This window comes from Myotis nattereri, assembly GCF_964212035.1.
Source record: "Myotis nattereri genome assembly, chromosome: 7".
NCBI classification, from domain to species: domain Eukaryota; kingdom Metazoa; phylum Chordata; class Mammalia; order Chiroptera; family Vespertilionidae; genus Myotis; species Myotis nattereri.
In genome coordinates, this window is record NC_138082.1 from 3,959,299 (window position 1) to 4,247,656 (window position 288,358).

Sequence of the window (288,358 nt, forward strand, 5' to 3'; positions counted from 1 at the left end):
TCACACATTAGCTGTTTCTGCTGTGGGGATGGTGGAGAGAAGAAGGGCATGGAGAGAGCATGAGGAGCGGATCAAACCTCAGAAGCGAGTAGAGTTTGCGTGGAGAATGAAGTCAGCCCGTATATCTCACAGTGAAGAAGCACGTCTGCCCAGCCTGGAGCCTCTCCTGGGGGCCCCTACATTCCGGACTGGCCATTCTCGGGGCCTTTGTACATCTTTATAATCTTTTCTTTACATCTCAGGGTCCCCCATGGGCTATGTGATCTTTGATACAAGAGACCAAGATGACCTGACGGTGAACTCTTTTCAGGCAGGGACTCTGGCTTACTTATCTTTGTCTTCTCATAGATTAGCACAGTGCTGGTCATGGGTGACCCCCAGTATATCATGTATAATCTATATATATAAAAAGAGGTAATATGCAGATTAGGCCAGGACACCATAACAGTCATGACCAGCTCAGGAGGAGGGGCCTGGAGTGGGCCCAGAGCCTAAGAGAACAACAGACAGGGCGGCCCACGCCCAGCCCTGGAGCCGGAGGGAACAAAACGCTGGGCTGCTGGGGCCAGAGTGGAGACACAAATCTGCAGGGGGGCCGGGTTCGATTCTGATCAAGGGCATGTACCTAGGTTGCAGGCTCCTCCCTGGCCAGGGCCCAGGTCAGGGCTCATGCAGGAGGCAACCAATTGAAGTGTGCCTCTCACATTGATGTTTCTCTGTCTTTTCCTCTCTCTTCCATGCTCTCTATAAAAATCAATGGGAAAATATCCTCATGTGAGGACAAAAAAAAAAAAAGAGAAATGTCATATCCTATGAAAGAGACATCTTGAAAATGCCTAAAGAAAGTTGTCATTTTTTCATGGTGAAGGCACTGGAGTCCATGTTGATGAAAACACCTTGGCAGCTGCAATGGCTGGCAGTGGCAGCAGCAGTGGGGTGATGGGGGTGGCACCTTCCCCTGATCAGCCCATTTGCCTCCCGCAGAGGGAAGCCAGACTGCGGCTTAGGCCCATGGGGAGCAGGCCTAAGCCATCACAAGGACATCCCCTGAGGGCTCCTGGACTGTGAGAGGGGGCAGGCTGGGCTGAAAGAGCTCCCCCCCGCCCCGCCCAGTGCATGAATTTCGTGCATCAGGCCTCTAGTACATGTATAATGAATCAATGAATTAATGAGTAAATGACATGGCTTAATAGCAGTTTATTTAGAAAGAGTTTTGACTTTAAGTTAGGATAAGTAGCAAAAATAGTGAATGCGGTCTTAGGTAGCAATAGTAAACGTATGGTGACTGGATGTGAATATCTAGAATCTTGGAATTACAGTGGGGCCTTGACTTACGAGTGTCCCGACTAACGAGTTTTTTGAGATATGAGCCGTCTCTTGGCCGATTATTTGCTTTGAGTTGCGAGCTAAAATTCGGGTTACAAGCCAGCTTCAGATACCCCACTGCTAGTTGGCGCAGCGAACATCGCAGTGAACACCACAACATCAGCCCAGCATCATGTGTCTCACTCATTCACTGTTGATTTGATATATGAGTCCGAGCTCCGTCACGGAACGAATTAAACTCATAAGTCAAGGCCCCACTGTATAGAGATGGAAGTGATAAGAGAACTGAGACCTGAGATGTGGAATGACTTGCTCATGGTTCCATAGCAAAGCTGTGGTCCAGTAGGACTTGAATGTAGAGATCATGGCTCTCAGTTAAATTGTTCTCTACAAGTTTGACTACATTCTATGCTGGTCAGACCACACCTGTGGTAATCTGTACAATTCTGAACTCTGCACCTGAAGAAATAAGTTCACTGAGGAGAGTTTGTGCAAGGAAGGCTGATGCAGGTGCTAGGGGTGTGTGGAAATCACACAGATGAAGCTCAGATGAGGACATTGAGGACGTTTCATCTGAAGAAGAAAATACTTGCCAATGGACTGTGGCGGGGGGCGGGGGGTGGTGGTGGTGGAAAATGTGATATCTGAGCTGATATTTTAAATACGTATTTCATATTCCTTTGTCCCAGAGAGAAAAAAGAGGAGCCATGGGTAGAAACTATAGAGAAATAAATTTCAACTCAATATGAGGATAATTGCTTTCAAAATTAGAATTGTCCAAGAACACCCAACAAAGTGTACAAGTCAGTGAAACTGGTGTTTCTTTTAAGGCCGCTAAGCCCTGTGATGTTGCATTTCTGTTCTTCCTTTAGAAGGGTTTGCTTGCTACAACTCCTGTCTGCTAAAGGAGACCAGGGCTAGTTACATTTCTGTACCTGTTTCCAAACCAAAATTCCTCGCAGAAGTTTAAACGGAGTGTGTTTTGTACAACAGGCATAGGGCTGGTTTATGGGAACAGCTGAATGATGGCTGTGCCAAGGGATTCACACTTTCAAAGTGATGACTAACCTAAACAGGTTTCACAGAGTCCCACCTACTATGAAGGTTGACACCTTTTAATGTTTTAGCAAATATCTTAAATATCACTTAAGGAACCTTAGCTTTCACTGAATATTTTATATTCAGAATGTGTTGCTTTGATCCTTGTCTTATTTTTTCTTTCTTTTTCTTGACACAGGAGTGTCACTCCTTTTGGTCCATGCAGAGGTCGTTTGAAGGAGACGAAGAAAGCTTTGTTATAGCTACAGAAAGCTATAAAGAACTACATAAAAGGGCAATTATTTGATTTGTTATTTTCATGTTTCTTTGATACATTTTTAGTTAATTTCTTCCAAAACAAATTAGTCCTAGATATTTGTGTGCTCAAAAATCCACCAACTTCCCACTAAGCTCTTTCAGATGCTGTGGGATTCATGTTTTCTTTATCTCATCATATAAATATGTTTAAAACATATTTCTCTATTTTATAAAATACTAGAGGCCCAGTGCACGAAATTCATGCACTCGGAGAGGGGGGGTCCCTCAGCCCAGCCTGCGCCGTCTTGCAGTCTGGGAGCCCTCAAGGGTTGTTCAACTGATGGCTTAGGTCCACTGTGGAGCGGGCCTAAGCTGTCAGTTGGACATCCTTAGAGCTGCCACGGAGGCAGGAGAGGCTCCCACCACCGCTGTTGTGCTTGCCAGCCATGAGCCCAGCATATGGCTGAGTGGCGTTCCTCCTGTGGGAGTGCACTGACCACCAGGGGGCAGCTCCTGCATTGAGCAACTGCCCCCTGGTGGTTAGTGTGCATCATAGCGACCAGTCGATCTGCTGCTTGGTCGATTTGCATATTAGCCTTTTATTATATAGGATTTTCATCACCTTAGTTCCATTTCATTTCAAATAATAGTGCTACATTAATCATAAACTATTCATGAGGTATTTGGTTGTGATTCCAACTTCTTTTTAAAGAACTATATACTACAAAGATAGCAAGGGGCTTCAAAGAATTCATGATTTTGGGGTTTCACATTTAATGGTGTTATTAAAATTTTCCCGTAGTTGCTAATTCCACCCCGTAAATGGAATAGATTGTGTGCTCTGTGTATTCCTAACATGTAACTTGTTCAGGACCCTCGGATATGTGCACTTAACTGGGAGATTCTGAGATGCTTTGCAAATAAAAACCAATAAATGCTTCCCTGTCTCTGTTATGAGTGATAAAACACTTTCCTTTCCCTTCTTCTTTGATTGAATTTATATGCCAGAGATTTTTCTGCTCTGGGGATGAAAATGGAGGACCAGGGAAGAAAGTTGATAAAATAGAGATGATTCAAAGATCTGAAATATTTTATCCTTACTCAATATAAAGTAAATTATTTTTTCTCTTTTCCAATAACCACTATTTCCCTTGGTCTTGGAATCACTCAAAACCTAGCCACTGAGTCCTGTATAAACGAATGCTCTGCCTCAAAATGTGGAGAGAGATGAAATACTGGGCCTGCACAGATCGCACTGGCTTGATCGCACTGGCTTGATCGTATTGACAGTTAGGAGGTACCGCAAATTTAAGAATGCCATTTTTTCTCATCACTGAGTATTTATTATATATAACAAATACATGGGAAAGAAAAAACTATATTGTGTGATATAAATAGTTTATTTACATTACAGAAAAACATCAAGACAATGTATACTATTTCAAATATATCCATACATAATCAAATATAGCTGTAGGACGTGTTTTCATTGGTGTAGATTACCACAAATGCAAGGCAACATGTGTAGATCTCTTGTCTTACTCTTTTGTCTAGAATACTGTATGTGTAGTCCAAGCTCTCAGCGGTCCGGCCACTCACTGTGCGACATGCTCCCTTCAGATCAACCGTGTGGACGCCCTCGTTGTGTTGTCCGAACTGTAGTGCCCTGTGTTTTGCTTCTGTCTGTGAATTCTGTTGCTTCTGGGGCATTTCCTAGAAGGTTGGAAAGTTTACAAACTTAGTCCAGTGCTATCCCCTACAGGTTGGTCCTACAATCACAGAGGGAAGTTATTAAAATAGACCAGAGGAAAGAATTTACTAGCAGCACCGCCAAGTTGCAGTCATCTCTGAGGCTCTGTGGAGGAGCACTGAAGAACAGAAGTGGGAGTTGAAGAGAAAAACGTTTACGTAGTCTTCAACTGCTGACTCATCAAAGCACAAAGAATGACTCAGCACATGCAATCAAACAAATCGTGAGCCTCTCTAATCTCACTTTAAAGGTCTTTGACAATTTTATACTTGAAATGTCCTAAGGATGAATGTTATTGACATTTCCATGCTGCAAGCTTTAAATCCCATCAAACCAGAGAATGAGCCAAGTGTTAATATCTGACATATAATGGAAAGAAACATTATATTGGTTCAGCCTAATATCATTTTTCACATTAATACTATATGCTAAGAACATAAATTGTTACCAATTATTTAGCCTCTATGAAAAGCTAATATTCAAATTATCTGAAAAGCTCTGATCTAGTATCTCTTTCTTGTAATACAAGAATGCTTTGATGATGCAAATGAGAACAACAACGTAAAGTTCATAAAAATCCTATCATAATAAGCTGTGGGTACCAGAGCGCGTATATATATATATATATATATATATATATATATATATATATATTATAAATATGGTTCTTTTGGGGAGGGGGATGGTAGAGCTATCAAAATGAACATGGAGCTGGGAGTCACATTTTAGCAAGTGGGAGCCAGAGATTAAAAGGTTGAAAATCCATCTTCTCAACAGAGCAACTCTTTCATGTCTCTAGATATTTATATTTTTTAATAAAACGTTGAATTTAGGAGGAGGGCAGGTGCTTGACTAAAATAGTAAAAACAAGGAGAAGAAATCAGAACAAAAAGGAATGTGGGATGAGGAGAAAAGGAAGAAAAAACAGGAGAATCCAGGTGATGAAGAGATTTAAAAACAACTGAAAGGAAGGGATCTCTGCTTGGTGCAATATTTTAAATCTCTTAGCAACTGGATATTTTGGAGTAGATCTTACACACACATGTGCCCAGGTTACCAAGAAGGGAGGGCTTGGTGTGTGTGTGTGTGTGGGGGGGGGGGGGGGGGCGGGAGGCTAGTTGGAAAGCCTGGTTTTTGAGCAGAATATTTTCAAGTGATTGAAATAATCCACTCTGGGAACAGTGTAGTTTGCTGACTAGTTTGACTCCTGGAAGGATTTTGGAAGGCTTGGCTATCATAAGACAGATTTATACAAGGCATTACAATAATGCTAATTGAGTTTATGTGCTATTTCTCTTCTTCAAAAGTAAACAGAAGGTAAGTTTTGTTTGTTTTAACACAGATAATGATAATGACCTCATGCCTTGAAGAAGTGGCTTGCTCTAATTTGGAGCTGAGTTGAGGTTGCTGTGACCATCGGAATATGGGACATCGTGACCAGCCAGGGGGCAGTGTGAGCAGTGGGTAAGTGCATGGGCTCTGACCCTAGGCAGCCCTCCATTTCCGCCCTATTGTTCAGCTGTGTATACTCAGCAAATTGCTAACTTCTCATACCTCAGAGCCCCTATCGTGAAAGTAGGGATAATTATGCCTTCTTCATAATGCTATTAAACGTATTTCTCTCTCTCTTTTTGTATATGTGTATATACACATACATAATATACAAACAGAATATATATACACACAATTCCTGGTGAGCTAAGGACCCTATGTATTCCAGTTGTGTTTATTGTGTATGGGAATGGAAATGTGATTAAAAACAGACTTAAAAACATCTGCTAAAGTATTTAACATTCTCATTTTTTGTGAGTACAGGAAGTAACAAATTCAATTGTTACCGGATTAGATCTACTAAATATAAATTTTGTTTTTCATATCCTGATATCGCTTAGCTATTAGGAAGCTCAAGACCCTCGGAGTAATATAGTGTAGTCTGCTGTGTTTTAGATTCTTTCCTATCTTCTCTTTTCTACTCAGTGTTTTTGGTTTCTTCAGTCATCTTTCTGTTCCCCAGAATCTATTTTGACATAATCCACTGACTCACTTGGCATCTACAAGAGCGAGTCAGTTGATGAACTCGGCTTGGCTCAGAGTGGCACAGAGCTCCAGTCGATGATCTTTCCTTAAGCCTTTAGGCCGGGCAAGGATTTATGCACCGTATTTTGTCTTTTTCAAGAGCAAATGCCACACTTGTCCTCAAGAAGATAGCGCAAAACAGAGACTGAGATGTGTTATGGCCTTTATTTTCTAAAGATATGATACTGTCCTTCATTTTCTTCCCCTTTGAAAAGAATTTTTGGGGCAACATTCTGATTTACAGTAGAGCTGTGCAAACACATGACAGTCTAAATGCCTTGTGAATTTGGGAAAAACCTTGAAAACTTCATGAGAACTTTTTTCTCCAGGAGCGGAAACAGGGCTGAAAGAAATATCTTCAATAGTGTTTCTGCGGGATGGGACATAAACCATGTGCATCTGGTTTAGAAGCGGATTCTTTGTTACCATGGATTTATATGCTCATCAAGTTAAGCAAGTGCCTGGCCTGTTCCTTTGCTCCAAGCCCAATGTCAGGCATCACTAATTAATCATGATTTCTTTCCTGTTGAAACTGGATGAAATCTCTGCATCTCTCGCAATCCTGCTCTCTGGGAAACAGTGACCATTTGATTGCTCTGAGGGTTTTGATATTTGCTGCACATTTCCAGATATCAAAAGTTTCCATGTTCTAACAGTGGTCAGCAAACTCAGTCAACAGCCAAATATCAACAGTACTTCTTCAAAATAGGCTTGCCCAGGCCAAAAACCGACTTCTGCACATGGGCCACGAAGTTTCAATCACACTGTACGTGCATTCCCACACGTGGTATTTTGTGGAAGAGCCACACTCAAGGGACCAAAGAGCCGCATGTGGCTCACGAGCCGCAGTTTGCCGACCACGGTTCTAGAACATGACTTTTTTCATTTGGACTATTTTCTTTGAGTTTTGTGATTAAAGGCTATATTGTTAAATTAAGATAAAAATGTATTTATTGTTTATATCAAATGTGTGAAAAATGATTATATCTAAGAGTTACACTAGGAAATATAAATGAGAGGCATAATTTAATGCTTTTCTCAGCCTTGCTTAAAATCTATTCTGACCTCACTCAGCATACTGATCTAGATAAGTAAGGAAAAACTGGTCATTTATTAAATAGTCTATTAATAGTGCCAATAAAGACTGACTTTTTTTTAGTTGAAATAGAAGAGTATATTCATTTTTTATTTTTTAAATCCTTACCCGAGGATATTTTTCCATTGATTTTTAGAGAGAGTGGAAGAGGGAGGGAAAGACAGAGAGAAATATTGATGTGAGAGAAACACATCAATTGGTTGCCTCCTGCACGAACCCTGACCAGGGCCCGGGCCGGGGAGGAGCCTGCAACCGAGGTACGTGCCCTTGACCGGAATCAAAGCCGGGACCCTTTGGTCCGCAGGCCAACGTGCTATCCACTGAGCACAACCGGCTAGGGCTGAAGAGTATATTTAAACAAAGTTTCATTACACATTAGCGAGGAAAAAGCCCTTTGCTTAGAAAATAAATTACCCTCATCAAAATGCAAAAATAAGAGAAATAATGGGTGCTACCCCAGCAGGAAAACCAGTGTCTCTCCACATGGCTATTCCACCGCCGCTGGGATGGAGACATGGCTGCCGAGTCCGGGAGGGGCCTGGGCATCCCTGATCTGACGGCGACGGGAGGGACACACTGACCTTGTGATGCACAGCACCACCACGCAGATGACGGCGATCTGCACCGTCCCGATCACGGCCGCGATGAGCACATACTGGAAGCGCACAGGCCCGGGCACCACGTACAGCACGCTGTAGTCCTTCTTGTCACAGTGCGGGCCCGTGTAGCCGGCGTCACACCTGCAAGACAGGACAGCGCCCGGTCACCCGCAGCCGCCGGCCCGCCCGCATCGCTGGCCTGGAGGCGTTTATCTTCATCACGAAAGTGGGGCTGTTTCCTTCTCTAAAAATAATGCTACTGAGCAGATCCAGTCCTCCACTCCACATTTTCAAACAGATCGCGTCGTGTTTTTGATTTCAAAGATGATGTGGTTTCCTTTTAGGCGCACAGTAAGAGAGTCTGAGAATTGTTCTTTTTATATATTTTTTTAGGTGAACTTTATGTTTTATGTAACGTGTTCCTTCAGCAACCTAAGCCAACATGATTCCCTGAAGACAGGTTTCTTTCTGATAACATGGGGGGAAATGGGGCTATTTCACTTCTTTCTTTGTGGGGGAAGCGTTCTCGCTGCTCCTCTTGGCAAACATGCTGAAGAATGTTAGGGCAGAGGCACAGTTCGAGCAGCGTCTTTACCTGGCTGGTTATAAAGTGGCCTGCTGAGCTAGGGGGTCCACTCTCACTGGTGATGGTGATGGAGGCGAGAGGTTCGGCCCAGCAGCCCCGGGCAAGGTGAGCCTGAAGCTGCCTCGCCCTCGCCCTCCTCCAGAAGCTCAGGCAGACGACTGTGCCAAGACCGGCCTCTGACAGTGAAGCAAGGAAACAGCTCACGTAAAAGCAACCCCCATGGGATCACTCTGTCATGGACTTCGTACAACTATTTTAGTCCTTCACTTGGAACTTCTCCCCACTGCATCCTGGGACCTTCCCTGTCTGCATCGGAGGAGTTTTCTCATGGCCACTGGGCTGAGGGTAAGGCCAGTGGGAGCAGCCTCTGCTGGTGCTCATCCTGCCTGGCTTCCTGGGGGGGGGGGGGGGGAGCTAGTGACTCAGAGAAGGGAGACAGTTGTTGAGAAGAGTGGGGAAGGGAGAAGGAGGACAGGGGAGGGGAGAGGAAGACAGAGGGAGAGAAACTCCTTTCTTTTAAGAAATATATATATATTTATTTATTTCAGAGAGAAAGGAGAGGGACAGAGATAGAAACATCAATGATGAGAAAGAGTCATTGATCAGCTACCTCCTGCATGCCCCACACTGAGGATTAAGCCCGCAGCCCAGGCCTGTGCCCTGATCTGGAATTGAACCATGACCTCCTGGTTCATAGGTCGACACTCAACCACTGAGCTACAACCAGCCAGCCAGAAACTCCTTTCATTGTATATCAATACACAACCTGTTTCATCATATGCCACCTGTGTATTCCTTTAATAAAATGCATTGGTGTTTTTACTCTGGCTTTACCATCTCGGAAAGAAACAGGTTCTCTCTGTGAATACTGAACAGATGTGTATATTTATTAACTAAATCCGGACAAGCGGTTTCTTTGTGTGTCACCTGAGCTTGGGTCTGTGGAGGGATCGCTATCACCTCACTATACAAGGTGGGTGGGTAGCAGGGCCACAGAAAAGAACGTGCCTGGCATAACCAAGGGCCGTGACCTCTATTCTGAGACCCGAGGGACTAGGGGAAAGATGGCCTCCGAGAGGCAACGAGGTCGTCCTGGGGCAGGAAGGCTTCCCCATCATGTGTTTGAGAACCGCTTATAACGAAGCACCTGCTCTGTGCCACGTGCTGGCCTATGTCCCTGGGGAAGAGGGCGAGGAGAACAGAGGAGCCTGAGTCTCTAAGGAGCTTGTGACGCCCCGAGGACAATGTGACATCCTACCAGAAGAGCATGTCTGTAATGATGTGTTACACAGCACTGGGGTGTGCAAGGCACACACATTGGATGGGTTCCCAGGGGGGGCCTGTGTGGGTGGGAGAGGCAGAGACCAGTTTGGCTGCTGATCACCCATTCGGGCAGAATGGCGTCCCGGTCCCTGTACCAGTCCAGCACTGGGCGTCTACGTGTCTACGCGATACATCTCAGAGGTCAACGACGAAGCGTTACCTGCAGGACGGCTCCTGCGTGTTGACGGAGTGTTCGCACTTCCCGTGCTTGCAGAAGCCGTTGTAATGTTCCGGGCAGGGGATGTGGTGTTCTCTGGCGCTTTCTTCCAATTTGTTAGCATTCTCTGTGGACACAGATAAAAGCAAGCGCCCTGTCAATACGTTTCTGAGCCCGGTAAGATCAACCAGACACTAAGAAGCAAAGTTACAGTAGGCAAAAGTATTCAAAGGGGCAGGAAATAAAAGGCCACGCCTCAGAAGAAAGGGAGAATTGAAAGGCAGACGTCTCTACAATTGTGTTTAGAGAGGGAGCTACAGAATTACCCCATGCTTCTCATGCTTTTATGCAGTTTCCTACATCTTCAGCAGCCAGCAATGTGTCCATGCATTGGCAGACAGCCTTAATGTTTTTGTGTAGAGACTGTACATTTATCATAAAATAATCCAAGAAGAAACAGCCCATTTTTTGAATATCAAAGCCCAGCATAATGTCCCTCAAAGAAAACTGCTGCAGTACCTTGATACTTTCTCAATGTGGGAGCTTGAAAATTAAAATATGGCTGCGTTCAGTGGTTAAGCAGATGTTTTCCAAAACTGAATGCAAATTTTAACAAATGTTTTCTTTCAGGCTTTTTTCATCGACTGTGAACATGAATTTTACTAGCACCCATACATTTTCTTATTGCCAGAGTAAAGCTATTGAAAGAGCAAACGTTATTTCATAATCGCGTATGTAGATACTAACACAGAACATACCCAATGCTGTAAATGTGTGTAATGCATAACATTTGGCCCATGTTAACAATGTTACGTGAAATTTAAACTTGTGATAAAGAAAAAAAATCTTGTGTTTTAAAATAAACCATCTCTTTTGTCATTAGGAAGTTTTTTTAAAAAAATATACTTTATTGATTTTTTACAGAGAGGAAGGGAGAGGGATAGAGTTAGAAACATTGGCGAGATAGAAACATCGATCAGCTGCCTCCTGCACACCTCCTACTGGGGATGTGCCTGCAACCAAGGTACCAAGGTACATGCCCTTGACCGGAATCGAACCTGGGACCCTTCAGTCCGCAGGCCGACACTCTATCCACTGAGCAAAACCGGTTAGGGCTGTCATTAGGAAGTTTTGTTTTCTCATATTTTCCTAGAGATATTAAAATATTTTTCTGACTTTTGTTAATCCAAATACTTTTGCTTCATATTTGCAATGTCATCTCTAAGCAGTCTTTTGATTCCTTATATGTTCATTTTATAATATAAAGTTTTGCCTACTTTGAGTCCTTTCTATGACCTGAGACCTGACATACTTTAAAATTCTTGCCCAACCACAAAGGCAATGTAACTCCCTTACCATCAATCTAAAGTATCCTTCAACACCACAGTACCTGGTCAGCGGTAATGGACGATTGAGAATGAACTACGATGCTTATGAAATAGATGATTATTCCCACATATAATTTTTTATTATAGTGTGCTCTTATCATTTTTACTGACATTCATGGATGATGTTTCTAATCATCAGGAGAAAAAAACATACCTTCATTATTAGTGAATCAGACAAATGTATTTTTTATGTTTAAGCAAAGCTGTGAAATATCTATACATTTTAAGATCTAGGTGTCCACTACAAAACATTAAAGCTTGAAATAAATTGTTAAATAAGTGAAGTGCTTTCTTGTGTAGAAATATTTGCATACATTGTTATGAGGGGCAATATTTCTAATTACAGATCCACATTCATAAAGGGTCTCCGATGAGGATGCTGGGGAGACTGAGGTGGCAGCTGAGTCACCCAGGTGTCTGTGTCTGCGACTCTTACCTGTACAGGTGACCTTTCGTTGGCGCTGTCCTATTCCTACTATGATATTTGCCATTAAACTGAAGGAAACACTTCCACGGAAAGACTAAGAACAGGCAGAATTTTCTTTTTTTTTTGGTTTCTCCCATTCTTCCAAACTATTTTGGAATTTTGCATCATGGTGTTTTGGGCAACCAATTGCAGCTACAGTAAGCAAGCACCAAACTGAAATGGATGAATGTTGAGTGAAATATCCAATAGGGGGCCACGTGACCAAAATGGAAGTAGGGCAACCACGGTGTTTAGATGCACCTTGTGATCACGCATGAACCCATAGAGCAGCCGACTTGGCTCATTTTGTGCCGCAACCCGGGGGCTGCAAGCTCGAGTCAAACCAGGCACCTGCTGCTTAAAGACGATCTAGCAGTGGGGTTTGCTGGCCCCACTGCTGATGTAATGAGCCAGCACTGATTTCCCCTCGTAATTCTGGATCTTTCCCCACAGCAAACTATTAAGCACTTCTATTTAGGGTTCGTTAGCCACCCTCCAGTGCTTCCACACACCTGCACGCGGAAGCCTTTTCTGCAGCTCCCTACCTGCCAGCTGGGGGCCGGGACTTCAGCCCCCAAATTCTTTATTGGGGCTATTTGTCTTTCTGTCAGTTGTAAGAGAAGACCAAGAATTTCCTTAACTGAAAATCCGTTTTTAAGGCTATTTTATTTTTAATTCTGTCCCTCACCCCATACTGTTTGTTTCTGGATTTGTACCATATTCACCATTATGAGCTGAAGACCGAGAGCAAAACAGGAGCTTATGGGAGTGAATCTGTTGCCTCGCTGTGGTAAAAGCTGCATCTTTTTACAAAGTTCATTACCCAGCCAGGGCGATCACCTGGGAGGGGAAGCGTATCCATCATCAAATCCGCTAAATAGTTTACACCATCCCTCATGAGCTCAGAGCGCTCTATTTGTGGAATTCTGTCGAACACGAAAGTAGGGAGATTGAAAATAAATGAGTAGAAGAAATGATCCCTGGGCAAGAAAATGAGGAAACATCAATATATGTCAACAAATTTATAGTCAATCCAACCAAGTATACCGGCTGATTGAAAACCTGAATATATAACCACTCCTAGTAATGCGACAGACATATTTTAGGAATGAAATTTAAGTATATTAAGAAAAATAGAGACACAGAAACTTAATATTCCAACCGAATATGTGTATGGACCATTGTATTTGTAATTCTGATGTTTATGCATAGGTATTCAAGCAATAAGAAAGCATTTAGAGCTTTAAAATCATATAAATGATACTCTGGAAGTCTGTATGCTATGTTCCCTCCAGGGGCTGATGATTTTGACATCACTTTCTCTGTCCTCCATATAAAAGGAGATTTAATGTAAGGGGCATGCTCTTTCCTCTAAGAGAGAGAGTGATAATGGTAGAAACTCTTCCTGTCTTTGTTTAAAATCCTTGACTAATTTTCTATTTAAATGTTTACAAATGGTTTGTTCTAAAAGATCCCGACTCTAGCCTGGGGCATGGCTTAGTGGTTGAGTGTCGTCCTATGAAACAGGAGGTCACTGTTTGATTCTCAGTCAGAGCACATGCCTGGGTTGTGAGCTCCATCCCCAATAGGGGGGTGTGCGGGAGGCAACTGATCAATGATTCTCTCTCATCATTGATGTTTCTATCTTTTTCTCCCTCTCCTTCCTCTCTGAAATCAATAAAAATATATTAAAAAAAAGATATCCTGACCCTTTTAGGAAACAATTTCTAGTATAATCTGAGTTGACTAGCCCATTGCTAGTCAATACTCCAGTCAAGAATTACAGAAGCCGGAGGGAGGGGCTGGAGAGGGGGCACTACAGCACAGCTATACCTATTGTTTCTGTCCCGGTGCTTACAGGGGAAGAGACAGGAGGGGCCATAGAAAGAGGGCGTGGCAATTACCGTCACTAAGGGCTCACCTGCTCACAAGTCAAGTAAGGTGAGTGGGCAGAGCCAGGCACAGCATTTTAGGAACTAAACCAGTAGGGCGAGGGCAGGTTGTGTGTGCATGTCTGTGTATGTTTACTGTTAGTCCTGATTTTTCTCTCCCAAAAGCTTGGGATAAGATATCATTCAAGTAACCTACCAAAGCAACACACTACAGACCAAAGTAGAGCCATGCCAGTGTAAAACGGGACTATCCGTATGTCTGAACAAAGAACATTGACCTTGGACAAGGGTTACAGCTCGGGAAAAGAAGCTCCCGAAAGGCAAGTCAACGCTACCTACCAGCGTTCTCAGGGTGCCCTGGGAAGCCCCCCTGAACCAGTAAACCCAGAGTCTCGGTGCAGAGATGAATGCACTAGACCAGGGGTGGGCACACTTTGTGACTCGAGGGCCACAATGGGTTCTTAAACTGGACCGGAGGGCCGGAACAAAAACATGGATGGAGTGTTTGTGTGAACTAATATAAATTCAAAGTAAACATCATTACATAAAAGGGTACGGTCTTTTTTCTTTTTAGTTTTATTCATTTCAAACGGGCCGTATCCGGCCCGCGGGCCGTAGTTTGCCCACGGCTGCACTAGACTCTCAGTGTCTGATGCTGTTAAACCACTTCTCTAAACCGTCTGAAAATAAGCTGACTTCTATGTAGCCTACACTTTGGGGATGGCGTTGGCAGCCCACCTGAGCATCTTATCAGTTTGACAGCAGTAGTATGTTTTGTTTGAGTGAATTAATTGGTTCTGAATTTCTGTGCAGTTTTTTGGACACAGGTCAGCTTCTTAGGCCCACTCAGTTTGGGGTTTTGTAAAATCAGATTGCTGCACCTACAGGCTAGAGGGCTGGACCCTACCCAGGGTGCACTGCGGCCTGGGAGGCCTTTGCAGGACAGGTCAGATGATATTCCTCGGGATATACCCATACTTTGCTTTATTCCAGCCTTTCTTGTGAATATATACAAATCTCGTGGGCCGCTGCTTCTCCAGTGGGGGTCTGACTCTGTGCAAGAATTTCAGAGCAAGTTGGAAAAATCCTAAATTAGAGGTAACATGGAAGATTCAGTGAGTGTTTTAGGGAAGCAGATTGCTACTGAACATTTTTAAGCAAGCAGAGAGGTTCAATAGGGGAAGAGTTATCTAGTGAAGAAGCGGGTTTCTGGTGGAGTTGAAAAGGAGCTGTGCTGATATTATTCAGGGATATTATAGAGTGCTACTGTGCGGTAGATTAGATTATTTCAGACCTCTAGGTTCTTTGAATTCTAAGAGTAATATTTAAGTATTGCTAATACTTATTTGTAGCAAGTTACTAATAAAGTTTACTAATATTTATTGTAAAATATTATTTTTTATATTCTTGGAAAAAGAAATGGAGAAATAGGACTCCTATGTAGACATAGTAAGTAAAGGAAATCACTTTGCTTTAATTATGGGAACGTTTTACTTTTACAAAGGGTGTAGCGTGTCTTCAATATCGACTCCACCTACAATTCAGACATTCTTGCAGAAAGTGATCCTCACTATGGGTTATCTTCCTCGTGGGGAACAACATTGTGGATCTAAATTCGGCTCTAGCATCATGCTGTAACACTGCAAAGCACATTGACAAGGCCATGGGTGTGAGTACAGTGTGGCTTCTTGTCTTTTCAACTATCTTTTCCTGTGGGCACACAGAATGTACCACATTTTCCCAGTAAACTAGTTATTTTCAATTTGAATACACTTATATAATACTTCTATTTTCATATTTAATAACAGTGCAAGGAAACTAAACTATGTGTCTACTTGTACACCTCTTGTGAGTGCTTGATTTTACTTCTCCCCTACTTACTACCATATCTCAAAAACAATTTGAAAATATTTTGTTTAACCAACTAGGAAAAGGAAAACCATCTTTCTTTCTATTATATTTATATTGTGCCTGGGGCAGGAACAAATTTCGAATTTAGAAGTAAAATCATATTGTCCCTGTTGTTGATTAGAGTTGGTTTCAAAGGAGATATATAATTCTTATGATTTCCTCTCCTTATCTTATCAGGCATGAACATACGCGGTGGCAGTAAAACCTCATATCTAGCTTGAATTGCAATCGAAGTTTTTTCAAGGCCAGAAAAGCGTTCCTATTGAGCGGGCTCTGAATGAGATGCTATATGAGTTCTTGCACGTTAACAAATTCCATAATAGCTTCGCCGGCTGTCAAGGTTTCTTCAAGGCACAGATGAGGAGATGAGAAGCGTCTCCTTTCTAAGCCTCTAGGACAAAGACTCAAATGAGAATGCGAGGCAAGTGACAGCCTCGCAGGGGGGACAGGGAGGCATTTAAGGACACAATCGATTCTTAAGTTTGGTGAAGAGCAGAGACCCATCAAAGTGTCCTAGTTTACTGAATCTCTTCAATATTTAGAAAAATAACTTCAAAACAGAGACCAAGTCCTTCAAATTCAACATTTCTTCTGCAAGTGGAACATTAGCCTCTTTTTTTTTCCTAGGACAGCACTTTAATTAAAACTATTTGAGCCCTAGCCAGTTTGGCCCAGTGGATAGAGCGTCAGCCTCTGGACCGAAGGGTCCCTTGTTCGATTCTGGTCAAGGGCACGTACCTCGGTTGCAGGTACCGGGCCCTGGTTGGGGCTCCTGCAGGAGGCAACTGATTGATGTGTTTCTCTCACATCGATGTTTCTCTCTGTCCTTCCCTCTCTCTTCTACTCCCCCTAAACTCAATGGAAAATATCCTCGGGTGAGGGTTAACAAACAACAACAAACAAACAAAAACCAATTTGACCCACAACTTTGCTAAGTAGGCAGGGGTGTGGGTTGGGAGCGGGATGGAAGGATTCAGAGAGAAATTCTTTCCTATGCCATCATCGATCAGGCAATGATAGAAACTGTGAAATGTGACTATCCATATCACTACTTGCATATATAAATATTATAATTGGACGCAAAATTAAAATAAAGTGGAAGAAAACGAATTTCCATGTCAAGCAAGGACTTAATGACATCATTCAAGAACAGCTGGAATTTAAATTAAAAAAATAAATAAAAGGACTGTGTCTGAAACAGACACAGTCATTTGGGGGCTGAGTGACTGAAATGCAACACTGCTGGGGGATTATTCGCTTGGACTTTTATTATCTCAGTTTCCACTGGTGAGATATTTACATAGAAAGAAGCTGAGAAATCTGTGAAATCTTGGGAGAGACACTCCCATGTAACATTTTAACTTACGACGTCTACATACAATTATTATGATTCAAGAATTTGGCATAATAAGCCTCATTCAGATTTAGTTAGAATTCTAGACTCCTGGGTGGGAGGTATTCTTTTTTTTGTTGTTGTTTGTTTATTACTAAGAGCAAAAGAAGCAGGCCTTTAGGTGCTTGCTCCGGCCTCTGTCTTAGAAGCGCCTGCCCGGCTTCAGCTGGCAGAGCCCTCAAAGGAGGGATGGGAGCGGCCGGAGACACTGTGCTCGGCCTCTCATGGTCCTTTCGAGCTTCCCCTTCCCGTCAAGAGCTTGTTACTCTCAGCAAGTGGCTGACTCCTATAGGTTTAGAGGATTTAGCTCGAAGACTTTGTAAAACGATAGTATTTTCTGGAATGCTAGATGTCTCCGACAACACTTTGTAAACATCAGGCCTTGTGAAGGGGAAGGGCTCTCTGGGTCCTTAGCCTCCGGAGTCCAGGGCCGGAGTTGCTGGAAGCTTCTCTGGGCAATCTGCTCCAGCTCCCGCCCTGCGCTCTGGCTGCCGCAACCCTTCTCCCACACGCTGCTCTTCGCAGACGAAGTTTACTATCAACCTCATAGAAAGAAAAAGCGACGGGAAGCACTGTATGCCGAAAATATTCAAGGATATTCCCCTCTCCTGCTTTCTTTTCTCCTGAACCAAATGTATGCATTTCTGGCCAAATGTATTTGCTTAGTGGCCAATCTGGGCATCCTGTCTTAGTGAGCTTCTTTGGTGCCAGTGCTGGAAAGGACAACCCAAGTGAGAGGGCTCAGGTCCTGTCCCCTTTGCCTTCTGGGCTCTGTGGTTCCAGCGACTGCCCTCTGCACGGGAGGCACAGGCAGAAACAAGTAGATAGTTGAGATACACCTTCTCAAGGAGGCACTGTTTTCCTCTGTCCCCTGAGGTCACCACCCAGCAGAGGGTCAGGGGGCGCACACTGCACCCTGCACAGCCAATTCTCAATTCCTAGATTCTGATTGGGCCATTCAGACTGTGTCTACAGTATTGTCCAGAAGGGAGAAATGTTGTTGAACTCTTTTAGGACAACAGGAAAGTAGCTTTTACTGGTATTAAAAACAAAACAAATAAAACACAACACTTGCAAATGAATTTAAACATAGAAACCAAGATGATGAATGAATAAAACTATTCCTGTTGTCTGCTTCTGAATATAACCGTGCATTTCTTCTCATACTGAAAATAACAGATGACAAGCACCCAAACTATAAATATAGATACACTTACGACATTGCAATGACCACAGCTAGTGATCACCTTGGCTTCCTACAAGAGCCCTCTACAAAGAATTGAAGGGCTTTCAAGTTTTTAAGCTAAGGAACAAAGTGACAGCTTTTACTCTTCACACCCTTTCGAGAGCAGTCTCAACTTGCTTGAGAAAAGACACTGGGAGCAGTGTACAGTCGCTATGGCAACGGCTTTAAAACTGGACTTCTCTTCTGGACAAAATAAAGAGAAGTACATACGTTCCATAACGCTCGTGGGGAGCTAGAAGTGCTACATAACATTTAAGCGGCATATTTAAGTTTATGTAATGCGAAATGCCTCGGCACATTTCTAGATACAGAAATGCAGATTTTGCATGTTATAGAGTAGAAGACACTCTTGATGCTTTGATACAGGCACAGAAGTGTGTGCACACACATGTGTGAGTTTTGTATAAACACAATTCTATGCTGATCTCTGACAAATGGCAGATTTAAGGAGAAACGGAAGTGGCTTAGTATCCTAAATTCTTCCTTTAAGGGCAAGGCTGCTGGCTGTGGCGCAGACTCAGCTTCAGCGCTTGTCAAAACTAGATTTCCAGGGTTTGGTCCTGATCCACCGAATCAGAGTCACCAACTGAGGAGGGGCCTGAAGTCGGCTTTTTAAAAAGTGCCCCAGGTGAGTCTGATCATTTGGGTCGCACTATTCCTGACTCCACCTAGCCAGGTCTCCTCACCTCTGTCCCTGGCTGTGTGATGCGAGGCTTTCCTGCCCCGTGGATCCCGCTTCCTTCCCTGGTAACTGCCCTAGAGCTGGCCCATCTCCCAGATCCCAGGTCTATCTCAGCTCCTTCTCTGTAAATCCAGGTCTCAGCCCGCTGTTTCCTGTCCAGAGGTGTGTGAGCAATGGTGTGGCCAGTGCCGCCCTTCCCAGGCCCACCCTGGTGTGAGGGGAAGTCCTCGGGGTCCTCAGCCATCCAGCCTTCCTCGAGTTTGGTTGTCAGACTAACAATTCGCTGTATTTTAGAACATCTTTGCCTCTTCTGAGAACACAACACTTAAGAACAGGCGTGTGTCTGTCACCAACGCTAGCATCTCTGAGAGACTTCAAATGTTGTCAACTCTCAGGTATCTGGAGACCACCTTTTGCAAATCTCCAGCCTCCTGTAATGGCTCTGTTAGAAAACTGACAGGAACTCGCTGTGTGAAAGCAAATGAAGCATGCTCTTGTAGAGGAACAAAGCACACAGCTGAGAAAAGATGCAGATGGTACCAATGAGTGTGACTGTTCGTTTCCAAGTGGGAGTGAAGGAGCGTTGGTCCACTTGTGATGTCCTTACAAGTTCGTCTTCTGTAGGAAAGATACAGTCCTAAGAGGAGTGATGGGGGCAGGAAAGAAGACCCAAACAGGGAAATAAATGGAAGCAAAATCACCACTGTAGTGGTGCACCAACTGGGCGAGATGATGGTACAACGAAGAGCAGGCGTGGACAGCCCAAGGGAAGGGGCAGCAGGCAGGGATGAGTCTTCAGGGTCATGGGGCAGGACGAGCAGCCACCCGTGCTTCTAGATTGCGGGCTTTACGGACAACGGCCATCCCTCTAGACCAGGGTTTCCCAAGGGCATGCATGGCTACTTCTGGGGCCAGCTGCATGGACAAAGGGGTTCTATAGTCAAGTAAGTTTGGCAAAGACCAAGTTACATGGGTCTCTTTACTGCTGGTTTTCTGACGTCTTAAAAGGCCAATCTGTATGGTGAAATGCCAAGAAAGAACACCCATCATGGAGTGTCCCTAAACCCCCTGGTCTAGGGAAACTCCCTGTTCTTTTTAGGAACATTTTGTGGCGCTATTCTACCAGGCCGCCTTCTGGGATCACACTTGTTACTTATTCAGGACACACCAGAAAGCTCTGCACCAGACTCTCCTTTCTCTTAGGCCCGAGACTGTGTGTTGTTCACTGTGACATCTATGGTGTAGAACAGGAACGAACACAAAGTGGGTGTGTAATAGACAGCATGAAGGAATATTCTAGACATAGGCAATGTATTTTGCAGTCACTCATTCCTTGGTATGGTGACTTTAAAAAAATTAATGCCTGTTAGTCATTTGCATCAAAGAGTCAGTTGAACTTCAGTGATGTACCCAGAAAGGCACAGACAATCCCTACCTTAAGTGGTAAAGTGAGGTACAACATGGCAGAGAACTCCAGTCTACTCAACAGCATGTATGTATTCAGTATGACAGGACTAGAAGTGCAGGTAAAAGTTTTCTTTAGTGAAAGAGAAAGGCTGGAGGGAGAAAATGAGTGGCTTATCATAAAGACCAGAAAGATACCTACAAATGAACCGACATTGCAAGTGGAGGCACCTGATGGATTGGTGGGTTTGCACATTTCTCCCATATGATGTCATGGCCCACAGAGGCAGTTAGAGAATATATAGTGTCGATTTGGATTCACTTAAGCATTTGGAATACTGCCATAGGTTGGTACCTGACTGCATTAACGTAAATGACTCCTGTCAGAAGGGTTAGAAGGAATACAATCTCTTCCAATATTCAATCATAAGACAAAATAATTTTTTAAAAACAAATCTAGTTAATTGGCTATGAGTACTTCAGAAGGTTAGGTTGACATTTCAAATTAGCATTCTAGATAAAATTAGTAAAACGTCAGAGAGTCAACTTTAAGACAGAACTTTATAGTTTTTACTAAGAACTCATTTCTGAATGCAGCATAGCTCCTGAACAGTTTAATGGTGTGAAAAAATTATACTGTTTTGATGATAATTCTCAATTATATCTTGGCACAGGTATGTGAATCAAGTATCTTTGTGTTTAAGCAGAATGAGACTCTTATTAATGGTGGTGTTACTTCTTCTAATACAACTTTTAATGATGTGATAATTCATCATAGAATCCATATGGTCTCTCCATTTAACCTGTTAGTACAGAGACATGATAATACCAATAAACATCTTTTTCATACCAAGTACTATACTTTTTTTTCACTGTCCATAAAAACCTTATGTCTAAATGATATTTGATAAAATAATAACCAAATATTTTATTGGTTATGGTACTGGGTATGAATAGTGTTCCCCCAAAACTCATGTCTACCTGAAACCTCAGAATGTAGTTTTATCTAAAAATAAGTAATTAGCTCAGATGATGTCATACTTGATTAGAGTGGGCCCTAAGTCCATTGACTGGTGTTCTCATAAGAAGGTCATATGAAGATACACAAGGAGAAGGTCAAGATGGAAGCAGAGATTGGAACCAAGCTGCTATGAGTCAAGGAATACAGGAGCCACCAGAAGCTGCAAGATACAGGGTAGGATTTCTCTTTACGCTTTTGGAGGGAGCATGGCTCTGCCGACAGCTGAATTTCAGATGTCTTTAGCCCCCAAACTGTAAGATAATAAATTTCTGTGAAGTTACCCAGTGCATGGTAACTTGTCATAGCAACCCTAGCAAACCAAGATAGTTACTATTTAGCAATGGAACTCTTACTTTGATCAAATACACTGTGTAGCAGTCCACATGAAATCACTGAAAATGAGCTGAAAGGCTGGTTGAAGCTGGCGAGCTGGCCGGTCTTGGTTTATGTTTACTTTCTCAGTGTAATTATGAACAGTGCTTCCTTTCACTTTGAAGTTACTTTGGGTGAAAAATTATAACCACCTCGTGTAAGCTCATGCTGAAGTATCTGTGGGTCACGCACTTGCAGGGCAAATAGTATGTGTGGCAGGTGCCGATGTGCCGGCAAATGCTAATAACCCCAGTAAGGAATTTTTGAGGAGATAGAAAAACCGTATAGAAGGTTCTACATTCGTTTTTTTATATATTAAGTCACCTGATTACAAAAGGCAGTTATCTGACATTGCTTGTTTTGTCATACAACACATAATGCTGCATTTTATCTTTATTAGAAGCAAATGACCAAGAAGAAAAATGACATCAGTGACCTTTACAACACAAACATTCCAAGGAGCATCTGGGGTCTGATCTCCCACGTTCTCTCCACCTGCATTTTCAGAATGCCTGAAGCTGATGTTCTGATGGGATTCCGACTCATTAAGAAAATGCTAGGATGTATTTAGCCTCTTTGGTTTAAGAAGGATGGAAGTTTAGCCCGTCCAGTGTGGCTCAGTAGTTAAACATTAACCCATGAGCCAAGAGGTCACTGGTTCAATTCTGGTCAGGGCACATGCCCAGGTTTTGGGGTCCATCCCCAGTAGGAGGCGTGCAGGAGGCAGTTGATGGATGATGTTTCTCTCTCACTGATGTTTCTATCTCTTTATTCCACTCCCTTCCTCTCTCTCTCTAAAAATTAATAAAAAATATTTTAAAAATAGTTTTAAAAAAGAAGGATGGAAGTTTAGAGTACTCCATTAAGCAAATTTGAACATTTAATGTCCTTGTATTTGAAGTATTACCCTTCAGTTAAGAGCAAATCTTTTTAATGTAGGGCAACTCATTCCCCTCAGGTATTCTAAATAGCTCTACATTCAGTCTATTTTTTTCTCCCCAGTTTTGAACAATTGATTTGCTTCTGGCATTTCCTTAATTTCTAGTCAGTGATAACTCCAAGTGCAAAAAGCTGCTCTAGAAACATTATGGATGAGGTGTGTCTTAACACCTTCTTTCCACTGGAACAGCACTTAGGGCTTGCCATCAGTTATTAGCTAAATGGTGCTTTGTGGTGTCATGGTGTTAGTTTACCTTTTAACAGGTCACACACACTCCCAGTGTATAATTTACACTTTTTAAGTACATAGTTAGCCACTCAAGAAATCAATAGGGGTTATAAAACATGGACAAATTTGAATTTGGAGAGAGTCAAACACCTATTTTTTCTATTAGAAACATAGCAGCTGACATTTAGAATTGGGACTTAGAGAAAACCATTTATTTTGAATAAATAGGAAAAGCACAAAATGGCTAAGTCCAGAGATGGGAGTGGAGTGTGACATAGATAATTCAAACAAAGCCCCTCACTTTCCCTGTAGTGAAACCCACAACTTTAAACTTTTGGTGTGTAACTATGTAGACTTTTGGATCTAGAGAAGGTAAGAAACTATTTTCTTTTATGAGGTTTCAAAATTTACTGGACCTTGGCCCAACCTCTACCTAATTAATTCATCAATTTACTCATTCACTTAAGAAATAATAACTCATCTCCTCCTATGTGCCAAATATTACAGATATAGGGTATAGAGTGGGAAATGTAAGCTTCTCTCCTGAGGTCATAAGTATTAGAGAGTGAGACAGGCAATGTATAAAAACAAACAGAAACCTAACATCTACATTAGTAATGTTACGGGGAAAAGGGGTATTCTGATATGGAAGAGTAGGGTGGGAGACCGATTGTAGAGAGACAGAGGCAGGGGACTGTGGAGGGTAGGGTGAGAAAGAGCTGGTGAGCCAAAGAGGGCCCAGGAGCCCCGGCTGTGTGGACGGCACACGTGGACACAGACTCTACTCAGGAAAGAGCTGTCCCAGGAGCCATCACTGTGGCTGGAGCCGAGGGCACCAGGGGCAGCGGAGAGGGACACAATGAACTGGAGGAGGATCTCCAAAGGAGCAAAGCCATGGATGACTAGCCAGGCCAAGGAGTATCGGTTTAAAAAAGTTCAAGCGCAATGGAGACCATTTGGATCGTTTCCCCAGCGGACCTGCCTGGCATGGAAAACGGATCCTTGAGGGGAAACAGAAGAAGCGGGGAGAACAAAAAGGACATCAGTCTGGTAGGACGCATGAAAGACAACATCTGAGTCTTGGGTCTGGGTAACAGCAATGGAGGCAGAAACAAATGCGTCTGGAGGTGGGCTGAGAGGCCTTGGTTATGTATCGCATCTGGGAGGAACCAACCAAGGATGCCTAGGGTTTTGGCTTGACCATCTGGGCAGGGCCCTTCTGCATAATGGGGAAGACGAGGAGCAAAAAATTAAGGTCCAATGTATACACACGACAGGGATCCCTTCTTCTGATTTTGCATATACTAACAAAACTTCTATGCTTATGTTTGGTCATGTCTATGATGGGCTGATGCTAACTGCAAAGAATTCATGGTTTAGTAGGAAAATTATTAGGGGGTAAAGTGTCTATTAATAAGATTAAGCAAGTTTATGATTATCAAATTGAAATCTTCAGCTACATGATGTCTAAATGAGGAGGAAAGGCATTTTTTATTTTTTTTTAATATATTTTATTGATTTTTTACAGAGAGGAAGGGAGAAAGATAGAGAGTTAGAAACATCGATGAGAGAGAAACATCGATCAGCTGCCTCCTGCACATCTCCCACTGGGGATATGCCCGCAACCCAGGTACATGCCCTTGACCGGAATCGAACCTGGGACCTTTCAGTCCGCAGGCCGACGCTCCATCCACTGAGCCAAACCGGCTTCGGCCTTTTTAATTTTTTTTTTTTTTTTTTTTTTTTTTTAGGAAAGGCATTTATAATGGTCTGCATAATTTTAGAGGAAAGATAAGAAACATGAAATGAAAGGGAAAAATTAAACTATGAAGAAACATCAGTGAGGAATGCTTTTAAGCAAAGAATTCTCCTTTCCTTTTGAAAAAAATTATCACAAGAAAATAAGAGTTATTATAGATAAGAAGTTTGTACTTTTGCTCTTTTCAATTTCCATTACATAACATAGGTTCTATTTTGGCCAAATTATTATTAAATCATATTACTATTTTACTTTATTTTATGTTCACCTTTCCAAATTATTTTGTTGCTATTATTTTATTTGAGGCTACAAAACTCCTAAACATTAGGTAAGTTTAGGATGTGTGTGTGTGTGTGTGTGTGTGTGTGTGTGTGTGTGTGTGTGGTGTTCCTTGATCTATTAGGAGGTGAAGACCAGAAATATTCAATTATTACCTACTGTCACCTAGTGGCTTAAAGGCAGAAAGCTGGCTCCAGAAGCCATGTGTCCCCATTTTAAAAAAACCAAAACCTTTTACTTTAAAAAGTTCAGGTTATAGAAAAGTTACCGAGTACAGAGAATTCTCATAAACCTGCACCTACTTTTTCTGTGTGTCCTTTTTAACCTGGTGTTTTCTTCACAATTTTTCAATGGTAAAGAATTGTCTTAGCGTTGTACATATAGAGATAGGGGGGAAATGAAAGAGGCAGTCATCTGGATAATTCCAGGCCAGAAAACAATTTCGTCTGAAAGATATAGATAATTGAGACGGAAATGCCTTTTTGCCGGGAGAGATCCCGTGATTGCCTCTCCCTTTACTGTGTGTAGGTGCAGTCCTAACCAGAGGTGTTTCACTTACTCCTGGGAAATGGCGTATCACTCAATGTGAAGACTGTGAGTTTTTGGAGGGGGCTAAATTGCTTCATTGCCTATTTTTTTTTCTTAAAAATAAAGCGTATTGGATATTTTTCATTATAAAAGCAATTCACGCTGACTTAAGAACAGCAGAAAACACACAAAGTAAAGAGAAGGATAGAAAGTCTTCATCGTTTACAACCTAAAGAAAACCACGTTCAACATTGCATGTGGTCTCTCCCAGTCTTTTCGCTACGTGTCTTGTTTGGGTTTGTTTCCTTAGATTGGACCGGGCACAGGGCATTTTTTAAAAGTTTCAGATCAGCATGTCTAAAAGGCAACCTCATAGAGCAGGACTGGTAAACTGGTTAGCATTGTGCCTATCTGTGCCTATAAGGAAGCCACTCAGTCATTCGGAAAGTACTGTGGAGCCACCGGAAGCCCACATTTTATATTAGTTGGCCAGGGGTTGGTGGCGCAGGGACAAGAATCTAAGATATAGTCCATGGGAGAGAAAATGGCACAAACTCTCAAAAACTAATATGATATTATATTCAAAGAGCCTCAAAGACAGACGAAGACTCACATGGCAATGGCAACATGCTATATAAAAATGAAAAATGGGAAATTACTCAAATTTTCAGCAGTACTATGATATGGTTAAGTGAATTGCAATGTGACTAAGTGACAAACTATTATTTAACTAGAAAAAGCTATGAAGAATTTTGATGACACAAAAAAGTGAGTAGGCTACAAAAATATATAATGTGTGGAAAAAAGAAAAATCTGGAAGGGGATTCACCAAAATATTGAGTTTAATGACCGTCATTATCTCTGGGAGAAGTAACTTTCTATAATAAATACGTTTTATTTTTATCAGAAGAACATATGCACGAATTGAAAAATAAAGGTCAGCATGTGAGTCTTCCTTTTTGGGGATTGTGGGAGGCCCTAAAAAGGAATGATCGGGTCTTTAAAGGTAAGATATTAGTCTCACTTGATCAGTTTAGGTTGGGTACATTTAAAATGTTTTCTCACTTATTAACACCTTCTTCTAGTAAAAATGCAAAAATCTCACTTCCCCCAGCTTATTCAAACGCTCATCACCGTCACCATCATCGTCATGGCCTCATACTGTGGTTCCCAACTTGACTGAGTGCATTTCCATCAGGGGTCCTCAAACTACGGCCCGCGGGCCACATGCAAATACAAATATTGTATTTGTTACCGTTTTGTTTTTTTACTTCAAAATAAGATATGTGCAGTGTGCATAGGAATTTGTTCATAGTTTTTTTTTAAACTGTAGTCCCGCCCTCCAACGGTCTGAGGGACAGTGAACCGGCCCCCTGTTTAAAAAGTTTGAGGACCCCTGATTTCCATTCTTCGGGAGCTGCACAATCCTTTCCATCACGGTTGGCAGTGCCAGGGATGGACTGATTGCTCGTGAAGGTCAACGTTTCTTTCATATTTCTGTTGTCTTATGGCCTTGGGTCCCTGGAAACAACCCCCCCGCATGTCCTGGCTGTGGCGAGAGGTGACGACACTGTCCTTGCAGAGCTCTGCAGGCTTGGCCTCCTATCACGTGGGGATCTTTGCAACTCGGGACAATGAATCTCCCACACGGATTAAAGAAGCTCAGTTTGCACAGAGAAGATAAAGCACGCCCCGCAGAGGAACCGCTTTGCAGAGTCTCAAGACCCCATCTGTCTTTCTGCTAACCCAAGAGGACCAACAGCCCTACATCATCGTCTCCACATGGGTCGTTCCGAAGAAACGAGGAGCAAAATCTGAGCTTTAGGCACCGTCACTTCTCTCTTAGTCTCCCAGCATTCTCCAATGGGGTGGAACATAAGGCATGTTTGCTGTCATTCTCATAATCGATAGGTTATAGGAGTCACATAGTTTTCATAATCAACAGTGACGTTTTGCTAACACTGAAAATAACTCCATTTCTCCTATGGACGAGGAGTTGTGTTCAAAATCCCCCGTCTACCAGCTGTGGGACTTAAAGCCAGTTATAAGTATCGCTCTGTGGGTCAGTTTCCTCATCTGTAAAGCAGGGGTGGTGATGGCATTTGCATCACAGGCTTAGAGTGAGAAATAAATAAGCATGAATCTTTTGATCAATAGCTAGCAAATAATTGGCACTTAACGTTATAGCTATGTTAGTTATTGTCATCGCTTGTCATCACAGTCATGTTTTTAAATGCTAAATCTAAAGGAACCAAACAAGAATGAAGCAACAGGCCCAGCTGCTGGGTGTGGCGTCACCCCATGCAGGGAAAGGCAGGCGCGTGCAAGAGGCAGCCAATTGATGTTTTGCTCTCACATGGATTTCTCTCTCTCTTTCCCTCTCCCTTCCTCTCTCTATAAAAAGCAATTAAAAATCTTTAAAAAAGGAATGAAGCAATACACGTGGAAATAAATGTCGCCTGTGTCCTTGCGGGGGGCTTTGCGTTCGTTTTTCTGGGAGTGGAGAGGCGCCCTGGCTCGCTTTCCCCAGCCATTGTTCACCAGAGGGAAACAGACGCTGACGGACAGAGCCAAGCTCCAGGCCCAGCGTGGCCATGTCAGATTGCTAATGGCCTCTTGGCAAGTCACCGCACGCCTCAAGGCTTCCGTTTCCTCGTTGAAAAAGAAGGAACTTAGAAAAATAAACAGGCAAATACAATGCTACGTGATGAGTGGGGAGAGACAGGGGCCAAAGAGCACACAGAATTCACCCCAAACTCCAGGGCGAGGCTGGGAAGCGAAGGCTTCCGTTTCCTCACTTTTAAAGAGTTGAAATAATGGATGTACCTGTTAACACTTGTGGGGCAATAAGACCTCAGGCTCGGGAGCCTGGCTGTCTGGGTTCAATTCTGCACACACCCCTCCCCCCCCCAACTCTGTGACCACAGCCAAGTTATTAACCTTTATACACGTCTGTAAGACATTGCTAACAATGTCTGGCACCTGGTAAGTACTCAATAAATTAAGCCTATTTTAAACTAATCCGTGTAACAAGTCAATTAGATTTTTAAATGCAAGGAAACATTTATTTAGCAGCACAGTGCCTGCTACTTAGTAAAGGCTCAAATAAGCCAAAGTTAAAATCTTCCAAATCTTAGCTATTGTAAATTGCTCTGCTATAAACACAGGGGTGCATATATTCTTTCTGATGAGTGTTTCGAGTTTCTAAGTGCCCACCAGCAGATGAGTGGATAAAAAAGCTGTGGTAGGTACATTTACACAATGGAATACTACATGGCAATAAAAAAGATGGAACTCTTACTATTTGCAACAGCATGGCTGGACCTGGAGAGTATCATGCTAAGCGAAATAAGCCAGTCAGAGAAAGACAAGTAGCACACGATCTCACTCATATGTAGAATCTAATGAACAAAATAAACTGATGAACAAAATAGATCCAGAGACATGGGAGCATGAACAGACTGTTGAACCTCAGAGGGAAGGCAGGGGAGGGTGGGTGGGAAGAGACCAATGAACTTGTATGCATATATGCATAACACGTGGACACAGACAATGGGGTGGTGAGGGCCTGGGGGAGGGGGGAGGGAGCAAGCTGGGGGAGGTTAATGGGGGAAAAGGAGGATCTATGCAATACTTCCAACAATAAAGATTAAAAAACAAATAAATAAAATAAAGAATTTAAAAAAATCGTTGTCATTCCAAGATGGAGGACATCTATGGTGAAACATGACGAATGAACAACCATTAGACAAATGAAAGATGAATAAGAGTGTTCCATGTTGGAAAGCACCTACCGAAGCTGAGATGAGAGGCAGAGCGTGGCCTGCAGGGGACCGCCAGCCTCTGGGACACAGTGCGGGGAGGAGAGGAGGGTGGAGGGCAGGCAGGAGGAGTGTGGCGCACACCATCAGGGCCACTGCACCATCCTGCAGTGACGCTCGCTCTCACTACCTGCACTCCTGGGAGGCCACCTCGCCAGCAGGGCCCCCGATGCTTCCTCATCCAGCCTTTGCGTTTGTGTCCTCGCTGGCACTTTAAGGGAGGGACTCAGTGATACGCAGGGGCAGATTCCTGCAGGAGCCCTGGGAGCTGAAGGAGCCCTCGACTGGGACTAAGCAGAGGGATTGTAGGGTCAGGAAAGGCGCACTTCGTTCTGAAAATCTACAAAAGGGACAACACCATGGTGTCTCTATCTCTAACCAAGAGCTCTCTCTCCCGTGAAGGCTTATCGCAGAAATGGGACCCTCTCTCTGCACAGCCAACGTATCCCAGGGGTAGGTCACTTCTCAAACTCAAGGCACTAGGAGAGGTGTAATTTAAAACACGTATTAATAACAGCAAATCTCATAACTTGAAATGTATTCTTATCTTTTAGATGCAAGAGTTGCTGACTCAACAGGGTCCATTCCGGTGGAAACACGGTGGTTACAATAAAGAACATCCACGTTTCTTTTTTAAAAATACCGTGATGTTTGATGGGATGATGAGGTTCCGTAATGCAGTGGAGAAACAACCACGCAGGATATTTATTCACTGTGGCAGAATTGCATAATTGCTCTGCTTTCCTTTATCATTAATAATAGAAGACTGTGAATAAAAACATCCTAATATCCACCAGATGTTCAGAAAAACATAAATATCTCCACATGTCAGCACATTTTAGCAAAAAGTCAACAAAATTTTTTGACTTCTTTTTCCTTTTTTCTTTTTTGAGTGTTCTGAACGTGTGTGTTTTTAATATGATATTTTAAATCCTCATTAGGGATTTGCTTTGGTTCCTATAACATCTGCCACCAGAGATTCACTGTATAGTTTCAAATGTAGCCAGCCTGCATCTGGGTACCTTTTTTGATATTACTCTTTATATCAGGAGGCAGGCTGGTATAGGGACAAGAGATCAACCAGCTTTGTGGTAAAAAAGCTATCAGTTTACAAATATCCTTAGCTTCTTAATAGGAGGTAATCCGGGGAAAACGGCTTCAACTTTCTGAGCCTAAATTTCTTTCCTTTTACAACAGTGACAATTCTTTCATTGAGGGTCATTTTGAAGAGAAACATTAATAAACTGCCAAGCATTCAGCCATCTATAATAATAAAAGTTTAATATGCTAATTAGATCGGGTGTCCTTTCGGACGTCCTTCCGATGACCTTCTGGAAGAAGCTGGGGCTGTGAGGGAAGCCTGGGTCCCGGATGCCAGAGGGAAGCTGGTGCCAGCAGCCGGGGGAAGGAAGGCCTACTCTTGCACGAATTTTGTGCATCGGGCCTCTAGTAGTCAATAAAACGCAGCAGTGACAGCCCGGCGAGTGACTCAGTTGGTTGAGCATTGTGCCATGCACCAAAAAGGTTGTGGATTCGATCCCTGGTCTGGGCACATACCTACTTGCAGATCAGAACCTCAGTCACGGTGTGTGTGTGGGAAAACTGATCGGAGGCAACTGATCGATGTTTTTCTCTCACATCAATGTTTCTCTGTCTCATTTTCTCTCTCTCTAAAATCAATAAAAGTATCCTTGGGTGAGGATTAAATTTTTTTTTTTTAAAGGCAGCAATTACATTACCCATCTGAATACCATTCTGATTTCTTGGTTTTCTTTGAGTATTGGATTTCCAATTTTCTTCCCCATTGATACCTTAAGCATATTAAAATTTCTTTTGTCCTAAAATCCTAGTGTTTCCTTTCAGTTGTCATTCTAGAAGCACCAGCCCCTTATAAATATGCTGTGCAAGGGTGAGGCAGGCTTTGCTGTGCTTCTTAACACCCAAGACAAAACTGTGGTGCAGGTGCCACCTGACGATTGCAGAGCTGCCCCTGCTACAGACACGCAGCTCCCATAGGGACTCTGTGTGATGACCGGCACACATTACATAAAACACCTTATTTAAAAACCAGAGGCCTGGCGCATAAAACTCATGCACGGGTAGGGTCCCTAGGCTTGGCCGGCGATCAGGGCGCATCACAGCGAGCGATTGAACTCCCAGTCTCCCAGTCAAACTCCCGAGGGGGCACTTTGCATATTAGCCTTTTATATATGTAGATAATTTCCTGTGGCGCATTCCATAGTCTCAACGTGGAAATGAGCAAAGGACCTACTGTAAAAATTCTACCTGGGCACCTGGTCCCCGGGAATGGGCCGCCCACTCGGGTGAGGATAATGGTTTACAGAATGGTACCCTGTGTCCAGGAAGGGTACAGATTTAACCGAGAGGCATTCTTTACCCCCACCTGGTGGTTTCCACGCTGTGCTTTACTAGACATATTCTCCCAGGTGTCTATCCGGCACCAAAGCAGAGGAACAAACAGGAAAGAAGAAAGGTAAAGATTAAAAATCTTTGCTCTTTTAGTCCAGTCTTTACCTTCTCACCTCAAAACAATCCTGACACAGAGGCTAAGCATACAAGACATCATGAGGCCCTTGGTTTCCAGGTCAATATTTATTTATTTTTTAAAATTGATTTCAGAGAGAAGAAGGGAGAGGGAGAGAGAGATAGAAACATCAGTGATGAGAGAGAAACATCAATCGGCTGCCTCCTGCACGCCCCAAACTGGATATCGAGCCCACATCCTGGGGGTGTGCCCTGACCAGGAATCAAACTGTGACCTCCTGGTTCACAGGTCAATGCTCAAACTCTGAGCCACGCTGGCCGGGCTCCATGTCAATATTTAGGGGGAAGCAAATACTTGATAAAAAAGCTGTCACTTTTCATTTTTGATCTGTGAACCCCTTTTCTGCTACATCTTTGATTCCACCACATTAAAGTACCGCGTGGCTCCTTTGGTTTGCACTGGGGCCGGGTGGCCTTTGACCTGGAGGAAGAGGTAGTGACTGGACTCACTGTTAAGCTCAGTTTCCTTTGATATAGAAACTGGCTAATGCTATAGAGTCTCCTGTCCCTGGAATTCAGAAAGCGGCTCCTGTCTGCGTGGATGTAGCCGTGTGACATTTCCAAATGCCATCCATTTGCATATGAAGGTCTCTTCCTTCCCCTTTCGGTAAACACTCCGCCATGACTTCCAAGGCAATGTTTACAATTACATCTTCCATATGGATCTTTCCTTCAAGTGCCTTTTAAATGCCCAGTAGAGATAAAATAGGAAACCCTCCATTTTTAGGGCCCAAAACTTATATACGTATACAGATGGTACAGGGTGAGGCAAAAGTAGGTTTAGAGCTGTAGGTGGAACACAGAGTTTATTCTTGTATCATTATTTATTAATTATTGTATTATCTTTTATATAAACAACTGTAAACCTACTTTTGCCTCACCCTCCTGTATGCATGTGTGTGTGTGTATATATGTACTGAGGCCCGATGCACGAAATTCGTGTAAGAGTAGGCCTTCCTTCCCCCGGCCGCTGGCAGGCACCCGGGACCCGGGCTTCCCTCGCAGCCCTGGCTTTGTCCGGAAGGTCGTCCAGAAGGACGTCTGGTCTAACTGGCTATATATATATATATAACTTAGCACCTTCTGTTTCTGTGGCTTTGCACTAAAATGTGTGTAAAATAATAAAAATATCATTATGGCCAAATTTTCTCTGAAAGAAAACGAAGGTGACATTAATTTGATATGGATTTTCCTTTAAAGTCCACAGAGCTTGGTTTCTGGAGAGATATGTCTTATTTATTCACAAACAATTCCTGAGTGTGTACTATGTGCCAAGGCAGTTTCCCAGGCACCGTATTTACAGGGGAACCACACACATGCCCTGTCTTGGTGCAGGTTACATGATAACAAAGGAAGACAAAATAGAAGGCAAAAACACAAATACTTAAATAGAACTCTGTTCTCATTCAACCCAAAGAAAACCGTAGTATTAGCAGAGAGGAGAGTGGGAGCAGGTGGGCATTAGTGGGGTGACCAGGCAGGCTTGCCCTGGAACGGCGAAGGGTCTTCCGAGGGGAAGGGAGAGGGACCTGCACCTTCAGGGACACAGAGGAGGCTGGGGGAAACGGGAGCTTTAGACAGAATTGTGTGCAAAAGCAAAGTTCGCAACAGGAAGGACATTTTCTGAAAGTGGAAGGGGCACTAATTGGCATTAGCGTCTTAGGAAACATGAAGGAAGGAAACAGAGGAGAGAAGCTGCCTCTTCCACGACTTCCACTGGTTCCCAGGCTCCCTGTGATCACGTGTCGCAGGGATTTCCTCTCTCCCTGTGTTCCCGGACACCCGAACGCAGCCACTGCTGGAGGCTCACACACCAGTATTCCCATCTGCACTGGTCTCCAGACCTCTAGCGACCGTGTGTTCAATTCCATGTTGATGTCCTCACACAAAACAGGCAAAAAACCGACTCAATACTCCCAAACCTGCTCTTCCTCATCCGGCTTCACCTTTATCTCAGGGGACAGAACTCTCCTGCCCCCAGGCAGCCACGCCAGGGACCACACCTGGTCCTCACCTCCCCTTCTCCTGGCCAATTAGCAAATCTGGTAACGTCTCACTCCCAGATCCACCCCACATCTCTCCCTCTCTCTCTGCCACCACCTCCATCCACAACATTCATGACTTGCTTTCTGTTGGCGAACACCAGCTTCTCCTAACTCCTTCTGCCTCCTGCTCCTCCCCCCGCCTCTTCTTCCCTTCACTGTCAGGCTGGTTTGCTGCATCCGCTCCTTTGAAATCCTGGCTCTGACTGCCCCTTCCAGGGGGTCACAGTTACACTCAGAGCACGCGATAATTTCTGAAAAGAACTAGCACTTCTCTAGGCATTTTGATGAGCTCAGGCAACCATGTTGACTACAGCAAGAAGGGTTTTAGAGAGATACTCTATTAATTTGCTCACCTTTTCAGGATTCTAACATACATATGCACATTCTGGGGCAAGTCTCCTTGGATTCACAGACTGAGCATTCCAGTCTGTGGCTTTATGTGCCATCACCAGAGAGAGTAATGGATGAGACTATTGTCCGAAGCAGACATTGAGGTAAACTATCCGAGACCTACGATGTATAGGTAAGAAAATTCAAGGCTCACAGAGGTTCTGGTCAAACGTAGGGCCTGCTGCTGGTCTCCCTGGGGATCAGTGCACAGCAATGACTAGAACCAAGGGGGCAGGAAAGCCCAGTTCTGAGATTTCCCTCCTGTGTGGAAATGCCTGCTATGCACACACTGTAACCCCATTTCATCGTTGTCAGCAGAAGATATTGGGAACACGTAAATGGGGAGAAAAATCAAAAGGAGGTAGAGAGTTATACCAGTTTTAAAATTACATTAGATGTAAAATAAAAATGTTAAAAGGATTTGAGATGAGTGAAGAATTTGAATGCCCGCTAGTTTCAGGAATTATGACTTTTATACCAAGAATAATAGATGAGATGCATCAACATAGTATTTAAGTTTCTGATGTGAAATCATATTTTTTCCCATCAAAATTTCTATTCAATTTTTAATTTTCATAGAACACAATATTTCCTAGCCAATTGAATGGTAAAAGTTTTATGGGAACAGTTTTTCTTTGACCTCTTAATTTTAAAGGGTTCTCCATGTGTCAGATGTGTTTTTAACCTCTGGTAGCTATTTCCCGAGAGGAAGATTGAGGATTTTGGAAGGAAAGTCACCAGAGACCAGAACTCATTTCCCGCAAGTAGGGTGAAGGGGACCTTGCAGGAGGCAGGAAGCCCAAACACCCGCATTTCCCATGAACCATGAAGGTGCATTGAGCACAGCCGTTTCTCACTGAGAACTCTGCCTCTGAACTATCTGACAGTTTCAAAAGCATCCTATACCCTAATGCTCTGAAAACACAACGCAGAATGGGAGTGACCAATGGTAGACACTGGTAGGTCAGGATGATACACCCGCTGGGTGACCTGACAGGCAGGGAGGGACAATTTTCACGTGACCCTAAAAATTGTGAGGGGGTGCTTGCACATGCTAGAGGCAGCGGCTCTGCATGGCCTGAGGTTTTAGACAGCTGTCAGGGATAGTGAGAGCTGGTGCGGGGTGGTCATTTCCTTGGCACTGTTGCAGGAGACAGTCTGCATGATTAATGATGCCTCTTCGTCTTTTCTTTCCTCCTAGGGGCAGACAGGGAATGCACCTTTGTCACCCCAAGGGATGTAAGAATTCTGCCTGCAGGGTGAGGCAGGAGAGCTTTATTCACCTGAAAACCCCGTGTGTGTGTGTGTGTGTGTGTGTGTGTGTGTGTGTGTGTGTGTTTGAAGAAACAGTAGTAGAATATACAAGTGATCTTGACATATGAGATGACAATGCTTGCTAGGATGATAATAACATGGCTTCTTTAAAAAAATTTTTTAAAAAATTGATTTCAGAGAGGAAGGGAGGGAGAGAGAGAGAGAAACATCAATGATGAGAGAGAATCATTGATTGGCTGCCTCCTGCACATCCCACACTGGGGATGGAGCTCACAACCTGGGCATGTGTCCTGACCAGGAATCAAACCGTGACCTCCTGGTTCATAGGTCGACACTCAACCCCTGAGCCACACCAGCCGGGCAATAACCTGCTTCTGATTAACAGGGTTCTACCCCAGGGCACGGAGCCTTGCACAGGCCTGAGGTGCGGAGGGCAGCATCTGAGCTCTGACAGGGAGTGAGCGGTGGCTTTGGGAGGGGCCCCACCACACGCAGAGAGTGACTGTTAAGATCCACTGCGAGCAACAGCACAAGATCCAGGCCGGAAGTGAGAGCGAGAGCATCTCCCTAATGTGTATGTTCATTTCAGGGTCTCAGAGCCAATTTTCTGAATCAAATCAATCCAATATTGTTTCTAAACGCTGAATCCAGTGAGAAAGGGCTTTTCTCTTCCAAGAATAATACTGTTTGCTCAGGTTTTTAAAATGTCACATAGAGCAGTGAATGAACTATGCTATTTCCAGGTTCAAAATTAAATACAAAGTCTAATAATAGCTTGTAGCTGTATTCTACCAACTCTGAGTAGCCCAGCTACGAAAAATATTATAAGTCAAGGTAAATGTAAGCTAGGAAGGTAAACCACAAGAGTCTCTTTCTGTCTTTTTTTCTTTTTAAAGAAATAGAGGACAACCATGAAAATCAAGTCCCAGTAAGCGGGGGGAAAAAAAGCTTTGTTCATTAAAAGAAAGCATTTTCTTTTTTATACTGTGGGTTATAAACTAATAGATTAGGTCAGCGATTTTCAACCTTTTTTACCTTATGGCTCACATAAGCTAATTACTAAAATTCTGTGGCACATCAATATATATATATATATATATATATATATATATATATATATGTATATGTGTATATATGTATATGTGTATATATATATACACACACACATATACATATATATATATATATATTTGCTGATCTGACAAAAAATATAGGTATAATTATGATTCATTCATACCGGACGGCTGTTGTCATTTTTTTTATCTGACAATTGAAGGGAAGAGAGAACAGTGCCCCTGATTACATAGTCAGGTACTGCATGTTTTAAAAATTCTTGAGGCACCCCAGTTGAAAATCACTGGATTAGGTGAACAAGAAAACGGGCGATCTATTTCTCCAAAGGCATTTAAATACAGGCTCGTTTCTATGAGGGGGAGGAGGGAGAATTGAATCTTCATGAACACAGTGACTAGATTATTTATTTCTTTATTTTCTGTTAGCCCCCAAAGAGGACAAGCTATAACTTAAAATCCATTTTTGCTGGTAGCAGGGATATTTCTGTTTGTGTTGATTGATGAAGTTCCCAGGGGGTGAAACTTGTAACCACAATGGGAATGAGGGAGCGTGCCATATGGAATCAGCTCTTCACATTTTTAACTTGGGGTTTCAATCAGTATACAAATTCTGTAAGAAAGCACTCTTAACAGGGCTAAGTCAAATTACTTTAGATTCATTTCACTCAAATACTGGAACATTTCACTCAAGTACTGGGACATTTTATCCATCTGAGTACAATGAACTCTTCCATTACTTAGGAACATGTTGAGGAAAAAGCCCACTGTAACAATATGAATAGTTGCCCCAAATAGTTCTTATGCTTTTAGAAAATGGGGCTTGGACAGGACTTAAGTCAATCAGCGGGGGATGGGGGGGGGCGTGGAGAGAAATGCCTGGGACATAAATTTGAAGCTTTATACATAGTCAAGGGAAGATTGAGTCCAACAGCCTTGCATCTTATTGTTTTTCAATCTGGAAAATAATGACAACTTTGCTGACATGTAAACTGTATTAGCAGAAGAAACATCCAAATCCTAAATTTGTGCCAAGAACAATTCCTTATACCTGCATAGCAAGTCACATCTCACAAGGCCTTTCCTTTCCAAAACATGTAAAAAACAAAAAGGCAGAAAAGAGCCTGGCTGGTGTGGCACAGTAGTTGAGTGTCAACTTATGAACCAGGAGGACACAGTTCGATTCCTGGTCAGGGCACAGGCCCGGGTTGTGGGCTTGATCCCCAGTGTGGGGCGTGCAGGAGGCAGGCAATCAGTGATTCTCTCTCATAATTGATGTTACTACCTCTCTATCTCTCTCCCTCCTTCTCTGAAATCAATAAAAATTATTTTAAAGAAAATATAGAATCTTCACTTTAAAGATTTTCAGAGAGGTCAGGAGACTTTTCAAGATTATATAGCATTTGTAAGCTGAGCAACTAGTTTTAGAATTTAGGCCTTTTCATAACCTATGCTTTCCACAAAATCAAAACATTTCAGCAGGGAGTTAACAAACCCCACTAACATTCAATAAATGGATTATAGATACTTGGATGTTATTTCATTTGTCTGAATAAGAATGATTACTTCATTTGTTTCTTCTAGTGACTAACTCTTGGCATAAAATTAGTATAGATGAAAAAAAAAAATGGTCTCACCTTTCAGAGATAGTCTGCTTCCAAAAAAAGGACATCATAATTCTTTCAAAAATTAACCCTAGTCTCTCAGACCAACCTCTCCTTCTTTCCTATTTGTTTAGTCCCAGTAAAAAGGCAAATGATACACGTACTGTATGAATCGATAGTATAACCCAAAACAAAAAATAGAGTTGCCACATAGTTATTCACTTGTTTCAATACTAAAGTAATTACTATAGCAAAGACTTGTTCATTTATCATTTCCTGTTGTCTTGATATTTTTTCAAGTTGTCTTTTTAAACAAATATCCTATTATCCTCATTACAAAACCAACAACTTCATTCCACCAGGTCCGGCAGCAAACTAATATGGCAAGGTTTATTCTGTTCCAAGGTGGATCTGCACGTAGAAGCCACTACATTTACTGCACAGCCCGACTGGTGTGGCTCAGTGGTTGAGTGTTGACTCATGAACCAAGATGGTCACGGTTCGATTCCCAGTCAGGGCACATGCTAGGGATGCTGGCTCAATCCCCAGTAGGTGGCATGCAGGAGGCAGCCAATCAATGATTCTCATCACTGATGTTTTTATCTCTCTTTCTCTCCCTTCCTCTCTGAAATCAATAAAAAATATATTAAAAAAACCAAAACCAAAACATGACACTGGCAAGGTGAGCACTAAATTGCCATTAAGAGATATAATTAGGTGCCCCTCCATTTGAACTAGGAAAGTATTCTTAACCACTTGAGTTTTAATGCCACATCAAGCATTTTTTCACGAACAATAGAATTTCAGTCTTAAGAATTGCTGTTGGACACTTTAACAGGATTCAGCCAGTTGGTTTTAAATACATCCCTATGAACCACAGTTTACAAAGATTTATATTATGGAAGTGCCGGATAATAACAGGGGGCTTTGAAAGGGTTGCTGTTGCTTCCTCAAAGCACATCATTAACCATCTTTCAAACAGGCAGCGTTTGCTTCAGCAGTTTAATCAAAATGTATAAGGAGTAGCTACGACAAACAAAAAGATGACACAGCTTTGAACAGAAGCAAAGTGGGGCCCCAGGTTATTGGAATACTAGTTAGGAATGCTGAGTAGGAGATGCAATTATGCCCAGGAGGCACCCTCAACCACTTAGGCTATGATAACTAAGTAGAGCTTCCTTTATAGAGGACAATGTTTATCACATCCAAGCTGCTTCTTCAGAAACAGAGATTCCTTCCTATTAGTGTGCCTGAAATAACAGCTCTGCTAATGGGGTAACCGCCATTTACAAGTCAGTGTGTGTGTTTGAAGCACTAAGATGGAAAAAAACGACTTGGACTAAGCCAGTGAACCATGGTCTGGGGTTGTATCTCTACTGAGGGCACAGGGGAACTGAGAAGTGATTAGGGAGCCCCGCTCAGGACTTCATAGACCCTCCTCATTTTTAGATTCCATGTGATATGCAGGTTCCCATAATTTCCAACACCATAAAGCAGGATTTCCAAACCTTGGAACTATTGGCATTTTGGCTGGATAATTCTTTGTTGTGGGGACCTGTTCTGTGCATTGTAGGATGGTTAGCAGCATCCCTGGCCTCCACCCCTAGACACAAGTAGCACCCCCAAAAATGTCTCCAAACATTCCAAATGTTGCCCAGGTTGAGAATCACTGTCATAGATGATGGTTGAACACTTTCCCTCAAGTTCCTGATTTCTGAACTGAAACTATATTCCTGGTCATAGAATCCTAAGCCCAAAAAGGCATCATTATAATCTGATCTTATTTTCAAATGCTGCTGATGAGAAAGCTTAGGTTTGAGAGGCTAAATATTTAAGTTTCTGTGAGTTAGCTTAGAATAAACATGAGACTGAACCAAAAGTTTCTATATTCCTATTCCAGGCTCTTTCCCCTATAAAATGCTATTTAGAGGTCATTTGCTCTAAAATTCAAATGAAAATAAGAAAGAAATATGACCAGCCATCTCACTGGAAAATAGCCTTATAGAGAATTCGGAACAATAGATGACACACATGGAATTTCTAGTTGACTTTGGAATGAACTAGGTGATCCTATTCCGGTGGTATTATTTTTCTGATATGATGACGATGATGATGACGTTGATAGTCAAGATTATAATAAAGATAACAATGGTTTTCTTAGGATCACATTACAATGAGCTGTGTTTCCTAAGCACATACGAATCCAAGGCTAAAGGGAAGAGCTCAGCAGCACGCCAAATTGCAGAAAGCAGCCAGCCTGCGTGTTAGAATAGAGCCCCGATAATCTACCTCGATAAGCGAGAGCCAATGGTTGCCTATCTTGCTGACAGGGTATTATGCTTGCTATCCATTGTCCCACATGTGGAAGACAGCATGGGCACTTCATCAGGACTACCGCTCAGCTAAGTCTCTTTGGACTGCCTGTTGGTCCTGCCCCAGGCCCCCACAGCTACATTTCATTAAAAACAGCAAACAGCCCTGGCTGCTTTGGCTCCGTGGATAGAGTGTTGGCCTACAGATCGAAAGGCCCAGGGTTCGATTCCGGTCAAGGGCACGTACCCGGGTTGCGGCTTGATCCCTAGTAGGGGGCGTGCAGGAGGCAGTCGAGCAATAATTCTCTCTCATCATGGATGTTTCTATCTCCCTCTCCCTCTCCCTTCCTCTCTGAAATCAATAAAAATATATTTTTTTAAAAGGAAACAAAGGCATAGGTGCCACCTGTGCAGAAGGGCGAGTGGCCGGGGTGTGGGGACAGGAGTGGGATCTGCTCGGAGGTTACCTCAGGCAACAGGAAACCTTCGACTTCCCCGGGGCCCTTTAAACAGCAGGAAAATAAATAGGAAACCCCCAGTGGTGCAAAGTTTGTAGAATAATTGTGACAATACACGACCAGTCCTTGTGCAGAAGTCCATGGACTGCCTGACAAAACACTGATTGCTTGTTGGTTTAAAGTCTGCAGACTAATAATGTGATCTTTCCAGAATGCTTGATTTCTGGAGGACAAATGGAGCTTGTTTTGGGATTCATTTTAAAAATGATTTTTAAAATTTATTTAATATTTGTTTTTCGTTCAACAGACATTTATTTCCATTATTAAATAAACATTTAAAATGAAATACCGTTGGGAGGGGGTTTTCTGATGTATGATATACACAGTTTTGAATCTCAGAAAATGGAAAGAAGATTAAAGTCAGTGGATTTTTTTTTTATTGGCCTGGGCTCTATTTTACAGAAATATCATGTAGCACCATCAAACATGGTTAATGCACTCACACTCTCCGCAGAACTCCCGTCTCCTCCTGGGCAGGGTAATTAATAAGCCCATTCTGTTTATGTTGTATCAAATGAAACATTAGCCATATCACCATCAAGGATATTTATTAGCATAAATGTTAAGAATTAACTTAGAACATCCCCCAAATAGTAAATCTGCTTTCTAAGATTTATTCATGTTTTCTTTGTTATTGCTCAAACCCTTTTTGGGTCATAGATTAAAGAATGGCTTTCAGGGTTATTAACTTTGTGTAAACACTTCTGTAGGCTCCACAATGTTAGAAGGACCCACCAACGCTGTAAGGCTAATGCTGGTGTCCTGTGCTTCTACGTTATTTCTCGGGGGCTATTGAATGAGATCCCAGAGGAGCTCGGGAGCAAGGAGAGTAGGGTTGCCCGTGCTTTTCCTGGAACGCCTGAAACCCCTAAAATGGCTCTGGGAGAGCAGGCCTCAGCTTCACCCCAACTCAACTGACTACAGTAGGAAAACAGGTGCATCGGACAAGCACTGCCCAGAAGCGGAAACTCAAGGAAGGAGAGTCAGTCACAGAGGCCAGTAGGGGTAGGGCCACCTCTGCCCCTGGGAGAGGAAGTCCTGGCCAAGGGCATTGTCATCTATGCTAGTCTGAGGGCAGGAGTTCCCCCGCTGGGTGCACATTTGCATCGGGCTGTCTTAGCTTGATGCTTTACGTACCTAAAGAAGATGTGCCCTGTTCAGGCTCACTGAGTGGCCTCATGATACCTGGGCTTCTCGGAGAATTCAACTCTAAGGAGAATGCACTGGTCAGAGGACCCAAGTCCTCCAGGGAACTTCCTCATTGCAAATCAATGCACAGGCACTGAGTTTGGTTCACCTGAGTTCGCCACTGAGCAGCAGCTCATGCTTGGTGTGCTGAAAATTTAGATTTCTGAGCCTGCAAGTGCAAGAGTTTGCATCATAAATTGAGTCAATATCCACCCTTGCCCTGTGCTGTGCCAGTTGCTCGTCACCACTGAATCGGCGTATTCGTGACGTGCTGCCCTTGGTGGTTCTCTGCCCTTGACTAAACCTATGTCTCTGCTCCCAAATTTCAACCACTTCCCAAAGCTCCCCCAGAACTATGCTCCGTTATCGGCAAATTCCCGGTACTGGTAGGTGCTTCACTGAAATGCTCATCTCTCGTCTTTTTAAAAAACATTTTTACTGGTTTCAGAGAAGGAGAGAGAGAGATAGAAACATCCATGATGAGAGAAGATCACTGATTAGCTGCCTCCTGCACGCTCCACATTGAGGATTGAGCCCACAACCTGGGCATGTGCCCTGACCAGGAATAGAACCCTGACCTGGTTCATAGGTTGATGCTCAACCACTGAGCCATGCCGGCTGGCTCATCTCTCTTCTTGCAAACCGCAGCACCAGCCTTTTCTGGGAGTACAAATCCCTTCCGCCTCCTGACCAGGTAGCCCTGACCCCTGCCCGCCTCCCCTGGATCTCAGGACTCAGGGATGGGGAGGGGGATGCTGTCCTCTCCGGTCCCCATGCTACTTTCATATTCTGGGACCACCACGTTCCTCAAGCCTTAGCACTGATTTCCATACGTTAGTGGAGTTTGGCTTATAGATTAGGCTTCTGCTGATTACATTTGAGTTCACACTAACTGTCTGAGCATTTTCCTTGTGTTCATGAGCAAATGGAAGCTAGAGGGAACAAGCTATGACCCGTGAAACAAGTAGCACTGCTTGAAAATGCAATTTCTCAGAGAGATTTTAGTTTCACAGATATTTAAAAATATTTTAGTTGATTACATTGGTACACAGTCTCCGATCATCAAGATGTGAGAACTGAATGTTAATGAGCTTGAAAACATGGGTTCATATGCTTGGGGCCTGTCAGGCTCATTAACAAAAGCAGCAAATCAAAGTGATCTGGATTTTTAAAAAATTGCTTGAATTTTATTATGGAGAACAATGTGCTTAGAAACTCTACAGAGCATGTGGGCTTATTCCTACTCTTTGTTCAGTTTCACATGTTCTACCCAGTCTTAGAGGAGCAGAAATAACATGCCCGAGGTGAGAAGGTAAATGAAGGTGGAGAGGGATGTCACTTTCACCCGTGATATCGAGACGTCTGAGCTCAAACAGCATTTCCTCTTTGCCCCTGCGCTTAGTAGGTTCGTTTCCTTGGTGATGAGTTTTTGTTGAAAATGTTTGCTCTGACCTTGATGCTTTGCCTCTTTTAATGTGTGTGTGTGTGTGTGTGTACGAGTTGATTGATGATGTGTAAACATTAACTTTTCTGAGTGAAAGTCATGTTTTGCATAAACAAATAATCCTTACATGCCACGTTCCTGTTGCGTTTGCTTGTGGTCATCAGTATGTGGTCACCCATGATATAGGCTCCTTTCTTATTTCTTTTTTTAAATGTTTTTATTGATTTCAGAGAGAGGAGGGAGAGGGAGAGATAGAAGCATCAGTGATGTGAGAGAATCATCGATTGACTGTCCCCTGCACGGCTCCTCCCCCACAATGTGGATGGAGCCCGCAACCCGAGCATGTGCCCTGACAGGGAATCAAACCATTCACCTTCTGGTTCATGGATGGATGCTCAACCACTGAGCAACACCGGCCGGGCTATAGGTTTCTTTTAAGTAATGAATATGTAGGTCCTTCAAAGATGTACCTTGGGGTATAAATGACTAATTTAAAGGTCAAACAGGAAATAAATATAATTACTATCATAATCTTGTAGTTCTGTTAAATGTTATGTCTTCTCATTCAATTTCTATTTAAACCTCATGCAGTAATAATCTGGTGATCATATTATTTTAAAGTGATCAAAACATACGCATAAAACTATGGTGACTGGTGGAAAACTGAAAATTAGCCATGAGAGTGTTTAGACATCTCAGTGTACTGAAGACTTGTAAACAGTAGGTGCTCAATAAGTATTTCTTTATAATGACTTCAAAAGTCAAAGTCTCTTGCCAACAGTTTGTTATATGACCTGAGCAGAAGATCATATCTCATGTAATCTGTTACATTTCCCATAAAAATAAATTTTCCAATTGTCAGACCAAAAGGAAAATAATAACAATAGCTCGCTTACTAGGTGCTTGCTAACGCTTGTTGTCAGACCTCAGCCCTATGGCAGCAGGCTTGACGCCATTGAACAAATGAAGAAACGGAGGCTCCGAAAGGCTCAGAACTAATTGGCTCATGGGTAACTGATCAATACAAGCATGGCCAGTGTTTAAACTCAGCCCCGTCTGATTTTTGAGGGGGTTTCACCACTGACCGCCACACCTTCACGGAAGAGAAAGGTGGATAAGCAACCCCTCAAGGGCAACAACCTGTTTCCGAAAGGAGCCGCTCAAATAGGGAAAAGTGCACATCGATGATGCAGGGCGCGATGAACTGGGGCATAAACACCGACTTTCCGGGAGCGTCTCCGGGGCCCGGGGCAAGACTTCGGCAGAAAACGTCATCTGTATTGCAAACAGCACCTCCGCGTTTATCTATCACCATGAGCACAACGTAACAGCACAGATGACAGGCTGCATGATTTTATAAGGGAAACCGTGCAAGCACAGAAGTTCAGGAGACCGGGTGGGTGGGGAGGGAGGGCGCACAGAAAGCCTTATGCATCTTGCAGCCTCCACTGCAACCCCAGAGGGGGGAATACTTGAGTTGAGACACTTTCCCTCAGAAATCTTGACATCTTAATTCGTTTCCCGAGCTTAAATATGCTCGGCTAGTCTGGTGGCACTGCAATAGCCTGGGCAAACCTTTTTATTTATTTCGCTGTTGATACCAATATTTGTGCTACAAGCTGCTGCCTGCATTTGCGGCTGTTTATTTATTTCCTGCAGATCAAATTATTGGCCTGGATGGAACACGCTCTCGGGTGAAGGGCTCCTTGCGCTCATGAGCAAATGGAAAAGGCCTCCATTTTAAACGCGTAATTTTGCCACGTGACTGAATTAATTCACGTTGTGAAGATGATATGGAAGCACTTGGTATTCCTGTCTGTGCCTGTGCAGAGGCTCCGAGCAGATGCATCAGGCACCTGCCTTACTAGCATGGGTGGCGGGTCAATATGTCAAAATACTGTGTCCGGTTCCAGGACCACCTCTTAGCTTTTTTTTTTTTTTAGCCTCAATGTTATTTCCCCTAGTATTTGTAACCCGGCTTTATTGGTATGACATTAGAGCAAATAAGGTAACGTGAACGGATTTTTATAAAACTGCCAAGTATCACACACACTTTTCCTATCAAAGTAGGATTTGCTGGGGAGCAAGCACTGTTCTCCGTGGCTTTCTGGTCTAGGTGGGGAAGTAGGACACAGAACAGGGTAATTTCAAGTCCAAACGCAGAGCACCTGAGGGTGCTGATGAGCTATGGACATACACTTACAGAGAAGAGCAGCTCCTTCGAGCACCCACAGCAATGCAGACCCCCGGGGAAGCAGCCTGGAGTCTGAGCCGTCCCCCACCCCCACCCCGGTGCAGACTGAGCCCCAAAGCCTCTAAGCATGGGAGGAGCGACACGTCTTCCCGGCCCCTCCCCGCTCACGCTTTGCTGGAGGATGGAATCAGCAGTGGTGGTTTGGACCTTAGCTCGATCATGTAGCCTTTTACTTAACCTCCCGGACCCTCCATTTCTCGCCTGTCAGACGAGCCTGATATCTCCCGCACAGTCTGTGGTCAGGACTGAAGGAGACAGTACATGCAAAAGCCTTTGGAAATTGCAGTGGTTTCTACAGAGAACACGTTACTGTGACAATTCACTTAGGCTATTTGGTGCCCTTTCAAGATGTATTTTATGTATATATGTAACATTTTATGTATATATAAAAACTATATACATATATATTATATAATTTCAAGAGATGTAAAACATTTGCTATTTTAAAACTTTCCTCTTCATGTGGAAAAAGGAGTTGATGGGATAAGAAGGGGATGGATAGGATTTGGTTGGAATGTGTATGTGTGATGGTTTTCTTCCGTATTTCGGACCTTACCTTAATATTTAAGTGACTGCTTAACGATAAGGAACAGGCTTCTAAAGACAATGTTTCCTAAAAGTTAATCCTCCCTAAATGTTATAGGAAATGAGGAACAGCCGAGGGCAATGAGCAGCAGGGACCACACTTGGCTCCCTCCCAGGGCCCGAGCGACTCAGGGCTTCCTTCCCTCTTAACAGCTCAGAGAAACAGGGGACGTTTCTTTTTCCCAAATGCATACTGTCATCTCACATAATTTTTATCTTTCCTTAGGCTTCCTCATAGCTCTGTTACCCACTTCCTGTTGAACCTGCAGACATCAGAGAAAGACGAGTCCCCCCTCACAGCCCTCGCCCTGCCATGGAAATACCCTCACTGCGTTATACGTATTTTAGTGCTATGCTCTAGTCTGTTATAAAAATTGATTTAAAAACCTCCCCAGCCATACGAAGAGCTTCCTGGCATATTTTATAAAAGTCATAGTCAGAGACATTATCCACTCCACGTTTCCCGGCGCTACCTTAGAAAAAGATCTGTGCTAAATCCTCCTTTGAGAAGTTGGTGCTGGAGAAACTTTGCCTTTGGTCTCCGCACCGATATTTATTTTTATCGGACAGCGGACACCTAGGTCCATTTAGCAGAGGCCTGGGCAGCGAGGTCACTTTGCGAAGCCCAGGAGGGTGGGGTGCATCTGGCAGTGTCCCTGTAGCTATTTTCTGAATAAATGGACTCAGCCATTGCATTTGCAAGAAAGCTTGGGGCTAAATGCAGTAACTGTAATAGCCTACGTTGTTGGTATATTTATTTTTCTCAACAATTCTGTTTGTATGTTTTCAGTTTCCATTTAAGCATTCTTATTGAGTATGTGTTAATTACAAGCCACTGGAAATCCTTTAGGAAACTGATACAGAATGTCATAAAAGAAAATACATTTCATTTTCTAGGTGATAAAAGACAAAATAATTTAACTTCATGGTTTTTTTTAAAAAAAAATCTAACTTATGAAACTAAGTACATTTGCACTGGAAAAATACGTAGCCACTTTTTTTGAAGCATGACCAGACTTTTAGGTAGAAAAACAACACAATAAGAAAATGCATATACTAGATCAGGGGTCCTCAAACTACGGCCCGCGGGCCACATGCCAATACAAATATTGTATTTGTTCCCGTTTTGTTTTTTTACTTCAAAATAAGATATGTGCAGTGTGCATAGGAATTTGTTCATAGTTTTTTTTTAAACTGTAGTCCGGCCCTCCAACGGTCTGAGGGACAGTGAACCTGCCCCTGTTTAAAAAGTTTGAGGACCCCTGTACTAGATAATGGAAAACAGAATAGATGACTTCACTTTTTTTCCCATTGTAAAACGTGAGGGTATATATATATATATATATATATATATATATATATATATATATATGGCCCTGCCCACCCACATGCGCCCCGCTCACCCACCCACCCTCTGCCCCTTCGCACTCTCAGTCCCGCCCACTTGCACACACCTCGCTCCGCCCACCCACGTGTGCCTCGATGTGCTCGCAGCCCTGCCCACCCATGCACACCTTGCTGCGCCCGCCTCGCCTCCCTCACCTCGCCGTGCCAGCCTGCCTACTGCTCCGCCTGCCCACCAACCTGCCTGCCCGCCAGCCACCAGCCTTGCTGCAATCATAGCCTGAGTGCCACAGGGGAGGGACCGAGAGGTGTTCCATGCACTTCATGGTGACCGGTCATCTGGTCGTTACAGCGTTATGGTCACTGGTTTTTTATTTTATATATATATATATATATAATTGTAAGTTTTAAGAGATGTAAAACAATTGCTATTTTAAATTTTCCAGCAAAAAAGTTTAATATTAACAATGAAAATCCTCACAAGTCCTGGCTTTGTGGTTTTTAAAACCTGTATCTCAGACTGTGGAACCTCAGAGGGAAGGCAGGGGAGGGTGGATGGGAAGAGATCAACCAATGAACTTGTGTGCATAGATGCAAAACCCAAGGACACAGACAATGGGGTGGTGAGGGCCTGGGGGGAACAGGAGCGGCTGGGAGAGGTTAATGGGGGAAAAAGAGGACGTATGTAATACTTTCAACAATAAAGATGAAAAATGAATAAAAATAAATAAAATAAATAAAAACTGTATTCTTTAAACCTTTCTGCAAGTGAAGAGAAAGACCTAAATCTAAGCCCAGGTTTTAGAGCAATGCAGGGAGAATGCCATTCAGTGGGCTGTTTAGCTCATCAGACGGGGCTCCTGTCCCCCTGCCTGGAACAACTGATGCAGAGCTCCAGACTCAGGGCTCACTCAGGCCTTGGGTTTCTTTAAAGGGCAGAGGGCAGAATAGAGACCCAACTCAGACACAACCAGGAAGCAGTGCCTGCAGGCAGGGATGTGCTGGGAGATGCTTTGTTTCCCTGGTGTCAACTGCACTTGCTCTAACCCAGGGGCGTTCCTGTTGGAGCCCAGGCTCCCTTACTTTGTTTTAATTTTTGTTGCTGTCCTTGTTTTGTAAATCACCCCCTGCTGGTCCCTACCAGAGTCTTTCTTTTCAATGATATTAAAAATAAGAGCATCTTTAAGACGTAGGCTTTCTTTAAAGAATATCCCCGTTTTTGTAATCAGAAATGTGTGTTCTTGGGTTGGTAGCTTTCAGGCAGGCTCAGAAGGAAAGAGGTTGTGTGTGGGGAAAGGACCAGGTTTCTAAGCCCTGGCATCCCTGACCTGTAAGGACGCAATGAGCAAGTGTTACGATGAGTACTTCCCTCTGGTGGGAGAGTCCTGAATGTTTTGTCTAACAAGGGAAGTGACTGGCATGGGAGGAGCTGTGAGCACAGCGGACTCTAGGAATGTGAGTCACAGGCTCCCGGGAGTGGAGCCGGTGAAACAGACATTAAGGGGACACGCTGTTCTGTCCTTAGCACTTTCTCCATTAGTCAACCTCCAGTGTTGTTGTTGTTGTTTGCTTGTTTTTAATGTTTTTATTGGTGGGCTGTAAAATCATGGCAACTTATTTTAGTCCTTATGTTACTCTTATTCTAGGTTTCAGTAAAAATTATTTGGGATAAGTGAGCATGCACGTTTTAAGTAGAAGCATACGGAAAAGAAAAAAAAAAGAAAGAATCTCCAGGTGGTTCTTTCAAATTTTTCCAAAGTTTGCGTTCCAAAATTCAGGAAAATGCTAATACTCTTGGAAGCCTGGACATGTTGAGGAACATGGCTATTTTTAAGTCATGTCTAAAAAGGGTTAGGGTACGTTGCATTTTAATAAGATTACCAAGAAAGATAAAAGCATCTAAATTACATTCAAGGAAAATTGTTAGGCATACAATCAATGTTTAATTAGGAATTGCAAGCTTCAACTGACATTATCTCCATTCCTGTCTTAAACCTGGATTTCAACAAATACGTGTTTTTCAAGTTCACTTTAACCGTAAGCAAATCTGATGCCAAGCTAGAAGACTTGGAAGGACACTAGTAGTTCTCATTTGCCAGTATCTAAAGATAAATTCTCTTTCCTTCTCACATTCGATAAAGTGATAAGGTAAAAAATAATGTCAACTAAAAGCAGTGACACTGACGATCAGAGATAGCTGGAAACCAAACTGAAATATGAATTTCTTTGGAATAAAAATTTAACCCCCCAAGACACATCTGTTTGTGTATTGGCAGTAATCAATATGAAGAGTTCTTTGTTTCAGGGACAAAAATTCTCAGGAAGAGGTTTGGTTTTCCTCTGAGTCCAATGATAGATGGGTCAATGGAGAAATATTCATAGAACATTAAATTTTTGAAGATTTCCTCCTCATATGAATTAGTTTTCAAAACATGTATTAAAGTATTTTAAGTACAGTTGGTAAGCTACTCTGGAATGGCAATAAGATCCGTATGAAATTTAGAAATAATTTAGGCTACAGTAAAATTAAATGTGCCAGGTGGTGGCTTATAACACTGTAAAGATATAGTTATTGTAAGTAATAAAGCTATAGAATTTAAATTTGATTTCATTTAAAATATAAAATATGTATTATTAGCCTCAGAACTTAATTTTCTATTATTATCCTTTATTACTTTGAATATTTTCCTGTAGATCAGCATATTCTAAAGTGCATTCTTGGGAACACTAGTACCGCAAAACTTGCCACACACAAAATATGTGTGATTGCCCTGGCCTGTGTGGCTCAGTTGGTTGGGCATCGGAAGGTTTGATTCCTGGTCAGGGCACAAGCCCTGGTTGCAGGCTCAATTCCCAGTAGGGGGCGTGCAGGAGACAGCCTATAGATGTGCTCTCACATCAGTGTTTCTCTCTCCATCTCCCTTCCTCTCTCTCTAAAAATCAATAAACTATTTAAAAAAGTGTTATTCATCAAATAGATTTGATAAAAGTTATGTATTATAAAGATGTATAAAAATATTTTGGGTGTGATGACATTGTAATATTGCTTACAAAAGGGTTGATCTTTTAAAGATGCAGGTTCCAGTGTTTGTGAATGAAACGATGCCATTTCTGGCCTTCATTTCCACACATTGTGAAAGTGGAAACAATGATAAAGGTGGGAATAAGGATGGGTGAGCCATGCATGGGTTGATGCTACTGAGTTTGAGTGATGAGTACATGTGGGTTCATCATACTACCCAGCCTACATTTGTGTGTGTTTTGTGCTGATTAGAAATTCTCCGTAACGAAAAAATGAGTAAATAAACAAATAATAAAGGATGCATATCTCTTAAAAAATTTTATAGTACACATAGGAGTGGTGAGGAATCCTGGGTTAAAAAAAAAATCATTTGTTTATCTGTGCTCTTCCCCAAAGTACTGACCATGAACTATTCTTTTCAAGGACCACTTATTAATATCTCTCCTGGGCACTGTGGGGACATCAGAAACATTGCTAAAGGAAATGCAAGTCCAAAAAGAATGAGTGGTAGTGCATTTTTGGAAATGTAAGGGGACATCTGTAACAGTGTCAACAATAAAAATAAAAAACATTATAAAAATCCACTTTACTTGTGTATAGCTTTCAAAGCAAATTACAAAATGCTTTCTTTCACCAGTTCTTAATAATAGCCCCGTAAGGTATAATAAAGCTTTTGCAAATCATAAAAAGGAAGCAATTCTTTTTGATTGAATATTAGTCATAAATTTAGTTGCAAATTCTTAATAGCTAAGTGAAAAAATGTGTTAAAAAGTCCACATATTGTAATCAACTTCAAGGATTCCATATTTATATATTTTTTATCCTGAGTTTTGTATGAAATTCAAGGGTCTGTTTAATTCCCATTTGTATATCTATAAATTATTTTACAACCTAGAAAAATTATACTTGGTAGAAATATTCCTTAAAATAATATCCTATAATTGCCAACTAAAATTTACATTTTTACATAAAATGCTTTGCAATTTTACATTGTGTCAGAAGATGAATTTAAGTTTCTAAGTAAATTAAAGAAATTTATTATTTTTAAAAACAAATTATACATACCTTTTTAACTTTCCGTCTGAATAGAGACAGCCTGCAATACTATTTATAGCTGTCCTTTATTTCCAGCTTTTTTAGAGCCTAGCAAACATTCTTATTGTTGACTTTTATGAAAATTCAAACTAGAACATTTGCATTCATTACAATATACTGCCAAAAATGGCATTAATTTCCACGGATACCCATTAATTTGATAAATGTTTTGTCATTTGTACCATTTGCACTGTCAAAACAAGTTAATTATATCTTACTGACATTTTTGACAATTGCCTTAACTCTGGCAGAAAAAAAAAAGGGTCTTATTTACTTCAAAAAATTCACTCTTGCCTAGTGAAAGACTGAACGAAGCAAGCGAAGACCTAGCACCTCAGAAGCCTCGCACCATGAAACCCAGGACCAATGCTAAACAACGAATCCTCAGGACTCGTCGATAGACGTGCTCATGTCCTGTAGGAGAAAATGTTACGTACCTGCGTAATCTGTTCTTGCATAATGTCCATCTTCAGATTTAGTAGTTGTAGTTGTGTTGTCTGTGTTAAAAAATTAACAATAAAGATTGGTTAACTATTTCTTAACATCTAACGTCAACTTTATATTACCCCCAATAGCATTTTCATTGCAATTAAGGTATTTTTACAACTACACTTCTAAGCAACCATTACACAAAGACAGATTTACAATGTCAATTTCAGTTTGAGGGAGAATAATAGAATGATACCAGCTTTCTAAATTTTAGGGCAAGGAGAAGGTTACCAATATAACTAAGATAAGTTGGGTAAAAAAAATAATAAGTCAAAAATCAACAAAATATTTCTGAACAAGAAACAAAGTAGAACATTCTGCATTAAAAATGTACTTGAAATACTTCTATTGAATCAATATATAACAGTGGTGTGATTTACTTTTAATTCCAAAGATTCTTTGCTAAAATGATTTTGACTTTCTTTTTGTCCTACGCAGGGAGAATGTCTGTTATCTTCTGAAAATTGGCTCTTCTGTTTCTGTGTTTCTGGCATTGTGAAGGTACAGTCCCGTTATACAGAAAAAGATATGGGCCGTGGTCCATAGGCCCCTAAACTTATAATTAACACAAATACCACAGTAGACTCTACTAGCCATTATACATCAGAACTGCCTTTTGGAATGAAACAGCTGCCTACTAAGAAGTTTTCGTCACTTTCATTTCTATACAAAGACTAAAACATCCTTTGAAATGAATTTTTTAAAGTATTTTTATTGATTTCAGAGAGAAAGGGAGAGGGAGAGAGAGACTGAAACATCAGTGATGAGAGAGAATCATTGATTGGCTGCCTCCTGCACGCCCCCTTCTGGGGATAGAGCCCATATGGGGCATGTCCCCTTGACTGGGAATCGAACCCGGACCCTTCAGCCCGCAGGCTGACGCTCTATCCACTGAGCCAAACCAGCCAGGGCCTTTGGAATGAATTTTAGTGTAAACATTACCTTGACATCGACCCAGCGACAGGACTTCGATTTTCTCCTGCTTCTGACATGACGCCTCCTTGATCTGACAGGCGTTATCGTAGGACTTCCCGTCGGAGGCGCAGAGGGGGTTGAAGTTGGTCTGAGAACAGTCAATGTTGCACACACACCTAAAGGGAGAGAGAAAAACACGTCACGTCAGTGAGGACATTACCACGTGATGAGCAAAACACCACATGGAAGAACCGCGAGGTTGGCCAACAGCAAGTTGGAAAAACTGAAGTGTTTTCTTCCAGGGAAGTTTCTCACGTTTCCACCTGATACAAAAAAGAGAACTAATCACAACTATTTCAGACGACTGAGCCGTGGATGACAGACACACGGGGAAAACTCAGAAAGGAACCGTCAGTGGGTCCCGGCCACCGGGACTTGGAAAGCCCGCACATGACCTTGATGCGAGCCCACAGAAGCTACAGAGGCTGCAGCCCTGCCCCTCTGCTGTGCGTCTCCTTCAGCGAACCTCCCTGTGCTGGTCCTTCCTTGGGGTGCTGGATGAGGAGAGCCCAAGGGAGAGGGTGCAGGTGATATTTAACCAGGAGCAAACAGGGAGACGATGGAATGCAATCAGAAGTTCCATTTCCTCGGCATGCATGCGATGCGCATCAAATGTGCTAACCCGGAACCCTCAGTGATCCTTAACATTTCGGGGGCCACCAAACCTTGAGAATCAAATGAAAGGTGTGGATCTCTCCTCAGAAATACCCACAAACAACTCTTGCATAATATGTTAGGGGTTCCATGAGCCCTTTGAGGCCTACCCTTTGCTTCCTTCCCCAGATACCCAACTCTTTTTCTAGTTCAGTTTTAAATAGTAAGTTGATTATCACTCATGATTTTAGTATGTTTCTTAATATAAATAAAAATGTAGTGAATGAATGAGAATTATGCCACCTGAATTAGAAGACTATTTTAAAGCAAAACTTTAATGATTTTTTTCTGTTCTTATAATTCTCTGCATTTTACAATGTACTTTGTTATTCAGAATATTGTGTTGTTTTTGGCCTTCAAATACTCTCTTAGAATATGAATTCATCTTTAAAATTTCTATTAATAGTCATATTATATTTCTAAATAGATTCTGTGCTTCTCAACGTGTTGAAGCACACATTTTACTTCTGTATATCTTCCTTAGAGCTGGGTGCCGACTATACTGATAAAAGCACACAGCTGACCTGCTGGCTCTTTGCATGCCTGGCATCATTTCATCAGCACAACAGCCTTTTACAGACCAATGACATTATATAAGGTCAGAGAGCTAGTAAACTATGGAATGAGGACCCTCTACGGATGTGTTAAAGTAAAACCCAGCCCTTTCCTCTTGCCAGGGAGTGTGTGCTAAAATTTTCCAGAAAACTTTAAAATATACTGATTAATAGGCAAGCTTCAGGGGCGGAGCCTAGAATTCTGCATTCTCAGGCGGTTGCCCCGGCAGGGGTCTCACCTCCTGGGAGTCGGTGCCGGATCTGATCTGTTTGTTGATGGAGATGGTTGTCCGCACACCACTGTTTCTCAGAGTGCCGTGCTCAGACAATCGTATCGGAATGATCTAGCTCTCTGCTAAAGAGGCCGGCAAAAAGGTGCGAATGCACTTCACTTTTGGGGGTAAGAGAACTGCTTTAGGAACACTTGGCTATTTTTACTTTCACCCGTTTAGGGACAGTGAGCTAGGATAGAGGTAACCATCTCTAAATGCTCCAGTCATTGAGGAGTGGCTTCCTACTTTAGCTGTGATGGTGCCGTGTGACCACAGCTATGGGATCACAACATTGCTTGAAATGGGATCAGGAACTTATAAAGAGTCTGGAATTTGTAGAAATTCATGTTCATGGAGTAGAGGGGCTTTGTGTGTTTGTATGAGTGAAGGAGTATGTGTGTGTGTGTGTGTGTGTAAATGGGCTCCATGGTGATATTCACTGCATTGTTAATGGTTCTATTTGCTAGTTTTATATCTTGACTTTTCTACAACCTTCTCACGGACAGTATGTCTTTTTCATGTCGATTTCCTGGTACCTAGCACAGCATGTCGGAGCAAGTTTTCAATAAATGCTTGTTGACTTAATTACCTAGTTCAGAATGGCAGGGTGGGCTGGTGGAGTTAAAGAAACGGTCCTTGTTCTAGACATGAACACACCAGAGAGAGAACCAGTCACACGTTCACATAACCTCTCCCTAACTTGGCGCTGCTTGACCTGCGGACTCCCGAAGGAAGGAGAGGGCGGCTTGGGAGAGCTAAGGCCCTGCCTACTTGGGTTTGTGGCCGAACAAAGGAAGCAGCACTGGCCCTCAGTGGCTCAATGGCATTGAACTCCCATTGTGAAAGGATGGGTTTGCCGGGCTATTATTTCTATTTTGTGGTGCAGATTTGGGGAACCAATATAATTTAAACATGGCAGTGACTTAGTTTATTGCTACCTCAAACCACTAAAAAATATAAGGCTCTGATAAAAAGTGACAGAATTATCATATAGTGTGATGGTGAGATTGCAGGTCACCCTGGATTAATTTGCATATTCTTCATAATTATGCAAATTAATCCAGGGTTTGTGTTTTTTCTTCTTCTTTTCCTACAGAAATGAAAGGCAGACATTTTTAAAAACAGAAACTATCCCTTCTTCACTGCCTTTGGCAAGTAATTGCATTATTATTCATTCTGAGAGGAGTAACTAGTTAATTACAGCGTGTCACAAGTATTTATGTGAGCCACGGATTTGTTAGGCTTCGGACGGCACGGGTGGCGTTAGGGATTTTTTTGGCGCTTTTTCTTCTTCTTTTATTTTTTTCAACCTATCTCAGTCTTTTGACATTTTGGCACTGTGGTTGCATAGATTTCGTGTCTTCTAAGCTATGGAGAAAAAGAATAAGTCTCACTTGAAAATAATTTTAGGGCTCTGTCTGTGGAAATACAACCCTGTAAGATCCTTCAAAGAAAATTAACATTGACTGAAAACCTTTGCTCTCTGAATCGTAAGAAAGAAAAGAAACATCCAATCATTTCCAAAGATCGCCTGATAGAGTGAAAAGTCTAAATTACAGGAAGTGGAAGGCGGTGTCTAACACAACTTACAGACACTGATAATGACCTCATGAATATTTGGGCAGGGGGCTTGACTTAACTGCGTCCCCTGCCTTTCCTAAATGGCTCCCTCAGGTTGTCCTGCAGTGGTTAAGTAGGCTTTTCCCGAGTATTTAGGAATGCTCGTCCCCTGGCCCAGTCTGCGTAAGGACGCTAACGCCGCCAGGTAGTGAATTACCTACTCGTACGTCCGGTTGGTGGTGGCCCTCTCATCTCACCAGATTTTGTTCCCTTTATCAGGCATGCCCATCACTCATTCCTCTCCCAAGCTTCCTGGCTGGTGTCCCTTCTGAATTTCGGCCACACAGCATTTCTGATCAGCTTAAAGCAGCCAGACGCAGGGCCCTGAGCGAGGCTGGCGTCCTGGCTGCCCTGGACCCGGGCTGGAGCGTTTCCCTGGAGCCGGTCTCTGGGGAAGGGTCAGACCCGCGCTGGCGCGGCCGGCCAATGAGGTCAGGGCTGCTGTCTGTGCTCTCCATCAGAACTGTCACGGAGGAGCTGCCTCCCATTAATCACAGCAAAAAGGGGGCACCTTTCACTCCACACTCTGGCGATAATTTCAGCCCATTTACTCATTAACTCTCACACCACTCCTGTTGATGGAACTTGATTACGGCATTTTATCTGTAAAGAGACGGCAGCTCAGGATGAACTGTGACTGTGAGGGGAAAATGAGATGGGAAAATCCATCGAAAACTTCCATCCCCTGTGCAAGGCGTGTGGAAGCACTGGCTGAGAGGTAGACTAGGAAGCTGGCCGTGTGGTTCCTCGGGACAGGCGTGAGTTTGGGTATATACATTGGAGAAGGGCAACCCTTGCAGTTTTGAAACCCAGGAAGAGCAATGCCCTTCTCCGGGCATGTGACCCAGGACTGCACTGAGCTTCTCCAGGGGGACTGGGCTTATCTTGGATGTGGAAAATGTTTAGTTGCCATTAATATCTATCTCTTTACAAGGAGGAAAAGGATAGCAGTTGGCCTACTAGATGGGAAGTTCTCGGGAATATTGGGGCAAAGCCTAGGACAACAAATGGCTACTCACTGGGTATCTATAGGAAGGAAATGGAGTTGAGAAACCCTTCCCCTGGGGTGAGAGGTTGGGGGTGCACACAGAACTTCCAAAACCAGAATTATATACTGAAACATGGAGAACCATGCCTGGTGAACATACTGATGGTCATATCCTATATAATAAAAGCCTAATATGCAAATCGACCAAACAGCAGAACAAACAGTCGGCGGGGGGGCAGGGCCGGCAAGTGGGTAGTGTCAGGCCAGCCAAGGCGGGTACCAGTGGGCAGAGGGAGGGGATGGTGACCAGGGGTGACCGGTGGTGGAGGAGGGGCAATTAGGTGGCGGGGCCGGCCGCTTGCCAGCTGGTGCCATCCACCGATCAGCCCGCAGGTCACCTCCCGCAGAGCGAGGCCAGACTGCAGCTTAAGCTGTCAGTCGGACATCCCCTGAGGGCTCCTGGTCTGCTAGAGGGCACAGGCCAGGCTGAGGGAATCTTCCTCCCCTCCCCCAAAGTGCATGAATTTTCACGCACTGGGCCTCTAGTATTGAAATAATGTCTAACATAATGACACAGGTAGATGGGGAATGTGACTAGAGCTTGGAATTTGTTATTGGACCTGTGTCTAATTGAGGCTCAATCATATACTATCTGTATGGCCTTGGACCAGTTATTTAACTCCCAAGCCCATGGAAACGGAGAGACTAACTCAGGATTATAGGAATGACATGAAATAATGCACATAGATTGCTTAACAAAGTCTCTGAGAAGTTGTAATTAGCCAATAAATGTTGATCATTAGTAACTTTTGATTCAATGGTTTCCAATCCTGGATACAGATCCAAACCTCTGTGGAGTATTTCACCTTGGCCCACCCCCGAGACTCCCGCTGAGGAGCGCTGGTGTGAGGCCCGGGTGGGTGCAGCTGTCAATAATGCCACCGGTGATTCTGGTGTGCAGCTATGCTATTAATCACAGTAAATGCGTTCTCACCCCTAAGTCTCAGAGACTTCCCATGTCCACTGTGTGTAAGATTTACCGTGAGAGATTGCGATGCAGTAGTTCTGGGGCAGGACGCAGAGATCAGCATTTTAAACGATTCCCTTAGCTCTTTCCGAGGTGGACGACTTGCATAGTCTATTGAGAAATCTCAGCTATTCTGGTTCCAGCCGCACCCTTTTCTCTCTCCCCTTCATTCCATTATAAGGAGCTTAATATTCTTATTCAATGTACATGCTTCAGTGACATGCACTGGGATGCTTTCCTCCACGTGGTATCTGTGTGGTGATAGGTAATTGAATGTACAGACTCGAAAACTTCAGGGGCAGAGCAGTCGGAAGAACCGATTCACCAAGTAAAACCAAGAGCGAGTGGTGAGAAAGGAGACGAAGCGATGGAGGGCTCCTTTGTGCCAGGCACGTAGCTCCTCTGCAAGACTCTGTTTATGCTCACAAGACGGGGGGAAAGCTGGAGACGGAACTACCTCAAAGGATGGGGAGGCCGGAACAGAGTCGTGGTGAAATGACAGGGAGATGTGTGGAGGCAGACAGTGCTCCGGGTGCTGGGGGACCTCGAATAGATCCTCTGATTGGAATCAGCTCCTCCCATCAGAAGGGTGGCGGCTTCCACACTCCGGATTACCAAGGGCCTTGATGCCAGTCCAAGGAGGGCCTTTACCTGCTAGGCAACGGGGAGTCCTGAAAGCTCTCTGGGCACGGGGTGACGAGAAGGTCACGTGATGAAGGGGGTGCTCTAGGGAGATGAAGCTGGCGGTGGGGTGCGGGCAGAGGGACCAGTCCCCTGGCTACCGCCATCAGCCAGGGGGCTCACAGGACAGCCCAGGAGCGAGGCATGCACGCGGAGAGAGAAAGGGGATCATCACTAGGGCTTAGGGACCTGACACGAAGGCACTTCCAGCAGCTGCTAAGGAAAACACGTCCCACCGTGCGCGTCCTGCTCTTCCCTTTCCTGCTTTCTTCCTGCTCTGCGCCGCGTGCCAAGTCGGAAAATGATGAGGGAGGAGGCGGGCTAGGGAGGCAAATGGTTTCTTTCTCTGCTACTGAGAGGGGGGCCAACGGGGCTCCATCCCGAGACCACGGAGGCACCTTCGCTGCAGTTGGCAGAGAGCTACTCCCCGTATCAGCGCCCGGCCTGCCTGATCCCAGGACTGACCTAAGACGCCGTGGCAGCAGCTACTTGTGATGCCAGGGCCCCGGAGAGCAAACAGGCTCCCTCCAGGCAGCCCCCCTGCAGTGCCCCGGAGACAGTCGAAGCAGAATCTGACTCATGTACCACAGCGGCCTTTCTTCAGGATTTCTTTTCCCCTTTGAAGCAGCTGCATTTACACCCTAAGATAAAGTAAACAGTGCTTCTTCCTCATACACGTTGTTTAAAGTAGCTGGAAGCCAAACTCCCTCATTAGCACCATGGGTAGGCTCTCGCTCATTAGGCTGGAACACACTTCTAGCAGCCAAGGGCGATTCTGTGATCACTAAAGAGAGGTCGCTGTCTAGATGGGCCTTAATATACCACAAAGTCAGAAAGCATGAAAGCCCCACCATTAATAGTTGCCTGGAAAAACAATAGAATGAATTGGGAGGGGGGGGGGGGGCGGTGACTTTCAATGGACCAAATTCTCACTCTCTTCTCTTGTCACGTGCTTCCCTTTGGGCCCGGGTGTGGGACTGCCACACCCAACGGGGCGCCTTCATGTTCATATTTTGCCAACTGACCCTCTGGCATGCTTTCCTTTGACAAAGATCTTTCAAGAGTAAATGTGCCTGAGCATCATTGCAGCCTAGGTTTTCCACAAAGCTGCAGTGAACATCACACCCTTGGATTTTATCCACGGGACACAGGGAACGGTAGATAAAAAATAGCTCTGCATTGAGGAAAAAGGACTATTAGGAAAATATTGCCCATTACACTGTGTAGATCATTTTGATTTGCTTAACTTTTGTTCTTTTTTCTATAAGGATATTCGTGATCATTCTTTTCAGGGGAAAGGGGTGGTCTTACTTGATGATCTGGCATGTCTCCTTTGGTTAGATCATGTGAGCTTGACACCTAATATGTTGTCCTTTATGCCCTGGCTCTCAGGGAGCTTGGAGCTCAGCAGTGTGTGTGTGTGTGTGTGTGTGTGTGTGTGTGTGTGTGTATGTGGGTGGGTGAGGGGTGTGTGTAAATGAGTGATGGGTGGCACAGGGGAACAACACAGTATCTGTCTAGCAAGTTTCAATCCATTTTATTGCTCTTATGATATAAAGGTAGGAAAATAAGATGACATTTGTATACTTATAACATTTCCTTATGGAATTAATTCAGTGTTTTTTTGATGTGCTTTATCAAGACTGATAACAACACAAGTTTATGCTGTTATAGTTGGTCATAAAAACAAGGCACTCACTCAATTATTCTGGCATGAACTCATTCTATTAATTAATTAAAAGTTGGACCAAATGATCTCCCTTTATGATTACACCATCCTTTCTTTTTTACTAATTTAAATTGGCATTAAAATAAAATTTAATACATACTGTAACCTGTTATTATAAATTTCATTGGAATAATAAACAAATTATAATAAAAATATTCGTAGGGATTCCATATCCTAACCTTGGAAAGAAAAGATGGGGAACATGATTAAGGAAGGAGGATGCCTTAACTTTATCTGTAATGTTATCTTAAGATAAATGTTATTTTATCTTAAGAAAAGATCAAAAGAGAATAAGATAAAATGTTTATTTATTAAAACTAGGTGGTGGATGCACAAGTGTTATATCATCTTTGATAAATTCAAAATATAATTAAAAATAAAAAGATTAGAGCCCAGCCGGTGTGACTCAGTGGTTGAGCATCAACCCATGGACCAGGAGGTGACTCTGGATTCCCAGTCAGGGCACATGCCCAGCTCGTGGGCTCGATGATGTTTCAATGCTGTTTCTCTCTCATTGATGTTTCTATCCCTCTCCCTTCCTCTCTCTAAATTCAATGAAAACATTTAAAAAAATACATTAGATTTGACAATTTGCTTAAAATGATGACATCACCAACCTTGGTAAATTTATTTTGCATTGATTTAGATCTGGATAATTTATCTCTAAATTATTTAAACCAATTTGAAGAAAAATATATGTACATGAAAAACTTCCAGTGGAATATAATGTTTCTTTGTAAGCAACTAAGACTGAACTGTCTGTACAAACATGACTTTCAAGCAGAGTCTTCACGTGAAGGAACCTTCTGCGTCTCTTCCTCCTCTTACGTGTCAGCCCTGGGAATGTTAAACTCGCAGACACGATGTGGCATTTCGGTGCTGGCCGCTCCCAAACAGGGCTGTGTGCAGCGCTGTCGGCCAGAAACAGTGGGAGGAAGGCCTTTAGGTAGAAATGTTTGAAAATTTTCCCTGAAATAAGAATTATTCAGAGCATTCTCAAAAGTCTTAGCTTTAAAAGGGAGCCACGAGCTCCCCAGAAGGTCTTCTGCTAAGGGTGTTGGGAGGGCTGCAGACACCCGCCTTTCTCACTCCTAAGCACGTGCATTTCCATTTATCACTTTAGTCCAAACCCATAAGCACCAGATAGCTACTAGGTGCCAGGGATTTGACCTACACATCAGAGCACCCGATGGCCCACGGGGCCCAGCGGCAGCAGAGACCACAGTGAAAAGAGAAACACAAGCATCCATAACACACTGTGGTCGGAGTCGGGCTCTGTTGGCACGGACACTGTTTTGTGAGAAATGAGGAGGGATAGTAGCTTCTACCTGCAGAGTCTGGCAAGGCTTCAGACTTCTCTCCTGCCTTTAAAAAATATGTGATAACTCAAACTCTGGTCTTGCATTTCCTGTGAGAAATGGCATCATATGGGTCCTGTGGGGACCCAGAGCCATAGAAGCTTCTGGAAGTCAGGCCCGGCCAGTGGAGAACCGGTGCTGGAGTCAGGGCTCTGGGACCTGGGTGGGCACTCGCCTCTCTAGCCGCTGGAAGGACAAGCTGGCCCAGGAAGATGCTAGGGTGGTCAGCGCTAAAATTCCGACCCTGGTTTCCTGTACTCCTACTGCGAATACTTCCATTCACCCCGCTCACCCCAGTCTTCCTACCACCCGCTCAGTCTCTGGGCTTCTTCTGTCTCCACCCTAAATGAGTTTGGCAACCTGCCCTCCCTCCCTGACCCCCAGGCACCGTGCTTGCACACAAGAGACACTCTGCACGTGGTGGTCAATGAATGGATGAATGAATGAGAATTGTGCCTGAGTTTTCAGCATTCCCTTCCCGTCCTCCCAGTCAGTGACGTCCTCATTGAGTCCCACCTCTGGGGGCTCCAGTCATGCTCCTTTGTCATTCCTGGGGCTGATGATGCTCCCTCTACTGCTACTGGTAGCTGGCACTTTCATCATCTGTAGCCGTACTTATGTGTTTTCTGTTCGATCCTGTGTCACCTGAGTCCAGAGTTTAGTGGGAAGAACATGGACCTGTAATCTTGTAATTAGGGCCTCAGCCCATTATCTGTCCCTAATAAATGCTCACTGAGTGACAGACCTGAGTTAGAATCCCAATTCTTCAAGTTATTTGATGCATCTCTAAAATGTAGAAAGTAACTCGTCGCTCATACGAACACCCGCCTCAAAAGGTGATCTGAGGGTGTAAGTGAAGGCCAACTGGAAACAACTTTGGGTGGCAACAGGTGGGCAGGTTCTGTTGGTTCCCTGGTTCACGGAGCTTAGTCCTCATCTTGTATTAAATGGTCCAGCCCATTCCAGGCGGAACATAACCACATCACCTTCCCACCTTCACCCAACTGATCAACTGCAAATAAGCTTTGACTCCATGCAAACAAAAGAACTATTTGGCATGCATATTTATTTAAAATCTATTAATTGAGTTTTTTCTTCCACGTTTGGAAGTACGAGAAGCCTACCGTGGTTTTTTTAAAAATTTTTTTTTTTTTTGATAAGAAAGTAACTGGTAACAGATAACATCTCCAGTGTATTCTATTCTAAAGATGAGATATTTGGTTCTGTCCTGTACATTTTACTATTTTTTTTTATTCTATGTTGCTTTCAAAATATAAAAACCACGTGTTATTTATCTGGTTTTCCAGAAATATTACAAATTCTTGCAAAACCTGAGAATATCACTGTACTGAATGCTAAAAATAAGTTTTTTCACTCCGACATTTTCCCTAGCCCTTGTTATCTGTTCTTCACTTCTTCCTTTCCTTTCTCCCTCTCTCCCTCTCTCTCCCTCTCCCTCTCTTTTTCTATCTATTTAAGCCAACATACAATTTAACTACAAATGAGGAAAAATTCCCTGCTGCTCATGGTGCTTACTCTAGCACACACACTTACTATCTAGAACATGGAAAGGGTCAACATTCTTGATAATGTGGAAAAACACTTTTTAATATATATTGTCTATAAAGATGATATAAATGTATTTATATGCAGAGACAATATAAATGAGAGATAAATCTACTTGTACTTTCGAACATAGTAGAAAGAAACTCAATTTATAGATTTTAGATAAATGTCCACAGCAACATGCATAAAGTCATTTTGGATTATTTTTGCCCTCATTTAATTTTTCATGCTAGAGTTACTTGTTAACGGCGCTATTCTTTTTATTTTAATTAAAATGCCTGCATTTCTTTTCTTAAGCGTGGCTGTGCAAAATGGTCCTGCTCTTGGCTTCATCTCAGAGGCTTTTTAAGATGCACAGCCAAACACATGTCAAGACTTTTTCTTTTAGTCATAGCAGGTGACTGTTACAGGAACACAATATGTTTTTTTTAAAGTGTTTTGAATTTTAAGAGGAAAAAAAACCAAGAAGCTCTTGGCTATAACAAACACTAGAGTTATCAGAAATGAGAAACTGAAATTTGGCAATATTTTCATGGTTTTAACTTTGATGTGACTATATATTTTAACCATTTGCCTGCCATAAGCGTCTATAGACCAACTTCAGAATCATTTTTCGTGAGAATTTTCAACTGAAAATATTCAAGAACATCCAAATTGTGAGCAATATATTTATTTTTATAATATTCGCTGCAAATTGATTGTTTAAATTAAATTCAAAATATCGTGGCATGTGGGGATGGTTCCTGTTCTGGATGCATAGCAGTTAACTGGTTAAATGGTGCATCTTAGGAATTTGATTTATCCTTACCAATGCCATTTATCCACTTCACAAATTGCCAGTCTTCTATCTTAAGCAAGCTAAATTATAATTTCTTTGAATTCAAAACAATATTTCTTATCATTATCTTTTAGTTTTTTCAAAAAAGTACCTTTAAGTGCCACGCTATAAAAGTGGGCATATACTAAAAATAAATAAATTCTGCTTAAATAAGTCAGCCTATAGTTGATTACAATATAAAATCCTTGGGTGAAAACTTTCGTTTGTGCCACTGACTAGGGGTATCCTATGCCTTTCTCATTCATAACTGATCTCCCAGGATTTGACAGCTGTCAGGCAGGTGGGTTTCAGGCTGGCTGAGGTCATTATCAGACACATATCAAGGCACCAAGGGGAGCAATGCCAAGAAACCAAACTGTGCGGGATGCTTCCATCACTCATCCAGATGTTGTACCAGGCAGGGGGCCTCTTCAACATCAGCTGCAGTGTAAGCTCATATTTTCCCTCATAAAATGCTGCTCCTCAATACATGCCTGGTCTGTTCTCTAATTGGTGATTTCTCTAATATGAAAAAAATTACTGTTTAGACGTAAAGTTCTAATGAAAAATAACATGATATAATTACAAACATATTGTGATCTAGAAAGGTTTGGGATGACTTTAGCTTTCTATTCATACTCAGATGGGAGAGGATTTTGGATCATAAGAGCTTGAAAATATTGTACTGAGAAAAAATGGGAATGACAAGATATAGGAAAATTAGTAAAAGCGTATACAATTTAAAAAAAGAATACTTGGAGACTAATCAGAATTAGGACACTAAGATGGTAGGAATAAAAAATACAGCTACAATGAGTGTGTGTGTGTGTGTGTGTGTGTGTGTGTGTGTGTGTGTGTCTCTACACATATCAATCAGCAGGGAAATGAAGGATCCTCTGAATGGCTTTCCTTGTTTCTCTTTTGCCGCCCCCCCCCCCCCACCACCCCGCCAGCTGACTGCACAGCAAGGGGGATGCTTTTAACATGCAAACAAGACCAAATGATCCCCTTGCTCAAAAACCAGTGAAGGCTTCCATGGGCCTTAGGGTAAAATCTATGGCTGTTACCAGGGTTGATGAGGCCCTACACGATCTGGCCTGTAGTGACCTCTCCAATTTCATTTGTTAATCAATCTTCTCCACCCTTTTCTTTGCTTCAAAATTACTGACTTTTTTCTTTTACTTCTCCCTGGACATACCATATATACCTATACCCCAGGATTTCCCCTGGCTGCTCCCTCTGCCTGTAATGTTCTCACACCATAGAGCTGCACAGTTCAAAAAAGACCTTTTTAGAGAAGCCTTCCCTGACTACCCTATCAAAATCAACATACTTCCATCTGGAATCCTGTCATAACATCACATACTTGAGTTTTAAACAGTCTGTCTTCTCCATGGAGTATGCGCTGTGTACAGAAAGTGACCTTGCTGTTCTGCCTGCTGTTGTACTCTTCTCGCCTAGAACAGTATCTGGCACATACTAGGCGCTCAATAAATATTCACTGGCCATGTGAGTCAATAAGTGAATGGGTTCCTGACCTAAAATATGCTTAGATGTCAGTGACCTAGATAAGACAACGTTTTCTTTTGAACTGTATGGCTAATTAGAGAAATTCATATTATTTTGCTTTGATTGCCAAGGAAAGGATTCATTCCCACCTACAATAAAAATGTATTCATTTTTTGTTAAATTCTTAGCTCACAGTGGATATGCCATAACTACTGACTAAATGAAGTGCTCACCATGTATAACTTACTAGGCATTTTGGTATTGAATTACCCCAAATGGGCAAACAGCCCTGTCAGGTGGCCTAGGTTATTTGAAACCAGATGATGAATTTCATGTTGCAAGGACAGTCTTCAATAATCAGTATGAATCATAAAGGTCCCTAGGTTACATGTAGTGCATACAGGTAGCCTTTTCATTAACAATGTGCATTTTTCCCATTAAAAACCATAGTATACTATTCTCAAGATCCAATATTATGATAAGCAAAAAAGTCAGAAAAAGTTAAAAAGCATATGATTTCCCTCAGATGTGAAATATAAAACTGAAAGCAACAAATGAACAAGAAAGTTTTTCTTTGCTTAACAAGAAAAACAAGAAAAACAAACAAAAAAACCTCAGATGTAGACAACAGTATGGTGCTTACCAGCAGGAAGGGATGTGGGCAGGGAACAAAAGGTAAAGGGGGGTCAAATATATGACTACAAAAAAGATCTGAGTTTGGGTGGTGGGCACATAATGCAATATACAGATGATGTATCATCTCACTGAAGTCCATATAACCTTATTCATCAATGCCACCCCAATAAATTTAATCCTATATAATAAAAGCCTAATATGCTAAGTGTCAAACCATTCATTCAACTGTTTGACCAGTCGCTATGACGTGCACTGATCACCAGGGGGCAGGTGCTCCAACCGGTAGGTTAGTTTGCTGCTGGGGTGCTGGGATCCGGCTGATTGGGACTGGGCAAGATGGGCCAGACACGCCCTGGAGCCCTCCCATGGTCCCTCCCCGGCCCCGAATGTGCACCGATGGGGTCCCTGGGCCTGGCCTGCACCCTCTTGCAATCTGTGACCCCTTGGGGAATGTCGGAAAGCCAGTTTCAGCCAGATCCCTGCAGGCCAGGCTGGGGGACCCCACCCGGTGCATGAATCCATGCCCCGGGCCTCTTGTTTATAAATAAATACATAAATAAACCATCTATACTAATAAAAGGGTAATATACTAATTAGACCGGGTTGACCGGCCATCTTCTGGACATCTGACTTCCTTCCGGACAAAGCCATGGTGATGGGGGCCGAGGCAGAGGCAGTTAGGGGTGATCAGGCTGGCAGGGGAGAGCAGTTAGGGGCAAGATCAGGCTGCAGGGGGTTAGGGATGATCAGGCCGGCAGTTGGAGGCAACCAGGCCAGCAGGGGAGGGCTGTTGGAAGCATTAGGCAGGCAGGCAGGCGAGTGGTTAGGAGCCAGTGGTCCTGGATTGTGAGAGGGATGTCCGACTGCCAATTTAGGCCCAATCCCAGGGCCTAAACTGGCAGTCGGACATCCCCTGAGGGGTCCTGGATTGGAGAGGGTGCAGGTCGGGCTGAGGGATACCCCCGCTGTGCACAAATTTTGTAATTTCACTTTTTTCCACTGTGATACTCAAAATGGTTCAGACTCCCCATCAGTCAGAATCTCCTTACTCAGAGCGAAAACTCAATCAGCCTCGTTTCTTTAATGATGATTAAATTTGTGCCAACCTTTGGACTGCTAGCCTTCAGATCACTGGTCCTTCAAAGCATGAGTCAGTGTTTACTGCAGTGATTGAAGGTTACTGTCTGCTGTAAGCCTTTGCCAATCAAGCTGTTTCTTCATCTTTAGTCAATTTAGTATGTGTCTAATTTAAGTAATTTGATCATTTAATCATTCTGATCTGACTTCCAATTATACTTGTATCAACAGATCTATTTCATTTCAAAGATGCAGGAGCAGCTGCTGGAAACGGAGTCAACTTGGGCCTGCACTGGTGAAAAGTGCTTTCTGTGGGTTCCGAAACTTAAAAACAAGGGGGAAACGCATATCCATTTAACCCTTTGAGTGCCAACCAATATCCTAGGAACGATGCTAAAATTGCCAAGGCATTTTTGCTGATTTTACAGCAGTTTAGGAAAAAATATTATGAATCGCAAGTAAATGAAGTTACATATTTAAAAACTTAAGGAAACCTTTACTACATTGACATATTTAGCAATATCACCATCATTAATAAAAGCAGACTTAGAACTGGACGCCACTTTGAAGCTTTGATAGCGCTCTCGGCACTTTTGGCGAAAGACAGGAGGAGCACGATCGCGCTCCCCGGCACTCTAGGGCAGGGGTCCTCAAACTACGGCCCTTGGGCCACATGCAAATACAAATATTGTATTTGTTCCCGTTTTGTTTTTTTTTACTTCAAAATAAGATATGTGCAGTGTGCATAGGAATTTGTTCATAGTTTTTTTTTTTTAAACTATAGTCCGGCCCTCCAACGGTCTGAGGGACAGTGAACTGGCCCCCTGTTTAAAAAATTTGAGGACCCCGGCTCTAGGGGTTAATACTTACGTTATATGTATTTATTACTAAATCAGGAATTGGAATCAGAAGGCATGCTGAATATTAAATACTTGTTTTGGAGTGAAAGATTTTGCATTTTTCATAGGCATTTTTATTTTGACTATGGATATTGGAGACTGCTAGGCAGAGGGTATGATCTGCATAAAAATGGCTAATAAGGCAAGCAAATTCAGAGAGGACAGTATCTCCTTTTGCTTAACAAGAACTCTCAGGCAGGAAGGCTCCTCTTTCTGACCCTGAGGCTGCGCTAGGCAGACAGTGTGTCAAGGTGGAGGTGAGTTAATATTAGGGGCTGGACTATATGTTGCTATATAAAGTTTCATCTACACAAATAATTTATAAAAATAAATTTCAAAAACTGTGGTTGTGACTTGTCATTAGAATATTTTTGTTGACAGAGGGAACATTAAAACGGTTTCATAGAATTCCGGAGGCTATCAGCAAAGCCTCTTTTGCCAGGCTGAATGCTTACAGGGTTCTAGAAGCATACTGACCATGGTAAGCCAACACTCTTCCAAGCTCTCCAGCAACTCTCCGCATGAGGCACTCGGTCACATAACTAATACCATTTCAGTCCCATGCCTCGCCAACGGCAGCAGTCACTGTGGGATATTCACACTCCCGCCTGGCTTTGGGCCCTGCTCTCAGCTGGTGAGCTATCGCTAGGACCCCGTGAGCCCATCCACAGCCTCTCACCTGTGCTCTTGTACTAGCTGGTCATTAGACATTCAATGAAAGTGGACCTTTCTCTATTTACCCCTTAATACAACTCAGAATCTAACGGTGCTTCCCTCAACCAGAGGGAGGAGAAAGAAACCAAGTTACATTTCCTTTAACATTGCATCCTCCAACTGGGCAATAATAAAACAGCATGGCAGAAGGCTGAAAAAGAAAAATTACAGATGGCGGAATGTTGGTGTCCTCACTGATATAGTAATTTATTCAAAACACCTGTGCTGGACGTCTCACACGTGGCAGCATTGTTGTTTGAGGACAGAGGTGACTATGATACTACCTACAGTGAAAGAAGGGACCAGCAAATCAATTACAGAGTGTTGTTTTGCAGTGGTTCTCAACCTTGGCTGCACATTAGAATCACCTGGGAATCTTTTTAAAATCTTGATTTCTGGGCCTCATCCTCCGGAAATTCTGTTTCTTTGCTATGGGGTGGGGCCACAACATTAGTAACAAAGAAACAGAATTTTCTTTGAGGTCTGAAAGGCTGGCGGTTGCTGCCCTAGACGACATTCTTGTCTCCTTGCTTGTTGCGTTAGCATCTTCCCTGTGTTTTCTTGTACTTCTCTGGCTGTCCCTTACCACCCTGTTTTTTTATCTTTTTCTCTTTCACACTCTGCAGGTTGGTGTAGCTGGACCCTAATTTCTCCTTTCTTCTCTCTTTATAGTCTTTCTCTAGGCAATTTCTTCTATTCGCAGTCTTACAAATTGAAATGCATGTTTTCAGCACAGAATCCACTGTAATCCAACCACTGGATTACAACTGCCTTCTTGACACACCCACGTGGGTGTCTCCTAAGCACTATAAAGTAACATTAAAAATTGAACTCTTGCCCTAGCCACTTTGGCTCAGTGGATAGAGCGTTGGCCTGTGAACTGAAGGGTCCTGGGTTCGATTCTGGTCAAGGGCACATGCCTGGGTTGCGGGCTCGATGCCCAGTGTGGGGCATGCAGGAGGCAGCTGATCAATGATTCTCTCTCATCATTGATGTCTCTCTCTCTCTCTTCCTCTCCCTTCCTCTCCGAAGTCAATAAAAATATATTTAAAAAATTAAAGTCTTGTTCTTTTCCCAGAAATTTACTTCTACTTCATTTTTCCCACCTCAGTAATTGGCAGCTACATCGACCAAGTGGGCAAGCCAGGAAGCTGAGGGGCGAGGCCGATGCTTGCTCTTTCTTCCTTCGAATGTTCCGTCAGATCTGCTCCTCACGCCTCTCCCTGCTACTGACGGTGGCACGTTTACCTGAGATCACAAGCTCCTGGCTTGTCCAGAGTGAGGGCGGGGATTTCTGCCATTTGAGTCGCCGAGGATGACGAGCTCTATCAAGGTCTGTGATAATGCCAGCCCCGTTGGAGGCACTTTTGGTTTCTTTGAGCCTCAGGTTTCTGGTCTCCGTCAATACACAGATATTCTTTCTAACGGGTAAAGTCATTTGAGATAGCCAGAGAAAACATTCCGCTGTCAGACTCTTTATTCAGCCAACGCTTCCAAGGAGCTAAACATTTTTCCTTCGCTTTTGGCTTATCCTGATTATAGTTTCTTTTTACCCTTACACGTAAGATAGCATCCATATCCATCTCCCGATTCTCCCTCCTTCCCAGTTCTGTGAGCATTTTTCGTTTATTCAAGCTCATCTTTGAGCATTTAATCTCGTGTCCTTGTCCTTCTCCCTCTCATTTTCTTTTATTCAGTCGCTGTTTAAGAGAGGACTTGATTGACTTTGGCCTGTTGACCTGGCAGCCTGCAGCCTGGCAGCGCCAGGCGGGGATCGGCTGGGAGTGGTGGCGGGTCTTTTATTCCTTCCTCTCTCTCCTGCTTTTCACCAGTCAAGTCCCCTGATGATTTCTTTGTAAAACTCTGATTCAATATGTTTCCATGTAGCAAAGCATAATTATTTAAACACTTCAAAGTCATACATTTGAAAAAAAATCGTAACACAAAATTACAGCTTTCCCATGAATTTAGACAAGTTATGTTTTTGGTTTCTTTGCACTATTTTTCAAGGTAGCAAAACTAACTTTGCTACATTTATGACGTAGTCAGAATATTCTAAGGTCTTATTTCTAATTCACTGTACATATGTGATCAAACCAATTCCTTCTAACTATAATAACAGAAATATTTTTGCAGAATATTGTTAGTTTCTATTACACATATTCACGCAACATCTACTGTAATGCTTGGTATTTGTTTAAAGGCGAAACATTCTTGGAAATAATTCTTCTGGAAGGCAAAAATTGGTAAATTTGTTATGTTAATATTTATTATTAGAACTCGTAAGTATAAAGTATATTAATAAATTACTGAGCACATCTTCATAAGAATGACTCTTGACAAATATTAGGAGTACTTTTACCTAGATACTTTATACAGATTTTGTCTTTTCAGCTCACAATGTGCTGAAATGTATAAATAAATTGGTGTGCTGACCTAACTTTGGCTAAACAATTTAAATAAAAAATAAAAGCACATTGAACACCAGGAAATTAACTTTGACAATTCTGAGCTTAAGGAAGGAAAAGATAACTCTGCCATAATGGGTGCACATGTAAAAAAAAAAAATAATGTCAGTGTAAAAATAGCTTTGAAAGTTTGTTTTCAGAATTGCTTCCTTCCTCTGAAATGATGATTATAACGTGCACAAATACTGCATTTATAAATATTGTCTATGTTTTGTTTTTTTTTCTTTCTCTTCAGGATCCTTGTATTTTGCATTAGCTTTTCACAATGGTATATATAGATTAAGTTTGCACTGTTTATTTTTAATTTTACTAAGAATAAAGGGCATTCAGATATTGCTGGATGGTGATTCAATAGGACAGACAAGGTTAGTCAAAAAAATTAGAAAAATACATGAACTATGCTCTAGATCAGGGGTGGGGAGCGTCCGGCCCGCAGGCTCTATCAGGCCTGGGAGATCATTTGGTCTGGCCAAGGCATTAGGGGTGAGTTATTTAAATGTCTGACCAAATATAGCAGGCTGCTTTTTAAGTGGATAATTTTGTATGGCCCATGAATGATGCTATAAATATCCCAGTGGCCCTTGGCAGAGAAAAGGTTCCCCACCCCCTGCTCTAAATGACCAGAGCATTGCACGCAGACCTGGTTTGCACAATGAGAATGATTTTAAAGGCCTTTAGGTTTCATAATGTGGAGAAACTCCGTGTAATTATACTATTTTTGTTTGCTCACATGGAGAAAGTGTTCTCTTTCGCAGATGGGTCTAAGCAGATACACTAAAATAGTAGGTTTCATACTATGCGTCTAGGAAACAGTTCTGTTGAGAGCTCGCCCAAGATGTTCTGCCATAAAAATAAGACCAGCTTTTTTTCCAATTCCCTGAGAACAGTAGGTAAGAAAATGTCCTGATTTGTAAGGCCCCCCGCCTTTTTTTAGTTTCATTGATTTTTCAATTTGTCTGTTGGCATGGGCTGCTATAAGATGATAAAATGGCCTGGCCGGTGTGGTTCAGTGGTTGAGTGTCCATCCATGAACCAAGAGGTCACTGGTTCCATTCCCAGTCAGGGCACATGCTGGGTTTTGTGCTCGATCCCCAGTAGGGGGCGTGCAGGAGGCAGCCGATCAATGTTTCTCTCTCATCATTGATGTTTCTGTCTCTCTCTCCCTCTCCCTTCCTCTCTGAAATCAATAAAAACATTTAACATTTAAAAAATGACAAAATGAATGAACCAAGAGCATATTAAGAAAAGAGACAAAGCTTGTACCTGTTAATTCTCAAATATATGTGATGAACAATTACTTATTATGTGTGGAGACGGGCATACATATAAAAGCAGTCATATTTCGGCAAGTGAATTTCTTCCTAGTTCGTTCAATCAATTAAGATATCATTACTTCAGGGAAATCTGCAAAAAATATTATAATTTTTAGGTGCTTGTGCACTTAAGCATACTGAGAACAACTGAATTCAAATTCTAAGTTTATTTACTAGTTCTATTTTATTTTAAGTGAAAACTGTGGTCCCAAGATTTTCTGCTCTATTTGAGAGTCGGAATTAAGTATGATAATTATACTTTATATTGTTTGGGCTCAACACTTTTTCTGAAATAGCAAGAAAAATACAAAGAAGTTAGAAAACACATTAGCCCTTGTCTGTGCTGGGAAAGTTATTTTCAAAAAGCTTTATGTTAAGTGATACATACTATTAATGGCTGCACATCTAATCTAACTTGAGACCTTGAAGTTGGTCTCCAGTTTGTATTCCATTAAGTTTTTTAATAAGATTTCAACAACTAAAAAAATAATAAAAAGCATTCCATTTCACCTTTGCTTCTCCTTAACAATTCAGAATATCAATTATAACATAACCTTCATTTGACTTGCAACCATGCCTGTGCTTTCAACAGAATATTGACTTGTATGCTAACACTTTAAGGACAAAGTAAGTGTTCTGTTTTACTTTTTAACTTTCGTTTCATTTTAAAGTGACCTATTAAGTGTGCAAAACCCAGTTTTACTTTATCTATTAAATAGCATTTTTAAGCATGTGTTTTCTTATTCTCTAATTATTTTGAATAGCAGAAAAATCATTTAAAAATCTTAAAAATACATGTTCCTCATTCCCATCTTTTTTAAAAAAATGTATTTTTATTGATTTCAGAGAGGAAGGAAGAGGGAGAGAGAGATAGAAACATCAGTGATGAGAACCAATGTTTGGCTGCCTCCTGCAGGCTCCCCACTGGGGATCAAGACCGAAACTTGGGATGTTCCCTTGACCCGGAATCGAACTGTGACCTCCTGATTCATAGGTCAGTGCTCAACAACTGAGCCACGCCGGCAGGGCGTCATTCCTGTTTTAAAGAAAGACCGTCTCTTTTCAAATCTAGACGCTGTATTTCTTTTGAAATGACCACACTCATCCTACTGGGATTGGAACAGTTGCTTAGTCAACTCCCTTTTATGTTACCAGTCCCTTTCCTAGGACGGACCACAGGGAAAACAGGCTGAAGCAGGACGCTGAAGGAAGAAAAAGGGATTTTGATGATTGAAGGGTCCAGGGATCTCCACCACTTTAAACAACTGTAGAGATTAAGAAAGCAAATACAATCTGAAGAGAAAGAGAAATGAGAGTATCCAAGAGAAGCTGAAGGATAAAATGGGTAAGACATTTTGGGGGCCCACAGGACTACAGTTTTCAAAGCAGACTCAGCAGCTCTTGTTCCCTGTTGATCAGTCAACAAATACCCCGCAAACCCTCCTTCACAGCAGCGCATCTCAGAGTCTGGTCTGCAAGGTGATCTGAGGGCCTCCTGGAAGCCAGTGAGTGATGGTGCCGTGGGGTCCCCTCCTGGTACGTTCCCAGACCCAGTGGGAGCAACAGCATGAGGCATGGGGCCCCAAAGCTCAGAGAGTTTGCCTGGAGGACATAAATATTTAAGGAATATATTTTCTGAGAATTTAACTTATTATGTAGAAACGAAACTGAGTTTGTTGTTTATTCATTGCAGCAGACAATCTGAACTGTCTGACTGTTGGTGAGAAGAGCTTCCAAACAGCTCGCAGGTGACACCCAGAGAAAGAGCTAACCCTTCCTATTGTACAAATAAAAGGTTATATTACTAACAAAATGGATTTACACTCCATTTTCTTTTTTTAAAAAATTTTTTTAGAAAGAGAAGATTTAATTAGTAGTAGCTTTATCTCACCTATGTATGCCATTGATTTTAATTCACAGGGAATAAAACTGCTAGTTCACCCCCACACCCCTTCAAATTCAGTATTTAACTTATACATGAAGTAAATTGATTTAGGAAGGATAAAAACAAAAGCAAAACAAACATATATTCGAGGGCACCTACACTGTGTGGGTGAACTTCCCGGCTGCACCCGGGAAACGAAGTTTGGGAATCCCACGGGAAGAGCATGGGATTGGGATCACAGAGGCAGCTCCCCGGGGGCCCTGGGATTCTGCTAATAAACCAGGTCAGATAACCCGAAGGCTGGCTTTTAGGTGTCATTTTGTGCTAAAGCTGAGCCCTTGGCTGAAAGCACTGTCGTGTATGAGAAGCCAGTTTAAAGGGTGACAGTGGCTGGACCTGAACTAAAGATGAGAGGCAGAGAGGCACTAAAGCTTATTAGGCAAAGACTCCATGCTTTGAGGAACAGATGCCAGCAGGAGTGTGGAACCAAGAGGAACAGATGCCAGCAGGAGTGTGGAACCAGGAAACTGCTCAGGAAGCATCTGAATGGATGGTGACATTAAAGACGGAGAAGGATTTCCACAAAGGGCACCGGCAGATGGGGGTGTGGGGAGCCCACGGATATTTAAAACATCTGAAGTGAGCTGAAGACAGAACATAAAAAAGTACCTAATAAATGGACTAAATCCTTAGCCCACACCCTAGCTCTCTCAAAGTTCAGTTGCCATTGCTCCATTGTCTTCCGGAATTAAGGTTTGCAGAGGATTAGTCTGAGGCCATCCTCATTTTGCCCTCTGTAGGTATATACACGGAACTACATTCCCATCAGATCCTGTCCTGCCCGGTTCGGGGCCACCAGAGAGAATTGGCTGGAAGTAAAGCAGCAGCCACAGTCCGTGCAAGGGCGACAGGCCACCCTGATTGCTGCTGGGCGGTCGTTACCTCATTTTCTTCTCATGAGGCAGCAGGTTGGTCTGCAGCATCTCAAGGTACCACACGATGTCCTCCACCAGCGTCTCTGCGCCCTGGGCCGGGGGTGCGCGGCTGCACAGGGAAAGGGTCACTTCTGCAGGTCACCCACCCCCTGAGGTCAAAGGCGGTGAGAATCAGATGAATGCTCCACTTGGCCCCTGAGAGTTCCAGGTGGGTCTGGCTGTCTTCCTGGTGCCATGTCCGGCTCTCCTCCCTGACCACTGATCCCAGATGTCAGATGCAGAGGCAGCAGTCCCTCACCTACTCCTTCAGCAGCTCCCACAAATCGAGGTCTCATCCCCGCACAAAGCCCTGGTTCTGCCCCGCATAAAACCCCGGTTCTGCCCCATTCACAGCGATGCTCACTCCTTGATTGAACTGGTGTTGAGAGATCAGGTAACTTGTTTTTTCCACCCAGGTGTTTGCCAGCTCCTTTTCTCTACCTTATGATTAGAATATTTTCCAGGCTGTCTTAGAGTGGACATCCAGTCACTAATTCATTAGTTCTTCCTGGGGAACTTTTCTTTTAATCTGCACTTAGTTTTTCAGGTTGTTTGTTGACACTCAAGAATGTTTTTGATGATCTCTTCGGCACTGGTTTTTTATCACGAGTAATGCTCCTTATGGGGTGTGTGCTACTTGCCAGGAAGGAAATGATTTAGATACATTCTATTCCGTATCTCATTATGATAATCCTGTGAGGCAGACACCTCCCAATACCGGTAAGTATTATGCTGGATTTCCCTATATTACGAAGCAAGAGGAATAAGGATGTTGAGGAGTTGTTTTGGTCGTCTGTTGGTAGCTTATCTGCCTTTGAATAAGTCCTGACTTACCTACACCTCGCCTGCCAATGTGCAAGGTGTATGAACTGTGATTTGTTCTATTCCATGACTTTTTTTTTTTGTCCACATATTCCTTTTTCTCAAATCTATAGCTCGGTGATGGATTGGCAGCAGCACACATTTTCCAGTCCAATGTCCACTACCTAGGCTTTCATCGACAATGACCAGTCCTCCCACCTTTCCTCTAAAAGCCTTTCTGAAAAGACTGAGTACACAAAAACGGACAATAATAGATATGCCCAGCATCACAATTCTCTCTCTATCCCCCACCTCCTCTGCTTGTAGCATTTTTTTCTTACTTAACGACACCACCACCAGGTACATCCCACTTCTTGCTTAATTATATTCTAGGAACTGTAGTGCTGCCTGCACTTTGAGAAAGATAGGTAATAATGGGGAAGGACAGGGGGAAGACAGCATACTGGCTTTCTCCAAATGCACCATTGAACTATATAAGAAAGGCTGCCCAGTTTCCTGATTGGTTGGTTCGTACGTTCTTTCCAAACAGGCTGAAGGTAGGGTGGGCAGTTGCAATCTTTGTTTCTGCTGGCAAAGAATTGGTGCATGTTGATTACATTTTTAAGTAGTTTTATTGGCCTTGTAGTTAGTAAAATATCTGCAGTGGGTAATATTTTTATATCTACCATCTATAATCTAGCTATCTATCACCATCATCCTTTATCTATATTTCTCGTTGTTTTATTAGTAGGGGAGGGTTTCATTAGGTTTGCTAGCCAGACAGAATATTACACTGGGAGATCTTTCTCCCGCCACATCTATAATCACCTTTTAGTGATGTTCCTATGACCCCTAGATTACCTGAATTTGGGACAGGCTACACTTACTGAGGGAGGTTTAGCCTCATTGATTCACAGTGATTAAAAAGCGCCTCAAAGAAAGATTAACACCCAGCAGAGTCTTTCCTGTGAAATTCTGTGAAAGAAACTGCAGAGGGGAGCGCTCTGGGACCAAAGCATGGCCACCGTACAGACCCATCTGTGAGTCAAACATCGGAGGCATGTGCTCGTCTCTGCTATCGCACAACAGTCCCATATTTCTATCCACGAGATCATTTTGAACATACTTCCCATACATGAGGACTTTCTATAGTTGATTTATCATAAATACTAAATACTAGTTTTCATCATAAATACTAAAATTGAATTATATTTTATGGATACTTCCTGCTCTTCATTTTGCTGTAAGTTGCATTGTCAACATAAACTTTATTAAGCCAACATATTTCAATGTTAATACACCATATGATTGTATTCTGTAAAACATTCATGAGTGTCCTTCAGTATTTAAAAAAAAATTAAAATACAATGAGTTCATGTCTTTTCATGAATGAAATCAAAGAGAAGCTGGAAATGGATCAAATTCAGTGGGCTGCTTCCTCGTGTTAGTGCGGCACACCACAGAACCAGGTCAGGCATGTAGAGAACATCGGTAGCTCTTACATGGGATTTAAAACAGTTAATCAACAATAAAATTTCAAACTTTGAGTAAGAATGTACCTATTGTAGACTGTGAAGAGCAGATCTGTTTTCTATGTTGAAGACACGAGTTTTGAAGGGTATGCCCTCCGAGTAGAGGGTCAGCGCTCCACGTGAGTTTTTCCATGTTAAGAACAAGGAAGATGGATGCCAGAGTTTTAAGCACTTCCTTTGGAGCCGCGGTTCTCGACCTGTGGGTCGCAACCCCTTAAAATACATCCTGCATATCAGATATTTACATTACGATTCATAACAGTAGCAACATTACAGTTATAAAGTAGCAACGAAAGTAATTTTATGGTTGGGGGTCACCACGACATGAGTAACTGTATTAAAGGGTCGCGGCATTAGGAAGGTTGAGAACCACTGCTTTGGAGTCTGACCTGTTTCATTTACCATTGCCTAATGGTTCCTGCAAACACATTTTAAATTCAGGGTCTGTTTCTACACTGTTGACCAATGAGAGGCGTTAGCATAAGAGTAAACATCACTGATATTGGTACAACGGAGAAACTAAGATGGCGGCATAGATAAACACCGGGAAAGTCTCGCCTCACACAACAATTGAAAAATACCGCGAAGGTCAGAGCAAACATCATCCAGAACAACCAGAAGGCTGGCTGAGTGTAATTTCTACAACTAGAAGAAAAGAAAAGCACGCTGAGAGCCAGAGGAGCTGCGGAGGTGAAGTGCAGAGGTACGGCGGCGGCTCGCGCGTGCGGAAAGGGGGTGGCACCTGAGGACGCGGCTGTCTTTTTGAATCACAAGCTCCTGACTGCTCTGAACTCCGGTTCCAGCAAGTCTCTGGGGACCCAGGACTCATACGGGGAGAGGCTGGTCTGTCAGGCGGCAGTGGGCGAACTTGAGGGCGGCTTTCCCTCAGAGGTGCTTGCAGCCGTTACCGGGACACTGAGATGCGCGACTCTGGGCGCGGAGAATCACCATAGCTGCTTTCTCCGCCCTTTGACTCCCTGAGACACCGCCCCACCCAGGCGGGGCTTTTGCATGTGAATGTACCTAACTATAGCCCAGCCAGGCAGACCCGGAGCTTCCAAGGGAAGGCCCAGGGCCCCTCAGCGGCTTGCATTGCTTCACAGCTGAGCCTCTTCGTGGCTCCTGCTGTGTGGCCTCAGGCAGGGGCTGAATTAGCACCTCCTTAGATCCAGGAGCCACTGTACCCAGTGGTCAGAGGGGGACCATTCTCCCACTTCAGACACAGCTGCTTCCCACAGCCAATTGGCCTGGAGGTCAATTCCTCCCAGTGATCCTACAACAACCAAGGCACCAAGAGTGCACCAAGAGTGTCCACCCCAGGTAACTGGGGAGGCTGAGCCACTGGGCCCTACAGGACACCTTGCGCGCAGGGCCACTCTATCAACACAGGGAAGCAGCCAAAATGCGGAGACAAAGAAACAGGTCACAATTGGCAGAAACGGAGGAGGGCAGACGACTGGATATAGAGTTCAAGGCCACGTTTATAAGGTTTTTCAAGAATTTTATGGAAACCGCCGATAAATTTAATGTATCTCTCAAGGAGTATAGTGAGACCATGGAGGACATGAAAAAGGACCAACTAGAAATTAAGCATACACTGACTGAAATAAAGAATAATTTACAGAGATCCAACAGCAGACAAGAGGATCCCAAGAATCAAGTCAAAGATTTGAAATACGAAGAAACAAAAAATACCCAACCGAAAAAGAAAAAAGAAAAGAGATTCAAAAAATATGAAGATAGTGTAAGGAACCTCTGGGACAACTTCAAGCGTACCAACATCAGAATTATAGGGGTACCAGAAGGAGAGAGAGGGCAAGATATTGAAAACCTTTTTGAAGAAATAATGACAGAAAACTTCCCCCACCTGGTGAAAGAAATGGACTTACAAGTCCAGGAAGCGCAGAGAACCCCAAACAAAAGGAATCCAAAGAGGACCACACCAAGACACATCATAATTAAAATGCCAAGAGCAAAAGATAAAGAGAGAATCTTAAAAGCAGCAAGAGAAAGACAGTCAGTTACCTACAAGGGAGTACCCATCCGACTGTCAGCTGATTTCTCAACAGAAACCATGCAGGCCAGAAGAGAGTGGCAAGAAATATTCAAAGAGATGAATAGCAAGAACCTGCAACCAAGATTACTTTATCCAGCAAAGCTATCATTCAGAATGGAAGGTCAGATAAAGAGCTTCACGGATAAGAAAAAGCTAAAGGAGTTCATCACCACCAAACCAGCATTATATGAAATGCTGAAAGGTATTCTTTAAGAAGAGGAAGAAGAAAAAGGAACTCTTACCATTTGCCACAGCATGGATGGAACTGGAGAGCGGATAAATACCACAAGATCTCACTTATTTGTGGAATATAATGAACAACATAAACTGATGAACAAGGACTGATCCAGAGACGGAGAGGCTTTGATTGGACTGTCGGGCCTTGGAGGGAAGGTAGGGGAGGGTGGGGGCAAGGGGGAAAGATCAACCAAAGGACTTATATGCAAGCATATAGGCCTAACCAATGGACACGGACAACGGGGGGGGGGGGGGGTGAGGGGATGAGCGGGGGGGGGGCGGGGTAGAGGGTACACATATGTAATATCTTAATCAATAAAAAATATTAAAAAAAATAATAAAAATATTGGTACAACAACAACAACAACAAAAAAAGAGTAAACATCACTGGGACCCTGAGAAGAAGAATGCTGTCACCTTTCTATGCAGCAGCCTTTTCTAAATGGAGTTCATTGCATGGATAATTTCCCACAGCCACAGGGGGCAGAGCTGGCTGTTTGACTGGGAGAACATGGATGGGAAGCAGACAGGCCTGAACAGAGAGGACGGGATGAGGACCACTCTTGCCTAATGGGAGGGAGATAGAGTGATGTTCAGATGAAGGAGGTGATCAGCGCTTGACTCAGTAGGACTGAGCAATTGATCGGAGAGAAACACAGGCCACAAGCTCTACAGGGCACTGCCCTGGTGACAGAGAGACCAGTGAACGAAGCCCACTTTCTAGGATTGTGCATGGGGTTCAGTTTCAACGTCAAGCATTTCTATCTGAGTGTTGAGTTGCTGAGCAGGGGATGAGGACGAATGGGCCTACACTCAAGTGTGAGGTGACTGGTTAATCGGTGCAAGGTCAGGTCTTAACTGGGGAAGAAATTCAGCCCACAGGAATGCCTTTCCTTCTGATAGAGGTTTTTCAAAAACCCCAGGGTGGGTGGGGAAGGTGTGGCAAACAGCAGAGTTCAAATTCAGGAAGCGGGTAAAACCCTCCCTGTAGGCACAGCGAGGAAGAGCAGATATGCTTTTCTGTGTCATGAAAAGCGACCTTTCTGCTCTAGTCTATCACTGTGCGGTAGAACATTCAGGGCTCGAGTCGTCTATGGGAAGAGATCTGAAGACTTGCCACAGCAACAGGACGCCCTGTCGGGAGTGCCACCCTGATGATTGGCAGGTGGCTTTTTAACGTGGGAGACTCCGACATGCAGAAGCAGGTCCCCATGCTCCTTCCTCTCCAGGCGCTGGTCTCCAAGGAAGCAGGACTCGGGGGCGCGATCTAGTCGGGAGGGGGAGGTCTGAAGGCAGCCCGGAGGCAGCACGACTCCTTTTGTAGCTTTGTACAAAGAGACAAAGACACACTCGACTGAACTGTTTAACCAACACGCTTACTTCTAAACGGCCGGGGTGCACTGACGCAGGTTAGTCTTACACCCTTACACGGAACAGCATGAAGACAGTGTATTTATGGGTAAGATGCTGGTAAGAAGCTGGTAAGAACGAAATCTGCGTTGCTTGTGAACTTCTCCCCCCACCCCCATCCCGAGCCCCTGTGTGCCCTCACTTTTGCTCAGTTCACAGTGTCATGAATCTGAAACCATGGATCCCATCCCTGTCCTGGTCACCATTAGCCAACAGGCCCTGTGGTAAGGAAACAGGCCCCCAGGAGGACACGCGTGGTTCTCCTGCGCGGACTTCCCTGGGCTGCTGGGTAGGCAGGGAGTGTGTGGTTTTGCTCAGGCGGGGGAAGGGGTGGAGGGGGGAGCGTGAAGACAGAGGTGGAGGGAGTCCTGGCCCCGCGGGCTCCGCGCGGGCACTTTGCCGCTGTAATAGATGGCTATGTGTCCACGCCATTAATATTTCATGCGCATCATCGTATCTCCTTCATGTGCACTTTCACGATATTGCGAAGCAGCCAGGCTGCTCTAGACAAGGATTTATACGGCCAAGTGCATGGCTTTTCCTGGTGAAATTAGCCCCCACCCCCACCCCCGGTCCTTACAATGTCAGAAGGGACGCTGCTGTTTATGTGGGATAACAGGCAGGGACTGGGTCCAGCCGCATGTGTAGACACTGCATTATCTCCCGTGCGCAAACAAGACGGACAGAATAGTTCCTCTTAAGCGGCGCCTGGGCGCATTTTGTATTCTGCTCCCTGGAAACAAAGGCAGCTCTGTCCTTAGCAAACCCTGAGCCGGGTCTGGAAGCGAGAGCTTGTGCCCTGTGGGACTGTGGGACGGACCGGAGCAGAAAACCGAAGGACATGCGTAGGTCTACAAAGGCTTCTGCTCATTTTTCTTTTCTTTTCCCTGGAAATGGAACACAGCCCTGGGAAGCATTACCTGCTCACCGATGCCCGGCCGCATGTGCAAACCATCACACGGGCGGGGCTCCCCTGCCATTTTGATTCGGCCCCAAATAAAAACGTCAGTGCCAACAGGACGGTTTCTCCCGACATGCGCCGCTGTCCCTGTAGCATTACTCCTCCTCTCAGTACAGTAATCCGCCATGACAATGACCGGAAGAAGGCTGTTTAGAGGTCAGAAAGAGCCCTCGCTTGAAGGAGTTACAAAGAGAAACCAGCACATGTGGTTCGTGGAAAGACAATCACCTGAAATCGGAAAGGCAGCCCGTCACAAGGTCCTGAGACATTTCAGAAAAGCATTAAAGTCAATTTTGTTTGTTTTTTTGAATTTTCAAATTTGATTATTTTTCACAAAAATCACTCGCCGGAACCTAAATGGAACTTCCATTGCTTCATTCATTCACTCACTCATTCATTCCCTCTTCCCTGAGCATATAATCAGTGCTTGCCATGTGCTGGATATTACACATGACAGAGGAGTGCAGGACATATATCGGAGAAGGACCCTGACCTTGAGGAGGTGATGTCAGGGACAGTACCTGAGATTATATATATAAAAGGCTAATATGCAAAGTGTCCCTGCAGGAGTTCACCTGGGAAACTGGGAGTTCTATTGCTCACTTGACATGCGCTGACCACCAGAGGGTGGCGTGGAATGAAGGGAGGCCCCGGCTGGCAGCCGGAAGGCCCCAATTGGCCCTGGTTGCTGGCCAGGCCTAGGGACCCTACCTGTGCACAAATTTCATGCACTGGGCCTCTAGTAGGCACATAAGTCCCTAGAGAGCATAAAGGAGAAAGGAACAAGTCAGAAGAGAACAGTGATATTGGATGTGGTGGTCAGCATCCAACATGGCCCTCAATGGCCCCTCCCCTCCTGGTATTCATGCCCTTGTGCAGCCCCCTCCCTTGGACCCAGTAACTCCTCTCCCACAGCCAAAGCAATGCACTGGGCTGGGTCCATGGGCATATGACTTGTCCACACAGGCTCCTGCGTTTGGTTCAATGTTCGGTTGTCACTGCCTTGAAATTTCATCTTTGGATTGTAAGTGAAGTCTAGTGACAGTGGAGCATGCTCCTCAGCCGAAGAGACTCACTCGGCATGTGTCTGCCTCCTTTCCTGGCCACCTGACTCCCACCTGGTCCACGCCCCATGAGCCAGGGTTTCGGCAGCTCCGTGGTACACGGGAGTTCAGTGAGACCAAGACAAGTCCAGAGGAAGTGAGTTACTTCTACACCTGAGCCTGAAAAGACATCCTTTCCACCTATACCTGAACTTGCTGAGAGCACAGGAAGAAGGCTCCTGCATCCTCAGTAGCCCAAATGACTAAAAAACTCGATCATACTATCTTTTTTTATCTCATGTTACTTCCCTGGATTAGCCAACCACTTGTGCTAACGAACAACCCATAGTTCCTGTTCCTTTCAGCCCTTCCTTACCCACCAGTCAAGTGCAGGGAGGGAAGCTTGGTCAGATGAATGAGTATCAAGAAATGAAGCAAAAACAGTTGAATTCGTTTTGTGCAGCAGTTGCCACTGTTCTGATGAGAATGAAATGTATATGCACGTAGGAGCTACAATGTACAATTGTGTGATTTTAGCGATTTTGTACATAAATTACATGTACTTTTATTTGCATTTAAACCTAGCTTTGTATAATATAAAAAATTAGCAGTACAATTCCTACTGATGATTAAAAATGTTCATCTTTCTCTACTCAGAATGACATAGCAAATAAAAATCACCATGACAACCCAAGAAAGAGACATGAACAGAAGAAAGGAAAACTCCGTTAACAGAACCCACCCCCCACCCCCCCTTTGAACGAGAGACTTCCCATTTCCCTTTCGTACTGGCTCCCACAAACAGCAGAGCCTGATGATGAAATGTCACTTTCAGATTAGGTTATAAAACTCCTCTGGCTTCAATAAATCTCTCTCTCTCCCTTCCTCTCCCCCTCCCTCAACCTGAAATCTTTCTCCAAGGGAAGAGATAAGAGCAAGCCATCATTCTGTGAGGAGACTTTGGCCAAGAGCCAGCAAGGACCTGTGTCTTGACAACAGCCCCCCGAGTGAGCCTGGGGGTGATCTCCCCCAGCTGAGTCCTGAGGTGACTGCAGCCCTGGCTCACGCCAGACTTTGGAAGGACCCTGAGTCAGAAGCATGGGGTGCAGACACATCCAGCTTCCTGACCCACACCGGCTAGGAGGAAATACATGTGATTTTAAGCTGAAATACTTTGGGATAATTTGCTTTGCAGCAACAGAAAACGAGTGCAAATGAATGCACTGGGATTCAGTAGAATCAGAGCTTACGTGTCAGGACTGAGGAAGATCCTGATATTGTTTTATGATAAGTACCACTGATGAAGGCCAGGTGTTGCAGGGAGAGGAGACTGTAAGTGAAGCTAGGGCAACACTTCTCAAACCTTTTGATCTCATGATTCCTTTTGTAAGTCCTACAACATATTGAGGACCTCAAAGAACTTTTATTTATGTGCATTATATCTATTGCTATTTACCATAGTAGGACATAAAACAGAGGCATTTGAAAACTTGAACTTATTAATTCATTTAAAAAAATACACACACACACACACACACATTCACTAGAGGCCCAGTGCACAGATTCGTGCACCAGCAGGGCCCCTTGGCCTGGCCTGCGCGCTCTTGCAATCCAGGACCCCTCAGGGAATGCTGGACTGCCAATTATGGCTCAATTCTCGCAGGCCAAACTGGTGCATAAATCCATGCACCAGGCCTCTAGTATGCATATAAAATCTTTGGTTAATCTCTTCCCACCCTCCCCCTCCCCCCTTCCCTCTGAGATTCATCCATCTGTTCCATGTTTCCATGCCTGTGCATTAAGTGTTTGCCCCCTGGTGGTCAGTGCATGTCATAGCTACTGGTCGAATGGTTGAACAGTCAAATAGTAGCTTAGGCTTTTATATATATATATATATATATATATATATATATATATATATACACACACACACACACATATATATACATATATATGTACATGTTGACATTAACATACTTTTATAAAAATGAATATATTTTCTAAAAATAAATTTAGTGAGCATGGCAATGTGCACTTTTTTGAAAATTCCCTTAAGCTTGCTTTAATAGATACAAGCTAGATTCCAATACCTGCTTCTGCACTGAAACTGTCGAATAATGCATAGCAAGCTGCCCCTGGACATGTCTACTGGCATCTGTAGGGAGGAGAATGAAAAGGCAGATGATAGCTGAGTCCCTGGGCCGCACACTGAGAACCACTCCTCTGAGGCATGGAGGTGGGGAGTGCAGAGCACCCACAGGCTAAGCTGCAGGAGGAGCAGTCTCAGCAGCACGGAGCCCGGAAGCTTGGATACCGGACTCCACAGTATTAGTAGAGGGCTTGGCAGCAATGGATTGTTGTTCATTCAAAGGCCATTCCTGCTCTCCTCCCTTGCTAAAATATTCATGATTCTGTTCCGATACTGAAAGCCTGTGTGCTGAGGGGGTGATGGCTGATTGGTCCTCCCCTTTTCCATGATGTTTCAAAGCACAAATATGTGACCCAGCATGGCCATGAGAAGTCTGCTGTTGCAGGCGGTCCTGGCAATGTCTTCGTTTTCACTGGATGCTGTGCTGTAAGAACAGGATGCACTGCTGTGCATCCCACCTGTGCTTGCTGTAACCTTTCTGTGTCAACGATGAGAAGGCCAGGGGAATCTGACCGAGCTGACCACAGCCTGGGTCCCGTGGAGCCACTGCACAGTGGAAGGTTTTGGAAGTGGGACCTGACAAGCCAATTTACGTCCATGAAGACTGAACCGACTGTCATGGATTGGACTTTGAGGCACCAACTTGGCGGTTATTAACATAGTCCAGGGAGCAGTAACATGACCACACACTTATTTCATTTAAAACAGACTCAGTTTCAGCTGGTTTGGCTCAGCGGATAGAGCGTCGGCCTACAGACTGAAGGGTCCCGGGTTCGATTCTGGTCAAGGGCACGTGCCTGAGTTGCGGGCTCAATCCCCAGCAGGGGCATGCGTGCAGGAGGCCGCTGATCCATGATTCTCATCATTGATGTTTCCATCTCTCTCCCTCTTCCTTCCTCTCTGAAATCAATACAAATATATTTTTAAAAATAAAATAAAACAGGCTCAGCCTCCGGATTCCTTTCCTCCTTCTATGCAAAAGCAGCTGATCAGTGCAGACAGGCACTCTCGTGGCTTTGCAACACGTCATTGCATTTCGTTCATAGACATGAGATAGAAAAACAAGATGAAAATGAGTCTTTCATGGGGCATTCGAATTAACAAATGTTATGACTTCCCCCATTAGTCTGCATAAATCCCGGAAATGAGTTTCTAAGGAGAATGTGCTATTATGTTGGGGAAGGATGGAGTGTGTAACCTTGGGCAGACCGTTTAACTTCTCTCTGCTTTACATTTACAAGCAGTAATGCAAAGAGACAGGATTAGATGATCTCCAAGGTCCCATCCAGATGGGTTTAACACACTGTGATTGTTTGAGAGGCAATTGAGAGCGGCAGTGAGGAGCCAGGGCTCCGCAGCCAGACTGCCTCCGCTTAGATCAGGGGTGGGCAAACTTTTTGACTCGAGGGCCACAATGGGTTCTTAAACTGGACCGGAGGGCCGGAACAAAAGCATGGATGGAGTGTTTGTGTGAACTAATATAAATTCAAAGTAAACATCATTACATAAAAGGGTACGGTCTTTTTTTTTTTTAGTTTTATTCATTTCAAATGGGCCGGATCCGGCCCGCGGGCCGTAGTTTGCCCACGGCTGGCTTAGATCCTGCTTCACTTCACTGATGGCTGGCCACACCATGTGACGTAAGGCACCGTGTAACCCTTGAACCCTCAGTTTCCTCTTCGGTGATATGACGAGAGTAAGCCTCTTGGGACCCTTTTGGATATTAAACATAACCATTGTTGTAAATTAATTGGTGTTGGATTTAGTTAAAAAAATCAATAAACACTATTGTGAAAAATTGCTACTTACTTTATGTTTTAAATTATACTTCTTTTTTTTTCCCTCTAACAACTACAACAAAAAATTTCCTGAGAATTCAGGATAGCATAAGTTTTCTTGGTTTAAACTCTTTAATCTATTTACTACCTACACGATTATTGAAGTATGAAAAATGAGTCAAAGCATTAATTTAACTTATGCAATTCCAAACAACTGATTTGGCCGTGTTCACTCCCTCCCCTACCCCCACCTCAGTAGAATAAGGATTAGGATTCAAGGCCTATTCAAATGGAAGCTCTGGAAACTTACGAAGAATGTCTAAGATAAACTAGGATGCCCTTCTACAGGTCACCAATAAGAGAGAACAGGTGATATTCTCCCAGATCACAGTCTGAACAAGAAGTGGTCAGGATTTACACAAAGAGAAACACTTTTGTGATGTTTTAAAACAAGAAACTCAAAGACAACCGAGGTTAATAGTAGTTATCTACCTTCCTAACACCCTCGTATAATAGATGTCAAAATTCTCTGTCTATGAATGAGAACATGGAGACTCAGGAAGGTTAAGGAACTCGCCTAAGGCCACACAGAAGTAAGTGGCAGGACCCAAATGGAAGCCCAGGCAGTCCAACGTCAGCATTTCAGCTCCTAGTTGACTGCTTCAGCACAAGGCCCCTTTGTGCAGCTCTATGTTCTCCCAAGACACCCAGCTGCCTCCGTATATTCCTATCCGCTCATCCATCCACCCACCCACCCACCCATCCACTTATCCATCCACCCACTCATCAAAGCATGTCTTTGTCCATTAAAACATAATAACCAGGATTTGAACTGTTGGTTCATGGCCAATGAGTAAGTGAGACAGCTTTGTTAGACTTGACTTTGATATAATGTGATCGTCACACACCTGGGATTTAGCTCCATGGCAAATCCAGGATTCCTCTTGGTGGGGCCTCTGTAGTTAGGCAGTGAGAATTCTCTTCTTGTGAAAGAAATTTCCGAACAGAATGAGTTTTACTAGCTTGTTTCTCTTTCCTCTTTTAGAGAAGAAAAAAAATGTTTTCCCTTTTTTAAGCATGATTGCGAGTTTTAAAAATGAATAAAACTAGATGGTTTCTTAAAGTTCAGGATGAATCTCAGATTCCATTTAAAACATTAAAAACACTACCTCCAATATAGTTTTAAGTATAATTCCTCACATTTAAAATTAGGTGACTACCAGTAGTGAAATGTTGAGCTACGAAAGATATTCATTTTCTTTCCCCTCCGCCCTCATCACCTTTCTACGGGAAAACAAGTCACTAATCCGTTGCGCATTGTAGGAGCAGAAACGGGTTTACTTCTTTTTGTTCTCTTCTTTTTACTAGTCTCTCCACTTGTTGACCTTACATGGGAAATCAACTCTGCTTTATTCTTGTAAGCTTGGCTTTATCTTCCTAAATATGGCCTCTAGTCAGGAGCCGATCAGGCAGCTTGCTCTTCCCATTTATAAATCCTTGCCCTGCTTTATGCCTTGGCTTCCGATGACCTGGTTCTTTCTTCTCCTGGGTCATGGGCAGTGCAGGCCTGGAGATCTGGAAGCCCCACTAACTGTCCTCTCCACTCCCCGCTCCTCGGGAAAGTCACCCTAGTTCCCGCTGGCTGCGGGGAGGAGGCAGGGAGGTGCCGGCCTGTCGGTCCGAGGGTCTCCCCGGCCGCCCTGCAGGAGATGGCCTCCCCCACTCTCACAGCTGGAGCACGGATGGTGAGGTGAACACATCTGTGGAGAAGGTCCTAGGGCCACCCCGCTGCAAGGCCTTCAGGAAGAATCTTAGTCCATTTAGGCTGCTATAATAAAAATGCCATAAGCTGGGCGGCTTATAAACAGAAATGTATTCCTCACAGCTCTGGAGGCTGCGGAGTCCAAGGTCATGGCGTCAGCAGATTTGCTATCTGGTCAGGGGCTGCTTCCTCATAGATGGCTGACTTTTGCTATAATGTCACGTGGTGGAAGGGGCGTGCTAGCTCTCTGGGGTCTCTTCTGTAAGGACACTAACCACACTCATGGGACCCCACCTTCATGACCTAATCGCCTCCCAAGGGCTCACTTCCTGATGCCATCACCTCAGGGGTTATGCTTCCACATATGAGTTTGGGGGGTACACAAACTTTCGGAACACAGCAGCCAGTGTCATTTGCCAAATTAGGGTCTCTGCTTTTGTTGGTGACCCTCGATGTCTTCACTGTTTCCTATCTCAGGAGTCAGTCTTACTCCACATTTACCTGTTCTGATTGGTACCAAGTTCTCAGTCAGGATAAGAGGCGATGAAGATGCTATGCTGCGGCAACAAACAACACCAGCACCTCAGTGGCTCAGGACAACAGAGATGTCTCTTTCCTGTTCCTGTTACCTGTCACCCACGGACGGAAGCAGTCACCAAGCCAGAGAGGAAAGGACTCTGCAGAGACCTCCACTGGCCATCAAACGCTCAGCCAAGGTCTGGAATCACACACCTGAGGTTCCCTAATACCAAGGGAACCAGGAAGTACAATCCTGCAACACAACCCTATTTGCCTTCCTCTGGAGGGGGGATCAGAATGTTCAGTGAGCAGCAGGGCAGTGATTTTATCTTTTAATTAAACAAGTGGAGGATAGCAGCTCCCTATGTTTTTTCTTCTTTGGTCTGTTTCCCATTTCTTGCCTCTTAATTAATATGTCCTGATCTCTTTCCATTTCCCATTACTCGGTTTGTCCTCTTTTTCCACTATCACGTTATTTTCAGTAAATATTTGGTGTCCTTTTCCCAGGAGTCTAGCTTTTGGCTAACCCAGTGCCTATTCTCATTCCTCAGCACCAAGTCTATTTTTTTTATTAGATATCTCTGAACTCCTGCAGCTCTTTCTGGCTGCACCATGCAACTTAACCTTTAATTACTTGCCTACGGGTGTTCCGCTTGGTTCTGCCTTTTACCAGCTGGGTCAGAGCATAACTTTCACCACCCCCCTCCCCTACTCCAAATTGACTACCTCCTGATCCCTATTTCCAAAGTCGTTCCCTTTTTCCTCCCAGCACTCGGCATTGGAATCTTCATTTCTCTTTGCCCCTTTTTCTAATCTCTTGCTTCTCATAATTGAGCGGTTGCCAAACTCAAATGACCATCTGCAGAGAGCCATTCCTTACACTCAATCCTAAATAGTGTTCCCCTCTCCTAGGACCCCGTGTTTCAGGACTCTAGTTTTCTTCTTTAAAAATGTATCCAAAATCATCATGCCTGCTTACTTGCTTACTTGTTTGTTTCTTCATCACCAGTTTCTTCATCACCTGTCCCTCCATTTGTTAGGATGTCTGTGTCACCCTCTTGGACTGGAACCTCCCAGGATTCTAAGCTCTCTACACCTGTGGACTTTGCATTATACTCTGTGTTGTCAGGGCTCGCACAGAGCAGGGCCCATCATATGCACTGAGTGCATGTCCACGCTACTCACAGCTTCCCTATCTCATCGCTCTCTCGTTCAGGGACCATCACCAAACTCCGTTACTGAGTTCTTTCTCCTTAATGCAGCTTGTACTGTGCAACCAATGTTCTGGGCAGAGAGATGTATTGGAGGTGAGGACTGCTACTTCCAAGACTGGCCAACAAAAACGCCCATGTAGGATCTTTTCTTCCCTTTTACTTTCTATTAAATGAAGGAATGGGAGCTCAGTGATTTAGAGAAGGGCAGGCCCACGATGGGGAAATGGGCATGGTCCCTAAAAGACCCTGAGTGAGACTGGCTGATTAGGACACTTACCTTGAACTACAATGAGAGCAAGACATAAATGTGTGTGTGTTAAACCTTTGAGAATCTGGCACTTCTCTGTTATAACATTGAGTGTTATTTACCCTAATATACTGGACTACTAAGCATTCCATCATTTGGCTACAGGTACTTGTCAGTTCTTCAGGTACCATACCCAGCCTCAGTCATAGGCTATTCTTTCACCTGAGAGGACAGCTTCTTTACCTTGTTCTACCCCAACATCTACCCTGTAGCATTATGCCATGAAACGGGCATGGGCCTTACAATTATCTTACGCAAATCTGAGGTTGAAGTCAAGGACTTCCCCTGTCAACCTACATTAGTACGTTGTTTATCCCCCTGACACGTAGTATCTTCCTTTGTATAAAAGTAGGAAAATCACACCTAACTCTCCGCACTGTTGCAGAGGATTAAATGAGACGGGGCACTGGACTTCCATAGCGATGCACGTGACTTACATGCTGATTATGGTGAACACGTTTCCTTCTTTGTTTCCCTGAGTGAACTTCTCTCCCTTCTCCACACCTGCAGATCTTCTGAGTCTTACAAGTTCTCCACTGTTCCCCCAATTCTCTGGAGCATAATGTTCACAAAATCGGCAAGAGTGTGACCTCTGGGTTTAAATCTTGATTTTGACCCTTAATAGCTAAGTAAACTTAGACAAGTTACTTAACACCGTTGTGCCTCCATTTCTTCATGCTTCAAACTGAAATAGTATCTAAGTTGTGTGTTCCTGTGAGGATTAAATTAAGTAATAAATGCAAAGCCCTTGGGGGAGTGCAGGGCACAAAAGTAGTGCTCATTATTGCTTGGCTGTTGTTATTTTAAAATTATTCTCTCCAACCTGTCAAACCTAATCATCCCGCTGGTCCTGACACTGCCCTTCTCTACACTGAAGCTACGTGTTGCGCCCATTGTATTGTCTTATTTCCTGTTAAAAAGAAAGACTTCCTAGCCAGTTACTTTGCAGGCTAGTTTTTAATATCCACAGCACTCTACACCAACCCTTCCAGCCAATGTTATAGGAGCAAAATTGGAATTAAACTAAATTACATTAAAAAAATGCAGGGCTCCTGCCCTTGTGCACTCAACTTTATTACCATGTGTTGTTCGGTCCCTAGCGCTGAAATTTCTCCCCCCTCCAATTCAAACAAACTCATAGATACTGAGAGCAAATTGGTGGTGGACAGATGGGAGGAAAGTTCAGGGGACGGGTGAAAAGGGTGGGAGGGGTTAAGAACTACAAATTGCCAATTATTAAACTAGTTAGAGGGATGTGACGTGCAGCTCAGGAAATCTAGTCAATAATATGGTGATGCCTGTGTATGGTGTCAGGTGGGCACTAGACTTACCAGGGGGATCACTTCGTAAGTCATAGGAATATTTAACCACTATGCTGTACATCTGAAACTAATATAATATTGTATATCAAAAAATTAAAATATACATTAATAAACAAATAAATTTGAAACTGTACTTTGGGTTGGTACAAACAAAGCTTGGAGGGAAAAGATGCAAGAGATAAATAAGTGGGTTAAAATTTCCGGAAGCTTATGCTCATAAAGGACTGTAAATCTCATTCTGAGGATTTTCAGAAAACACAGAGTCAAATATGCCTAACACGTTATTGGTTACTGATTGATTGATTACCTGAGTCAAAATAGAAAGAGCAGACTTGATAGTAGGAAGACTTGTGAGTAAATCCATCTCCTAGTTACATTTTGCATTTTAAACCCACAATCGTCATCGTTAGGCCCTACGCTATGATCTATTGGTTTGCGCATTTTTATCTTTTCATTTGTACTTTTTAACCATTTAACAAACTATAATCAAATCAAGAACTTTTGTCATAAAAATCGGATCAGTATTTCCCCATTTTGCACTCGCTTTCATGTTCCAGGGCCACCGAGGACCCTGGCCGCTGCCTCCCTCTGCCACATGAACAGGCTTATCTCTCAACAACTGCTTCGCTTTGACACCTGCATGAGGGAATTATAATCCTAAACACTTATATGAAATATTTGAGGGCTTCTGCCTAATTTCTTGCTGAAATAGCTATAATTAAGAAAACAGACGATTCCGTTTGTTTTCACCCTGTACCGAGTTAGATGCCATAACAGTGACGTGTCTGGATATATTTGTTCAGGTCTCAGAGAATCACCTCTACAGAGTTATAATTGGCAGCTATAGAATTTTATCACTGATGCATTACATTAAGATCCAATACAACTAATTTTATACAATTTATAAGCTAGTTATCAAGGAAGCTGTCTTCCATTTCATAAAAAATGTTATTAAAGGCAAACAGTACTAATTCTTGTGGAGTTCAGAATTAGAGTACCTTGATAAACTAGTTGTCTTTTCTAATTCTACCATAAGAATTATTCCTTTCCTTTTTTCCCCTTGAATTCCAGGATATTTAGAGACTATTTTTGATTAATTGTAGCAGTTTCTCTTAGTTTGACTTTTCTTTATAATTATTTTTTCTATCTCACTTTTCTTTTTCTTCCTTCTCCTAAGCATTGTTTTATTATTCACTTCTTGAATTTCCTCTTATTTAAGTAGCTTCCTTGCATTTTTATCTTTTGCCATTGCTGCCCCATGTACTTTACAGACACTCCTATTTTTCGGTGCTTTCTAAAGAGATGATTAGCCAATACAAAAAGTGTGTTTCTGTTCCTTTCAGTCTGAAGGTTAGAGTACAGGGTGGTAAATGCTACTTTCTGGACACAATAGAGCATCTCTTCTAATTTAAAAATGCCTTAGTGGGAATTTTAGTCCAAAGGAAAAAGAGGAACAATGCCGCTGGGACCACCATGGATGCAGCAGGGCTGGTATTTATAGACACAGTGGTAACTATGTCTGGTGTCCAGTGGGCACTAGACTTAGCAGGGGGTTCACTTCGTAAGTTATATAAGTGAGCAACCTCTATGCTGAACACCTGAATTGGATATCACATTGTATGTCAATATTAGCTGATATCTGAATTCAAAGGCATCATGGAAATCATCTAGACCAAAACCCTATTTCCCATATTTTACTTATGAAAAAAAAAAAGAGTTAGCGCTGACATAAGGAAAGGCATTTACATTAATCGAATAGAATGAGTGTTCAAAAATAAACCCTCATATGCAGGGTCAATTGTTTTCTACAAGAATGCCCAAAAAAGTTCAATGGAGAAAAAAATAGTATTGGAACAACTGAAAATGCTTTGGGAGCCCTTGCCTTCCTCCATATGCAAAAATTAACTCTAAATGAATCACAGATCTATATATAAGAGCTAAAATTGCAAGTCCTATAGGAGAAAATACAGGAGTAAATCTTCGTGACCTTCGGTTAAGCAAAGCTTTCATAGATATGAAACCAAAAACACAAGCAACAGAGGAGAAGACAGGCAAATTGGAATTCGTAAAAATTAAAAACCCGTGTTCTAAAGGTACCATCATACAAGTGAAAAGACAACTCCACAGGAAGAAGAAACTATTTGCAAAATCATATGTATTTGGCAAGAGGCTTATACCTATAATATATTATTAAAAAGCTCCTACAATGCCATAACAAATAGGTAAATAACTCAATTAAAAATGGACAAAAGATCGAAATAGATATTTCTCCAAAGAGGTTATCCAAATGATCGATAGAGACTCAACATCATCAGCCATCTGCAAAGTGCAAATCAAAACCACAATTAGATGCCACTTCACACCTAACTTGGAGCACAACACTAAAAAAGATGGTAATAACAAGTACTGGCAAGGATGTGAAGAAATTCGGATCCGTGCAGACTGCTGGTGGAAATATAAAACGATGCAGTGAATTTGGAAAATAGTCAGAAGACCCTCGAAGTTAATCATAAGGTTACCAATGAACCCAGCCATTCTACATTTAGGTCTATACCCAAGAGAAAAGAAAACACATGCCCAACTTGGTCACACATACACAAACCTGATACACGAATGTTCATAACAGCATTCTACATCGTAGCCCAAACTGGAAACAACCCACATGGCCATCAACTGATAAATGAATAAATAAAACATATTATATCCACATAATGGAATATTTTCTGCAAGTCAAAAGAATAAAATGCCATATAGGCTACAATACAGATGAACCTTAAAAACACCATGCTAAGTGAAAAAAGCCAACCACAAAGGACCACATTCTGAGTGATTCCATTTATACGAAACTAGAGGCCTGGTACATGAAAATTTATGCACTGGAGTGGGGGGTTCCTCAGCCCGGCCTGCCCCCTCTCAGTCTGGGAGCCCTCAGGGGCGGGAGGCGACCTGGTGATCAGGGGAAGGTAATGCCCCCATCACACCTCTGCTGCTGCCACTGCCAGCAGCGTAAGCCTTAGGTGGCCCTGGTTACCTGTGCCTCAGGCTGGCCCTGGGTGGTTGGGGGCGCTGAGGGGACTGGGGGAATCCTGGGTACAGCAGCAAAGCAACAGATTGCAGCCTGGAACACAGGCTAAGCTTGGCAAACACTGGCTGAACCAAGCTCTCACGGGGCGCAGGGCGCAGGGCCCTGGGCCTTGCCTGCTGCTGGCCCTGATGCCTCATGGCCGGACAGATGGAGGGGGGACGTCGGAGGGCATCTTTTTTATTCTGCTTCACAAGTGAATCTTGCCACCAGCCCACCTCCTCCCTTTGCAGGTCCCTCCAAATGCTTTTCCTCATGACACCACAAGAACCCCACTTCTCCCGGAAACAGATATATTGATCAATACAGGGATCCCCCCTCCCCCAAGTCTGACTGTCCAATGTCGCAGTAATGCAGACAGCTTTGTTGCATTGTCTTTTTCTCAAATCAACAAATTTGCTAAAGAAAAAAGATATTAAAAAAATTAAGTTGTATACTTTCATTAAATATATGATTTATTTCATTGTCATAATTAATACTTCGATGTTACATTTGAAGGTCTTAAAGTACCACATTTGTGATATTGGTGTATATTACAGAAATGCATCACTGTGTTTTTGCTAATGCGAAGCTAATATTTTATTTCATTTCTTACTTTTGCTTTCCCCCCAATTGTTACGTTATGCAGTTCTCCCTGATATTCATCTCTTAATATCTGCTGATTCTAGGCACTCATGGCTAGTTGGAACCTAGTATTGCTTTTATTACCCCGGATAATATTATTTTGATTGTAGAAAGCTCATTTTAGGATGAGCTCTGAGAAGAGGGTAAACTGCTGTGTCAAAGACATAGAAAAGACTGCAATGAATTAAAAGAGCTGGTGTGAAGAACCTTTAGAAAATTGTCTCTCCCGAGGGCATCATACCCATTTCTTAAGTTTCATTCCTAGCTTAGTGATAACTGGATGAATGAATGCAATTTAACTTTGCACTGGGGGGACTAGAAAAATCAGATATTTGTTTTAATTTGTTTTGTTCTTTGTAGTAAAAAAAGCGTTTAGATTTTCAGCAGTATCGGTTTTTTGAGTGGGTGTTGCACATAACCTTTGATTTGTTCAATCACTAATTAGATATTACACATCCTGCTTGTTAGGGAAATGTGTCTGGAATACACTGGTGTGGGCTGCCAAGGTGGGCTTGCTAATTTGTTGTTTTTTTAATTATTATTTTTTATTGTTTATTGATTAAAGTATTACATATGTCTTTTTCCCCCATTGACCCCTCCCCGGCCACCCCCCCCCCCCAGCACATGCCCTCACCCCCCTAGTGTCTGTATCCATTAGTTGTGCTCATATGCATGCATACAAGTCCTTTGGTTGATCTCTTACCACCACCTCCTCCTACCCTCCCCTGCCTTCCCTCTGAGGTTGGACGGTCTGTTCGATGCTTCTCTGTCTTGGGATCTATTTTTGTTCATCAGTTTATGTTGTTCATTATATTCCACAAATGAGTGAGATCATATGGTATTTTTCTCTCATTGACTGGCTTATTTCACTTAGCTTAATGCTCTCCAGTTCCATCCATGCTGTTACAAATGGTAGGAATTCCTTCTTTTTTTACTGTAGCATAGTATTCCATTGTGTAGATCAGTGATGGTGAGCCTATGACACGTGTGTCCGAGGTGACACGTGAACTCATTTTTTTGGTTGATTTTTCTTTGTTAAATGGCATTTAAATATTTAAAATAAATATCAAAAATATAAATCTTTGTTTTACTATGGTTGCAAAGATCAAAAAATTTCTATATGTGACACGGCACCAGAGTTAAGTTAGGGATTTTCAAAATGCTGACGCGCCGAGCTCAGAAGGTTTGCCATCACTGGTGCAGATGTAACACAGTTTTTTAATCCACTCATCTGCTGGTGGGCACCTAGGCTGTTTCCAAATATTAGCTATGGCAAATTGTGCTGCTATGAACATAGGGGTGCACATATCTTTTCTGATTGGTGTTTTGCTAATTTGTTGTTTGAACCAACACATACAATATGTTACTATTTGAAGTAAATCACTGATCAGAAACAGTTTCTACTCAACTTAAAACTCCTTTGGGAGGGCAGTTTTTTAGTAAATAATGCTTATATCTCAGAAATCTGTTTGTTATGATTCTTTGGATACAAACAATGGAAATGGTTTTGGTATACATACTGTTTAGTCCAGCCGTGGGCAAACTACGACCCGCGGGCCGAATCCGGCCCCTTCGGCTGTTCTATCCGGCCCGCGGAGCCGAAAGAGCGGAGGGTTCTCCTGCTCTCCCCTCCGCTTCTTCACCAGCAGCAGCGTTAAGATGGCAACGTCGGGAAACACGGCCGCAGCTCCTTCTTCTGAGTCCAGTTTAAGGACCGCTTGTGGCCCTCGAGTCAAAAGCTTGCCCACCCCTGGTTTAGTCTCTTGGAGTTAACCAAGAAAAATGTCTAACGTTGAGTTAGAGAGGATTTAGGTTTTGGTATATTTTTTAGATCTCAGTGTGAGGACAGTACTCTCAAATTTCATTTGTCTTAAAAAATGCAAACATTAGGAAGGGTCATTAGAATTTGGACCACAGAAATTCTGTTCAACTATAAATAGAGGATTCATAAATTTGTTCAACATTCATAATAATCTCCAAACTCGGCCTCAAGATTAAGTAAAAATTGTAAAAGTAGAGACTTTGTGGACATGTAAAATATGTCCAGACTCATTAGAAATACATGTGTACATACACACATGTGCACATGCACACGTGCACACATACACAGAAGGAAAATATACAGCGGTAATCTTGGAATGGTGGGATGACATTGTAATAGTTTTCATATTTCTAGTCTCCTCACATTTCTATGACAAACATGCACAACTTTTGTAATCAGAGAAAACTATAAAAATTCAATTTCCGTGTAATCATCAAACATATGAATCGGGAAATAAGAGGTGTAGCATCATATTTTTAAGTGATAAAAAAAAAGAGACAACATTGTCACTAAGATAGGGATCACACCCCCTGGCATACGGGCCACATTACTTGCCATTTAACTGGGTGGCCCTTTCCTCTTCCCATATATCTCATAATTTCGACTCTTGCATTTGTAATACACCCTCCTTTGTCACTGGGAAAGGGGCACGTAGCCCGTTAGTCCCAAAGGCAGCAAAGAATAAATCCCACCTTGCGTAGAGACGGCTCAGGGAGCAGTGCCCTCGCTCTTCTGGGTCCTCAGTGCTTGGCCTTTGCAAACCACGCCCTCCCCCCCCCCGACCCCCCTCGCCCTGAAATACTGCGACGACACACCAGCATCACCGACAGGGGGACTGTCACAATGGCCAGTCTCTAAAACTGAGTTATGAGCCGCTTTCCTGGATAAATAACTGAAAACTATCGCTAGTTATAACAAATAAGTAATGTTCACCCTGGTCCATAATCAGGGTGGTACTGTCATTTCAAAACAAGTAACTTCAAGGCGAAGCTGCTCAAAATAACCAAAGTTTGGTGAAGACACGTCTGCTCTCTGCAACCTCATGGCTCATCACCTTTTCGATCTAATTGGCACGCACATGGTCCTCAGAAGGCTATTTTCCATAAAAAATCATTCAATATCTCTTAAAAAACGAACATTGTTGTGGGCAAACGGAAGCATCGAAGGAAAGAGAGGTGTCTTTCCCCGTCACACCCCACCCATCTGCACAAGCAGGCGCTACTGCAGCGACTTGCTGAGGTGACACCATGGGCTTCATGGGGGTGGGGGTGAGGAGGCAGGTTCCGGAGGCAGGAATCTTAGCACCGGAAAGGTGGTCTCCTAACGCCTTGCATCCAACAGAACCCTCGGGCCTTCTAGACCGGACCCATGTCCTGCTGTTGTGCGTGTTTTCATTCTCGCTGTGAATGAAATGTTAGAAGCCAGAACCGATCCTGGTAACCGCGTTCCTATCTCTCAGGGGAGAGAGCGCAGGAATCGGTAAGAGGGAGACAGCCGGGGGAGGCAGAACAAACTCTCCGTCCCCAGAGGTTGTGGCTGATCCGCATCCCCTTCCTTGGATCCCCCATCTGCAGCCCGGCCCTTCTTCTTTGTGCTTCGGAGGAAACGTTGGAAACTCTCCAACCGCAACACAGTCTTTTTGTTCCATCTTCGGCCAGCAGTCGTTTTTAAAGGACATCACTTTCTCTATTTTCTTCATTTTCCCTCCCCCACTCATCATGCAGATGCACTCCCGACAGGGACCTCAGGCCTTGTTTGCTTGCAGGGATGTGAAATCCAGGGCCCAGGGTCGTCCTCAGCCACGGCCCGGCTCTAATGCTCCTGACCCTCCACGGCCCCCCCTGCATGAACGGTGGGCAGCCTGCCAGCCACACGCTCTGCCCAGCCACAGGGAGCCCTCTCAGATCAAAGGCGCACGAGGTTAAAGGCTTCAGACTAAACGGTCTTTGTGAGAGACACTCGCGCAAGGACCGCCAACTCCCGCATCCCTTTCAGTTCCGGAACATCCACGAGACAGAAGAAAATAGATGCCCATTCATTCTCTCCTCTGAGCCCGTTTCACTGCAACGACCTTGTTTTCTCCTTTCTCACCATCGCGGCCCAGCTCGGATAGGATGCACGAAAACGGGAAGACATCGCTGATGTTTCAAAGAGAAAATAAATGGCTGCCTGAGGAATTAACAGCCATTAAGCCGATATGACTTTGCTAATGGAGCCTGAGTGCATTCGAGAACATGAGAGCGGAGTTAAATGGAAGCAAGACCCCACGGCGCACGCAAGAGGCACACACAGCGTCATCAAGCCGGCCCCTCAGGCCACGCGTCCCCGGCCGCCTCTGCGCCTAACCTGGGCCCCTCCCTGGACCCGGCAGGCACGCCGGCAACTGGGCCCAGCCGTCCCTCGGATCAAACCCAGCTACCGACTTTAATCTTTTATTAAATCAAGAATCAACCCTTGGGCGCTGAACTACTTCTGATGGACGGGACCGACGGAAAGTTCCAGGCTAATTACTAGGACTTCTTAGGTGGTTCCCAGCGCCAAGAGTTCCTGCTGACCTACTTTGGACTTCCAGACATAATTTATCAGGGAAGATAATTAAGGAAACACAAAGTGGTTTCTTTTTTTTTTTTTTTTAATATATTTTATTGATTTTTTTACAGCGAGGAAGGGAGAGAGATAGAGAGTTAGAAACATCGATGAGAGAGAAACATCGATCAGCTGCCTCCTGCACATCTCCCACTGGGGATATGCCCGCAACCCAGGTACATGCCCTTGACCGGAATCGAACCTGGGACCTTTCAGTCCGCAGGCCGACGCTCTATCCACTGAGCCAAACCGGTTTCGGCCACAAAGTGGTTTCTTAAACCAACCAAGTATCAGCGATGCGTGTTGAGACCATAGGGGGTCCTCTCAGCTATCCGATGGGGCTGTGTTACTCTGCGGCATCATGTCCGGCTTATTTACCTGCCACGCTTTTTCTTTATAACCTACTTTGACAGGATGTATTTGAGAGTCTCTTTGATGTGCAAATGTATCCGTTTTGACTTCTCAGTCGATATAGAGAAAAAAGACCTTTAAGCCTTTCTTTTCATTTCTTCTTTTTAAAATGTTTTTATTGATTTCAGAGAGAGGAAATGAGAGGGAGAGACAGATAGAAACATCGATGATGAGAAGGAATCACTGATCAGCTGCCTCCTGCATGCCCTCTACTGGGGATCGAGCCTGCAACCCACGCATGTGCCCTGACCAGGTATCGAACTGTGACCTCCTGGTTCATAGGTCAGTGCTCAACCACTGAACCACACTGGCCAGGTTCATCTCTTCTCAACCCAGCCCCACAAACAAGCCACGTACCCCTTCCCTTTGCAAGGTGCGCCAACGATTTTGAAGTCAATGCTACATGAGACTTACGTGAGTTAATAAATCACGTTTTCCCCAAATAAAGGTATTAAAGTGTGAGTAAAACATCAGGACACGGTTTACCAATGCCGCCCTCTAATTAGTGTTTCTTCTCCTTTTCCTCTACTCTCCTTAACCCTCTCCCTTCTCATTTATTTTTTCTTCCCCACGTCCGGTGAGACTTGCTTCTCAGCTAGATGCCTATGGAAACAAGGTCAGGGGACTGTGCTGGCTTCTAACTCTAACCAAGACTCATCACCACCTGGAAAGGACCTGCACACCTTTGCCTCACCAGCCTTAGTCCTGGGGCGAGATGTACTAAAATATTCATTTCTTGGGCCGGGGTTCTAATACTGCAGATGCAATAATAACCTTATTTCTCGGCAGCATTCCTTCACGCCTTGCTATGACCTGGTAATGCAGGCTGAGGAGCTGTGCGGCATACACCTGCGGCTGAGTTCGTGTCAGCGCAGAAGATGGCACAGAGCACGGAGCTGCACTCCCGGCGGCCACCCAGCATGTGCGGGGCTTTTCGTGCTGGGGAACCGCCCTGGCTTCACCCACATCAATGGCACCTCAGAGCCCCCCGAATCGGCGGCGGGATGTGGGTCAGGCCACTCCCCTACCGCTTCCTGGCTTTCTCTGTAGCCCCTCTTATCACACGCCTGTTTAATTCCACTTACTGCTTTCTTTCTGTGTCCTTCGGCTCTCTCCATCTACCCTGCATGGCCAGCCCCAAATATAATGCGTTAACATACAGAGGCATTTATGCCGATGGAAATCAATGCGCTTATCACTGCAGCAGCCGTCAGTACCTTTTACTACCCGCCAACAGCTCTTCACTCCTGCTGGGGGGTAGATGCCCTGCTTGGCCCCTGCCCCGCCCCCCAGCCTGCCCAGCTCTGCCACTGAGCCCCTGGGGAGGCTGGGCCTGAGGCCCCACTTCGGAGCCAGTCCTGTCTGGAGGCTGGGGGTGCAGAGATGCCCTTAGCCAGGAGCTAACTGACTCAGCATCCCTCAGCACGCTGACCCCTGACCTTGGCATTGATTTCTGAGGGCCACGTGCTGGCCCCACCCCTGGTCCCGGGCTTGTTTCCTACAGCAGCTCCTGCAGCGGGTGTCTCCCCAGCCTCCCCCCATCTGCCCGGTTGCCTTTCCTGATCGGTGACCCGCTCCTCACGGACTGAGGGTCTGCCTTCCCCTTCTCCGTGGTTTTGAACCGAGTTTTTTTTTCTAAGTCCAGGCGCCCCGGGCCTTGCCCATACCTCCCTGCACTGTCTGCCTCCAGACCATGGGTCCCGTCTTTTGCTGGGACACCAGGAGTGACACCACTTGCCTGACATTTCCCCACAGTGGCTGCAGGCACTGCCCCCTCACGGCTCTCACCCTGTGGGTCCTGGTCCTGCCATCTGGCCATCTCATGATTGCAGACAGGACAGGGAACAATAAGGTTTTAATTGCATCTTTGCTTGAGCTGTTAGGCTAACGCCCTCTGGTTACTTTCAGCTCAGAGCTTCATCTTGGCCCTGCCACTTAACACTGAAAAGCTCAGCGCCCTCTCTATAGAGCGAGATCATAAAGGAAGACACCCCCAGGCTTATGTTGGAGATAACTGAGAGAAATAGGCCTACAGATGAGCGGCCTGAGGTAAGCAGTCTGTAATCTTCACCTGCTCGCTCAACTCACCTCTTAAGTCTGCACTTGTAAAGGGGACTATGTCACCAAGATGATCACTAGGGAGATGAGAAGCCAGGGGAATGGAAGTTCTTAAGGAAAAATTAGGGACCCATGTAAATTTTTAAAAAGTAAATCACTGACAGCAAGATTTCTAACAGCTTTAAAAATAATGTTGAACTACAGATGCCGTTATAAGCAAACATTAAATATGAGATCTTTAAAAAGCATATTTCCTGGAAGTGTGTCTTAACATACAGAGCCCTAAAGCATTTGGGGAGACGTAAGTAAAATTCTAAGTCCCACTTTTCTGCAATACGCAATCACTAATTTACCCCGAGAGTCCCAGTGTGCTCCGCTGGAATCCTCAACTTCATCTGCACTCAAACATAGTTTTAAAGATTTTAAGTGCAGACTGTTTCACTCTTGCCAAAATTATGTTGCCTTCATTTCCTCTTCTTGTCCCTTAAATTATCCCCTCCATCCACAAAATTTGATCAAAATGATTACTCTTTAAAAATTGAGATTTAGTTGAGATATAATATTATATAGGTTTAAGATGTACAACAGGGTGATTTGTTACACTTCTATATTGCAAATAGAGGCCTGGTGCATGGATTCATGCAGCGGTGAGGTCCCTCGGCCTGGCCTGCGCCCTCTCACAATCCGGGACCCCTCGGGGGATGTCGGACTGCTGGTTTCGGCCCAATCCCGGCAGGCCAGGCCACTGGTGCACGAATCTGTGTACCAGGCCTCTAATATTCATATAAGTTCTTTGGTTAATTTCTTCCTGCCCTCCCCACTTCCCCCTACCTTCTGAGATTCATCAGTCTTTTCCATGTATCCATGCCTGTGCACTGAGCATCTTCCCCCTGGGGGTCAGTGTGTGTCATAGCTACCGGTCGGATGGTTGAATGGTAGCTTAGGCTTTTATATATATAGATAGGATTACCACCACCATGTTAGCTAATACCACCGCCCAGTCACAGAATCACCACTCCTTTTGTTGGTGAGAGCGTGTAAGATTCACTCAGCCACTTTGATCAAGATGAGTGCTAAGAGCTCTAGGCAAGCGTGGGCGCATTCTGAAGAAAACGAAGGGCACTTAGCTGTCTTCCTGTGAGGGAGAAAGGGAGGAGGAGGAGGGGGGAGAGAGAGAGAGAGAGAGAGAGAGAGAGAGAGAGAGAGAGAGAGAGAGAGGCTGCCTCATTCCACTATCACAGCACAAAGGCCTCCTCTGGGCTCTGGGGTGGTCACGACTCTGGGTATGATCAGGGTGGAACCAAACACATGTTCATGTCCTAGAAGGCCAGCACTTTGGGACCCATTCAAAATAAATAACATTCATGATCAGCGTATCTTTACAGGAGAAGCTGCGTACTGCTGGGTGAAGGGGAAGTTGGTCCTAGAGGGCGGCTCAGGTCATTCTTTGCTTTACCATCTTCCCAGTTCAGCTACCGGCACGCATAGGCAGACCCCTCAGTGAAAGCTCCGAGGTCACTCGGACCCACCATTAAAAGCGGATTAGCAGATGCCCACTGTCTCCTGACCACGCTTCGTGAGAGATGTTCTGGTAAATGTGATTGTTCTCTCCATCTCTTAACCCTGACAGTCCTGGGGAGTCTCTGTGATATCTTTTTATACCCTATCAAACGAAGCAGGGCAGCTGGCCCAGCCCAACTCTTAATTCAGTTTAAGAAATTCCTGCCATTACAATAGCCCTCATATTCCCCCTGCCCCGCTTTAGGAACTAGATAAGAAAAAGAAATGCCAACCCTGTCTTCTTCAGGAAATACCGGAAGGAGTACAAGGAAATCAACTTTCGTGATTTTGTTTAAAAGAATCAGTGAGAGCGCATTACCAGACGTCCTCAGCATCTTCGTCACATTCCGCACCGAACTGGCAAATGTCACAGGTGGACGTCTCCTTCTGGCTGGTCTCTCCTGAGCCTTCGTGGACTGCAGGAGAGAGAAGGGGAACAAACTAATTCAGACAAGTGTGCAGAACACCAACAACTCTAAGGCTATGAGAAAGCTGCTGCTTTCCCAATGGACCTGTTTGCTATCAGGGCTTCATACGAATGGCGTACTCAGCTCCATTCTTCCCTAAATTTAAAAACAATCTAACAATAACATGCCCCCCATTGGCATGTAGCGGACATTTCAGCTTTTTACAAGCAACATAAAACAACTAACAGGGTCTACTGGATTTATGAAAATTCCTTGGCTCATAAATACACCACATGAAAGAGTGATTTAATGAAAAGGGATTTAGATTTTTTTCCTTGCCTAGAGGAAAAATCTAGTGTCCACCAGACTGTAAAGAGATACCTAACATTGTCTCAGTTCTAAGTTGTAGATTTCTTTTTCATCCATAGGCTTTTATACATAATTTTAAGAACCTGAATGGGCAGCCTTGACTTATTAGATGTATCTTTTTTGTCTTCCTTTATGATGTTAAATACTTACAAGAAAAAAAATGTTAATTATAAATTTCCAGAAAACAGCTTTTAATTGGTTTGTACAATAATTTCTTGATTCTTACATAAATAGTTCAGAGCCCATCATAGTGATTCCTTCTCTGAGGGTTATGAACATATATTTCATTTTAAAAATATATATTGTCATTGATGATGATTATTGACATTGTTCTTTCTTCCTCATAAATTAAAAGTACAAAAATATGTAATTTATAGCCTAACTATAAAAATTAACCATGCAAAATCAGGGCACAGTAGTATAAATCCAAGAAAACTTTCTAGCATTTTCAGTACAAATAATGAAAATCTGAGCAACACTTTTGAGATGATGGATTATTGTTTACCCAATTAAAAAATAGTTGAAAGTAAAAATGGTTTTGCTCGTAGATGAAAAATTGCAACCACCTAACTACTGCATAGATACTCTTACTCCTTGCACAGGTCACAGATGTTTGCACCAGGAAGATCTGAAAAGTGCATTTCTGCTACAGGCCATGCATTTTCAGTAGCAAAGGAACACAAGCCGTTAAGTATGGCGTGGACTCCTATCTTTCTGAACCCCCAAAAGACATGATTTTAACAAAGACATAATTCATTAATATGCACCCTGAACCTAACAAATCCAGCCTTACTCATCTCGTTTGAATAAGATATTTTCTCATCATTTCTTCTTTGTCTGTTAACAAGGGTTTTTAACATTTGCAAAAGCAAAGGTCTTTATTCATGATTTTCTTTAATTTTCTGCTGTGCAGAGAAGTGATTACATTTCCCCCCCCAAAAGACAAGAGACATCTCTGAGAGGACTCTGTTTTACAGTTTTTCCAGGAAAGATGGATTTATTTTTTCTAAAGCAATTTCTCCCTGTACTTGATAATTGGCACTTACATCCTATCTGATAAAAGGCTAATATGCAAATCAAGCAAATGGTGGAACAACTGGTCGCTATGATGCACACTGGCCACCAGGGGGCAGATGCTCAATGCAGGAGCTGCTCCCTGGTGGTCAGTGCGCTCCCATAGAGGGAGTGCCACTCAGCCTCAAGTCGGGCTCACAGCTGGCGAGCGCAGTGGCGGTGGCGGGAGTCTCTCCTGCCTCTGCGGCAGTACTAGGGATGTCTGACAGTTGGACATCCTCTGAGGGCTCCCGCACTGCGAGAGGGCGTAGGCCAGGCTGAGGGACCCTCCCAAGTGCACGAATTTCGTGCACCGGGCCTCTAGTTAATTAATCAAGGTATGAATTATGACAGATTAACTTCAATCAAAAAAGTATTCATGATAACTAGGAAGTCTTAAAAAAGAACAGGAGTTCCTCCCCAGTAAGAAGGGATTTTGAACTCTGAGAAAACAGACAGCACTTAGCATCCTCTCTGCTACTCTCATACAGGCAAGACCATTAGAGTGGGCCTTGGGGATGAGCAGGAGGCTGGGGCCTCCCCTCCTGGGAGACTGAGCAGCTGAGGCTGGTCTCTATTCCTTTCTTATTATTAATGCAACACGGAAGCTGCTAATGGGAGAGCCTTTTAGTGTCAGCGAGATTCACAGCTTCCAGACTCAAACTTCCCATCACTCAGGAAACATGCTAAGGCAAGGGGAAGGTCTTTAAGGAACAGTTACAGCCACTTAGGGGCCGCCCCTACTCTTCTGCAGCTGCGGTCCTTGGTTAGGGACCTACTGGAAGTGACCCAGGGGAGGAACTGTGCTCGCTCACAATTATACACAAAAGTAAGAACACAATATAAACTATACTTCATAGGATGATATTTTAACATGGATGATAGTGGTATTATAATTACATTTATAGCATTTTTAATAGCTACATATAGTACATATCATATATATGTGCTGTACTGCAATATAGTACCTAAGTGTTCTCATGATATGAGTTGGTGGAAGTGTTCCCACTTCCCCTATTTCATGAGAGAGTTTATCTATGACAGTATTTATTATTTGATTCTTCATAAAAGCTATTTAAATTTTCCATTTTATTGATTTCTGCTCTTCTTATCTCCTTTGTGTTATATTCCCAGGGTTTAATTTATTATTTTTATAGTTTCTTAAAATGGAAGAAGTACTTAATTTGACACCTTTCTTATTTTCTAATATATATATTTAAACTTATAAATTTCCTTGTAAAGACTGCTTTAGCTGCATCTCACAAATATGAATATTGTGCTTTTATGATTTCTGTCATATATATATATATATATATATATATATATATATATTATAGTAATATCCTTTGAGATTTCTTCTCTACTCCATGGATTATTTAGTAAGTGTGTTTTTTCACTTCCAAATATTTGAGGGTTTTAAAAAGTGTATTATTTTATTCATCTATAATGTAACTCTATTATGGTTAGGGAACATGCTCTTTAATTTGAGTCCTTTGCTATTTATTGAAACTTGTTTTATGACTGAGGAATATTGTCCACCTTCTTGAATAATTCATGGGCATGTCAGAAGTTGTAACCTCTTGTGGGGAGCAATTTTCTATAAAAGTTAATTAGCTCTAAGTAGATGGTTAGTGTTGTTCAAATCAGCTGGAACTGTACCAATTTTTCAATTGATCTACTGCTGAGAAAGGAGTGTTAAAATCTCTATCAGCGAAGTAAAATTGTTTCTAGTTCTCTTTTGTTTTGCCTTGCATTTGGGAGCTTTGATATTGGGAGCAGAAACATTTAGTAGTCTTACGTCTTCTTAAATAAGCGACCCTTTTCTCATTATAAAATGCACCCTTTGAATCTCTAGCAACATTAGTCATCCTGAAGTCTGCTTTGTTCTGATATTCAGAGCCACACCAGCTTCTTCCGCTTATTATTTTTATTCTTTTACACCCGACCTGTTTGTTAACATGTTTAAAGTGTGTTACTTGGCAGACTCGCAGATACAGAGAGCGGACCGATGGTTTCCAGAGGGAGGGGCTTTGGGGACTGGGTGAAAGAGGTGAAGGGATTAAGAAGGACAAATCAGTAGCTACAATACAGCCACGGGTCTGGAAAGTCCAGCATAGGGAACAGGGTCAATAATATTATAGTAACCATGTACGGTGGCAGGGGGGCACTGGGAATATCAGAGGGAACACTTTACAAAGTGTATGATTGTCTAACTCAGTGGTTCTCAACCTTCTGGCCCTTTCAATACAGTTCCTCATGTTGTGGCCCAACCATAAAATTATTTTCGTTGCTACTTCATAACTGTCATGTTGCTACTGTTATGAATCGTCATGTAAATAGCTGATATGCAGGATGGTCTTAGGCAACCCCTGTGAAAGGGTCGTTCGACCGCCAAAGGGGTCGCGACCCACAGGTTGAGAACTGCTGGCCTAACTACTAGCTGTGCACCTGAAGCTCATACAAAATAACATGAAATGAAAACTAAAAGAAGTGTTTGTTGGAGACATACAGTTGGATCTTGCTCTTTTATTCTGTCTGAATATGCTGGCATTTCATCAGGGCGTGAAGCCCATTTACTGTAATGTAATTAATCTTGGGGTTATCCTTGTGTTATTACTTGGGTGGTTGCTTTAAGAATGACACCGTGTCCTTAATTCTCCTAAGCCATTACTTCATTAACACTTTCAGAGCTTTATGACAATATATTTTTAATTACCACCGTTCACTCTTTGCATTCTTATCGTCACATATCATACTAGTACTTCTATCTAAGCTGCAAAGCTCATGTTCCCTTTTAAAGTTAGTTTTACTTAAACAGCCATCCTATCCTTCTGGGCCAATTCAATGGCAAAAGCCAGAGATGTCAGTACTAATGACAACTCCAAGCCTGTGACTGTTAACTGAGTGTTTGACTTCTGACACGCATTTGCTCTGTCTTTTCAGGACTTATCTGTACTCTCCCATTCTCCATGGAAGACAGTATTGACACGTGACACTGACAGTAGATTACATCACTTTTCTAATTATTTTTCCACTCTCTCCAATAAATCATTGTAAGTTCCTCTCCACAGCCATATGATTTGAGTTCCATGCTATCACCACTGGTCTCATGCTTTCCTTTTGCTACTGAAAAAGAGTGGAAGTGAGAAGCTGCAGAAAAACCATCACATGGAATTCTACTTTCTTGCCCTTTCCCTTTGCATAAAAAGACACATTCTAGAATAAGAGCTGTTCCTTCAGCCAATCCAGACGGAGAAGATGCACAGAGCTGAGCCCCACTCGCCCCAGCCACGGGAGCAAGACTTGTTGCCACCGACACTGCAAGCCTCTGAGGCTTTGAGGCCGTCTGTGACTATGGCTTTACCTAGTGAGGGGTGGCTAATGAGACCTGAGTTAATATTATCAATAACTTCTAAGAAAACATACTCTCACATCATTTTGATTGCATTACGTTTCTACACAACCTTAGATCTGCTTTTAATTTTCTCCAGTCTTCCTTCCAACTTTTACTACTTCTTTTCCACACTAGCATGCATTGTACAATATTTAAGGTGTTTCTTCTATTAGATTTTCATTTTTCCCAAAAGAACACTACCTCTCCCAATCTCTGCATGATTCCCACTTTTTTCCTCTGTGTAGATATATAAGGTGCCATTCAAATTAAGCAGAGAATGACCATTTAACAGTACAAACATAAATGAATAGAAACCTCTACATGCATCATGCCTGAAATAAAGTAGGTGGTCCTAGAAATTATCAGATTTTATCCACAAAGAGAATGAGATTTCTAAGCTTAAATATGACCCATCGATACTGGTTCCATACTCTTTAAATTACTACAAAGTTAAGAAAAAAAATTTATACAAATTTTATGAAGACTTTAATCTTAATTTTTTCAAAGTTTAGAAGGCATTTTTCTCTTTCTATTTTAGAGTCAATACTAATCTAGTAGTCAGTGTTTTTTTTATTAAATTAATTCTTGGTAGACTTTTAATTTTTCCACTTTATTTATATAGATAAAGGATTTATCAGTGATGATATTCAATGACCTGTTGTAACTAAAATTACTTTGATAATAAAATATAATAAATAGCAATTTTTATTCTTAAATAACTTGCATAAATTACTATTTCATTATCATCAAAAGCTGAACTTTGAGTTTATGTTCCAATAAAGAAAAAAATTCCACTTAAAGAAAAGAAAATTTTACATCAAAACTCTCCATTCCATTCTTTATTTATTTTAAAATATATTTTTATTGATTTCAGAGCGGAAGGGAAAAGGAGAGAGAGAAACATCAATGATGTGAGAGAATCATTGATAAGCTACCTCCTGCTCGCCCCACACTGGGGGATCCAAGCCCATAACCCAGGCATGTGCCCTGACTGGAAATCAAACCGTGACCTCCTGGTTCATAGGTCTACGCCCATCCACTGAGCTACATGGGCTGGATTCCATTCTTTAATATGGATAATGTGTTGGCTTTGCCTTTGTGTGCAGAATTTGGCTCTCATATGCTTCTCCCACGTGTAAGTTGAGCCTAAACGATGGAAGCTGCTGACAGTGTCTAGAGGCTCAGACAATTCTAAGCTGTTGTTTTTGAGACTCAATCATGCTCTCTTTTACATTTTCCAACATTTCCCTAGAAATACTAATACGACTTCCAAGAAAAATAACAATAAGAAATACTTTCCTTTTATTCATATTATAATGTGAGGATATTTGAATAATAATTGCACTGTTCTATTATTGAAATGCTAAAACAAGACACTTAGCAAGCTCTGCCGCTTACAAAACTAACGGATTCAGTCTGTTTATGTGTCAGTGCCACAATGCAGTAATATGTGCTCAGACTTTAGGGGGAAAGCCCATTATCTTAGTTTTTTGAATTAAAAGAAGTACAAAGCTCTTGTTAATTTTTAATTTTTAAGTGATTTAAATGCTAAAAACTAAAAGAAGGCTAAAATGATATGTTCCCATAATGGTTTAAAGCCACGTGAAAAGTCTAAGAACCAAGTTTCAAGACTGAGGAAATGTAATTTTATATTAACACTCAAAAGGGAGCATTACAGAAAATTTAATTTTTCATAATGAAGCTAGTTTGTTAGAGCGTAACAAAGCTCCTTTAGAAATCACATATATTTTATCTTCTACACAACTAAAAATAATAAAGAGATTAACACAATGCTACTATATTGAGACACAATTCTATTGTCATTTAAGTTTGACTGATTTCACTCTAACTTAGAACTGAAGATATTCAGTTGATTAGAAAAAGAGAAAGGAGGTAGGTTGGAAGGAAGAAAAGAAAGAAGAGAAAAGGTTTATTCAGCTTGATGCCATGCAGGGCAAAATTCCTCAGAGCGAGTTACTCTGCCAGACTCATGAAACTCTACCACATCAATCATGTGATAATATAAGCCAAAATACTTGTATTCTTCTCAGTTTAGTTTGAATTATTGAATGTAAATATATGAGGATTATTTTTTCCTTATTAGATTCCTAGAATATAAGAAGTATATTTTTTTATCGGTAAATTATGAACATTGGCATGGGTACATGGGATACTATAAAGCATGGTGAGGAAACTGAGAATGGGCTAAAAGTTGGTAAATGAAAACAATAAATGTAGGTGACACTTTTGCACAAATGCCCAGATGAGAACAGAGAATGAGACATTGTTAGATAAGGCTGTAGCATCAAGAAAATATTTTTACGCAAGGGTGGAATTGAGGCACCATTTTCCGCTGAGAGAAATGATGGAGCAGAGAGCAGCGAACTGATGCAGGAGAGAAAGGGGACCATCACAGAAGCAATGCCCTTGGGAAGCTGTGGTCTGCACACAGGTGAAGTGGTTGATCTTACAGGTAGGGACACATCTTCTCCTCCAGGTGAGACGGCAGAGTATGTGTGTACAGGTGAAGGAGGGAGGTGACACTGGAAGAGGGAGGATGACAGATCCCGGCTACATTTTTTCGCCCCTGTTGTATTTGTACTTCAGCAAGAGGGACATCATCAGCTGAGAGAATATGATGAGAGAGATGTGAAATACTGTGGGAGAGTGAATGTGAATGAAGAAAGACGGAGGCTTTCTCAGCCTTTTTAGACTAATATATTGCTTTTCAACTTTATGTTTAATTCTTCTAACTAGCAAATCTCTAATACTAAAGATATGCTTTTGTTAATTTGCAGTTTGTATGTCTTTTAGTATATGACTTTTGGTGTTGATAACTTCAAGGCATTTTGTGATGTAGAAAGTTTTATTTGAATCATCAAATAAAGACTAAATTGCCAGTAGAGTTAACTCTAACCTACTGACTGTCTGTTATGATAGAATGTCTATGAACTCTGGTAACTTCTCACATGTCATTTTTATTTCCTAAATATTTTCCCATTCCATCACCACTGTACTCATGGATCTTAAGGTTCTACCACCTGACCGGTACACTTGCAAATGCGCCTATTTTATTTATCTGTTTGTTTATTTTTATTTATTTTTCAAATGCACCTATTTTAAATCTATCTCCCATGTATCTTATTGAAGTGCAGATCTGATTCTGGTTTAACATTGACAATGACATGAAGTAACCTGAAGGCCGTTGCACGGTAGACACAATCCAGGCCTCCCGCTGGGAGAGCTGGCTTCGGGTGGCCGCGGTTCTTTCTTGATCCCCAGCTTTCTCCTTTGCCAGCTGAGATGCTTGCCCTGCTTCGCTCCAGGCTGAGGAAAATGGCAGTCATGTGGAGCTCAGCAGCTTAGACCTCAAGCATGAGGAAAGGGGATGCAAGCAAAGAGGAGGAGTTCTGAGTAAGAAGCACTTTATTGAGTGGTAATGGCAGAGTGCACCGATAGTGGTTTCAAGCGGACAGTGTGAAGAAAGAAGTGAATGGCCTTGCGGGGGAAAGTGAAGGAGGAACAGATTAGGTTTGAAGGGCTGTCATGTTGTCACTGGGCAGAAGACAGGAGGAAACTGTTGGAACATCTAAAACAACTTAACTCTATCTACTCTTTCACGAGAGCTAATGTTGATAATCACTCTCATAAAAGTGCAGGAATATACACATTTGTGTGTGTCTCTAAATAGGCCCGATTTTATTTCATTAGCGCACACAAGGAATATTTCCTAACAGTTATTGGTTTTTAAAAAAACAACAACGGTGTTCCCATGCACGCTTTTAATGCCTCAAAGCCGCGTGACACACAGTCAGACCGTGGCTGACCGGGGGCATCCCCCAATGGACAAGCAGTTTCTATCTCAAAATACGTTCCGCCTCCCGCCCCACGTCACGCCAAACCCAGCCTTCTGCTCCGCCCCGTGCTACTTGGGCTCGTCTTGCGTATTTGTTTGTTGTTGTTTTTTAAAAAATATATTTCTTTATTGATTTCAGAGAGGCAGGGAGAAGGAGAGAGAGATGGAAACATCAATGATGAGAGAGAATCATTGATCGGCTGCCTCTTGCACGCCCCCTACTGGAGATTGAGCCCGCAACCCAGGCATGTGCCCTTGGCTGGAATCGAACCTGGGACCCTTCAGTCCGCAGGCTGATGCTCTACCCACTGAGCCAAGCCGGCTAGGGCCGTATTAGTATTTTTAGATCAGATAAAATGAGTGGGGTTCTTTCTCTGAAATACATATAGTGCGAGTCAAAGAAAATGTTAGTGAATAAAAATACTGAAAGCCAACATTGCAAAATATTGATATGTAGCAACTAATTTGGTCTCTGTAGGCAACCGCCGTTCCTTCGTGCTTCTGAAGCCGCGTTCTTAGGGAATTACGTGGCTGGACACGCACTGGGATGGACCGAAACCTTAGTGGGAGAGAAGGGGTGGCGGTGGGGAAAGGTATTGATTGTACCAAACACCATCTCTTTCAAAATGTGCCTAAACATGAGGCAGTGGATAGGGACCCATGATATCTTGATTGCAGTTTTTGAGAAAAACCACCTCCATAGAGAAATAGTTTTCACCACAAACACGGGGAGCAAAACGAGGAGGCTCTTCCCCGGATGTTAAACCGCATGCCCAGCGCAACCCCCAAACACCGGCTCTTCCATGGCAAGTTCCCTCCCTCCTCTGCTCCCACAGGGCCTCCCAGGGGCTCGCTTTGCCTAAAAGGAATTTTTTTTAAAAAACCCAACAAAACCATTTCGCTTAGCTGGACTCTAAGAGGGTCAGGTGGCGGAGGCGGTGCTTTGTTTGTGGCCAGAGGGTCGCGTGCAAAGACATGGAAAACATTCCGGGGGAGAATTTCTAGCCGGCACCGTGTGTGAGGGGCAGCGTGGATGGTGCCCGAGCCACGCGAGATGTCCCGGCCCGGGGGCCGCTTTCAGTGTGTATTTTAAAAGCAGGTTTCAGTCACTTTAATGCAACTGGGAAGGATGTCACCTTTTTTTAAAAAGACAGATTGCTTGGGTTTAACCTCATTAAAAGGCCCAAGAACTTCAGTAACATGAAGAAGCCAGTTGCATAGAAATGTATCTGGTGCATAGAAATGTACATAAAAAGCCCTACAAGATTGTCTCGTGCACCTGTTCCATCATACAACATCCACACCTAGGATTTCTCCCGAGATCAAATTAAGACCGTTCCTCATTTGTTGGTTTGTCTCCAAGACAAAGTACAAGAAAACAAATGCTAATGAAAAGATGAATGGATTTCTCAGGCTGTGATTTTAGCCACTCCGTCAACCTTTGAGAAACAAAATAAAAATAAAGGGTTGTCTAACAGAGTCTTGGAAAATATCGGGCGGTTTGAAGGACCTTGTCAGTACGCACTTGACTGAAGTCTGTGAATCTTTTCTGAATATTCCTATAACTCTCTAGATAGAAATACCATATATAAAAATGTTCTTTATTTCAGAACAGGCAAAACTCCCAGTGGCAAGAGAAGATTTAGGCATCACTGAAGGTTTCTTATCATCCGGCAGCATAACTCTGATGGCTCGGTGTCTGAAAGGCCCTCTGAGATCACCCATCAGAGAAGTGAGAGTGGGCAGCCAGGAGGGAGGCCTGTAGTTGCCTCCTGTCTTTGCTTTTGGACATCAAATCTTTCTTCCAGTCTCCATGGGAACGTTATCATGTTGCTTGGGGTGGCATGTCCAAACCTGACTAGGAGCTGCCTTAAGTTTCTGCTACCAGTTCTGAGAAGGCTGGACCCACCTAAGCAAAGACTCCTTGGGCTTTCACACTCGCAACCACAAGTTACAAACCCTGAGCTGCTGAGGAAAAGGCGGCAGTGAGAAGGCTGGGAATGGACTGAGTTACGTCTCTAAATTTCTCGGAGGAATTTTATTGCAACATAAAAAATCCAACTCGGTGGGATTATCTTTATTCTATAAATGTTTATTGAATGATGATGAATCAACATTTATTTTATATATCTTTTTGCCTAATATTTGACTGAAAGCAATCTTTTAAATGTCTACTATAAAAGACAAGTCTTGCAAAGATTAGAAGGCAGATGCTCTAAAAATTGCATTGTCTAGCAGGGTAGCCAGCAGCCACTGGTAGCTGCTTAACATCATATTCATTAAAATGAAATGGAATTACAAACCCAGGTGCCCAGTTGCACTCGCTACATTTCAAGAAATTGAAAGCAACATGTGGCTGCTGACTGCGGTATTGGACAGCGCAGACATGGGGCATCTCACCCACACCGAGTTCCCTTGGACAGCGCTGCCCAGAAAGGTTCAGCTCAAACACAGCACGTGACAGTCCTCAGGACTCAGCGCTTCTGCTTAGGGTGTTGCAGCCGATAGGAACTAGGACCCCGTGTGACCGCCATCTTCATCTTCCCAGGAGGTGGAGGGAATTTTTTATCACGATACATGCACATGTGTGGTGTGACTACGTGTGCCATTTTGGCATATGATGTACCTTGATGAACAATTAAACACAACAGGAGTTCGTAATTAATAAACCTTGTATTCTTATTCTATCTCAAGTGCTTAAAGCATAGCTACCTTCTTGCCCAGCTGGTGTAGCTCAGTGGTTGAGCATCGACCTATGAACCAGGAGGTCATGGTTTGATTCCCGGTTGGGGAAAATGCCCGGGTTGCAGCTAGATCCCCAGCGGATCTGTGTATGAGGCAGGCATGCTAACTATATATATATATATATATATATATATATATATATATATATACACACACATGTATACACAAAAACAAAACAAAACAGAGGCCTTAAGTGCTTAAAAACAAAACAAAACACACACACACACACACACACACACACACGCACACACACCCATCTTCCAATTCACTCTCTAAACACCCTGATAAGGAGCATTGGTATTGCTGTGTCTTGAAGCTCAACAGACCCCATGCACACAGCTAGGCACCACAGGGTACGTGTGTTTATGAAGATGCCTGTTTGTCCTCGTCCAAGGCGCTGGCGGCCACTTGCCGTTATGTTTCTGGTGCGGGCTAGCGTGCCTGCCTCATACACCGAGGTAATTATCGTGCTTGGAGTACAGCACCGATATGCACAATCTACTTAGTGTGTCTCCTTGTAAAACTGTTATCTTTACATGGGGGCCTAGCCCCTCCACATACACACTTAGCCATGTGAGTTTAAACCAGGTCCGCACGGGAGTCTTGAGCAGTGTGCTATTTGCAACGGGCCAGACCTCGTTTTTGGTGGCTGAAAGTTTCCTACCAGGCGATTACCTTCCTAACTGACACCAACAGGACCCTCGTCACCAGAGTTTAAGGAGGGAGATTAAAGCCGAACAAAGGCACATAAAGGCTTAATTCTGTGTTCACGTCTAGAAGCAGCGATAAGCTGGGATCTGCCATTACCTTGGTATTTGGGAGATAAATGAGAATCTGAGCAAATAGAAGCCTTCAGCCTCTGCAGCTGTCACTAACATATTTCACCCTAATTGCAAAATATTTATTTTAAACCCTGGAGTACACATTGCGAAAGCTACCCTCAGCTGGTGGAAAGGACATTTTCAATTGCTAACTTTTCTAAGTTAATTCAAATACTGTAGGAGATGCTGAAGATGCCATTTTATTCTTTACACTTTTGACTTTGTAGTCTGTACATAAGTTAAGACAGGGAAGATGAAAGGAATTACCTCTATGGTTTCTCTGTGGGTAGGAACTGCTTTATTTTGCTTTGTGCCCTAGTACCCACATATTAATTGGCTCACAGTAGGCACTTAGGAAATATTATATATATGTATATACATATACACACACACACACACACACACACACACACACACACATATATATATATATATATATATATATATATATATATATATAGAGAGAGAGAGAGAGAGAGAGAGAGAGAGAGAGATTTTACATTAATCATATTCCCTATATTTGGGAGTTTGCACTATAAAAATATTTTATTTCAATGTTTATTTATCTACAAGCATAATGACACCAAGGAATCACGATGAAACTAGATATTACATTATTAATTCAATGACATGGACCAATTTCTCTAGCATATTAATTCATTTTACCAACACTTACTGAGTACCAACTATGTGGTAGTAATTGGGATCAAGTTGTGAACTAAATAAAATCTCTGCATCATGGAGATCAGACTATTGTGAGGAAACACTTTAAATCATTTTTTAAGTAATTTAAGACTGCATGCGTCCTCTTTTAAAAATCAGTAAGTTAATCTACTCATTTAGTCCAATTCACTCCCCTACACCAGTACAGGCATGTCGTTAGGAAGTGAAGAGAGAGAGTGGAATTGGAGGAACCGATTTTACATCACTGGGCATTGATATTGTGGAACCTGGGCTCTGGGGCCACACCCCCAATGGTGGGTGGCATGTGGTGAGCATGGAGCAGCCCCTGAGCAAACAAGTCTGGCCAGAAGTGCCCAGGCGTGTCATTAGGGTGAGAGCGAGGAGCAAACTCAAGGCCTAGTCTTCTGACCACACACCACCTCTCGCAATTCTCCCAACAGGGGAGCTGAGCTACCATTTGACCCCTTTCCTGCTCTTTGCATTTCATTTTCTCTCTCAGAGAAATCTGGCATCAGAAAATGGTATCTAAATAGTAATGTGTCATCGTGCTGATGAGTAGGGTTACAAGGCTTGAGACGGATAGACATAAGCAAGAAAGGCAGCTAGATGACTGATCAAAGGCATTTGCTGACCAGAAGGTGGAAAATAGCAGTTGGGAGTTTTAGCAAATGCACTTAAGAATCTAGGGGAGCTGCTCAGGCATTTATTAGAAGCTATTTCAAACCCTTAGGGTTATGGAAGATTTCGTGAAAAGCGCCTCTTAACTGACCAACTGTCAATTAGCAAAGGAGAAAATGCCTCAAGTACTCCATTATGATGATGATCAAATACACGGCTTTCATTACTATAATAATGATAGCATAATTTATAAAAAAATTCTGGTTTTAGATATGAGGAGAATTTATAACTGCTGATCATCTGTAAAATCTACTGTGGAAAACTACAAGTATAATTGCCCAATGATGCCAATTCTTTTTCTTCCTCCAACTTTTCAGGTAATCTAAAATAATGAGAAATAATAATCATTAAGGTTTGATCGTGATAATCTAATTTTCTGGATGGCTTATTAACCTTTCAAGGATGTCTTTCTTCGACTTCTTGATCATTAGATCAGGCAATAATTAGGGCAAGAATGAGGAATGTCAATTACATAATGAAGTGTGACAATATACAGAAAGGTGTGAATATTAAGGCTTATTGTTCTCAAGTTTGACTACAGACACGCACATGTAAGCACAACTTTCTGACTTCTTATAAGAAAGAGGTTTTAATAGAACATGTATTTCAAAATAGGATTTAAATATTTTTACTAAGCTAAATCTGGCCCCAAGTTCAAGAACTCCAAAAATAAATAGCAGCAAAAAGTAGAGAGTCTGCATTAAACAGCTCTGCACAAAATTCTCTCACCTCAATTTGTACCGGACTAAAGCCCATTGGCAAAAGCAATCATTTCCAAATATGACTAAAGGAAAAACCCTCTTAAGAAGAGAAAATGAATGGTTATCCCAAAAGATTGTTCATTTCAGAGAAATAATGACATTATTGGAAACCCTACCCATTGTGACAGCACGGATGGATGGACCTGGAGAGTATGATGCTAAGTGAAATAAGCCAGTCAGAGAAAGACAAGCATCCCATGATTTCACTCATATGTGGAATCTAATGAACAAAATGAATAACAAAAAAAACAGAAACAGACTCATAGAGAACAGACTGACAGCCGTCAGTGAGGAGGGATGTGGGAATGGATGAAAAAGGTGAAGGGATTAAGCAATAACAACAACAAAAAACTCATAGATACAGACAACAGCATGGCGATTACTGGTGGGGGGCGGGGTGCTGTTTTGAAGAGGGTATAGGGGAAAATCGTGATGGAAGGAGGCTTGACTTGGGGTCAACATACAGATATACAAATGATATGTTATAGAATGGTGCACTCGGAACCTATATAATTTTACTAGCCAATGTCACCCCAATTAATTCAATTAAAAAAAAAAAGACAGGTGCTGGGATCATGGGGGTGTGTTTGACGCCAGCTGAAGTCTGTAAGAGTCATACAGATGCCTCTGAATGATGACTGACGCTCTCTAAGCCTTTCTTCCATCATCTGCATAATGGGGATAATGACAGCCATTTCCAGATGTGCCAAGATTGGATGCAACATGTGCAAAGACATTTATTAGGACCTGCAATGAATGATAGAAATTATCATTCTTGACCTTCCCGGACTGTGAGCTATTTCTTCACTAAATTCATTTACTGAATCTAGATAAAAATATTTAGATTTAACTCTATCTTTTCTGTTCCCTTTCATCTGAATTACTTTCAGTTATTGGATCTGTATAGTCATGGAGAGTCAGAGTTTTTACCGGGGGGGCTAGACATACACCGCAGAAGTGCCTTTGATGTGAATCAGGACCATTAACCTTGCTGTGGCTCTATATCCAGAGTCCTGATTGCTTGTGGTGACTTGTATGGGGCCCTCATTAGATCTTTCTCATTTTTTTTCCAGTAGAATCTCACTTCATATTCCATGCAGTGTCAGCTTATAAAGAAAAAAAAGTAAATCATAAATCTGACAACAAAGTGGATCCTATAACCAAATATTTGAATTCTGGTCTGAAAAGAGGAAAAATATCTATAAATGTTGGTTAAACTCAGAGTAGGTATGGCGCTACCTGCGGTGACACTGTCTTCCTCTTGGCAGGTTTAGCGAGATCCATCCAGTTGCTGACTCAGTACTCCTTGTATTCTGTTCCTACTAATGAGATGTGTGTGGGTACAGAGAGCGAGATCTAGATATAGATCTATACACTGTGTCAGCTACTCGTGTTCCTTAAATCCATTCTCCCTTTCCTGCATAATATGGCAGCTATTGCGGTACCCACCTCAGACCTCATTTTAAGAAAAGAACTTGCTATTTAGCTGCAAAACATGCAGTGAGCTGGGAGCCTCCAGCTGGTAGTGACTTCAAGGTTGACTGCAGCTGCCAAGCCCAGGCCACTTCCTTTTGTGCAGCCACAACCAAAGAGTGAGCGCAGTGGGACTCCAGGGTCCAACGATTCTGGCCCCACTTACCAGACTCCCCTAAAGGGCAATATTTTCTCCGGGGATGCGTAGAGGTTCGACCTATTTATTTTTGGCCAGATTTACATCTTGGCTTGAGGTTTGCTCCACCATGTTTTGCTTCCCATCCTCTTTTCTTCCACAAGTTCCAATTTGAGGGCTTGGTCAGCCCCAGTCTGCTTCCTCTACATTTTCTCTTTCACTCTCCCAATAAAGCGTTTGCACACTAAATGTGTCTCAGTGTTTCTTCGCAGAGGACTGATCTGACACACACAGTAACAGGGTTTTAGCAGGCTACGTGGAAATCTACTGAGACTTCATGTGCCAGCCCGTCTTGGGCCTGGGCATGGCCTTGCAGCTAAGTGCCTGGCAGTGGGATAGACGGTACTGATGTGGATAACCGTGCCTCGCTTCCTGAAGAGGAAATTGCTCCCTTTCTACTTCCACTGTTTTCTTGTTCCCCAAATGTGCACATTGATGTGGCCTTGACTAAGCTTTTAATATGCAGGAAATCCCCTTAAAGAAGCGGTTAGCCAACTACAGCTCACAGGCCAAAGCTGGCCTGTGGCCTGTTTTGTATGTTCTGTAAGCTAAGAATGGATTTCCTCTTTGTAAAGCACTGTGAAAAGAATGAAAAGAGGCTGAGTATGTGATGAAAACCATCGATGGCCCATCAAGTCTAAAATATTTACCATCTCACCATTTACAGAAAATGCTTGCTGAACCCTGGTTTTAGGGAATTGCAGGTCAACAAACCAAAAAGCCTGGGCCTCTGGTCACGTGGAGCAAAACTATTCACGGTCCCTGCAGGCCTGGACTGCAAGGTGAGAGGCAAAATAAACTTACCTTCTGAACCACTGTATTATTTTGTTTCGCTGTTATGGCAACAGAGCCTTGCTGATATGCATGCAAATAAATAAAAAGTTAAAATGATTTCCCCTTCCTCTCCCAATTTTATACGACTCAGTCATTTCTTCATCTAAGCCTTGAGCAGCTTTTTAAAAATAAATTCTTCATTGGTTTACTAGCTTCTAAAGACCTAAAGCATTTGAATTGCCAGGTACTTGCGTATCATGTTGCAAAAATACTGCTTAGGAACACAGGAAAATACATAAACGTGAGATACCAATGTAAATAGAAAGTCTACTTGACTAACTTCCCTTAACCCAAGGTATCGCAACAGTATTTTTAGAACTGTCCCCTGCCTTGCACAAAAGCATGATGATGATGACAGTGATAGAGCTGAGGTTGGGGGAAGTATCAGCTGACAGAGCCGTCCTGGCCGACCACGAGCCCGGTGGTAGCCACTCCCTCCCTCAGTAGTCTTGCAGGTCCAATCTCCGGAGAACGGGCCAGGCACCGCTGGACCAGTGCCGCTGGCACTATTCCGACAGCGCCACCAGTCTCCTGGAAGTTGGCCTTGGGCACCACGGCCGCTTCCCCTCCCGAGATGTTCTGCAAGGAAGCTCCTGACAACTGGCGCAAATGTCAGCAGGACGGATCTGGATCCTGGGCTGGCAAGGGCGCCCCACTGCCCGCCTGGAGGGCTGACTGTGTCCCGGCTCCCCGCATCCCCCTGGGGACCCCACCCGTGCACGAATTCGTAGGGTATATTAATTCGTATAAATTAGATCATATTATGACAAAACTATTTAATGTCATATAGGCTTTCTATAGTCAGTCATTAAGAAACTCATGCAGCACACATTTCTCAGACACTTTTGTGAGCCTCATACTGAGGTAGAGAAAGTAAGTCAATTTGGTATTTCCAGATGCACAGCCACTGCACAGATTTTATACACAGCAACTTAAATGGCCAGTTTTGCTGCTTTATAATTTCTTTTGACAGCAATAAATATTTCAACTATCCTTTATAATAAAAGCCCAGCGACCATTATGGCATAGCGAACAGAACGACCAATGACCAGACCACCAGCTGGTAGCTATGACGAGCACTGACCCAGACCCTGCTGTCGGGACTGACAGCCCCGAATCCTGTTCACCTGCACCCCTGACCCTGTCAGCAGGGAGGAGGGAGCCCCATTCCTCCCGGAATTGGCTGTTGTCCCTTATAACCCTTATTTGTGCCTTAAATATAACTGTCATATAACTGTTGAAGTCTGTGCATCGATTAAGCCCGTCAAATATTTATTCAAATATGTCTATAAAGGGCACAATTGTGCAAATATTCAAATTTCTGAAAAAAATATTATCAATCATGACGAAGTATAGGACTTCATTGACTCTAGGTATGTGAGTGCTCCTGAGGCTGTTTGGAGACTTTTTGCAATGTGAATGCATGACCAATTTCATGCAATCACAAGATTAGCTATTCATTTGCCAAATGATCAGAATTAGTATTTTCATACCGATGATTTTGCTGAAGTTATAGATAGGGCTAGAAGGCATAACTTGACTTTGATGGCTTGGTTTTTATTGAATAGAGAAGATTCCAATGCGCATAATCATTATTACTGGAAGATTCCACAGCATTATGTGTTTAATAATTCTCCGTGGAGAAAACGCCAAAAGGACGGGAATAAAGTATTAGGTGGACTGTTCACGGTGAGCTTTAGAGAACCAGAACAGTATTACCTTAGACGCTTGCTTCTGCATGTAAAAGGTGCGATAATTTTTGCTGATCTGCGAACTGTAGGAGGTGTAATTTATGATACATTTCATGAAGCTGCTAAACATAGAGGATTATTAATCGACGACACTATCTGGAAAGATACGATTGACGATACAATCATCCTTAATATGCCCAAACAACTACGGCAACTATTTGCATATATATGCGTGTTTGCCTGTCCCTCTGATGCAGACAAATTATGGGATGAGAATAAATCTCATTTTATTGAATATTTTTGTTGGAAATTACACCGAAGAGAAGGTGTCTGTGTGAACTGTGAAATGCATGCCCTTAACGAATAATTCAAGAAGTATTCACATTGCATGGAATGAAATGTTCCCATTTCAAACTTCCAGACTACCCTTTATTAACAAATACAACTATATGTGATGAATCGTACGAGCAACAACGGGCAGAGGTTTTGATAAATTCTCTGAACGATAAACAGTTGGCAGCCTTTCGGACTATAACTTCCGCCATCAAAGATCAAACTGTACACCCCAAGTGCTTTTTCTTGGACGGTTCAGGTGGTAGTGGAAAAACATATCTTTATAAAGTTTTAATACATTATATTAGAGGTCGTGGTGGTACTGTTTTACCCACAGCGTCTACAGGAATTGCTGCGAATTTACTTCTTGATGGAAGAACCTTTCATTCCCAATATAAATGACCAATTCCATTAAATGAAACTTCAATTTCTAGACTCAATATAAAGAGTGAAATTGTGAAAACCATTAAAAAGGCCCAACTTCTCATTAGTGATGAATGCACCATGGCATCCAGTCATGCTATAAACACCACAGATAGATTACTAAGAGAAATTACGAATTTGAATGTTGCATTTGGTGGGAAAGTTCTCCTTCTCGGAGGGGATTTTCGACAATGTCTCAGTATTGTACCGCATGCTATGCGATCAGCCATAGTACAAACGAGTTTAAAGTACTGTAGTGTTTGGAGATGTTTCAGAAAGTTGTCTCTTAAAACAAATATGAAAATAGAGGATTCTACTTATAGTAAATAGTAAAACTTGGAGATGGCAAACTTGATAGCAGTTTTCATTTAGGAATGGGTATTATTGAAATCCCCCGTGAAATGATCTGTAATGGATCTATTATTGAAGCTAACTTTGGAAACAGTATATCTATAAATAATATTAAAAATATATCTAAACGTGCAATTCTTTGTCCTAAAAAAGAGCACGTTCATAAATTAAATGAAGGAATTTTGGATATACTCGATGGAAATTTTCACACCTATTTGAGTGATGATTCCATCGATTCAATGGATGATGCCAAAAAGGAAAATTTTCCCATCAAATTTCTTAATAGTATTACACCTTTGGGAATGCCGTGTCATAAATTAAAATTGAAAGTAGGTGCAATCATCATGCTACTGAGAAATCTTAATAGTAAATGGGGTCTTTGTAATGGTACTAGATTTATTATCAAAAGATTGCGACCTAACATTATCGAAGCTGAAGTATTAACAGGATCTGCAGAAGGAGAGGTTGTTCTAAGAATTGATTTGTTCCCATCTGACACTGGCCTCCCATTTAAATTAATTTGAAGACAGTTTCCTGTGATGCCAGCATTTGCAATGACAATTAATAAATCACAAGGACAAACTCTAGACAGAATAGGAATATTCCTACCTGAACCTGTGTTCGGACATGGTCAGTTACATGTTGCTTTCTCTCGAGTTCGAAAAGCACGTGACGTTAAAGTTGTAAATATTTCATCACTAGGGAAATTAGTCAAGCACTCTGAAAGTGTGTTTACTCTTAATGTGATATACAGGGAGATATCAGAATAAGTTTAATCAATTTATCAGTCATTGTATCAATGTTGCTTTTATATATCATGTTTTTGTTGTTTTTATATCACGTTCTTGTTTTTATATCATATCATTGTTGTTGTTATGTATATATATATATATATATATATATATATATATATATATATTTATTATTGATTTTTTTACAGAGAGGAAGGGAGAGAGAGAGTTAGAAACATCGATGAGAGAGAAACATTGATCAGCTGCCTCCTGCACACCTCCTACTGGGGATGTGCCCACAAACAAGGTACATGCCCTTGACCAGAATCGAACCCGGGACCTTTCAGTCTGCAGGCCGACACTCTATCCATTGAGCCAAACTGGTCAGGGCTGTTGTTGTTATATCATGTTGTTACTGTTTATTAATAAATTTTTATATTATTTTCATATACATTTTATTACTTTTCTTTCATCTCTGACACTTATATTATAGAGCAAGGTCGAATAGCGATATTAAAATATTTCTTCTAATTAATTCCCTTTCAATGTGCATAAATTCGTGCACTGGGAAGCTAGTATAAAATAATCTCTTTGCAGAACTCAAAACATGTGTTCACTGTTATATAAACCCCGAGCTAACTTGTTTGCTAAATTCTCATCTGCTTCTCATTACATATAATGCTTTGCAAAATATTTAATCAAATAGGTGTGATATTGACAAGCAAATCTTAAAAAAATGACTATCTTTTATAACTTTTGTGCTACCTGAATAAAGTAGTTTTTTAAATTAGCATTCATTGAGATGATATTCAGAACGATGGTATATGAATGCTGTAACAACAGAATTTTTTTTGTTATGAGAGACATTGAAAAATGAAAAAGAAAGAACTTCGTGTGTTACACAGATGCAATACTAGGGCTTTTCCAAAGTATATCTAAGTAACTGAAAAGTAAAGAGATACTCTTAGCTGTTCTAGCAGCATCTTGGTGCACAGCCTACTGCTTTATCATAAATCTGGACAATGCAGCATGCTTCATAATAGAGTCTTGCAGCTCTCTAAATTCTTCCCTGCAAAGAACCTGTCCACTGTAATTCGAAGGCTGAAAAGGTAGGGCATGGAGACATGTTTCACTCTTAAGAACTTTGAGGTTTTGTTTAATTCGTAAATTTCACTATAAAGAGATACCGGGTGGAAGTCATTCCTTCTAGTCACATTAATTCTAGTTTAAGAAAGATAAAACAGTCATCCTGATGGCGTGCCAATATATTCAATGCATATACCTGAAATTTAATTTCCACTGAATTAACTGTGATAAATATCAGATTTTCCTTTCAAAAGAGTCAGGGAATCAAAACTATATGGAGAAAATATAATAGAGGATGTACGGAAGCCTTCCCTGTGATCCTTTAATGGATAAAAGCCAATGGTTAGGTGCCGTAAGGTATTTACCTATTTTACTTCTTTTCGAGTTGTCTTTGAGGGCACATTATAGTTCATTGCATGATGAATACATTCATAAATACATCGTCTTTTTCTCTTGCACTCACACCTGGTCAAGAGCGAAGTTTTTTTAATCAAAGAATTTGAAATTTTTAAAATCTTTACTTCTTACTGCTCTGCCCTTTCCCATAGCAGGCACTACAACTCAAGTCGGGTACCCTTTCCTGGTAAAACTCCATGTGGTTTAGAATTCTTAGAGCACAGTGCTCCGAACAGCCACTACAGTCAGACAGCGTTAGCACGCCCAATATGACCTATGTTGGCTTCCTGCTGTGATGCTCTAAAACAGTCGACCAGATATCAATGCTACTAAAAGCAAATGAACTGACATTTTGTTATTCTTTATCATTTTTTTAAACTATATTACCATTTCTCATAAAGTTACTGCATTTGTGTTCCTTGTGCCACATGTGAGGATCAACTTTCTTCTGTAAGCCTGCTTGCCCATTACCTTTACTCTGCAATACGTCTTTATTAAAAGTGTTTTGCCTGTTTGCTAGGATTCTATGGACAAAGAACCTTCCTTTGTAGTCAGAATTAGAGAGTTTTCTCTCCATCTGGTCTTTATATTTTGGTGCTTTTCCCCAAACTGTTATTCCCTAAAAAACAATTTTTATCACTTTGAGTAGCATGTTTTATTTGTATCTGTAAATTATATTTTCAATGAAATAAAAACAGAAGACAGTAAAAGATGCCAAAACGCTCCACAGAACACTGTTACTTTACCAGTTGTGTTTCCAGCATTTGGGAACATGTCTGCGCTAGCAAGATTTTTAGTCAGTTTTAGGAGAAAAAGTTGTTTCAGATTCGAAGGGAGCAGGATAAACCCGCTGCACAGTGATTGTCATGTGTATTTAGCCAGCGCCTCAGCTCTCAGAATGCACATCACAGTCCTCTGCACCATCACCACCACCACGATCCCCACAAAAATGTCCAGTGTACTGTTTCTTGGGTGCCCTAGTTGGATTTTCACCTTCAAGACTTTGTTCACTCTTTATTCACTTCTCTGAAATGTCCATTTCCATTTCCAAACTTCTAAGATCTATTTTGACTCAGGGTTCAGCTCAAGCAATTAGAGAATCAGATGGTGGCCCGCAGCGGGAGTACCTAGAAACGGGAACTAAATTTCACTCAGGGCCCTTTCTATGCCAGGCCCTGCTCCCAGGGGTTTCAAAACGGCTCTGAATACGACCATCACCGGAAGCACTGTGCCACTGTGCCCAGCTAGAGATAAACCCTGGATTTACATCCACTGCTTACTTTAGCACTTAAAATAGCTCCATGGAGCCCTAGCCAGTCTGGCTCAGTGGACAGAGCGTCGGCCTGCGGACTGAAGGGTCCCAGGCTCAATTCTGGTCAAGGGCATGTACCTTGGCTGTGGGCACATCCCCAGTAGGGGTTGTGCGGGAGGCAGCTGATCAATATTTTTCTCTCATCGATGTTTCTAACTCTATACCTCTTTCTTCCTCTCTGTAAAAAAATCAATAAAATATATTTAAAAAATAAAATAAAATAAATAACTCCACGGAGAAGGTATTATAATGCTTATTTATATATGTGGAATCAGACAAGTCTGCTTAAAGGCACACAGCGAACAGTGGTAAAGACAAGATCTGCAAACAGGTCCATTTGAATCTCAATGATAGCCTCTTCTTATGGTCCCTCATTGTCTCCTGGGCCTCCACTCTTACCGGGAAGGTTCACTGTTTTGCTGTGCCATTATTTATTCTCATCTAAACACCTATATCATTTCCTGTGTCACGACACTTTCCCTTCCTTGCATCACAGCTGCAGGCTTGTATCTTTACAGGAGTGCTTTGTTTCACAACCAGATTTCAACCTCCTTGAGAGAGGAGGTGATGCTTACTTCCCAAACAGTGGCGATCTTGATGCTTTGCACATAGTGGGTGCTTAAAAAATAATTTTGCTGAGAGTAATTGTTAACCTCGGCATATATGTGAAAGTAAAGGGAATGTTCTTTATAGTAAAAAGAGGAGGAGGAGGAGGAGAAGGAGAAAGAGAAGGGGGAAGAGGAGGAGAAGAAGAAGAAGGGAAGAAGGAGGAAAAGGAGGAGGAGGAGGGGAAGAAGAAAGAACAAGAACAGAAAGACAGAGATCCAGAGAAGGCCCTTTTATTGAATGATAAGAAAAAGACAAAGTCACATTTTATAATTTCTCTCCTTTTCATTCTACCTTTCTACCTCTTGACTGTAATCTTAAACACACTTAGATGTTGAGTTTTTATTTCTTGTGCTATTACTTTGTACTGGGACCTATGTGGTTACTCTTATTTAAATTCTCTATTTAAACAGAAAGTGAGAGGCTACCCAGCAAGGGAACTAGTGCTTTGTATATAAGATGACAGAAAGAAATGTGTGAGTGGGTGTCCTAACAGGTTGATTTTTTTTTTAAATTTAGTTTTACAGTAACTTTCCCTCTGGAGGGGATTCATTAGGTGCTGCCACTGAATGGCAGGCGCTTTCTCGTTTCCTTGCTTTATCTACTGCAAAAAAAAAAAAAAAAAAAAAGCAATTGTAGCTATTCTTAACCATAATGCTGCTTGGTTTTCCTTTAAATATTTTAAACCGAAAACTGGAATAAGAGCCCTTTTAAGATGAACCAGCTTCCAATACAAGGAGAGACTTAACGTCGTCTCTTGTCTCCTTCTCAGAAATCAAATCTGTATTCAGGCTGTGAGGCTTCCTCTGAAGTGCTTGGAGAATCAGAGAAAATGGCCCATTTTCATTTTAATGAATCATGCTGGAGAATAAATTTACATGCTGTTAATGCTGAGACCTGGAGGATGGCGAGGTATAACGCTCATAATAAAGGATTTAGGAACCATGACAGTCTGGGGTATGCATTCTGGTAAGCCACTCAGGTGTGACGTTGGATAAGTTACTTGAGCTCATGGTTCCTCAATAAATGGAGATGGAGAGCTTAGGGGGAGCAGCGCATTGCTGGAAACCAACTCTGCGAGGCCAACACAAGATGAACAAGGCTTTGGGGCTCTGCTCTACTATGTACCCCAGGGTTTTCTGCACATAAAGCAGCACCAGGAAGTCAGGTGTCACTCACGTGGGTTCTTTACATGAAACTGACCGAGCTGAAAGGCTTTCCTCGGAGAAATGGAGGGACGCAATCCTGTCTCAAAACCATAAGAAGAGGCAGACGGAGAGGCTGCAGACCTAAACAAGGTACATTTGGCTCCATCTCAACTGTAGAAGCTTCAGCAGTTTCTATATAACTAGTGGCCCGGTGAACGAAATTTGTACTCAGGGTTGACCTGTGTCCTGTCACAGTGCAGGAGCCCCATGATCCATCGCCCCAAAGAGGTAGGCCCCTCCCACCCATCTGGGGCTCCTTGATGGATTGCCCCAAAGAGGTAGGCTGGAGCAGAGGGAGGCCTGCAGACCCCTGGCGCAGGCACATGGAGGCCCCGGCCACAGCCCCGCCTCGGTCCCTGACGCTGAAAGTCCCCGCCCATCCGCGCATGCAGCCTGCTGATCGGTCATTACTGTGACGGCATCCCAACCAATTTGCATATCACCCTATTATTAGTATAGATAACCATAAAAAGAGGAATGTGAAGGGGAAATCCATATCTATGGAGATAGAGAGAAGGTGAACACAGAGAGAGAAAGAGAAACACCGAGGAGGTAGTTTCAGGAGTCAGTACAGAACGCCGGATCAACACAATCTTGTGTGCGAGCGTCCACATGTGATCACAGAACTCTGAGGAGAGGACTCTTACTGCCACCACGCAGCGGGCACTCCAGGCAGCTCTGCGTTTCGATAGGTTTATTCCCACGGACCGGATCCATCTCCCACGTGTGGCTCAGAGATGCTTAAAATGTCTCTTGTGATCGTTAGGAGGTTGTTTCATCTTTGTGTGTGCCAGCTCCCTTAGGAAAATGAACCTTCAAGGTGCTACTATATGACAAATGAAAGTTGTTATTTTGGTTAAACCTGTATCCTTGGCCAATTTAAATCATCAATGATATCAGAAGATAAAAGGAATTATTTAAGAAGCAACTGGTTTTAGAGTTCACTGACAACCCTCTACAACTAAGACCATTTAAGCTCTTGGTCCATTCAATTATTTGTTGGGTATTTTTTTTGCCTTCATAATTGTCATGCAATGTCGGTAAGTGACCATGAAAGCTGTGTAAAAGTATATTTAAAGTTTTTCTTCCTATCAAAATCACACATGAATAAAGGTAACTCTAATTATCCTATAGTTTATCCTGGTTTCTTTCAGTAGCCTTCTGACTAGGTTTAATCTACAGTCAAAGTTTATATAGACTTATTTCAAATCACTGATCATAGAAATTGCTTCAATCTAGTTGCCCATGAAATATTCCTATTGCAATTGTTATCTTTTTAGTAGTACGTGCTCTGTAGTATGTATCGCCCTGTAACATTAGCTGAGAGATGAGGTGGTGTTCATGGGTTATGAGTTTGGGTTATAAAGAATGTTCACAGTGATGATAAAACTTTATGGGCTGTCCACATTATGGTAGGTGCCTAGCTAATAGCGAATTAGACAAATCTCCTGCTAAGAATCAGGCAACCTCAAGTTCACATTTCTTTTCTTCCTTGTGGAATAGAGCTCCCACTTGCGTTTGGCCTCTATGCAACCTCTAATGACACTGGCCTTGAAATATTTTTACTTCGTTAGCACATAGTGCAGCCGTTCATAACCCAGCTGCTATACATGGCAGAAAAATACATTAGAAGTCAATTTTCTCTTTTAATGTGATGTGTATAATAAAAATTAGGCATCATTTGCTAGATGGGACTCGGGACGAAAAGAACTGAAATATGCATCTTCTTGACATTAAACAAAATTCCACACTATCCATAAAACAAAACTCTCAATGTGGAGGCTCATAGGGAAATATTTATGTCCTACTCTGGGCAGGACCTCAAGGGGAAAAAAATACAACCAATGCATCATGACTTTGCCTGTTTGTTCATTGGGAGAAACTATACTCTAATCCATTTATTTATTTTCTAACTTTGCAAAACCTTTAATCCCGCTCCAGTGGCTCTAAGACAGCATATGCAATACTTTGCGAGAAAAGAGCCCATGAGTCCATGTAAAATAAGTGTCAGGGTTGTGGAAGCCGCCAGGGGGAGAAAGGACAGTGTCCAGATTCCAGAGAGAAATCTCAGGAGTGAACATGGACCCCACAGTGTGGCTTCCACCTGCACAGTCCTGAGCGCCAAGCCCGCTGAGTGGAGAGCCACCGGAGGGTTGACACTGCAGCCGCAGCCTGTTCCCGAGGGGCTGGCGTTTAGAGACAGCCATCCAGCCTGTGTGTGTCTAACAGACCCAGGCACAGCGCCAAACTGGCGGAATGGACCAGGCCTGTGTTCATTCAAGCATCTCCCAGAGTGAAATGGAAGAAGAAATGGAAAGGAAGCTGACCCGTTGTAACCGGACGCCATGCGGGAGGCCAAAAGTTCTAGTAGAAACCTCTCTGTTTAACAGAGAAAAGCGTACCTGATGTGATCCCACCGTTCAGTATGTGCAATAATGAAACCTGAAATTTCTGAGCAAGTTCTTTCTAGCATTCCTGAGAGACCAGATCCCTGTTTTATGTCTGTTGACATCTTCTGCTAATGCCTTTATTAATAAGACCATATTTTTAACCCTTCGTTATCTTTCTATATTGTAGCTATTTCAGCTCTCTGTTTGAACGCAAAAAGAAAAAACAGCTTGCTTACTAAACCCCAAATGAATTTATTTATAAAGAAGTACATTCTGGGAGGCGATCCTCTGTATAATCAGTTCCTGCTCCTCACCTGGAGCCAGACATGAATTCAGAAAAGACAGACTTTTTCCCGCGTGGCTCCTACCCCCACAGCTTCCTGATCCACTAGGAACCAGAGGGTGTCAGTGTTGGGTTTTTCTGTCTGCGGCTCAACGAGAACACGGTTTCCTTGTAGAGGCTCTGGGAGGCAATCAGGTGTCGGACTGCAGCCCCTTCCATCACTTCCAGAAACTATGAGCTCAAAGCAAGCAAGGCTTCTCCCCCAACCCATCCTCCGAGGCCGCATGCGCACAGGAAGAAGGGACTGGATGTGCACAGGCAGATGGAAGGGGTAGTGGAAGGGAGGCTCACACTTTTACGAACAGGACTTACGGGCTCATATCCCTGTCTGTCCACCCGCCACAGAAATATGTAGTTCGTGGATTTTTCCGGGGGTTCCTGCATTTTTCCAGGCCACCACTGGCTGCAGAGTGTACACAGAGAGGGGCCTCATCCCGCCGGACTGGCAGAGCAGGGAGTGACACCTGGCTCAGAGCAAGCCGGCTCTTAGGCATGACTGGTGGTGTCAGCATCAGCTGCTTTGAATAAAACAACAGCTACGCGGAATAGAGCTCAAAACTGAACCAACGATCCTGCTCTTGGCGGAGATATTCACGTTCCTCTTGCTCTCGAGGCACACCCAGCACTCAGCTTGCTGCTCACTCATACTTGATGCGGTCTCGCCTTCAGTCTTTAACTCACGCGATTCCTTTGGTCCCCACGAGCTTTCTTCCCTCTGCCATCTCGGAATGCCCGAAGCCTCTCCCACACATTTTACATAGCACCCCCAAACACCTCGTGTGCGAAGCCTCCCCCTGCCCTTGCCCTCCTTTCCTGAAATAAGTCTTTCTTTCCTGAACTTGAGGGCACTTCGCCCAGATTTGGGCTATCGGTCACGTTCACCTTGGCCGTAGGGTTCACTGTGGCTCACCACCCTCAGTGAGCGCTGTGAGGGTGGGGCCTGGCTCTAATTTATATGTGTGTCCCTGAAGCCACTGCCACACTAGGTATGTATTCACACACACACACACACACACACACTCACACGCACACACACGCACACTCACACACGCAGAGACACACAGAGATACGCACACACACACACGTACACACACGCATACATGCACACTCTGAAATCGAGACAAGAGACACTCGGGGATTGGATAAGCTAATTGCTCCAATTTGTCACTGAATTTACAGTAGCGAGACAAAACTCCAGCTCCCAGGACTCCAGCACAGCCTTCCCTAACCTCCTTTCCTCGTTTTAAACCCTCCCCGGCTCAGGTAAAGCACCGCTCCCCACCCTCACTCATCCTTCTTCCTCCTGCTTGACCCAGTTCCTTTAATAGACAAACTAGGTCGACAGTCGAGGGACCAGCCACCCCAGGCTTTCCTTTTCTCCTCCCAAAGGTGAGGAGGACCGAACATGGGCCTGGGAGCGGCCAGGACTCCTGCTCCCGACCTGCCTCCATAACTAACTCCGAGGAGGGTGTGATCTCAGAGGAGGAATGGCCCTCTTTCCCAGCGAGTCTCCAATCCAGAAGCACGTCCAGGGCAGACCCTTTGGTCTCCTTTGACAACCCCCCTCTCCCCCACATGCAGATAACCCCGCGCATTTTCCCCAGGAGCAGCCTCTGTGATGGGCCCACCCTGTGCTCCCACAGCCGCACGGGCCGAGCCTGCACGCACCCCCTCGGGCCTCAGGCCACAGGTAGAGCTCAGGTGGGTTCAAGTCCAGCTTGTTCTGCTTCCAGGCTCTGTGACTTCAGAGACTCTGCCTTAAGTTTCTGTTTCCTTCTTGGCAACATGGGGATGAGAACGCTACTTGATGGCCAGGCCTGGGAGAGAAAAGGCATGGAATCGGCAGGCACAGGCCTCGACGTGGTGACCTTTATGCTGATGCAAGGGTCTCGCCTGTTCTCTGCGCAACCACCCCTTTTCTTCTCTGCACTGTCCTCCCCGTCTGAGTTCCCTTCCTTTCTTTTTTTTCTCAATGAAATTCATTCATCCGCCCATTGACTATCCCACTGTCATATAATCTCTCCTCATCTGCTTCTCTTTTCTGTAAACATCACTCATTTCCCGTCGCATGCAGATTGGAAGTAGGATATCTTCTTCAGTATCCTTTCATGTTTTCCTACATCAACGTGACGATCAGGTCTTCAAGGGCAGGGTCATGTTTATGGTCAAGAGTTCCACATGGGCTCAGCCTGGAGCTGGGTCATAGAAGGTAAACAGTGCACACAGATGGGCTCGACAATTAAAGGAAATCCCCACAGAGAAGAAAGTGGGCATTCTTCAGGGCAGTGACTCAGCTTTCCCAGAATTGTTTACTCCCCTCTGGCTTGCTAATTGTAAGCGCGACCAAAATGCACTAGCCCATTCATAAAGCTCCCGGCGGTGTGACATGTCCTTAATCTTCTGTAGTTAAATGTCATCGCAGCCAAATGCAGTGATATAATAAAAAACCATCTATTATCATAATACGATGCCAGGGGTACAATCCGTCAGGATGGCAGTTCTCTGACACCTTGCCATCCCCAGGCTCTCTCTCTACAATGTGGCACCTCAGCTAATTTACATGTTTTCTCGATAAAGACTCACAGAGTCGGATGATGGCTGTAGAAACACTGGGAATAGCTTAAAGAATGGTAACATAAAATCCGCGCATTTCCTCCAAGATGCAGCTCAGGCGTGGGCGTCTGTATGTGAACTCATTACGCTGTTAATCGATTCTGAAATAACCCATCTCCATAGTCCAGGTACCACAGGTGAGCAGCAAGTCCTGTGCAAGAAATTGAAGAAAGACGTCTGATGGCCCGGGAGTCTCATTAGTTATCCACGAATTTTCTATAGATTCCGTTGCTCTGACATGCCGGGGTCCAACCCCAGCAGGTCCAGGGGTTCCCAAAGGCATAGACAGAGTCGGCGAAGAAGGAAGGACACAGAGACAGTGTTCAGTTGATCAACAGCCTAGCCAGGATCTCCAGCCAGGATCTCCAGCCAAGTTCTGGTCTGGATCTCCAGAGAGGTTCTGCTTAGGATCTCCAGCCAGGTTCTGTGTCCATGTTCTCTTGCTAGGTTCTCCAGGTTCTCCAGCCAGGTTCTGTAGCCATGTTCCCTCGCTAGGTTCTCCAGCCAGGTTCAGTCACCAGGTTCTAGTCAGGTTCTCTTGCCAATTTCTGTAGTCAGGTTCAGTCCAGGATCTTTTGCCATGTTCTCTCCAGCGAAGTTCTTCTGTCTGTAGGTTCTGTCTTCGTCCTTCTGTCTTCTGAGTTCTGTCTTGTTACATCTGTATTTATACCAGTTGATTCCAATCCTATCAATCTCTATTCCAAAGGTTAGGGCGTTTCTTATCTCCATTCCAGGGAGTAAAGATTATGTAGCTTAAGCATGATTGTTTGTAGTTAAAGTGATTAATTACCCGCCTGGCACTTAGTTAAGAGGTTTTATTCCCTCCCTAACTTCAGGGGAAAATCCCTACCTGGGGAAACAACCTTTCTCAGAGACCTTGGTTAAAACACATAGTGCCAAGAAGGTGAGCAAACATATTAAGAACAGTATGCCACATATGCCAGGTCCCTTGAAACAGCAAGCATGGACCGGCTCCCGGCACTGACAAAAAGCTATCATTTACATTTTAAACCAGGCAAGACCTGGCCAATTTCAGGGCTCCGTTCCTGTCACTAAGCGTGCCACCAGCTCGAAGGTTCTGTGGCAGTGTCGTCCGTGGGAGATGGAGATGGTGACGCAGCATCTGTCTCACTCAGGCCTGCTCTTCGCCTTCTGTCCTGGATGTTGCTGTCGACTCCCCGTCCCGAGCCTCCTGCTTTAAGTGGTGCCACACTGGCCACAGGGCTGAGGGATGCTCTGCGCCAGCTCAGCTGCACTTGTACTTGCACTTGTGGCCTTGTGGTGGGTTCCCGCGTGTGCAGCTGTTTAATGCTTTGATGGATGTTTAATGGCTCCTCTCAAACACCTATTCCTGAATGACAGTAACAAATCCCGGCCTAACAGAGTCACACGGCAGCAGACACGTCAGAGCAGCCATAGAGATGGCTGGGGCAGTGAAGGAATTACTGAACAGTAACCTCAACACCCTCTTCTCCTGCCCTCCCCCCTTACCCCCCCACCCCACCCCGCACCTCCACACCCCGGGTCGCTTACTAAATCAGGAGTCTCATAAAAAACAAGGATAGAGTACTAGCTTTGCAAAAAAGAGAAAACAATATTTACTTCTTTGCCTGTCTGAAGTCGAGAAAGAATTGATTCATCATTTTAAATTAAAAGCTTATTTTAAGAGCTAAACACACAGAGCAAGCAGCTCGGGAAGTGGGCTGTGTCTGTAACATTTGCCGGGAGAGTTTTCATGCTGTAGTTGGCATTCTGGTTTCATTGTCACTTTATGGACAATAATATTAGTGTTTTGCCAATGCAGTTTATCTGGAGGAAAATATGAATTTGAAGATGGTTATCACAATACTGAATTGCAGTGTAATTCTCTAGCTCACGAAATCCAGGACCTGCCAGGGACACCTCATGCCACGATGTGTGAAGACTGGGAAGTAGAAGATGAGGATTGACATTCCTAAGTCCAGTGACATCTGTGTCCCGAAACTGCTGTGTATGTGACTGCCTCTTCAGGATGAGTTACTTACTTACTTATTTATTAAATATATTTTTATTGATTTTAATAAAAGAGAGGAAGGGAGAGGGAAAGACAGAAACATCAATGATGAGAGAGAATCTTTGATCGGCTGCTTCCTGCACGCCTCATATTGGGGATCGAGCCCACAACCTGAGCTTGTGCCCTGACTGGGAATCGAACCATGACCTCCTGGCTCATAGGTTGATGCTCAACCACTGAGCCACAATGACCAGGCTAAATTACTTTTTATGATAGTTTGAATACTGAAGAGTTAATTTTAAAAACATGCCTTGCTTTCTTCATCAGAAACTTAGACATCCAAAGTCCAGGTACTTGCCCATGTTTAGAACCTTCAATTTTCTGCTCTTTCTCTTTTATGAAAGCTCAGTGACAAGAAATAATTGGTAATGGCCACTCCTGCTGCATCCTGTGTGATGCTCTTCCCTATTTGTGATAGAAACAGTGCAAAGTTGAATCATGGCGAAGCTTGACTTTGCTACTCAGGAACTCTCTTCAACATTCTCCTTCACTTATTTTCAAATAGGTGGGAAAATATATTTTTCAAATATATGATTGCTTTCTATTACCATGTGGTAGTTACATTTACCAGCTATGTGGTATTTAAAGGTAATTGGTAGGTCATCTGGAAGTGTGTGTGTGTGTTGGTGGTGGTGTTGACGTGCCCATCTCAGTTTTTATCTTGTCTTTAAGCTATTTGTTGGTGAAGAGAATGCTACTCTGAGAGAAAAAAGACTTTTTACACTTGAAAAGAGAAGTCTAGCCTTAAATCAGTGAGTGTGTGATTAGAGACCATGTTCTAAAATTTGTCTGATTTTCTATAGACTTAGCTGAAGCCCTTTAAATCCATCCTCTGCTTATAATATGTGGTTAACAAAGTATTTGGAAACATCCTTTTTTCCCTCTTTTAACAGTTAGATTCATACTTAAGAATGATTATACTTCCTATTTTTGTCCTGATTTGCAAAGGACATGGTAATCAATAATAACTGCAAAATAATGTGGAACAATTAGTTTTCCTTGAGTGCTCATAATTTGTGTTGACATCAGCTGGCACGGGTTCACATACATATTGGAAGGGAGAAATTAAGCTGCAAATAATCAAGTTTCATACTCACTGTTATAAATAGCATTTTTTCTTAAAATAAAATAAAAATTGAAAATTTGTATTCAAGTACCTCACTAGCAACAGAAATGGATGTATTTTCTCCTGGAACCCAATGACCCTCCAAACACAATGACTCTCTTAAAAAAATAGAACTAGTCAAAAGTGCTTTGAGTTCTACCAGTGTAACTACTGAGTCTATGCTGCTCTCCACATCCTAGATGCTCACGGTAAAGTCGCCGAGGAAGGCAGAGTTTTCACATTTATGCCGGGACAATATTTGATCACAAAAGCTGAATTTACACTTCAGGGCTGAATTTTCTTCAGATGCACATGGTTCCCCACACCACGGGTGTCTGCCATGGCCACGATCCTCCTCATCACTGCTTCTGGCCTTTACTATGTCCTCAGTAGATCTGCTCTTGCTTTCTATCCCTCCCTTCATCTACTTGTTTTTTCCCAGGTGGTTCTGAGTCATCTTTTCTTTCCCTGCAGACGGAAGAGTCCTCTTAAACCTCTCCCTTCAGGTTCCACAAAGGTTGGAAGGTAATTTGGGGGGCAGGGGGTGGGGCAGAGCTGAAGCCATAAAGAGGTCCATGCTTTGTGGCTCTGTGTCTGGCCCAACAATACTTTACAAGCAGTGGGATTTATTATCTGCAGGTTACTGTTTAGGCTCAGAACTTGCCTAAACAGTAACCACTGAGCCCAAATCCTCGGTGATCAACGATAACTCTTAATTAACAGCTTAAAGAGGAAGATAATTTAATTTCTTCCAGCACCGTAGTTATTGGAGACCATGAAAAAGTGTGTAAATACAAATGGGGGAAGTGGAAATTGGTCCCAATGAAGGACAGAGAGGAAAGGAAATATCCCTCCTGGCTCGATGATGCTTTCCTCTGTGCTCCTGTGTCATCCCAGGTGTGTGACCAGGTCCCAAGTCCTTAAGGAAGTTATGGGATAGCAACACCACAGAAGTCAGTGAGGGGGACATACAGTTATCCTTCTTCCCTCGAAAATAAATTCTATACTTTTTCAGTGCCAAATAAGGTCACACACTGTTCTAATTTTATTTTCAAGACAATATTAAAATCATAAAGTTATGGGGAAACTCAATAAACCAGACAATGTTCCTGTAGTACAAAAAAAAAAAATACTGTGGGAAACCATTACTTAAAACAAAAACCAAAACAAAGACAGAGGACAATAACAACACAAAAGAGATACAGCGAATCGTGCCCTAACTCACTTTAGAGGCAAAGACGGAAGGACTTTTCATGATCCTGGGGATAAGCTAATGGCAAAGGTAGTTATTATCCGAGTATTTAATATAGAGCTTCTAATTCAAGCCTCATGCTCCCTGCACTCTGGGAATAAAAGTCTTCCATAACTTACTTTAAACATAAAATCTCTCTCTATAAAAGCCTAAGCGACCATTACGACAAAACGACTGGACGCTATGATGAGCACTGACCACCAGGGGGCAGATGCTCAACGCAAGAGCTGACCCCAGCCCACAGGCTCCGATCACCAATGGGGCTGCCAGCCAACCTTCTGGTCCCTCCCTCCAGCCAATAGGACCTGAGCGCCTGATTAGGGCTCAGCTCTCCGGGCTGGGATGGGAAAATGGGGTGGGTGGCAGCAGACTCGGCCCTTTACCCAGGGGGTCAAAGGGCAGGCTCCATCCTTGGGGCCAGTGGCTAACCTCCTGAATCCCCCACCAGACCCTGCCCCCGCCCCCGCCCCCTGGCGGCAGGCCCCAATTGGCCTGCTGCCCGCCTGCCCTGGTGGCGGTTGGCCCGTCCCCGAGGCCTGCAGGCCCGGATCACCTGATCAGGGCCGGGCTGTGGGCTGGGACCAGGGTACTGGGAGTGGGTGGCGGCAGATGTGGGCAGCGAGGGAAGGAGGAGGCAGGGAGGCAGGGAGGCGGGGAACTTGATCTGCCCTGATCTCCGGCTAGGCCTAGGGTCCCCACGGGTGCACGAATTTCTGCATCAGGCCTTTAGTGAAGAATTAATCAACCATCAAAGCACTTAGAAACCGCAACAAACAAATGACGTGTGGAAGATTAATGAGCTTCAGGGCTTTTACATAACCCATAGTTTGAGGTTAAGCCCTAGTCATAGGTCATGTGACTAACTTAAAAGAGGCTCTGACATTTGTCACGGCTTAGTCTTCTGTTCTCACCCTAGAAGCTGCGAAGAGGTTTTCGTAAGAGGAGCAGCAGAATGGGATCTGGAGACGCGGCTCCACGGAACAGGGAAGTGGAGTTGGCGGGCTCCACTGCTCTGAGGGGGCAGCCCTGACACCACTTAACTTTCCCTCCCGCTCAGGCTGGGAGTTTGTCATCCACGCACAGTGAGGCCAATGGAACGTTAATTGGGTCTGATTCATTCCAAAGGACAGTTGGAACTTTTTACACGAAGAGATTTTCAACGACGACGACGGACTGAAGTTAAAAATTTTATAGACATAAATGTAGATGAAGCATTAATATAAAACAATAGGAATGTGACTGCATTTATTAGACAAGTTAATTTTTTAATGGGTCTAGGAGTCCTATTCTAATAGCTTCTTTTTTAGGTCATTTAGAAATTCAATGCTCACTCTGAATAAGGAAATATTCTCTGCATGACTGCTTCCTTTCAAATGAATCCTCTCTATACCCTTAGTTCAGTTTGCAAAGGTACACATTATTTTGAAAATTATTAAAAGAAAAATATATATTTTAAAATTTAGATTTGTCGTTTAAGTGTTCTAAAACCATAAATATATTATTGCATCCATGTTTAATATTGTTTCTTATCTGCATATGTAAATATTGTATTGATAAGGAATTATTGGATTTGTGTGTACACTACATTTATAGGTACACCCATTTTTAAACAATTTAAGAAAATCATGGTGATTTACCTTAGGTGTTTAAGAACATCGCCTGCACATTTCTCCACGTGAGAAGCTACCTAAATGTTTATCACACGCACACTTGCTATACTGTGCACAACATACTTTGCAAAGGATTGCAAGTAAAGACATCTCACAATGAAATTGTGTGGCTTTAGTTGTAATTCCAGCTTATTTCTTTCTTAATTCATGTATCATATCATTTTATCTACTTAGATGAAACTTATAAAGAGCATATACTCTTTAATATAGTCCCCTTTGAGCTCTGCTAACAGACTATAGTGTTAGCTTGGATAGCAATCACCTGTCAATTTAGACAATAATTCACTCAAACATTTCCAACAGATTTTTCAATACAACAGATACCTTCAATTGATCTACCATACATGCTTCCCTCTGAGAAATCAGCGTTAGACTAGTCATTTTTACCTAACCAATGGAATAGACCTTCACTGCAATGTTAAGTACTGCCTTTTGCCCTGTGGTGGGGCAGAAGGAGGGAGACAACGACAGGCCATCATGTCTCAACTGTACTTCACGGGGTGCTCTGTGACCTCCATTATTAGCATCTCTGAAGGTTCTCACATTTTCATCTCTACTGGATTATGCAAATCTCTCATTGAAGAAAATATGTTCACATTCAGAGCTTATGTCAGCCTTAAAATCTTTTCAAGTAAGTGAAGAAAGTGTGAGGCTGGGTTTCTAGGTGCATTACATGTGCTGTCACATTGACACTTTACCAAAATGGTAATAACAGTCTCTGTTTAAACAAAAGCTTAGAGGAGAGGGAAGATGAAGAATAGAAAAGTCATAATCATTTGGCCAATGACAATTACATTTGCCTCAATCAACCAAAGCTAGGGTGAAATGTGTATAATTCTGTGCTTTTATTTAATAGCATATATCATCATTTGGTAATGCTTTAGGGTAGGAAGTAGTCCCCCAAATAATAACCTTCACCTTGCATTTAACCACAAGAGCACAATAAAATCAAACCCTAACATGTATTTAAAAAGCAAAGTGACTTTTTAACCAGGGAGAAGTGTCAAAGGTCACATTCTACCCAGCAAACACTCTCAATCGAAATTTCATTGGAATGGAACCCTGAACTCCCTGTGTGAAATCACTTTGCTTTTCTATTTTATCTATGTGTCATTTCAAAACTTTTTGGTCACTATACAATCAATGTTTTCAAATGAATGCATCTGCCTGCCATTCAGAATTAAAATAATTTGGCGTAAAAATCTCCTTATCTGGGGAGACAGGTGCTACAGTGACACTAGGCAAAGTGCTAAGCAATCAAGTCTTTAGGGGACCCTGCGGATGATTCCTGGTTAGACAGCAGAGTTTTAGGAACCAGGGAGAACCAGGGTTCTACCATGTTTGCCAGTTTTGAGTACAGCAGGGCAGCCGAGCCGGAGGGGGGAGCAGTCTGCTCTTCTCCCAACGGGATGACACAGTGAAGTTTGAGAAATAAAGACCAATTGCCAGTTCAATGCAACTGCAATTCCTGAGGACGTTTTCTCCTGGGTAAACAGCAATCCTATGAAGGGAGCAGGGCAGAACCTCTGGAGCACGTCTTCTGACAGCTGGTCATCTGTCCATGACCTGTGTCAATCCTTAGCTACGTCACTCTGCCTGTTAAGCATTAGACAAGAATGTCGCTAATTTTTTTCTCGAGTCCTGATGCTGGTGGCGTTGTCAGCTATATTAACTGTGTATGTGGCTACGTTCTCTTTTCCCAGCTAAGTACATATTCACTTTTGCACCTACATTTGTATGCTACCTTTTGAAATGTGGCCTCGACATCTCATAGGCTTGGATCCAACCTCAGATATTATGATTTTACAGAGAAACCGAAACAAAACAGCGGAGCCTTGCGAGCTGGGAAGGGGGTTAGAGAGCCCTGTGTTCCCATGTGGGCACACATGTGCTGAGTCACGCTGATGCCGCCTCCTGGGCAGGACTGCAGGCTGCAGCCCACGGCTGAGCATCACGCTGTCTGCTCGCTTAGACATCTATTCAAACGTGAACAAGGCACTCTCCTCACTAAATGTCAGCCAGCCTGAGGAAGGCGGAAGAGGAACCCGGGTCTATGAGAAGGGCGTTATGTCAGCCCTAGGCACGGCACACGCTCCGCAACTCCAAAGTTTTCTGCATTTCCGTCTCCCTGGGATCACCATGGAAATGGTAATGGCTGCATATAAAGCAGATAGTGTTGCACCCGCCACATACAAAGGCTCAATAAACATAATTAACTTTAAGGCAACTGATCTAAAAAATGAGAAGGAACCGGAGTGTTAAATGAAAATAGCATGTCAGGGAGATGTGTATAAAGCACAGGACACACACGTTGTTGAAGTGAGAGGTTATTATGTTATAAAAAGTAAAAACAAAATTAAAATCTCCACTTTCTTCTCTTCTAGCCTCTAGTTAGCCAGCTGGCAATGGTGAGTCCGGAATTAAGGTCATGCTTATGAGCTGATCGCCGGTAGAGAGGTCACACAGTCTTCTGTTAAAAAACAAGTAGAGGGAGAGAAAATGGCGGAGGTTTAGACAGACGTGTCGGTGCCTTGTCCCGGAGCAGATAAGGGCAGGCAGCTGAAACGGGTAGCATACAGCCCGAATAAGCAGAGGAGATTCAGCTGAGACAGTCTGCAGCCAGGAAAGACAGAGAAATCCTAGATAAAGGGAACGGTTAGAGGCTGAGGCTGAAACCTCTCCAGGTGCGCCGGCACAGCCGCGGAGACCGTGCCATCTTGGGTGACTGTCGCCGGCATCCAGAGACCAGCTACTAACTCGGCAACAACGGCTCTCAAGCAGCGCGACTACGTGAACTCAGAGGAACTCGGCTTCTCCCCACAGAAAGTGCTTGGTACGTTGTGCCTTGTTGTGTTGTATTTTGTGCCTTTAAATCAACGCAGCAGATCCAAGCAACAGCGGCCTCCTGATCTCCACACGCTCTGTCTGAGGAACAGCTGCTGTGGGTGAAGCCTCCCTCCACCAGCCAGAAGAGCCACAACAGCTGTGAACAGCACCCATCAGAAGACCCGCTAACAACAGAGGAGCAGCTGCTACCACAACCGCCCAAGGAGCAACCACAGCCCGAGGAGCCACGGCCACCTAGGGAGCAGCCACTGAACGACTCAATATCTATATACGTCAGTGAGATCAAATATGGGTAGACAAAGAAATCCCCAAAGGAAAGAAAAGGAGGACTCACCAGAAAAGCAGCTAAGTGATACAGAGGCATACAACATGACAGAAAAAGAATTCAGAATAAGGGTCCTAGAGTGCATACACCGGATGGAGGAAAAAATCGACAACTTATCCAAGAAGCAAGAAGAAACAGATGAAAAAATCGACAACTTAACTAAGACCCAAGAAGAAATGAAGTGCGATATAGCTGCAATAAAGAACACCATTGAAAGTATCAACAGTAGACTAGGAGAAGCGGAAGACCGAATTAGTGAATTAGAAGACAGGGAAGCAAAACACACCCAAACTGTACTTCAGTTGGAGAAAAAAATTAAAAGACAGGAGGAGAGCCTAAGGGAGCTTTGGGACAACATGAAACGAAACAACATACGAATAATAGGGGTGCCAGAACAACAGAAAGAGGAACAAGGATTAGAAAACCTATTGGAAGAAATAATATCAGAAAACTTCCCTGAGGTGGGGAAGAAAAAAGTCACACAAGCCCAGAGAGTCCCAAGCAAGGTGAACCCGAAAAGACCCACACCAAGACACATCATAATTACCATGGCAAATGTTCAGGACAAAGAGAGAATCTTACAGGCTGCAAGAGAGAGACGGAAAGTTACATACAAGGGATCTCCCATTAGATTATCAAATGATTTCTCAACAGAAACACATCAGGCCAGAAAAGAATGGACGGAAATTTACAAAGTGATGCAAAGCAAAGGACTGAATCCAAGAATACTCTATCCAGCAAGGCTATCATTCAAAATTGAAGGGGAAATAAGAAGCTTCACAGACAAAAAAAGGCTAAGGGAGTTTATCACCACCAAGCCAGCAATGCAAGAAATGCTAAAGGGACTGGTGTAAAAAGAAGAAATAAAAATCCCAGAAAGAAAACAGCCACACACACAAAAAAAGAAATGGCTACAAACAAGTACCTTTCAATAATAACTTTAAATGTAAACGGGCTAAATGCTCCAACCAAAAGATATCGAGTGGCTGAATGGATAAAAAATCATGACCCATACATTTGCTGTCTACAAGAGACCCACCTCATTAGAAAGGACTCACACAGACTGAAAGTGAAGGGATGGAAAACTATCTTTCAGGCTAATGGAAAAGAAAAGAAAGCTGGGGTAGCAATACTTATATCGGACAAAATAGACCTCAAAGTGAAGGCCATAACAAGAGATACGGAAGGCCACTTCATAATACTAAAAGGATCAATACAAAAAGAAGATATAACCCTGATAAACATATATGCACCCAATGCAGGAGCACCCAAATACATAAAAAATCTTCTGGAAGATATCAAAGGAGAGATCGACAACAATACAATCATAGTAGGGGACTTTAATACACCACTGTCATCACTGGATAAGTCCTCTAGACAAACAATCAGCAAAGATACAGCAATACTAAATGACTCACTAGATCAGATGGACTTAATAGACATCTTCAGAACACTTCACCCCAGTGCCACGGAATATACATTCTACTCAAGTGCTCATGACACATATTCAAAAATAGACCATATATTGGGTCACAAGCAAAGTATCCCCAAATTCAAGAAGATTGAAATCATAAAAAGCGTCTTCGCAGACCACGATGGCATAATATTAGAAATAAACTGCAATAAAAACAACCCAAAATACTCAAACACCTGGAAGCTGAATAGCATGCTATTAAATATTGATTGGGTTACCAATGAAATCAAAGAAGAAATTCAAAACATCCTGGAAACTAATGACAATGAAAACACAACAATCCAAAACCTATGGGACACAATGAAAGCAGTCCTGAGAGGGAAGTTTATAGCTCTACAGGCCTATCTCAAAAAACAAGAAAAAATGGTAGTAAATCAGCTAACTCTACAACTCAAAGAATTAGAAAGAGAGCAACAAGAAAACCCCAGAGTGAGCAGAAGGAAGGAGATAATAAAGATTAGAGCAGAAATAAATAACATAGAGACCAAAAAAATAATACAGAAAATCAATGAAACCAAGAGCTGGTTCTTCGAAAGGATAAACAAGATTGACAAACCTCTAGCCAGACTCACCAAGAAGCAAAGAGAGAGGACCCAAATAAACAAAATCAGAAATGAAAGAGGTGAAATAACAACAGACCCCACAGAAATACAAATGATTGTTAAAAAATACTATGGACAGCTCTACTCCAACAAACTAGACAACCTGGAGGAAATGGACAAATTCCTAGAAAAATACAACATTCCAAAACTCAATCAGGAAGAATCTAAAAATCTCAACAGGCCAATAACTATGGAAGAAATTGAAGCAGTCATCAAAAAGCTTCCAGCAAACAAAAGCCCAGGACCAGACGGCTTCACAGGGGAGTTTTACCAAACATTCAAGGAAGAACTAAAACCTATCCTCCTCAGACTACTACAAAAAATTCAAGAGGAAGGAACACTTCCAAGCTCATTCTATGAAGCCAGCATCACCCTAATACCAAAACCAGGTAAAGACAACACAATGAAAGAGAATTACAGGCCAATATCCCTCATGAACATAGATGCCAAAATCCTCAACAAAATCTTAGCAAATCGGATCCAGCAGTACATCAGAAAGATCATACACCATGACCAAGTAGGATTTATCCCAGGGATGCAAGGATGGTACAATATCCGCAAATCAATAAACGTGATACATCACATAAACAAATTGAAAGAAAAAAACCACATGGTCATATCAATTGATGCAGAAAAAGCATTTGACAAAATTCAACACCCATTTTTGATAAAAACTCTCAGCAAGGTGGGAGTAGGAGGATCATACCTCAACATAATAAAAGCCATATATGACAGGCCCACAGCCAACATCATTCTCAATGGACAAAAACTTACACCATTTCCCCTAAGAACAGGAACAAGACAGGGATGCCCCCTCTCACCACTCCTGTTCAACATAGTACTGGAAGTGTTAGCCATTGCAATTCGGCAAGAAGAAGAAATAAAAGGCATCCAAATTGGAAAAGAGGAAGTAAAACTGTCCTTATTTGCAGACGACATGATATTATACATACAAAACCCTAGAGACTCCATCAAAAAGCTACTAGACTTAATACATGAATTTGGCAATGTAGCAGGATACAAAATTAACCCCAAGAAATCTGAGGCATTTCTATACACCAATAGTGAACTTTCAGAAAGAGAGATTATAAAAACAATCCCGTTTACCATCGCACCAAAAAAACTAAGCTACCTAGGAATAATCTTAACTAAAGAGGTAAAAGACCTCTACTCAGAAAACTACAGGACGTTGAAAAAAGATATAGAGGAAGACATAAACAGATGGAAGAACATACCGTGTTCATGGATTGGTAGAATCAACATCATTAAAATGTCCATACTACCCAAAGCAATCTATAAATTCAATGCACTTCCCATTAAAATACCAACGGCATACTTCAGAGATCTAGAACGAACTCTCCAAAAATTCATCTGGAATAAAAAAAGACCCCGAATAGCTGCAGCAATCCTGAAAAAGAACAAAGTAGGTGGGATCTCAATACCAGATATCAAGTTGTATTACAAAGCCACTGTTCTCAAAACTGCCTGGTACTGGCACAAGAATAGGCATATAGATCAATGGAATAGAATAGAGAGCCCAGAAATCGGCCCGAACCAATATGCTCAATTAATATTTGACAAAGGAGGCAAGAACATACAATGGAGCCAAGATAGTCTCTTCAATAAATGGTGTTGGGAAAATTGGACAGATATATGCAAGAAAATGAAACTAGACCACCAACTTACACCATACACAAAAATAAACTCAAAATGGATAAAGGACTTAAATGTACGACAGGAAACCATAAAAATTCTAGAAGAATCCAAAGGCAACAAAATCTCAGACATATGCCGAAGCAATTTCTTCACTGATACAGCTCCTAGGGCACTTGAAACTAAAGAGAAAATGAACAAATGGGACTACATCAAAATAAAAAGCTTCTGCACAGCAAAAGAAACCATCAACAAAACAACGAGAAAACCCACTGTGTGGGAAAACATATTTGCCAATGTCATATCTGATAAGGGCCTAATCTCCAAAATCTATAGGGAACTCATACAACTTAACAAAAGGAAGATAAACAATCCACTCAAAAAATGGGCAAAGGACCTAAATAGACACCTTTCAAAAGAGGACATTCAGAAAGCCAAGAGACATATGAAAACATGCTCAAAGTCACTAATCATCCGAGAGATGCAAATCAAAACAACAATGAGGTACCATCTCACACCTGTCAGACTGGCTATCATCAACAAATCAGCAAACGACAAGTGCTGGAGAGGATGTGGAGAAAAAGGAACACTTGTGCACTGCTGGTGGGAATGCAGACTGGTGCAGCCACTATGGAAGACAGTATGGAGTTTCCTTAAAAAACTGAAAATGGAACTCCCATTTGACCCTGTGATCCCACTTCTAGGAATATATCCCAAGAAACCAGAAACACCAATCAGAAAAGATATATGCACCCCTATGTTCATAGCAGCACAATTCACCATAGCTAAGATTTGGAAACAGCCTAAGTGCCCATCAGTAGATGAATGGATTAGAAAACTGTGGTACATCTACACGATGGAATACTATGCTGCTCTAAAAAGGAAGGAACTCTTACCATTTGCAACGCCATGGATGGAACTGGAGAGCATTATGCTAAGTGAAATAAGCCAGTCAATGAAGGAAAAATACCACATGATCTCACTCATTCATGGATAATAGAGACCATTATAAACTTTTGAACAATAATAGATTCAGAGGCAGAGCTGCCTCAAACAGATTGTCAAACTGCAGTGGGAAGGCCGGGGAGGGTTGGGGGGCAGGAGGTAGAGGGGTAAGAGATCAACTAAAGGACTTGTATGCATGCGTATAAGCATAACCAATGGACATAAGACACTGGGGGATAGGGGAGGCTGGGGGACTGTCTAGGGCGGGGGGATAAAATGGACACATATGTAATACCCTTTGTAATACTTTAAGCAATAAAAAAATTAAAAAAAACAACAAAAAAAAAAACAAAAAAACAAGTAGAGGCCTTCTATCTTACAACACATGACAAAGTTCCCCCCATGGCTCCAAGAATGTGCCCTGACCCCACCTCACTGTCCACGTCCCTCTCCCCCCGCTCCAGCTGCACCCGCCTTCTTGCAGGCCTTGTGATAAGGCCTAGCATGCTTTCCCCAGATGTCTCCATGGCTCGCTCTCCCTCAGCTCTTTACATTTTTATTTGAATGTCACCTTCCCAATAAGGCTTTTCTTAACGATCCCAATGCAACCTCTCGCTTATTGCTAAGATGAAGCTCATTTTTCTCTGAGCATTCTGTGCTGTGGAAGATGCAGCCGGGCTATTTGAGTGTCCCCCTAAGCCCTAGGATGGCTTCTGGACCTATGCAATGGGAATAAAGATGATCTCCTTAATCCAATATTGGAGCTGGTTACCCACAAACTCAGACACTGAATTTTTTTCTTCTGTTAACCATATTTACTACCCTATAACTCAATTTATCACTGAACATGGCCTTTCTGGATCTTATCTTTTCCTAAAACTTTTTTTATGGTTATTCTTGACCCCAAGGGACATCCTTTTTCTCAGTATCTGTATCCCCAAATAGGTACCATTTTTGTCTGAACCTCCTTTCCCTATGCCCATGGACCAGCTCAGTTTCACCAATCAGAAGTACATCCACCAATGACGTGATCGTTAGATTTCCTCCCATATCCTGTGCCACTTATGCTTGGATCATGGCCAGTGTGTGGACATTTTGGTTTTGGATTCACCTTCAAACATGTGTCCTAATTACTCCCTAGCATAGTTACTCTTTGTCTTGCTCCATTTTAGAACTTCAGCAACCTTCTAGCTCACGCGGAGTCGGTTGTGACTCAGTACCTAATCTTAATGATATAGAAGATTTTAAGGAGGTAGGTAGGTCTGCTCTCAACTCTTCAAGTCAACACCTAGTAGAGTGCTGCAATTATTTTACATGTTGAGTCAGGCGGCCAGTCTGGTGGCAGTTAGAGATGGAGTCCACGGTTCCTTCGGTGAAAGTCAAATCAATGGTGGGGTCATTAATGGAAAGAGAAGGAATATGAGAAATTCATGTCTTTATAAGCAGAGCTGCAGTAGCTTTGAGGTGAGCACATGCTTGTTGTGTTTGAGGAGAGAGCTGAGAGAATAAAAAAAAAAGTGATAGGAGATAAAATGGGAGATGTAGCAGAGGTTAGCTCATTATATTGCTGTGAAGTTCATTATAAGAACTTTACTTTTCACTCTGAATGAAATGGAAAGCTATTGGGAGTTTTTAGTAGAGTGACACATTCTGACTTTTATTTATAGATGACCATTCTAGCTGCTCTGTTGAAAAGAAACTGTAGGAAAGCAACCGATAAAGAAAGGGAAAACAGTAAGAGACTACTTTAATAACGAGAGAGAGAGAGAGAGAGAGAGAGAGAGAGAGAGAGAGAGAGAGAGAGAGAGAGAGATGGTGACTTTGGTAAGGGTAGTAGCAGTAGGTGTTTAAGAGAAGTGTACTTGGAGTATTTCATAGGTAGATTTGACATTTACTGATGGATAAGATGTGAACTTTGACAGAAAACGAAGTTCAGGGTTTTGGGCAAGACTACAATGATTTTGGCATGAACAACTAAAGAATGCTGTTAGACACAGAAATGGGGAGAATAGTGTGGGTCAAATTTTCAGGAGATTATCAGAATACTTTTCAGTTAGGTTGGTTTTCTTAGAGTGAACACATAACCTACCTATATAAGAGATTTTATCTTAATGTTTGAAGATGTAGGTCAAATATTTATAACCCTGCAAGCTCATTATATTGTATACTTTAACTGAATCTTCTAACTTATACTGTAATATAAAACCATTAAAATAGAAAAAAAAAAGCCAAAAAAAACCCAGAAAGTGGTTATTGGCAAACATTTTAATGCAAAAACCTGACAATTTAAAATCTATTCATATAGTGTTCACCGTGGATGATTTAACTGGATGAATTAAAAATAATATAAATTATTCAACTGTAAGTGATTTAAAAGCAAACAGCACATTCTTTCATCATTTTATTTTTCTCAGAGCCTTTCATTAAAATTCAGCCTTCTGCAATTAATTGCCACAATTTTCTGGCCAATACATTCATTTCCTATCACACTCAAAGGAAATTATTTGAATTTTTAAAATCTTACGCTACATGTAGTTTATTGAACATTTCAAGTCTTGACAGCTTAATTCTATATCTGTGATTTGAAAGGCAGTTCTTTTCATTTTATCTGTCTTATTTCTTTAAGTTAGTTATAGGTAAAATTATAACCTTGACTGTTACCTATGTTAACTCAAGACAAGAAAATATATATGACTATTGTAAAGATATTTAACCTGGAAACTTTTCATTTATTGCAAAGGCTGCTTTTGGATTTGAGCACATGAATTATTACCAGAATCCTTTAAATATTCATAGGAAATCTAATTGATGTTGTAATGTTGAGCAACACACTCCTTTCATCTGACATATTCCCCAAAGACACCACTTTTCTTTTTTACCAAATTGCTTCAATGTTAATGAGAGAGAGAGGGGTGGGCTATCTAGGAATTTCATGAAGTATTCCTCAAGTAAACATAAAGTTTAATGGTTTCTGTGTGTCTCCCCTTAAGTAGTATACATCATTCTATAATAAATAAAACCATTTACTGAACATGTCTATCAAATGGTAAGCCTGTATTTTAGGCAGCTGTTCTCCAAATATTATAGGGACAAATAATGACAGCTGCTATTTTGTGGAGATGCTCCGGTTGGTAGGCACTGGGCAACAGACTTTACGTGCACCATCTCATCTAGCGCTCACAGCCACCCTTCAAAGAAGGTGCCCTCTCTGTGTGGCCCAACAGCCCCCAATGGAAAGTGGCAGGTGACAGTTTAACCTGGCAGGATGACTCCAGAACTGGACAGCTCAAGGACAACGGCATGCTTCTGTAAGTCAGCTGGCATTGCGGGGCTGGCAATACGAGTCACCCTATTCCACATGCCCTTGTGCGTCAGACAACAGCTGACTCTGCACCACGTCCTCAGATATGCGAAAATGTCAGACAGAAGAGGGCCTAAGTTACTGCCTCTTTAATCCAGCTGCTTTTCTTCACTGGGGACCTCATCTGATGTCTGTCCAGCAGAAAAATTCGTGGCCCATCCCAAGTGTGAGGAACACTTAAGAAAATGCATCTTGCGTCAGAAACAGGGTGGTTGAGAAGTCACTACCAGGCACCCTAAAACAGCGTCGCCAACCTGTCGCACCTCACGGGCCACCAGCGGTCCGCAGACCACCAGTTGGCAACCGTGGCTCTAAAACACTAATGAAGATGAGCACAGACATTAAATCACATGATGAAGGTTAAAGTGGTTTAGATATAGTGAAAAAGTAGTCTTTGAAATGTCCAAGGTTAGGGTTTATCGAGACACGAAAAAAAAATGCTAAGCATGTGTTAAAAATAATGTTTGAGAACCATATTTATTGACATAGAAAGAAGACCACGGCAAACTATGATTAGGAAAACAAACTACAGAAAAATATATGAACCAGTAGAGGCCCGAAATTCGTGCAAGGGTAGGACCTCGCAGCCCTGGCTGCCTCCCAGCCCCAGCTGCCGGGGCCTCGCGGCCCCAGCTCCCTCACAGCCCCCACCTGCACCTGCCTTTGCCTGGAGCTGCCTGTATCCGCCGCCACGCATCCCCGGTTCTATGGTTCTGCGGAGCCCCCCAACCGATCGTCTGCAGACGGTGGCCCGGGCCTCCCTCTTTGGGGCGATCGTGAAGCTCCCCCACCCCCATCAACTGCCCCTAGCCGGTGGCCTGGGCCTCTCTCAGTGGGGTGATCGATCACGGAGCTCCCACTCCCCCCACTGATCGCCCCACAGAGGGTGGCCTGGGTCTCCCTCTTTGGGATGATTGCAAAACTCCCCAACTGATTGCCCCGCCAGCCAGTGGCCTGGGCCTCTCTCAGTGGGGTGACCGATCATAGAGACCCCACTCCTCCCCATTGATCGCCCCAGGGAGGGTGGCCAGGGTCTCTCTCTTTGGGGTGATTGCGGAGCCCCCCAATTGATTGCCCCGCCAGCCAGTGGCCTGGTCCTCCCTCTGCAGGAGATCATGGGGCAATGGCTGGGCCCCCGACCAATGGCATTGCACCTGCCTTGGCTGGTCTGGCACCAGTGGGTGTTACAGCGTCCTCATCCGGACGTTATGCGGTTGTTCAGTCGATTTGCATATTATGCTTTTGTTATTACAGATGCTCCCTTTAGGGGCGGAAACTGTATCTTGGTATATCTGGGGTTTACCTTTGGTAATGCAGGTAAAAGTGGTCTTATTGGTGTGGATTTGTGTCTCATTATTTCGTAAGATAAACATATGAATTGATAATAAAATAAAACTTACTATTTGAAGAGTCACCATTTCACGTTTCTCCCTGTCCTGAAACACTAACATGACTTAGCTTGTGTAAGTGCAAATGCTGCAGTGAAACTGCTAAGACTGTTAACATTTCCTATCCCAATAAAATTGCCTCAATATGGCGGAAGTGTTACACGGTCAGGACCACAGGCAACAAGGGAAATTAAGAGATCATCTTGTTGTTCAGCTTCTGCTCTCTCCCTCTCTAATTCTCCATGAAAGATAGAAACCATATGACTTATTCTTTAGGAATTAAAACATAATTTCTCTTGAATAATGTCATTATGAATATCTGTTATAAACTAAGTTCACTGATATTTGATGGATTAGTACAAAAGTTAAAACAAAGCTTTCATGCTTCTGGAATTGAGGGGGGAAAAAGCAAATAGTTAGCCAGTCACCCAATATATGTGATAAATTATCTTAGCCAGCTCAGATAGGTCAACCTTGAAATTGATTTTCCTAGCAGGCGATTAACTGCTCATTTCCCCCAAAGGTCACTACTAACCTAGCCAGCAAGCTCAAAATGAGTAGCTTTGGTCAGATAAAGCTTGAATACAAAACAAAAAAAGGGGCTAGATTTGAACAATTTTTTGATCATAAGAACAATTTAAATTGCATGCCATACTCAAATGGATTGTTCATATAATCTACCTCTATGAAGGACAGGACTTTATTTAAATATGAAAGTAATTTTTTTTGTAATAAAAATGAATGCTAGCATTCTCTAGACCAGTGGTTCTCAACCTGTGGGTCGCGATCCCTTTGGGGGTCGAACGACCCTTTCACAGGGGTCACCTAAGACCATCGGAAAACACATATATAATTACATATTGTTTTTGTGATTAATCATTATAATGCTTTAATTATGTTCAATTTGTAACAATGAAAATTCATCCTGCATATCAGATATTTACATTACAATTCATAACAGTAGCAAAATTACAGTTATGAAGTAGCAACAAAAATAATTTTATGGTTGGGGGTCACCACAACATGAGGAACTGTATTAAAGGGTCGCAGCATTAGGAAGGTTGAGAACCACTGCTCTAGACTAAAAGATTTTTCCAGAACACTGTGCTATGCCTTATAACTTCTATTTTTTAAGAATTAAACTAATACCACCCTTGAAAGGATATCAATGAGACGAACTCTTGGACATTGTAGGTGGGAATATAAACCGAGATAGCTGCTGTGACATATAGTTAGGCAATTCCATAAAAAGTTAACCTGAATTATTATATGACCTAGTGCAGTGGTTGGCAAACTGCGGCCCCTTGAGTGTGGCTCTTCCACAAAATACCACGTGCGGGCGCGCACATACAGTGCGATTAAAACTTCGTGGCCACACTCAAGGGGCCAAAGAGCCGCATGTGGCTCGTGAGCTGCAGTTTGCTGACCACTGACCTAGTGCCGCCACTCTTTGGTATATACTGGGAAGTATTGAAAGCAGGGACTCAAACAGATACTTGTACACCAAGGTTCATTGCAGTATTATTGTCAAAAGTCAAAAGGTAGAAACAATCTGAGTATCCATCAACTAATGAATGAATAAACACAATGTGATATACTAGTATACATAGAGATGGAATATCAGCTATACAAAAACAAACTTTTGATACAACCCACAACATAATGAGCCTTTGAAAACATTATGCCATGTGCACTAAGCCAGACATAAAAAGTTCGATACTGCATGATTCCAGACATATGAAATATCTAGAATAAGCAAATTCACAGAGACAGAAAGTAGATTAGAATTTACCAATGGGAAGTTATTATTAATGAGCAGAGTTTCAGTTTAGTGTGATGAAAAAGTTTTAAAAACAGAAGTGATGATGGTTGCACACTATTGTGAATGTAATGAACACCACTGAATAGTACTAAAAATGGTTAAAATGGGAAGTTTTATATATATACTAGAGGCCTGGTGCACGGATTCCTGCACATTGAAAGAAAATTAATTAGAAGAAATATTTTAGAGGCCGGGGAGGGACCACAGGAGATTGGGCGGCCGGGATGGGACCATGGGAGGGCTTCAGGGTGTATCCAGCCCATCTTGCCCGGTCCCCATCCTGATCGCTGGACCCCAGCAGCATGCTGACCTACCAGTCGGAGCGTCTGCCCTCTGGTGGTCAGTGTGCGTCATAGCGACTGGTCGAATGGTCGGATACTTAGAATATTAGGCTTTTATATATATAGATGTAATACATCAATGAGAGTTATGTGTAATAAATAATTAGTATGAGTCTATGTATTATCTTCTTATTTATGGATCCTAGATTGTGCTTTTAAAAAATCAATAGAGCCGTATTAGTTCATTTATATTCAATCTACTACCAGCTAAATGGTGCAAATCCTTTTCTGCTATATTGGCACAGTGCTGGTTGCCACTTGTTATCAATTTCCTATTCCCTCAAGATTATTTTTTCTTTAGTACATTGAGCCTCATGGCATTTATTTTTAACCACTTCTACATGAATAGGGCATGTTAAATTGCTAGCCAACAATAAATGGTTGAGCTTTTAAGATGGCTCTGTACTTAATGAACATTTTCTTAATAATATTACTTCTATTATTGATGATGAAGAAGGGAAGAAGTGGACAGCTTCAAGAAAGACTTTGAATGACAGGTACATGCTATCTGATGCTGGACTGCATATGGTGGGTAGGTATGAGGGAGGGGCAAACACCATAATGACTTCTAGGTTTCTGGCTTGCAGAATTGAACTGAAATAGAAAACTCTGAAAAACCAGATTGTGATGTGTGCAATACGTGTGTATGCTGCTATATGGGAGGATAAGTAATTTGATTTGGGGCATATCAAGTTCTTTGGTACTTTTAAAGCACTTCTGTGTTGTATCTAATGGTCATGTTGTATAAGCAGTTACATTTCCAAGTTTGAACCTCAGAGAATTCTGTACTAGAGACATAAATTTTTTTGTTTTTGTTTTTGTTTTTTTCAGTAGTTTTTGTTTTGTTTTTTTAAAAATATATTTTATTGATTTTTTACAGAGAGGAAGGGAGAGAGATAGAGAGTTAGAAACATCGATGAGAGAGAAACATCGATCAGCTGCCTCCTGCACGCCCCCTACTGGGGATGTGCCCGCAACCCAGGTACATGCCCCTGACCGGAATCGAACCTGGGACCTTTCAGTCCACAGGCCGACGCTCCATCCACTGAGCCAAACCGGCCTTGGCTAGAGACATAAATTAAGAAGCCATTAAGATATAAGTCAAGATAAACTCATAGGTAGGGGTGATATGACTTATGGGGGAATTTTAGAATAAGAAATAGAGATGAAAAGAAAGCAGAAAGAGAAGAAAGAGAATCCGTGACTGCCCATTGAAAATGCTAATACTTGCCAATACCGGCTTGGCTCAGTGGATAGAGCGTCGGCCTGCGGACTGAAAGGTCCCAGGTTCGATTCCGGTCAAAGGCATGTACCTTGGTTGCAGGCACATCCCCAGTAGGGGGTGTGCAGGAGGCAGCTGGTCAATGTTTGTCTCTCATCGATGTTTCTGACTCTCTATATCTCTCCCTTCCTTTCTGTAAAAAATCAATAAAAATATATTTAAAAAAAAAAAGAAAATGCTAATACTTAATGCCTAAATGAGAAAGATGAATCAGCAAAAGAGACAAAGAAGTTGCTATCAGAGCCATAAAAAGAAATTAGGCCAGGCAAGTCATGGATACTGAAGAAATAGAGGGTTTTCAAAAACTAAGGGATCAATGAAGCCATCTCCTTCTAAGCAGTCAAATTGAGGAATAAAAAATGTCCATTGGGTTCCATGACCCAGAAATCAATGGTAACCCTATAGAGAGCTGTTTCTGTGGCAAGATGGGGTAGGCAACCAAACTGAAGTGGGTTGAGTGGTGAATAGAAAGAGAAGTAGAAGAATTAGAGAACACAGACTATTCTAAACGGGGGAAAAGAAGTTAGTATATAAATGCGGAGGGAGATTTTAGCTGGTATCCTTCATTTTTAGAATAAAAATCCAACTGTACTTTTATTCTTTTCTGTCTAAAAATCCCTTGCTTACCTCTTCCCACCTTTTCCAGGATATATGCATTTATTATAGTATTTACTATATGCTAAGTTGTTATAGAATTTTAAGATTTGTTGCAATTCTTGGATATCCTTTTTTAAAAGTTAATTTCTCATTCGTGCTATCACTTCTAACATAGCTGAATTGGTTTTTTTTTTTTAAAGACGCTTTGTCTGTAATTCTGCATGTATGTACTTTTTGGGATAATAACTGAAAATACATATTCCATGTGTTTTAACTTGCTTTTCATTAATGCTGAAGGTTGTGTAAAAGCACCAAATGAATATTCTTTTTTTTTTTAACCCTCACTGAGGACATGCTTAGAGAGAGAAACAACGATATGAGAGAGAGACATAGATCAGTTGCCTTCCTTACATGCTCCGACCAGGGATCAAACCCGAAACCCAGGTATGTGCCCTGATTGGGAATTAAACCATTAACCTTTCCGTGAATGGGGCAACACAGCCTACTGAGCCACTCTACCCGGGCAATATTACCAGTTATTACAGGCATTTGTTCCTTTCAAAATGTTTAGGCTTATGCACTATTGAAAAAAATATTGACATTATATATAGCAAATGTTAGAAAGGTTATTTTAGTTTTATTATTCTTATTTCTATGAGTGGTTACTATAAATAAAAAGATTAGTAATTAGACACTTTGAATAGACAAAAAAATCCTCACCATGATATTTTTCAGGTAAATTACAATGTTCTATGGAAAGATGAAACTTTTTAATACATTTTACATTTTTTAATGTCTTGGTTATCATATTGTTAAAATAAAACCAAAGAACTAATTTACATGAATTAACACTAATCTTATAATTATAAAAATAAATGGATGCACAGACTATTGAACATATTTTTGTCTTTAGTATTCATTAAGACATTTCTTTTCTCATCATAAAAAATGATATTTAAGCATTTCATGGTATTTAATTACATTAAGTCCAAACTGCTTAGGTTATTTTGAATACATGTGATGGTAAATATAATTAGCATTGAAAATAAATATATTTTTCAATAAATTATAAACACAAAATGAACACAAAACAAGCTCTAAAACAGTGATTTTAATGAGCAATTGCTCAAGTGTAGTTGACAATAGAAGCTAACAGTTGCTGAGCACTTAGTATTCACCAGACCCTTCATCTGATTGTTCTACAACCTGCTAATGAGGTGAGCAGAGTTATTGCCTCCAACACGCTGACAGCAATTGGAGACTGGAGAGGGGCGCATCACTGACTAACAGGCAAGCGGGGATTTGAACTTTGATCTGTGCAACCAACTTCAAAGCTTGGCTCTTAATCTCTGTACTTGAATAACATCCACAACCCCAAGTGGAATGGGGCTTCTACTTGGAATTACTCTTCTCCCCAAGGACAATGCTGAATCAAGCCTGAAAAGTGTGTGTGAGTGTGTGAGTGTGTGTATGTGTGTGTGTGTATGTGTGTGTGTGTGTGTGTGTTGGCGCTTAACCAATTCTGAGTTTGGGGTATTCGTCATTAAAAAACAAAAACTCCAAAACAAATATCAAACAACTCAATGTGGAGAGCATGAATAGAGTCCTAATTCAGAAGAGTTATATTGCTCTGTGAAAATAAACTCATGTAATGTTACCTATTTATACAGAAGGTAGTTTTACTTCATCAGTATCATATTTAAAACTGAATCCTAACATATAATTGGAGTGAATAAAATAAAAAGTAAAAATATAATGATACACATGAGCTTAATTTAAAATATACGTTAAACAAAGTACTAAATCACAGGACTTTCCTGATAAAATTCATGCTATTCAGTCAGAAAAACTAATGAATCAATCAATTGAATATATGGACAGTTCAGTTACTACATTTCACTAATAGAATGCTAAATGTTGATATTAGTCAGTAGGTACAACCATAAAGGAAGTAATGCTGCAGCTTTTGTTGTTGATGTTAACTATCTGCACAGACTGACAAAACAGCAACACAGCAACGTGACTTCATTCAAAGCGTGACTAATTGTATCTAAGAAGCTATTCCCTGGGAGCTGGTCTGCATCTGTGAGATGGATCTTTCAGAAATCTTTTCATATGAATTAAGGTTGTTGCCAGTCCCATGATGTAAGAAATGAAGGAATCAATTTTCACTTGATCAAGATGTAAATCTCAGAGTAGTATGTTATTTATGATTGCTGATAAAAATTTATATACCTTTTAAGCAAGTGATCAAATGTAAAATGTCTATGCCTCATCGTCATTCAGAACAATGATATATTATTTCTACAGTTATTGTTATTAAAAGAACATTTTTTACCTTCATCATTATCTAACAGCACCCTTTTAATAAATGCTACCTCATATATTTCTAATAGATTTTTGAGGCTAAACAAAAAGTCATTCTTTTTCTTAGTTCTGATATCTTTTAATTTTTAAAGCCACCTATTTTTTTAAAAACAAATTAGACTTTCAAATGTGATTACCACTAGATGGGGGCTATCAGATAATGGCTGTAATCTGAGGTGGTAAAATATTATTTCTTTTAAAAATCTTATAAAAGTGCATCACTCTCTCAAAATTATGAAAAGCTACATTTTAATGTGATTTTCATAAACTATGTTAGAATTTATTTCTGAGACCTATAGTCAGTTCAGTGGTAAGTAGACAAAATTATTTAATATCAAATTGGCATATATTCATATACACTAGTCATAAGAAAATTTAAAATACTAGTAACAGGTTAACAACTAAACAGAAGTGAAGATTCTTGAAATGAAGGGCTATGGCAATTTATTTAAAGAAAGCCAGGGATACAAACAGAATATCCAAAAAGAATAAACAGTAAGTTAAAAAGTATTTCAGTATATGGAAGTTTCTTGATTCCTACTGACAAAATATTGACTTGGAATAAAACTCATCTACTTGAGAAGAGTTTGTTACTCCTTTATGATTTACACCTTAAAAATTAGGATCATTTTCAGTCTCAACTTTGTCAACTCAATGATGTTCTCATCAAAATGGAAGGTGGTGCAGCCAGAATTTCAGAGTAGAGATCATTTTGTAACCTATGTGTGTGCCCACAGGTGCCTCGGTTCTCCTCATCTGCCAACCTAGAACGACCGCCAGCCTTTGACCAAGTTCTCTGATGACTGTGTTCCTAGCAGGCAACCTCTTCACAGCGATAACTACGGAACGACCTACTCCTCCACCATAACAGCTCTCAGAGAAGCCACGTTTCCACCCAGAAAACCCTTTGCCTTGAACAGATATATGCAAGTCAGAGTGGAACAAAACACCTTTCCTCCCGCCAACTCTGAAGAGCCCTCCTCCTGTGCTCAGCAAGGCCTCCACCAGGGAGAGGCCCTGGGGGGGATGGGAGGTGGGGGGTGGGGGCGCGGACCCTGCTGTGTAAGCCCCACTTGCTCCAGGAACTGGGACTCACTCCGCACACCTGATGGGGAGGCTGCTGCAGCTTTTAAAAACTCAGAACAATTTACTGCTTTTTCTTAACAAGAAAATGAATTCCCCGAAGAGCAGGTTTCTTTATTCAGTAGGTTTAAAATGTTTATAAAGTAGTTGGAATTGTTCAGATATCCTTTATGTTTATTTCCTTTTTTAATTTTTTGCTTCCCATACAGTTTTCATAACCCTTTATCCTGAAGATAATTCTCAGAAAATAATGCAAATACATCTTTAAAAACATACGCATTTTTATTTTATATACTTTGCAAAGGTTCTTTAGGAAATAGGTAAACATACCGTGACAACATAACTTCTCAATTGGTGGCAATGTCTACACGTTATGCCCAGATTTATTAAATGTGGAGGTCAGCAAACTTTGCCTGTGAGGTGCCAGACTACATATCTTAAGATCACGAGAGGCAAAATCAAAGACAATCTGTAGGTACTTCTATGACAAGACAGAACCTACATTCCTACAATGTTTTGCTGGATGAGATTAAAAATACAATAAAAACTGGGTGGAGTTTTGTGTAATACAGATCAATGAGTGAAAATGTAATTCTTCTTTGCAGGAGGATAGCGTTTGCTTAATGGAGTCCCAAAGTTAATGTTTTCTATCATCAAAACGCATTGCACATGTCTTACTGCAATCTGATTTCATATAGTACTTTTTTTAACATGTCTTTTTCCCATGGTAGGTAGTGCCAAACACTGATATATGCATGAGTGCATGCTTTTAATTGAGCATATTTATTGCTTAAAAAGAATTTATAGTATTCTACTAGATCATTTTGATATTTGCCTTTTAGCTGGTCTTTAAGTTGTAGATTAATGACTTGCCATTGAAGGTGCCATTGAAGCTCCTCAACTGCATGTTAATGCATTTGAAATATGCAAATTCCCTGTGCACTTGCACACAGGCCTGACAAGTGCTGTGGGTCTGTGGTTTGCGTTCGGAAAATACGTCGCCTGCAGATCCGTGCGGGAAAGCCGACCTCACTTCCACGCTGACCTCGAGAGTCTAAAGCAGCTTGACTGTAAATGTGTGATTCAAGCAACATCAGTTGTTCTTGAAATTACAGTCCTGTAAGTTTCGCCTATAGACTCTGTTTGCCTTATAGTTTTCAGCTGAATTTATTAAGAAATAGTATCAGCTAATTTCTAAAGCCAACTTGGCTTAAATCAAGTGGCTGAGGGTCCCACCAGGCCCTGGTGGTGCAGGCTTTGGATCCCTGTTCTAAGGGATCCCAAAGGCAATTGTTTCCATTGTCCCACAGCAACACTTACTGTTTTTTTATTTGCCTTGAATAGGACGAAGAGAACTCTAACAGTGTCCATTCACTCATGGCTGCCTTGAACAACCATTCTTCAAGGCCCTACATGCTATCTGGATTCTACTGGGTATCAGGGAACTAAAACCACAGTCTAGTGAAGGAAAGAGACATGTCAACAGGTAATTCCAACTTAAGTACTAAAAGTACACATATAAATGTCCCAGAGGAACAAAGAGGATAAATCCAGCTAATTGTGATTAATTATCAGGTGCCATAGTTTGAAAGGAAACACCAGATGTGAAAATATTCGGCCTTGATCATAAAGCACCAGCAGTGGTTTCTTAGCTAGAGAATTCAGGAAAGAAAATTCTGGACAAAGAGACCACTTTATACAGACTAGAGGCCTGGTGCACGAATTCGTGCATCAGTGGGGTCCCTCAGCCTGGCCTGCGGGAACAGGCCAAAACTGGCTCTCCGACATTCCCAGAGGGGTCCCAGATTGCGAGAGGGCACAGGCCAGGCCGAGGGACCCCACCGGTGCATGATCAGAGCAGGGGAGGGATGCGGGAGGTTGGCCAGCCCAGGATGGACCCCGGGAGGGCTCCAGAGCGTGTCTGGTCCACCTCACTCAGTCCCGATCAGCCAGACCACAGAAACAAGCTAACCTATTGGTCGGAACATCTGCCCCCTGGTGGTCAATGTATGTCATAGTGACTGGTCAACCGGTCAACTGTCTGCCTCCTTGGTCAGTGCATGTCATAGCAAGCAGTTGAGCAGCCTTAGCATATCATTAGCATATTACACTTTGATTGGTTGAACGGATGACCGGACAACCGGACACAGCATATTAGGCTTTTCTTATATAGGATCATCCTGTGTCCAGAGAAACAAGCACCAGTGAAAGCAATGTTGGAAGGAAGGAGGGGAAGAAGGTGGCAGAAGGAGGTGGCTGGACAGGCCTAACAGGGCCAGACTGAGGTGGCCTTGGGACCAGGGCTTCACAAGCTTTAATGCGCAAACAAATCACCTGGACAGTCTGTTGAACAAAATGCAACTTCCTTCCCATTCAGCTGGAGGGGCCCCCATCCGGCATCTCTAACAAGCTCCCAGGGGGTGGGAATGCTACTGGCTGGAGGACCTCCTTTGAAGAGCAAGACTCTATCCATCTCTAAGGATTTTAGCTCTCTTCCCTCTCCTGGTAGTGAATTCAATGTTATTGACATGTTTAGCAGAGAAGTGACACATCAAATTGTGGAACATCAAAGGTAAAGCTGTAGCTCCAGGGAGGGTGGGCTCTATGTAAGCAAGAGCAAGGAGAGGGAAGAGCTGCTGAGTGGAGCCTGTTCAGAAAAGAAACGCTACAGTAAGCTGACATAAGCTTACCACAGCCTACGGTAAGCAGCGATCTGATGCTAACATGGTAAAAAACAGGCAACAGGTGACTATGCAAATTATGCGGAAAGGCTGGATAGGGAGAGTGAAGTAGCAATAGCTCTGTTCCCTAAAAAATATGCAAGAGGCAGCCATAATAAAACCTGGCCCTGCTCCATGCACACCCCTGCACTCTACAGCGAAAAAGCAAAGATAGAATTTGCTTTCCTTAGTGCTAAAAAAATTCCTTCGTAACAGGACTCATTCCAACAGGAAATATACAAGAGCAATATTGTGGTGTATAATAGCTAACCTCCACTCTGCTGAAACTGATGTCAGAGGAATTTAGCGGCTGCCAATGTAGGAGCTTTATTTGAAGGCTCCAGAAATAAAGTCAGATGGTAAGTTATGTGGGTTTTCCTAAGAGGGACAGGCATTTCTCCTTCTGGAGTGGTTTAAGCCTGCCAAAGACTGGGTCATTTTTATGATCCTTTTAATACAGTTTATGGTACTGCAATGTATGGCTTCTGCAGTGGTCGACAGGCAATGAAATCAAGTGTATTTATGAAATTAATGGCATGCATCTGCTTGGTCCAAAGATTTTAAATTATTAAAGTAGAACAATGAGATCAGGGGATTACCTATATGGAATGGATAGGCATATAAACACTACATAGATATAAAAATATCCTTTGTTTTATATGCCATTTAAAGAATGCTATCAGGCCCGGCTGGTGTGGCTCAGTGGTTGAGCGTCAACCTATGAACCAGGAAGTCACAGTTGATTCTCAGTCAGGGCACATGCCTGGGTTGCGGGCTTGACCCCCAGTAGGGGGCGTGCAGGAAGCAGCCAATCAATGATTCTCTCTCATCATTGATTTATCTCTCCCTCTCCCTTCCTCTCAGAAATATATAAAAATATATTTTAAATAAATAAATAAAAGAATGCTATCAGGGAGCAATAGATAGATAGAACTTTATGATTGCCTTATTCCATGTGATTTAATCCTTTATAAATACAGAAAAAGACAGCAGAATGGCCAAAAATGTAAAGTGAGGGCATAAGAATCAGACTGGAATGGAGAGATGAAATTAGGAATTTCCATTATTTCAAGATGGATATGGAATAACAAGGCACACGGATTGGGCTCTGAGCTTTACTGCAGCCATGTAACAGACAGATCTATTTATGTACTATTCCATGTGGATGGTGAAACAATTTCTCCTTTACATCAAATGAGAGAAAAATCAGTAAGCCACCACAGAGTTGCATGGGAAGCTCTATGAAGGGAAACATTACGTTTCAGCCTTTGACGAGTTTCTGTAGGCAGTTCCTGATGTGCCTGGCTGCGGTGTGGTAGTCCCTCTGCAGGCGCGTCTTTAGTGTTCACTGCGGCAATAATTGTGACATCTGCCAGCATCTATATTTCCCACTTAGTCATCTCGTGCTGAGCTTCTGGTATGATGTGCTAATTTGATTCCCTCTTATTTGTTTTGATAAACGTACAGCTTTTCCTAGAGTCAAAAATTGAGGTAATTTCTCCAGGTTTAAGAAAACAACATTGAAGTTGAGTGAGTCATGGGATGTCAGCAACTCTCTGAAGTTTGGAAGCATGACTCGCAACGTGTGCACAGCCCTGGTTCCCCTAGTGCAGTGGTCTGCAAACTGCGGCTCGGCAAACCGCGGCTCGCGAGCCACATGCGGCTCTTTTGCCCCTTGAGTGTGGCTCTTCCACAAAATACCGACTTCTGCGCATGGTCCACAAAGTTTCAATCACACTGTACGTACATGCCCGCACGTGATATTTTGTGGAAGGGCCACACTCAAGGGGCCAAAGAGCCGCATGTGGCTCGCGAGCCGCGGTTTGCCGACCACGGCCCTAGTGGAGTCTGTAGTGACAGGCAGAGCTTGTATAGTGAACCCACGTGATCAGCATTAGGGGGACAACAGAGAGATGTATTGTACCTGCTATTAGAAAATAAGAGTTTGAAATTGACCTTGCTAGCTTGGCACTGATTTTCTACTCCACCACGGCAAGGGAATCCTTAATGCAAGGTTTCGACGTCTATATCCACTGCTATTCTCCACTGAAACTTATTCTCTTAGAATCAATATTCCTGTTTATAAACTAGTTCTCTGACTTATTACAAAACACGATGATGTTTAGAACAAGCTAATGGTCAAAAGCATGTTAATCGATTTTCCTACTTGGAAAAAAAATGTGTGCAGATAGCTGCCTTTTGTTCAAGATCGAGTTGGTTCATTTGTCGACTGATTTAATTTGGGCTCTGAAAGCTGATGAGAAATAAGAAAACGTTTGAATGTTCAAGTCATTCCTCTGTGGTGACATTCTGTTCTTCCATTCCATCACCTCCATGAGTTTGCCAACTGGCGCTGACAGGCGTGTGAAACTACTGCAGATCGTGACTTCAGTGGGCGCTGCCTGCCAAGAGCGGAACAGCGGCTCCTCGAAGTGCAGCGTCCACTCTCTCCTCCCAAAGCTCTCCGAGCCCAAGGGCTGCTGGGGGATACAGCGCCCCTGGCAGCACCTGAGTGTAATCACCTGACCCTCCAGCACCTGACCCTACACGCATGAATGCAATCATCCTGAAAATGAATGCCTACTCTGCAGATTGGAGGGGGTGCGGGGTGCAGGACCACAGGGAAAAGCGCTCACACTCTTTTCCTTTTTGGCTTCATCTGCACTGATTCATCCATCTCTTTCTCAGCTCCCCTGGCTCAGAGGTTCTAACTGCATCACGTTGCCTTAACCTGAGAATGAAGCCAAGCTTTCCCTATTGAACACCTTCTAATGGGGCTCGGGGGTCACCTGATCGAGGGCTCGCTGAAGTGATGAATGCCGCCTCCTCTCTTCCGTGGATCGAGAGGCCCTGCACCTTCCTGGGTCAAATGAAGACCCCTGAGAATAATTTCTGGATCCCCGACAGAGTCGTGAAGCTGTCAGGATCTTCTGGATGGATACGATCAGCGAGTATTGCAAATTTATTCAGCCAACCTCAGAGAAGCAGGCTGAACACTTATACAAATTTTCAGATGACAGAAAACACAAATAAGCCGTAGAAGATGGGTTTCTTGGCTGACACTTGGCAAATGGAATTTAAACATGTAGGGGTAGAAGAATCATTCATACTGATCATAAAACTAAGAAGAAACACAGATATATTCTTCCAGCCTTTCAAACTCTGTCACAAGTCCTGGGTGCCTCCTTATTTCTCATTATCCAGCAAGCACATTGCCCAACAGGCACATTCCTGTGGAAGACTAGATTAGTCAATCTAAATCTGTTTTGCCTCTTGCAAATGGCGCTGTTTTTACTTCTTACTTGCATGTCAAGAATTAACTCTTTCTTACTATCTCCTAATGCCTCGTATCCTCTGAAAGTTGCTACCACCAAATTCTCTTAAAAGAGACATTAATTAACTGGGAAGACACACTATGAAAGAGCCATAGCCATTCATCGTCCCCAAGAAAATCACCCGTATGACATTGGATAGCACAAACTATTTTCCCTAAGTTTTCTCATTTGGAAGGATAAACATTTGGAAACCAGTGTGTATCAAAGGTTTAAAAAATGGACCTCCTTGTTTTCAGTCTAACTGAATATTATTTTAAACTACAGATCAACCAAAGAACTTGTATGCATACATGCATAACTCGTGGGCACAGATAATAGGGTTGTGGAGGCCTGGGTGGGTGTGGGCTAGAAGGGGTCAATGGGAGAAAAAAGGGACATACTAGTATGTAATACTTTCAGCAATAAAGATTTAAAAATAATAAATCAATCAATAAATAAATTAGAAGTCATGTCTTAAAACATATGTAGAAGAGAGGAGATATGCAAATAGGTAAAATAGATAAAATTCTCAAACTAATATATAAGAAAAATCCTGAGTTAAAAATATATTCACTATAGTGCTGATAAAAAGCATACCTCATAATTTTTAAAACAAATACTACAGAAATATAAAGGTTTGTGTATTATAATCTACTTTATATTGTACCAAGTTTCTATTAGACATCTTTTTAAAGGATTAATTTTTAAAGTCACCAAGAATACCCTTAACTTCAAAGTATGCTAACAATTTCATTTAAGGTCAGAGAAAAGTAAAATATTTTAGAGAAAGTAAGTTTAATACAATCTCGTTTAAGAAATACCAGCACATGGACATATCTACTAAAATTCAGATGTCAATGGAAAAATTCAGTCGATTATTCATGTTTAAAAAAGAAGCAATACTTTCGTTTTTCCACCAAACAAAAAAGGTGAGGGATTTGTAAACATTTCCTGAAATATTTTTTTACCTTCATTCCTTACATCTACTTGAATATTACTTTATGCATAAAGCGAGCCCTTAATATGCTGTGCTAATTAATGAGGTGACGGGGAAAAGCAGAACCTGAATAACTTACCAACGCTTTTCCGGGGAAATGTTCCCAAGTGCGAATGCATCTGCCCGTCCCTATGGCAGGAGGGGCAGCAGAAAAAAGCCTACACCTGACTCAGGGGTCTCCCCTCCACCCAGCGACGCGCAGGAAGACACTGGCTGGTACCTTTCAGGAAAAGGCGCGGGATGCGGATGAGAGCAATAGGAGGAGGAGGAGACCGCAGGCCCCCACGGAGGCCCTGGGCGGACTCCCAGGGGCCCCGGCTGTGCTGCCCGGCTGGTTACACGTGAGACAGAAGGGAAGACACGCTTGCAAGCAGCGTGGAGAGAAAAGACCTAGCACTCCCTACACCATTTGGTGGTGACGCTCAGGGCCTTGCTGCCTTCTCCTCACAGCCGTGGGAGGGAAAGTGAGGCTCAGAGACGCTGGGTAACTTCTCGGGAGTAAAACCTGGGGGGTCCCAGCCTGGTTCTTTCTCCACGTGGAGCTCCCGCCGACCACAAGGACACCCTGGCGCTGGCTGCTGTCAGAGAAGCCCCCCACGCTCCGGGGGCCGCGCAGGCATTCGTTTTCCTCGGGTGGATTTTCATCGGTGTTTTATTTATTCTTACAAGTAGCCCAGCCATCGTAGCTCAGTGGTTGAGCGCGGACCTATGAACCTGGAGGTCACAGCTCCATTCCCGGTCAGGGCACATGTGCTCCTCTCTGACTGATGTTCCTCACCCCCCACCCCCCACCCCCCTTCCTGTCTGAAATCAATAAAAAACAACCGAAGGAGAGGTATGCATGCATATGAGCCTAACCAATGGACACAGACACCAGGGGGGTGAGGGCATGAGTGGGGGGGGGGGGCGTGGGGGGCAATGGGAAGATAAGGACACATATGGAATACTTTAATCAATAAATTTCTTTTTAAAAAAAAGCTGGCTATGGAAATATTTAAAATAAATAAATAAATATAGGAGTAATTTATTTGGGGGGGGGGGTTTGAACTTTGCTGTTCTCCTAGATAATTTAGAACCCCGTGTTGAGTGATGTGTCAGCAAAGACCCTCACCCTGGCCGCTAGCATGAAAGCACACGGATGAGATGATTCGCATCAGGCGACTGCCCTCCGCGTCTGCGGCTCCTCACTCGGTCCTTCGAGAGCCCTGGCACTGCTGGCACCTGGGGCGCCTGGGACCCTTTCCGAGCGGCCCTCTGTCAGCGAGGAGACTTTGTTACTCACCAGGGTGTCCTTCTGTAAGTGCCTCCAGGGAGCCACACACTGACTAAGCAGGCAGCACATGGCACGGGGCCGGGAAGCCTCCCCAGGCCCCTGTCACAGCCCCCACCTCCCCCCCCCCACCTCCCCCTCCCCCACCACCCGTGCGGCTTCTCACCATCCTGAGAACGTCTGCACTTCGGTCTGTGTGCACCGCCCTCTGCCTCTCCCACCCCTTCGCTTCCTGACTCCAAAATGTAAAAATTACTCGTGTGGGGAACATTCGAGAAACCAACGCTGCAGCTTTCTGTTTGTTTAAACTAGATTCCAAGTCTCTGTGTTTATTTGGGAACAGGCAACGGCCGGCTGGCACGGGACAGCTATTTGGGGCAGATGTTGAAACACGTGCTCTCAGGGCGAGGCAAGAGCAGAGTTGACTGTGTCTAAAGGCGAAAATGGAGCAACACAATTTTGTCATTTTAATCAGTTTTACATTCATTGAAAAGGCCAAGCTTCTCCATGTAAGTCCTAAATATGCCAATTCAAGAAATCCCGGGCATTTTAAGTAACAATATCTTTGTATTTGTATGTTGTTCTTCCTCTTAATAGGGAGCCTGAGCTTAGCAAAAATCCTTCAAACTACAAAAAAAGACCCAGCGTACACTTCTCAACCTCCTAATCCTGCTTCTAACAATGATGTCATATGTACATACTCTTTGGCAACCCACTAAATGAAAGTTTAGAGATACACAGGCCTGAGCTATTTTGTAGTATTTCTTAGCACAAAGCTACACAATTCTACTGTGTGGAATAATGATATGATTTATTTTTCCAACCTTGATTTGCCACTGCAACCTTCAATTTCAGATCATTGAAATTGTCAGTCTTTTATATAAGTTTAGCTTTTCATTAATTAAACTTAAGTCCAAATAAATTGCATCTGTCACAAGTGATTTAATTTGTCATTTTATATAAAGCCTATTTTCAAAAAGCTAAAAACACTATTTTTAGTCAATGTCTATATATATTCCTCATTTTTATAAACTCAATTTTAAAAATATTTAAAAACTGACATATGAAGTAGCAACTCAGCATTAGCATAATGTAATATTCTTAGTTTTAACTCAGATTACTAACAAATATTCTAATAAATCACTTTAACTTTCAAATTTACTTTTAATGTCACCTCCTATAAACATATCCAGATTGGTGCTCCTTTATAAATTCCTGTACAATCAGACATAGTATTCCGACGAGAGATAGGAGATGCTAAATGTGAATACTTGAATTTGCAGATAGAAAATTAACTTCGGAACTAGTGTGCCGTGGCTGCCTTATCTCAAGAGAAAAGTAGAGAGACGGCGGGCATAGGTCTCCATTCTTGGGCAACGCAATGCTAATCAGAAGGGAGTGCTGGGGAGCAGCATTCTTAAGGCCGCAAGGTTTTGAACATGCCAGGAGCTCATCAGGTACAGCACGCTCCTGTTTGCCTAGCAGGTCATGCAGTCTGAAGCGCTCAGAGATGGACTCTGATCAGACACCTGCTTAAAACATTAGGAAAACCCTGATTATGGCTGTTCAGCAGCTTCCCAATGCGAAAGGAGCAGGCCATTTCGTCACAGAAAATGTGTTTCCATTGCAAGTGCTGGGGCAGCTCCTTTCCGCGCCCCCAGGAGGCGGCCCCCCCCACCATCCGCCAGTGTGGGCGCAGACCAGCCTCTGGGTGGTTTGAGAATCTGATGTGAACGGCCATAATGTACCTCCCACAGCACACATTTCCCTGGGACGTTCCTGGCTGCCCCATCGGTGCGTTGAGCACAGAGTGATCTGAGCACGTCCGGCCTGGGGCTCCTGGGTTAGGTATTTGAGCTCTGGCGCCAGTTTACAGCCCTACGTGCAAGGTGGGCCCAGCTGCATGACCTACGCAGAACCCTCGGACCCTCAGGCAGGCCTTAGCGTTGGCTCCTAGAGTTCCCCAATCCTTTATTCTGGGTCAGTTTTTGTTTGTTTGTTTGTTTTTTTAATGTCTACCAATTGTCTCATTAGGTACCTCTAGTCATCTTGAAAATATAACCCAGTGGAGAATTTGAAAGAGAAGAAAAGGAAAGATACTGACACTTTCTATCAACATGTTAAAAAATAAAAGGAAATAAGTAGATTTATCCTCAGATAATAGTAGCATCCTTCTAGCCAACGAGTAGTGGTTCTTGGATTACCCAAGGGAAAAGGACACATTTGGAAGAAAACATTTTTATACATTAGCTCCTGTCACCGGTAAAAATCCTGCATGCAAGACTCTGAAGACCTCCTATTTGCTCTTACGTCTCAGTTTTAAGATGCATCCTGACTTTTTAAATGTCAGCCTCCACAATTTAGAGTTTAGACTATAATTTTAAAGAGTTTTCACATAATTTAAGAAGCATTTTTTATTTTTAAGAAATAAATAGGAATCTACTAATTAAACTCAGTATTTCATGACCTATTAATTCAGAAGTTACTATAATCCATCTTTAATTGGATTAGCTATAATTACAATTAAATTGCTCTCTGAATCATAAAAGGTTAAGTACAAGTAATTTTCCATTTAAAGACTTACCAGTAAGTATTAGTTGATCATGGTAAGAATGAACAGATACTTTATCCTAAGGTTAACTGCTAAGCCTTTCCCCCTATTTTCCTGAAATTGGCTTCCTTACCTCTTGCTTTTCTGATTCATAAAACCTCTCACCTCTACAGCTGTGAAGGCAGTCCAATTACAGTAACACTGGCAACTTGGAATATGCCTGAGTAGCCAATGGTTTCCCTGGGAGGTTCTGAAATAACACCACTGCTGGTCCAGGAATGACACCAGTGGTCTTCATGGTTGTGGTATGGCTCACGGCCTGGGCATGTTGGTGTACAGCACTTAGTAGCTGTGGGGGAGATGCAGAGTCAAAAGATGGAGAGGAGGAGGATGTGCAACCCCGAAGTACACCTGGGAAGCACTCTGGCCTGGGAAGCAATGCTCCACAGAGAAAAGCAAAACATCCTGCTGCTGAAGAAGGTGATGAGGAAGATGATGGTGATGCAGATGGTGATGATTTTGATGAGGAGAAAGCTGAAGAGAAAGCTCTAGCAAAGAAATCTATAGGAGACACTCCACCCAAAAATTCACAAAAATCAAACCAGAATGGGAAATACTCACAACCATCAACACCAAGATCAAAAGGTCAGAATCCTTCAAAAAACGGGAAAATACCCGGAACACCGAAAGGACCTAGTTCTGAACAAGACATTAAAGCACACATGCAAGAAAGAAAGCTGGTGGGTAATCCTGGGCACTATGGGTAAATAAGCGCAAAGGTGGGGGAGGAGGAAAAGGAGAGACAAGGGCCATACTGAGTCTCAACAACCCAGAGGGCAGTCTCTATTCTAATCTCAATCCCGTTTCCTGATTGCCCCACCCACCCACGACCCCCTCAGGCTGGAAGAAGCCTCACCTTGACCCCTAAAGCACTAGTTTCTCTGGCTGCCGGGATGCAGTCACCTTCTACTTTGCTTTCTACTTGTGCATTAGCCTCACCTCTTTGACCACGTTTTAAACCCCTTTGTATCTCCCTAGTTTCTCAATAAATATTTGAATGAATAATAAAAAAAAAGAAACAAGTCAATAGAAAAGGCAGGAACGTTCTCCTCTGTGGTATGAAGATGTACATTTGCTTATAAACCTGCGATGTTGAAAGGCGGTATCTGAGCCAACCTATGTGCCAACTAACGGATGATACTCTGCAGGGATGATGTTTCGCAGCAGTTGTTCTCACACTTTCATGGCAGGACAATGGCCTGAGGGCTGACGGAAACACAGATGCTGAGACCCACCTCCAGAGGTTCTGAGCTGTAGGTCCGGCTGAGGATTAGAATTCACATTTCCAATAAGTATTGTCTAACACGGATGCTTTATTACACAAATCACACACGTGTTAAAACAGGCAACTCACTGCAAATTCCACCACCTGGAATTTACTAGAAAACCCTTCCTCTATTAAGGAGCATCTGAAAACTGTGTAGTCTGCTGAAACAGCACTCCTCAGCGTGAAAATAAGACAATGCAGGGAGTTTCTAGTCCTGGTTGTTGTTGTTTTTTTGTGATTTTTTTTTTCCATCAAAGAGAAGTTTATCCCTAAACCTGAAATAATGGAAATGTTTAGAGAAAGCATCATGACATTTTAGCAGTTGAGAAAAGGCTACTAAAGCACACCCAAGTTTTTAAGAAATTATATCAAAAAAAAACAATTTAAGAGGCAATAGCTATCATAGCCCCCTGGGGGTTTCACGGCCAGCAAACTTAAAGGTGTAGAGTAAAAAATGAAAACCTGATAATACAATCACAAATGATACTGATGAGGAAAATATAAGAATCAGTATCCAAGGAAACCAGTGTGGTTGCTTAGGGCTCTCTTCTGACGAGTTCCTAGTTAAGTAAAATGTGCAAAATATGAATGTAATAAAAGATAAATATAAAAGTGAAGCAACAATCTTTAAGAATAGGACCAAGAGGCTAAAATATCTGATATTTCTCATCTATACTAAGGACACTACAGAGTTTTCTTTGAAATGTGTAGAAAATATGTGCGATATAAACACTGTATAAGAGTAAAAATATTTCTTAATTGATGCACGCAATCACTGCTTGGGAGAAATGATATGCTGTTAAGTGCGATAAAATGGTGGTTTGCTCCCATTTCTCTCCACTGGGAGAATTATCTTCACATGAGGAAAGAGATCATCATAAAGAGGTAACTGAAGCACAAAATAAAGCAAAGATTATGCGAGCATTTAGCCTCTTTAAATGAATGTTCAAGTCCAGATGCAGAAAAATGGCATCAGAAAGGTTATGAAACAAATCCTTCTGGGCAATCCCTGGGAAATGATGGTGAAGAGAGGAAATCCCCTAAGAATGGACATGAGCAAATGACCCAGCGTTAAGAAACGGATAGATGTCAAAGTACGGAGCCCAAAAGTTGTCAGACAATTATTAACTTTGCAAAATTCCATAAAGGGTTGTCAGAGTATTCGTTCGGAACCTCTAGTAAGTGGTAAACCCAGTAAACCCAATAAATAAACAAACCATACCAAGAGCGCACGCAGACTGAGGCATACCACACCAACCTCACATTTCATGCCATTTCTGTCATAATCCACGACACTTCCTAGAATGTCCCGATGCTCCTGGAGCTGTGACTGAGAATGTACAAGCACTAGAACATTTAGGTAATAGGCTCCATCCCCAGTAGGGGGCGTGCAGGAGGCAGCCAAACCATGATTCTCATCACTGATGTTTCTCTCTCTCTCTCCCTCTCCCTTCCTCTCTGAAATCAATAAAGATATATTGGAAGTTAGAGAAATGTGGAGCTACAACAGAGCCCTCCCTGAGGGGGTTTGATTATGAATCAGTAGAAGGAACACTAGAAAGGGAGCTTCTCTCCTTGGCTCTGTTCCATTCAGCTCCACAGTCTTCATATCAGTGACTTGGCTGAAAATTAAACGGTGTCCTTATCAAATACGTGGTTGACTCACAGATGGGACAATCCACTACTATCACTGACACCGGAAACAAGACGTTTAAGTGATCTTAACAGGCGGAATGGATGAGGCCAACCCAACGGAGAGAAATGTAACTGGGCGAAGGGCTGCGACAATGCCAGAGTAAGGGACTTTTAACTGGGATACATGAAAAAATCTTAGGTTTTTGTTGGAATGGCAATTATGGAATAACATGTTGAGGATAGTTTTCATGACAGCAATTCACATGGCAATGACTTGGGAGCTTTAATCAATTACAAATGTACGGAGACAACATACGTGAAAGGGCTTGTGGCGCCTGGCAGCTAGCAGTCGCTCACTACACAGGTGTGTGCTGCTGAAGCTCACGCTAAGCCGAACACGTGATCTGGCTGCTGACTCTGACTGTATGACAGGAGTGTGGTGCTCACACTGAGGGGATATTCCCATGGCTCCCTGGGCGGGTCAGATCAGCTCATGCACGGAGCGCTTTGCCTAGTCCATTCTGGAGCCCTCACTGAAAGAAGCCAGCTGATGACACGAGCAACATTTAAAAAGAGACCGACCAGAATGGCATGGGGGTGAGATATGGGTGAGGTTTAACAGAAGAGAGTGACTACGGTAAGCACTCTATTAATATTTTAAAGGTTGCCACATGGGAGAGGGGCATTTTTAATATTTAAATTTCACAGGAAGGGCTGAGAGCAAGATGGAAAAAACAAGAAAGAACTTTAGACCAAGCAAAGGACTTGTATGCATGCATATAAGCATGATCAATGGATGCAAGACACTGGGGGGTTGTGGGGGAGTGAGGCCATGTGCTGGGGAGTAAGGGAGGCCGGGGGAAGGCCAATGGGGAAAAAAAGGAGACATATGTACTACTATCTGTAATACTGTAAACAATAAAATTAAATTAAAAAAAAGAACTTTATGATAATTTCAAATTTCCAACAACAAAAGGAGTATGTCATGAAGTGATGAGATTTCACATTTCTGCCCAAGGCTGGGCAGTGAGGGAGGTGTAAAGGGGATTTCTGAAATCAGGTGGAATCTGGTCTTAATGGCTCTTGTGTTTCTATCTGCTAAGTCAGTTCAATAAGTGTTTGCTGAATATTTACTAGTGGAAGGCAAGCCCACCGCCCTTCTGGGGGGGTGTATACAAAAGTAAAAGTGTAGCAAAGAGACCAACCTGAGAGAGAAGCTTAACAGAAAGTTGTTGAGTTTGAATAAAGCATGACGAGAAAGGGGAAGCAATGAAACAGGCTCACAGAGGTCCTGAGAGCTACTTCGTCTTCCAGAGGCGGGAAGATCCATAGCACACACCGAATGTGGAATGACCATGATCGGAATTCTGTTTTAGTAACTGGCACGAGCAGATAAGTGGGATAAAATAGGTGCAGTTGGAAAGAAAGTGGCCATAATAGTTATCGAAGGATCTTTGTGTTTACTGGCTAGCATCTATATTCCAGAACACCAAGTGAGGCCCTTTACATAAAACACCTAAATCCTCATAGATGCATATGTGCAGATGTAACTGAAAAAATTCTATTATGTTATTACACTGTGATAATATAAACCAGAAAAAGCTTTAAATTTCAGGTGATGACATTTTCCCATGAAACATGACGGAATCCATTAAGATACTTTTTGAAAGGCCTTCTCTGGGGAGTCAAAGGGGGAAAGAATGTTTCATGTGTGTCGTTATTATATCTAGAATCAAAATACTATAACTAGGATCTTCTATGAGGATGCAGCTTGTAAGTGTTAAGCATTATGAGTGTTAGCTGTCATGTGTCTGTTACATGTAGATTGAAAACGTGGACTCTCCTAGCAACGGTGAACTTCATCAGGCACATGGAGATGACGCTGGTCAATGTCACTTCTCAGAGGACGAAGCGCGGTTCCTTCTGGGTTGAAGATCAGATTACATTTTAAAACACTGAAGATACTACGCTTATTTTTCTTACTCTAAAGCCACGAAGTGAGTGAGTGAGTGTACCTTAATTTGTATCAGAAAAATATTGGTTCCTTGCTGTTATTCAGGCAAAAATTCTGTCTGAAGATGGGCAAATGACGAGAGTAGCAATTAGTAATTTCTCTGGCTGGAGCCCACTTAAACTTCTATTGTGAACCATAACAACAGTTAACTATGAAAAATAGCCCAGGGTCAAGAGTACAAGAATGGCAGGATGTGTCAGGGGTGCACCTGGGAGGTAGAGGACTTCTGAAGGACAGACTTCCATCTTCAGGCAAGAGGAGCTGCCATTTACTGGAAGTCACCACGGATGAAGCGCGACGGACTACTTCATATTCCCAACCCCATGACGGAGAAACACCCCCAGATTCCAACCAACAAACTCCCTCATTGAGCAGAGTTTAGCCTACTTACTAAGAACATCTCCATATAAAGACCTCTAAGAAAGGCCTGCCTGACGGGGCTCAGTGGGTGAGTGCTGACTTATGAATCAGGAGACCATAGTTCGATTCCCGGTCAGGGCACATGACTGGGTTGTGGGCTCGACCCCAGTGTGGGGTATGCAGAAGACAGCTGATCAGTGATTCTCTCTCATCATTGATGTTTCTATCTCTCCCACCCTCTCCCTTCCTCTCTGAAATCAATAAAAATATATTTTTAAAAAATTAATTTAAAAAAGACCTCTAAGAAAGTAATGGTAGTTCTTTTGTGGCGCACTAGATGATTTCAATGTTTATATCACTTGCCCACATTGAAAAATTAGGATTTTTTGCATAAAAATCTAGATCTTTAGATTTCTGTGAAAAAAATGACATCTAGCATGTGTGGATTCAAACTCACACAGGACAACTCTTAGCCGACTTAACCTGCTCATTTAGACAAGGCATGGACTCTTTATTTTACCACAGACCTTACCAACTCCTATATCCCTTCACTTTTTAAAAACACCCATATTGTTCACTGATTTGACTGATCTGCTTCTCTAACATACTCTAGCTCTGTTGTTTCTCTGACTTAGAGTTCGTAGCAAAGCTGGGCATGTGTAAGCTGCTAAATTCTCCCCTGAAGGTGTGGTCTACTGCTCAGCATTGGAACAATGTTTTACACATCATGTAATGTCTAATGTATGTGGACCATTATATCCACTTTGATTTATTTTGTTCCTATTAAAAAATGCAGCGAGCCCTAACCGGTTTGGCTCAGTGGATAGGGCATTGGCCTGCAGACTGAAAGGTCCCAGGTTTGATTCTGGCTAAGGGCATGTACCTTGGTTGCAGGCACATCTCTAATAGGGGGTGTGCAGGAGGCAGCTGATTGATGTTTCTCTCTCATTGATGTTTCTAACTCTCTATCCCTCTCCTTTCCTCTCTGTGAAAAATCAATAAAATATATTTTTTAAAAAATGCAGCCATAGCTGGTTTGGCTCAGTCAGCCTGCAGATCCAAGGACCCCAGGTTCAATTCCAGGTTGTGGGCTTGATCCCCAATAGGGGGTGTGCAGGAGGCAGCTAATCAATGATTCTCTCTCTTCATTGATATTTTTATCTTTCTCCCTCTCTGAAATAAATAAAAATATATAATTTAAAAAATGCAAAAAATACCCAAAATCAGCCTTTATTTTTATAAATGTACTTGTATACTTATTTATGCAAAACCACGTTTGAAAATTAAAGTCATCAGTAACTAAACTTTATTGTATTTGCTGAGGACTTCAATGACAAGATTTGCCTAATTTAAATATATTGCAAATTTGCTATTCATCTTTTTTAATATCATGGGTGGCTAGACATTCGTATAATAAATATGCTTTAACCCTGCATCAGTTGAACTTCAAGAAAAATTCATTATATTCATTATATCCTGATTTATTTATTTCTGTAATTTAAGTATCCCCATGACAACCACAAATTTTTGCTAATTTCCAAGTAGTAGAAGTACCTTCTTGTAGCACTGTCTGCATTTATCAAGTGATTTATTTGACGCATAAAAGACCTTCAGTCTTATTTTAGTGATATTTTCAACAGTCTCCTTAATTTAGAATGAAAGATCATATGTACATTACAGCTGATTATTTCACTTTTTTTTTTACTTCATAATGTCCTGTTCTTAGGCCATACTGTATCCCATTAAAATACTTTTTAGCTACGTGTTTACACAAACACATTACAAAATAACTACACGTATTATTTAATTACTTGGTAAACTCGGTTGATATCAAAATACTTATAAAATTATAAATCTGATTCATCCGGCAGGGAACACCTAATTTGGGGGCGGGGGATTTCTTTTCCAGTACACTAAGGTGAACACATAAAAACTCTCATTCATAAGGGCATACAGTCCTTCCCAAATTGTCACCATCAACATCACCTCATTTTCTGACTTCATTGTTAAATAGAACTTGGGAAAGTTTCTCCTCCTTTTTCTGTTCTTTTTTAAGAATAAAAATGAATTTTTCCTAATCGTCAAGGGCATGATACTAAAGGACTGTCAAATGGATCTATTTGACATTTAAAATTTTTCCATCCTTTTATTCCCGTTCCATCTTGTTGTCTCTGAGTATCCCACGCTCTCTGTCGAGTAATGGAGAGCTTACCTGGCTCTCCTCCCACCGTACTGTTACTGAACTGTTTCCCAAACTTCTTGTAACTTGATTATATCCTTTGTTTTGTAAACAATCACAACACTGGCTGCATTCACATATTTGTGTTTTTGCTTGTGTGTGTGCGTGTATGTGCTTGTGTGTGTGCATGTATGTGCGTGCGTGTGTGTGTGTGTGTGTGTATTTGAAGGCAGATCTGATAATACTTTGCATCTTGTTCTAGCGTGAGAGGAAGTAAACGCCAAACAGTAAGTCACTTGTTTAAATGCAGTGAGGACAAAGGAAGAATTGCTTTGTTTTCATTTAGTTTTTCTAGTTACTTATTGGGAGAGAAAATAATGCTCCACGTGTCAATAAGCAGGTGGTTTGACATCTAGTTTCCCTATTAAGCGTGATATTCGTCTGTGGGATTGCTTCTAATTTGACTTTATGCAAGTCAGCTCTTCTGATGGGATGATTATAATAATTAAAGGCCAAATAATGACTAATTTACAATTTGGGAGCTTTCTAGCAATTTTAAAAAAATACACATTTGAGAGGTTTTTAATGAAGCAAATATACTTGAAGAAATGGATATAACTTTCTGAAATAGTCTCATTTTGAAGGGGAAACCAGATAAACATTTTTAATAGAATAAAACTCATTTTCAAAGGATGCAAAGTGCATGTATAGTGCTAGTCATAGTACATAGAACATTAAACTATTTAACAATATTTAACATTATTAATCATTTCACACTGACATTATTTAACACAAGAAATTTGATTCTGTCTTCTTCTGAAAGTCGACTATGTAGTTTAATTTTAAAACAAAACTTTTCATTGTAAAACACACAATTATGTATCTATGCTTCTGACTATGTATTCCCTAAAATACTTATTGAATGGAACCTATTGTCACTGTCTATAGGAACCTCTAAATATACACACATTTCATTTTACTATAAAATACTAAGCTGAAAAGAGAATGCAAAGAGAATATGGTCATGTAAAGTGCCAATTTTAAGATATTTTTTAATAAGATATTTGTTTTCATATGAACTTGGTAGTAGCATTTTTAAAAATCTATATTATGCTCAGAATCAGAGTGATTCCAATAATAAAACCTCGGCATTTTTAAAGTAGTAGGTCCGTCATAGGATAAAAAGGACAAAACACCTATCTGAACCTTTTGGGAAGGTCTCTTTCTGTATAACTGAAAAAAACACGAGGAAGTTTCTGTGTAAGAGAGAACAGAGTCGTGGCTAAGGTCATAGATTCTAGACACCGGCTGCTCGTCTTCAAACCCTGACTTGGCCACTTCCCAGATGTGCTACTGGGGAGACGTTTCTCATCTTCTGTGTGCCTCAGCCCTCAGCTATCTATTTAAGGTTGTCGCAGTGATCAAAACTTTCCTTTTACCTCCAGAACTGAGAATAGAGAGCAGGACGCAGGAAGTGTCCTAGAAAGGTGCTCTGATTATGCCAATGTGACACTGCTGGAAGCTGGAACCCTTTGTAAGATAAAAGAAGAAGCGATGGAAAAGGGGCTTCTCGGGTTGGATAAGACAACCGGTAACCAAACAGCCCCCGCAACCACGTGGTGGCAGGGGAGGGACACACAGCAGGTGTACTTCCGTGTTTGCTATCACTGACATCGGAGAGAATGGGTTCACAAACGCAAATACATGAAAACAAGACCACAGAGCAGGCGCAAAACTGTAAACATCACACAAGACAAGACAACCGAAATCCTGCCACCATGCAAGGTGCCATCCCCATGCAGCAACTGTTAGGAAGCTTCAGGTCTTTCTCGTTAGGAAAAACTAGATTATTCTCAGAGGAAGCGAGGCTCCTGGCAGGTAAAAATAGTGCGGAAAGGTAACGGAAAGCCCAGGTCCGGTTCTTAGAGTCCCTGTAACGTATTTCTGACACTGGGCTAGATTACAACACAACGGCACATGGGCGTGGAGGAAGGAATGGGCCTGAGAACTAGAAAAATCAATGGCCTGAGAAGTTTAATTAATTTCTCACGCTGACTTTCTTTGAGTGATAATCATGTTAGATTTTTGGAGCCTGATGTCAGCGCGTTCCCCACAGCCCGATTTGCAAGCTCTTCCCCCGAGTCTGCTTAGTCATCTGCTCAGCCACGTGGGTGCTACACTTTGGACTCATTGAGAGAATGTGAATACCCTATTTTCTGAATTTGTAAGCTTTCTAAAGCGCCACGGCGACAGCCTGTAATTTGTGTGTGCGTCTGCATGTGTAAATTATTTTCCAATTGCACATTTTCCAGCAACTCTCTCAAATCTAAAAAAAAAAAAAAAAAAATCTTCCTTATTCTGCGTTGAGTTTACTGGTAAGAATATTATTATCTAGATACCACCTCTCAAGGGTGCTGTGAGCAGATGCCACTTGTGGTTAATGAGATAGACGCAGAGTTCAATTTGCAGAAGCACGGACCTCTGGCATCTATCTGCCCAACAATGGGGCTTTCACTCTCTGTAATTTAATACTTCGTAGATACATTATTTGTGTGTAATTTTATGTGCTCATATTTTTCTCATTTTGCACTGTGTAAAGAGTAAAAAAAAAATCACAAAAAAATATAAAATACTGCTTTGTTGCTTATAATTACAGTGTATACATATTTTCCAATCATGTTCATGATGCGGGGACAAATGGGTTACTTAGGGTTGTTGTGCTTTTTTAATGTATCTTTAGTGATTTCAGAGAGGAAAGAAGGTGAGAGAGATAGAAACATCAACAATGAGAATCATGGATGGGCTGCCTCCTGCACACTCCTAACGGGGATCGAGCCCACAACCCGGGCATGTGCCCTGCCCGGGAATTGAACTGTGACCGGGTTTATAGGTCAATGTTCAACCACTGAGCCATGCCAGCCGGACTAGGGTTTTTTTAAGTGATTCTTTGTACTGCAGTTTCAACAGGTAACTGCCCATCACATTTAAAACCACTTTGATACATTTTTACTTAGCGGTTCCAAAAAGAACATCTCTATGTGTAATTCTCTTTCTCCATTAGAGAAAAGTACTACACGTGTCCCTTTAAAATGAAGGACCAAACATCAGTCTGGGGCCTTGTGATTATAACTCAGGTAGACATTTTCAGTCTCCAGGTCAGATTCCAGTCAGTACTTGCTTCGGGCCCTCATATAAAAACTTTGTGGTTCTCTTTTAGCACAAGGAGCCCATGGCTCCCCCCACCCCCACCTCTTGAGTCCCCTGGCTTTGCCTCCCTCCTGCTGCTGTGCCCACCGTGAAGGCGGTGGTAACGGGGAGACAGTGGGCATTGCACAGAGAATGCCAGGCCACTCTGGAAACTCAGCAGTGTGCCAAGACCTTGTCGGATTTTCTGGATACGTATGCCCAACGTTCTACCTGTCGCAAGCTGAAATGTAAGGTATTTGTGTCTAAGTTTTTGTGTGTAACTGTCTGCCTTTTTGAAACCGCTTTTCTTGGTTATGAAAACCCAGCTCACCAGCTCCATCAAGTGAGGGCTCTCCATGCACAGAGGCGTGCCGGCAGCAGCGAAGGGCCCGCACCTGCACCTTCTCCCTCTACCTCCCGGTGCCCTCTGCACCTTTTGGGAGGTTGGCCTTGCGTTTCTGTCTGTAGGTACAAGTGATAGCTTGCTTCTGACTCCACAGACACCTCCCCAGGTGTCATCCAGGCTCACTTGGAACATTTGCATTTTTATTTCAAAACAAGTATCGTTGGTGGGGACAGGCCAGTAATCATGGTCAGAGCCTTTAAATCAAGAATAACTTTTAAATTTTGAAAAGTGAAAATGTAAGAGGTGACCCATGAACAAGCGACCGAGTCGGAGAATTAGGGGAGGGCTGTCCTGACGGGCCTCTGAGGGTGCAGGCGGCTGGGTGGGGGAGCATGCGCTGTGTTTACTTCTCAGTCATTAGCAGTGTTGGTGCCCTTCGCCTCCTGTTCCACCGCCACCCCGGCAGCCAGGCAACCCACCGGCTCTTAGGCAGTCACAATAGATGCTGGTTTCCTTTTGCTTTCTTTTACATTTTTTGTTATTGTTAAGATTTTATACTACATCTTGTTTAACGTCCTATGAATGTATGAGTGTGCTATCAAAAGGCCTTTTTCTCAGTTAAAAAAAAAAAAAGTCTTCCGAGAAACTGCTGGAAAATAAATCCTGGCTAGAGAAACTTGCATCAGAGCACTCAATGGCAAATTAATGATTTGATGATTACCCCCAAAGCACTTCCCATTACAGGCTAGTGAGAGCTCAGCAATGTTGGTGTAATTACAATAAAGAAAACATAAGCATTTCGGCTTTAATTCTCAAGACCTCATATGCAGTTTTTATTTTTAACCAGAGGAACATACCAGGAGGCATCATTGAGATAGTATGGATATATAAAGAACTCACAATCGGACTCCACTTTAGGTCGCTGCTTTTGGGGGAGTGCCCTTCATCTTTAAAATAGCTTCAAGACGCCTGGCTGGTGTTTCTCAAAGTTTCATCGACCTATGAACCAGGAGGTCACTGATTCCGATCAGGGCACATGTCTGGGTTGGGAGCTTGATCCCTAGTAGGGGGCATGCAGGAGGCAACTGATCAATGAGTCTCATCATTGATGTTTCTATCTCTCTCTTCCTCCCCCTTCCTCTATGAAATTGATAAAATATATTTTTAAAAAATAAAAAAATAGCTTCAAGACTTCCCATTCCAGTATTATCGGTACCAGTAGCCGCAGAAACAAGCAGGAACACATATAAAAGCTATAAACTGGTATCTAATAGTTACGGCCAAGACTAAATCACAGAGGCTACACACTGGGGGCTAGAAGGAGCCTACCAGAGTTCAAAAGGCTTATAATGACAAGCACTGCCCCTCGATTATCTTCCTTCATGTTTCATTTTCAACGAACAATAAAGAGAATTAATATGCAATTGTGCTGCCTCTTGATTCAATTGCAACTGACCCTTCCAACCTCATTATAACCAAACCCAGCCACCTGCCTGGGGCCCAGTGGCGGCATCGCCTCACTTCCTGTCCCACAGCCATTAGTTCCTGGACGGCTCTGATTTTTCAAGCAGTAAGCAGTTTGCTCTGTGGTCTTCCATCCCCAAGGTGCAAATAAGCAGCCACTGTGCGGTATTAATGCCTGTTTTACAAAACGGCTTCCGTTGTGATATACATTTTTAATATAATGAGCTGACTGCATTATGAAGAAAAATTCCAGGACGAATAAACTCATGAAAATTCATCGGTCATGCCTGTTCCTCAATTAAGGAGCGTCTGTCTCTCGCGCTTGGGAGAATTGCTTGTAATGAGAGGGAAGCGCCATCAGCTTCCCCCAGCACCACGGCCAAGGCGCACGTGCCGGCGGCAGGGAGAACCGATGGGGCTCGGGTTCAAGGACAAGTCCCACGGACTGGACCGTTCCGCTCTTTCCAGCAGCACCAAGAAGAAAACCACCCACTTTAAGGTTCTGTCACTACTGCATGTGGAAAAGCAGCCATGCCGTTTGCCCAAGTGGAACACCCATTCTGAAGGCCCAGTGCCAGACCGGAAAGGGTGCCCAGCTCCCACTATAACATGATGTCTCACAGTGGATAGAGCGTCGGCCTGTGGACTAAAGGGTCCCAGGTTCGATTCCGGTCAAGGGCACATGCCCAGGTTGCGGGCTCGATCCCCGGTGGGGGGCATGCAGGAGGCAGCCGATCCATGATTCTCTCTCATCATTGATGTTTCTATCTCTCTCTCCCTGTCCCTTCATCTCTGACATCAATAAAAATATATTTTTTTTTAAAAAATGATGTCCCCGAAGGCAAAGGTGGGTGATCAGATAGTACCACCTTACACTTGCTCGGCAGTCCAGGAATGAACTTGAGGTGTCTGTCCCTGCAGGTTTCCGTGTCCTTGCCCTGTCCTCCTTCCCACACTTGACATGTTACAGAAGTCTGACAAGGGAAGGACACATCTGGAGTCGTGGTTTTCCCAGCCTGTGATCTCCTTGTCCACGTGGAACTGTGTTGCCTGTTTGTTCAATGGTTAGGGTGTTGGCCCTCAGACAGAAGGGTGGCAGATTCACTTCCGGTCAAGGACATGGACCTCAGTTGCAGGTTGCAGGCTGGATCCCTGGCCCTGGTTGGGGCATGTGCGGGAGGCAACCAATGCATGTGTCTCTCTCACATCCATGTTTCTCTCGGTCTCTCCCTATCTCTTCCACTCTCTCTAAAAATCAATGGAAGCTCTAACCAGTTTGGCTCAGTGGGTGGAGCATCGGCCTACGGACTGAAGGGTCCCAGGTTCGATTCCGGTCAAGGTATGTACCTTGGTTGTGGGCACATCCCCAGTAGGAGGTGTGTAGGAGGCAGCTGATTGATGTTTCTCTCTCATGAATGTTTTTAACTCTCTATCCCTCCCTTCCTCTCTGTAAAAAATCAATAAAATATATTTTTTTAAAAAATCAATGGAAGCCGAAACCGGTTTGGCTCAGTGGATAGAACGTGGGCCTGCGGACTGAAAGGTCCCAGGTTCGATTCCGGTCAAGGGCATGTACCTGGGTTGCGGGCACATCCCCGGTGGGGGATGTGCAGGAGGCGGCTAATCGATGTTTCTCTCTCATCGATGTTTCTGACTCTATCTCTCTCCCTTCCTCTCTGTAAAAAATCAATAAAATATATTTAAAAAAAAATCAATGGAAAATATCCTGGGGGGGGGGGCGGGGAGGATTAACATAAAGCAAACAAACAAACACTTTCCTCTTCATTGTTATGGGAGAATGCTACAGTGAGTGATCTGAGGGAGTCCGAATGGCCAAAGGACACATTTTAAATGTGTTTGTTCTGAGGCGAGGCAGGCAGAGTGAACGCAGGCAGAGTGAACGCAGGCAGAGTGAACGCAGGCGGAGATTAACCTGGTCGGGGAGGGAGTGCGGCTGCCTCTGGAATAAAAGCCCCGTGTTTGTCCCGACTTTATTTAGGGTCCTTCCTGGCAGAGCTAGTCATGCTGCCAAGACCCAGCATCTAGCAGCCTCCTGCAACAGATTCCCTCAAGAGAAGACAAGTCGAGAGCAGAGGTTTGTGGAAAAATGTCAACAACTGTACTTGTAGACTATCTCCTGTGTCCAGGAGGCCCCGTGGTCCCACCGCCCCTCCGGCTTTGTAGGATGACAAGGAAACCACAAAGAGGAGAGAGAAGAAACAAGACAATGACTTATTCCCAGGATCACAACCCACCAACCACGCTGTGACCACAATCCTCAGGCCCCCAGTTCTGCCTTCAGGTCCCGCTCACTGTCTAAGAGGTTTCAGGGGTCGCCTGTAGGCCCAGGGGGGCGGCGGGTGCTGCTCCCTCGGGATGACATTCGGTGAAAGCTTTTCCAAAAGCACTTGTGAGCCCGGTGAGTGTCTCTCAGCTTCCCAGCAACAGTGTGCTCTTCCTTGCAATTCAATTTGCACAAAAAGCAAGCGGTGCTCTTCTGCCTCCAAAAATATGTGGGAGTGGGTGTGTGTCCACAGGAGGAGGACTTGGAGAAAAGGCTCCAATTACGCTTGTTCTGTCTTTTAAGCTTCGTTTAGGCTTTTTCTCTCTGAGAGGAAAAAGACTCTTCCGGTGGATTTCTAATATTTGAAGAAATGGAGCTTTGAACTAAGACGGTGGGGAGGGGATGTTAGGGGCATATGGAAGCCAAGAGCTGCCTTAGAAAGGAAGTTCAGAGGAAGAGCTTAGTTGGTGAAGTCCTCTCTACACTGGCATCACGCAATGGACTCCAAGTCAGTGCTCGTGGTGACGACGGTAATGGTTAGCTTACCGTCCCCTAACGTTCAGTCAGCAACCGGGGTGAAGTGTGTTGCCGTCACACACTCCAATGAGAGAAGATGTCATGATAAGTATACCATATGCTCATCATCATATTCTTGTATACAACTTTTGGTGAAGGAGGTGACTAAAGACTTGATCCAATGAAAGCAAAATATTTTATAATTTTGTGGCTAATATTCAACTGCAAAAAATTAATATTTTGGTGCCTTCATTAAGTACTACTTTTACCTAATGTTGACTGGTCCTGAAAGTCCCTCATAGAGCAATCTCACTTAAAGCTCTGGAAACCAATGTTTTTTGGCCATAGACTAGAAAGAGGTGATATGTATAAGGTCCATTTGTGATTTTTTGAGACATATCTTGTTCATCAACCATTTATATGGTTGAAAAATCAATTAAAAGTTAATTAGTGAGGAAATACGGCAACCACATTACCTTTTGTGTTTTTTTAAATCTCTGTGTTTGTTTTTCCCAATGGAAACTCAGTTACCAAACTGTGTCTTTAAAATATATACAAACAAGAACAGTGACCTGTAGGAATTATTATTGACAATAACACATAGGCATGTACTGACGGAAGGAAAAAGGCAGCGACCTGGTGTCGTCATGCCCCTGAACACTAGGACCAGCCTGGTAAATCGCATTTGTCTTAATTAAGCTTTGATTTGGCAAAACCCTCCCTGGCTCGGCCCAAAACTAAAACCGTCACTTGCAGGGTGATTTTGTTGTATCCTCTGGCGCATAATTATCCCACAGCGATCCACAGAACAGGTATACCATACTCTTACCAAATACGTCCCACCCTTACACAGGTACACCCCACCCTTACACAGGTACACCCCGCCCTTACACAGGTACACCCCGCCCTTACACTACACCCCGCCCTTACACAGGTATACCCCGCCCTTGCACAAGTACACCCACCCTTACACAGGTACACCCGCCCTCATGCAGGTACACCCCACCCTTACACAGGTACACCCTGCCCTTACACAGGTACACCCACCCTTACACAGGTACACCCCACCCTTACACAGGTATACCCACCCTTACACAGGTACACCCTGCCCTACACAGGTACACCCCGCCCTTACACAGGTATACCCCGCCCTTACACAGGTACACCCCGCCCTTACACAGGTACACCCCGCCCTTACACAGGTACACCCGGCCTTACACAGGTACACCCGGCCTTACACAGGTACACCCCACCCTTACACAGGTACACCCCGCCCTTACACAGGTACACCCCGCCCTTACACAGGTATACCCCGCCCTTACACAGGTACACCCCGCCCTACACAGGTACACCCCGCCCTTATGCCGGGAGCCGGTCCATCCTTGCTGTTTCAAGGGACCTGGCATATATGGCATACTGTTCTTAATATGTTTGCTCACCTTCTTGGCACTATGTGTTTTAACCAAGGTCTCTGAGAAAGGTTGTTTCCCCAGGTAGGGATTTTCCCCTGAAGTTAGGGAGGGAATAAAACCTCTTAACTAAGTGCCAGGTGGGTAATTAATCACTTTAACTACGAACAATCATGCTTAAGCTACATAATCTTTACTCCCTGGAATGGAGATAAGAAAGGCCCTAACCTTTGGAATAGAGATTGATAGGATTGGAATCAACTGGTATAAATACAGATGTAAGAAGACAGAGAGAGAGACAGAACCTAGGCACAGAACCTACACAGAACGTTCTCTAGAGACAGAAGAACTTCGCTGGAGAGAACATGGCAAAAGATCCTGGACAGAAACTGGCCTTAGAACCTAGAGACAGAACCTAGCGAGAGAACATGGCAAAAGATCCTGGACTGACTACAGAAATTGGCAAGAGAACCTGACTAGAACCTGGTGACTGAACCTGGCTGGAGAACCTGGACAGAACCTGGCTGGAGAACCTAGCGAGGGAACATGGCTACAGAGCCTGGCTGGAGAACCTAGCAAGAGAACATGGACACAGAACTTGGCTGGAGATCCTAAGCAGAACCTCTCTGGAGATCAAGACCAGAACTTGGCTGGAGATCCTGGCTAGGCTGCTGATCAACTGAACGCTGTCTCCATGTCATTCCTTCTTTGCCGACTCCGTCTACGCCTTTGGGAACCCCTGGACCTGCTGGGGTTGGACCCCGGCACCCTTACACAGGTACACCCCGCCCTTACACAGGTACACCCCGCCCTACACAGGTACACCCCACCCTTACACAGGTACACCCCGCCCTACACAGGTACACCCCGCCCTTACACAGGTACACCCCGCCCTTACACAGGTACACCCCGCCCTACACAGGTACACCCCACCCTTACACAAGTACACCCGCCCTTACACGGGTACACCCCGCCCTTACACGGGTACACCCCGCCCTTACACAAGTACACCCGCCCTTACACAGGTACACCCGCCCTTACACAGGTACACCCCGCCCTTACACAGGTACACCCCGCCCTACACAGGTACACCCCACCCTTACACAAGTACACCCGCCCTTACACGGGTACACCCGCCCTTACACAAGTACACCCCGCCCTCACACAGGTACACCCGCCCTCACACAGGTACACCCCGCCCTTACACAGGTACACCCGCCCTTACACAGGTACACCCGGCCTTACACAGGTACACCCGCCCTTACACAAGTACACCCCGCCCTTACACAGGTACACCCGCCCTTACACAAGTACACCCTGCCCTCACACAGGTACACCCGCCCTTACACAGGTACACCCTGCCCTTACACAGGTACACCCCGCCCTACACAGGTATACCCCGCCCTTACACTATACCAGCCATGGGCAAACTACGGCCCACGGGCCGGATCCGGCCCATTTGAAATGAATAAAACTAAAAAAAAAAAAAGACCGTACCCTTTTATGTAATGATGTTTACTTTGAATTTATATTAGTTCACACAAACACTCCATCCATGCTTTTGTTCCGGCCTCCGGTCCAGTTTAAGAACCCACTGTGGCCCTAAAGTTTGCCCACCCCTGCACTATACCCTAAGTTCTTTGCTCCACTCATTTTTTTACTGATGGGGTCACCTGTCTCACACTCAAGCCACTGAAAATGCTCCTTAGACACCCCCCCCCCCCCCATAGTACGAGCGGTGGGTAGCTCACACATGCCTTCTGCATTGGGGCCTATTAGCCTCCCAGCGAGCAAGTGGAGGGAGGAGGGGAAGCTCCCTCAGCCTCTCCTTTATCCTCAGGTGCAAGTCCCGCCCCTGCTCCACGGCCCTGGAGAAAGGGCTGAGTTCCGTACAAATGCACCCCATCATTCTCTTTAGAAAGTTCAGGATGCGGGGGCCACACCACGCTATTTCCTCTGAGTTTTTCTCCCCGAGAGAGGACTTATGATCTGGGCTACGAGCACAGGCATTGGGCATCTGTGAAAGGTCCTCCAGGGGATGCCACGTCCAGCCACATGGCAGACCACTGACGCAGGGACACTGCCAGCTGCCCGCCGTGCCTGCTGGTGGGCACTGTTGTGAGAAGCCACGCATTCTGTTCTCACAGCTTCACTGTGAGGTATCTGTGGCCTGAGTCTAGGAACAAATGTGCTGACTGAGAAACTGTAGGGGAAACAGAGAAAGGCGAGATTTTAAATTTTTTGGTGAAAATAAAAATGGAGATGGCTGGAGTTTGGAGGTTGATTTCAAAGGTGAGTTCTCTAGGCCAGAGGTGCAAGCAGAAACTAAGGACTGAGCTGCTCTCACACACACCCTGCTCTGATGCTGGGAATGCCCGGAGGACGCGGCCCACTCCTGCTGGGCGGCTAGAGTGACGAGGGCTTGCAGCCTGCCCGTGGGCAGCATGGGCAGCATGGGCAGGTGGCAGCGCGCTGGGTTGAAGCTGGACCCCTAGCAGGCCTGCGCCTGGCGTCCGGAGCTGTGTCTGACCAAAGAGAGCTGGGCCACGAGAGCAGGAGAAGCGGGGACTGCTCCATGCTGCCCGCAGGTAATTGCCCAGGAAGCCATGTCCTTAGGGGCTTAGGGTGGCCGGGAAGATTTGTTCAGGGAGGAGGGGGGCTGGAGGTCCCACAAGAGCAGTTAGGGGGTGGTAACGGGAGAAACGTGCTCCCGCAGAGGAATGATGCATTCATGCAGAATCTAGAACGGAGTGCACCCGGGCGGCTGCCATCTTCACGTCATGCATAACCCAGTGACCCACACTGTCAGGCCCAGGACAACACTGGGACATCCGTGAGGGGCTGTGGAGAGCAGTCCTTTGTGTTGGCGAATACTAAAGCAAGGCTTGCTTTAAGATGGGCTACTTGAGGACAGGATATCTTTGCCGCCATATCGAGTCCATTTTTAAAGGACTAGAGTAGTCACCAGAATCAGAGACTTCCCACCAGCTTGTTTTATGGGCGCGGAGTTACTTGGCGCCATGGCTGCTGTAATTGTTCCTAAGGTCGTACAGGAAAGGGTTTTGTGCTGCTGTAAACGCAATGAGTGGCCTCGGAACAGGCTGCTCTTCTCAATTGCAAAGCGTCTTATTCGGGGCTGTTATAGAAATTGGCAATGACAGCATCCATGAAGGTAGCTAGAACGGTGCCTGCACAAAGCAGATGGTCACTAAATATTTATCTTAATAGAAGTCAGAATAGATGATAGATGAGTAAAAAAGAAATTTTTTTTATTAATCTCAGAATCATTTGATGCATTAATGATGCCTGGTTTATTTAACTAATAATTGTATTTGTCTAATACGAACAAAAGAGCTATGTTGCAATAACCTACAGACCACTGATATTAAATAATTGGAGTATGTTGAAATAGTTATTATTTTATAACTATTATTATAAGCAGAGACAACTATACTTGGAAAGTTCATCAAAACCTTAGTGCAGGAGATTAATCAGTATGCACAGTAAGGATGAGCTGGTCATCGACAAGTTGCCTTTAGAACCTTACAATTTAGATTATGCATAAAAATATTAATTTGACATCTCATTTAAACTGCATGTCAATGTTAACTTTAAGAAATTACTTCAATAGTCACTGGAGAGCTACATTTAAATATTTGAATCATTACTCTTGGTAATATTATAAGTCTAAGAATTAGCTTATTTGTTCAATAGATATATTAGGCCACTATAAAAGAAATACATTTTACATATGAGGAAAAGATAGAGACTAAACCAAATTATACTGTCATGTAATTCTTAATGTTAACATACATATTTTGAATGCATTTTATACTGCATGATATACCTAAATAATAGTTTTATTATTTTTTAATATATTTTTATTGATTTCAGAGAGGAAGGGAGAGGGAGAGAAAGATAGAAACATCAAATGATGATGGAGAATCATTGACCGGCTGCCTCTTGCCCACCCTACACTAGGGATCGAGCCCACAACCCAGGCATGTGTCCTGACTGGGAATCGAACCGTGACCTCTTGACTCATAGGTCGGCACTCAACCACTGAGCCACGCCAGCCGGGCATTAAATGGTATTATTTTTGAAAAATTATTTATTTTCATGGATAATTTTGCACCCAACTCCCCACCACGTTTTCCCTGGTACATATTCACTTTGCTGATGTATTAGTCATAGCCAGTGCTCCACGCAGTCACCAACGCATCATCGTGTGCAGACTCACTAATGAGGGCCAATGGGCAGGTGCCCGTGTCAGCGTTGCCCTGTCCACGGCAGACCAACCACTACTGAGCAGGCTGCCCATCATGCATTCTGCCAACCACGTGACGTTCTAATTAGACCATCTAAAATCAACATTCAGAAGACAGATCATAACTCATGATGGCTAATATCTGTTGGTTTACCATCCTCGTGTCCTGGGGGAGAAATCCACACCTGTGCTATGAAAAATGCACACTCTAGACTGTAGACGGTCTACAGTGTTTGCTTGTTGAAAGATGCTGATCTGTCACAGATGCTGAGGTACATTCCAGGGCTTGAGACGCCGTGTGCTCGAATAGGGCGAGAGTGCTGATGCTATCGAGCGTGCAGGAGGCGGCCGATGCCCACAGGGGGGGGACCCACCAGACTGCTGGCCCACATCCAATGGGTAAGTCCACATACAATAGCTTCCTCGCTTTAGATACAGTTTTATCAAAACCAACTCGTATTCCCTCACGGTGGAGGGGAGGGTGAATGCTTGCATCTTAAATTTGAAGGCAGAAGAAATTAAATGCAATGCTAATTCCATGAACCAGGTTTGATTAGAGACCTGGTTGCTTTGAAAATGGGAAGGTTTTCTATGTGTCCCGGGGGCTCTAGGGGTCCTTTAATTCGAGGAGTCAACATTCCTGATGCAGCCATGTTGCATTTCAGTACTTAGAATCCAGGTTTATGACTTGCGTCAAACAGAAATGCGAGGTGTACATGGGGATGGGGTTGGGGGTGGGGGTGTGTGTGTGTGTCACCAAATAATACATAACAGTGTGTCAACTATCTTTGATGGACAGGGCAGAGCTCTGTGTGGGGAGGAGATGGGTCTGGTTGGGGGTATGGCTTGAGGACACAAGCATGTACTGTTAACATGAGCATTTACTTCCACATTAGTGCAGTAAGCAGACTAATATTAGTCTCTGATTGAGATATGACTGATATTTCCTCCTCAAATTCCACAGTTTCAGAAAACTAGAGAGTTTCTATTTAGAAATCACTTCAGTGCCTGTGTGTCTCCTGAGGACCACAGACAGAACTTCCTATCAACTTGAATACATTTTAACATCTATTTAATTTGTTTGGGAGCAATGAGTAAATCAGCATCTCTTTCTAATCATCTCTGTGTATTGCATGTGCCTCCGTATTGCTGATCGTATAAAACTGGAAGGCACCTTAAATATCAGCAAGTGTTTGACTCAGAGCGTATTGGGAGGAGTAGTTTTATTTCATTAACCAACGTGACTGTCCTTGTCACCCTGGCAAATCAACAGTGCTTTGGGAGCAGTGTCTGTGTAGGAAAGAATAAAGGGGAGAAAGCATGGGTGTTTAATAAAATAAGATAGCCCTAGCTGGTTTGGCTCAGTGGATAGAGCATCAGGCCATGGACTGAAGGGTCCTGGGTTCGGTTCTGGTCAAGAGTCTTGGTTGAAGGCTCCATCCCTGGCCCTGGTCAGGCACATTTAGTAGGCAACCAATCAATGTGTCTCTCTCACATCGATGTTTCTCCCTCCCTCCCTTGCACTCTCTCTAAACAACAACGGAAAAATATCTTCAGGTGAGGATTAAAAATAAATAAGTAAAAATAATGATTGTGAAAATCCTACCAACACTGGGCTTACATAACTGATTCTGAAGCATTATTATTAACACTAAGACTGCGTGTGAGATTTTTAGCAAACTCAGATTTTTCAAGATAGGCATACATTTGGGTCCACAGTGTAAGTAGGCTGAACTCCCTAGAATCTTCGGTTCTAGGTCATGGCTTCTAATCAAACAGGGTGAGCGGGCCTGTCAGTATTTCTGGAGTGCCCGGATTGCTGTTCTCTTTGAAATCAGTTTAGAACTCCCGAGGTAGCTGGCAGTGCTGCCCAGCAGCTGCCCAAGTAGCAGCTCCGACAGCTGGACCGGGACAGCCACCACTAGAACAAAGGGGACTGCCAAGGCCCATGAAATGTCTACATAACTGGAGGTCTGATTTTGTTACTTGTCAAAAAAGAAAAGAAAAATAGATGAAGTGCAACAGTTGCTCCCACCGTATATAAGATTTGCAGATATTTCTGTTTGCAGTATCAGGAAAAAATTGGAGCGGGAGTCAGTCAGGGACCAAAGCTGCTAGTTATCACTCATTATGGTATATGATTTATGGCATATGGCGTAATGTTTTTGAATATAACAAACATTAAAATACAGGGGGAGCCCTAGCCAATTTGGCTCCGTGTATAGAGCGTCGGCCTGTGGACTGAATGGTCCCTGGACAAGGCCACAGGCCTACGTTGCAGGCTTGATCCCCAGTAGGAGGCCTGCAGGAGGCAGCCAACCAATGATTCTCGCTCATCATTGATGTTTCTATTTCTCTCTCCCTCTCCCTTCCTCTCTGAAATAAAAATAAAAAATAAAAACAGGGGGAAAGTCCGGAATAAAGAGGAAAGCAGAACCTTCAACACTGTTTCCACTTGACCTGTCCTTCACACAACAGCCTGCTGGACACCTGCTCCGAGCCAGGCACTTGGGTTGGCGCTGAGGACACAACCGTAAAAGACGGAGACAAAAGCTCTTGCCCTCATGAAGCTTCCCTCCATTCCTCCCACTTCACCCATTAATTCTATAGTTTCTTCAATTCCAATGAGTGATCTCATCCAAAATGCTAACAACCGGCCACATTCCATGGCTATCCCTAAGGGCCAGGCACCGCTGTAGGTGCTCAGCACACATTGGCACCTTAATCCTCGCAGCAACCCTACGGCACAGCAACTGTTTTACAGTGAGAACGCGGAGGCGCAGGCACGGGATCATTCAAGGCCCACAGTCAGGAAGTGGAGGCACCCAGATCTGAACCCCCAGATTCTGGCCGCAGAGCCTGCGTCCTGAACCCCTGGCCCCTACTGCTCCCCATGGCAGCAAACTTTCTGCAATGTTATTCATAGCTACGCCTGGCCATTTGGCTTCTATCGCTTTAAAAATTAAACACATTGGGGCTTTGTTTTTAAAGAACTATTTTCTGTTTATAAACTGGGTATATCAGCAGTAACAAATCCCACAGATGCCAGACCATGAGAGGACTTAAAGATAAATACAGAAAGCACAGTTCGCAAGTCTCATTCTGAATCCGGCAGCTATACATAATCACCCTTAAAGTGTCCTCTCACCTCTGAGCCAGCATGCACCGAATCTATAGAGCCCAATGCCCTTTATTTCGGAGCGTGTGCAGAATCTTGGGGCCACGAAAAGACCACTGGGATTATTAGTCCAAAAACCTTCCTTTTAGAGACGAGGGACTGAGGTTGAGAAAGGTTTCCTAAGATCACATTTGAAAGCTTCATCTTACTTAGAGATTTTGCAAAATTCCCATGTGTTCTTAACCCAATTTGAGGATTCATCCGCCAAGGTGCAGCTTGTATAGAAAGCTGAAGGTAAGGTGGCTATGAAATTCTCAACCTAGCGACAACCAGAATGGGTCACGTGAATATTTTGGTTTAGGGAAGTCAATGTCAACATTTCTTATCCGACACTTTGGTGCAGTTTAGTGAAGGATTTACATTTTCTTCAGTACAGAGGATTTTCACACCCAAGTATGATACGAATTAAGTCTGACTAAGGGAAGTGGCAGCACAGTATGAACCATTAACCTTGGCATCAAATGCATCTGTGTTTGAATCTCGATTTTGTCTCCTGGTAGCCTGGAGATATTGGGCATATTTTTTTCTCTGGGCCTGAGTTTTCCCACTTGTAAAATGAGGGGATGACGGACTATTACTTAGGTCGTTGTGTAAATTAAACAGGCTAGTGCGTTTTAAGTATTAAAACAATACAAAAGGCAGCAGAATGGTGAGTTCCAGGGCCCTCTGTGGTTTTCTTAATTATTCTGACCGAAAAGAGAAATAATTAGTTTAGGAAAAGAAGACATCTCTGTGACACCTCCCATTGCCCTTTCGGGCTTCTTTATAACCTTTGTTCCTCCTGCCCTAAATCTCTCAAATTTCAGTAACAGTGTCCCTGAGCAGCTTACTAGAACCTTCTTCCTGACGATGGCAGAAAGGACAGATATCAGCTTTAACAATACGGAAACTGTTCCAGCTTAAGAAAATCCTTCATTGTCCTGCTTAGAATAAGGTTCCAGCATCCTGAGCACCTTCCTCTCGGTGCATTTCACATCCTGGTCATGCCAAGCCATCTGTTGTTCCTGCAAATGCCAAGCTGTTCCCCACATCCATGCACTTAGATGCCATTTCCTCCATCTCCACCCGCCCTTTCCTTCTTGTTCATTTGCCAACTCTCACCATCCTCTTGCAGACGTGGTAAGTCCTGAGAGGCAGGACCCAGCCTCCCTGGCACAGGGCCTGAGCTGAGTGTGGGAGCGCCACGCAAATGTATTTTGTGAGTGGGCGAGGCAGATGACCACAGGGCAAGCCCACTCTTCTTTCCATCGGAGCTCACGCCGGTGGAAGGCAATGCACGGGGCAGCTCCATCTGGGCTCTCTAAGGAAGACTGACTGAGGCCAGACTTACCAAGTCTGTGGCGGGTGCATTTTGGCGTATGGGCCATTACAGCTCCATGAAGGACCACATTTAAAGGACAGCCCTTACTTGGATGTACGTTTTAAGGATCACACATCTAATACATTACGTGTCAAGACGTTTGCAAATCTAGATTTATTATGTTTAATGTGAAAACAAGACAGCTGGTATTGGCCGAGCATGTTAGCCATCACTAAAGTACATCACAAGACACATAGCTGGAGTTCATGAACATATTTTAAAAATAAAACTACATGATGCTCAGTGGAAGATCATGCATTTGAAATTTACCTTGAAACATTTATATCAGAATATCACAAGTCATAAAGATCACCTATGGTTACACTGCTGAGCTGAACATTGCTAATTTTCCCTCTCGTTGTGTCTCCACTTGCTAATTTTCCCTACCGTTCTGTCTGCACCACAGCTCCCTGACACTAGAATTTACTACTCCACAGTTTCACACCTCCAGGGCCAGTGAGATTCAAAACTCAGCCTTTGAAGTGTGAATCCTCTCCAAGGGCTAGAAAAATAACTAAAACTACTCGCACCGTGATCAGCTGAGACCGGGCATGAGAATAACTGTGCACTACCCATTTGCTCATAGGAAATGTTTAGTTTGTGAAATTAGAAGGAAAGCAAACTGGAAAATGATAAAAATGGCAATTTATTCAAAATCTAAACTATTCTTTCGAGGTGAACTCCTGTCCTAGCTCCTTTCTGAGGGTCTCCCAGCTGACACCCACCTTTGCTCAATCATTCCTTTCTGCTAGCGACACGTGACGCGTGGGTCAGATTATTCCACACACACACACGCTTCCAAAAGGCTATGCATTCCCAACGGGCTATGCGCTCCTCCGCAAGGAGAAGAGATGATCTTAGAGTCTTTCCTAGCCCCACGGTGCTGTCAACACAGCAGATGCCTAAGAAAATGTCTGGTGATTCTTATTTGTTAACAAATGCCAAGTGGGGAATTGCAACTATAATAATTGAGATTGTTTCATGTTATTATTTGTAGTTAAGGAAAACCCCAAGACAAGAGTGTATTCGAGAAGGAGTATAGTGGGGGCAAAGACAGACGGATAGCATCGGGGACTAATTCTTCTTTTGAAAAATAGATTGTCTCCTATTCCCTAGTCAGTCTGCTGCTCAGCACAGATGAGCTACGTAACCAGACTGGTTCATTAAAACACAGTCCCTGTAGCTCGCCATGACTCATCGTTTCGACGAAGCTGCTATTCTGGGAATCAAATGTGCTAGTTTTGCTACTCTCATGACACCCAAAATAATAACATGAAACTTAATTTTTAATGACTTTGTATTCAGTTAATAGCCATTGTATAGCTCCATCTCTGTATGGACCCAGCATCTAATAAAACTTAATAATGCAAAGAATTATCACAGCAACCCCTTTGAGAAACGATGGGCTGCTCTCAGTGCTTGGTATTGAAAGTTTGTAGGTCTGGCTCAAGGAAATTCTCTAGATCATTAAAGAGCCCTTCTCCATCCATCTGTCTCTCCACTGCCCTGGGTCGCCAAACTTCATGCCATGTTAACATGGTTATTGTCTGTTTCATTCCTCTCTGTATCCCCAGGACAATACATACAATGTTGAACTAATGAATGAGTCATTTATCGTATCAGTTCTTCGGAAAGCTCCAAGCCCAGATCAAAGCCTTGAGCTTCAGTTTGTTTAAGATCCGGGCTAATGGTGAAAAGTAACAGGGCCCGGGAAATTACTGGGTCACCATTTCCTTCAGCAGCAGCTCAGACAGACTTTATAGAGGCTTAGTATTCCAAGGATATTTTCCATTGTGGTTTTACTGCCTGGGAAAGGGGCCTTATAGAATTTTGAGAGCTTTTAACCGCAGAGGTGGAACAAGTATGTGTGTGTGGGGGGGGGGGGAGAAGGGGGTTTGAGGGGAATGATGGGGGGGCCTCAAAGTGGGTGGATTTGAGAGCACACCTGATAGATTTCAGAAGGAGCCTCATTTCAAACATACTGTCAAACCTGAAGTGATTTCACAAGTAAAGCCCATTCAAAGGCAGGCACTGGGCACTTGCACATTTGTCCTGTAGAATGTATAGGAAGCAGTTGGTCCACCGGCTTCAGTCAGGAAGGATTTTGAAAGTCAGGCATTCTGACCAGACCGTTTTGAGAAAACCGTGCCTGCTTCTTCTATGAAGAAAACACAGGTTTTAGAGCCACCCTTTCCCCAGTACACTAAGTGTTGAGTCGCCCAGGTCCTGGGTTTGTTGTGGCTCGAGATCAGTCTTGTTCATCTTTCATTTGTTAATCTCTGGTCTCTCTCAGGGCCTGCATGTCTGATCCCTTGAAGGCAGTGAGCATTTCTTGTGAGCACAAATGCTGGGGGGATTAAAGCACATGCAGCACCCTGAGGTGCAGGATGCCCCCCATATTCAAGAGTCAAAAATGACAGAGAGTATTTTGAAGGGTGCCGACAACTCAACGGACAGCGATAGCCGCCCTGAGAAATGGGGGTGGGAGAAGAAGCAGCCCTGAGTCACTGATTTTGGTCAAAATTAGCTAATCGTGATCCTGGTGCCTGTGAGTGGACACTTGACACCAATTTAGTGAGAAAGACAAAAGGTCCCAAAGCAAAGTTAAGAGAGAGTTATGAGAAAAAAAACAAGTTTAAGAGGGCAGACGGCATCCATCCAACCCTAGATCCCCTGCCACGCACATCCACCTGCCACGTTTATATTGACCTCCAGTCATAAAACAGACTAGCGAAACCCTTTAAAGCCACGTGCCTCGCCGGGGGCTCCTGGAGGACAGGACGTTGATAACGCATCCCAGGAAAGAAGTCTTTTCCCGAGTCTTAGGGCCTCCCCTTCAGCTCTCCGACATGCGCACCCCTAGCACGTGGGCTCGTGGACCGAAGCCACCAAAACACTTCTTGCTGTTGAGATCTACAGCTTCAGGAAATTTAAACTTTTCACCTGGAGGAAATCACTCTTATTCGAAGGCATAATCTCTGCTGGCTTTCGAGGTAAAATAGCTTCACCCTCACTAACTACACAAACCTACAGGTCCCTTCCCCACAGCCCACAATATAGGCATGGTGTGAGCGCCCCCTGCTGGCCCATCACTGCTCCCTCGTCAGGAATCCAGGAAGGGCCCGAGTTGTAGGATAGAAAAGATGGCCATTTAGGGTTCAAGAGGAGGAAACACCAAGAAGCTTTTAAACAGCAAAACAGAAGAACAGCTCTTCTTACTCCGAAATAGGTGCCGACAGTAATGGTGAACCTATGACACGTGTGTCAGAGGTGACACGCGAACTCATTTTTTGGGTTGGTTTTTCTTTGTTAAATGGCATTTAAATATATAAAATAAATATCAAAAATATACGTCTTTGTTTTACTATGGTGGCAAAGATCAAAAAATGTCTATATGTGACACGGCACCAGAGTTAAGTTAGGGTTTTTCAAAATGCTGACACGCCGAGCTCAGAAGGTTCGCCGTCACTGCCTAAGGCGTTAGCCAAAGGAATATGTAAAGGACACATTTGACAAGTATTTGCCAGCAGCGTGTGCGACCCCAGCAGAGCCTGGGCAGGCGGAGTGCACGGAAGGGCTGTCACTCCCGGGCGCTCTGGCCTCCTCGTTGGCATTGAGACACATGGGCAGGCAGTGTCACTGCAGTGGTGCCCACACCGCCTCCACCAGCAGACGCGGGCCTTCCCCTCACAGCACGAGCGGAAGGCTGCAGCTTTAGCGGAAGAAAATACAGGAGCGTCACGGAGGTGGGCCGAAATCTGCTGAGGGCCTTGGGTTTTTCTGCCTTTGAAAGTGACTTCTCCTATACGCTGTGCGCCGGGAAACCGAAGAGGGAAGCTGTCCGCTTTCTATTTTAAACCGCTCACTCCGGAGAGGAAACCCAAGTGAGAATCAATGGCGAGTGCAGGTCAAGCTCACTGACAGCGCCCACCGGGGCCTGCGTCGGGGCTGCTGGCAAGCAAGTGGAACGGGCGCGGTGGGCTCCCACTCTCCGAGTCAGCAGACGGGGCTGTTTCGTGATATTTGCTATCTTAGTAAGGCCGCGATTTGGTCAGATCGGATTCCGTTATCACCATCTGTTACAGATCCTACATGGAACATAAATACAGAAAGCCATTTAAAGGCCCCGCCACCGAGCTGTCGATTTCCGATAGCTTCGCTGCCACCCCCGTGGCGATGCTTGAGCGGCATACACTTCAAATGGCAAATGAAAAACAAAGGTGTCCATACAGGTGGGCTCTGCTGAGAAGTCACGGTGGCAAATCCCCAAAGTGCATCCGTCTGCGTTGGCCCTGAAGTCGGGGAAGCTGCCTTCGATGGAAACAGCGGGCTCAATGCACGGGCTCTGGTTAGCTAACATGATGCTTTTTAGGAAACACTGTCATCTCACAGCACACTATGCACTCACTGGTGCCGAACGTGTGTGGGGGACCTGAGCAGGGCACAGCGAAGGCACCGGGTGGTTCTCATTTCCCTTCCCCCTCCACACCCCCATCCACGCCGGCGGCCGCGCTTCTGCTCACCCCGATGTGCACATGAAATGAATGGAAAGTGACTGGAGGAGACTCGGAGCCCAGTGCGCCCGCCACCTCCGCCTCCTCTCCGTGGCACCGTCTCTGCCAGGTCAGGGTCGTCTGTACTCATTCCACTCCAGTGACCGCTTTGCTGGTTGCTTTGCTTCCTCTCTTGCTTCATCTATAATTCATCCCCCACAGCGCGCCGGGGCAGTCTTCTAAGAATACGCAGCAGATTCTCACTCCTCTCCCAGAGCTCCCGTGGCGCGATGAGGAACATCCCAGGGCCTTGGCCCTGCCCACTGTCCTTCTCCACCGCCTTCCTGCTCCACGCTGTGCTCAGTCACCCTCCTCCTTCCCGCCTGGACACTCACGTCCCTCGGGCCTGGCACTGCTCGGCGCTTCGCTCTGGACGCCCTGCCTCTGGTCCCGGTGCACGTGCCCGTCTTACAGGTCAGGCGCTCCGTGCACACCTCACCCTCCGCAAGACCGGCACTCCGCACTGTGTCGCCCTGTTTTACCTTAATCAAAATCATCCCGCTCTGAAACGACCCTGTCTCTTTTCTTGGTACGTCTGCTTCCTGCCTTTAGACTTCAGCTGAGTGTGAAAAGGGATTTCCCTCGTATCTCAGTGTCTAAGACAGCGGTTCTCAACCTGTGGGTCGCGACCCCTTTGGCGGTCGAATGACCCTTTCACAGGGGTCGCCTAAGACCATCCTGCATATCAGATATTTACATGACGATCCATAACAGTAGCAACAGGACAGTTATGAAGAAGCAATGGAAATAATTTTATGGTTGGGTCACCACATGAGGAACTGTATTTAAAGGGCCAGAAGGTTGAGAACCACTAAGACATGGATGGAACAAAGTATAATAATGTTATGCCATTTTATCAATATGAGAGAGCTAGTATAGCAAAGGCATGAGCACTAGGATGCCCATAAATGCTAGGGGAATACATAGTCTGAGTAAAAATAAAAACTGTGTCCATGTGTGTGAGTGCGTGCACACACAGGGAATGAAGAAGCCGGTTTCGTCACACAGAACAAATGGCGAAGATATTTCTCTGATAAGTGCAAAATTCCTACTTAACAAGCAGCACCATCCTTTGAATCAAATTAGTGCATGCTTACTATATTTAAATATGAGCGACTGTGCTCATTTTAAATCCCTACCTTTCAATTATATGGCGCACTGCATATGAGAGAAGGAAGCAGGGGGAACTTTGGAGATCCAGGGGCCTGGGCTTAAGTCCTGATTATGCCGCTGATGACACGGTCCTGGGCAAGTCACTTAACCTTTTTGTCTTTTATTTTCTTATTGGAAAATGGAGATGAGCCGTAGCCAGTTTAGCTCAGCAGATAGAGCATTGGCCTGTGGACCAAAGGGTCCCAGGTTCGATTCTGGTCAAGGGCACATACCTTGGTTACAAGCTCCTCCCTGACCCAGGCCTTGGTCAGGACTCGTGTAGGAGACAACAAATAGATGTGTTTCTCTCACATCAATGTTCCTCTCTGTCTTTCCCTCTCTCTTCCACTCTCCCTAAAAATCAATGGGAAAATATCCTAGGATGAGGATTAACAAACAAACAAACAAACAAACAAACAAACAAGACTCAGCTAAGGCCCTAGCTGGTTTGGCTCAGTGGATAGAGTGTTGGCCTGCAGACTGAAGGGTCCAGGGTTTGATTCCAGTCAAGGGCATATGCCCAGGTTGTGGGCTCGATCCCCAGTAGGGGGCCTGCAGGAGGCAGACAATCAATGATTTTCTCCCATCACTGATGCTTCTATCTCTCTCTCCCTCTCCCTTCCTCTCTGAAATCAATAAAAATATATTTTAAAAAAAAGACTTAGCTAAGGAGCCAGCTCTTGGACAGTGTCCTGAGTAGCTGGGGTATGTACACTTGTGTAAAAAAAAGAAAGAAAGAAAGAAAAGAAAAAATATAAAGAAAATGGAGATGATATGTCTTTCTTAAAGAGTTATAGCAAGTTCTTACTGTAGGGCTCTAAGATGCCTGACATATAGTAGGTACTCATGATAAATGTCTTGATTAGAGACAGTATAAATTAGTCTTCAGAGGCTTACAGTGGGCTTATCAATGATTGGGGAAGATGAGCTGCATGAACATTAAGTGATTTGTGTAAATCCACATATGTAAATGAGCAGTGGCATGTCTTTATGGGTGTTTCTGTGATTGCTGGATTTAAAAGAAACGTGCCTAAAAGCAAGACACTATTGGAAGCACTTTCCCATCTACCCCCTTTCATTCCAGTAACCTCAGGGAGTATTATGCAGCTACTGCATTTTCTTTCGCTTGGCCTTGTCCCAGAGGAACAAAAATTAGAACCCCTGTCAAAGGGAGTGCTCCTTCAGCATTATCAGTAAATACCGTGTGCTAGAAATGTCAGAAATAGGGCTTTTTAATGCTCAGATATTTAGAGCTAAAAACTGCTCAGAAAAAGTGAGAAAAATATCTCCGGATTTAGAAAAATTTAAGTCTTTGCTGAAACAAATGCGTTATTCAGTGTAACAGAATCTCTTTATAGATACATCCAGCCAATCCTCTGGAGTCCACAAAAATGAGCTTTGCCTTCTACGAGCATCTGCAGGTGTAGCAAGAGGCGCCTGCCCTAGTTTGTGAGGCGGTGGCAGGCCCAGGATGTGCTCAGCCAAAGCAAGCCTTTAACTGCTGGGTTAAAAAAAAATGGTTGGGCTCAGCCAGTGTGGCTCAGTGGTTGAGCATCCACCTATGAACCAGTAGGTCATGGTTCGATTCCCAGTCAGGGCACATAGGGGGCAGTCGGGGGTGTGTATAGGAGGCAGCTAATCAACGATTCTCTTTCCTCACTGATGTTTCTCTCTCTCTCTCCCTTCCCTTTCTCTCTGAAATAAAAAACAACAAAAATGTAGTTAAGATAATAACATTCTGGTGGTTATTATTAAAAAAAAAGGTTGAGTGGCACTAAGAGGCTCTGGATCTCAATCTTTCCCCTTTTGCAGACAATGAAAAGGCTTGTGTCCCATCCTACCCGTCTTTATCTCCTTGTCCAACCCTCCCATATTGCTGTTCCTACAGAGAGAGGCCCAGAGGAGGGCTCCATGAATCTCTCTGCTACGGAATGGCAGCCCCAAAACTCTTCACTAAGCTTTTTATTAACTGAATGCATTGGTGTCACTTTGGTTAGGTTTGCACGTGCTGCCTAACATATAGTCGAGACTCATCCAGAATTATACGACAGCAAATACCAAAGAACTTGGAATATAGATCTTTGCAAGACTCTACTCACAATGAATGTATTGCCTTCCTGTAGAGCAGTGGTTCTCAACCTTCTGGCCCTTTAAATACAGTTCCTCATGTGGTGACCCAACCATAAAATTATTTTCGTTGCTACTTCATAACTGTCATGTTGCTACTGTTATGAATTGTAATGTAAATATCTGATATGCAGGATGGTCTTAGGTGACCCCTGTGAAAGGGTCATTCAACCGCCAAAGGGGTTGCGACCAATAGGTTGAGAACCACCGCATGAAGACAGGTAAATATGTGTGAAAGAGACTGAGAAAGAAGAATTATTCAATATATTTCTATATGGAAATGCTTTCACATTTCCAGCTGGAGGCTTGAGTCCTCTCAGCCTAAGGCTCAGGAGGAGGCTCCAACAGTCCCACTGGCGACGCCTCCTCGGGTCTCCGTGTGCCCTGCCACCAGAGGCGATAGAAAAAAGACCAGGGAAAACATCCCAGGGGCCAGGAGGCAGGTGGTCAGGGCTGCAGCAGAGTTTCCGAAGTGTGCACCACGGATTACTTTTTTTTTTTTAATATATTTTATTGATTTTTTACAGAGAGGAAGGGAGACGGATAGAGAGCTAGAAACATCGATGAGAGAGAAACATCGATGAGAGAGAAACATCGATCAGCTGCCTCCTGCACGCCCCCTACTGGGGATGTGCCCGCAACCAAGGTACATGCCCTTGACCGGAATCGAACCCGGGACCCCTGAGTCCACAGGCCGACGCTCCATCCACTGAGCCAAACCGGTTAGGGCCGGATTACTTTTTAAAACATTCCTAACATCTTTGTTTAAAAAAAAGATTCATGGTCAAGGTGTTCTTTTATTTAAACAAAGTTCAGCGAGCTCCTTTACTGTACGAGTTCTCAGTGTTTAGTACGTGACTAAGGTGACCGATCCTGACAGAGGAATTTCAGTGCTAAACCCTGGAAAAGGGGCGGAGCGAAATGGAACAAGCTATCATCCTACCTGTGACTCCACAATGAGGTACCGCCTCACACCTGGCCGAATGGCTAACGTCCACACATCAACACCCAAGGCTCAGCGAGGGTGTGGAGGGAAGGGAACCCTCGTGAACTGCTGGTGGGAATGCAGACTGGTGTGCCCCCTGTGGAAGCCTGTATGGCGTTTCCTCAGAAAATTAAAGATGGAACTGCCTTTTGACCCAGCGATCCCATTTATGGGACTATATCATCAGATTCCCAAAGCACCAATCAGAAAGAAAGTATGCCCCCCTATGTTCATAGCAGCACCAGTTACAATAGCCAAGATCTAGAACAGCCGTGGGCAAACTATGGCCCGTGTGCTGGATCCAGCCCGTTTGAAATGAATAAAACTAAAAAAAAAAAGACCGTACCCTTTTATGTAATGATGTTTACTTTGAATTTATATTAGTTCACACAAACACTCCATCCATGCTTTTGTTCCGGCCCTCCGGTCCAGTTTAAGAACCCATTGTGGCCCTCGAGACAAAAAGTTTGCCCACCCCTGCTCTATAAACAGCCCAAGTGCCTGCCCATCAGCAGATGAGTGGATGAAAAAGCTGTGGTACATCTACACCATGGAACACTACGCAGAAATAAACAAGAAAACCATACCTTTTGCAACAGGATGGATGGACCTGGAGATTATGTTGCTATGTGAACAAAACAGAAACAGAGGCATGGATACATGGAACAGACCAACAGATGTCAGTGAAAAAAGGGAGTGTGTATGTGTGTGTGTGTGGGGGGGGGGGAGGCAGGCAGGATAAAAGAAGGTAAAGGGGAAAAAAATGCAGCATTTTTCAATCTCCTTAACTGGTTATCCTCTGCTTTAATGGCATTTTGAGGCATTTATGTTCTACAGAACACATTTTCAAAAGTGCTGGGCTAGAGAAAGTTGGTCAGCTCTCTTACTCAGCACTATGAAACATTAATTCAATCGTTGTCTGGTCTGGCAAGAACAAAACCTGTTTTTCCTAACGAAGTAGCCTCCAGCAGCATTAAGTGCTGTTTTACATGGGGGAGAGGTAGAAAGTCCACGTCTGGGACACTTTCTCCCCCGGATTTTCTTCTCAAAACATCTATGTGTTGGGGGTAGAGAAACAACTGAGGGGAGAAATGCATTAAATGAGTGAACGTTGTATGTGTTAATATGGAAAGAAACATTAAGAGGTAGAACATATAAAAAAACAATGCAGCCCACCCAAGCCTGAAGCTATTTTAAATTCCACCTTCATTGTTCCTTGATTGGACCTAAAGCTCTTTTTCTACAAAATGTTGAACACCATTGCTGTCTCTTTACTTCTGACATTTTGCATAGAGAAGTCCTCTCTCCTTTACTAGTCTGCTGTCCTGTATCGTTTCTCCAAAGTCAACCTTTTATCCCTATGAATATTACTTTATATCTGGGCCCTGCACCCCCACACTGCTCCAGCTTCTCTGATGGGTGGGGGGACATAAATGAGACGGAAGAACATGGGGAAGGTGGGGACAAGGGTGAGAGCTATGACTCAGAGTTTGTGGAAGAAACAGAATCACGCTGTGGACTTCTCTCACAGAATGACATCGCTTCTGGCATTTCTGATGCCTAAGTAAGTTGAAGGGCATAGTTAGAGGTGACCGGAAAGTAGATGAGTAGCCTTGTGCTCACATAGACATCAATTAATTGCCAGGATAGGAGTTGACATCACCGCCATGCTAATTCCGTCCATCCATCCGTCTGTCCATCCGTCCATCCATCAGTCTATTAATTTCACAAATATGCATCAAACACCTGCCACATGCCAGGCACAGGTCTGTGAAATTCTGCTGGTTGCATCTTTACTGTTGGTCTGATGACAGTGAAGTGACTTATTCTAAAGTCATCTCCCTAGCATCTCTATGGCTTCACAGAAAGGCTCCATCTTCATCCTCCATATACCATGGCATCATTCCTAGAGCAAGAGCTGGAACTCACAGAGTTCTATCCTCTTATTTCATTGAATTAAGAAACTTCCTATATATAAGGAACTAATCTCCAGGGTTTTATTTTCCAAGTAATATTCTTTTATGGCTAAAGTACATTTTATGTGGGGGTAATCATTGTAATTCCTTGAAAACTCAAAGACTACGGGCTTTTTCCACTAGTTCCGGGTCAAATTAAATGAAGGCATCAAGTGGATTTCCAAATGACTCTATTCTCTGGCCAAAGTCATTTGGTATTTTAATAAGCAATTTGGATGTGGAATAAAGGAGTCACATAGGGTAAAATTACCTCAATTACCTACAAACTAACTAATCAGGATCCTAAAATAACCTCAATTTGGTTTCCCTCTGCACACCACTCTTAGGAGAATGAGGTGGATCACGAGGGAAGATGTGATTTACTATATCAGATGCCATGTGCTTCAAAAGTAAAGACCGCCTTTTATTCTACAAATGATGGGCGGCCATTGTTGGGTTGTAAGCAGGGAAATGAAATGCTCAGTTAAGTATTTTCCATAAATCATTCTGACTGTGCAAGAATGAAAAAAAATGAGGGCAAGACTAGAAGCAGAGGGACCAGTGAGGAGGCTCTTACCACATTATAGGAGAGAGGGCTAGCGGTTGGTCCAGGGTCTGAGAGCTCTGCACCAGGGGAAATGCACCCAGTGCGCTGACTCATAGGCTGGACCGGCTTGAGAGTTCTGCCTCATCCTATTTCCAAGCCGAGCATGGCATGAGGGAGCTCTCTCTTCATGAGAGGCCCAGGGAGGTCCCTGAATCCAGGCCAGACGCAGCTGGGGACGCTGCCCTCAGGGCAGCGAGAGCGTGCGCCCCAGAACATAACCCTTCGCCTCCTCCCGCTGTTGAAAATGCAGCGTCACAGCTCTACTGCTAGTCCCCCTTCTCCTCGAAACTGCCAGCTGTGTTTCTCTTTCATTATATTTAAAAATAACACCTACTTTCCGAGATAACCGCGCTCAAGCTGCTATTATGGTTGTCTTTTGAGCAACTGAATAGCATCCTCCACGTGGCCACCTCTCCGACTTTCAAGGATGAGGTTGCCAACTGCATCTCCCAGCCCCGTGGGTTCAGGAAAGACGACACTGTACAGCTCGGCGTGTCTTCTCACCAAGTTCCCGCCTCATCACTTACACCCACGTGTCAGGAGGTCTCCGGCGGAGGCCACGCTTCCCGTCAGTGCGAGGCCTCAGGGGGCCAGGGGTGCCTCTGCGAGGACTCTCACCCCGATTCAGTGCTTACAGGATCAGGCAGGGTTTCGTTTCTTTTTTTCTTCTCTTTCCTTTTCTTTTTTTTGTTAATTCTCACCCAAGGATATTTTTCCACTGACTTTTAGGGAGAGCGGGAGAGTGAGGGAAAGACAGAAAGAAACATCGATGTGACAGAAATATAGGTATTGGTTGCCTCCCGCATGAGCCCTGACCAGGGCCTGGGCCAAGGAGGAGCCTGCAGCCCTTGACCGGAATCGACCTGGGACCCTTTGGTCCACAGACTAATGCTCTATCCCAGCCGTGGGCAAACTACGGCCCGCGGGCCAGATCCGGCCCGTTTGAAATGAATAAAACTAAAAAAAAAAAAAAAGACCGTGCCCTTTTATGTAACGATGTTTACTTTGAATTTATATTAGTTCACACAAATACTCCATCCATGCTTTTGTTCCGGCCCTCCGGTCCAGTTTAAGAACCCATTGTGGCCCTCGAGTCAAAAAGTTTGCCCACCCCTGCTCTATCCACTGAGACACCCCGGCGAGGGCCATGCAGGGTTTCTTAATTCAGCTGGGACAAGGTACGTGTAGAGCGCCTCAGCTTTGGGTAGACACCATCATAGCACGGGCTCCCTCTTTAACTGATTCCTTGAAATCATTCTGTGTGTGGCCTTCACCCAAAGAGGCAGTATCTGCACAGCCACCCTGTCAGCTCACATTTAGGACGGAGGGGTGCACAGAGCAGCTGGAAAATGGGAGGGCCTGGGAGAGAGACTCAGTCCATAAGAAATAGTATTTAATCAGGAATGGGTCCAGTTTCAACGATCCATCTGCAGAACAGGTGTGGGAAGCAGCGGGCCAAGCTCACTTAGAATCCAATCCACCACTTTTCTCCTTTGAGGAGGAGGAGCAGCACGGAATACAAAGCTAGGTTTTTCAGAGCAAGTTTACTAACTGACGCTAACTAGATAATTCCTTCGGTCTGACTCATTGGGCCAGGATGCGAACATTATTTAAACATACTGTTTGCTATTTATTCCTAAATTTTTTTTTAAATTCCAACGCAATAACAAGTGTATAATTTACCAGGGATGATGAAATTGCTCTTTGTTAAGTACACACTGAAAATCATATGCTACAACATGGATTGTACATTTAGTACAGTAACAAAGCTATATTTTCAAACCCAAATTTGAATCAAATTAAATACAATTTGGCATGTGCTGCAGCACACAGAGGGAGTCCTACGTATTCAATACTGTCTGGAAAGAAGTAAAATTTTCTGCTTACTTAAAAATATCAGAACAGGAAGAGGACATCTTAAATAAAACCCCGATATAAAAGTACCTTAAAGAAAAACTTTGAGTTTCACTATAGTAAACACTAGGATATCTATTCAGTACAGAACCATAGACAATGGTTTGAGGGGAGCAGACTGGTAGATGTAAGATGGCAAGGGATCCGCTAGAGCAGCGATTCTGTACCTGTGGGTCGCGACCCCTTTGGGGGTTAAACGACCCTTTCACAGGGGTCGCCTAAGATCATCAGAAAACACATATATAATTACATATTGCTTTTGTGATTAATCACTATGCTTTCATTATGTTCAATTTGTAACAATGAAAATACATCCTTCAGATCAGATATTTACATGACGATTCATAACAGTAGCAACATGACAGTTATGAAGTAGCAACGAAAATAATTTTATGGTTGGGGGTCACCACAGCATGAGGAATTGTATGAAAGGGTCGCGGCATCAGGAAGGTTGAGAACCGCTGCGCTAGAGCATATACCACCAACTCCTGAACATCAACGGCCACCAAGGAAACCGTGTCCTTTAGCTGCAGAAGGCGTCCCTACTGTCTTCCTTTCCCAGACGCCATGCGTCCTCAACACAGGCCCAGAGTGACCCTTGGCATCAGCTGTCAGGTCTCAGCACGCTCTCCGGCTCCAGGCCCCGTGGCTCCAGCTCACACACAGGAAGCGCCCTCCCGCCCCCTTCCTCACCTCCCAGCACCGCTCACTCAGCCACCTCGCACCCACATCAGCTCAATCCCTGATCTTCCGGGAACGCCCCGCTCTGCAGCTGCTTCCGAGGTTTTGTGGTCCCTGAAGGTCCTTCCCTCGCCTATCTGCAAGGTTTGCTCCTTCACTTCTTCCGACGCCTGCCCAGGCCGCCCTGCACCCCAACACATAGGGAGCCCCACTCCTCACCTGCCTGCCCCCGCCTGCCCCCGCACACAGAGCACTCGTAATCACTGACGGTCTGCATTTGGCCCCGTTTGTTTGTTTACTGCTTGGCACACGGCGCAGAAATCAGCTCTCCCGCGGCAGCACCTCTGTGTCGTGTTCCTTCTTTCACAGCTTATAGGTTGCCGAGGGCGCCATGAAGCAGCGTCCCCATTTCCCCCTTGACGGCTGCTGGGATTGTTGCCCACAGAGGCCTCACAGCCCAGTCCCTCTGCAGGTCAAGTCTGAGCCGGAGACAGCCACCTGGCCTGGAGGAACACCCCTCCTGGCGGTTGCCAACCTGCATGTCAGTGGTGGGTGCCAAGGCCCGGCCCCAACGTCCCAAGTCAGCGCAAGGCACAGGGACCGTCCCCTCCCGAAAGCTCCAGGGCCACACCGGTTCCTCGCTCCCTCCGCCCAGTCCACGTCCCCCCTTCCACAGGTGCTGCTTCTTAGAACTCCTCGAAGGCACAGATCTCAGCCTCAAGTCTGTGCCCTGGGAAGCCCTGGCAGGGCGGCGCGGGAAGCAGCGAAAAACCTGCCCAGGGTCACCCTGCTGGTAAGTGGTGGAGCCGGGATCCAACCCGCAGAGCATAGCTCCACGGCCTGTTTTAACCACGACTTCTTGCTGCCGAGCACATAACCATACTCCCCCAGCCCCCAGCATTTGAAGTCTATTAAATACTTTAGAAAAAACACTTGTAAAAGAAAGGCAGTGAGGTTAGGCATGGGGATGAAGAGGGAAACGAATAGAGAGAATAGATGGCAATGAGCATGTGCTATGGACTGAGGCGTGTGATGAGCTGAGATAACAGACAACAACAAAAACCCACAGGGGTTTGAGTTCTACGCTGAATGGAACAGGTGATTTCAGAAACAAAATGAGAGCTGGAAGGGAGTCAGGAGATGGGATGATGAAATCTCCTGTGGTTGTTGACAGGGTCCATCCTCCGAATAAACCACAGAACGTAGGGATCTAGCATAGTGACTGCAGAAAGCTACTGCAGGAGGTAGGCAACCTTGCAGACTATAGCCTCCTTTCTTCTTAAAGTTCCAGGACTGGCTTAGTTACCATATAGACCAGGGGTCCTCAAACTACGGCCCGTGGGCCACATGCAAATACAAATATTGTATTTGTTCCTGTTTTGCTTTTTACTTCAAAATAAGATGTGTGCAGTGTGCATAGGAATTTGTTCATAGTTTTTTTTTTTTTTAAACTATAGTCCGGCCCTCCAACGGTCTGAGGGACAGTGAACTGGCCCCCTGTTTCAAAAGTTTGAGGACCCCTGATATAGACTCTTGATAGAACTGTGGGCAAGACGTTTATCCCTTCTGATCACCCTCCACACACGCAGAAGCTATTACTGTGATCAAAAAAGGGGTATGTTACAATAGTGCTTTTTAGAAAACAGAGATTGTTTTAAAAATAATTATACATGAGGCTAAGCATCCTTTCAGACTTACCTAGTTCATGTTCTATCCAGCAGAACTATAACAAAATCTGCCCCTCTATTTTATTTTATTTTATTTTTTTAAAATATATTTTATTGATTTTTTACAGAGAAGATGGGAGAGGGATAGAGAGTTAGAAACATCGATAAGAGAGAAACATGGACCAGCTGCCTCTTGCACACCCCCTACTGGGGATGTGCCTGCAACCAAGGTACATGCCCTTGACCGGAATCGAACCTGGGACCTTTCAGTCCACAGGCCGACGCTCTAACCACTGAGCCAAACCGGTTTGGCTCTGCCCCTCTATTTTAAAAGAATCTATCTAAAAAGCTCAAATCCCCTCAGAGAAACTTCACAACGCTCAGAGCCCTAATGGCAATGCTTCCTTGTAAGTGTACTGATCTCTCATATTGTGAATCCTTCTTCTTCCTCCTCCTCCTTTTTGTGTTCTATGGAGGCAATATGTCTACCATTGCAGTTTTAAGAATAATTATTTGTTGTTTTAACATCATTTCTTATTCCTCACATACTCATGCACGCCTGGTTCCTCTGATATTAGCACTGTGATTTCACTTCTTTTTAAGGTTCAGAGCTAGGTGTCTCCTCTAAATACCGAGAACTGAAATAGGATTCATCATTCCTTATTATCTCAGCATCAATACCATAGGAGCAATCACTAATTAAAAGATTCAAACTTCTAATTAAACTCTTCCGAGAAATGATATTCTCAGAGTAACGGGGACCAAAGAGCAAAGGTAATATAAATTCTTTTAATTTCATTTTTAATCTTTTAGAGTTCAAAGTTCTTTACATTCGTTTACTATAATCATCTTTCCTAGAAGTAGATATCATTCCCTTTTAATGATAAAATAAATGAGTCTCCAAGGAGACCGAGAGTCAAAATCTGATAGGCATCCTCTGAGCCAATAAAAATCTGAATACAAATCTCCTGATTGGAAACCCAAAGCCACTTGTGCCACTGCTCACGGGTCCCCTTCTTTTCCTAGACATGGTTTTAGAAGCGCAGATGGAGGGTTCAGACAAAAGGCTGGAGCATCCATCTCATATTCCCAAGCCATCTTGTCTGGAAATGCAGATAATTACTACTCTTCCACTACGAGAAAAAATACGTCATTTTTATTTTTAAGACGGTGGCCATCTGTGAAAACCAAGTACCGCCATGTTAAGAGCGAAGGTTCCTTTCTCCGCCCTTTTCATCTTCCATCATTCTCACTTTGCTTCCCTTGCTGTGTGTTCGTTTTTGTATTTTCCGGTTTCATGACCCATTGCATGTTCTCCAGTCATCCCACCTCTATTTCACTCCTGTTGCAATACTGTTTTTCTTTGAGGTAAAGAGAAAGCAAAATGGCCCAACTGGTATGTATGGCTCAGGGGTTCAGCATCGACCCATGAACCAGGAGGTCACGGTTGATTCCCGGTCAAGGCATAGGCCCAGGTTGCGGGCTTGATCCCCAGCGGTGGGGGCTGAGGGGGCGTGCAAGGGGCAATGGATCAATGATTCTCTCTCATCACTGATGTTTCTATCTCTCTCTATATCTCTATCTCTCTATATCTATATCTCCCTTCATCTCTGAAATCAATAATAAAACATATATATATATATTAAACATATAATATATATGTTCAAAAGAGAAAGCAAAATGGATTCCAACCGATGGAAAACGGAGATGAGGTTGAGGTTCAGATAGAAGGTTATAAGCCCATCTTAAGGCGGAACAGCAGCCCTGGGGCGTGGAACAGAAAAGTGGGGGTGCCTTCTGCTTGTCTCCCCACAGTCTACCCTGGAAGAACCTCGAGCCTAGCATACATGATACATTTTCTTCACTGGGTCAGTTTTTCAGCGGAAGGTGCTACCGACGGACACCTATCAGACTTTGGTTGTAATGTGAACTCAGTGGAGGAAATACCTGGTGAGGCATATTGTGTTTGCCAGAACTTGACCATGACAGTTAAGGCGAAGAAGGTACAAAGTGAGGTCAGGAAAGGAATACGGCAACGTCGAAAAAAATTACCTCGCCTTGTATATTTTATGAAATGAATATGTACAGTTCTTTGTTATTCACAGTATATTTAACATTTTACTTCTGCAGGGAATTGCTTTTCTTTTATAGTTAGAATAATAATTTCCCCATTGTGTGCTAAGAAGAAAACTTACATGTAATCTCTTTGAGTGTAAAGAACTGTGTCATATTCACTTCTACAGCTCCAAAAATCTTGCCACAATACCCAGGATATATTATGCTTGTTAATTTTGATTAGATTTCTGAATAGCATCGAATCTACATTAGAAACATAAAGATTTAAAAAAATGATTTTCAAGTTCTTAAACTTCATAAAGTACTGTTTTTAGCAATCCACATAATCAACAATGGTAGCCTAAGGTCTACAATTTGTTGCAATGTAAACATTTCTTGTTCTATCCAAAATGCATGTGAAGTAAATGTCCTTATTGTGGACATCTGAGTAATACATCTAAAGAAAAATTATACCGGACACTTTTGTATTAAATAAAAGCATATCATAACTGGTTTTCGACACTAAAGTTATCATAACAACAACTACCTGGATCATTCAAATAAAAATCGGGCTTTCTTTTTACAAATAATGGGCATAAATTTAATTTGATCTATCACTGTACATATCTGACATTTCTCTATTAAAGAATTGTCTTAAAATTACATAATTTTATAAGTTGCAGAATAAAGCCCCCAATGCTTCATTTTACCTTATGAAATAAAAATATACTCATTTATCTATGCCATGTATCTCGGATACATTTTATTTCTATAGACATTATCATAGACCTTCCCATCTGACATTAAAATTTAATTGGGGATTCCTCCAGACCTATAGCAGGACAACACACTTATATATTTTATTTTAATTTATCTTTATTGTTGGAAGTATTATACATGTCCCCTTTGTTTTGTGTTTTTTCCCATTGACCCCCTCCACTCTGCACCCTCCCCTCACAGGCCTTCACCACTCTATTGTCTGTGTCTATGCATTTATATTATTTTAATACTTAAAATACAGTTTTCATTTTACTGGACGTATATTTTGTTTTTAGGAATCTAATCTATCAAAAGTCTAATCCATCTAGAAACAGCTTTAAAAAAAGAGTAATGAAAGATATTCGTTGTCACTTCCTTATGACTGGAAGACTGAGAGGAAAGCAGGGGTTAAAAATTGTCTTGTTACCACCCACACACCCATGGATTTTGAGAGGAGGCTCCTTTAATACCTCTTTCTTCCCGCAGTATTCGTTACTTAAGGAAGTCCGTAGGTGGGGAAGATGTTATTATCCCTCCCACACACACCCTTTTCCGTATTTACAACATTCAATCTCCATGGATATAAGTACAGGAAGCACCAATCCCTTTCTTTCAACTACTTTCTGAAATTTCTGAAATGTGGCCCATACATTACCACACATTACCTTTCTACAGAACGCACATATAGAGTTATAGTTTACCCTGAATTTTTTTCCAAATAAACATTTTTGTGTGAAAAGAGAATTCCATAAACAACAGATCCTAGGTTCAAAACTAATAATATAGAAATACTCTTTGTATTGATGAGTTTTCTTAAACACTCAAAGAGGATGGGATCACGGGAGTGGGAAAGGCCAAGATGTGTGTACAGCATTTGTTTCTTACTGCACTACAATGACAGGTATGAATGAACGCACATTTGCAGATCATGCTGGAGACACGGTGAACGTTTTCCCTAAATAAAGTTAGCCCTTCAAATAGTTTCCTCTGAATACACAGATCAACAGTTAAAGATTTTACAACTTCCTATAAAATATATACTAACAAGATAAATTTTATGAAACCTTTATATCCCTTTTATATTGTCGTAAAAAGGTTTCCTCAAATGCAGTAAATGACAGGTGTGCTATAGAGCAGATAAGTTCAACTTAAATTATTTTTAACTAATCAGATCTAATCTTCATTGCTAATGCAATACTCATTCATTTAAAAAATGTAGAACAATCTAAAGAAGTAAAAATTGACGTATTTTAAAGTGATTTTGGATTTGGAGGTTTAATGGTATCATTTATGATAGTTACATATATAAGTATTTTGTAAATAAATCTGTTCACTTAAGTATTCAGATCAATGCACTCCATTGGGAATTATAAGAAACTTTGTTAAAAATAAATTAAAAATATACATTAACCATTGAAAGTGCTTGCAAAATGACCCAATTAGTAATTAAATACACATTATTGAGAATGCATCCTATAAAAATCAGTTAGAACCATCACAAGCGAGGATTGTGGGATTAACCAAACCCAATGATTAAATTAACCAATTCAATAACTTCTAGTTAATTCACAGAAAATGAATTATGGCTCCTCTAGCACCTTGGAGAGAGGAACTCTACTCTGTCAGCACACAAAGGCAGGTCCATCCTGTATGGCAGAGGTAGTGAGTCACACATGCTTCATGCACCATCCAATGTACATGTGAACCATCCTGCAGGTTATTCTAACCTAGATTTCTAGGTTCAAGTTATTGAGCTTTTTTGGCATTTTGTAATGTAGTAAAAAAATTAAAGGAAATTAAATCCATTCGTATTTCAGAGCAAAGGAACACAGAGTGTAAAAAAAAAAAATCAGTTAAAATAAAACTTCAGTCACTTATTTAAAAATTAGTTCATGTGACCAGGAGTAAATATTCATTACCACAATTTTCAGAACAACTATTTTAAAAGCATGTAATTCAGAAGTAAATGGGCTCTATGCTTTGTTCTAAAGCAGTTATCTTTTTTTTTTTTTTTTTTTTTTTTTTTAGCAGTTATCGCTTAAGAAGTTGCTTTCCTCCCCCCGCCCTCCCGTAAGTTACAATAAAGCACCTATAATTGAAAGGAAGAGTAAAAAGAACAAAAAGAGAAGAAAATAAGGAAAGAGTAGTGTTTCCAACTAGTGCATAAGCTTAAGTTATAAACATCATATTCATGAGATTAACAATTTTTTCTACACAAAATCACCTTACTCAGAATACAGGACTGCATCATGAGTCAAATATTTTAATATAAAATGCAACATTGAAGAATGAGGTTGACTTCGCTTTCACTAGTATGCTAATTGCAATGAATGAAAGCTGGGAACTAAACATAAAGCATGTCTTATTATTAAAAAGATAAATATTAAAAGATGATGTATGATATGAGAGCCAAACAGAAAAAAGTATATCATGCTGTTTTCACAGAAAGAGCAATGAAGGTATTCTGTGTTCTGTAATCTATTTTGTTTTCAAAGATGCTAAAATAATTACCAAGAGTTGTTTTGTGAAAAGTGGAAGCTCAACACAATATCTGCAAAATTAGATAGTCTACACATAAGACTAAATAGCTGGGAACTAAGCAGAATTTTTCACAGAAACTATTTCTTTACAAAAGCAATACTTTTAAAATTGATTCACTGCTTAACATTCTAATAGTGAAACACCTACTCAAGGAACTATCTTCTTTCTTTTTCTATTTCTTTAAGATAAAATTTGCTCTTCTAAGCTCTTCTTTTCAAACTGCTAGGGAAACTTTCTTAGAAATACTATATTCATCAGCCAGAGGGGGGGGAGGGAGACAAAATTTCTTAGAAGTAGCCTTATCCATACATCAAATGACTGTCCAATGCCATGTAATATTAATATATTTTATGCTGTCATGGTACTAAGTCTTAAATCCTGTCTCGTTTTAGTCTTCCTGGGAAAAAACTGTGCTCTAATATACTGCTCTAATTGTGTTCTCTGGGTATTGCTTATTTGAACTATTTAAGCCTTTCATTACATAAGGCTACTTGATCATTTGTAATGCACTGCCTGAACTAGATAAGATATGCAGTAGAGTTTCCTGAACTCACAGCCCTCTTTTCTCTACATTATCAAACTCCACATTTAAAGACCAAAATTTACTTGGAATCATATATTAATCATATTTAATCAGTTTATACTCCTTAAGCCACGCCTTGAGAATATTTATGTTTTTATTCATTGTTTTCTTATTGTTCCTGTTGAAATTATATCTAGTTTTGTGTGTTGTTTTTTTTCTTATTGGGCATAAAGCTGGAATTTTTGCCTAATTTCATTTGAAAAGCATTTTGGGAAATATACAATGAAGGTTCAATCCATACATAAAATCTTGTCGGTAAGTACTTGAGATCAAATTTTTAAAGTTTCTGGCTCTCTCTTACCTTATACACTTCCTCAAACATACAATTAAATAATGAAAACATCTCTGTATCTTATTTTAGTAAAAATAAATATAGATTTAATCAAAGTAAAGATACTATCCCATTTTCATTGGTCTAAATTGTGTTTATATTCTTTTACTTTCCTTTTAGGAGCTCAACTTCCTCCAGTTTCAAATTATTAATCTGATAATGTAGAACCTGTTTACAATATAGTTATGTATGTGTTAATATTAATACCTGGTAATTAATATCAATATTATAAAAAAACAATTATTTAAATTATTTTTTCATGAGTTCTTTTTGCCTTGACAAATATGCTTGAAATCTTCTGTTAGGAAGTTTTGACATGCATTTATAACTCAGACACAAACAAATAAGTAAACAATGAAGATTAGATGGAGACAGAATTCTTAAGTATAATTCATAAATGTATCAAATAATTTGCATAGTACATACATTTACTTATTAAGGATAATGATATATTTTTGTTTTCTCCTTTCCTAAAATGCAACTTGTAAATTCCTTTCAAATATTTATAATAGCAAATATATAAGTAAACAACCACAAGTAATATTCACATGAAAGTCTTCAAATATGTAAAAAGGCAACTCCTACCTCCATCTCCAGATCCGGATCCTGCATCTGGGAGGAAAAAAGAAATATTTTATTTTTGCTTGAAAAACATACTTAAAACTATTTATGATATTTTAGTTCATGTTTACTTTCTTCACTAAGACAGTAATATAATTGAGAAAAGTCCTATTATTTAATCTGAAAATATGTATTCACATCAATTTAATTTCTATAGCATAACTTATAAAATAAATTCTCTATTACTTTCATGCTTAAATTTTATTTAAAAAGGATTATCTAGTTTTAAAATAATTCCGAAACTTGACCGTGTAAAATCTCTCATTTTAGTTTTAATCAGGATAAATCTGGTGCCATTAAGAAAAACAAAAAATTTGAAAATGAGATGCTTATAACAATCAGTGAGACTTAGAATTTAAACAGTCTGACATGTAGCAAATAAACTCGTAATTAAGCTTTATATTCTTGAAAATTGCATATGCACAAAGAGAAAAACAGTTTAAAAATAAATCTCTTTTTATATAAATGTTAATATGTATTCCAAATGCCACAATTGTGAATGAGTCTATCAGCCACCAAGAGCATTCCTTGTCTTTGAAATCAGTAGAAGAGTGAGATTAACTAACTTTGTGTTTGTGCTTAAAACTGAATACACCCTAGGTGGTGCTCGCAATAAAAAGCAATCTCTCTTCTGCATTTTTCTCTCTCCATCCCTTCCCGCCCGTCCCTCCTACATGAGTACAACTGGCCAGAGGTGTCTATTTCTGACAGTTCCTAGAAGCACCCAATTTTCTAGTTGGAGTCAACAGCATTGAGATTCCATCTGCTCCCACCTGTTAAGTGAACAGACATTGCCTTCCTTCTACCTGCATACTTCTTTCCCACTTAAATACATTAGGTTATGTACCTTTGATATTAATACTGGGAAATAAGACTAGTACTGGTATTCTCTGCCTGGTATGCCCTCATCTCACGTTGAAATCTTAACCAGAGTTTAAGAACTATATCAAATGCCACTTCTGTAAAGTTGTGGTTGATATTTTATTCCAATGAAAGCAAAACTTGCCACCATGACACTTTATTGAGAGGCACTGCATGAAAAGAAGCATAGTGTATGAAAATCCACAGACGACCAACACACACGGAAGAATGGATGCCTCCTCAATAGCCTTCCTTGGCATGTTAGGCATTAGTCAGCCATGAAGGAGCGGTAGTTGGAATTGCCAGCCTTGGTGGAAACTCATATTAACAAAATTCACAGGATCTAACTGTATAAAAATGTCATCTTTAATGAACTGCTAATATGACTAAGGCTCATGTTTCTGGGCCATCATATCCTTTTTTGAAAGATAAGCTAGTTGGTAAAACAATCTATAATAACAAAAATGTAATATGCTAATTAGACTGGACAGCTGAATGACCTTCCGACGTCATTCCGGACGAAGCTGCAGAGGCAGGGGCCAAGGCAGAGGCGGTTAGGAGTGATCAGGCAGGCAGGCGAGCAGTTAGGGGCGATCAGGCAGGCAGGCAGGCAGAGGGGTTAGAGGCGACCAGGCAGGCAGGTGAGCAGTTAGGGGTGATCAGGCAGGCAGGTGAGTGGTTAGGGGCGATCAGGAAGGCAGGCAAGCAGTTAGAGGTGATCAGGCAGGCTTGCAGAGGCTGTTAGGGGCTATGAGGCAGGCAGGCAAGCAGTTAGGGGTGATCAGCCAGGCAGGCGAGTGGTTAAAGGTGATCAGGCAGGCAGGCAGAGGGGTTAGGGGTGATCAGGCAGGCAGACAGAGTGGTTAGGGGCAATGAGGCAGGCAGGCAGAGTAGTTAGGGGCAATCAGGCAGGCAGGAAAGTGGTTAGGGGCGATCAGGAAGGCAGGCAAGCAGTTAGAGGTGATCAGGCAGGCTTGCAGAGGCTGTTAGGGGCTATGAGGCAGGCAGGCAAGCAGTTAGGGGTGATCAGCCAGGCAGGCGAGTGGTTAAAGGTGATCAGGCAGGCAGGCAGAGGGGTTAGGGGTGATCAGGCAGGCAGACAGAGTGGTTAGGGGCAATGAGGCAGGCAGGCAGAGTAGTTAGGGGCAATCAGGCAGGCAGGAAAGTGGTTAGGGGCGATCAGGAAGGCAGGCAAGCAGTTAGAGGTGATCAGGCAGGCTTGCAGAGGCTGTTAGGGGCTATGAGGCAGGCAGGCAAGCAGTTAGGGGTGATCAGCCAGGCAGGCGAGTGGTTAAAGGTGATCAGGCAGGCAGGCAGAGTAGTTAGGGGCAATCAGGCAGGCAGGAAAGTGGTTAGGGGCGATCAGGCAGGCAGGCAGATGAGCGGGATGCAAGAGGGATGTCCAACTGCCAGTTTATGCCTGATCCCGCAAGGGTTCCTGTGGGATGGGGCATAAACTGGCAGTCAGACTTCCCACAAGGGGACCCGAACGCAAGAGGATGTAGGCCGGGCTGAGGGACCCCCCCCCCCCGTGCACGAATTTCGTGCACTGGGCCTCTAGTTTAGAATAAAAACCCTTTGCCCCTAACTGGTTTGGCTCAGTGGATAGAACATCGGCCAGCAGACTCAAGGGTCCCAGGTTCGATTCTGGTCAAGGGCACATCCCCAGTGGGGAGTGTGCAGGAGGCAGCTGATCGATGTTTCTCTCTCATCGATGCTTTTCACTCTCTATCCCTCTCCCTTCCTCTCTGTAAAAAAAAAATCAATAAAATATATATATTTTAAAAAAGAGTAAAAACCTTTTGTAATAAGTATAGAAAATAAGGATTTTTAAAAATTTCATCTTTATTGATGAAAGTATTACAGATGTCCCCTTTTTTCCTCCCATTGGCCCTCTCCACCCCGCTCCCCCCACCTCCAGGCCTTCACCACACTATTGTGTATATGGGTTATGCATATAGGCATACAAGTTCTTTGGGTAATCATATAATCTGACTATTTAATTGCAACAGATCAAAAAAGGCTGATGCATTCGTTTCCAGAGTAGAACAGTCCTGTCAACTTAACTGATAATCATAAGCCATGGCACCATCACTTCTGGACAGGACAGTGTTTAAATGACCAATGCTTATCAAATCTCCTTTTTGCATACCTTCCCAAATAAAATTTTAACTGATTTTATTTGAATGAATCGAAACCTTAATTCAGTATTATTTACAATAATCAGGGGCTAACAACAGGTTATATGATTATAGCACTAATACATTCTACCTGTGCTTTAGTTGAATGTGTATAGTTTTATTTTTTTCCCACTAGACCAGTGGTTCTCAACCTTCCTAGTGCCACGACCCTTTAATAGAGTTCCTCATGTTGTGGTGATTCCCCAACCAAAAATTATTTTCGTTGCTACTTCATAACTGTAATTTTGCTACTATTATGAATCGTCATGTAAATATCTGATCTGCAGGATGTATTTTCATTGTTACAAATTGAACATAATTAAAGCATAGTGATTAATCACAAAAACAATATGTAATTATATATGTGTTTTCCGATGGTCTTAGGCGACCCCTGTGAAAGGGTCATTCAACCCCCAAAGGGGTCGCGACCCACAGGTTGAGAACCGCTGCACTAGACCATAAGCTTCTTTAACTCAAAGCCCATATCTTGTTTAGTTTTCCATCCTTACATGAATATAAGAGGAAATGTGTGAAAGCTGAAGGATTCCAAGCTCCAAAAATTAGAATATTACTCACTGGATGACATAAGGAATGTTATTCAACCTTCCTAAGCTTATTCATCCTCTAGTCAATGGCAATAGCAATGTGCATCCCGTTGGGCTATTTGAGACTTACTACACAATATCCTCTTTTAAATGCTTAACACTGCACCTGAAACACAATAATTAGATTTCTGAGTAAACATGTTGCCTATTCATCTATAGGTTTCCTTATAAATACACATTGCTGGGGGAAATCAAGAAAATGGCAGTAGAATTTCGGCTTGTATTTCCCACGTATATTTCAAAAAAAAAAAAATTCATGCAGTTTGGTTCATAAGATAATCTGCATCTTATTTGCCCCATATTGAGTATTTAGGAAAGAAAGGAAAAACAGTCACTGAAGCTCATGGCATCACAATGCACTGGTGATGGAAAGCTTTGATGATTACTATAAGATGAGTCATTTCGGCAAACAAGGGAGAAGTGACCACTAAAACCTTATTAGTGAGACAGAAACACCTAAGAAAAAAAAGTCATGTGACTGGGCTTGAATCTGGGCTCCTAGTCAACGCATTTCTTATAAGGCAAGAAAGTGAAATAGACAGTGAGGCTGTTGACCAGACTGCCCAACAGAAAACCATTTTCTGGACCAAAAATGATGTTGATGTTCAATGAAATATGGGGTGGGCAAAAGTGGGTTTGCAGCTGCTCATCTGGAAAAAGACACGCAGGTTATGCTTATTACATTTGCTTTATTAATGGTGTTTCGCAGACTCGTGACTGTAAGCCTACTTTTGCCCACCCCTCTGTGTGATAAAGATACAGCCACATCTTTTACTGCCTTTTTTTTTCCTAGAGATCACATCTTGCCACCTCCACCCAGTGTCAAACAGCATTAGAAAATAAATGGAAAATTTACAAAGAAAAGAGTAAGGATCTCCTTTAGACCCAAAGTCAGAATCCCAATTTATTTAGAGTCAGACCTGGTTAATCAAAGTTACTTTGGTCCCTCCATCATTATTCAGATCAAAACCCTTTTAGATGTACAAGTCAATGGAGGAGGCATTCAGCAATCCTGGCTTACTAATTAAATCCTGGAGAAACCTAAGTCTATGAATGAGCTATGGCTGGCTTATCAATTGTGATTAAGTTTTCTCCGTGGTTCAGTATTTATTTTCATAGTATAACCAACGCAGAAGGGACCAGAATGGGGAGATGTGAATGAATCAGATGGATGCAACTGCATACGCTGACAAGAACTTAGAGGCTGGCAGGTAAGAGAGATTTTGTTACCAAACGTCGTTAGTCATAATCACAGCTTCATGAATGCTTATTAGGGGTATTGTCCACTGATTACCACTTGGCTACTGTCAGAGACAGCTGTCCTATATGATCCTGAATAAGCAAATCCCTCCTTTAGTCCTTGTTGGTATTTGACTAATCCCTCCCTTAGTCCTTGCTGGTTCTTGGCTTCTGGGAGTCAGCAGTTACTTCATCTTTTTTTCTTCTATTCCATTTGCCCTAAGTCCTATTTTTCACTTTTTCTTCATTAGATATGGTAGATGGATTGATTTTTCATAATTTGTTTGCTCTGCGCCTTCCTTTCTAGTTCCCCCAGCCCTGCTCTGAGAGTAGCATATTGATCCTCCTCCTCTCCTACTGGGGAAGGTTCTATAACTCTCACTTCTTGCTGTCACTTTCACTCACAGGTGGAGTAGCAACGATCGGTTTGCTCTGGCAAATAAGAAGTGAGTGGAGCACCAACCAGCCCAGCTCCTCCCCCCACCCCCCAGTCACCCTTCCAAAAGGACATCCACATCGTGAGGCAAAGAATCCCGTAGGAGAAAAAACTACTTAAAAACTAAAACCCAAACCGGAAAGCCTGCATTGCTGTCCATGATGACGGATGCTTTTCTCTTCTGCTAATTCTTAGAAACTGTGGTTGTCACCAGCACAATATCAGAACATTATCAATTACTAACAATCCATCGATGATAGGCTTGAGATAACCTTTTCAAGAATATGAAACCGTCTTCTTTCTCATTTACCACCCTGCCCCAGCCAGCATGCACAGAACTGTTAACACAGTTCCCTGGAATAGAAATACCTGTTACCCAAGAGGAATTTTCAATACAACAGATGTCTCCTGGCACTATTCCCTAATTGCATTGAAGGCAGTTCATATTTTATAGCAATATTATTTTTTCCTGGCCATGCCTCTATTGTCCTCAGGAATGTTGACTTTCCAGAAAGATGCATACTTGCCATTAAGGACAACTATCACAGGACAAAGGTTTCTTTGACGTGTGTGATTTCAATGTCTCACAGCTACTGTGAGAACTCGGCTTCATTGTAAAGCACTGCTTTCGCGAGTCAGGCTCTGCTCATTGGGGTGGGCGTTTTCCCTGCCTGCGATGCTGTTCGGCTCTGAGAGCCACTGTATACAAAAGGGAAACCTGACAAGCTAAAGAGCATTATCTGTGACTTTGTAAGTTATTCTTTCCCTCACTCTCTGTACAGAGTGCTTTCACACTCTCACTCAGAGCGCTGTGCAGTCCCAGGCTGCCTGTGTCAGGAAGGACAGGTGTCATCAGAAGCAACGTCCACCACCAATACAGTCTTCACCACAATCTACTAAACGGCTGGAGGGCATTTTGCAGAGCTGCTAACCTTAGCATCTTCTTGTCTTCCAAGCCCAAATCCAGCAGACAATGCTATTACTCAAAACGTACAAATGCACCCATGCATAGAGAGGTGTCTGTATATTTGAGAACTGGGTGCTCAATCTAGATTTTTAATAATATTAGTCAACTGTCTGCACTTCATTAAATAACATTTGTATTAAACCTACCAAAATCACAGTGTGGGGAAGGCCTGGAGAGGGGGCGGGATGGGGTGTAGGGGCTCAGTGAGGAAGGAAAGGGGGCCAGCTGTAATACTTTCAACAAAAAGACCAACTTAAAAAAATAAAATCTACCAACACCCTCATGGTAGATTTTCTCTTCCAGAAATGATCTGAAATGCAACAAGACTAAGAGTAAGGTACGCTTTGCACAAAGGAATACAGGCTTGTCTAGCCAATACATAGTCTGAATTATTATCTGAAGATAACAAAAAAAAAAAAGCAAGGCAAGGTTTTGGGGCTGGGAATCCATCCAGCAGGTTCAGGGAGTCGTCAGGGTCACAGACATACCGGTGGCGCACGAGCCCTCCGCCGCCACGAGTATCTCGCTCTGCTGCTTGCAGGCCGCCTGGCGCAGGTAGCACTCGTTCTGGTAGCTCTCCCCGTTGGAGCCGCACACCGGCACGTAGTCGCTGTTGCACTGGGGAGACACAGAGGGACGCCTGTGGTTAGCACCCGGGTCCGCGCAGCTCTGACTTCGCGAACAGAAATCATCATTTACAGTAGGAAGCGCCTGTCTTCCTCTCAGCGATCCTCATTGCCTCCAATCGTCTTTGACCTTGCAAGGGAATCATTCAAAGGCACACAAAAGCAATGCCAAGCCAGCCAGCCAGTCGTTTGATTCAGATTGAAAAGGAGCCTTCTAAATTGATCAGGCAATTCCAGCAAAGTGATCGGACAAGCAATACGAAAAAGAGATAGCAACAAATATTACCAATATTATTTAATACTGTTTTTCTGACACATGGCCCATCGGGCTTGGTGGGAAAAAGAAAACATGCTACAGTACTAAAAGCTATTAGGAAATAGGCAATGTCTATATTTGGAGAGCAAAAGTGTCTAACTGAAATGCCAGAGAATTCAGCCACTCTTTAGCATAATTTTTTTTTTCTGTTGAATTTTAATCTTTATAAATTTCTAAGTATTTGATAAGACCCTTGGATTACCACTTAATTTTTTATATCATTAGATATGGGATATTGATGTAGATACAGTGTAGAGAGAAATGAAGTACAGGAAAAAAATTTAGCAACTAATGAACTACATGTAAACTTTATTGACTATTCAAAACTATGACTATTATATATTTCATAAAGAGAAAAGTTCAGTTTAAAGAAAGTCTTATTATTAAGAAGTACACATTTTACAATGGAAATCAGGCAACCTGCAAGGGACACTCATCCTATCTAATAAAGACGGAATATGCAAATTGACCATCACTTCGCAACAAAGACGGCGGTGCCCACAGCCAATAAGGAGGGAATATGCAAATTGACGCAACAAAGATGGCAGCAGCTGGACCAGGAAGCTTGCTTCGTCGCCATGGCAATGATGCAGGCGTTCCACCCTGCCCTCGCTGCTGCAGGCCTCTGGGCAGCGTGCAAAGGCGGAAGGCAGCTCCGGGCTGAAGCGAAGGTGGTGCCGGCAGCCAGGGGAAGAAAGACCTATTCTTGCACGAATCTTCGTGCATCAGGCCTCTAGTCATAATATAATCACAGCCTAAGGCAGTGGTCGGCAAACTGCGGCTCGCGAACCACATACGGCTCTTTGGCACCTTGAGTGTGGCCTTCCACAAAATACCGACTTCTGCACATGGGCCATGAAGTTTCAATCACACTATACATGCATGCCCGCACGTGGTATTTTGTGGAAGAGCCACACTCAAGGGGCCAAAGAGCCGCATGTGGCTCACGAGCTGCAGTTTGCTGACCACTGGCCTAAGGCATTGGAGGTACTTGGCTGTGTCCCAGGCCTTCGAACTATGCCAGAGATGATTATCTCGTGATGACCACTATAGATGCATTTCATTGTTTAATCACAACAAATATAAGGATGAAGATGATTATTTACAAATACCCCACCTATGCCCAAAACTGAGCAGAGCCAATCAGATATACACATGTATGTGAAAGCACTTTGCTGTCTTCTACTTCTTGTTAAAATATTTGGATTTTTAATGTGTCATAAATGCATAACACTTTGCAATAAACCAATGATCTAGTGAGATGCCTAGGAAAGGTTTAATATATATGTGGTAATAAACCTAAAATCCTACCATAAGGTAAATTCAACTCAAGGATTTATGCAACAAAAGAGGAAATTCTCAATAAAGTTACAATCTGATGATAAAACCTGAGATTTATTTTTTACTCTATTTCCTTATGACATCTGTAATTTCTCCCTCCCAATCAACCAGTTATCTGTTGCTCTTTGCCTTTATGTAAAATTGGCTTAATCATCCTAACACTTTACAATGGTATAAGTCAATGTTCTCTGAAATGAAAGTCATTTTATGAGCCGTATTTTGGTATCAACTAATGAAAAATTTAAATATAGTTTTTTATTAACAGTGATATACTTTTCTCCCAATAGTAAATCCAAATTCAATGACACTAATATTAGAATAGAATCACTGTAATTGCTAATATGGCGATTTAGACATTAAATCATATTCATTTAGCAATTAAATATTATTAAAATGATTTAATTATTTAAAATATGGCATATTTTAGAAATCTTTATTTCAACAATTTCTAATCTAGTCATTCTGGATAACACTCTCTACAATAATTCCTTTCCACAGTTACATTATTGGCTCCCAGACTCAGTCTGTCTACATGATTATATTTTAAAAACTGTTTTGAGCCAAAACCGGTTTGGCTCAGTGGATAGAGCGTCGGTCCGAGCACTGAAAGGTCCCAGGTTCGATTCCAGTCAAGGGCATGTACCTTGGTTGCGGGCACATCCCCAGTAGGAGATGTGCAGGAGGCGGCTAATCGATGTTTCTCTCTCATCGATGTTTCTAACTCTCTATCTCTCTCCCTTCCTCTCTGTAAAAAATCAATAAAATATATTTTAAAAAAAACAAAAACTGTTTTGATTGGAAATGCTGCTAATGAGAATCTTTAACTCAATAACTAATTCTGGTCAGGTGATACATGTGTACGTCCGTATGCTTTCTACATACATAAGGATAAATATATATATTGCCTACATCTGAAAATCGACCAACCACAGGCCTGAACATCTTCATTACTGCAGAAAAAAGGCAACAACACAATGTCAGTGAAAGCTGAATCGTCCAGTGAGCGGTGCTGAGGAGACACCCATGAGGGGGGCTGGTGCTCATGCCAGAGGCATGGCCGGGAGGATGGATGGGAGCTTGACAAGGTGGTGTGTTCAGGACCAGGGGCAGGAGAACCTAGAGAGGACTTATGAGGGCTCACCGACACCACAAGGGTGCCTGAGCAAGTGGAGGGGAGACTGTAAAGAGTAAACACCTGGTGACACAGTCAGTGGACCTGGTGGCCCTGCAGTAGGCAGGAGTCCTAACCAGGGCGGGTGACTGGACTGGTCAGCCTCGCATGCGGGGTCCTCGCATTCCTGTCACTGGTTACCTTCCCATCTCTGCCTCCAGCCCTGGTTACAATACTTGGTGTGTTGATTATTTGGGTCCACGTTTTCCTCTCTGATTCCCTGAGTTTCCCTATTTATCCTCCTCCTCTGCCTCCGCAGATGACTCGAATGTAGGGCTGGGAGTGCTCGTACACAAGGCTGAGATGCATCTTAAAATATCGAATAAACTGATAACGTGCTCATATGCCACGTCTGAGGGGAGTGGCGCGCCACATGCGAGCAGTGCTGAAAGCTCCAGCTCCCTGCACACGCCGGGAGGCAGCTTAGTCCGGAGCTGCGGAGAGCTCAGCTGTGGACTGTCAGCGGGATGCTCCGGCCTGGGGCCGCGCCTGGCACTCACTGGTAAGAATCCCAGTGGAGGCAGCATCCGCTACGTCACGAAGGCTCAGGAGTGATATCTCATCCCAGCCTCTCCCCATTCTCTCACTGCCTTGCTGTAGGACTTTGTGTAGATCACTCAACGATGACACATTTAACAAGTTTATGCCTCAGTTTCCCCATTTGAAATGGTTAACGGGGGCATTGAGGAGGGTTAACGGAGTCATGTTTTTAAAACACTTTGTACTATTTACTTATAAAAAGAAATAGAAACAATTTGTGTTTTCACTGGCAGAGCCATCACCATCCAACATCGACTCTTAAACATGCATGTCTAAAATTAGAAAAATAAATTAAAACAGGAAAAGCCTAGCATAAAAATAAGCTCACTGCTACATTAAAATATGCCAAGTTGTTTGGAATAGTTTTTTAGTGGTAATCATAATACTGCTCAGTTGAAAATGAAGGGACATATTCAGATGTTAAGTGACTTGCTAAAGGCTACGGAGTTGGCTGGTGAGAGAAGAAATAAGACTCGGGCCCAGATGGTTAGGCCCATAAATGTATGTGTTGTACAAACTTCCTCTCGGGGGAAAAAGTGATTCTATTTCTCGTAAGATGTCTTAGACTCCTAAGTTTATTTTCCAAATATGTGTTTTTCAGTAGAATGGTTGTGTTCCAAAATGCCCACATTGCTGAAGAAAGCGGCTCACGCCACACTGGCAGATTCCATGACTTGACACTAGAATATACGAAATTCATTTTGCTATAAATGGACAAAAAATGTATGTGAGAAGTTTCTATGTGAATGATTACTTGTTTGGTTAGTAAGGATCTCATTTAGCTGAGATTTCAGCATCTAGAAACTATGCATAACTTCTATTTTATATACTGTCTGCACCTTCCCTAGAATCTGGCATGTAGAAGGCTCTCCACAGATGTTAAGTGAATCCTGCTATATTCCCAGTTGTTCCAGGCTTGGGAATCATTTTTTAGATATACTATGTTTCTCTTCCAAAAGAGAAAAAAATAAAAAGTCTGCATTATGGCCCAACCCTTTGATCATTTCATAGCTATCTTTTACTTCTTTCTCTGTGACTACTTTTATTTTTTTTAATTATTTTATTTTAAAAATTAAAAAAAAAATCTCTATTGTTGAAAATACTATATATGTCTCCTTTTTCCTCCCCATTGACCCTTTCTAGCCTGCCCTCAAGTCCCCCCGCCCCCCCAAGCCTTCACCACCCTATTGTCTGTGACCATGGGTTATGCATACAACATGTTTGGTTGATCTTTTCCCACCCACCCATCCACCCACCCCTGCCTTCCCTCTGAGATTCCACAGTCAGTTCCATGCTTCTATGTCTCTGCATCGATGTATGTTTCTGTATATGGAAACATTTTTATGATTTTAAGAGTGGGCAGGCCTGTGACTATGGTGCTAGGTCATTAAAGGATCCAGCTTCTACCTGATTCTTTCTCTCTATGGATGCTTGCCCTTGAAATCCAGCCACTGTGCTCTGAGGAAACCCAAACTAGTCCATACAGAGAGATTCACAGAAAAGGACCAAGGTTCCCAGCTGACAGTCAGACATGAGCACAGAATCAAACCTTCCAGTTCCCTCCCTCACTCAGCCAACGCCCAGGGGAGAAGAAATGAGCTGTCTCCATTAAGCCATGTCCAATTACAGATTCATAAGCAAAATATTGTTCATTGTTTTGTGCCACTAAGTTCTGGAAAACTTGTTATGCAGTCCTAGTAAGTGGAATAATTGCAGATCTAAAACATGGCTTATTAGATAAAAAAGTTGAATGTTTGGGTGAGTAATACCCAGAACACATTAAGGCTTCATCATATTTTTAAATTATAAAGTGATAATTGATCATTGTTTGTCCAGTGTTATATATGAATAACTGCATGTCTTCCTTCCTTCCTTCCTTCCTTCCCTCCTTCCTTCCATATTTCCTTCCCTCCTTCCTTCCTTCCCTCCTTCCTTCCTTTTCTCCTTTCATCCATCCATCTATCCACTTATCTATCCATCCCTCCATTGTCTCTAAATTTTCATCCCCACAAATGATTTACCAGATAGCCCAGCACACCCCTTGGTATACGGATGGGAATGTAGGATACACAAGGTTGAAACCCATTTCTGGAACTCATATCATCACCTAAGAATTCGTTGCACTACTTTTTAAGAAATATGTTTTCATTGATTTTAAGGAAAGACGGGGAGAGGGGGAGAGAGAGAGAAACTTCAATGAGAGAGAAACATCAATTGGCTGCCTCCTGCATGCCCCCTACTGAGGATCGAGCACCAAACTGGGACATGTGCCTTGAAGGGGAATCGAACCAGGGACCCCTTGGTGCATGGGGCAATGCTCAACCAACTGAGCCACACTGGCCAGGGTGGTTGTACTACTTGTGACATTAAGAGTCCTCCACAGTAAATTTGTACTTTTGTAGTTATTACTAATATTTTTATTAGCATGTATAATATTCTAGGAAAATATTTGGCTTCGTGTCAAAGGACTCCATTCTTGCTTCAGGATCACCACTCAGTGTTAAGTTATTATATTGATGGGCCTTAACTTCCTCATCTTTAAAAAGAGAAAATAATTATTTCACTCAGTTGTGAGAAATAAATGAGATATAGAAGTCCCTCCATGATTTCAGTTACCAGCGGTTAATATCAGTTGGAAAATATTAAACTGAAAATTCTCGAAATCAAATCCATTGCTTTCAAATGGGGCGCCTTTCTGCAGAGCGTGAGAAAAGCTCACACCAACCCAGGCCATCCCACCGGGTGTGAATCATCCCATTGTCCAGGGGCTCCCTGCCCATTAGTCACTTAGCAGCTACCTTGGTTATCAGCTCAACTGCTGGGCATCGCAGTGCTTGTGTTCACATCACCCTTATTTTACTAAATGGCCTCAAGCACAACAGGGTGCTGCTGGCAACCCGGATGTGCCATAAAGTGCTTCCTTTACCTTTACGTGATAAGGTAAACACAGTACAAGACACTGTGTGTGAGGGGCAGAACACATGGACGTAACTTCTACTACAGTCTATGCTTTAATTTGTCTATTTTATTATAGTTATTGCTGCTCATCACTTACTGCGCCTCCTTTATACATTAAACTGTCATAGGTATGTATATATGGGAAAAGGCATAGTACCTAGGGTTCAGTGCTACCCTTGGTTTCATTCCCACCAGGACACAGGGACCATTGGATATGTTTGAAGGGAGGATACATTGATTGTAAATTGGAAAAGAGGTGAAGGCTCTCCGTCTGTGAGTCTCCCTCTATCTTGCTTGTTAGTTCGCTTTGTTCATTAGATTCCACATACGAGGGAAATCCTGCGGCTCTTGCCTTTTCTCTGACTGGCTCCTTTCAGAGAGCAGGCTGACAGCTGGGGGAGGGAGTGGGGAGAAGGCATTGAGCAAAAAAGGAAAAAAAAGAGAAAAAAACTCATGGACACAGACAACAGTGTGGTACTTGTAGGGGCTGGGGGGCAGAGGAGGTGGGGTAGTAGAGGAGGGTGTGGGGGGGCAAATGGCAATGATGGAGACTTGACCTGGGTGGCGAACACACGTTACCGTGTACAGGGGACGTGTTGTAGAATCATGCAACTGGAACCTATAGAATCTTGTTAATCCGTGTCACCCCAATCAATTCAATTATAAATATAACTAAATAAAATAAAAATTAAAGAAATGAAGGAACTACATGTTCACTTTAGTGCTCCAATAAAAATCTAAATTGGAAAACATTTTAGATTATATACACATACACCCATTTCTCTTTGAAATTTATCTCTCAGCCAAAAAGATGATAGTGTGTACGTTAATGGAATGAAAGAATTATGACCTTTTATTGATCAAAATAGTACATAAGACAATAGATTTTTAGGAAATCTCTCTATCACAGTGGTTCTGAACCTGTGGGTCGCGACCCCTTTGGGGGTCTAATGATCCTTTCACAGGGGTCGCCTAAGACCATCAGAACACACATATATAATTACATATTGTTTTTGTGATTAATCACTATGCTTTAATTATGTTCAATTTGTAACAATGAAATTGGGGGTCCCACAACATGAGGAACTGTATTAAAGGGTCGCGGCATTAGGAAGGTTGAGAACCACTGCTCTATCAGATACCAGGGAATTAAATAAAAACACTCAAATCCATTGAAAAGTATTGGGAAAAGACTGACTCCAGATACTCTTAGCCCAAAATAGCCTATCTTCTATACTTTGTACAACTTGTTCATTTTCTTTGATCTTCTACTGAATCCAGCCATTGTAGATTCTTGGTAGGTGCAGAGTCTAAATATTCCACTAAGATAATGTTTCTTTTCTCCTGACACACTGACAACCAGTGTAGAGCATAAACTAATGGCAGTAGTGATCTAGCAATACACTTAAAATGCTACAGGCATTAGGAAAAGAACATTTACATTTCTCATTTCGTATTCAAACTTGCAGTCCTCCCTCCCTCCCTCCATCTATTACACTCAAGGACTGTTTAAATTAATGACATATTTAGCTGGCTGACCAACGCATGGAAAACACAAATCTTTTTGTTGATAAAAGTTTTACCAAAACCCTCTGTGGGACCTGAAAACTGAACACCATTCCTTTAATAAGAAAATTGTACATTTTCCTTTAGTAGCATGCATCCTCCAGAATGTTGTGAACTCCTCCCTCCCCCCTTCCCCCCCTTTTCGGAATCTGTAGAATTATCACTCTCCATTTCAGGAACATTCTCCTTGATTCATTATACACTGTACATGAGCTCACTTCTTATGGCTACCCTTGGTTATGAAAATAAGACACATTTATAGGAATCACACACTGAAAGTGAAAGAAATCCACCAAATTCTGTGGGTCTTTAATGATTTGTTCAATTGTATTTTCCCTTCAGTTAACATTTGGGGAAAGTCTGAATTGAGATTCTCATGTTCTATCTCTCTTATTAGTATGTAGTTCATTGTGGCTGGAAACCAACGGGGTGGTGTCACAAGCATATTAAATATGCAGGAATTTGTTTCTAACACTATGGAACGGTCTACAACAGTGGTTCTCAACCTTCTGGCCCTTTAAATACAGTTCCTCATGTTATGACCCAACCATAAATTATTTTCGTTGCTACTTCATAACTGTAATGTTGCTACTGTTATGAATCATAATGCAAATATCTGATATGCAGGATGGTCTTAGGCGACCCCTGTGAAAGGGTCGTTCAAACGCCAAAGGGGTCGTGACCCACAGGTTGAGAACCACTGGTCTACAAGATTAGGGCTGGTCATAGCAGTGCTCACCCACCAGGAGGTAGTGTGCTTTACAAGTATCAGTTTCATTGTGTTTTTTTTTTTTTTATAAAGAAGAAAATAATATCCAAGAAGCTTTTAGTTTATCTATAAACCAAAGTATAGTTAATTGTGAATTCTCTTCTCTCTCTCACAGGAAGATTGAATTCAATCTAAAATATTTAAATTTCATCAATAATCTAAATATTAACTACTATAACAAACATTTAGACCTGAACTTGATGTTTAATGTTCTTATTTGTTCTATATCCTTATTAATTGCTTTTACAATCTTAAAAAAGTTTTCCCCAATCCTACCTATATAGTTTTGTTAATGCAAATATTTCCTGGTTGAACCTAATGTGAGAATTCATGTGTATTTACAATAATTCAGTAACACTCAAAGGTGAATATAAGACATTAGTATGATATTTGAAGTTCCGTATGATTATGTAAACATTTTGAGAGAAATGCAGGTTTATAATTTACATGGTAGGAAGCATTTGTTAGATGATGACTATAATAATGACATTAATAGTTCTATCATCAATAATTACTGATAATCTAGTTTTGATTACAACAGTGCTGTAATCTCTTTTTATTTGCATTTATTTTTTTAACATGCAGTAAAGGCCATCTTTCTCCTGTTTATGAAACCACTTGTGGCTATCTGTGCTCTTTCGGATTTCTGGGAGATTCATTTATAATTGCATCTGGCACCCATGGTGCATTGACGTATATGAACAAGTTCCATGATTTCCCAAACTAACACAATAGTTCTGAAGTCACATTACGAAGGAGTTCATTTAAAAACTTCACCAGATTGCCAGGATAATAAGAGCGAAGAACATGCAAACAGAGTGCAATTTGCTCCGAAGACGATAGCCCCAATCAAATGGGAACAATATGTGAAATTAAGCCAGTCAGAGGAAGACAAAGAGCACATGATTTCACTCCTATGGCGTGTAATAAACAAACTGAACCATCAAGCAAAATAGAGGCAAACTCATAGAGGGGAGGTAGCTAGCTCCTGGGTCCAGGGGTGAGGGTAGAGGGACTGAGCAAAAAAAGAAAAGAGAGAGAGAGAACTCATGGGCATGGACAACAGTGTGGGAATTGCCAGGGTAGGGGTGGGGGTGGAAGAGGGCATAGAGGGGACAAGTGGCGATGGAAAAACTAAAATAAAATAAAACATTTTTAAAAAGGAACAAAAGTCCAGGTCCACACTCCCACTGGCTGTTGACTATTAGCCCTAGTAGCTGACTGATAAAATGCATGCCGGGAGAGACACAGACACATGATTTTCCTTTGGCACACCAGAGGAACACCCTGGAACCTTCTACCTCTATGGCATGTCTAACTGTGGCATATGCATTTCTAAAAAAAAAAAAATGGTGCCTTCCTGACACCAGACGGCTCCCTCCCCGTGCCTGCTTGGTGCCAGCTTGCCTTTTAGCCTGCACGGCCATGAGCTGCCAAGAGATGGGTTGCAAAGGGAGATCCTCACTTGGTAGTCTCAATAATGAATTAGAAGATGCAAACAGCAGACTTCTTACCTTGAACTGACAGACGCAAGTCACAGTGTCTCCAATCCTTAAGCACTCCCCGTCAAATTTACAGGTGTTGGTGTCACAGAGGAAGAGATCATTTTCTCGGTCGTCGTAGCCTCAAATGTAAAGAGGACACTCCAGTCATTAAAACTGTCATAGACTTTAACAAAAACAGTGGTCTCTTGAAGCTTTAACTACCCTAAATTTTAATTCAGACAACCACAGCTGTATTGCAAGGGCATTCTATTGATAACCTAAAAAGAATCTAATTAAGTAATCAATATTTGTTTCTTTTTTTCACATTGCCTTTCTCTTTTAATATCTTTTTTTTTTTTTTTTTTTTTTAGTAGTGCTCTTTTATTTTAGCTTGGGTTGAAACTGACAATGCTGAATGGATACTCAACACTGGCTTCCTGGCTTCCTTACTGTTTTCTCATTAAGTGAACTATAGTTTCTGATCCCCACAGGCCACATTTTTAAAGAGAACTAGTGATGATCTCTGAATGACATTTCACCAGTTCTCCATCTTTAATCATCCTCTTGCTTTACGGTCTGAAACAACCCCTTATTTGGAGTTTCTCCAGACAAAGAGGAAACAAAGCCCCAAATAATAAAGATAAACAGGCGCAGTGTTTGCTGTGATGGTCTGTCTGGCTCGAATGAAGATTGATCCCCCGTAAGTTAACAGGGGTAAGGGTGGGGGTGCCCGGGTCTTGACAATCTGCCTGGAAAGCCAGTCCATTCTCTCTAGCTCCTGCAGATCCCTTTAAGATATCCGGCTAATAATGAATTTCTTCATTGCCAACCTCAATCTCTAAAATAATACTCCAGTGAGGGATGAAGCAAACCGGTCATGTTGGACTACAAAGCTATCACCATCTCAAACAATTGATTTTGCAGGTTGTTTCATATTCCTGTGATAAAGCACCTGACGGCTAAGTGGGAATTCGTCTTTCCGAAATGACACACATGCACACGTGAACCACGCAGGAGTAAGTTACAGAAAACATGTTGAGTTTTAGAAAAACGCCAAATTTAGAAATTGTTAACAACAGAACAAAGCAATCTATTGACCCAAACCAAATAGGGTTGCAAATCTTAACTGGTATTTACAGAGCCCACACTACAATGATGCACAGTGATTTTTCTCGGTAATTTATATCACCAAGAGCCCGGGGCTCTATGCTTCCGCCCTGTAAGTTACAGTTGGTCATGCCGTCCTCCCGAAGTTCCCTGCGCTTCAGCTCACATGCATGCTCCCAACGCCGCTCCATCCACAGCCAGACTCAACTGCAGAAGGACCACGGGGACAGAAGCTGGAAAATGGCATGCCCGCTTGCTAAAGCTAGAACAGCCCAGGCCTGCGGGACAATACCGGCTTCTGATGGAGCTGAAAATGCCAAGGGACTAGCATCGCCCTCCCGGGCGCGCTGAGGGCTGCCCCTCTCACTCCGAAAGGCTAAGGCAGCTGGAGAGGAGAGCAGCAACTTCCACCCGGGCGGGCGGGGGGCTTCATGAGGCTTCAGCCCAGCAAAGCCGGCCAAGCCCGGCTCTCGGACCCCCAAGGGCCCCGGGAGAAGGAAGAGCGCCCGATCGCTCAGGAGGTCCGCTCAGCACTGGAGGGGTCAGCCCTGCCCACCGGGTCGGTCCGGTTCCCTCGTTCCCTGCACCCGGGCGCGTGAACCAGCGGCTGGGTCCTGCCCACGCCGGGCCTGGGAGCCCTGCGTGTGAATGATTCTTTCCTCAACTTCCCTGCGCCACCAGGAGCTTGGGGGGGTGGGGTGGGGGGCAGGAGAGGCGTCTGTGGGCTGCCCAAGCAAGGTCTTTTGCAGCCAAGGAGAGAGAGGGAGGGAGAGGGGTTAGGGAGGGAAGGAGGGAAGGGGAGAGGGAGGGAAGGGGAGAGGGAGGGAAGGAGAGAGGAAGAGAGAGAGGGAGGGAGGGAGGGGGGAAGGAGAGAGGGAAGCAGAGAGGGAAGGAGAGAGGGAAGGAGGGAGAGAGGGAGGGAGAGAGGGAAGGAGAGAGGGAAGGAGGGAAGGAGGGAGAGAAGGAAAGAGAGAGGGAGGGAGAGAGGGAGGGAGGAAGAGATGGAGGGATGGAGGGAGGGAGGGAGGGATGGAAGGAGGGAGAGAGGAAGGTAGAGATGGAGGGAAGGAGAGAGGGAAGGAGAGAGGGAAGGAGGAAGAGATGGAGGGATGGAGGGAGGGATGGAGGGAGGGAGGGAGGGAGGGGTGGAAGGAGGGAGGGAAGGAGGGAGGAAGGGAGGGAAGAAATTGAATGTCTGGAGACCCAAGCTCCTTAGAATCTGCGAGACCTGGTCTGGAACGGAGACCAGTGCCCTCGCTGCACTTTCGCCAGGAATCAGCGTGTCCCTGCGGTCACCATTTGATGGTTTGCTCTCTCGTTGGTTCTCTCTCCTAAAGTTATTTCTAGCTCATTCTAGCTGGACTTTTTCTTTCTTTAAGGATATTAAAGATTCCGTGTTAGTGTTTCCCCAAGGACCGATGCTCTTTTCAGCGAGTCCACAGGACCATCCAGTTTAGTCGCCCTCCAAAGCCTCGCCATCCGCATTCAAGTGCAAGGATGCGGAGGTCCTCACACCTGCGCCCTCCCCTCCCCCGCACCCCCCTCCCGCCCCCGCCCTCCCCGGCCGGGAGCAGCTCCCCGGGCCCCTCCGGGCGGAGGGCGGGCTGCTCCGGGGCTCGGGGCCTGGGGGGTGGGGGGGTGCGGGGGCTGGGCGCGCGCCCGGCGGGGCAGGTCCGGGCAGGGAGGCGCGTGCTCCCCGCGGGTGCAGGGTTCGGGCCGAGCCGGACCGGGACTCACCGGAGCAGTTCCAGCCCGTGGGCGTCTGGCAGTCGCTCAGGGAGGTGGGGAACGCCGCGAGCCTGGCGGGGCGGGCGACCAGGAGCAGCAGGACGGGCAGCAGCAGCAGCCAGCAGACGCCCTCGCCCAGCGTCCAGCCGCCGCCCGGCCGCGGGGACTCGGCGGGCAGCATGGCTAGTCGGCGCGGCTCCGCAGCGGCTCTCGGCTCCTCGGGGACGGGCGGTCGCGGGGGCCGGGCAGCGGGCTACTGAGCCTCCCGCGGGCGGCGGGGGCAGGGGCTCCGGGCGGCGAGGCGGCGGCCGGCTCCGCGCATGGTCTCCGGAGTTTCAGCAACATCCAGCGACCCGGCTCGGCGAGCGGGGCGTCCGCGGGGAAGCCACGCCGGGGACGCGGGCCGCCGCGGCCATAGGGGGGGCTCCGGGGAGCCGGGGGGCCGGGGTGCCGGCCCGAGGAGGGGAGCCCGGGGAGGCCGGCGGAGGGCGAGTCAGGGCGCCCCGCAGTCACGCCGCCGCCGCTCGCGCTCTGCCGCCCGCATCCCTCCGGCGCTGGGGAAGCAGCAGGTCCTGAGCCCGCCCGGGGTCACGTGGGCAGCGGCAGGCGCGCGCTGATTGGCGGAGCGGGATGCAGGTCCCAGGAGGGCGGGGTCGGCGAGGAGGTGCCAGGAGGCGGCGGCGGCGGCGGCCACCGAGGGGCCCGCTGGCCAGGCGCGGGCCCGGGTGGTGCCAGGCGGGGAGGGCGCGAGGGCACACCGCCGGCTTCTGGGGGCGCGTCCCACACCTTCCTAGTTCGCCCCCCGTCCTCCCGCTCTCCGCCCGCCCCGAGCGCGGGGGCCGCGGGAGCGCCCCACTTGGGTGCGTGACCGCTGGCGGGGCTGCGAGCGGCTGGGTGGCGGCCCCCGGAGCCGGAGCCTGAGCTGGGAGGGCGGCGGTGGCGGCAGAGCCGAGCGGGGACCGGGGCGCAGGGAGGAGGGCGTCCTGCAGGCGCCCCGCGCGGGCTGCGGGAGCGCGCCGCCTGCCTGTAGCCGGATGCGGGTGGGATGCGGGCGGGATGCGGGCGGGATGCGGGCTGGGACAGGGGCGGCGATGCGCCGAGGAGCACCGGAGCGTTTAAAGGAGCAGAGACGGCGAGACGCGGAGGGGACAGCCTTGCCCGGCCTGGAGGCTGCGGCAGCTCCCCGGGAGCCTGGGACCCAGGCCGCTCGCCGAGCTGGCTCCCCAGCCGGCCAGGCTGCCGCATCTCCCGTCTCTCCCTCCTGCCCGCCCTGCCCCGCAGCCCCGACCCAGCCCGCGGGGCGCCAGGTCCGAAGCCTCTCTCCGCACCCCACGCCGATCCGGGCCAGGTGCCCGTTTGCGCGGCGGCCTGGGGTGCGGGCTGGTGCGTTTCGATAGAAGGTCAGCTTTGGTCGGGAAAGTGCGCGGAGCGAGGGAGGGGAGGCTCCTCCGCATCCGCCACGCGCGGGTCGCGGCGCCTCCTCCCGGGAAGCGGCTGCCCAGCGGGACCGCGCGCGGGTGGCCGTGGGCGCCGGGCGGTGCGGGCCCCACGCCCGTGCGGGGCGAGGCGGGAAGGGCTAACTTGGCAGCAGCCCTCGATCTGCGTCTGTTTCTCTCGCTCCGGCCGGTGCGGGGCGAGCGGCGGCGCGGACCCGCCTTCCGCCTGCGGGGACACCGCTCAGACCAACGGTCCACAGTCCCAGGGCCGGGCCGCGGCGTCCGGGCCTCGCGGAGAGGGCTTCCCTCCGGCCGGGCCGGCCCTGCGGTGCGGGAGTGGGCGAGGTTTCTGTTCTGTGTGATCATCCAATGTTTGGTGTGTGATTCGGGGCTTTTTTCCTTCTCTCTCTGCACCCTCCCTCTCTATTCTTCTCTCCATCCTTCCCTCCCGCTCTCCCCTTCTCTCCTTTCTCCCTTCCTTCCTCCTTCCTCCCTCCTTCCCTTCCTCCCTCCCTCCCTTCCGGAGCCCTCACCTCTTCCTTTCCCCTCTTATTTTATGTCTAGCCTTTCTCCCTCTCCATCTGCGTGTGGGGGAGCATGTCTGATGACATCTGGGCAGCCTGCCTCCATCACCAATCACTTCAAAGAGGCACCGCTGCACTTTGAAAGCGGGAACTCTCTCCCCTTTGCAGGACCGCCAGGTCACACACACACACACACACACACACACACACACTGCACAGCCATCCTTTCAAGTACTTTAACCTCCAACCTCCTCCCACTTCCGTGCTTTCTAACTTCTCCTCGGAGAGACGCGATGATCCTGCAGTATATACCTCAGTGCCTCTGAGAAATGGCTTTTTTCCCCGTGTGTGAAACCCGTTCCTTTATCTTGCATCGCCTCCTCCGCCGGAGCTCGCCCCACCCCACGCCCTCCTGCACAGATTTCTGCATCTCAGAGCCTCGCACTCCTGGCAATTAAGCAGCAGGTCCCAGCCTTCCAGTCCTGCTGGCCGCTCCTCACCACGGAGCTCCATTAAAACAGATCAATCTGACCAGACATGGGAGGCATCAGGAAATGGGCTCCCAGACAGCGCAGCTGAATTCTGTAAGGAAACGGGATGCCCATTAGATAGAGCTGCCAACCGATATTCGGAAGGAAGGAAGGAAGGAAGGAAGGAAGGAAGGAAGGAAGGAAGGAAGGAAGGAAGGAAAGGAAGGAATAAAGGAGAGAAAGAAAGAAAGAAAGAAAGAAAGAAAGAAAGAAAGAAAGAAAGAAAGAAAAGAGAAGAGAAGAACCAGAGATCCCTTCCCCTGCCCCCTGTCAGCAGAGAGAGCAACCTAAGTCTACAGTTAATGCAGCTCAAGATTCACCAGCTCCTGGGCTCAGAGTGAGAACATGCCCTTTCCCGGGCCGGGCTGGGGTGGTAGCTAATCAGGCTTATGAAAAACATGTGGTGCTTGAAACTAGCGGCAAAGTCCTTAAAGCGTGCATGCAGCCATCATGATAAGGAAACAGGACCTGCTCGGTGTCAGCCCGCGGCTGTATCAGTAGCATTTCACAGAGCCTCTCCGCAGAGTAAACTGTTATTGAATTCTCTGCAAAGTAAATTGTTGGCATGCTTTCTTGTAATAGGTGCCCCTCCTCAGACACCGTGCCCAAAGTAACTTAAAACTCCAAAGGAGTTAATTACCAGTTGTGACTGGTTAGCAAATGCAGTGGCTTCCACAGGTTCTTTAAATTATTAAACAGCGGGGAGCAGAGCCTTTCCAGCAGGAAGGCTGTGATTGTGTGCGGCTGGCTCTGTGCGGAGGGTTACAGTGCCGCCGAGAAACACCATCTGAAACTGGCAAGCACCACCAAGTGGCAGAAGAACATCACTCACGGAGCAGGCCGTAGTGTCCCGAGCACGGAAATATAGACATTATTTAACCTCCTCATGCCTGCGAAGGAAGTAGAGAGGCATTACATTGACAGCAATGAAGATCAGCGGAGTGATTGGATTAGCGCTTCAGCTTTCCCCCCAACAGGGTCTAATCATATTACTTCTTAGAATCGAATTCAAAATAAGGGCTACTGATTGTACTCTGCATTGGGTGTTACATGATTACTAGAAATACAACACAATCATGTCATGAATTGGCAGAATTTCTCTCTCTCTTTTTAAATTGTACACAGTATTTGTTTTCAAATGTCAGAGGTAGAACAATTTATTTACGGCATACACACTCCAGAATTGACTCAGAGGAGGTAAAGTCAAGTTGTAATATTTTTTAGGTAGAAATAGCACATACATTTTTCCCAGAAAACTTAAAAAAAAATTTTTTTCACACGTGGGACGGGACTCATTAGGAAGTGGAGCAGAAAACGGTGATTAGGGCTGGGGCCTCTTCTCCGGGGAAAGGAAACTAGAACAGAAGCTATAGCCCGGAACACGTCTGCTCTGTCCATGCAGCCTCTTTGTCTCCCCTCTTTATGGAGCATCAGTGAGACCCAAACTCCCAAACTCACCAGCTCTCCACCATGAGCAGCGAGACTCAGGGTTCCATACTCAGAATAGACAGGAAGCCCTTGAGGGTTGTTTGTTTGTTTAAGAGAGACAAATTTGCCCTAACCAGTTTGGCTCAGTGGATAGAGCATCGGCCTGCGGACTGAAGGGTCCCAGGTTCGATTCTGGTCAAGGGCATGTACCTTGGTTGCGGGCACATCCCCAGGAGGGAGTGTGCAGGAGGCAGCTGATCGATGTGTCTCTCTCATCGATGTTTCTAACTCTCTATCTCTCTCCCTTTCTCTCTGTAAAAAAATCAATAAAATATATTTTCTTTAAAAAAAGAGACAAATTCCAGGTCTCACTAGCAGGAATTCCGATTCAGAAGTCTGGGGTTGGAGCATGGAATCTACGTTTCAGTATCGTGTTTGAGAACTAAGATGCACCTCCATGACACGGCACAGGACATCCGGGCTCCTGCTCAGTGTCCACGGGACTTTTGGCAGAGAGGTTTCTAAGGCAGGACACAGGCTGATCCTCCGCCTGCAGATGAGCCATTGTACACATCTGTCTACAGGCCATTACGAATTGAATTTTTGCATGCATATGTGCACCCATGTGAATAAACGTCTCATATGTCTGACTTACTAACTTTGTGACTGGAGAAGGTTCCCTCATTTGGAAAATGTGGATGATACTAACACCTACCTCCTAGGTTCCTCTGAAGAGTAGGGAAAGTATAGTGTGTGATTCTATTGTGAGGGCCTTGGGGAGATACCCATCAAATGAGTGAAGGAACATACTAATATGTGTGTAGTTAGCTATACTTACATGCATACTTAAATATAAGCAAAAGTAAAGATATCAAGATATTTGTCTATAGCCCTAACTGGTTTGGCTCAGTGGATAGAGCGTCGGCCTGCGGACTGGAGGGTCCCAGGTTCGATTCCGGTCAAGGGCATGTACCTGGGTTGCGGGCACATCCCCAGTGGGGAGTGTGCAGGAGGCAGCTGATCGATGTTTCTCTCTCATTGATGTTTCTAGCTCTCTATCCCTCTCCCTTCCCTCCCCCTTCTTCTCTGTAAAAAATCAATAAAATATATTTTTAAAAATTAAAAAAAAAGATATTTGTCTATAATATTAAAGTACACAATATGTTGATTATTGATAATGAAGTATAGTATCATTTTCATATCTAACTCAATATCATAATATTTTGTCCCTTAATTTATAGCCTATTTCAGGAAGCTATTCCTACATCAGATAGGTGGGTAGACAGATAGATACATAAATAGACAGATGGATAATAATGGTCCAAATCATTTTCCTTTAGTTTTATTTGTAATTTGTTAATATAAATGCATATGATATCACTGGTAATTAATAAATATATTAGAACACTGTTTACCTTATAGATCAAATGCCATGATATTGTTTCAGAGAAGTCATCTTCATTTCTGGTTGTTGTTTTTTAACTCATAAAAATTAAATTTGCTATTTTTTCAACTTTTGATGCACAAATACTAAGCAGTGATTTAAGGACATAATTTTATAATGCAAAAGTTTCCTTATGTCTTATAGATTCCTGTACCCTTAATCATTTTGATAGTTGATGTGTGGATTTATAATTTCAGTCCTGGAGAAATAGTTTATTTCCCCTTAGAGCAGTGGGCCCCAGTCATGACCATCTTTTTTTTTTTTTTTAATATATTTTATTGATTTCTTACAGAACAGAAGGGAGAGGGATAGAGAGTTAGAAATATCAATGAGAGAGAAACATCGATCAGCTGCCTCCTGCACACCCCCTACTGAGGATGTGCTTGCAACCAAGGTACATGCCCTTGACCGGAATCGAACCTGGGACCCTTCAGTCTGCAGGTCGACACTCTATCCACTGAGCCAAACCGGTTACGGCATATGACCATCTCTATATATAAAAACCCAGCAACCAGAACGGTGGAATGACCAGAACAATCAGAACAACCAGTGACTATGACGTGCACTGTGGCAGCCAACCAGCCTGATCCAGGCCTCAATCAGGCCCTCCTCCTGGCCAGCCCTGCCTCTGATCAGCTCCCAACACCCCTGTAAGGGTCGGGGCCAGCTGGCCAACCAACCACAACCCCTCCTCCCCGCCGGTCCAGCCCGATGAGACCCCATCGGGGCAGGCTGGCCAGATCCCACCCATGCACGAATTCATGCACTGGGCCTCTAGTATATAATAATCATCTGGAGAATGAAAAAATGCTGACACAAATCCCTATCACAAATCTCTGGTGGTGAGACAGAGTCAATGACATCTTCTTTAAAAGTTTCCCTGGTGGTGGCCCTGGCCAGTGTGGCTCAGTTGGTTGGAGCATTGTCCCCTACAGCAAAAGGTGGTGAGTTCAATTCCACATACCCAGGTTGTGGGTTCAATCTTGGTCAGGGTGCATATGGGAGACAACCTTTGCATGTTTCTCTCTCACATTGATGTTTCCCCCCAACCCCATTACTCTCTGTAAAATCAATCAATCAATCGATCAATAAATGAAAAATTTCCCTGGTGATTGTAATGCATAGCCATTGTTGTTGCTAGCCACTGCCAAGGAGAATGTGAATAAATGGGTGTTTCGTCATTGTACAAATTACCCAAGTTTCAGCAGGTAAAAGAGTGATATTTTCACTTAAAACTGTTAAAATAAACATCTCACAAAAAGTGCTCTTTGATTAAGATATTTAACTGAAACAATATGCAGCAAGTTAACGTTTGCCAATAATTTGATATTTAATTACAGCCTTATCTTAGGGCTTACTTTAAAAAAAAAAATTTCCCCCTCATCCAAACCAGAAGCTTGAATCAGTTGGGGAAGAAGCTGCTTTTCACATCTGACTTTGGCTGCGTGGGCTTCTATTTGAACTAAGCCAGAAGCGGACTCCTCCCTGGCTTTTTGAGAAGTATTAGTGACAGCAGTTCTTACAATTTGTGTTATTGGCATTTCACTGATTTCTTACAGAAAGCCGCAATCAGTTGTCCCTCCGTTATCTGCCACATGGAATTTGTTTGTTTCTGACCTCATATTCCTTGTCAGTGGCATCGTAGGCCACGCAAGAACTAATGTCCTCAATCACTTTGCTGTTCCTCTGCCCAAGTGTTTCTCTCTCCTCCTCCCACCCCCCAAAAAAGAAAAAGCTAAAGGGGAGCGGCTTCGGTTATAGCGGTTCTCAACCTGTGGGTTGCGACCCTTTGGGAGTCGAATGACCCTTTCACAGGGGTCACCTAAGACCATTGGAAAACATATATAATTACATATTGTTTTTTTTTAAAATATATTTTATTGATTTTTTGCAGAGAGGAAGGGAGAGAGATAGAGAGTTAGAAACATCGATGAGAGAGAAACATCGATCAGCTGCCTCCTGCACATCCCCCACTGGGGAAGTGCCTGCAACCCAGGTACATGCCCTTGACCGGAATCGAACCCGGGACCTTTCAGTCCGCAGGCCAACGCTCTATCCACTGAGCCAAACCGGTTTTGGCTACATATTGTTTTTGTGATTAATCACTATGCTTTAATTATGTTCAATTTGTAACAATGAAATTGGGGGTCACCTCAACATGAGGAGCTGTGTTAAAGGGTCGCGGCATTAAGAAGGTTGAAAACCACTAGGTTAGAAGATAAATTTGGGAGATGCTGCATCTAAAGACCCCTCAGCTCACTGGTAGCTCACAATGCACACTTGCATTTTAAAGGCTCTGAGCAGCCCTTCAGTAAGATCAAGCCAAGACCCATCAAATAAAACCAAGCTCCTGTTTAACTTTATTGAGCTCAGATTTTTCCAATATGATTTGATCATGAACTCTCTTTTAGCAAGAAAACACAACGATAGGCCATGGCGATGGGTTTCCACACCACACACCATTAGTAACAACAGTTTAAAGGAATAAGGCTTTTTAAAAAATATGTCAGCCTATGAGAGGAGAATGCTGATCGTTCCCCCTGACTTCTATTTTCACAGAAACCCCCACACAGCAGCTCCCAGTAGGTAAACACTCCGCAGCTGTGTGCTCCTCGGTGGCGCTCCCTGCCATCACACATATTTGGGGAAGGTGATTAAAATGTCAGCCCCAACCCCTCAACCTTTAAAAATTTTCCACAATACTATCTTATGTAAATGCTAAATCAAATCCTCCAATTTCTTTAGCCGCAATGGTAACATAAAATCGGATACATATTGTGCCTGATAACACTGCTTTCTGAAAAGTTGTGCTAACCTTGTGGAAGATGCTCAAAGAGTTGAAATAGAATCATTCACAAGATTTTAAAGAGAATTGAAATGACTTCTTCATACCATCATATTCATTTCTTTGCAACACAAATCTGGACACTGAGCCACTCATGGGCTGTTATCAAAGCTTCTGATATAATGACAAAGGCCACAGGCAGGAAGGCATCTGTGAGACAATGGACCCGTTACTGGTTTCTCCGCCTCAGTTCTCTGTCTTGGCCAGACTTCTTGTTCCTGGAGTAACAAGGGAACTTCCCCTGTTTAGAGACCAGGTCCTGCTGTGAAGAGAAAGGAGTCAGGTTCCAGGAGGGACTGAAATCTGTAAATAGAAGGTCATCTGGAGAGTGAAGGCAGGCATTCATTTCATCTTTCTGGGGCACATTATCTTTTGTTGTTGTTCTTTTCTTTACTTTAGCCATTTCCCCTCTTCTTCCCCCCCCCCCCCATCGACCATTTATCTCTGCAATCCTGACAGCCCCACCTCCAACGTGTTTATAAACGGCATGTAGCTACATTAGGTGTCTACTCTACATTATACAGGTCTTCTTCTGAAATTGTATGCATTTTACATTTTAGTACATCTAATTCCAGAGAAGAGGTGTCTCCCTAACAAATTATTTAATAATGGTAAAACTAGTTTTCTTTTTTAATTTATGTAAATTCTCCAATTTACTTTTTATAAAGCCTGACTTTTGTATGTTAAGATTTGCTTTTCATATACAAAAATTTGTCAAATAATATTGAATTTCAAAGATCTTTAATTTTAGCTCAGGGAGATGATTCTTCGTCCGTGTATACCTCAAGGGTGTCTCAGAATGCTTCATACATAGTTGGCATTCAACACGTGGGTCTAAATTCCATTAAAATGCTGAAGCTCAACACATTCATCAGCACACTCTAGCGCAGTGGTTCTCAACCTTGGCTGCACATTAGAATCACCTGGGAATCTTTTTAAAATCCTGATTTCTGGGCCTCATCCTCCAGAAATTCTGTTTCTTTGGTGGCCCCACCCCATAACAAAGAAACAGAATTTCTGGAGGATGAGGCCCAGAATCAGGATTTTAAAAAGATTTCCAGGTGATTCTAACGTGCAGCCAAGGTTGAGAACCACTGCTCTAGAGCAAGCATGCCAAACTCAAAGGCTAACGCAGGCCAAATAAACAAGGTTTATGTTTTTGTGAACCAAAAAAAACAAAAGCTTCAATTTTCATACAAACGTAGGTTTATTTATAGAGACATGCTGAATACAAAGGGCTGAAATAAATGAGTCATCGCTAACATAAAATAATAGAACATTTTAATAAAAATTAATATTTTTTCTTAAATATTAACTTACCAGACACTGAATAACTGCACGAATTAATAAACACAACGCAAATAAACCTCTTTTTCTTGTTCTCCGAAAGTGAAATATTCCCCGTTGTGCACACCAAACAAGTCAGTCCAAGACTAATGATGTGGCAATCGGCTGCTAAAATATTTGCTGCTAGTATCATGTGGGCAGCGTTTTTCATTCATGGTCTCAGCCGATAATTGTGTCTTTATTTTTTGGTACTTTTGCATTTCCCATTGCTTCAAATTATCATATCAACCATCCAAGTCATCAGACCATAAAACAAATAAAACTTGTCTTGATGTGAAATGTGAGATGTTGAAGTGCTGTGATGTGAAGAAAGAGGAAGGTAGGCAGCAGGTGATATTTGGGGTCTTTCTCTCTCTTTAACATACATATACATATACACACACATACATATAATATCCTATATAATAAAAGGCTAATATGCAAATAGCCCAAACGGCGGAACAACCGAACAACAGGTCGCTATGATGTGTGCTGACCACCAGGGGGCGTGCATGGAACATGGTGGGCGTTGGCCACGGCGGGATGGTGGAGCAGGTGAGCGGGGGCACTAGACCAAGGTGGGGCGGGGCGCTGGTCCCATCAGGGCAAGCCTCTGGTGGTTACTGAAAATTCTTTGCTACTGCATGCCTTAGTCCTGCCTGGTGCTTGCACTCGCTGACTGTGCTGGCCCCACTCCCACCCGCTGCTGGCACTGGCCCCAATTGCTCTGTGCCTTCAGCGGGTGCGAGCAGGGCCAGCGCCATCTGTGTGTAGGAGCGGCGGTGGTGAGAGCAGGGCTGCAGGCAGTCATGGGACCTGGGCCATATAGGGAGGGGCCAGGTGGCGGCACAGAGGATGGCCCAGACCTGTCACTGTGCCTACCATAGCCTCGTGGCCCACAGTTACTTTCAAGGTACACGAATTCGTGCATTGTGCCCCTAGTATACATATATGTGTATATATGTTTGTGGACATGTATATATTACAGATGATATACAATTCACACCATAAATATATCGATCTTCCATTCTTTATATTTGTGTGTGATATATATGATAAATCAAAAGGATATATAAATATTTTTTTCATATATTTATGTGTGTACAAGTGTATATTCTTTTGATTTAGAAATGGCTTCATACCATATACACTTCTTTTTCTTGCTTTATTCACTTAATAAATACAAAGAGACCTACTTTATTTGGCTGGGTAGAATTCCATTTTGGATGTCTCAATTTATTCAGTCCCTTCTCTATAAACATTTTTTATTTTATTTGCTAATTAAAATGAAAGCAGCAGTAGTATATAGCATACTGTCTTTCAGCAGATAGCTACCCCACTCACCCAATAAAGCGACAATGGCAGCATGATCATGCTTTCAGGGGAGAAACGGAGGCAGCTAGCAAACAATGCCTTACTTTTTGCTTCTTAACTATATATTTATAGTTAAGTATATGAAACATATATTTACCTTGAGTACAATATAGGACATATTAGAAGTCTGTTTCCAATTTAATTCTGACATTCATGCACACAAACGTTGCAGTTAGAACATACTTCTTACAAGCTAAATATAATCCATTTGCTACCATAGCATGTAATGATGCCCCTGAAATCTATGTAATATTAGTTGCCATATTACAAAATCCAACGGAATGTGGGTTGGTCTTGAACTCTTTCCAAGAGAGTTTAATTATACCATACCAAGATTGTCGCATCTGTTAGACACGCAAAGAGCAGTGTTTAACATGACACCCCAGTGTAGACAGAATGAATGAGCACTTTCCTCTCATAAAGCCAAATCTTTCTTCTTTCAGGTTATACACACTTTAAAAAATGGGACTTTTCCTCCCACACAGAGAATTAACTATGAATTGACAATCACACAGAGAGTTGTGGGGGAATGGCCAGGACTCTGAAGTTGTGCTGGAATCCGATTTCGAGTTCTGGCTCTGACCCTTGAAGCCATGTGAGCCTCATGGCACGGATCCTCTCTCTACATGTAACTTGCAGTTGCAATACGAGGGTTACAGGCAGGCGCTCTATAATCTGCAAGGCTCTCTGCAATAGGAAAGGCATTGTTACCTGCTCAGGTGTGTCCATATCAAAGGAAGTTCACGTGACTTGTTCTCTGCTGCTGAGGCCTGACTCAGAAACCATGACTGGTGACATCCGAGCCCCAAAAGGTCAGGTTGAGAAATGACTCCTCATTTAAGGTCAGAGTGGACATAAACAAGGTAAATAGGTAGATCTGTGCTAGGGTCAAGTGTATGTAAATCCCTTTGCATGTGAGACTTCTGATTTTATGTATGTGGGCTAATGAATTTGAGGAGCAGGAAATTTTAGAAGATCTATACATGTTAACTATAACTAAGTCACTTTGTCTAAAGCAGAAAATAAGGGGCTTTCTTCATAATCCATCACTTTCTGAAATTTTGACCTATGATCTCCCCTTAAGTAAGTGAAACAACAATTCAGATGTTTTTAACATTTTAAGTAGGAGTTCTGTAATCCACATGCATCTTCAGGAAATCTGTGACATATGATACCTTGAAGAGGTCAGGAAAGACACACAACATTGGTGAATATGGGAAAAGCCAACGTTCATTTTATGACCGAATATACTTTTAGGAGGTAAACGGTTTCATTATGTACTGGTATTAATGTTAATTACCTTTGCACAGCCCTTGCTTCTTACAAAGCTGTTTCAATAGTTCTCATCATCCTTAGAACATAGATATTTTTATTTCCATTTTAGGGATCCAGTTGTTAACGTTAAAACATTTATTCAATGTTTTTTTAACCTGAGATTTAATGTTCTTGAAGAACACATGTTCTGTATTGTCGAGGTAACTACAAAGAGCTGAGAGAAAGCTTTCCTAACTATATTATGTGGATATAAATGTCCGTGTTTTATTTTTTTTAAGACATTATAAGGTAAGTGATTGCTTCCTTGTTACGCACATTCTCTCACTTGCAAAGTGGTACTGGAAATGGATGCTAATAAGCACTTGGCTTGTGCTTCATGCAGTGGGAGAGCACATTTCTTAATTGCATATTATTTAGAAGGAAGCTCTGTTCAGAGGCATTGCACACATGACCGGGAGGATATTGTGGTGAAAAGATATCAGCAATAACTCCATTAATGTGTAGCTTCTACCTGCATCTAATGGGCACTAATGCATCTTACGTGACATATGCGAAGATAAATTTACAGCATTAGACTTACATTTGTTCCATGAACAATAACCTATTTCTCTAACTCGTTCTACTTCGCTAATCAAATATGGTCTTGCCAGTGTCACCTGACGGAAAGATAAAGGGTTAGACAATGCTGCTGTATAGACAGCAGCACAGTGCCCTCCACGTGGCGTACAAGATATGTTTGTACTACATCTGAGTATATTAGAAGTTACCTTTCCTGAAAATGTACATTTAAGAAACGTTAAGTTATCTGTCCGGACACGTAGGCCATCTTCCTATAGCTTAAGATTTCAGTTCAAATTGTAAACGTTCCTTATTTTCACTCCACTCCATTTCAGAGAAGATTTAAGAGAAATTTAAGCCACTTGCTTTCTCATTGTGATGCCTCTGAAATTGGACCCACGAGGAGGCAATCAGTTCACCGTCTTACAGTCTGACCTCTGTCGGCGCGCCTAACGCTATTTCAGGTACAGATTCCTGGTCTTAAAACGCTTTAACACGAGTTTTAAACACAGGAAAGTCTAAATGATGATAATTCAAACATAAAATAGATCTTAAATTTGTTTCCCCCATTTCAACATTATGATGACAGCCTATAGCAAAAGTCTTCTGGAGTCTCATTAATTTCATTCCCTGTTTCACTGTGGACTTGTGGGCCCTTTTCTATATATTATTGGTACTTATATTTTAGACGATCATGTAACTGAGAAGTGTTTAATAGATAAAGTTCTTCCAGAAAAATACTCATAAACTTAAACAGTGATATTTTTGCACATAGTTTCAGGAGATTCAAAGACTCTCAAAAACCCATTTATGATCCTTAGGAGAAACACTCAGTTTTATCTGAGTCATCTTTTATTATTTGTGGGGAAAATAACATCACCAAATTATATGAACCATTTTCAAAAAAGGAGCAATTTGGTATGGAAACAATAGTTTATTTCCAAATTACATGGTTCACTTTCTATCTCTATTATATGGGCCTATTTTTTGATTTTTTTACAAGGAGCCATTTCAAGCATTTCAACTGAGGAAGTTGGTTTGCACATCAAAGAACTAGTTAGAATTATATGTCATTACTATTAAATTGCATAATATTTCAAATTGGGGGATATTGGAGGTAAAATAAAATATGAAAATATATAATAAAACTATGTTGAATGCAGATCTTATTACCAAAGAACATATTTGCATAGTATATCTGTGATCATTTCAATATTTGTGTATATGTCAATCTAACTTAGATAAGAGGAAAATTTATATTGCAAACATATATATACTGGTATAACTTACAAAATTTATATTGCAAACATTTTTACACTGATATATATATATCAGTGTCCCACTTCTTTCATTATCCAATACTCTATAGAAATAAATATAACAAAAATTAATATTATTAAAAGAATTTTCTATACCATTTTCCAAACTATGGTGACTTTGAAAATATTTCTGTGAGTCCTGGCTGGCTTGGCTATGTGGTTAGAGAGCATCAGTCCACGGACTGAAGAGTCCCAGGTTTGATTCCAGTCAAGGACAAGTACCTCAGTTGCAAGCCTGATCCCTGGCCCTGCTAAGGGCATGGGCAGGAGGCAACCAATCGATGTGGGAGAGACATCTCACATTGAAGTTTCTCTCTCTCTCTGTCCCTCCCTATCTCTCTCATCATTGATGTTTCTCTCTCCTCTCCCTTCCTCTCTGAAATCAATAAAAATATATTAAAAACAACCTCTATCATGATTCTTCTACCAGCAGAAGGACAGCCCCATCTGACCTCAGCTGTTGAAAAGGACCTTATAATAAAGAATTTTTCAAGGTTCTTTATTTTAAAAAAACCTCCATCTGACACCCATCTACCTGAAAGGAAGAAAGACTGGTCCTTATTTAAATTACCAAGTGAGATCATCAATGGCAAAGCTGTCCCTTAATTCCAGAGGAAAGCTGCAATGTGACACGTTTTTATCATTAAGCTTATTGCACCTACACAGAACGCTACCAAGGTGAAGCAGCTAAGTTGCAAATATTCCAAGGTAAACAAACCATTGTTGCAAGTACTACCTATGGGAATTTAGTTTCTTCTACTTGGTTTGTTTCCTGAATTATTAATTTTTGCTCTTTAAAAACAACCTTTTGTTCTATTTTAAGGATTATGATGCGTAACAAGAACATAACTTTTTCCACACTTATATTTATTATATATTAAATTGCCTGACAGCAAAACATAAATATTTAATGAATAAAATTTATTAGGTTTTCCCCAAAACAAAAGACTTCTTTAGTAGTGGTCTTCAAATGCTAGTTTTCAATTTCTCATTGATCTTTTATAGTTGAGGAAACTCACCTAAACAAAACTACAGAAAACAGTGTTGTTGTTTTTTAAAAATTAGAGAATTTGAAGACCATTCATCTCTAACATGATCTGAATACTAGTTGAAAAGTGAGTTGTGGAATAAATAACCTAAAATGTACTTAAAAGTTTATGATTATTTTCCTTGTTTAATAAAAAAAAAACCACCTTTTTGAAAAGAATCTTTAACTACTGTATTGTCCTTGGTTAGACATCAAATTCTATATAGCCTTGGTGTGAATCTTAGTTCTACCATTTAGTAGCTATATGACTTTGAACAAGTTATTTAATTTCTCTATTTTTGATTTTTCATATGTGAAAAGTGGGGATAATCAGAGGGCTGAGAAGAAAATCACACTGGGTAGCATACACTGTAATAAACAATATTAGAGGACTTGGCCTTGTGTCTGGCGCATAGTAAATCCTCACTAAACGTTAGCTGCTGTTTTTATTATAAGGACTTAGCAAAAATTTTTAAAAATTTATATTTATTGATTTAAGAGATGAAGGGAGAGGGAAAGAGATAGAAACATCAATGATAAGAGAGAATCATTGATTGGCTGCCTCCTTCACATCCCCTACTGGGGATCAAGCCTGCAACCCAGGCGCGTGCCTTTGATCTGAATTGAACCTGGGAGCTTCAGTCTGCAGGCTGACACTCTATCCACTGAGCCAAACTAGCTACAGCGGGACTTCGCAACATTTTAAAAGAGAAATTCTCTTATTTCCTTTATATCACAGAATATCATAATTATTATATTCACTAGTATAAAGAATGGAAGATTAGTTTACTCAGCACATTTTTAAAAAATTAAATGTATTGGGGTGACATAGGTTAACATGAGCACACAGGTTTCAGGTGTGGGTTTCTATGTGACGAGATCTGTATATTGCACCATGTGCCCACCACCCACAGTCAAATCTTCTCCTGTCACCACATACTAGGATCCCCTTCTCTCCCCACCCCCTTCCCTCTGGTGACCACCATCCCTCAGCACATTTTTTAATGAGTCTGCATAGGTTCATTTAACCCAGGATAGGTTTTTTGTTGTTGTTGTTGTTTTTCTTCCTTTACCCAGTTCCTGGTACATGATTCTGGGCCTTTTCAGGCCTTCAGTTTCCTTTCTAGGTTTTCATTTTTGAAAAAGAAAAGAAAAGATGTAAGTCATGATAATAGGAACATTAAAACAATGAGTTCTTATACCCAGATTAATACCAAAAGAGGGTTATAAAATTAATTGTATTTAATAAAGTGCAAAGTCATTAATATATCATCAATTCTGAAGCTTTGCTGGAACCTGTTTAATTATCATAATCAATAATGATAAAATAAATCTTAATTCTGAGAAATTATAGAATCTAGAACACTTTCTTAAAATTGAACAATGTTTCATTGACTGTGCTTTAAATTATGGAGCGGGTTATTCATAAACATCATAAATCCTAAAGAAATGTAATACTTATTGCACCCAGGAAGCCAATACAAACTGGGACTGGAAAAATTTAATCAAGCCTATAATTAAACTATTTTCAGCCAATTAGTTATTCTCTAGTAAGCATTTCATTAGGCAATAGCATTTTGTGTTTATATGAAATTTTGTTCCTGCTAAGAAACAAAGGAGAAGCAGTAACAATTTTGATGAATATTTATTTACTCCTTTTAAATGTCACTTAAAAGTAAAAAGGAAAAATTAATGTGATGTTTCTACTTCATAGTTTAAGACACATCAACTCTTTGCCTTCAGCAAAAGGAAAGAATTTAGCAGGATTCTTAGCTATAACAGTGGTTGAGAGTTGACTGGCCCAGGATCCAGGAAGTCATGGTTTGATTCTGGGCAAGGGCACTTGTCTGGGTTATGGGCTTGATCCCCAGTAGGGGATGTGCGGGAGGCAGCCGATCAATGATTCTCTCTCATCACTGATGTTTCTATCTCTCTCTCCCTCTCCCTTCCTCTTTGAAATCAATAAAAATATATTTTTAAAAATGTGTAGTTCTCTACTCAAACCCTTAAAATGCGTAGTTCACGACTCACATTGTGCCGGGAACAAGAGGTGACACCACTCTCCCGGCCTCACTCCCAGGCTTCCTTAGAGCAGGTTGCCCTTGAGACCGAAGAACGGTGGTGGCTTCACCATGGGAAGTTGTTCAAGTTGAATACAATTCCAAGGATTTTGCCTCGTCTTCCTGCTGAATATCTTAATCATATTAGGATGAAGGAGGTTTGTTTTTCAGGTTGACTAGGATCTTAGAGCATGAAATCCAAACAGATGGGATCGCACATTTGGCTTAGTGAGAACTGAAGTTGTTTCATACACATTTTTTTTTTTGTCTTTAGAAACAAAAACTATCAGCATTAATGTAGCCTGGGTCTGTACAGTACCAGGATTGTCCAGCATTGCTCAGAGTGTTAACTGCAGCTGCAGATGCAGTATCCAGGTCTTTGTTGTCTGTCTTTCTCTTTCTTTCCTTTCTTCCTTCCTTCCTTCCTTCCTTCCTTCCTTCCTTCCTTTCTCTCTCTCTCTCTCTCTCTCTCTCTCTCTCTCTCTCTCTCTCTCTCTCTTTCTTTCTTTCTTTCTTTTTTTGGAAGCCATTAATAGGGATTCTCTTTTCCTTTAGGGCATTTTCTCCCTTTTTTACTTGCAAATGCTCTTTCAACAAAATACTTACTTTGCTAAGAGTTGGCATCAGTAATAAGAAGGCACTTTAATAAACTATTTTGGAACGAAGCTTGAATGAACTCTCATTTATTTCTTACTTCCTTAAGAAGGAGAGAAGAAAAGATTATAAGTTGTTAAATTTATGATTGTATTTATTGGCAGCGATTTTAAACTTCTGTCTTTCTACCAACTAGTGAGTTGTAAAAGATTTCTGTTATTCTCCTCCTTGCTGGATAAATCACTATAATTAAGTTTCAGAATGTCTCCTGTGTTGGATGTGATATAACTTAGAATCTCCTGAGTTCTCATTTGCCAAAAAATGTATTTTATGTCCTTATACTTTGAGAGTCTTTCTGAGTATATCTCAAGATATTTAGGGCATTAATTAGAGGTTTTAAAAAAGTTTAGTGTTATCTCACACAGTACTTTTATGAGCAATGATCATATATTCATTCAAAAGACAATAAAAAGAGTTGCATCGTAGAATTTTAGAGCCCAGAGGAGACACAGTGTGTGTAGCCATGCCCTTTGGTTTTCAGAGGAGGCAGGACGTGTCCAGGTGAAATAAGCAAAGGGCTGCGGGTCACGTACCTCTCCGCTGACAAAGCCGAGATGAAGCCCCGGGTGCCGATGCGATCTGTTGTTGATATCTCACACAGCTCCCAGAGGACTCGATCCCTTGTTGTTGCTTTTCCTCGCAATACATGGCTACACGTATTCACTGAGTGACACTCCGGCGGTGTTAATTATATACACCACATAATTATATTCATCCATTGCATGAGAGCAGAATAAAGCCATTCATACAGGCCAAGGTTTAAGCACACTTTCAACAATGGATTTTATTGTGTTTTGTGAATGAAGACATTAAAACGTTCATCTCCTGTGTGGTAAGAGCTCATGTGCCTCTCATACTCATTTACAGAAAGCTTCTCAAAAAACACGCCATACTTAAACATGCCGACGTCAGTTGGTTTTGCTCTTCTTTTTGCTGACTACCTTGATGTTTTTAGTCCTGTAAAGTTCTCAATCACTTATCCAATCTCTTAGATACAATTTTACATCCCCTTCACATGACTCTCTCAAGAAGGACAAACTTGAATTAACTTTGAGGGATTGGCAGAACCACCATACTAGGATTTCCAAGTCTGGGATACTTAAGATGAAGCGCTGAATTCTAAAGAATCCTGCCCCCTTTTTGTATTGCCACGTTACCAAGAGGTGTCCAGCCAGCATTGTCACATATCTCTGCAAATGTAGATATCACAGAGCTCTCTCCCTCATACAGATGCATATTTATATGAATGAAGGATGCATGTATATATGTATATATCACTTCTGCTCATTCTTCACAATCCCGCCTGCATGTTCCCTCTGAGAAGAATATTGTGTAGCTCCCTCTCCGAAGTCTATTTCATTGTCCTCTTTCTGGATCCTGATGACACGGTGCTCAGTTATAACTTCCTATTTGCTTTTCTGGATCGTAACTTGGATCGGGAGCTCTTCAAGGATGGACTTCCACCACATTCCTGTTGTTTGTTACATTGCCTGAGTGTTATAGACACTGAATCACATTTTGCTGACTTGAGACTAGGATGAGTAACAGAAATTAAATAATACATTAATATTTTAGTGGTTATATCATTAAATAGAAACTTCAGGAATTTCAAATAGAAATAGGAAAAAGCCACATATTTAGATGGTAAGTGGTAGCATAAAACCTGAATCTGATAATGTGTATGTTAGCAATGATATCAGATTTTCAAGACTATAATTACAAAATAATTATGTGTTTTTGTATAGAAAAGAATTATGTAAGACTTATTATTTTAGAAAAAATCACATTTTGCTCTTGGCCCCTGATTACTTTTACATTCACTTCTTTTATATCTCATATTCACAGATGCGATAAAAAGATTATGTCTTAAATGTCATCAGACCCACAGTTTCTCTGACAAAAATCCTTTCCTACTCTGTCCTGTTCTTGGAATAACGTGCTGAGAACTACTCCAGGACCTTCACAGTGTTTATTCCCAACACAAAGGGATCTTTCATGTAACTGTTATCTTAAAATAATGGTACTAAATTGTATTTGTTTTAAAATATTGACATTAAAATAAGCTAACATGTTTATAATTCAATTATGTAATGTTTCAACCTCTTCATTAATTAAAATAAATGAAATCTTATATTTGAATCTGATGGTACTTAAACAAGATGAAGAGACCCAGATTGGAGTTTGTAGCGGTCGAGACAGGTGGAATTTGCAGTGTAGAATGAGAGAGAGAGAGAGAGAGAGAGAGAGAGAGAGAGAGAGAGAGAGAGAGAGAAGGAGGGAGAGAGAGAGAGATCTGCAGAGGTTCCCCTGAGACTTTGACTGAATAGCAATCTATACATGCACAAGGCCAGATAAGGACAGTTTCTGAGGAAAGGAAAATTACTGTCGAGCTATAAAACGGAAACTTCCCAGGTCTCACGTGGGGCTGGGAATGGTTTTACTTCCCATCTTGTTAAGTACATGGACACTCAGTAGCTACCAATAAAAATGGGTAAGAATCTCATTCAGAGAACCAAATTGTCCTCTATATATTTATATATGTATGCCTACCTGCATATGATTCCCCTGCAATCTTAAAATACTAACAGGCCTAAGACATTTGGTGCATTCCTGCAGGAGGCAGGCACTAGTAATTGTCATGAAAGTGACTAAGTCCGCATCTACAGGTAAGTCAACATGGAGCGTCAATGGTGCCTCACTTTGAGAAAGAGATCATTATTCATAAGTCTTCTGTAGATCAGAGTGGGGTATTGAGAAGAAAATGTGAAGTACAGATACGAAAAGATTTTCTGAAGAAATCTGAAAGTCACCTGTGAGGAAACGCAGCCAAGGATAGTCAACCTCCCGGTGGTGAAATACATAATAGAACAGACACTTTGACAGTTTGAGTATTTTGTTGACTTTCCTGTTTTTAGCCTGAAAACAAAATTTTAGAATTTGTAGTTCTTTCCAACATCTTATTACCTTTGTAAGTAAAAAGAATTTATATTATCAAAATCACTTCCAAACACTAAATTTTATTTCTAATCTCAGACAACACAATTGCCATCAATGAAGCAAATTAGAAGCATTCTTTTTGATACTCAAGTTAGAATATCAAACAGCCAATTTTGTATAAACTTCCTATATTTTGAAATGCCACAGCAAGGAACATTTAAACTCTGGAAAGCCAGGTGTGCAATCAGAGATAGGCTTTTTATCCTAGTAAGAGTAATCATATGATTTAGTACTTTACCCTGATAGCAGTAAACGTGGCTACTTGATTGCATTCCAAAGAAATCACAATAGGAAAAAAGCTAAGATAATGGATTTGCATTGTCTCTATATTTTTCTGGGTCTGCTACTATAAATGTTCCCTTGGTCTTATTTAATACTCTACTTTCTATTTTATTCTATGGGTGTAAAGATAAAGCTTTCTATAAGAAATAGAATAAAAGATAATTTAGACTTACAGACACCAAAGGTATTTTTTGTGTAGGAAATTTAAAAATGTCCAGAAATCCATAGCTTTTATCTGATTTGTGGCAATGTATTTGACTCACCAAATTATATGTCAGCAATAAAGTCGCTTACCTGAGAAATCCATTTTGATAGTACTTTCAAATAGTTCATTTATAGCTCATTTAATTATTGAGAGAGATATAATTATTTGGTTCAGAGAAATCCTAGTTTGGATGAACTGGATTTTTAAGAGTATGGACTTGGAGAGCATTATGCTAAGTGAAATAAGCCAGTCAGAGAAAGATAACTATCACATGATCACACGCATTTGTGGAATATAATAAACAACATAAACTGATGAACAAAAACAGATCCAGAGACAGAGAAGCATCAATTAGATGCTCAAACCTCAGAGGGAAGGTGGGGGAGGGTGGGGATAAGGGGGAGAGATCAACCAAAGGACTTGTATGCATGCATATAAGCCTGACCAATGGGCAGACACCAGGGGGGTGAGGGTGTGAGTGGGGTGGGGGTGGGGGAGGCAATGGGGGGATAAGGACACATATGTAACACCTTAATCAATAAACAAAAAACAGTATGCTTTATCGAAATATCAAATACATTGCTGTTAATGAAGACAAGGTAAATTATGATTTTTTCATCTTAGCTTATTATACTAGCACCATTATTGGATTAGAGTGGCCAAACCCAGCTTCAAAAGACTAAAAGTAACCTTACAACCATGTCTTCTCGGTCAGCCGAGAAGTGTCCACTGAGTTTCTTTTGCTGTGGTGGTACCACACGGGATGCAAGAAAGCATAGGAAAGACTGCTAAGGCCCTTCTATAAGGCCAGGAAAAGCATGGTACCCTGTGTCTTTAAAGAGTGATACTGGCATATGCATTTGCAAAGTTTTATCAACTTCTGGTACAGAAATCTATTTTGAATTAATTTATACCCAAAATGGATACTCTCTCACATAAAAATCCCACAGGGGTTCTAGGGTATAGTTAGATCTCGTATATGATTAAAACCAGATGACAAACACTGTACTCCAAAACTCTCATCACTCTCCCTCTATCTCCTCTCCACATGTCAATTTTATTCTCTGATATTAGCCACTTCCATGTGGCTACTGAGAGATGGGTCTCAAGTTTACATTGCTTAGATTTGCTACAAAGACTACAAATGACCTTCTTTCTTGCACCAGGTTAGAAACAAAACAAAATAAAACAAAAACACCAACTAACAGAACAACAGGAAAGGAACAATTGTCCGGGCGAGGGAGTCTGACAGTGTGATGGGCCTGGAGTGGCTCAGGTGCGTACTAGCTACTCTTTGTTGGCTACATGACAGTGGGGTTTGCACGAAGAGGCTGAGTTCAACTTGAACCACGAGGGTGAGCAGGAGGCCAGGACGGAGGCTGCATGAGAAAGGCAGTGCGGTCCTGGGCCGCTGGGCAGTGGCTCCCATGAAAGAGAGAATAAGCTCATTCAGAGAACCACCGGGTCGGCCCCGCTCCTGACAAGCGAGGCATTATCACACGGCTGAGGACTGGCTGGCATCCAGGCGGTCAGAGCACAGAGCTGGGGAGACCGGAGCACCAGCTTGAAGGCGCCAGTGCAGGTGCAAGATGCGCCTGGGGGCGGTGAGAGGCCAGGTTGGTGGGAACATTCTACAAATCCAAGCGAGCCAGGGCCCTTCCTTGGGAAATGCTGTTATTCCGATTCCCGCCCCACTTTTCCCCTTGAGGACACATTTCCATTCTCTCTCTCTTCAGAGGTTTCTATGTGGTTGCTCTTTTCCTTTGTCGTAAACGATATGACACCTGCACACAACGCCTACACTTGGTTTTTAAGATACCAGGACTAGTATAACCTGGGAAGACACGATTGATCTATAAAAGATTAGGGGCTGTTGTTGTGTGTGTTTGTTTTTTTTTAAAAGAGTATTTGACTTAGGTTACCTGAGCCACTTTTACCATAAAAACAGAACCAGAGTCAAAAGTCTACCTCAATGGCACATGGGTTTAAGCAGCAGTAGTGTGCTGATAATTTGAATGAAACACAAAGAACTCACACTTGATAAAATAAATAGGACATTTCACTCTCCATTGGGAAAAATCATTTCCATAGAAATAATGATTTTTCTCTCCTAGACACCAAGGGAGCTTAAATGTCAGGTAAAAATTTGCATGCTTGGTTTAGTTGAAAATACACTTCTCAAGCCAAGTCATTATTATGGCTATTTTATTTGTGACCCCATTTCATATTTTGTCAGAACGTTGGCGTCTGTGTTATATACTATAAACACATATGACACTGAGAGAGGAGTAGAACAGCAACAGAAATGCAGCCCTTAACTGATGATCTTTAAAATGAACTGTTTCTCGGGATAAAAACTATTTTCTTAATCCAAAATAAATATGTCCTTTTAGTGTTATACTAAAAATAAAAGGCCAAAGTCACAGGCAACAGTGTTGATTTGAGATCCAAAAGAATCTGGATTGTGGAAGAGATCCAGATTATGTTCTGAAGAAGGAAGTAAAGAGTTCTTCAAGTAAAAAGTGAATTTTGGGGAATAACCAGTTCTGCATTCTTCGTGTAGGCGTGCGTGTCCAGGACAGAGGTCTGCCAGATGTCAGAGGGTCTGGAGGACAGAGACCAGTAGGCCAGTCACATCCGGGGTCCTCAGGGGTGGTCAGTGTTATCTCTAGGTGAGGGTGTGACAGCAGAGTAAGAAGTAAAGACAGACAAACAGCAGTTTCCAGCCCCCTATTAAATCCTCTCTTCCCTGAACCAAGGATGCTGAAGAGAAAAGTATTTGCACTGCTCTTCCCCAACCAGAGGGTAAATAGCTTAAATCACCCTACTCAGGGAGACAGATAACAGAAATCCAATTAAGTGCCTTTGCCAACCACAGACAAATTAAGAGAATAAATCGGATTTGGGTACATCAGCATAAAGCTAATGAATATTCTATTGATCTGTCCCTAAGATCTCCCCTAAAAACCCAGCCTTTATTATTTTTTAAAAAATATTTTTGATTGTTGATAGAATTACAGATACCTACTATTTTCCCCCTTCTTCCTCCCCCTCAAGCTGCAAGGCTCCCCGCTCAGGCTTGTCTGGAACACAACTGACCATGACCTTCACTGACAAACTTCTCTCTGCTTCCTATATGTGAGTGTTATTCTAGGTTTAGGTTTTATTTGATAAGATTTGGTAGGTTATTTTGGGGGGTTTGGGAACACTCACAATTTTTGCACATAAACTAGTGATAGTTGCTTCTTTGGTTTATGCCATTACAACTAAAAAAGGTATCATAGGAACGCTCTCCCTTCAGATAGTGGGGAAATCCGTATATGATTTTACTAACTCTCCACAATAACCTTTTTAAAAAAATAATGATTTTTGATTTCAGAGAGGAAGGGAGAGGGAAAGAGAGCTAGAAACATCAATGATGAGAATCATTGATTGGCTGCCTCCTGCACGCCCCCCTACTGGGGTTCGAGCCCACAGCCTTGGAATGTGGCCTGACTGGGAATCGAACTCTGACCTCCTGGTTCATAAGTCCACACTCAACCACTGAGTCAAACCATCCAGGCTTCACAATAACCTTTTGAAGTAACATTATCCCCTCCTGTGCATAACAAAATCGGGAGTATGCTTAAATTCCGTAAACTTTTTCATAGGCATAAATGAGCAGTGAAGCCAAGATTTGAAGTCCAAATGTTTGACTAAAAATCCACATTTTGCCCAACCTCTCAGGCAGCTTAACAGTGAGATTTAAGCACCAAACTAGAAAAGGAACGTTAATTTTATGAAATAATTTGACTTTGAATGCAGTCAAATATATTTTACATTAAATCTAGGAAAGTAGAGAACTTAGCTATTTCTTGAGAACCTCAAGAAAAAAAAAACAGCATCAAAATTTTGAAGGATATTGGGCCCACAGTGATTAAAACATTTATGGAAGAGGAATGAATAAAAAAAGTTTTTCGTCATCCAAGAATCACGGAAAGCAATAAAACAGAATAAAATAAAAATCATTTAAAAAATGTGGATAAGGGATCCACAGACGCTTGTCCATGTCAGCAATCACTGTCAACCTCACGGCTACGTCATGAAGAAGCGTCTTACTGCTTGTGGTTTTCTCTGAAAAAAGATATTTTTCTGTCATTTATACATTTATCTCAATGAAAATAATTTGATGCTAGTCAAGCAAGAATTGATGTCTGAACGTTTACTGCAGCCTGCCACACTGTGAAAACACGGATGTGTGGGTGGTGGTGGTGGTGCCACAAGTTCCACAGGAAGACACGCTGGGGAGACAGTGGCTGTAAGTAAAGAGTGAAGGAAAGGCTTCATACAGAAGGTGGACTTGGAGGATCACAGTCAGGAAGAGAAGCCAAAAATCACACGAAGAAACGCGCGTGTGTGTATTAACTCATTAAAAATAACAGGAGAACGGGGCCCACAGAAACGACAGATTCTCAGAGTTCTGACACCTCCAAAAATTAAAGTTACGTGTCTTCAAGAAAACTGTGGAAAGTTTACCTAGGCTGGAAGTTGAGAAAAAGTAACAAAACTAATATTTATTGACTATTTTCTCAGCCAGAAGCTGGGCTCACGGCTGGCTGGCAAGTGCAGTGTCCATGGAGGCGCAGGCTGGGCTGAGGAACCCCCCTGACGAGTGCACACATTTTGTGAACCAGGCCTCTTGTATAACATATGGCAAGATCAATATTAGCTCTTTAATGATTCCTTATTAAATTATTACAATGACCTTTTACATTAATCATAACTCTTCTCATTTTTTATTTTTTTGCATAAAACCCGAGTCTAGAAATTTGCCTGTCCAGAGTCCAATCATTTGTGGAGATTAAGGCCGGGCTTTGACCTCGATGGCACTGGATTCCACATCCTGTGCTTTTCTTTCCATCCCAATTTTTCCTAAACTGTGTCCTTCAGAACATTGTCCTCAATAGATGCTTCATAAAAAAAGGTGTTTTGTGAAAACATTCATTTGGGAAATATCTCACTCTATATTCACTCCCTTCCTATTCTAATTCACACTAACATCCTGAAGGGTCTGAGAATTACAGAAAAGAGACCTGATTAACTTTGCTTATCATATTTCCCAAATGCATTTGACCTTGGAGACTTTATTTTATTAAAATATAACACCCACTAGTCTCCCGAAATTAGTGTTTTGGGGGACATCCTGCAGAAACACTACCTTATGGGAAACAAGCATAGAGCGCATGGGTAGACTGTCAAGAATTCAGGAGAGAAAAATCAAGAGAGGATCAGCAGATCACGGAGTACTGCAGTGGAAGCTGAGGAGAATGGACTTCATTCCGTAAGCGAGTTGGAAATAATTCTGGAAGAATTTTGGAAAAGAACGTGATACTTAGAATACCTCATGTATAAGAATACATAGAATATCCCGTGTATCTTGAATATTTAATAATAATTACAGACATTTCAGGAATACTTTGTTCAGACATCACAACCTCTGCTAACATTTAGTGCCTCCACCCTTATATAACGAAATTTGCATTTCTTGAATAGAGTGAATGCCAAACTTGACTAGAATAGTGGTTCTACTCTTTTGGTCTGCCATCATCCATCTTTAAAATCATGATTTTATCGGGCTTATTATTTACCATGATGAAAAATTTTGAATACTAAACCCAGGATAACTTTAGTAGAGGCAGTTCTATGCAACTAATAGCTCCAATGCTTTCGCCCTTGACATGCCAATTAAAGTCTGCTTTTCTAGAAGTTGTGTGAATTATTTGTACTGACAAATAATATTTTAAATGTAAATTTTATAGCCATTTATGTTATACCTGCCTGTACCACAGAAGTGTAAATCCTTTATGGAAAAAGGTTGCTTATAGCTAAGGTTTCCGAACCACTGGAGTGCCAGAATCCCATGTGGCTTGCCATTTGTTGTTGGTATAATGTTACTCAGAAGTGCAGCCATTGGAGGACTCTCTCATCATGGTCTGGAGTTCTGCTCAAACATTTAGGTGTGGGGCTTCCTCTCAGACCAGTTGACATCGTATCTTAGATGAGGAGCGGGGGTGGATGTACGCTTTTAGGAACGTGCCCAGGGGAAGCAGATGCCCACAAAGGTTTGGGAAACCCTGGCCTATTAGGTCAGAAGAGGACGGAAAAAATCTCACTCAAATTTCCAAAGTAGCTGCACAAAAGCATAAGCCAGTAGTTAGTCAAGACCTAGTAAGCAGTCCTGATGTGTAAAACTCCCATGTTTGTAGGAAGTCGGCCAGAGTCCATGTGAAGTTAGTTTGCACAGTAATAGCTGGGGAGAAACAAGTGTCTAACAGACCCAGACAGGCGGGGCCGAGAGGTTCTACGGGAGGTTCCGAATGTCGTTTCTCTAGAGAGGACAGACCCTGCCTGATATTGGAGGCAGCACGTACTACTTTGTGATATCATGTTACATATTGGTTTTCTTCTTAAATATATTTTTATTGATTTTAGAGAGGAAGGGAGAGGGATAGAGAGAAACAGCAATGAGAGAGAATCATGGATCGGCCGCCTCCCGCACGCCCCCTATTGGGGATCGAGCCCACAACTGAGGCAGGTGCCCTGACTGGGAATCAAACCATCATCTCCTGGTTCATGAGTCAACGCTCAACCACTGAGCTACACTGGCTGGGCTTACAGACTGTTTTTGCATACCGCTTTTTTTTCTTCTCACTGGGACGTAAGTTCCACGAGCTCAGAGACTTAGTTAGGTCATTGACTTTGCTCCAGTGCTCAGCACAGTACCTTGGACAGCAGATGCTCAGGAAATCCTTGTGGAGAAAAACGAGTGAGTGAATCGAATGAGGACTTGCCCAAGTTGCCCAGCCAATGACAGAGACCAGAACTTTGTTAACATCATTTGTGCTGAGGATAATAGTTTGTTATCAAACTATTACAAAAATGGAGAATAAGAATACAATGAATAAGATAAAGGCAAATGGGAAATGTTTCATACACCATAAATATTGATATGACATGCCTTTATGTATTCACTTATCTAGGTCAGCACTGTCCAAGGGAAATGTATGTGATAATGAAAATGTTCTATGTCCTGCCCAATAGAGTAGCACCATGTGGCTGTGGATCACTTGAAACGGGGCTGGTGTGACTACATAACTGGGTTTCACATTTTATTCAACTTTAGTTAACTTACATTTAAATAGCCCATGTGGCTAGTGACCATCATAACGAACAGGGCATCTATAGATACTTATAATTTGAAAAAGTAAGGTTTTTAATTATTGCCAACTTGACAAATAAATCTGTCTTAAAGATTTAAATAAAAACAGTTTTAAACCACATTTTGTATTCTCAATTTCTCCTCTAGAACTTTGTATGAGGACAAAGTAGAAAGAGAGTGTGATGTAGAACTGGAAGTGTTTTTGGGGTTTGCTGGTTTGTTCGAATAGCCTAAGGTTTTCTATGTTCTCCCTGAATTAGCTCATTGGATTCAGTTCTCACAAGACCAGAGCAAAGGGTCCTGCATGGAGTTTCAAAGTCTTAGACTCAGAAAATTATTTTTTAATTCCTTAAAAAAGTGTTCTTTACATTTGAGGACTCCTGCCTCAACTCTGCCCAGAGAGCAGGGGACTCTGGCCAGGCATAGTCTCCGAGGGGGAACCACAGCATGCTGGTCTTGGGGGAGAGGGAGGATGACACAGTGCAGTCAGCTCTCCACCATCCACCTGGACCAAATGGGAGGCTTTCATACTGTACACAAAACTAGGTGACTGAACTTTTGGAATATTATTTCATACTAGAGGCCTGGTGCACGAGATTCATGCACTTGGGGGGGGGGGCGTGTCCTTCAGCTCAGACTGCACCGTCTCACAGTCCGGAAGCCCTCGGGGGATGTCTGACTGACGGCTTAGGCACCCGCCAGCAGTTGGACATCCTTAGTGCTGCCATGGAAGCGTGAGAGGCTCCCACCACCACAGCTGTGCTCGCCATCTGTGAGCTCGGCTTCTGGCTGAGCGGCGCTCCCCCTGTGGGAGTGCACTGCCCCCTGGTGGTCAGCGAGCATCATAGCGACAGGTCCTTCTGCCTTTCAGTCGATTTGCATGTTCCCTCTTTATTATATAGGATTCCTCCAGATTTCCGTCTTCCCGAAGCAGTCAGGCTGTCCTCACCTTTTCTGAAAGTGAAATCAACATGGAGATCAGACCATTCCCTGGCCTGGAACTCAGCGAAGCGCGCGGGGCTGCCTGGCCCCTGGGATTTCATTCCTTGTATGTTGTGCACATACTAAAGGCAGAGAGGGAAAGGCATTCAGTCACAGGAAGCGGTGCCGCCATAACCAAACTGTAATTTGTTATCAGCCCGCATCACAGAGGCCGTGATCTAGGAGCAGCGAGGAGACGTGACAGAGAGCTGGGGACAGCATCAGGCTGACCCCAGCGATGACGTGTCCCCTTGACCTCCCGAGAAAGCTGCTTCTTAAACCACTCCCTCCTCTCTCCCTGGAACTACCATCTCTCTCCAGCTCTAACTCAGACATCTCCTGGTGTGATTGAAGTTCATTTCCTTTCTGTGATGCCCAGTGGAGGAAAATGTATGGACCTGTTTCCTTTGAGGGATAAACCATCATCTGTGTAAAGATCGATGCCTCTGCAGCTTCTCCGGTGTCTCCGGGCTAATGCCTCTGTTTTATGTTCCCTGGGAGCTCCCCATCATTGTCCTCACACCCCGGACGCTTCTACATTCTCTGCGTTCTTCCCGGTTGATGGCCCGCCTGTCATTTTCATAGACGGCCACCCTCTCTGCCAAGTGGATGGTGCCCGGCACTCAGCGAGGCTTGGCTGCCAGGCGTGCCCAGTCATTACACTTCCCATGTGCTGTGCCAGGCTCTTCATTCCTTTAATGCACCGCCCTGGAGTGGGGTCAGGTCTGGGCAGCAACGCCACGCGTCCAACTCCACGCAGTCGTGCTGTGCATCTGCAGGGGAGCAGGCGTTGGCCTAGGTACCTCTCCCGCCGGGTTTCTCTCTTTGCTGCCCTCTCAAACGGCGCGTTGCTGAGACCTGGCTCTCTGTGCCTTGGTTGCTGTGTATTAAATTTTCCCCGCGTGTTCTTCCTTTGAAAACCCCAGCCAGCAGATTAGAAGGCCCGGATGGCTGCATTTTCCTTGCTTATTGCTGTTTTCTTTTTTAAGCCCCGAGAAACGTGTGAACGTGTGCTTCCCACTCCTCCCTGCTACCTCTCGCTTTGATGGCTCTTGACTTTTCTTCAAATTATTATTTCACGAGTTACCCCACTGTCTCCCCACCGCTTCCCAAGCAGACCGCTCTTCTCCTTTCTGATCGCTGTACCAACAGGGAGTGAACTCGTGGATGCTTCTCAACCCGGGACGGGTATCACCAGACTCAAGGGATCATTTCATCCGGCCGGGGAAGGTGAATTTGGAGAAATGGGCACAAGCACATGAGGAAGCTGGGTGAGCGAGCACCGTGCTATCTCTCTGTGCTTCTCTGTATTTCTGCCTCCATCTCCCCTCTCATGAATACGGTGAAATGAGCTACACGTTCTCACTTAACCTGTAATTTTCTATGGAACAGCTAAGCTGGAAAGCTTTCCTTATATTTGCAAAGTAGGCACTTAATTGTGATGTGTCCAACAGCTTACGCCGATGACCGGAAGATCGTGCCAAAGGATATCATCACTTCAAACAATTCGTCAATCTGTGCACTAATTATGTGTTATCAAGGCATGTCTTCAATAATGGACAGTCTAATGTCTTTACATTTTAGAATTTGTTGAGTACTTTTCACTTCAAGCTCTGGAATGCTAATAATTTTCACCTCTTTCAGTGTAATTGTTATAATTCATTCTTCTTCTTCGGAGATCCATTATATTAACTGTGAAATTTAAGCTTACTAGTCTTCTTGATATCAACACAATGTCCTCTAATGAAATCAAATTTTTACATTTTTGCAAATGTCTCCATTTCTCCCCATAAGAACATTGGATTGCAATGGAAAATGCTAAATGCATGCATTTACTTCAGAATCAAATAAATACTTCACCATGAAACATAGAGATAGGTAATCAATCTCATTTTGTTCACTGTCCCTATTAACAATATTGCCTTTTGTACTAATAATTATTAATAGCCAGTATTAGATTACTATGGATAAGAACATACAATATTATGAAAAAATTAACCTAATGAAAATAAATAATGTTTTGACATGGAGTTTCAGACAGATAAAAGTTCCACTGGTAGTTTTTTTTCTACTGGAATAAATGCATTATTCAACCAGACACTACAATTGATTCTTAAAAAAGAGGCATTATTGCAGTTCTAAAAGTGACCATGGTCTATGTTTAGAATAATTGACATTACCCCAAAGAAAATATGAGGTGATTTACAGAAAATGCTGGATTAAAAATTGGGAAAGGTTTACTTTATGACTATATTTATTATATAATTATCAAGCCAACAGTACCATAGTCAGCTTGTGTAGTGAAAGAGGGGTGGGTTTTGGATAAAAAAAAACATGCTATAACCCTTAATAATTGCATGATCATGAATAAATTACTCTGTAGAGTTTCCCTTTTCCTATTATAAATGGTCATAATTAAATAAAATAAAGGTAAAAATCCTGATGGATAAGCTATTCACCCAACATAGATTTAAAATAATTATGTAAGTGTAAGTTGGTTGTCTAGTTTCTTTCTTTCTTTTTTTTTTTTTGACGTACCTGCTCATTTTCCCAACACCGTTATTGAAGAGACTGTCTTAACTCCATTGTAGGCTCTTGCCTCCTTTGTCAAATATTAACTGACCATAATGGCATGAGTCAATTTCTGGGGTGTCTGTTCCATTCCATTGATCTATATGCCTGTTATTGTGCTAGTACCAGGTTGCTTTGATTTTCAATGGCTTTGTAGCATATCCGGTATTGTGATCCCTCAAACTTTGTACTTCTTTTTCAAGATTGCTGTGGCTATTCGGGGTCCTGTCAACAATATAAAGTTAAAAAAATATATTTTTTAGAATCTACCAGGTGTGGAGATACAGCATGTATGATACAGTAATGGCTTTCATCCTCTGTTTCTTGTTTAGTTGGCAAAAACACATTAATCAGAGAATTATAATTGTGATGGGTACTATGAAGGGAAGGCAAAGAGGAAGAGGATGGCACCTATTTCTGGGATCCCATTGAATTTTAACAGAAGCCACGCCTAAAGAAGTAGCCCTCCGGTTGGGATCTAAAGCGATTCCAGGAGGCATTAGCCAGGGAAAGAGTCAGAAGCGAGTGTTTCTATCAGAAAGAAATAGTTGGAGGCTCTGAGATCTGAAGCTGCTCCTCACGATCCAGGAAGGGCATGAAGGTGGGTGAAGTCATGAGAGGCTCTTCTGGTTCTTCACCCGCTTGTGAACTCCCTAATGTTGTTTAGCATCTTCTCCCCCTGACTTTTCATGCTCAATATATTGTTTTGTGTCTGTAAAGGCAGAATAATTGCTGAACTGATGCCTGGCTATTTTTAAGTGGGTAGGCCCAACCTAAGCATGCCTTTCTAAGCATCAGAGTTAGATAGAACTGAATTTTTATTTGACCCCAAAAAATAATAGCATACATTTATATTAATAGGAATTTATTGACTGCCAGACTGGAGCCATCAGGAATTATAGGGATCTCATGGGCTTATCCCAACATTTAAAAATTTGCTATTGTTGGTAGTTAACAGCGCTCAAAAAATGTACATTTGTACTCAGGGCTGCATTCTTTACCAAATCAGCTGGGATCTCCCTGGTTCAAATATTTTTTTTTTTTAAAAATATGAGGATTTTTATCAAACCTCTACATATTGCTTCTTTCTTTTCAATCCTCTAAAGAATTCCCCACTTCAATTTGTCCAATCCTTTAGATAGGCACAGCTTTAACATTCTGCTTCAGAAAAATAAAGATTGCTGAGCCATCTTCCAGGACTGTCATGACGATGTGCTCATTACTCTCAGCGTAAGCATGGGCAGATGTGGCCTTTTCTTCTTTATTTCAAATAAGAACTGCCACTACCCGAGCCACCTCACAGCCTTCCTGCCGCAGGCAAAGGACTCGGTAAATGTTTATTGCAATTACCCTAAGCAGTCACTTCTAAATTAACCTTTTTCTACTACCACCACTAACCTTTAACACAGTGCCTTCACCATGGAATTTAGAAAGAAATTTCTGCATGTAGCATAGCTATCAAAAACCAAGTTGTTTTGGTTTCTATACTTCTTTGGCATTTTGAAAATCCTAATTATAGATTCCATATGTTTTGTGAGGGCATCAAACATTAAAAGAACTTTCTTGACTGTTTAGTTTTAAAGCTTTATTGCAAAACAGCCAATATATTCAGACTAAAATCTATCAAGTCAACCATCATTTAAATGAACAGAGAAAAGTGTGACAAATAGATGTACTAAAATCTCTTCTTTTACATCAGCAACATCAGTACCCGTTGATGTAGACTCTAACTTGAAATGCATTTTCATGTATTCAGTTCATTCCAAACACAAGCTTTATGCAATTACCTCGTTAGCTCGGAATGGGCAGACATGAAAACACATTATTTCCGTTGACATTTAAGAGTTTGGGTGTCATTGACATTCGCTGATTGATTGATTGTCTAGGTTATGCAGATAGATTCAATTTTTTAGGAGTGAAACTGCAAATCTGCTGTGAATTTTTGTTATATTATGGTTTTTTGGGGTAGAATGTCATGCTTTCTCTTTCTTATAACACTTTCTTATCTCATTACATCCTGTTATTTCATTTTCCTTGGCTCTCTGTTTTTAACAATCTGGCTCCCAGTTTTTTTTTGTTTTAATTTAAGGTTTTTCCGACCTAACACAGAACTTTCCTCTTCTTTCATTTTATTCTTTGTCATTCCATTGTTCACACTGGTTCTTAGTTTAACTTGATAGTCCTGTAAAACAGTATATTTCCTTCTATCATCTGAAATGTTTATTCTAATGCATTGAACAAAATAAGATAATGCTGAATGTCATATATTCCCTCAGTTGTAACGACTGACAAAATCTTTTTTCCTTTTACTGATATTCTAATCTTGAACTTATTACTTGATATTTTAATTCTGTTCCAATTTTCCAAATATTTAAACATTTTATACTTATTTTTCACATTGATTATTAACAATCCTTTAATAATTTAAAAAATTTCCTGTACTTATTCTCCCTTCTAAATATAAATGAATGTTGCTTGTCATTCTCAAGATCCTACTTCCTGACTTGTTTAATGGATTAAAATTTAATAGGGACTCATCCCGCAGTTGTTATGTGAAAAGCATGCCCTCGCTGGTGGATAGAGCATCGGCCTGCTGACTGAAGGGTCCCAGGTTCAATTCTGGTCAAGGGCACATGCCTGGGTTGCGGGCTGGATCCCCAGTAGGGGGCGTGCAAGAGGCAGCTGATCAATGAATCTCTCTTATCATTGATGTTTTTATCTCTCTCCCCCCTCTCCCTTCCTCTCTGAAATCAATAAAAATATATTTTTAAAAAGTAGTGGCCATTCTTCCGTTGTCTGATTCAGTGGCTGTCATTTTGACTCTTAAGGAGTTATCCATATTAACATGAAAGGGTTATCAAATTTTCTATCAGTCTTTTCAAGAATATTTTCAGCCTGAAATAGAGTCCTAAGGGACTAGAATAGAAATAATGTATATTTTGTGGGTACAGTTTATTGTTATTATTTGGACAGGAGTGGATGAGATGCTCTAACGCAGTGGTTCTCAACCTCTGGCCCTTTAAATACAGTTCCTCATGTTGTGACCCAACCATAAAATTATTTTCGTTGCTACTTCATAACTGTCATGTTGTTACTATTATGAATCGTCATGTAAATATCGGATATGCAGGATGGTCTTAGGCGACCCCTGTGAAAGGGTCGTTTGACCGCCAAAGGGGGTTGCGACCCACAGGGTGAGAACCGCTGCTAACAGAGCCACTGGTTTCTCTCCAGGGGAGTGGAGGACTGGGAATACCTGGGAGAGGATGTCCAGGGATAAGGCTGTCCTCCTCTGGGTCTCAGGTGAGCGCTGAGGAGAGGTTGCTCTCGCTCTAAGTTTGCTTGAGCTGCCAATGGGAGAGAGGCATGCCATGGCCCTGACCTTTCCTCTGAGCCTCCCGCTCTTCCACTCTGACTGTCTCACGTCTTCAACTCTGGACATCCCTCTGTCTCCTGCATTTCTTTGTTTTGTTTTTATCCTTTTCCTGTGATTCTGATTTATCGTGTTCTCTCTGGCAATAATAAAAATGTTTGGGGAAATATTTTGGCACGACTAAGTATAAATTGATCTCATGTCCAACAAAGAAGACTGTTTCTACACATGACATTTATATCCTTATTCTGTGATTCAGTTTTTTGAAGTAACTGCCAAATTCCCAACATATTCTTAGTACTATTCATTGTTTTCCCCTGGGAAATAATAAAGTTATATAGAGATTTGTTTTCACCTCATTTTTGTTAGTTTTTTTCTACTTGTTGAACAATGTGTTTTTCAAGATGGAGTGTCCTCCTTGATTTTGAGTTTCCTAATATAACATATTCTAAAATAAAACTTGCATTTTTCATCTTGATGCATCAAATACATGCCAATGAAAAGTAAGTTCATCTAATTTTGTTATCCCTTTCTTCTGTACTTGAAATTCTAATGCACATTTTATATCTTAAAACTGTACCCAACAATACATTGTGAAAACAAAACTTGACTAAGTTAATTGTAATTATTTTGTACTAGAATAATGTAGTTTTTCATAATATAATATTAATAATTAAAATATTTTAAAAATGTTAAATGTGCTGTTAATAATTAAAATCAGGAAACATAACAATATTATACAGATGTAATTATAACTGCAAAGAAAATGTCTGGAAAATTAAACACTGACCTATTTATTAAGAGTTACTCTTTAGAGCAGGGAAGCCGGCGTGCTCACTAGAGGAGGTTTATAACTGACCACTCTTCGCTGTCTCATTTACGTGGTTTGGCTGTTGTAACAATAAAGCAGTTGGTTTTCTTTTTGAATAATGAGTGATAAAGATTACTGAACAGCACAAGACATGTGAACTATAAATGTGTGTCCTGAACAATAGCGAAACTACCAAGATGGCCATAAGACATGTTTGCTGACTAACCCATGTTTTCCAGAGTGTATTACATTGTACACAGACACACACATACACACACATACACACAGAGTTGTAATGTCATTAAAATTTTGCTAAAAATTGATCACCATTTGTAAAGTAATATTATTTCATATATATCATATTTACTCAAAAGTCTAAATCATAGACATCAATTACCATTATTTAGAAAAATACCTTAATCCTGTTTGATTGCATAGATTTGTTTCTAATATTGTTTATACTCCTGACTAGCTATTATTTCCACTCATTAGGGACGAGCCTCACAGCCAGCTGTCTGGTCGCATACAGAGGTAGAACATGCCAGGAATACATAGGCCATCACAGACCCGTGGAGGCGAAAGGATGCGCTTTGGAAAGGATACGTGTCTCTTACCTCCGCGGGCAGGTGTGGTTCCTCTGGAGAAAGCAGAGCCAGAGAGAAGGCTACTGAGCACTCATCAGGACATGTCTCCACTCCGCTGAGTCAAACTCATTCAGACCTGTGGGGAGACATACAGGCGGTCACTTTTAAAACCCATTGTGACTTTAATGCTCTTTGGAGAGAAAATTCTTGGCTGCATATCCATAGAAAATGATTGTATTTTAAAGTACAAAGGGTTCAAAACTAGTTTGTGTCAGGAGGAACACAGGCATTGCCAGGGCTGTCTCATGCGCATCTGCTCACAGGTTGGTCTGCGGGAGCCGCTGTCCTCCCGGCTGCTGAGCACATGAGGAACAAAGATTCCCCGCGTCGCTCTAGGCCAGTGGTTCTCAACCTTCTGGCCCTTTAAATACAGGTCCTCATGTTGTGACCCAACCGTAAAATTATTTTCGTTGCTACTTCATAACTGTCATGTTGCTACTGTTATGAACCGTCATGTAAATATCTGATATGCAGGATGGTCTTAGGCGACCCCTGTGAAAGGGTTGTTTGACCGCCAAAGGGGTCGCGACCCACAGGTTGAGAACCGCTGCTCTAGTCGCTCCCTTGCCATGGAAACTCCGGTGCCCATCTTGCAGCCAGGGCCAGAGACAAAGCTGCACATCTGTATTATTACCATCATCTTTATCAACGAGGATGGAGAGATATAGTCCTGTTAGTGAAATGATGAGTGTCTCTGAGGACAGTTGCCGCCCTTCCTCCTGGAGAGTGTCAGCTGCCCCTGTGGAGAGGAGCCCTGAAGGTGACCCTGCATTTTCTCACTGGCCTACGGGGTGCGGGCCCTTCCAGAGGCGGTGGTGCTCTGGTCAGCAGTCACCTCGACATTTCTTACTAAGAAGAGTCAGAAGGAGATGCAATAAATACAGCTTCAGTCATGGACCAGTAAGAAAGCATGTCCAGTTGAGTAGCATTGGCCCTAGGAAGAGGATGCTAAAATGGAGAAATTTTGAGTATTTCTGGAAGTAATTTAAGTTAAAGTTAATATTTAACAAATCAGACAATGGCCTACATAGTCAATTTCCTACAAAAATAATGCTTCTCGCTTTAAAATTAGTCATTTTAACATTAAACATTTAATATATTACTTTCATTTTTTACTTTTAAAAGTGTTCACTGGAAGCACTGGACACGTAAGTTCCACACTCTTTTCTGCCTTGGTATAGCTGAAAATGTAAAGAAACTTAACTACCAAAAATTCAAGTAATTTCTTTAGGATGAGAGAAATATTACCTATGCCTATTCTCATGTTTTCTAAAAAGAACTAATCTAATTAGTTCTAGCTTTTTCATTGTATTTTATCAATATGAAGGTGTGTGTTACTGTTCATTTAGATGGACCATTTCATTGGCTATAACTCCCCCTTGCATAAATGCTTTTGTGGCACCATTCTCTGATTTATGCTAGACAATCTGAGGGAGATAAGAGAAAAAAATAAATTGTCATTGTGTGTATTTTTGAAACAGACAAAGGAGGTATTATTTTCTTGTAATAGGAAATTGAAATATACAATATGAAACTATAACTATAAATAGGAAGTATGAATCAATAAAACCATAAAAATTTGAGTCTAAGATTTTAAGAATCTTGAGAAAAATGGAGCATAATTGGAGGACAGCCATCAAAAGGATAAAGTGAAAATCATGTCATATGATAAAGAATTACAGGAAATACACGTATCTGGCCTGAAAAATGATAGATTTAAAAGAAAATAACATATAGGGTGTCCCCCAAAATGTATACACATACATATTTGATAGCTCAATTGATATTTCTTTCTTTTCAGATTTATTGATTCATTTCTCCAAGGAGAAAGAGAGCTCTCTGGGAGCCAACACACATAGTATTAATGCTGATTACTGAAGCAATAACACTGTGTCTGAAACAGAGTTGATGCTAAATCTATTTTGGTTTGTTTTTAAGTTAAAAAATGGAAGTGCTCATGCAGGAAGCACATGTTTATTCAGAGATATTGGAGCAATTGACTTATTAACATGAGGCTGGACTTGTAGGTTCAGTCCCCACCGCGGTCAGGACTAGTACAGGAGGCAACCAACCCATGCGTCTCTCTCACATAGATGTCTCTCTCTCTCTCTCTCTCTCTCTCTCTCTCTCTCTCTCTCTCTCTCTCTTCTCTCTCTTCTCTCTCTTTTCCCTCCCTTCTAATCTCTCTAAAAAGTCAGTGGAAAAAAATCAATGGGTACAATATCAGTGGGTGTGGACTAACAACAACAACTGGCCAGTGCTCAGTGGTTGCAGCGTCGCCCCTACGCCAGAAGTTGGGGGTGTGAATCCTGGTCAGGGCACACACCTAAGTTGTGGGTTCAATCCCTGGTCGGGGTGCATATGGGAAGCAACCAATTGATGTTTCTCTCTCTCTCTCTCTTCCTTCCTCGCTCTCTAAAATCAGTAGAAACATGTCCTCAGGTGAGGATTTAAAAAATATGTGCACTATGAATTACATGCATTAAAAACAACATCAAGAACGAACCGGCGTGTCTCACCTGTGCCTGTGATAAGGAGACCCATGGGCCGGTGACGCTGGGTTAAGAAAGCTGTACTTGGGCTCTACGCTGCTACTTCCCTTGTGAGGCGGTCTATTCTCCACTCGAAGAAGAACAGGACACGTTTGCGGGAGAAGAGAGGCGCAGATGGAGGTGGACAGTGGCGTCTTAGCTTCTAAATTAGTCCTTCACAACAGGTCCCAGATGTTTGTTTCCAGAGCCCCCGCTGTCCCGTCCCGAGGAGAAGTTGCTATTGTCTGTCAATGAGTCATGCGCTGTCCTCTCAAATCTGGAGAAAAGGCAAAGCTCCAGTTGGATAGAGTCTGAGTCACCGACAGACAATGGAAATCTCCCAGAGGAGGCCCGCCGAGCTGCTGTGCATCTTGAAGAAAATTCATCTCCTCTTTCTCTCCTGACAATGGCTCCCACCTACTCCAGGCCTGCCTTCCTCCTCACAGAATGCAGCCACGGAGAACAGGTATCCCATTCAGAGTGATAAATCTGTTTTAAATACAAGTCATCCTTTTTCTTCTTGGCATCCTGTTCATCTGGCACTGTGAGCCATTTTTCACCGCACATATAAATATCTTTCTCCATCCTCAAGGTGCAATGCATCACAGCTGACGCGGCTTACAGATGGGCCGCTTGTGACGGATGCTCCGTGCTCATGGCAAAGGGAGCGAGGCCCTCCCACCACACTGGGTCGCCTCTGTCAGATGCCCACACCGCCTCGTCACCAAGCAGCACGGTGAGAACGGCGCTCTAGCCTTGTGCCCCAGCACATCTAGCTGCCTCTTTAAAACGCAGTGGAAAATCCTCTTCCCCAACAAGGAAACACCTCAAAGCATATGCTGTATGTAGCGCGTGCCATAGTCATGTGTATGAGGGCAGCAACTTAATAATATGCTATATGTTAGCGTTTATCTTTGAGCAAAAAGGTGCAAACATAAAAATCCATTTAGCCTAAAGCAACTGCTGTTCTTTAAAGCTTAGATATTTGGACTTTAAAAAAAATACACGTATACTTACGGGAGGCGAAAATCATGGGGGCGGGGTGGGATACTGTAAGGAAATGTCAGAGCTTCCCTCCGGATGGGTAAAGGGCAGCCGTGCAACAGAGGCTGCAGGTGCTCAGTGTGTCACTGAGAGGGAAAAGCTGAAACAAGGGAACACCAGTCTTAGGAAAATAGACTGCCACACAACACAAACACACATGTTGTCCCATGAAGACACCTGACATCACCTGGGGTAATCACCTTTCTGATATCAGCTAAGGATTTGATGCCTATATGTCCCGAACACTCTGTAGAATTACTGGAATGCACACTTGTTGAGGGCACGGATTTTTTGTTTTGTTGATTGCCATCTTATGCCCTTTGCCCCCTAGTAGGCACTTCCGGTGCCACATAATAAATCAAAAGAATTCATGTTTTGGTGGAACGTTGTTTAGATTTCCCTGAGAACTCCCTTTGTAAGCCCAGACTTCAACAGAAAACCAAAATAATTCTGATGGTACTTTAAAACCCAAAGATCTTTTAAGGTAGTCAATATAAATGAATGGTCAGCTTTGTCTATTTAAATAATGTTCACATTTCCTTTCATTCTCCTCGCATTGAACTTCCCGTTAATCCCACCAATAGTCAAACATTATTTATAAATAAAGCTCGGGCTGGAGGCACTGACGGTTGCGGAGGAGGCTGATTAAGCATTTCCCCTTCCATGTCCCGTGTGCGAGGCAAATGCATACCTACACAAGTTTTATTTTTACACAAAATTCTTCTACCAGGTTAGCACCATGGAAAGGATATTAGCTCTGTACTGTGTAACAAACGATTGCAGAATGTAGTAACTTAAAGCAGCAGGTACATATTATCTCATACAATTCCCGAAGGCCAGGAGTTCGGGAGTGGCTTAGCTGAGTGGCTCTGGCTCACCTGGTTGCCGTCAAGCTGTCAGCTGGAACTGCAGTCCACTCCTGCACGTGGTGTGGTAGGCCTTGGTTTCTCAGTTCTGTGCTGCCTGTTTTTCAGAGGTTGCTGTCCCTTACCACATGGGTTTTTCAGGGCGGGGGGGGGGAGAGGGGGGAGAGAGGGAAAGAGAAAGAGAGAGAGAGAGAGAGAGAGAGAAAGAGAGAGAGAGAGAGGAGAGAGAGAGAGAGAGAGAGAGAGAGAGAGGAGAGAGAGAGAGAGAGAGAGAGAGAGAGAGAGAGAGAGAAGGCCCTAATAACATTATAAGTATTATAACATACTAGAGGCCCAGTGCACAACATTTGTGCACTGCGGGGTGGGGTGGGGGTTGTCCCTCAGCCCAGCCTGCACCCTTTAGCAGTCCGGGAGCCCTTAGGAGATGTCCAACTGACGGCTTAGGCCCTGTGAAGTGGGCCTAAGCCGTCATTTGGACATCCTTATCATTGCTGTGGAGGTGGGAGAGGCTCCTGCCACCACAGCTGCACTCACCAGTCATCAGTCCAGCTTCTGGCTGAGCAGCACTCCCCCTGTGGGAGTGCACTGACCACTAGAGGGCAGCTCCTGTGCTGAGCGTCTGCCCCCAGGTGGTCAGTGTACATCATAGCAACCAGTCATTCCACTGTTCGGTCAATTTGCATACTAGCCTTTTATTATATAGGATGGTATTGGTCACACAAGCCATCCCTAATGCAGTGTGGAAGGGATCTACACAGGAGTAAAATACCAGGAAAAAAGGGGTCATTAGGGAGCTTCTTGGCCTACTATAGAAATTATTTTGATCATTGATTTGTTAGTTACTGACAGGCACTATGATTGATCACCCAATTTAAAGGTGGGAATTTGGAAACCATGATGGTGGGAGGGGGAGGCCAAAATAAATGTTCTAGTTTGGCTGTGTAACTAGATAAAATCCTGTGCTCATATTTGTGTGATTATTTTCCATTTCATTTTTGCTAAAAATTGTTTATATATCTAAAAACGTAAAGAGGCATAAAAGTGATGGCCATTTTCATTGTGTATGATAATACTGCATCCACTGAATAAAATTAAAACTGAAATTATGACTATTAATAATACAGCATATCAAAACAATAGAGAATATGGCAAAACTTAGGTCTACATTGGTTCTTCACTTAAGGGTCCAAGTAGTTGAAATAACTAAAGGACTGATTCTAGAACTTTTTCTTCTGCAATGCACACATGTAGTGTTAAAATATCACTCTCATGATTATTAATGTCATCAAGCGAGCAAAAGAATGCCCTTTTAGATGAGGGCCAGACACAAGCTTTTCTTCGGTTTCCATTTACATGTACCAATTTATTGGCAAGTTTTCTAGAAATACATAGCCTTCTCTACTGTAACATCCTTGGGAATAATAGCCACAGAACAAAGTGCTGGGTCTGTAAAACATTTTGAACTCTGTGGGGAACAAAAGTTGCAAGCAAAGTACAAAGTATTATTAGTATCAGATTCACCATTTATTCCAATTCTCTCCAAATTTTCTCTCTCTGCCCTCAGGTCAGAAAGCTCCAATAAAGAAGAGATGGGAGCCCTGCTGGTAAGTGTAGCCACGTCCCTGGGATGAAACCTCCTCTGAGCTCTAAGGAGAATGAGAATCTCGATCTGTCAGGATCCCTCATTTTCACCAACAAAAATTGTCTCTGACAAATTTAAGAAGAAAAAGGCATTTGCTGAAAGAGTGTTGGGCAGCTCAGAGAATTCCTAGGATGTTTAGAGAACTGGGCTTGGAAGATATGCAGCCAATAATAATTTCAAACTGATTATAGAGGAGATGGATAAGGAACTGTGGTTTCTGCAATGACAACATTCTTCTCGGCCTTTGGCATTTGTATCATAACTAAAGACCATGGACACAGGAAAAATATCTACATACTCATCATCCATTATGCACTTAATGCTTATTGAACAATAGGCCAGGTATTAATTCAGGTATTGGGAATAGAGTTGTTGAAAAACAAACCAAAGCTCTTGTCTACATAAAGTTTATATTCTAATGAATTTCATCAGTGAAAAATCCTCTTTACACGTCTCTTATCAATTTTATTAAATGCGATTAATTGTACATTTATTGTTGATTGGATTTTATCAATTCTAATTCTAACCACATTCTCCTCCCTAGGTCTGTGGTGCTCCTCTTGTCTTCTCACTCCTCTGGGGCTCCTGGAAATTGTGGGAACTGGGTCTCTATCGGGCCTTCTTCAATATGATCTCATAGCACCAGGCGCAGTGAAAGAACAACAACACCTGATGTAGGATTCAAACTTTTCCTTCACAACAAAACGATCAGCATACCCTTCATTGGAGGATTTTCTAAACGTTGCTTTATGGTGTAAAACGTAGTTAATATACACATTATTTTTAGTCATTACATGGAAGAAAGTTTCTGTAATTACAAATATTAGTATTCCATGAATTGATACACACATATAATCAGCAGTTTAATAAATTCTTCTATGAACGAGTGAAATGTTTTCTTACACGAGTGGCAGTCTCATGTGGATACTATTAGTAGATCCTTTGGAAATAATATAATCAGTCTAACACACGTTAGAGCAGGAGGCATGATTCTTTGATCCCTTATTTACATCGGCTTAAATGGAAACCCATTGCAATGAGATGATTAAGGCTCTCTTAGAACTGGAAGCTTGGGGGCAGAGAATTTGTGAGGGTTCTTCGATGAAAAGAAAAAAACTCATTGTATTTAACCCATAGTTTTCTCATAGAAAACTCACATAGGATATTGTTTCATCTATTTTTTGAACAATAATTGTGTATGAAATTACTAAATTATGAGAACTATGAATGGCTTAGAAGGTGGAGAGAGAGATAAGTTACTTTGGCATTGCAAAAACAAGATATCACAGTTTTTAAAGGTATATTCATTTAACCTAGAAGAATTTAAAAATCATTTTGTAAGGCAAGACTTTTCTTGACCTAACAGCTGCATCATGGGTTTTAAGGGAATTTTGCAACCCTCCAAAATTAGTGTTACCAACAGAAAAAACTTCCATGTACTCTCACCATCTCCCCTTATCCTTATCTTCGTGACTTTCTGGAAAACTAGTTGGTATCTTAGCAAAGTTCAGGCCCTTTTCTTACGCATCAATTCTCTCATTTCCTTGATTCTCTTCAAGGATATATCTCCAACAATTGTTCTAGCTGACTCCCGTATCATCACAAAACATGTTTTAATACTTCTAATTATTATAACAATACCACACAATTTAGAAAAATATATATTTTTATTGATTTCAGAGTGAGAGGGAGAGCAACATTAATGATGAGAATCATTGATCGGCTGCCTCCTGCACACCCGACACTGGGGATCAAGCCTGCAACCCAGGCAGGTGCCCTGACTGGGAATGGAACCGTGACCTCCTGGTTCATAGGTTGAAGCTCAACCACTGAGCCATGCCAGTCAGGCCACCACACAATTTTTTAATTACATTTCTTTTTCTGTTATAAGAATATTTCTTTGTTCCCTTTTATTACACAACTTATCAAAATCAGTTGTTTTCCATTTACCTCTTTGTGTTCTTTCTTGAGATCACCCCAAAATTTCGTTGTGCCTGCACAATTCCATTAAAATCACTCCTATCCACTTCACAAATAATATTAATGCAATAGCCAATACTCAGTCATTATCTTACTTGACTTAGCAATAGTACCAGAAGAAGCAGATTTCTTTGAAACTCTTTTTTTCTCTTTAATTTACTGCTTCCTTTCCTTTCTCATTGGCCACTTATCTCCCTTGTTTCAATGGTAGTCAGATCTTGAATATCTTTTTATTCATTTCACTCACTCCTTAGGCATTCTCATATCATCTCTTGGTTTTAAAAACACCTATATGCTGATGGCTCCCAAATATATTTCTCCAGCTTAGGTTTCTCCCCTGACCTTCTGAGTTACAGATCTGTTTGTCTACTTCAGAGTCTTCAATGTCTTTGATTTCTTCTATGTCTAGTAGACACTGAAGAGACTACAGTTCAAAAGTCCCCCCCCAATGTAAGTTTTCTCCCACATCCTTCGCCAAGTCAGTTTTGGCAACTCCGCCCTTGTTAGACCACAACGTTGGAGTTACAGTTGAATTCTTTCTGTCACACACATTTGACACATGCATTAGTAAGTCCTGTTGACTTTTTCTTACAAATATATTTAAAAATGACCACTTCTCACCACTACCACTGCTCCCACCCTGATCCACCTCACCACCTCGTCTCACGTGAATGATTTCCAGAGCCCATAGTAGTCTTCCTGCTTAACCCCCTGCCAGCCCCACCCACAGGTTACTTTTCATCAGCCAGAGTTATCCTCTCACAATGTAAGTAGGACCATGTTACTTCTCTGATAGGAACATTCATCTTATTCAGGGTAGGTGATGCCATCACAGTAGCCAGCGAGCCCCCACTTCACGGGCTCCTGACGTAGGCTGCCTATTAAATTCACCTTGAGAGATTATAAAAGGTGCGGGTATCTGGATCTCATACTCAGAGATTCTAGTTTAACAAGACTTGTCTGAGATCTGGGCATTGATATTTTAAAAAATGTTTTGTTAGGTCACTATAAAGAACAGCCCGGATTGAGAGTAATGTATCTCATGGTCTGTCTCAGTCTATCTTTGAACACATTTCTTCTCCTAATTCATTCTGCTTCAGTCCCATTTGGCTTCCATGTTATTTGTAAAACACATCAAACATTTGTTTGCCTCAGAGCCTTTTCATTTGCTTAATTTCCCTCCACAAGTTTATTACATTATGTCATAGCACATGTTTGGGCTGTTTATTGCCTGTCACAACCCAGTAGAATATAAACTCTGGGAGGGATTGTTTTTCTGTCTTGGTCTCTGCGATATTCCCAACCCCTAGGAGAGTTCTCCATAATTGGCCATCAACAAATATTTTTTGAATACATGGTCTATTTTCTAATCTTCAATTCAATGCAAATATGTGAAATACATAAACACTTTATTTTTTTTATGAAAGATGGGCTTCGGGGAGGGGAGATGGACACATTCCCTTTTTGATGTCTTAATTTGAGTCAATAGTTGAATATCCATGTGAGGACATTCACCAGGAAGATGAAAATATGACTTTGTAGTTCCTGAGAGAAAACAGGGTTTAGGCACAATTTTGTTAATTGTCTAATTAGAATTGGTGGCTAAAGCCATGTGAGTAGATCAGAGTCTCACTGGAGGGGGGAGGTGGAGGAGGGCGGCGGGGGGAGAGACGGTGATGGAAGGAGACTTGACTTGGGTTGGTGAACACACAGAATGGGGCACAGACGACGTGCTGTAGAAGTGTGCACCTGAAGCCTGCGTCACTGCAGAGTGAACCAGTGTCACTCCAATAGTTCAATCAAAAGGGAAAAAAGGACTAAGGGCACCTTCTGTCCAGTTGAGGTGACTCTGGGTGGCTCCTGGGTGGTGCCGGTCGCCTGAAAGGACAGACCATGGTTAGCAGCTCAGAATTTTCAACCCGCCCCCTGTTCTCCGGAGAGGGGCTAAATGGAGTTAACAATTGAGCCTGCCTGCGGAGGAAGGAAGGCTCCATAAATCTTCCAATAGTAGTGGGGTGCGG

At 42.8% G+C, this 288,358-nt stretch overlaps 1 protein-coding gene across 1 annotated transcript; it reads right to left on the reverse strand.

Annotated features, from left to right (window-relative positions):
- Positions 1–3,611: 3,611 nt before the first annotated feature.
- Positions 3,612–241,961, reverse strand: TMEFF2 (transmembrane protein with EGF like and two follistatin like domains 2). Its single transcript, XM_081095144.1, has 10 exons — positions 241,422–241,961; positions 238,608–238,717; positions 228,295–228,424; positions 221,483–221,509; positions 106,009–106,105; positions 53,682–53,830; positions 52,688–52,747; positions 10,213–10,336; positions 8,126–8,284; positions 3,612–4,335 (listed from the first exon to the last, which is right to left on the reverse strand). The coding sequence occupies exons 1-10, from the start codon at positions 241,591–241,593 to the stop codon at positions 4,239–4,241; spliced, it is 1,125 nt and encodes a 374-aa protein (XP_080951270.1). The 5' UTR covers positions 241,594–241,961; the 3' UTR covers positions 3,612–4,238.
- Between the last annotated feature and the right edge of the window lie 46,397 nt (positions 241,962–288,358).

Coding starts and splice junctions, on each gene's coding strand:
- TMEFF2 (XM_081095144.1), bottom strand. CDS start 241,593: ATGCTGCCCGCCGAGTCCCCGCGGCCGGGCGGCGGCTGGACGCTGGGC. Junction 221,510..228,294: donor GGAGGGCTCGTGCGCCACCG/GTATGTCTGTGA, acceptor TTTTCCTCCCAG/ATGCAGGATCCGGATCTGGA. Junction 106,106..221,482: donor ATCCGGATCTGGAGATGGAG/GTAGGAGTTGCC, acceptor TCTCTCCTGCAG/TCCACGAAGGCTCAGGAGAG.